Source organism: Sphaerodactylus townsendi, linkage group LG14, assembly GCF_021028975.2.
Source record: "Sphaerodactylus townsendi isolate TG3544 linkage group LG14, MPM_Stown_v2.3, whole genome shotgun sequence".
Taxonomy (NCBI): domain Eukaryota; kingdom Metazoa; phylum Chordata; class Lepidosauria; order Squamata; family Sphaerodactylidae; genus Sphaerodactylus; species Sphaerodactylus townsendi.
This window is the reverse complement of record NC_059438.1, coordinates 32,592,405-32,880,762: the sequence shown is the minus strand read 5'-3', so window position 1 is coordinate 32,880,762 and position 288,358 is coordinate 32,592,405. Positions and strand designations below refer to the sequence as shown.

At 45.5% G+C, this 288,358-nt stretch overlaps 2 protein-coding genes across 8 annotated transcripts; one reads left to right on the top strand and one right to left on the bottom strand.

The window, feature by feature from the left end:
- The first annotated feature begins 2,612 nt into the window (after positions 1 to 2,612).
- PRR5 (proline rich 5) lies at positions 2,613 to 55,489 on the top strand. 5 transcript variants are annotated; one of them, XM_048515809.1, is made up of 10 exons: positions 2,613 to 2,763; positions 8,905 to 9,035; positions 16,281 to 16,537; positions 30,609 to 30,689; positions 33,461 to 33,509; positions 36,167 to 36,224; positions 40,516 to 40,607; positions 41,594 to 41,734; positions 47,632 to 47,770; positions 53,496 to 55,489. In XM_048515809.1, exons 3-10 carry the CDS (start codon positions 16,407 to 16,409, stop codon positions 54,047 to 54,049), a joined length of 1,245 nt encoding a protein of 414 aa, XP_048371766.1. In that variant the 5' UTR covers positions 2,613 to 2,763; positions 8,905 to 9,035; positions 16,281 to 16,406; the 3' UTR covers positions 54,050 to 55,489. The 5 variants fall into 5 exon arrangements, with proteins under 5 accessions (XP_048371766.1, XP_048371771.1, XP_048371768.1 ...); XM_048515814.1 differs by having other exon boundaries at positions 2,614 to 2,763; positions 16,424 to 16,537; XM_048515811.1 differs by lacking the exon at positions 2,613 to 2,763 and adding an exon at positions 3,052 to 3,288.
- Positions 55,490 to 97,928: 42,439 nt separating this feature from the next.
- On the bottom strand, positions 97,929 to 265,614 carry PHF21B (PHD finger protein 21B). 3 transcript variants are annotated; one of them, XM_048515717.1, is made up of 13 exons: positions 265,402 to 265,614; positions 264,188 to 264,253; positions 143,580 to 143,672; positions 136,822 to 137,175; positions 133,342 to 133,464; positions 125,987 to 126,038; positions 119,083 to 119,159; positions 115,795 to 115,849; positions 114,537 to 114,559; positions 111,309 to 111,467; positions 108,070 to 108,145; positions 104,272 to 104,375; positions 97,929 to 100,631 (listed from the first exon to the last, which is right to left on the bottom strand). In XM_048515717.1, exons 1-13 carry the CDS (start codon positions 265,453 to 265,455, stop codon positions 100,404 to 100,406), a joined length of 1,464 nt encoding a protein of 487 aa, XP_048371674.1. In that variant the 5' UTR covers positions 265,456 to 265,614; the 3' UTR covers positions 97,929 to 100,403. The 3 variants fall into 3 exon arrangements, with proteins under 3 accessions (XP_048371674.1, XP_048371675.1, XP_048371676.1); XM_048515718.1 differs by lacking the exon at positions 265,402 to 265,614 and adding an exon at positions 265,106 to 265,263; XM_048515719.1 differs by lacking the exon at positions 265,402 to 265,614 and adding an exon at positions 264,545 to 264,631.
- Positions 265,615 to 288,358: the final 22,744 nt, after the last annotated feature.

Sequence of the window (288,358 nt, the reverse complement as noted above, 5' to 3'; positions counted from 1 at the left end):
ATCCAGCACACTCTCTTTTCAAACTGTTACCATCTGGCAGACGATACAGGGCTCTCAGAACTAGGACAAAGAGGCTTAGAGACAGCTTCTACTCTAGAGCTGTGGCTATGCTAAACTCCGCTGCTTCATATTGATGTATTTGGGGCTGTGTAGGGATGGGTGGAGGAAGGGGAAGTGAGGATGATGTATGAGTCTGAAATTGTGTGCATCGAGGAATGCTGCTGTAAATTTCGTTGTGCGTGCACAATGACAATAAAATGCTTATGCTTATGCTTATGCTTAAATGCAAGCAACAAATTTTTTTTTTAAAGGAAAATGGGCCTCTTTGCACCGGCCGGGATTCTCCCTGACTGTGGAGGACAGGCTGGAAGGGAGGGAAACGAAGCACCTCCCGCCTGGCCGTTTGCATGGGAGCGGCTCCAAACCAGGATTTTTCAAAAGGATCGCTTGTTTAGTGATATTCAAAAAACTCGGGTTGGGGGAACTAAAACGGGGCGGGCTCGTTTTGGGAGCGGGACCTGTGCAAAGCCCCCCCTCAAATGGGTTATATACAGTGGTGGAATTCACATAATTCAACAACCGGTTCTGGTGGTGGGATTCTAATAATTTAACAACTGGTTGTTTACAAGCACCATTTTAACAACCGGTTCTGCCGAAATGGTGCGAACCGGCTGAATCCCACCACTGGTTATATAGTGTCCCACACCCGTGTTTCTTAGCCCCTGTGGAATGGGCCTTTGAGACACGTGTCATAGGTTCGCCATCACTGGTGTAAACCCTCGAGTGCTTAAAAACCCCATTCCAAAAGTGAGTCCAGAAACCATTTGGCAGCCTTGGCACCAACTTAAGATGGTATTTTATTATTATATGTATTTTATTGATATTTATCTTGTTTATTGTTTATTGGAGCAGCAGTGGCGTAGGAGGTTAAGAGCTCGTGTATCTAATCTGGAGGAACCGGGTTTGATTCTCCGCTCTGCCGCCTGAGCTGTGGAGGCTTATCTGGGGAATTCACATTAGCCTGTACACTCCCACACATGCCAGCTGGGTGACCTTGGGCTAGTCACAGCTTCTCAGAGCTCTCTCAGCCCCACCTACCTCACAGGGTGTTTGTTGTGGGGGGGGGGGGAAGGGCAAGGAGATTGTGAGCCCCTTTGAGTCTCCTACAAGAGAGAAAGGGGGATATAAATCCAAACTCTTCTTCTTCTTACATATCATTGTGATATATTATTATGCTATTATTGCTATATTATGACTTATGTTGTTTATCCTATGCTATATTGTTTGTTTACTGTTGTTGTTCACCACCCTGAGCCCTTTAGGGGAAGGAGGGATATAAATTAAATGTGAAATGAAATGAAATGTTGCAGGAGGGCCTCCTGAGGAGGCGCAGAGTCCGTCAGGGCGATTCTCTACCTCCTGCCAGTCACCACCTCCTCCCAACAGAGCCCAACCCAGCTCAGGTCCTCCATGGAGGCCGTCCTTGCACCCCAAAGTCCAGGCATGCTGAGTCACTGTCTCCAGCGCTCCTTCTTGACGATGTACGCCAGCCGTCAAGGCTCACAACATGCAGGCTGTTGCTCAGGTCTTGGAACTTGCCTCTTGGCAGCTGTTTGGTAAAAATGTCCACTGTCATTTTCTCAGTAGGACAGTAACTTAACAGCTCCCTTCACCTGCAAGACCTTAAATGCTGGTTCTGAGTTCCAAATATGCTTAGTCCATACGCTGTTCTTTTCCAAGAGGTCCAGGCATGCTGAGTCACTGTCTCCAGCCCTCCTTCTTGACTATGTACACCGCCTTCAAGGCTCACAACATGCACCAGTGCCAACCAGAAGCGTACCAGGGGTAAATGGCGCCCGGAGACAAATTGTCTCCTGGACGCCCCCAGGCTCTGCCGCCCCCACTTTGCCCCCCCGCCCCCTAGCTCCATCCCCTGATGCCCCAGGCTCCACCCCCACTGTCCTAGACCCCGCCCATGTCACCATGGACATGGGCAAGGTCTAGGGTGCACACCTCCCCCCCCCAACAGACTCCCCCTTCTGGATGGTGTCGAGGCATGCGAAAACGATGAGACAGCAGGACTTCCTGGTCACATGGGGGGCCCGATTTTGCGCCCCCCATGTGACTAGAAGAGTGGCGCCCGGGGACAAGGGGTACCCCTTGTCCCTAGGCAGATACGCCACTGGTGCCAACATGCACCTCTGGTTATCCTCTAGCATTTGACCTGGCAAAGGTTCCTTGACACCAAAATCTGCCAGTAACGTTATAAGCCACTGTAATTCTCTGCTTCAGAAGTGGATACAAATTCTTCTTCAGTAGATGAGTGGGCAACCATTCCTTGTTTGCGACTTGCCCAGCTAATGGCACCACCCCCATAGAAAAATGCACAGCCACTAGTAGATTTCAGGTCTGATCTCACTCCAGCTCCGTCTGCATCATCCTGTCCCAATAGTGGGGGATTAGTAGCGCGCTCCGGAGAGCTCGACCCTCCAGCGAAGGCGTTCCCAAGAGGCAACACGCTTCTCCTCTTCTCGAGGGGGGGAAAGCACTCTGCACATGCTCGGGGGCGGGGCGGCGACGGCCTGTTGCCCCCCGGCGGCCATCCCAGCATGCTCCAGGAGCCGCGGCGGCCCCCCTCTCCATGCGCCGCGCATCCGCTCTCCTCTCCACGGGGCCGCACTGCGTCGCCGCAGCCAGCCGCGCGAGAGCCGAGCTAGCGGGCCCGAGGCTCGCCCGGGGAAGCCAGCAGGGGGGCAGCAGGCGGTGAGTGAACCTCTTTCCTTGGCTTCCCTCCTCGGCCCGTCTCCGATCGGGGCACGGAACCGTCCTCCTCCGGGCCCAGGGTCCGGACGGGCGCGAGAGAGGCGTGCGCCCCGGTCCCGGGGACTCCCGTCCGCCAGCCCCTGGAGGGGAGGCAGGGCCGGTCTGGGCTGCGGTGGGGCGGGCGGGCCTGGCCCGGGGAGCCCCTCGTGGCCTGGCCGGCTGGTTTTGGGGTGGGGATGCGGCCCCCCCATCCGGATCCCGCGGGCCAAGGAGGGCGCGCCCCTGGGGCGCATCCTGCTCCTCTTGGAAACGCAGCGCGCGTGGTGCGCCTTGGCCAGGGTCGGGGCCCCCCAGCGCCCCCGGAATAGGAAGCCAACAGGGTTGGCTCTTTTCCTAGAAGGAGGCTCTTTTCCTAGAAATCTCCCCGCCTGCAACTAGCCCTTGGCTGGAAATACGGCTGCCTCTTCCGGGGAAGGAGATAGCGTGGATGTACCTGCGGACGCATGGCCGGAACGTCTGGTGCAGGTTGCAGATCTTTCCCCCCTTGGTATTGCATGTGCTGCTTTGAGCTTTCCTTATTATGCGTGTCTTATTATGCGTGTCTTATTATGCGTGTTATTCGGTTTAGGATTTCTTTTCTTTTTTTGTTTTGGCCCTTGCAACTGTGTCTGGGTGGCGCTTGTGGGAAAGGCACCCCCACCCTGCACCAGTGGCAGAGGATCAAGCCCTGCCTGATCAGAGAATATGCTATTCTGGTCAGACTGACCAACCTTGTAAACAGATGCTGGAAACATGGATTTAATGAGAACTTGGGAACTGTGCTTTTTGTCCCAGGCCGAATCGATCATGTAAAAAACAAACAAAAATAACTTGAGGATTCAAAAACTGATCATGATTAAGATAGAATAGGCTAACTAGTCAGGGTGTTTTGGAGTGGGCGGATGAATAAGATTCCAGGACAGTTTCTCTGATCATATTAGAGTGTCGTGTCGGGATCCATTGTGGAATGTTTAATTGATATCGTTTTGGGTAGAGGTTTTCTCTGTTTAACTCCTGTCTGTTCTCTGGTGTTTTTCTAATTCTGCCCTGTCAAATATGCTGTGAAAATCAATTTAAAAATTATTCAGAAAAAAAGCCGTGCCTTCAGGTTCACAAGCCAAGCCAAGTCTGGCCAGTGTGGTAATTTCCAGGACTTCTTCATGCTGTGCTCGGAAGCCACGTTTCCCCACAAGGGGACACGTGGAATGTGCAGGGGGGCTGCTATCCATGAACTCTTTGAGACATGCACCATAGCATAGGTGCCATGACTCCATGGCTTGGTTAAGAACCTGGGGTCTGCTATTCTTTGTCTTTGTGTAGGACTTGTGCTATAAATTTAGGGTGTTCAGCTGGCTACAGAGCTATATGGCTAAGTTCTGATCCACAATGTCTGTGGATCCTGGAACCACGTTTATTTTGCATTTTCTTCCGCATCAGTGCTGGGCAACAGTGTGGCGGGCAAAAGCTCAACATGCTATCGTGTCATGAGATTCCTCATATGTCGTGGTAGGAAAAAAAAGCATTCAGTGCCACCTGACCACACACAGAATATAGAACAGCACTGAAGACTTGATCATTCCCACCAGAGAATAAACATCACATGGCAGTCGTGTTTACTAACTACACAAGTATCGTGTTTTGCCACGATCAGCACAGAGAAGGGCAGACACCAGGTCCTCCACCAGGTCACAGAATCACGGTCAACGTGTTAAGTCACACATCTCAAGGAGTTTAGGGCCTGCAGCCTTCCCTTCACACTCCACATGTCACCTGTATGTATAGAATCTTAGGGGGCAAAATAGGCATCTACAGTCGGAAGGAAGAATTAGTGGAAATTGCTGCCTGCTTTCTGTAAATGAAAAGCCCATTCTGTCTGAAGCACTGCGACGTTAGATGGTTAGATGGTGATGTTTAGGAGCAGCAGTGGCGTAGGAGGTTAAGAGCTCGTGTATCTAATCTGGAGGAGCCCGGTTTGATTCCCTGCTCTGCCACCTGAGCTGTGGAGGCTTATCTGGGGAATTCAGATTCGCCTGTGCACTCCTACACACGCCAGCTGGGTGACCTTGGGCTAGTCACAGCTTCTCGGCGCTCTCTCAGCCCCACCTACCTCACAGGGTGTTTGTTGTGAGGGGGGAAGGGCAAGGAGATTGTCAGCCCCTTTGAGTCTCCTGCAGGAGAGAAAGGGGGGATATAAATCCAAACTCCTCTTCTTCTTCTTCTTCTTCTTCTCCTCCTCCTCCTCCTCCTCCTCCTCCTCTTCTTCTTCTTCCTCCTCTTCTTCTTCTTCTTCTTCTCCTTCTCCTCCTCCTCCTCCTCCTCCTCCTCCTCCTTCTCCTCCTTCTCCTTCTTCTTCTTCTTCTTCTTCTTCTTCTTCTTCTTCTTCTTCTCCTTCTCCTTCTTCTTCTTCTCCTTCTCCTTCTTCTTCTCCTCCTCCTCCTCCTCCTCCTTCTTCTTCTTCTTCTTCTTCTTCTTCTTCTTCTTCTTCTTCTTCTTCTTCTTCTTCTTCTTCTTCTTCTTCTTCTTCTTCTTCTTCTTCTTCTTCTTCTTCTTCTTCTTCTTCTTCTTCTTCCTCCTGTATGGTTTTGTCACAATACTGAGTGATCCTGCATGGTTTGGGGGAGAATGTGGCACAAGGAGGCCAATTTCTGGAGATGGCATCCTCCTGCTGATAATATGCCACACCAACGTTTGGAAAGGCTGAACCATTGGGCAGACCTGGGGTGGTCATCAAATCAAAGTGAAATTATGAGGGCTTTTTTTTTGTTTGGAGTGGGAAAGATCTTCGTAATGTTCAGAGGAGTTTCCAAGGGTGCTGATTCCCCAAAGGTTAGGCAGGTATGAGAACAGCATCTTTTGTTTCCGCACCACCCCCTGGAGAATTGTTAAATATTCTGTACTGAGCTTTCAACATCAATAACATTTTAAAAGGAACATGTGATCTGTTTTGAGCGAGGTAGGTGGAGTGCCGTGTAGAATTGTGATAGTAAATGGGGCCATTCCCTTAAGTTCCTACAACTAAAAATACATTGGGGTGTTTTACTGTGTTCAAGGTTACTGCAACATAACGCAGGTTTATCCTGGACTCAGGACCGGCCCTCACTCACTTCATCAGCCCTGTATCTCACACCACTCGCAATATTATTTTCTAGGATCTGTGCCCATACGTGGTCTGCTGGCTGATGCTGAGAGAGACATTTTTTAATTCCCTTAGGTGCATTTTCAGTGTGTTTTGCTTGACATTCGTTTTATTAAGAAATCAACAAGTTGGACTTCCATGCTTTCCGTCTGTGTTTCTGGACATTACTCTCAATGTATGGTGATTTGATATAGGTGTGCAATTTACCAGCTTTAGTTCCTTGCAGAACAACAGGAAGTGTATGTTTGGAAGTCCTTGGCCCCTTCCACACATGCAGAATAATGCCCATTCAATCCACTTTCACAATTATTTGCTATTCCGCACAGTAAAATCCAGCTTCAAAGTGCACTGAAAGTGGATTGAAAGCGCATCATTCTGCGTGTGCGGAAGGGACCCTTGACTAACACAACGGTGACTATTCCTGTAACTAACTCTTTTCTTCTCAAATCTGGCAACATGTGGACTTAAGGATTCTAATGCAAACTTGGAAGACACTTGGTCCTCTCGTCCTATGCTGTGGATCTACGCACTTGCAGTATCAGCACAGGGACAACAAAAGCTGCAATTTTACACATCTGGTTTGCAAGCCTGTGACATATTTGATAGTAGCTGCAGGAAAACGTGGGCACTCTTTATTTCCTTTACAAACCCATTCAAGGCAGCCCGGCCTCTTCTCGGTCTGCTTAGCTGTGGCCGAGGCTTCGCTGCAACTTTGATCTTATCGCAAGTCTGTAGCAGGAAGCATGCGACTGGTGGAATTCAAAGGTTGTCAGCGCAACCATCGATTAAAGAAGTACTCAGTCGCAGAGAAAGGAATGGCTTGCAGAGAAGTTGTTGGGGAGGTGATTTTCTCCACCCTCCCTGTCTGTGTTGCCTTCACCTTCCTGGCTTCCAGTAGGTAAAATTGCTTTTGTAGAAAATAGGCAAGATGTGCTGGGTGTAATTTCTTCCAGGATGTTCCAGTTCTCTTCGGTTTTTTGGCATTGCCGCTCCAGAAATTCCTGAAGCTGGTGGCCGATTTTGAAACACCTGGTTTTATTTTCTGTTGGTTTACGAGTGTGCGCCCATCTGTTTATTAATGGCGATTTGCTAGCCTTGTTCTGGGGCAATGCTCTCATTGTAATATGTAGCATTTGTATGGTGTTCAACGAGTTTCGCATCAAAGTCCTTATAACAGCCTTATGAGGTAGGCCAGTGGTGTTTACTGTATTGCAGGCAGGGGACTCAGACTGCCCTACTTGAGGGCACCAAGTGAATTTGGATTGAGCTGTGAGTGGCACATGGGTGACATTCTTTTGGATTAAAGCTCGGTTGCCATATTACAGCAGAGGTTAAGACCGTAATCCTAACCTGGTCCGCTCAGAATCATTGTCAGATCTATTCAGTAGGCCTTACCTTCAATAAGGAGATCTTGGAATTGTGTGTATATTTGGAAGGGACTAAGTGGATTTGGAAGGGACTAAGACACATTTATTTATTTTCTCAACAGAAAAAAAATTCCAAGCCTTTTGCAAAGTTTGACCTTCATTCTTTGTCTAATGATATTAATTTACCCGAACAAAAGAGAAAAAAATTCTTTACTTATTTATTTATTTTAAAAAATACAGTCCCATCATGTGTGGTGCTGTTTATTATATAACAAAACATCAAATAATTACAAAAATGACTCAAACAGGGAGAATAATTGTTGATTGGGTTTTGGGGAACGCTGGCATGTCACCCCAAATGTCACGGCATGTCATCTTTGACACGTGTGCCGTAGATTCGCCATCACTGGCTTAATGGAATACCTAGAAGCCCTGATTTGGGAACCTCCAGTCTACTCCTTGAAGAGAGACAGCCAGAGCGTATGGCACTTGTCGCAAAATTTTGTGCGACGGCTTGAAAAATAGGTCAGTTGCTTGAATTAGTTGTGTTTAAGTAAATCTTTTGTTGTTGATTTTGAGCTTAAGATTTTAACATGTTTATTACTATTTAATTTTAATTTCAATTTTCTGCAAATGATTTATATAAATTAAGTATACTGGTCTTTGATCATATAATAATAAACTAAATATCACACACAGAGAGAGAGAGAGAGAGAGAGAGAGAGAGAGAGAGAGAGCGCTACATTTAAAAACAAAGATATATGGTGCCTTAAAACAGAATTTAAAAAACCCTCAGCTTATTGTCCATGGATGAGGCATAGTGGCATGGTAGATATCAAAAGGAGCTGTGTGGCATAGTGGTTAAGCGCTTGCACTGCCACTCACACAGTCAGGAGTTCGAGCCCCCTGTGGATCAGATATCCTGGAAGCTGGCTCATGATCAACTCAGCCATCCATCCATTTCTTGGTCAGTAAATGAGTACCTAGTCATAGTTAAGGGGTAAAGAATAGCTGGGGAAAGCAATGGCAAACTACCCCACAAAAGTGGCTTGCCTGTAAAATCACTGCTTGCAGTGGTACCCCAGGGTTGGATATAACTGAAGGGGAAACTGTGCTTTAGATATCAAAAAGGAAAAAAGGTGGGAAGGGATCTAAATTGCCCATGCCACATCCAGTGCGGGATTCACCCCTCTCCCAGATTTGGCTCTTAAAATATAAGAAATGGACACATTCTCTCCCCCCCCCCCCCCCCCCATGGAGCTCAGTGTTGTCTTTCATGTTTTCGTAACCTGTTGCAGAATAGCCTCAAAAACAAACAGTTGTTCTCTTAACTGCAGTCCCATCAATTAAATCCGGTCTGCCTGGCCCCCATTTCATCAATATAGGCCTAAGAATACCAACCTGCTTTACAAGCTTGTTATAAGGATTCCTGCAAAAATGGCTTTGAGAAGTGGTTTGAACACCCAAAACATTGCCGCCTGGGTAAGGTGTTAGTAACATCATGGTAACTTTTAGGGTGGGAGTAAATTTTCAGACTTCTGCTGAAAGCATTCATAAGCTAATTTTTCCCAACTCATCTTGTTATATCTCCTCTTGCAGGACTGCCTCTTCATACATCCGTTAGGCTTTCAAGACCCTCCGGAGTCTCTGGTTGTTATACTGAGGTGTAAGAAAATACCTGCTTTTTCCAGGTGACCCTACTCAGACCTGTTCTTTGAGCCATTGAGCAGGTAAGCCACTGACCAGTGTTATGCATCTGTTTGGTTCTAACATGCCTGCTAGAGCATCCTGCGAGAATGTGAAAACATAGTCGCCATATTGCAAAATGGCGGCTACAGGAAAATGGCTGTCTCTGAGACTAATATGACTTTGGCTTTACTGACTGCAGAAACATGTATTTTGACACCAAGATGAGCATGAATTTTAAATATCGAAATAACCATATCTGCCATTGTAGAAAGTGTCAGCTGCCCGAAAAGAATCCCAAAATTAGCTTTGATAGAGTCTAAACTAACTGTATTGCTCTTTACTTACACACTCAAACACCCTCACTACGTTAACAGGTATATCAGGGTGGGGGCATTCTACGTAAATAGAAACCATTAAAGACTGCCTAAAATTACTTATTTATCTTCTCAGTATTGTTTCCCTTCCTATCAGTTATCATTCTCATGGTAGGCCAAGCATCACAGGCAATCTAGCCTCAGTCATCTTCTTTGGGAGCAAGTGTTTTCAACAGCTGTGTTGGAACCTAGTGCTTCCTCAGGGTACAGTTTCAAAATTCTCCACTGGTCCAGCCATTGACTCTACAACTACCATCTCAGTATTGGTTCCTCACACTTCTGCGTCTGGCCCAACTCTACAACAGCTTTCTTGCCATCTGGATCCCAGAAGAGGAAGGGAAACTCTCCATAACAGGAGAAAAGGTAGTTGAAGCAATCATTGTCTGCTCCAGTGGCTTCTTCTGCTATCCCAGTGTTGGTACCTATGTTGGACCTCACACAGAACACTCCACATGACTTGGCTCAAACCTGGACTAACTGTGTTCGAACCCAAACCAAACTAGAAGGTATCAAGGAAAAGCTTTATCTTTCTCGATAGCCCTTGTCTGTCACTCTCTGTTGAGGAGATCAGTTAGAAGACTCACAAGAGGAAGTTAAAGGGGCTGCACATTCCCAACCACAACTGATCCATCAGCTTCTCAAGATACCCCCCACTATCAATCTCACTTTAATGGTATTACTGGGGAGGATTTCCAGAATGGTCCCCAGCATTGTCAGGTGCCTGGTACTGACATTACAAGGAGTCTTGTGTAATAAAGGCAACTGATAGCTGACTTGTGAATGCACTGGAGAAACGAGAGTCTTTCTTTGCTGTGTTTGTGTCATTAAGGGCCTTAAAAAACACTTGTAGGGCAGTCATAGCACTTAATTTTGTTCCTCCGTTTAGCAGTGTTATCCAAAGTAATTCAAAACAATTCACAAACAGGCTGCTGGTTCTATCCTGCACTCATTGTAATTACACAAAACAACTTGGACATTCCAGACTACCACCAATCAATCAATCAATATTTTATTTCGGTCAAAGACCAGAAAATAGCAGATATAAAATATAAAATCCAGATAGTACATTTCCAGACCAGATACAAAATAAAAAACTGAAGGAGTAAATCCAGTTTCCAAAGATCTGGCTCGCTTGTCCAAACCATACAATATTATAAGTTCCAAGTTAAAAACTGGAATAAAGAACTTTGAATAAAAAGATAAAATCATTAATCCAAAGTTCCTATTTTTATTGCCCTACTTGTCCACGCCTTTTAACCACATAAGCGCTGAATTTTGCCACCTCTCTGGTTATATTCGGATTGGCATCTTCTAATAGTCTTTCCATGGCACAATCCTCAAGGCCAAGAAAAATTGATGTTGGGAAGACTACCACCATGGATTCACTCACCACACTGGATCATATAAGCTTTCCAGTTTCCTAAGCCTCTCCTCTTAGGGCTGTGGTGGCGAACCTTTGGCACTCCAGATGTTATGGACTACAATTCCCATCAGCCCCTGCCAGCATGGCCAATTGGCCAATGCTGGCAGGGGCTGATGGGAATTGTAGTCCATAACATCTGGAGTGCCAAAGGTTCGCCAACACTGTCTTAGGGCATGGGTTCTATAAACTTTTTACCATTTTGGTCACCCTCCTCTGTACCTGCTCCAGCTTGTCAGTGTCCTTCTTGAATTGTGGTGCTCAAAACTGGAGACAGTATCCCAGGTGAGGTCTGACCAATACAGAATAGAGTAGTACTATTATTTCCCTTGATCTGGACACTATACTCCTATTAATGCAGCCCAGAATCACACTGGCTTTCTTAGCTGACTCATATTTGGCTTGTAGTTTACCAGACTCCCAGATCCTTTTCACGTGTACTTTTGTCAAGCCAGGTGTTTCCCGTCTTATATCTGTGCATTTCATTTTTTTCCTGCCCAAATGTAGTCCCTTATATTTCTCCCTGTTGAAATTCATTTTGTTTTGATCCAGCTCTCTAATCTGCCAAAGTTATTTTGCATTTCGACCCTGACCTCTGGGGTTCTTGCTACCCCTCCTAATTTGTTATCTGCAAATTTGATTAGCATACCCTCCTGGCAGTCTCCATTTCTTGGCTCATGGTCACTCAAACAACTGAATGATATTCAGCTTGGTGGACCGAAACTTGTGCAGGCTTTTGGTGTCTGTACAGGGCTAATTTTATAGAGCTGTTGTAAAGATGACTGAGAACGAGTGTGTGAAATGCTGTAAATGCTTGATATGCCCCTGTAAAGGATGGTTGAATGAGTAACTGTACTATCTACTTTTGGAATTCTGCCTTTCTGTTGGTCAAGTGGAAGCCTGTTGTATTTTCTTCGGGGCCTGGATTTAGGTTTTAAGGTGTCATGTTTAAATGCTTATGTTTTGTTTCAGTTCTGTTTCAGGTTTCTGCTATCCAGCCTTATGTCATTGTTTATTGGATGTCCTGCCCCGTTCACCATATTAGCTTACACTGTGTAATCCACCTTGACTCTTGGTGATAAAGGCGGGCTATAGATAACATACAAAAAAATTGTGTGCTCTAACAGTCACCTTGCTATAGTGAACTGTTCTGCTTGATTGTGGCTGATTCTGCACAGACCAGATGGAACAGGTTGAGGCCCTTTTAAAAAGCATTTGGGGGAGGGGGGAGTCCCCACAGAACTCGCCCCCCAAATACTTCTAACCTATTATATTTTCCAGAACCCAGGTTAAATGAAAGTCACTAAATTAGCGGCTTTCCCCACCTTTAACCCGGGTTTCAAACGCTTCATGCTTGCCTGTGCGAACTACGACAAGCAGGAAGCATTTAATTCCGACCTCCTTCCATCCACCATTATGGTGGATTCCAGAGGCGACCACCATTAGAGTGGATTGTCTAATAGGCGGCTGCCATTCAGTGCCAGCAGTTGTGCGAAGGTGGATTCTCGGGTTGGGAGATTGTAGGGTGGGGGCGATTTATGGTTGGGGAGTGGGGGATTCTTGACTGCGTGGTTCACATGGAAACACAGCATTTCCTGTGCAAACCGTGCTGCCTCTGGGATCCCAGCGATCCCGACCGGCCCCGTCACCCACGGTGCAAGTGGCTGCACAGGCAACTGAAACGGGTTACATGAACCTGTGTTGCCTTTGCAGGATGAAGCCTCTGTATAAGAACATAAGAACGAGCCTGCTGGATCAGACCAGAGTCCATCTAGTCCAGCCCTCTGCTACTCACAGTGGCCCACCAGATGCCTTTGGGAGCTCATATTCAGGATCTGAAAGCAATAGCCTTCTGCTACAGCTGCATTTATGTTTCACTTGCTTGTTCATGAGACTTTCCCATTTGAGAATCAGGCATCATATTGCAGGAGGTTCCAACAGGAGTTGCAGTTATTAGCAGTCAAATTTGACGTTTCTTTATGAGCATGCTTAGGGACAGTCAGGAAACTGCCTCACCTAACAAGGAGATTGGAAGGTTTTTTTCTCTTGGAGGTTGGCCACTACTTATGCGTGTGTCTGTACTTTCAGCGAGTCATTCAGTTGTGTTTCTGTTTTCATTGGGTCAGGTCACACACACTGCTGGCAACAGCTGCAGCAATGGCCGGGCCAGCATTCCTGCCGATCACACGCCTCCAACCATTTTTGCAAGTACCTTTTTCAAAGGGCTGTTTTTCATTACTGCCATGTTTTTCAACCTCCACTCACCTGGTCAACTGGGACAAGTGAGAATTGCCTCAAGGCAGTCAGGTGGGAAAGCTCAACAGAAGGTGGGGTGGTTTTTTTGTCAGCATACCAGGAACAATATGAAAATATGTGCAGGTTTTTTCTCCATGGGATTCTTAGAGAGAGATCCCCGTTTCCCAAGCCAGAGTTGCTGTTTGAGTTGTGGTCTGTGTCGTGAAAGAAAAATTCCGGAGACGAAATCTGAGCGAAGAGACACTTTCCACGAACCTGTTCTGGCAGACTTTACGGTTGCTGATGGGGCACTGTGAAACTGTGGTGTTTCTGTTGTTGAGTCTGTTCGTTATTATATTATTTTACCTGGATAGCTTTAAAAGGGGCTTGGACAGATTTATGGAGGAGAAGTTGATTTATAGCTACCAATCTTGATCCTCTTTGATCTGAGATTGCAAATGCCTCAACAGACCAGGTGATCGGGAGCAACAGCCGCAAAAGGCCATTGCTTTCACATCCTGCAGGTGAGCTCCCAAAGGCACCTGGTGGGCCACTGCGAGTAGCAGAGAGCTGGACTAGATGGACTCTGGTCTGATCCAGCTGGCTTGTTCTTATATTCTTATGTTCTTACTATAACCTTTTCCAATTCTGTGGGGAGCGTTCGGAAGGATTGGAGAGGATCGTTGTTTTAAATAAATAAACATTTGTGTAGGTGGTCCCGCTTCACTAATACTTGTGCTGGGTTTGAGGTGTTGCCAGATACGTGCCCATCTGAGTTCTGTGCATTGTAGGGCCAGCGAACGCACAGTTGCTAGGGAATTTTCAGGGTTTTGAAAAAACCAAAACAAAACATGGGAATGGCAATTCTCAGGATGCCACAATCCACACCCAGTACTTAAATCCAGTTTTACACGGTTAGTAAGTGGGAGCATGGAAAACGCATAGTTTATCTTCAGAATAACAAGTCAGACTCTTGTTTGAATATTTTAACAGCAAATTGCTTTGCTGTGGTCATAGGGCGTGGCGTGTTCTTCCTTTGAATGTGAGCCATCTCTGGCTTGCTTTCCGGCATATCGAGTCCCTTCTTGTAAACCTTTTCCTGGAGGCAATGGGATTGGAGGACCTCCCCCTCCCCGCCATGGGTACAGTTTTACAATAAACCATCTCTGAAATGACTTTTTGAAAAGCACCCAATGCTTGCCATTTCTTGAAACATATTGGTCACGTTCTTATGGTTTAGAACAGTGTTTCCCAACCTTTTTGAGATCTGGGTACCCTTGACCTCCCTCTTCATATCTCACAGTACCCCTGCCGCCACCCCCCACCTTCCCCTCCCATTGCCCTTGCTTGCCACACCCCCACCTTCCCCTCCCAGGGTGAAGGGTAGCATGGGGGGGGGGGGCTGCTGACCTTGTGGCAGGCCCTGCCCCATGGGCCAGCTCCATGTCCTTGCTGGCGCCGGTGGGAGACACCACAAAAATGAGGGGGGAGGGCGGTAGTGTTGCCACGGTACCCCTGGGACATGCTCATGGCACCCCAGGGTACCAGGGAACCCTGGTTGAGAATGGCTGGTTTAGAAGAAGAAGAGTTTAGATTTCCCTTTCTCTCCTGTAAGGAGACTCAAGGCGGCTTACAAGTTCCTTTTCCCTTCCTCTCCCCGCAACAGACACCTCGTGAGGTAGGTGAGGCTGACAGGGTTCTGAGAGAATGGTGACCAGCCCAAGGTCACCCCAGCAGACTTCATGTGTAGGAGCGGGGAAACAAATCCAGTTCACCAGATAAGAGTCCACCACTCATGTGGAGGACTGGGGAATCAAACCCGATTCTCCAGATTAGAGTCCACCATTCATGTGGAGGAGTGGGAAAGCAAACTTGGTTCTCCACAGTAAGAGTCTACCATTCATGTGGAGGAGTGGGGAATCAAACTTGGTTCTCCACAGTAAGAGTCTACCATTCATGTGGAGGAGTGGGGAATCAAACTTGGTTCCCCACAGTAAGAGTCTACTACTCATGTGGAGGAGTGGGGAATCAAACTTGGTTCTCCACAGTAAGAGTCTACCATTCATGTGGAGGAGTGGGGAATCAAACTTGGTTCTCCACAGTAAGAGTCTACCATTCATGTGGAGAAGTGGGGAATCAAACTTGGTTCTCCTCAGTAAGAGTCTACCATTCATGTGGAGGAGTGGGGAATCAAACTTGGTTCTCCACAGTAAGAGTCTACTACTCATGTGGAGGAGTGGGGAATCAAACTTGGTTCTCCACAGTAAGAGTCTACCATTCATGTGGAGGACTGGGGAATCAAACTTGGTTCTCCACAGTAAGAGTCCACCATTCATGTGGAGGAGTGGGGAATCAAACTTGGTTCTCCACAGTAAGAGTCTACCACTCATGTGGAGGAGTGGGGAATCAAACTTGGTTCTCCACAGTAAGAGTCTACCATTCATGTGGAGGAGTGGGGAATCAAACTTGGTTCTCCACAGTAAGAGTCTACCATTCATGTGGAGGAGTGGGGAATCAAACTTGGTTCTCCACAGTAAGAGTCTACCATTCATGTGGAGGAGTGGGGAATCAAACTTGGTTCTCCACAGTAAGAGTCTACCATTCCTGTGGAGGAGTGGGGAATCAAACTTGGTTCTCCACAGTAAGAGTCCACCATTCATGTGGAGGAGTGGGGAATCAAACCTGGCCCTCCAAATCAGTGTCCACTGCCCTTAACCACACTGGCTCTCTTTACCTAATTCTTTGAGGTAAACGATTTCTTAAGCAAGTTGCAGATGTGTGTGGCTGAGAGAAGGAAAGGAGGAAGCCCGAGTCATGTGGTAAGGCCCCAGCGGTTACGAAACTTTCCTTTGAAAACGCCACACGTCACAATTAGTGGGCAGAATTTCCCCGCTGTTGCCTTCAGCTCCAGTTACCAGAGGGTGGAAGGGAAAAACCTCTGAGCATTTGGTTTTAGGGCGAAACCTTTGTCAGAACGGATGGAGCAGGCATTTTGAACAAGGATCTCCTTGGGAGGGTGGGAACAAGAGAAACTTCGAGGCAGCTTTCAGGCTTAATAGCGCCGCCGCCACTCCTGCGTGCAACAAGCCGCATTGAGAAGTTCTGGTTTAAGCGGGGAGGGGGGGGGGAAACCCTGGAGAAATTATTAACCGCAATTTATAACGTCAGTGTTGATCTGATTAGGGGTTTGTTTTCATGCTGGCAGAGGCGTGTCCTGTAGAGACTGGTTCTCTTTTCTTTCTTTTTTTTCCCTTAAGTTTCATTTTTAAACAGCAAACGGAGAGCTGCTCGCTTGGGTGCTCCTGCTCCAGCTGCGTGTGTGTGCGTGTTGTAAAAAGGATGGTGTTTCTCTAGCTGCCGCACGCAAAACAACACATTTGACCATGAGGACTCTTCGCAGGTTGAAGTTCATGAGTTCGCCCAGCCTCAGTGATCTGGGCAAGCGAGAGCAGGCAGCCTTGGATGAGCGGGGAAACCAGCAGCGACGGGCCTGCTCCAACGCCACCTGGAACAGGTAGGATCTTGCGTGGCCCGCCCCGGCCGCTTTCTTCCTGCTTGGGTGTTGAATTTCAGAATGTCCGTTCCTTACTAGGATTCGCTGTCTCTTGATGCAGTGGTGAAACGCTTTAGATGTGTGTCTGATTTTTGTTTGGAAAACGCATGCTGTGCCGGTTTTCTTCTTGCGAGAAACTTTCGCAAAGGTGATCCTGCATTTCTGATGTCCACATCCTACTACACCAGCGCATTCCGTTCTGGGGTGCTGTGTGGTTTCCAGGCTGCATGGCCGTGTTCTAGCAGCATTCTCTCCTGACGTTTCGCCTGCATCTGTGGCTGGCATCTTCAGAGGATCTGAATTCCGTTCTGCCGCCTGTATAGAGGACTGGTGTGCCTTTAAAGTTTGCACAAGGCAGATGTTCAGCAGGTGTGGCTTTTCCCAGCACAATGCCGTAGTGGAAAAACTGTACCTGGTGTGATATTTTCTTCTATGCAACTTTGAAAGGTTTGGTAACCTTTGGGACCGCAACAGAAATTAAAAAGGTGAGGCTGTCCGTTTTCACTCCATCTTTGAAAAGCTTAATCTGCTTTGGTTGTTGTGAGTTTTCCGGGCTGTGTGGCCGTGGTCTGGCAGATCTTGTTCCTAATGTTTTGCCTGCATCTGTGGCTGGCATCTTCAGAGGTGTATCACAGAGAGAAGTCTGTTATAAACAGAGAGAAGTCCAGTGGACACAGTGTATAACAGACTTCTCTATGTGATATACCTCTGAAGATGCTAACCACAGATGCAGGCGAAATGTTAGGAACAAGATCTACCAGACCATGGCCACATAGCCTGGAAAACTCACAACAACCAGTTGAATCTGGCCGTGAAAGCCTTCAACTTAATCTGCTTTGTTTCTGTGCATTGGTCTGCTGTTAAGTGCAAAAGTAACATCGGAAGAAATAGGGAGAACCGACACAGGACTTGTATTCGAGTGAAGTTTTCTCTTTCTGCTTGGGCAATCACAAAAATGTATCTAGGGCTGATTCTGCATGGTCCAAAAACAACAGTGTGAAAATGGTGTAAATGGGTTTAAAATGGTGTAAAAGGGTTTATACTGTTTTCACACCACTGTTTTTGGCCCAGACCAAGGCCTAGCATAAAATTCATAGCATAGGATTTCCTTCTTATGAAAGACAGGCATAACACAGAGACTTCAATTAGTATAGAGAAAGTTTGGGTCCACTTTATATGTAGGGCCTCATTGCTGAGAAAGATATGAAGTTTTCCATGATTCTGTCGCTTGTTAAAATCCTGATACAGATCACACAAGTCTGTATTTAGGTTACATATGAAATTTATGAGCTTGCACAAAACAGACTCAAATAATAGTTAGCAAATACTCTTGAGCAACAACTTGCACTTCTCCTGTTGACCAAAGCTTTAATAGGAAAACATAATTGGGAAGTGGGTGTTTATTAGTTGATCAGTTAAATTCACCGGTTTTCCTAGAAAATGTCCAAGTCCCTCAACAGGTTATTTCATAATCTGCAGCATGGCCACTGGAGTTCCCGGAAGCCGGAGAGTGATGTTTTTTTAACCAGATGGAAGTTTAACGGGCAGCAAACTTGGATGTTTGACAAAAGTTTCCAGTATCCTGCAAGACTTTGGGCACTTCCACTCATGCAGAATAATGCACTTTCAATCTACTTCCAATGCAGCTGGATTTTACTGTGCAGAATAGCAAAATCCACTTGCAAACAATCACGGAAGTGGATTGAGAGTGCACTATTCTGCATGTGTGAAAGGGCCCAGTGAGTAAACAAAACGAGAAGTCTCCCAATACGTTTCCCAATACAAAACAAGAAGTCTCCCAATACAAAAAGCCTCGCACACGGCAAAGAACGCTGGTGATCCCTGGCCCAAAGGTCGTCCAGCTGTCCTTAACCAGTGAGACCAGGACCCTGCAGGATTTATCACAATTTTGCAGAGCCTGTAAGACAGAACTTTTCTTCCAGGCCTGAGATTGAGAGCTGCAATGATGTCTATTAGCTGGTCTCCTTTTCCCTTTTCTCCCTTTTTCTCTTCCTCCTGGATTTGACTTATGAATCTATCAGGTCGAGGGCGGGAATTGATGTGTTTATTTTCCAGGTATTATAAATGGCACCGTGATGTTTTGAGAATGTGCATATTGATTTTATTGATTTTATTATTGAAACTGTTTCATTGCAAGCTGTCCTGAACCTGCACGGAGAAGAGCAGCCTGTCAAACAAACAAGGAAAAATAAATAAAATGAGCACCTGGGTATAGGTAACCAAGTCAGGAGCTCACAGGCCTTATATTTGAAAGAAATATGTAGTGAATGGATAAAAACCTACATGAATGTGGCGTATCTACTGTTCTCCCCCCCCCCACATCGCAGTTATTTTCTCCATTGTGGTTTCGATATATCGTACGTTGGCATGAGAAAATAAATGAGAATTTTGGGGGAGTTTTGCGGAAGCCGCAGACGACACAAAAAAGTCTAGAAACTCAGAAATGCCTAAAATATATGTATTGTATAGTATCAAGAAGAAGAAGAAGAGTTTGGATTTATATCCCCCCTTTCTCTCCTGCAGGACACTCAAAGGGGCTTACAATCTCCTTGCCCTTCCCCCCTCACAACAAACACCCTGTGAGGTAGGTGGGGCTGAGAGAGCTCCGAGAAGCTGTGACTAGCCCAAGGTCACCCAGCTGGCGTGTGTGTGAGTGCCCAGGCTAATCTGAATTCCCCAGATAAGCCTCCACAGCTCAGGCGGCAGAGCTGGGAATCAAACCCGGTTCCTCCAGATTAGATACACGAGCTCTTAACCTCCTACGCCACTGCTGCTCTTGTTGTTATGTATTGTTATGTATTATTGTTAATATATATTGATTTATTATTAATCTGTTGGATGTAGCATGGGTTTAGTTTGAGGTACGTTGATGTACTGACAGTGCTGCTGTTATTGTCCTTAGAAACTGTTTGGCTTACAGTGTTTTAAATCGCCATCTGAAACTTGATTCATTTTAGTCTTATGTATTTTATTACTGCTATTTCGCAGACATGTATTTGTTTTTATTATGTTGTTAGCCGCCCTGAGCCCTTCGGGGATAGGGTGGGGTACAAATTAAAAGTGAAATGAAATTGAAATTTTTAAAATCTTTTAGTACCATAAATATACATGATTCCTTTTTGAAAGTTAAAAGAAAAGAAAGGAAAAAATGGTTCGAAGGGAGGGCCAATAATTTTTTACACGGATTTCCAGATCGCGGGGGACACCCTGCCCCCTAACGTCAGCAATGTGGAAGGGATCACTGTCCTTCCCTTAATCTTTGCTGGTGTAGCAGCATGTTTGGCAGAAGACTGCCACCTCTTTTTCTTGCAAACTGGTTTTTCCTCTGAGTAGCCTAACACATTTCACCCCGTTACCAGGGGGAAAATGTCTACCAAATTTGTTTGGAGGAGGTTTAATCAGTGGCGTGGAATCAAGTCTGCTAGTTTGGGCCTGGCTAATTGTTGAAGTCTTTTTTCACTCTTCCTTCATCCTGAACATAGTTTTTGGGGCCAAACATTCCATCAAGGTGAGAATCCTTGTTGGCTTTCTTCCTATGGAGGTAGCTTGTGGAGTTTTCCCTTACTGCTGGAATGTCATCCAGGTAAGGGCATAGGAGTGAGGGTCCTTTCCCTGGGTGCATTTTCACCGATAAGGGTGGTAATCCTCTGTCAAAAGCAGGAGATGAAGCAGCTATGGCTTCTTCCACTAGTTCCCCTCCCTGGCCATCTGTCCTGTTTCTTCCTTCTGCTGTTCAATGCAGAGTTTCTTCCTTCTGCTGTTCAATGCAGATGGACCTCTGTTCGGTGTGCCAAGTAGGGCAAAGATAAGCAGATGAAAAGACTGCAGGGAACCTTGTGGAGAAGTTGGGACTCCACCATGCCCCATTTGGGGGGTTGTCTTTCTGTGCTGGTTGGGGGATGAGGACTGCCAGCCTAAAACCCCTGTCATTGGACGTGTGTCCTTCCATCCAGGTGTGGCTGTGATCCAGTGGTAGAGCTCATTCGTTTCACATAGAAGATCCCAGATTCATTCCCTGAAATCTCTGGCTAAAAGCTACAGACAGTAGGTGATCAGACACGCCTCTGTCTGTGACCCTGGAGAGCTGTCTCTATTCAGAGCAGACAGGACTGATCTTAATATATCAATGGTATTACTCTGTGTAAGGCAACATCATGTATTCCACAGGTCAGAGGATGGTAGTTGGAGGGCCAGGAGGGAGAGCCTCAAAGATTTGTTAATGGCTGTTGTGGGTATGGCTGTTGTGGATTTTCCAGGCTGTGTGGCAGTGGTCTGGTAGTTGTAGCTCCTAACGTTTTGCCAGGATCTACGGCTGGCAGAGGCATGTCATGGTAAGACGTGTGGAGTATCTCTTTTGCCCACCTCCCAGGTGGGAGGAGGAGAGGCATGCAGCCCGGAAAATCCCCAACAGCCGCCTGGTGTAGTGGTTAAGAGCAGGTGCATTCTAATCTGGAGAACCGGATTTGATTCCCCACTCTGCCACTTGAACTGTGGAGGCTTATTTGGTGAACTAGATTAGCTTGTGCACTCCCAACACATCCCAACTGGGTGACCTTGGGCTAGTCACCATTCAGCCTAGTCTCTCTCAGCCCCACCTACCTCACGGGGTGTTTGTTGTGTGGGGGGGGGGAGGAAAAGGGGTTTGTAAGCCCCTTTGAGTCTCCTGCAGGAGAGAAAGGGGGGATAAAAAATCCAACTGTTCTTCTTTCTCTTCTTAATTCTGACTATGAAAGCCTTTGACGATGCATTAGTAGATAGGACCTGGAAGACTCTGATGTTTAAAAAATGATATACCCCAGGCTCAGAATACCTGGTTTTATTCAAGAAAATGGCTAATACTGAACTGAAGGCAAATACTGAATGAACCTGATGTAATACTTGAATGGTTCGTGTTCCTGGACTGTACTCTGGGAATTCTGTTAATTGCTTCTGTGCTGTTTCTCAACCCCTCCTGAGACGGGTGGGGAGAGGTAGGCTCTTGGCAACTGAACATTCCTGGCATGCCTTTTCTCCGCAGGGATTTCCCCTTGCTTCCTAAACTAAAAAGAACCTGTCAGATCAAAGAGAAGCAGCTGCCGAGTTTCTGCTATGTAGATTTTGACTTTATAACTTCATAACTTGCCCAGCTTTCTCGTGATCTTCCAGAACAACCTAACATGCCTGTTGATCAACTTGCACGAGAAAAGTCACCTAACAACATTTTTTTTGCCATCAAGTCACAGCTGAGTTATCGGGACCCTATAGGGCAGGGGTGGCCAACCTATGGTGCTCCAAATGTTCATGGACTACAATTCCCATCAGCCCCTGCCAGCAGGGGCAATTGGCCACAAGCCGCCAATTGGCCATGCTGGCAGGGGCTGATGGGAATTGTATCCATGAACACCTGGAACACCAATTGGCCATGCAGGCAGGTGCTGATGGGAATTGTAGTCCACGAACACCTGGAACACCAGTTGGCCATGCTGGCAGGGGCTGATGGGAATTGTAGTCCATGAACACCTGGAACACCAGTTGGCCATGCTGGCAGGGGCTGATGGGAATTGTAGTCCATGAACATCTGGAGCACCAAAGGTTGGCCACCCCTGCTGTAGGGTTTTCAAGGCAAGAGACATTCAGAGGTGGTTTGCCATTGCCTGCCTCTGCCGTACAACCCAGGTATTCCTTGGAGGTCTCCCATCCAAATACCTGCCAGGGTCAATGTTGAAATCGTGTGATTGGCTCAAGGTCACTCAGCAAGTTTACCTGGCAGAGTGCGGATTCGAACCTGGGTTTCCGAGATCCTGGTCCTACCAAATTTTGCAGGTGCCTTTTTTATCATTGTTTTGCTGTGACAGGAATGAACTTCCACATGAATTCAGCCCGCAACATAGTCACAATTACAGGGATTCTGATGCCTCGCCTGATCACTGTGGCCAAAGGGCATGGCTGTCTCTCACTGGATAACAATGCAACCCAGATAATTTCCCCCCTTTTAAAATCTGTGCCACTTAGAAGATAGCTGGAATGGGCAAGGTTCATCAGTGGAACTGGAGGGGTGGGTGGAGTTGGCAAAGTTGAAACATGAGCAGTGTAAAGGTGCGTGCTGAAACGGGGAAACGGAGGAGCGGTGTGCATTTTATTAACCATTTGTGTAGGGCAGAATTGTACCTTCCTCTCCAGGTCGCATGTGGAAAGCTGCTTGGGGTGAACCATCTGCCGTAGAGCTCTGCCCAGCCTTCCTCAGAGCATTCTGTGTCCGTCCTCTGCATGCCATTGAAGTCTTTCTGGAATCCCACAGTTAACCTTCCTACATTCCATTCATCTCCCAAACTCCCTCTCCCCCTCCCTCCCTTGCATGCCACCCCTCACTTCCTCCAGCCCCTCCCTCCCCTTCCCTTGGATGGCACCCCTCCCTCCCCTCCCTCTCCCTCCGCTAGGGTGGGTGGGCCATGTCCAAACGTTTGGCCCCTCCCCCTCCCTCCCCTCCCTTGCACGCCACCGCTCACTCACTCCCGTCCCTCACTCCCAATCCCTTACATGGCACCCTTCCCCCTCCCTCTTCCTCCGCTAGGGTGGATGGGCCACGTCCAGATGCCGGGCCCCTCCCCCTCCCTCCCCTCTCTCGCATGCCAGCCCTCACTTGCTTTCTTTTCTTGCCTCCTCTCTAATGAGTTTCCAGGGGGATGTAAGTGGTGAGTGATCTTCGAAGGGCAGGGTGATCTCCGTTGAACGAGTACCTTGAACTTCTATTAATGCTAAATAGGGTTCCCTGGCTATATAACCATTTACAGACAGGAGTTCTAGGCGGGTGTGGATTTCTAAAGAAGGAATAATATCCGTGACAGAGAGAGAAGGAAGCCATTTAAAGAAGCCAGTAGGGTGGGTTATGAACTAATGCATGAGCTGGAACTCAAGGAGTATGTCATAGAAAGGGAGGAGGGTTAGTAGGGACATCTACAGACAAGTTGCCAGTCTCATAGAAACAATTCCTGGAAAACGGGGAGCTCTGGCTGCTGCCCACAAGGAGACTTTCCAGCAGTGTAGGGAGACTTGAAAAGTAAAAAAACCTCCCTGCTGGTAAGAAGCCTCTATAGCAGTGGTGGCGAACCTTTGGCACTCCAGATGTTAGGGACTACAATTCCCATGGCCAATTGGCCATGCTGGAAGGGGCTGATGGGAATTGTAGTCCATAACATCTGGAGTGCCAAAGGTTCGCCACCACGGCTCTATAGGCCTCAATGGACATACACTGCCGCAAATGGTGGCTTAAGTCTGAAGTATGGTGCACTGCCAAAGACCAGGAGGAGCCAACTAGTCAGTTCCTCCCCTGGCCCAGCCCCACAACACAGTAGTGGTAGCAGGGGGGCCCTGGCAGTTACACGCAGGTGGAATTGCCCCTCTGCTGGGATAAAACCCCCAGGGAGGGTGAATCCACCGGTGCAGTGGCACTCCGCTTCTACAAGCTGATTCTCACTCACTCACTCACTCACTCACTCACTCACTCACTCACTCACTCACTCACTCACTCACTCACTCACTCACTCACTCACTCACTCACTCACTCACTCACACACACACACACACACACACACACACACACACACACAGAGTTTTCTTTAAATGGAGCTTTAAAGCTCTGTATGAGCCAAGATTGACAAGGAATCAACAAAAAGGGCTTTCTTGAGTATGTTTAGAGGACTGAAAAAGAAATGGTGGATTCACCGGCCAGCGAAGTTGATGAAGTATCAGCGAGTAACAAAGAACTACCCTTAATCGAAATCACTGACAAACCTAAAAGTTTTGGTTTGGCACCCAAAAGAAGGCAACGAGGCAAGTCTCCAAGGAGAAGGGCATTGCCCAAGGGAGGTGCCGCTGTAGAAAGGGCCCTGTTAGTTTCCACCTTCCTCACCTTTGAAAGCAGGGACACTGAGAAAAGGGTTTGTGAGGCAGATCTTAACCGGCAGGCTGGAGAATATGGGAGTAAATAACCCTTCAAGTACCCTGGCCCCGTGCCATTTAAGGGTCGTAAAAGTTAAGAACTAGCACTTTGAATTGTGCACGAAACAAGTAAGCAGCTAGGGCAAATCTTTCAGCGGTGGGGTGACACGATCTTTCTCTCCTGCCCCTGGCTGCTGCATTTTGGAAGAGCGGAAGATTGATCCCATTTTCAAAGGCATCCCTGTGTCGAGTGCGTTGCAGTATGAATGTTCCAATCTGAACGAGTGGGCGGCGGCCGAGGTGTCACACTTGAGGACACAGCTGCCAGGAGGGCAGAACCGTAAGCTTTTCTCAGGAGGAGGCAGTACACCTTGTGCTGGTTACGTTCATCAGTTCTCAGGAATTAATCGCTGTGACTTGGCGCCCGGCCACATGGAAACGTCACATGTCCTCTCTAAAATGTAAGAGCCTGCCCTCCACCTAACATGGGGAGGGTTTTTCCCCCAGGTCTCTTCCCTTGCATTATGTTGTCAAGTTTGTTTTGTTTTTTTTAATATATATTTATTGCTTATTACTTCGCAAAATAATCATACGTACTCTAATATATACAGTAAATGGAATCTCAAAATTAATGGATTGTCCTAGATACAATAACTCCTATATTATACTCCTGCCATAATCATTGCAAAGAAAAAAAAGAAAGAAGAGAGCAAACAAAAAATCCGAAGGTAGGCTAAACAAACCTACGTGAATTATCTACGTAGTATTTCTGTCACAAACACTAATAACTATTGTATATACTCGCGTATAAGCCAAGTTTTTCAGCCCTGTTTTAAGGCTGAAAAATGCCCCCTCGGCTTATACACGAGTCACCACTCACCACTTACCAGCCGGCTCTTCAGGCCTCTGCCGACGCTGGGGGCGTGGCCAGGACGACCTCCCTGCTGCTGCACAAGCCACTTGTTGCTGCCCTCCTTGGAGGGTGAAGGGGGAACCCCGAAAGGCAATCTCCGGGCTGGCTGGGCTTCAACCTCAGGAACTCCCTTATTTGGGCAGTGATACTGTGGGGAGTCACTTCCCAAATAAAGGAAAGCCTCTGCCTCAAAAGAAAGTCAGTCGAGGCAGAGGGAGCTCCTTATTTGGGCAGTGACATCAGGGGGAGTCACTTCCCAAATAAGGAGCTCCCTCTGCCTCCCGGCTGGGTCAGCCGGCAGGCAGAGGGAGCTCCTTATTTGGGAAGTGACTCCCCCTGATGTCACTGCCCAAATAAGGAGTGCCTCCCGGGGAGTCACTGCCCAAATTAGGAGCTCTCTCTGCCTCCCGGCTCCCCACCCTCAGCTTATACGCGAGTCAGTAAGTTTTCCCAAGTTTTGGTAGTAAAATTAGGTGCCTCGGCTTATACACAGGATATACACGAGTATATACGGTAAACAACATTTTTATCATGCATATAACACACAAAACATATCACATTTACCTCCTCTAAAAGACTTCCCTCAAGAACCTTATTCATTCTTTCCAATCATTCATCCTTGTGTTGTCAAGGCTGAAAAGTTATGTTGTTTATGTTGTCAAGTTTGAAAAGTTATGGGGAGCAAGTGGAATTTTTAAAATGCAACCATAGTGGGAATACCGATGGGTTCTTTGGCTGCAAATTAATAGCATGGTCAAGGGCCCAGGAAAAACACAGTGAGTTGTACATAAATTTCAAGAAAAGCGTAGCCACATCAACCAACAGAAAAATGACAAATTACTTCCCTTATGACTGGTCTCTTAACCACCAGTTTGGGTGGCTTTGGTAATCCAGAATGCAACCTGAAGCTTCGGCAAGGGGAATATGGCTATTAGATATACGATATGTTGTTTCCTATTCATACTACAGACCTGTGCAGAAATGTGAAGGGCCAGGAATAAAAAGTAATAGGGGGTGGGGGCAACCCTATTATTGTCTAGGTTTTCCCCCCAAGAAGTTTTTTTCAGTCTTCCAACAGAAAAATTGGGAAATGTGGGGGAGCACTGAACAAAATTCCTATGATGAATTTTTCTTTTGAATTAGTGAAACAAGAGACAAGGTTTTACTTAAAATGTGTAGTATGTACATTTTTATGTAAGACAATCTACAACATTAGATTATGATAATTCTTATGTATACTTTGGACATCCACAACATTTTAAACAATGTTTTTGCTTAAATAACGTTATAATGGGGTTAATGGTAACATATTGTTGTAGAGTTCAGTGCGTGCAGTGTTATGAAGGATGATTCAATAAACCAAGATTGTTTAATATCCGACTTTGTTTCTTTTCTTCCTGTAAAGTTTAATGAATATTCATCAACTGGGAAGGTTATATTTTTATTAAATAATTTTTCCCCTCTGATTGTAACCTCTGTAGCTCAGTTTCTCCTTGACATGTTGGAATAATTTACTTTGGTTTCCAATATTTTGCTTTGTTTTCTTTCTTTCTTTCTTTCTTTCTTTCTTTCTTTCTTTCTTTCTTTCTTTCTTTCTTTCTTTCTTTCTTTCTTTCTTTCTTTCTTTCTTTCTTTCTTTCTTTCTTTCTACAGTGCAACAGCTTGCAACGCCAGCAAGATGTATTGGTTAAGAGTTGCAGACGCTAATCTGGAGAACCAGGTTTGATTCCCCATTCCTCCACATGAGTAGGGGAGTATTATCTGGTGAACCAGATTTGTTTCCGCACTCCTACATTCCTGTTCGGTGACCTTGGGCTAGTCACAATTCTCTTAGAACTCTCTCAGCCCCACTGACCCCATAAGGTATCTGTTGTGGGGAGAGGAAGGGAAAGGAGTTTGTAAGCTGCTCTTCTTCTTCTTCTTCTTCTTCTTCTTCTTCTTCTTCTTCTTCTTCTTCTTCTTCTTCTTCTTCTTCTTCTTCTCCTTCTCCTCCTCCTCCTCCTCCTCCTCCTTCGTCGTCTTCTCCTTCTCCTTCTCCTTCTCCTTCTTCTTCAATATTACAAGTTTTCTTATAGAAAATAAAGGACTGTATACTTTTAAATCCTGTAAATATGCCAAATACTGCCATTTTATATGCTAGCTAAATTATGTTATTTAATTAGTAAAAGAAGTTTTAAGTTCTATAAGAAAGTAAGTACTGTATGTATTTCAGGGGTCCCCCCCCCCAATTTCTGAGTGCCCCCTCCTGGGACAATAAACCAGAAAGGATTTTTTAAAATGGTCTGAATTTTTCCTTCTGTAGCCTAGGGCTCCTCTTGTTCCAATCAGGATCTCAACGCTAATTTCTTCTCCCTGGTCTAGTTCACATGGGTGGGGTGGGCAGTGGCTGTTTAAACCTACAGGAGGCAAAAACCTGAAAAAAGATCTTTGCCCTGGTTGGATTTGTCCACTCCTGCTCTTGGCCTGGCTGACAGAGGGTTAGCTTGACTTGGCTGAAATAGCAGGAGGGTGGAGGATGGGAGTGTATGAATGAGGAAGTTTCTTCAGGCATTTATATAGTTTCTATCCACGTTATTGAAGCTTAATTAGTACAGTATGATTGAAAGTGAGGGAAACAAATAGCAGAGAGTTTATTTCCCTTTGGAGGTCTCCAGTCCCCACCTGGAGCTTAGGAACTGGGGCTGGCCATTCATTTAAGCTGAATGGGGGGGTGGGGGGCGCCAAAAGCCATTTCAGCAGAACCGAATAACTGGTGCCAAAAATAGCCTGATAGATATCGGCTTTTTCAGCTTTCATAGCTGGGTGGGGAGTTGGATTTCCAACCCCCACAGGTAACTCTCCCTCATTTCTTGCAAAGCCTGTTCTAATTTTGCAAGTGATGAGGCACCCCCCCGCCCCACGCACAGCTCATCTAATCTCTGCATTCAGCTGTGCATTTTTGGAGTCCAGCTTTAAAAGACCCAAATATTTTCAGGAAAGAAGAGGAATTTGGATTTATACTCTGCCTTTCTCTCGTGTAAGAAAACTCAAAGCCGCTTACAGACTTCTCTTCCCCTTCTCACAACAGACACGTTGGCCCCTTCTGCACACGCAAAATAATGCATTTTCAAACCACTTTCACAACTGTTTGCAAGTGGATTTTGCTATTCCGCACAGCTTCAAAGAGCACTGAAAGCAGTTTGAAAGTGCATTATTCTGCAAGTGTGGAATGAGCCCTTGTGTGGTAGGTGTGGCTGAGAGAGTCCTGAGAGAACTGTGACTAGCCCAAGGTTTCAGGCTTCATGTGTAGGAGTGGGGGAACAAATCCAGTTCACCAGAAGAGTCTGCCGCTCGTGTGGAAGAGTAGGAGATCAAACCTGATTCTCTAGATTAGCATCCACCGCTCTTCAACACTACACCCCACTGAAGTTTCAGGTTTTCTGGGCTTTTTTTGAAAATGTTCAGGTTGTTCAAAGCGAAACCTGAAAAATACAGGAAGAATGGTAGCCACCCCTATTGGGAACTCTGCTTGCTGGAGTGGTATAGTTAAACATAAAATCGTGTCTCCTGGTTGCCACGCAACTATTCCACTATTACTGTTAGAAATGTATTATGTGAATGTTATCTCCCCCTTCTACAGTCAACCTTAGGACAATACCCATAACACTGTGGCCCAATTTTGTCCTCATAACAATTCTGTGCAGTAGATTAGGCTGAGAGAGAGAGAGGCCCAGCGCAAATATAATCTTAACCACCGTTAGCTGCCTTAATCCTTTTCAGAATTCCCAATGTCTCATGGTTGAGTTTAGTGACCTAAATTCTGCCCCCAGGAAGTGTGTTTAAGGAGACGGGTGAGGCCTGCCTGATGTCTTGCAGAGAAAGGCACGAAAACAGCCTTAATCAACGCTTGCTTGGTACCGATGAACACTTAGCCGTGGTTGATGTAGGCTCACTTCATATGTTTCTTTTCATCCTGGTTTGCAGCCAATTGTTAAGTGTTGCTACTTCTCCGTCAGCTTATGGCAACCCAGGAGGGGTTTCCAGGCAAGAGGCTAACAGGAAATGGTTTGGCGTTAACTTTTTCTGCGTGGAAGTGTGAGCAACGCCAACAGAAGAAGGAGTTGGATTTATACCCCATAACCTTGCTGTTCTGTAAGGTTATGTAACCATAACATACCTTGCTGTTCTGTAAGGAGACTCAAGGTGGCTTACAAACTCCTTTTCCCTTCCTCTCTTCCAGCAGCAGTGGCGTAGTGGTTAAGAGCAGGTGTACTGTAATCTGGAGGAACCGGGTTTGATTCCCCGCTCCCGCTTGAGCTGTGGTGGCTTGTCTGGGGAATTCAGATTAGCCTGTACACTCCCAACACACGCCAGCTGGGTGACCTTGGGCTAGTCACAGTTCTTCTGAGCTCTCTCAGCCCCACCTACCTCATAGGGTGTTTGTTGTGAGGGGGGGAGGGAAAGGAGTTTGTAAGCCCCTTTGCGTCTCCTACAGGAGAGAAAGGGCAGGTATATAACCAACTCTTCTTCTTCTCTTCCTCCTCCTCTCCCCACAACAGACACCTTGTGAAGTCAGTGGGCCTGAAAAGAGTTCCGAAGAACTGTGACTAGCCCAAGGTCACCCAGCAGGAATGTAGGAATGAGGAAGCAAATCCAGTTCGCCAGATAAGAGTTCACGGCTCATGTGGAGGAGTGGGGAATCGAACCTGGTTCTCCAGATGAGAGTCCACCTGCTCCAACCTGGTTCTCCAGATTAGAGTTCAATTTCTCATTTTGTCTCTACCAAGCTGGTGTAGTGGTATTCCTTAGTGACCCTGGTATTCCTTGATGGTCTCCCATCCAAGTACTCGCCAGAATTAGCCCTGCTTAACTACTGAGATCTGACAAGATCAGGCTAGCCTGGACTTCTTAGATAATAAATTGTGTCTTCAACAAAGTCCAGGTTATTTTCCCAGGGCTAGTTCTGTGCCAGTTCCCCTTGTCTTGGTTTATCCGTTGTGCAATATTGTTGCTGTGCAAGGTGTGCTGTGAGCCTATGCGTAGGAAAAGCACTTGTGGTTCCGAAACCTCTTTCCAATTTCCTATTCTGCCCCTACCAGGCAAACTCCCAACATAGTCCCACCCTCATCTGAGCACGCAGGTTGTAAAATCTTCTGCCAGACTGCATATTAAAGAGTTCGTTTCCCAACCTCTTTCTTACAGCATCCACAATGGAGTAATAGCTGTTTTCCAGAGAAAAGGCCTTGGAGAGCATGAGCTTTTCACCCTCAACGACGGAGTCCGGTGAGTAAAATTGTCAGAGATTGTAGCATCTTATGTATAATCTAGTGAGTAAAGACCTCAGAGATGGTGGCGTCCTTTGCAAGATCCCTCGTGGCTATTTGTTTTTGTTTCTTGTAGCCTTTTGTTTCTTGTACACTGTCTTGTATCATACAGGATTTGTGTTTTGTGTTGTTGGTAACAAAGCAAGATCAGAGGTGTGTCCCAAGAGAATCATGTAGACCACGAGGTTTTATATGTATTTGATTTTTCTGACTCTTCCTGCCAGAAAGCTCAGCGGCATATGTTATCGTCCCCCACCCCACCCCGAATTATATGCCTATCAATTTTGAGAGGTAGGTTAAGCTGAGATTGGCCTCAAAGCATCCCGGTCTGCTTCAGGGCTGTTTGGGAGGGCAGCATACACAAGAACCAGTCTTGTAAGTCACTAAGCAATGCATGGGTTCAGAACAGAGGCGTAGCTGGGCCATACTGCGCCCGGTGCACACTCTGTGTTTCCCCCTCTCCGCGGGCCCCCGTCCCACCCACACTTACCTTAGTGAAACAGTGCAGGCTGGAGAATTGGCCTGTTCCATTCAGTCTGAAAACTGCTGGTGTGAACTACACTTCCCATGAGACCTTGGGGCTCGCAAGGTCTCCTGGGAAGTGTAGTTCCCACCAGGCTGTTTTCAGCCTGAAGGGTACAGGCCGCTTCTCCAACCTGTACTGTTTCATTAAGGTAAGTGTGTGTGTGTGTGGGGGCCTCTGGGGGTGATTTTACGCCCCCCTCAGGCACGCCCCCGGTGTGATGCGCACACACCCCTGTCCCCTGATCGCTCCGCCTCTGGTTTGGAAAATTACCATTATGTTGAGAGTCATCTCTTCTCATATAACCAACCACTGGCCATATTGAAGAGGGGGGAGTGGATGGCTGCCCTGAGGCCTCCTGGTACTGCTCTAGCACTCAAGATCAAATTGTCTTACAAAGTGGATATCTCTGGATCAGTAGTATGTGTATTAAAAAGGAATAATAAGCAAACATAGGTGGATACTGCACAAGGCAAATATAATGCATGTAGGACGCAATACAAACTGTTTTGTGTGTGTGTGGGGGGGGTACTTCATACAGGTCTCATCCCCAAAACAAGTGCCCTGTCAGAGATTGTAGCATTTATTTTTGAAAATCTATGGCTTGGTTTGGCATTAGGTATATCTAATTTTAACACCAAAGTAGAAAGCTACCAGCACCCATAAAACAGTGAATCAAACAGCAGGTAAAACCCAGTTTACAAAGCGAGTGAATAAAGCTAACCAAACAGTTTACTGGTTTGTTAAAAGTCATTGGACTTTGTTGAAGATACAATTTATTATCTATATAGTCCAGCCTAGCCTGATCTTGTCAGATCTCAGTAGTTAAGCAGGACTAATGGGAACCTGAATTTAATATGTATTGTCAAAGGCTTTCACGGCCGGAATCACTCGGGTACTGTGTGGTTTCCGGGCTGCATGGCTGTATTCTAACAGATGTAATGATTAAATAACATCGTAAAATATAGGTTTACATCTTTTTTTTCCAAATCAAATACATCTTCATCTTAAGTCATCTTCCAGAGATAAAGGAGGAAAAAATTCCCCTCATGAAGATAAGTTCATACCAACAGAGGAGGTATTTAAATAGAACAGTTCGAAGAGAAGGGAAAGAAGGGAGTCAGAGAGAATGGGGGGAGAAGAAGAGGGAAAAGAAAAGTGCACAAAGAACAATATTTTATGATGTTCTCTAGGAACACCATTTGTATCTTTTCCACCTATCTTAACTGGATTGAGAACTTCCTCCAAGAGCTTTTATGGTGCCCTTTTATGGTACAGCTAATACATTCCATTACATTAAGTACTTTACAGAAGATTGGTACCAACTATATCGTATAATATTTCCGTGTTTAGCTTGTTTCTATAAACCAGGGGTCCCCAAACTTTTTAAATGGGGTCAGTTCACTGTCCCTCAGACTGTTGGAGGGCCGGACTAAAAAAAACTATGAACAAATTCCTATGCACAAATGATTGTAAAATGTTTGATTTCACCTTTCAGCCTTTCTGTCATGGTCTATTTTTAGAACAGTAACCAAAGTATATCAAGTACAGGGTGGGCTCCAAATATTGTTGGGGAGGCTGTGGAATACCTTCCCCTATAAAAAAAAAAAAAAGCAGAACTTTCCCAATGAAGCATTCCATCTAACTCCAGGGATCAGGTGATCTTCTCTGGCTCTTTCCTCCCTAGCAGCTGTATGCATGAAGCGATTGCCGGCCAGCCTGGCTGATGCTACAATGGGAGTGAGGGCGGAAACAGAAAGCCTGAGAGCAACACATGGAGTAACTGAGAGGGAAGGACGGAGCAGGAGTTGCCACATTTAAGGTTTCCAACTCTGGGTCAGAAAATTCATGGAGATTTGGGGGTGCCATCATGTAATTGCAATCAACAGCCGTTGGGGCCGGTTCCTCCTCTCCCTCGAGCCCCCACTGCACATGAATGGGAGCCATCATACAAGCCATGCCTGGCGATGGTCGGATATAAATGCCTTCAGTCCACATAAGCATATTGGCCCCCGGGCCGTAGTTTGGGAACCCCTGCTATAAACTATGATCTATTTCATATATTATACATCCATAGTTCATATATCACTACATCGTAGTTAACCTTTTAATCTTATGGCACCATTTTCTGTACTCAGTAATCTTCTTCGTTGTGATAACGTGTAACAGTTCCATGTGATTTTTGTTTGTTTGTTCCCTTGAAACAGGCAGTTACTGAAAACTGAGCTGGGGTCCTTCTTTACAGAATATTTACAGGTTTGTGCCATTTGGTCTTTTGTTACAATCCTTGACACGTTGATGCATTGTTCAGTAACCTGTTTACCTTCAGCAGCTATATTCAGCAGATGTCTCCATCCCAGTAAACTACAGTTTTGAAAACGTTCATGAATTTTGTACAGCTTTTGGAGATAAATGGGAATGTACGTTTCAAGTATATTCAGCAAGAAATGAGAGGTCCGTTTGCATCACGGAAACAGCAAGATCCTAGACCTAGTTCTCAGTGAGGTGATAAAGATCGGGCCACATTATTTCCAATTACCGATGCAGTGTTCCATCTTACAAATAAATCTCCCTGCTCATGGAAAACTAATATGTCAGGGGAAGGGGAAATTTAGACTTTTTGCATACAGGGATTTTTTCATATGGAGGAACATCATATACTGTACAACTCTGTCTGCAATTAGAAGTGATAACAGTCAATGAAGCTTTTCCACCTTAGTACTAGAGAGTGTCCTAGTCATTGCTTTGATAATTAAAACAAGGTTTGCCCCAAAATAGAACTGTATCAATTGTTCATAATGTGATTTTTCTCAGTTAAGTGAAGGGCATCTCCAACCTCTGGATATTGATCACATGATTGATCACATGATTATTATTTGTGGTGTGCTGCTTTTTATTCGAATGTAAATCTATAACTTTGTTAGAAAGTGGTATCATACAAGAGATCAATCTTGTGACAGAATGTGGGAAAAAAACTTTTTTACAAGATAAAATAATCATACATTAAATGTAAAATAGCATGTACAGCCTTCGTGACTCTAAGCCCGCTTCTCGATTGTAACAGTTGTGGTTTAGCAAAAGAGTTTTCCAACTGGTTCTGGAGCCAACAGGATGCCCATAGTCAGAGTGATTGACTTGAAAGCCCAAGAAATGTGCTGCGCTGCACTTTTCAGAAATAGCAAGGATTCACAATTAACTGAGTCCCTCTTAGGAAGAACTGGTCGGTGGCAGGAGGGCAGTTTCCCCTTCCTGGGTGCAGAGAGAGCCCATATAATGGAAACAGAGGCAGAAATAGCTTTGCAGAGCAAGTTTGGTCAGAGCTGAGTTGCTGTATCCAAAATATCATTGCACAGGGAGGGGCTGAGGAAAGGTCACTCAACCTTGCTATGTGTGGCTCTGGAAAGGCAGGCGAACCATGAGGGGCTGCAGCAGCAGCTCCCCCCTCCCCCTTTGAAGTCACAGCAGTGTCTGGCTGTGTTGCTTCCCATTGGGCAGGTTCAGAGCAAGCGGGCAGGCGCCCCAATAAGAGGAGCAAGTATATGGAGACCTCCCAGCCAGGCTAGGACAAGGAACATGCCTATAATCTTCAGTAGGCTTATTCTGGAGTGAGCCCAGGACGCGCAGCGGGACTTCCTTCGGAACAGTCAATGCTCACACAGAAAACCCGGTCCTCTGCAGGTTTGCTCTTGTTAATGAGGCTTACTTCCAAACCGGAAAGGTGTCTTGCAGCTCCTGGAAAGATGGAAAGATTTAGTGCGACACTCCAGTGGATGTACAAAGCATGTCCTCAGTTGATAGATGTATCAATATAAACTCGCAGTCTCCAGGGTTCATGGAGCTTCTAGAGTATCTTCAAACGGAGTTCTCCAGGATAGCTCATAGACTACAATTCCCATGAGCCCTACCACTTGGCCATGCTGGCAGGGGCTGATGGGAATTGTAGTCCATGAACATCTGGAAGGCCATAGTTTGAAGACCCCTGCTCTAGAGAAAAGTCTTGGGGGGCACAGACTGAATGAATGGGACAGGCAATATTCTGAGATCCTTGCAGGCTTGACCAAATGAGAACGGGGAAGTTCCGGAATCACTAATAGATTGATAGACAAGGGGGTATTTTATTTATTGAAAACGTGGGGAGCCAGCGTGGTGTAGTGGTTAAAAGCAGGTGGACTCTAGTCTGGAGAGCCAGGTTTGATTTCCCACTGTTCCACCTAAGCGGTGGACTCTGATCTGGTGAACTGGATTTGTTTCCCCGCTCCTACGCATGAAGCCTGTGGAGTGAACTTGGGCTAGTCCCAGTTTTCTAAGAACTCTCTCAGCCCCACTTACCTCACAAGGAAGGTGTCTCTGTTGTGGGGAGGGGAAGGGCAAGGAGTTTGTAAGCCCCTTTGAGTCTCTTTACAGGAGAGAAGGGGGGAAATTATAAATCTAAACTCTTCTTCTTCCTCCTCCTCCTCCTCCTCCTCCTCCTCTTCTTCCTCTTCCTCTTCCTCTTCCTCTTCCTCTTCCTCTTCTTCTCCTTCTCCTTCTCCTTCTCCTTCTCCTTCTCCTTCTCCTTCTCCTTCTCCTGTCCATCCAATTCAGGTAGAATTTTGACAGGTATGGATTGGCTCATGTGAGGTGAAGATAGCTGTACTTGTTGAAATATCTTCTCTGGCACAATGAGAAGAGCTTATACTAATATAATGTGGGAGGAATTTATACACTACTGTTTGATATATAATGTTGAGAGTTATTTGGCATTGAAGAAAAGTTACTGTGTGCAGTCTCTCGCGCATTTTTTCTTCCAGAGCGTCCTTGTGTGGAAAACAAATGAATTTAATGAACTATTTTAAAAAAGATCCCTGTGATCAAAGTGGAACAGAAAATCTGAGCAGTTGGGGAACTGAACAATCCCTTTGTTTCGTTTACAGAACCAGCTTCTTACAAAAGGCATGGTGATCCTGAGGGACAAGATCCGGTTTTATGAAGGTACTTGAGACCTCGGTTATGGCAGCTGAATCTTGTCCCAAATCCAAACTCTGGGACTTTCCTCACAGGTTATTTACCTCAAATTCAGTGCTGTTGGGGTTTTTTCCCCCTGCTCCACCAGCAGAGGCGGAGCTACAAGGGTGCTGTGGGGTGTGCATTGCACTGGGCGTGCCGGGGGGGGGGGAGCAAAAATTTCAGGGTTTTTTGTATTTTTAGTGTTTTTCAGTTTGAGGCCTGCAGGGGGCGCAGTGTTTAGCCTAGCAGCACCAAAATTTCAGGGAGTTTTCGGGGGACTCTTCTGATGATACTACCCTACTGACTCTTCTGATGATACAGGATCTCAAGTTAGTTGACGTTTGGTTCAGGGGGTCCAAAGTTATGGACTCCCAAAGGGGGTTCCCCATCCCCCATTGTTTCCAATGGGAGTTAATAGGAGATGGGAGTCCATAACTTTGGTCTCCCTGAACCAAACTTCACCAAACCTGGCTGGTATCATCAGGGTAGTCTCCTAAAAATATCCTGAATTTTTGATGCTGCTAGCCTAGAAATTGCGCCCCCTGCAGGCCAAAAACTGGAAAAACACTAAAAATACAAAAAACACAAATGAGCATGAGGGGCAGCAAAACTCAGATTTTGCGCCGGGCTCCATTTTCCCTTGCTATGCCTCTGTCCAGTACAACATCAAGATGCATTCATTCACTTTCACAGGGTTTCCGCAGGATTTCTTTCTCAAATCCGCTTTCCTCCAAGTTTTGGGAAAGACAACAGCAAAGCCGGGGAGGCTGCTGTTTGGGTGGAAAAGCTCCGCAGGAGACCTCCATAGCTTCCGTTCCCCTGATGGCAGTCATTTCCCTTCAGTACTGCAGAAGGTTTTACATTTCATTGTTTTACTCGGCGATTTAATAGTGTTATATCACTATACTGTTAGACCATCCAGTTCTCTGAATATCCACCATTACAAAAAGAGTGAGGACTCTTTTGCCCCTTTCCTTGCACGGACAGATTTTATTTGTTGATTGATTTGTTTTATAACTCGCCCATTCCCTGTGAACTGGTTCCGGGCAGCTTACAACATAAATCTATATAACATAAAAGGAGCAGCAGTGGCGTAGAAGAGCTCGTGTATCTAATCTGGAGGAACCGGGTTTGATTCCCAGCTCTGCCACCTGAGCTGTGGAGGCTTATCTGGGGAATTCAGATTAGCCTGTACACTCCCACACATGCCAGCTGGGTGACCTTGGGCTAGTCACAGCTTCTCGGAGCTCTCTCAGCCCCACCTACCTCACAGGGTGTTTGTTGTGAGGGGGGAAGGGCAAGGAGATTGTAAGTCCCTTTGAGTCTCCTGCAGGAGAGAAAGGGGGGATATAAATTCAAACTCTTCTTCTTCTCTTCTATATCTATAAATACATTTTAAACGTGTGATTAAAACCATACATCTAACCTAGCTGGAACAATCTAGTATAAATACATTTTAAACATACGATTAAAACCATACATACCTAATCTAGCCAGAACGACCCAGTATAAGATGGAGCTCTGACTATCTTCTATAAAATAGCAGACTATATTTCAACATGACAACAGATGGTAATAGGGAGGCCACCAGACATGTAACATTTTCAACCACTCCAAGAGGAAAGAGTCTAGGACTGAGAAGGAAGGAAAGGGAAGAGAGGGAAGGGGGATTTCTGCAACAAAATAGGCTTAGAGGCTTTTTAAAATGAAAGCTGGGAATTCAGAGAATCTGGTGCATATTCTACTATAACATTATATTAATATAATACTTATTAAATATCTGACTTTTTAAAATAAAGTTACTTGGGAAATCTGCTGTGCAATATTAACCACCACAGCAACAGCAGGGACCCTTATAGAAGCCCGTCCCTGTGTGGAAAACACCTCTTTCTCACCAACAGCCATAACAACAGAGCCTGTTGTTGCCTCAATGGTAATTTCATGTTCTTCCCTAGTGAACAAGGAAAGCAAATTTCTGTGGCTCATCAGCTGAGCGAACTAAAGTCTCCAAGGGGGCTGTTTACTTTTTCCTCAACTCGTTCTTAAATAACCTCATGAAAAACCTGCAGAGGCTGATTCGCTGCCAGCATTCGTTCACTGACACCCTGCACCTGTTTTTCCCCCTCCAAAATGTGCCCTGTAGGGAAAGCACTTTCTGTGGAGTTCCAGTCAGGGTCCTTGGGTTTTGATGACCCCCCCAATGGGAGGGGTTTCCCTCAGTGATTCCCAGTTGGGCCCTGGCTGACTGTTTTACCAGAGTAAAAAAAAACCCCATTGTTTTGTAGTGTTTGTGTTCCTCCTCCTTCCTCCCCTTTTTAATTGGCTGGGCTCAGAGGCTTTGGCTGAGGCCGTAAAACTGGGCACAATTTTTTTTGCATCCCCCTGTAGTACTGAAGTTCTTTGCCATCTGCAGATTGGGAAGCAAGGGAGTAAAGCCACGGCAGTGACGTAGTGGTTAAGAGCAGGTGTACTCTAATCTGGAGAAACCGGGTTTGATTCCCTGCTGTGCCGCCTGAGCTGTGGAGGCTTATCTGGGGAATTCGGATTAGCTTGTGCACTCCATCACCCGCCAGCTGGGTGACCTTGGGCTAGTCACAGTTCTTCGGAGCTCTCTCAGCCCCACCTACCTCACAGGGTGTTTGTTGTGGGGGGGAAGGGAAAGGAGTTTGTAAGCCCCTTTGAGTCTCCTTACAGGAGAGAAAGGGGGGATATAAATCCAACTCTTCTTCTTCTTCTTCTTCTTCTTGCTTAGTGTGGGAGCCCAATTGCTGTGCATTTGAGGACTGTTAAGCCCAGAATGTTTTCCTAAGCCTGCCTGCTCTGACCAGGGGGCTATGAGCCCAAATTCTCCCAAGGATATGAGGACCCCTCCCCCCCACGCACAAATACATGTAGCACCCAGGCTCAGCACCGTGAGAGATCTTTCCATCTCTGCAGATTATCAGCTATGTCCCTAAGGCTGAAAAATTCTCCTGATTGGAAGAAACAGCACCATTCACATTCCAGTGAAGGCTAAAAATTAAGATGCTACACCTGATCGTGTCCTGTGCTTTAGGAACTGTTGAAAGTTGCTGTATTGATGTGGCATTGAATTACCCAATCGCAGAGAATGATTACTGTACCTAATGGTCACAGCATTCTACTGAGGAAGAGCTCATGAAAACGTCTCATTATCGAGAATGGCGTTTTAGAATGCCTTATTCTGGATATTTTTGCACTCCTAAAGATGGGGTATAGCTATTGTAGCCGCTAAGTCCTTCATGTATGCTGACAGTAAAGGACTGTATCTTTGAATTCAATCTGTGTTTCATTACACAATAAAAACATAAAGAATTCCTAGATCTTATTGTCCCTTTGCATACAATTGTATTTTCTGTATATGTATATTGTTAGCGGTTGGACTTTTTGTAACTTTTTGTATTTATATATGTTCATAGTTGTTTAGACAGTGGTACACTTAATGTCACTTTCCAATTCACTTAGTAAGTTAGTAAATATCGAAGTTTGTGTGTCTGTGTTCTTAAGCAACAGGACTAGCTGTGTTTTTTGTTTATCGTTAATTGCTATTCAGTACTCTTAAGTCTCCTTCTGTCATCCCTGTGTGTTTTTGTCCTAACCAACAGAGCTTTCTGATGGAATTGAAATTACACAGCTGTAGCTAAGCATCAGTCTTGTTTTGTGTGAATGACTAACCTAGCTAGCTAAATTCAGTAGCTTGATAGTAATTGTATACATCAGCGGAGCAACAGGTTTGAGCTGCAGCTGTACCTGTGTCCTTTTCCCTTGCCAGTTGGTCAGTCAGAAACTTCTGCCAATTCTTTGGTTCCTTAAAAGCAGTCAACAAAGGGAAACAGATGGCAGTTGCTCCATGTAGCAGTGGTTCTTTTAGCTTCTAGAGACCTTCTCCGGATTTGAGACAGGTCATGCTAGTTGGATGAGTTAATTTAATTCCAAGGTAACAAATTGGTTTACCAGCACATTTTATGTCGAATAATTTGTACCTCGCCTGCAGTTGGAAGTGAAAAGACTAGCACATATTCTGGGTTACCATGATCACATATAAAATACATTGAATGTAGTTTAAGCTACATACATATGTTACTTTATGACTGTCTCTTCAAAAGTGGTAATCAGGGAGGAATCTGTTCTCTTTAGGTGCTTTTGAACAAGTTCAGAGTACTTTTTACTCCAATTTTCCACGTGTGTACCGGTCTCATTCAAACTGGTCTTTACTCTGCTCGTTGACTAAATATTTTTGATTTGTTTCTATTTCTAGGACAGAAACTTTTGGATACCTTGGCTGAAACTTGGGATTTCTTTTTTTGTGATGTTTTGCCCATGCTTCAGGCCATATTCTACCCTGTGCAGGTAACATATTACTGTATAATCCAGAAAACCCCATGGAAACAACTCTGCTGACTTATTCACAGATGACCACAAATTGTCAGACATCCGTAGTGGGACATAGCTGAGTTCATTGCTACAGTAGGCAGTGGATTGTTGCTTGGTTATACAAGTTATGTGGAAAGGGAAACTTTCAAAATCAGATTGTGTACATAGGTAGTTTCTCTCTGCGCTACTTAGTGTTTGTGATGTCCGTAGAAAATAATTCTGACTTTCAAAAGTCTCTCCATATCTTCCTGCTTTATTTATCCAGTAGCGTTGGAATAATGTAGGAAAAATAATTATTACCTTTAGTTCTGCTTTGATGCTGATCTGGCTTGAGAAATACCTTTATCACTTCGACTAGCATCAAGGGGTTGGTGGGTCAACTTAACTTTGCTTCGGTTCTTTTACTCTGTCTCACCTTGCAAGAATCTAAACAGAGAGTAGAAGTCATGATCCATTCATACCCTCTTCTGAGTCCAATTAATTTCATTAGGGCTAAATATATGCTTTTAACTCTGGGAATTGCATGTGATTTCAGTAGATTTCAGCAGATATGGAAGGATGCTGCCATAGGAGATGGTGATGGCCACTAACCTGGATAGCTGTAAAAGGGGCTAGGACAGATATATGGAGGAGCAGTCGATCTATGACTACCAATCTTGATCCTCCTTGATCTTAGATTGCAAATGCCTTAGCAGACAAGGTGCTTGGGAGCAGCAGCAGCAGCAGCAGCAGCAGGCCATTGCTTTCACATCCTGCATGTTAGCTCCCAAAGGCACCTGGTGGGCCACTGCAAGTAGCAGAGTGCTGGACTAGATGGACTCTGGTCTGATCCAGCAGGCTCTTTCGTATGTTCTTACGATGTAGCTGTGCCTGGGATTGCTCTGTGTATGACTTCCATGTAACTATTTGAAAGCAGATAATCTGTAAACTGTTGAAAGCTTTTGTTTATTTCCTGTGTTTAGGGGAAAGAGCCCTCTGTCCGCCAACTAGCTCTTTTGCACTTCAGGAATATTATAGCCCTCAATATCAAACTGGAAGATGCCCTGTCCCGTTCCAGAGCGAGGGTTCCACCTTCCATTATTCAGATGCTGCTTATCCTCCAGGTATAGATTTTTTCTGGATCTTGGGGTGTAGTAAAAGCCTGTAGCTACTTATCACTATTCTACCATGCCAGTCAAGACCAGGGCACGCTTCTGGATGGCACGATATGCAGATGAAGAAATTAGGCTGTGTGAATTTGATTTTCAGAAATGGATCATGGGGGCAGGTTGCAGGTTTAGCCCTTCCTGGTTCTTCAGTGCTCCACAATTCCCATGTGAGTGAATGAATACTGTACATTCCTGTGTAGAAAAGGAAATCGTACTGCATTTGGATCTGTGATGATTAAATTGCCTTTGAGCCTCTCTTTGCTGCTGCGTAGACCTCTGATCAACAGCAAAGAGAAAGCAGCCACGAGGCCTTTGCAACGTTACCGTACATTTTGCCTGGTGGAAGTTTTACAAGTTTTACGTGTGGATTACAAAGCAAAAAATGGCTTTAAATGTCTCGTGTGAAGAGATGCCTGTCGTTTTCCTGGGCGTGTCTGGCTTTCTCTTACATTTCGCATGGGTTTCCAAACCGCAAGTGACCAGACAGCGATATCAAAACCCATTGTTAAGGATGGTTAGGCGGGTCATTCGGAGCCAAGTGTTCCAGGTGGACAGCTGTATTAATCTGTAGTATTAAAACAAGGTTCAAATCCAGTAGCACCTTCAACACCAACAAAAATGTTCGGGTACAAGGTTTTGTGAGCCAAAGCTCACTTCCTCAGTCTGGACTAGATCAGCGGGATTGTCACTGTAGGTGGGGCTAAGATGGTTCTAACTGGAATGGTTCTAACGGATTTGTTCAGTGAAAGACTACTAGGCGGGATCAGATTCAGAGACCTTTATTTTGTAACGTTACTGTACATTTTGGCATCTGTCCAAGCCCCTTTTAAAGTTATTCAGCTTAGTGGCCATCACCACCTCCTGTGGCAACATATTCCAAACAAGCTTGATTGGTGTTTGGCATATGCTGCCACAGGAGGTGGTGACGGCCACTAACCTGAATAGTTTTAAAAGGGGCTAGGACAGATTTATGGAGGAGAAGTTGATCTGTGGCTACCAATCTGAATCCTCCTTAATCTGAGATTGCAAATGCCTTATCAGACCAGGTGTTCGGGAGCAGCAGCAGCAGAAGGCCATTGCTTTCACATCCTGCATGTGAGCTCCAAAAGGCATCTGGTGGATCACTGCGAGTAGCAGAGTGCTGGACTAGATGGACTCTGGTCTGATCCAGCAAGGCTTTTTCTTATGTTCTTATTAGTCATATACAACATAGAGACAAAGAAGATGAGTAAATCCAGTAAAGAACAGTGAAAGTAATATGAATAGAAACCAAGGTTAAGATTTCCTCTTTGGCCCTTTCTTGGGACTCCTTGCTTATTCTCACTGCCAACAAGATTTATCTTCAACTAAAAACACAAATTATTTGAGCAGGAATATCAATACCTTTTGAGCGAGGCACAGAGTTCCTGTTCCCCCCTGTACTTTGGGACTACCCAGCAGGCTAGTTCTTATGTTCTTATTATTCCCCGAAAGCTCTGTGTTGCCCGTTATCTGAACCAACTTCTTAATCATAAACTCAGATGTGCGTTTTCAAGAGCAAGATGCAATTCTTTTCCATCATCACTACTTCGAAGCTGGTTCTCAAACATCCCTCGGCGTGATCGACACTGTTCTTTCTGCCCTTCTTATATTGACTCCCTTGAACACATCTTGCTCTTCTGCCCTGAGTACAATAGCTTTAGGCCTGATTTCTCTGCCTTAACCACGGTTGGGTTCTCGGATCTTCCTATCAACGCAAAGATGGCTTTTTTGCTCAACAATCCCAAGGCTGAAACCGTAGCCAAATTTTTGCTGCATGTTTTGAACTAGATTCCCTTGGCTTCTTACTAGGCTAGTCTTGCTCCTGAAAAGCTTAGTTGTATATGTGCACATGTAACCTCAGCTTGTGGGCTCTGTGGGGGCAGATCTTGGAATGAGTTTGCAACAACAAATTTTAAAAACAAAATGGTTTACTTTCTTAACATATTAACATCAAACATCAACATTTAACATTTCAAGGTCCTGTTCAGGTTGCATTTTCAAGTCCTTATATTTACAGTCTACTGATATTGCCAAGTCCAATTCTTCTTTGCAAGTTGGCTGGCTCCTGAAGACTCCAAGGGCTTGATGAACAGGATTCAACATGCTGAAGGTTTCCAGGAGAACTCTCACCCATTACAACCACAAAAAGAAACCCTAAAACAATAAACTCCAACATTTACAACATAGCAAAAACAAACAACTACCTTCCCAGTAGTTCCCAACAATATTGCAGTTACCTTAACAAGGTGTTAAGGGCTTATACAACCAAGGTCCGAGTCTGGTAGCCTTGTCTCCTCCAACTACATGAGGTCTGCAGCCTCGTGCTGCTTTGAGTCTCCACCCCTTTCTGGGTCAACCCATTCTGAGCATGGGGGTTACACACACAACATTTTTTTTCTGTGTATGGGAAAGTATTCAGATATCCAGATTCTTAGAACGTCTGTTCTCAACAGTGAGTTGCAGCCAATAAGGGACTATGGAATTCTTAGACAGTAGCTCATCAAATGGGTGACTGTAAGATTTAGAGACAAGGTGGCATCGGGGTTTTCACCTTCTGGGCGAGGAATTGGCGGGAAGATGCCAAGCGTAAAAACTCTGTATTTGGTCGATCTCTTCACTAACATTGTTCTTCTGATTTACAACAAAATGGGAACATATGAAACCAGAAACATAGGAGGGAAAGAATTTGACAGGATGTATCTGACTCTAGCCATAAACACCTAGTTCTTTTCCCCCTCTTTTTATGCAAGGGTATTTAGAACCTCCGAATTTTACATCAGAACAGTGACTAGGCTTAAAATGCCCTTTATCTCCACTCCTGTCTATTTTATCTATTGAGCTGCTGGCTGTAGCAGTTCAAACTAATGTAGAAATCAAAGATAAGGAATCTTTGCCATTAAATCAGCTTGGTTGCCGATGATATAGATCTGCATTTAACAGAACCCATTAATTCACTAAATATACCCAGGCTTTATCGCAAGAATATGGCGAAGCATTAGGATTTTGTGTCAATTTCACAAAATCTGTAACTCCCAACTATTAATATAACTGGAGATGAATGTCAAAATATTGCTGAGTGCGAACGCAAATGGATTTCTGTTCCCCAGAAATTATTAATGGCTAGGTTAATAATTTAGATTGTGTCAGTCTTTTTTACTTTCTTTCTCCCCTGATACCCCAGATATCTTTTTTTGGGGGGGAGGGCTGAATGCCTAGTTCTTTCAGCACAAAGTTTGTGTCTGGGCTATACCACTTCTAACTGCATGATTGGATGGTCTCCACTTTCCAGAAAGCTACCAGGTGGAGGAGAAGGCAAGGTTAGAAGCGTTCTCCCTGACATCTCATTTCCTGTTCAGGGCTTTATTTATTTTTTTATGTGGAGGTTTATTATGTCATGGGAGTCCCCCATCCAGCCTCAAATTTACCACTTCGTTGAGAAGCCGGCCGGAGAATTTCTGGGTATTGTAAGGACATAATTTGAGCAACGTGTTATGACTGGCAAGGCAGGTTTTGACAGAATATAGGCAAAGGTGAGAAGGAAATGAAAGAGTGCTAGTTTTGTATAGGTTTGGGAGTGTAAGGCTTCAGGCAGGAGTAGACTGTTTAATCAAAGATGGTGTGACCATTGAAGGCTGTGGCAACCTATTGGAGTCAGATCAATTGTTCGCCCATTTCCTTGTCCCCTATCCCTTGTTTTGTGTTTGGTGCCACCCCAACAAACTCTGTTTTATAGTGGAGCGTTGATACTGTATGTTGTTGTGATGCCTGGGTTCTGTTGGTGGGTCTTCAGTCTGGTCTGTGGAGAGGTGTATGGGAATACCACTTTTGATGAGTTCATTTGGACTACACTATTGATAAGACTCTGAATGTTTGTTATATTTATCTGTCTTTTGTGGACAATTGTTTTATTGTAATTTGGTATGCCAGTAAAGGCTTGATTATTATTAATAATAATCAAAGAACAGGAGCTGAGCTAGTGAAAATTCTATTGTCGCAAGTTCTGTTGACAGTTGTGGGGCTTGGAGTTAGTTTCCTATCCTCTTTAAAGAGAGGGGGGAGGAGGAGGAGGAGGAGGAGGAGTTTGGATTTATACCCCACATTTTTGTCCTGTAAGGAGACTCAAGGTGGCTTACAAGCTCCTTTCCCTTCAGAGAAGACTGTGACTAGCCCAAGGTCACCCAACAGGAGTGTGGAAACACATCTGGTTCACCAGATAAGCCTCCGCCACTCAGGTGGAGGAGTGGGGAATCAAACCTGGTTCTGCAGATTAGAATCCACCTGCTCTTGACCACTACACCACTCTGGCTCTCAGGAAGGTGACAGATCGGAACAGCTGATACCTAGATGCCTGATCATATGTTGATTTGAGCATCCTTTTTACAGCTTTGCCATCTTCTGTTGTAGTAAGTCCAGTGCCTGAGATTTCCCAGTCCTCTTGAGGATTATTCCAATTTTATTGATTCCCTAATAAAGTTTTTCTCCCCACTTTCTCAACCCCTGCTCATACCCTGAAAACCCTGTTAGTCTTGAAGGTGCCTCTGAATTCAAATTTGACTATTCTATTGCAGACCAACACTGCAAGAACTATTGTATGGTGCAGAGGCACTTAGAAGTAGTGCAGTATCCTCATGCCTATTGTATGTCTTCACTAAGATTTGGGATCACCTTGGGACGTTGCATGCCTGCTAGTTTTTACATGGATGAATGTTGCGAACTTCATACAATGATATGCCAGCTGTGGCTGTTCTGGGCACTGTCCCCCCCCCCCTTGCTGTGGCACCTGCCCCATGTTCCAGAAAAATGAACAAGGCCATTGGCCAGCAGGGCTTATGGATGAATAGCCACAGGTACTGGACAGTGGATAAATTGCGAGCAGCCTTGAGCTGCAAATCTCATGCCAGAGACAGGAAAAGGGTCCTCTTCAGGAATTCCCTACCCATCTATAGCCTGTGTGCTCTCATCTTAAACACCCACATCTGTCAGAAGAAAACCAAGATGGCTGCAGTGAAGAGAATAAAGCCACAACCTATGGCAGCCATCCAGGGAGAGAACAAACTGGCCACAGTGAGGGGGTGATTCCTTGAGCTGCAAATCTCATGCCAGAGAGAGAGAAAGGGTCCTCTTCAGGAATTCCCTACCCATCTGTAGCCTCTGTGCTTTCATCTTAAACACCCACACAGCTGTCAGAAGAAAACCAAGATGGCTGCAGTGAAGAGAATAAAGCCACAACCTATGGCAGCCATCCAGGGAGAAAACAAACTGGCCACAGTGAGGGGGTGATTCCTTGAGCTGCAAATCATGCCAGAGAGAAAGGGTCCTCTTCAGGAATTCCCCTACCATCCTGCTTAGCCTCTGTGCTTTCATCTTAGAAACACCCACCTGGCTATCAGAAAACCCAAGATGGCTGCAGTGAAGAGAATAAAGCCACAACCTATGGCAGCCATCCAGGGAGAAAACAAACTGGCCACAGTGAGGGGGTGATGGTTTTCCATCCCTTTTTCCTTGGACCGCTGGGTTTCCAGAGGCCTCGACATTCTCCCTCACCTGAGCTGCTGTGGGTAGAGAAAGCGGTAAGGCAATCAAGGTGCAGTGGCGGTAAGGAGAAGCAACCTGTGCAACAGTAATTTAAAAGGTTATGGCTGTATGTTTGATATTAAAAGTTGTATCTTATATTATTATTATTATATGATTGTGTACGGTGGGATGGCACAGAGGGCCTGCAGTGTGACCCTTTTGGTTGATGATAATTGCAGATGTGGCTCTCTAAGCCACGTAGTAAATATCACTGGACTCATGCATTAATGTGCCATTTATTTCTCTCTGTGTTCCAGGGCGTTCATGAATCAAAAGGCGTGACTGAAGACTACTTGAAACTGGAATCCCTGATACAGAAGGTTGTTTCTCCTTACTTGGGCACCTACGGCTTGTACTCAAATGAGGGGCCCGTCAGTCACTCTTCTTGTATTTTAGGTGAGACATAGGGAGCCAGTGAGGACTCGTGAGGGAAGACGAAGCCCACCGGCCCCTGCTTCCCCTTCCCTTTCATTCTCCCATTTCCTCCCTGCCTAGTTCCCCATTTTAATCCAATCCTCAACTTGCAAAATTGCTCTGTGTCCTTATCACTCTTTATCCTGCTGAATTGGCCATGTAGCCTCTTTTATTTGGCTCCCAGTAGTTGGCTCCCAGCCTCTTTTCTGTGGTATCTACACATGCACAAGTGTCACCTGCTAATTAGCGGAGGACAAGCAGGGGTGTATCTGCCAGTGGGACATGGGGTATCGCATGTCCCCAGGCGCACGCTATCCAGTCACGAGGGGGAGGTACTGGGCCTGGGCTGCGCTTGTCGGCTTCTGACAGTAGACTTGGGTGCTGGCTCCGGCTCCAAGCGGGAGACCTGGATGCCAGCTCCAGCTCCAAATAGTAGACCTGGCCATCGGGGGGGGGGGGGGGCAGGGGGGAAAATTCACATTTTGCCCCCAGGCTCCATTTCCCTTGATACGCCTCGGGGTGGGGGGGCAGTATTACCTTGTCTTTTTGAAACCGTTCCCAGTTCTAGACAAGGCTCCCATATCTGTACATGATCTCATTCTGTAGATTTTTTGATCCATGTGCTAGAGCAAAGTTTGATATTGAATTTCTCATTAATATAGCCTCCTAAAACACATGAAAGGAATCACTAATGTGACAAAGTTTTTTTGTGGTCAGGGTGTGAGGGGTGCTAAGTGAAACTGTAGTGGTGTCCTTGAAATATGAGTATCTTCTTTTGGGATCACAAAAATTATACTGTTATACCACCTTTCAACCAACAGAGCAAGTCTCTGTGGCAATAGATAAAATCTACAGAACTAGCATAAGGTCAGAAAAAGAATAAAAATAGTTCTAAAGTATCAATGAACAAAACTACTTTCCCAGTATTTTGCCCTAAAAATAAATAAGGGGAAAGTCCCTTTATCTCAATCAGAGGCCTCCAGAGCAGGCAGATAATGAAACACATCCAGAAGGCCCTTAGGAAATGTCGTCCCCTCTCAGTTTGGGAGTGAAGGCATTCCACAGATGGGAAGCAGTGGGGAAAAAATGTTGGGTCTGAGTTAACCAAACTTCAGAGAAGACCCGTTCTCTAAAGAAGAAGCAGCGTTCGGATTTATACTCCACTTTTCTCTCCTGTAAGAAGACTCAAGGCGGCTTACAAACTCTTTTTCTTCCTCTCCCCACAACAGACACCTTGTGAGGTAGGTGGGGCTGAGAGAGTTCTGAGAGAACTGTGACTAGCCCAAGGTCACCCAGCAGGTTTTATGTGGAGGAGCAGGAAAACAAATTCATTTCATCAGATCAGAGTCCTTTCGCTGACATGGAGGAGTGGGGAATCAAACCAGCTTCTCCAGATTAGAATCCACTGCTCTTAACCACTATACCAATGCCAGAGCTGTAGCGAGGGGGAACTGCGCCCGGGGTATGTGTGCGCCCTGTGCCCCTGCCACGCCCCTGTCCCCTAAGAGCTACGCCACTGCACCACGCTGGCTCTTATGAAGCACCCTTGTGCAGATATCAACTCCTAGACTGGGCAGAACAGGTGAGGATTAGCTTTTAAAAGGGCTTGGACAGATTTATGGAGGAGAAGTTGATCTATGGCTACCAATCTTGATCCTCCTTGATCTGAGATTGCAAATGCCTTAGCAGACCAGGTGCTCGGGAGCAGCAGCAGCAGCAGCAGAAGGCCATTGCTTTCACCTTCATGTGAGCTCCCAAAGATACCTGGTGGGCCACTGCAAGTTGCAGAGTGATGGACTAGATGGACTCTGGTCTGATCCAGCAGGCTAGTTCTTATGTTCTTAGGATTGTTCCTTAGGTATTCAGGCCCAAGCTGTATAGGGTTTTAAAGGTCAAAACCAGCACCTATGAGAAGGGGCTATGTCTCAGTGATAGAGCATCTGCTTGACATGCAAATGGTCCCAGATTCTGTCCCCAGCATCACCAGTGAAAAGGAGTACTACGTGATGTCAAAGTCTCCGAAGAGCTACTGCCAGTCTGAATAGAGAACACTGAATAGAGAACACTGCCAGTCTGAATAGAGAACACAAAATAGGCTGGTTTGGTGTAAGTGACATCTGTGTTAAGTCCAGCAGCATGTCGGAAGCAAGTGCAGATGGCTTAAAAGGTGACCCGACTCTTGCTTTCTAAGATCCCAGGGCCTTCCTCCCACATGTTGAACCAACTGAAGCTTCGTTTTCCCAGGTGGCGGAGACAGACCTGCTCCCTTTATCCATCCGTCTCCAAGCCCGTGTTTCTCCCTTCCTCTCAAGATCGTGGTGGGTAAAAGAGCAATTGTCGGTATTTCATTTGGCAGCTGTTACTTTGTTCTGTTGAAGTCCCATCTAGGTGAGCGGGGTGGCCGTTCAGTCTTCAGTGCACAACTCTTGCTTAAGGTTAGAGCTCGTGTATCTAATCTGGAGGAACCGGGTTTGATTCTCCGCTCTGCCGCTTGAGCTGTTGGGGCTTACCTGGGGAATTCAGATTAGCCTGCGTACTCCCACACACGCCAGCTGGGTGACCTTGGGCTAGTCACAGTTCTTCAGAGCTCTCTCAGCCCCACCTACCTCACAGGGTGCTTGTGGTGAGTGGGGAAGGGAAAGGAGTTTGTAAGCCCCTTTGAGTCTCCTTACAGAATATAAAGGGGTGGAATATAAATCCAACTTCTTCTTCTTCTTCTTCTTCCTCCTCCTCCTCCTCCTCCTCCTCCTCCTCCTCCTCCTCCTCCTCCTAATCTGGAGAACCGGGTTTGATTCCCCACTCCTTCACCTGAGTGTCTGAGGCTTATCTGGTGAACCAGATGTGTTTCCTCACTCCTACAATCCTGCTGAGTGACCTTGGGCAGGTCACAGTTCTTCGGAACTCTCTCAGCCCCACCTACCTCACAAGGTGTTTGATGTGGGGAGAGGAAAGGAAAGGGGCTTGTAAGCTACGTTGAGTCTCCTTACAGGAGAGAAAGGTGAGATATAAATCCAACTTCTTCTGAATCAGATCCTTGGTCTATCAAAGTCAGTATTGTCTGCTCAGCCTGGCAGCTTCTCTCCATGATCTCAGGCTAAGGTTTTCTCATCACTTACTGCCAGACTCTTTAACTGGAGATGCCGGGAATTGAGCCGGGGCCTTCTGTATGCCAAGAGAAGCTCGTCCGCTGAGCCACAGCTCCTTGTCTGTTGCTGGGGTTTTTTTTCTTCGCAATCTCTGCTCTGGCTTTTGCGGAAGATCCGGGAGCGTAACATGAGGGAAACAATCTAAAATGGCCGCCGTTGAGCATTTGCAGGAGCACTCAATATGAAAATCTCATCTCGGCTGCACGAGATGGGAGTCAGAAGCTGTGAGAAGGGGGAAAAGGAAGGTGAAAGAACTCCAAAGTGGGCACCATGTTAAAGATTTAGGATAAAGATTAGCATCAGGCGCAGAAAAGTTGTTTCTCCTCTCATGACAGGGCTGCCTCTCCCAACGTATCGCTCAGAGAGCATTATGCTCAGCTAGTAAGAACATAAGAACAAGCCAGCTGGATCAGACCAGAGTCCATCTAGTCCAGTTCTCTGCTACTCACAGTGGCCCACCAGATGCCTTTGGGAGCTCACATGCAGGATGTGAAAGCAATGGCCTTCTGCTGCTGCTGCTCCCGATCACCTGGTCTGTTAAGGCATTTGCAATCTGAGATCAAGGAGGATCAAGATTGGTAGCCATAGATCGACTTCTCCTCCATCAATCTGTCCAAGCCCTTTTTAAAGCTATCCAGGTTAGTGGCCATCACCACCTTCTGTGGCAGCATATTCCAAACACCAATCACATGTTGCGTGAAGAAGTGTTTCCTTTTATTAGTCCTAATTCTTACCCCAGCATTTTCAATGTACGCCCCCTGGTTCTAGTATTGTGAGAAAGAGAGAAAGGAAGGTAGTTAGGGAGGGAGGCAGGCAGGCAGGCAGGCAGGCAGGCTGGCTACCACCTACCAGCCAGTAACAACCTACTTGAAGTCCCTGGCCCAAAAGTTGTCTGGCTGTCCTTGACGAAGGTTAGAGCTGTTTTGACTTTGGTCCCTGCTTGGTGGAATGCTCTGTCTGATGAGACCTGGGCCCTGCGGGACCTATCACAGTTGCAAGAGATGTTCCACCAGGCCTCTGGTTGAGGATACCAACGGTAGTCCATCTAAGATGACTCCTCTTTTATTCTCCTCTTTTTATGTTCTTTTATATTTCATTCTTGGCCCTACCCTTGTAGGAAGGGCGCCAAACTGAGGGAATTCAAGTTTTAAGTGTATATGTTTTAACCGTGTATAATTCATTGATGTTTATTTTTCTGAGCCCTGTTTGACATGGGAGATTGGTTTTTAAAAAGTGCAATAAGTAAATAAACAAACCTGTCAACTTCACAAGACAAACATCAGGGCTTTGCTCCCTTGCAAGTGACAGCATTGGCTTGTGGCCACCTAGTGGTCAATGTGAGCGGTCTGGGAGGCTCTTCCGTGGCACTGTTCTTTAGGCTAAGTGGACGTGGCAAAAATCACTGGGAGTCCGAGTAAGCCGCTCATAACATCTCCACAAAATAATGTGATAGAAGACTATAGAGGTCTTCTATATAGGTAAAGAAATGAAGGTGCATTTGGAAAGTCCTCTAACACACACATGGGTGACTTCAAGCTGATGTGATCTGTTTTCTTTTTTCTTTTTTTAAAGTAGAATCCATGTAGGCCTTGGGTTTGTGAGGCAAAAGAATGCAGCAGAGGTATCCTCAGAAATTAAGACACAACTAATAAGGGTTAAGATCCTTGTGCAGAACATGATTTGTTGTACCTTGCACATTGCCTTCAGAGGCAGAACAAGATCCAGGGAATCCAGCAGTTGATAAAGAAATTTCAGCAACCCGTAAGGCCTGTGGGATGGCTTGCAGTGTTCATGTGGACTAGGGCCATGCTGTAAGGGGCTGATGGGATTTGTAGTCCATGAACTTCTGGAGAGCCGCAGGTTGCAGACCCCTGATGTGGACCATCTGCTCTCCTTTTACCTTAACACAGAGGTTTCCATCTTCTGAGATAGGTTAGCTGAATGTGGATGACTGGCTGAAGGTCACCCAGTAAGTTTCCATGACAAAGGGAGGATTCAAACCTGGGTTTCCTAGATCTTTGTCCAAGACCATAACCACAATATCACTATTGTCTCCTGGTAGACCAGGGGTGTCCAATTCTGGCCCTTCAGATGTTCATGGACTACAATTCCCATCAGGTCCTGCTGGCATGGCCAATTGGCATGCCTTAACATAAAGTTAGTTCCCTAATCAGGTGGGAGCAAAAGTTCAGTCATCTGGGGAAGAAGAATTGTGATGTCCAGCAAGCCACTCAAAACAGTCAAGGGATTCAGCTTTCTACTCACTTGGTTATCTTGATGAAGAGGTGATGAAGAGAGAAGGAAAGATTCTCATGAAGGATCTTAGAAGGCAGAAGGGATTGTTAGAAGGAATGGGCACTGCCAAGAAACGAGTGGAAGGAGTCTGAGTGGGTGGGGTAAACTTGGGGAGGGGAAGTGACAGGGGAAATGTTCGGCCAAAGTTCACTTATTTTTTTAAAAAACTAATAACCAGCCAAATCTTTGTCCTCTAGTTGTAGCCGCACTAGTAGCAATAGAAATGCGATGTGCAGGTTTTAATTGCTTTATGTGTTTATTAACAGAAAAACGATTCTTCCGGCGGTCTAAATCAGGAGATACCCTTGCCAAGAACCCGGTTGTGAGATCCAAAAGTTACAACAACCCTCTGCTGACTCCAGTAGCTGAGTACGAAACGGACGGTGCATCCTCCAACAGCTCCGGCATCCGAAGGCATTCTGTCTCTGAGATGACTCTGTGCCTGGAGATACAGGACTACTCCAATCTAACAACGATCATGGACAGTGGCTCCAAGAACTCTATGGCTACCGCCAAAAACGCACACTCCGGAGAGCCAGAAAGGCTTTCTGCTGGCTCTATGCAGTGCATGAGCCACCTCAAGACGCACGAACCGCCAAAAGGACTCTCCTACCCCAGGGATGACAAGAACAGGACATTTGACCTGGGCCGAGACCAAGACTTGATGGCCATAGCCCCTACTGCCAGCCCTGAGAATATAGTGGACCAGATTTTGGAGTCAATAGAGTCAGATTCCGATGGAATTTTCCTCGAGTTTGGCCAAAGCTGCTCCAGTTCGTCGGGGTACAATGTGGATGTGAACCGGCAGAGTGTCCTCTGAAGAAGTCCGGATGAGATTCGTGGTTCCTGCTTAAGAAGCAGCTTTGGAATTCAGGACAACCTGTCGTATCTGATCTCGCAAGGGAATCTTCTGAGATACCTGAATCATCAGAAATTGAGGGAGAGGATGCCCTTCTGACCATAGTGATATTAGAGGGACTGGTAGAACATGTAGATAATGGTGGTACCGTTTAGCTGTAGGTGACAGACAGTGTGCTTGGCCAGGTGTCTTCCACTGCAGCTAGGCCCATCGCAGGTACGAGCACCACAACACAGGAAGTCGGTGTTTGTGACTTGGCTGGAGGATGAGGGCCCGCAGTGTAATGTGACAGACCTTCCCTGACACCTGCCTCTGCTATGTTGCCTGGCTACTTGCTCAGCAGGCCAAAGGCAAAGGGTTAACAGTAAACAGAATCACTGCCCAGTGAACAGAATCACCCCCAACTCTGGACAAGACTGACCATCTTCTTTCTTTTGCTCCACCACTTAGGCCTGATTCATCCACTACCCACGTGGCATGGGAAATACTTCTTCACAGCTGGAGGGTCTTGTGCAGTACCAGTGATTTCCATAAACAGGGGTTGGGTTTAGCAGATGTTATGCTGTAGGAGCACTGGTGGTTGCCTGGCACAAAGAACTTTGCCATGGATTATAACTGCGTCATTTGCACAGCCCCTGAGAGCATGAAGGAATTCCCATCCCTCACAGAAAGCAGTCGAGTTGAGGTTTTTAGGATGCATCCGTGCGGCAGTTTCCAGCGTGTGGCTCGAAGGAAAACTAAAAGACAGCTGACAGTGTGAATTTGTCCCTCTGAGAACCAGACTTAGTCTAGCTCAGGTTAATCACAGTAAAGTCTGGTTGATATGGTTGGGCGTAGCGAGGCACCACAGTCTTATGGCCCACCCTGAACCCTAAAGGGATAGACCGGGATATAAATAAAATAAATCAATTGGGCGGGGGGGTGGCTAACTTCACTTGGAGCTACTGTGTTCAAGGAGAGGTGAGGTGGAAGTTCTCCCTGTCACAGTTCATTCACATGTGCAATTCATTGCTTGGTATGGCAGTCATTCTCTGAGGAGCATGCGTGCATGAGCCAGCCCCAAACAGACTCATCCTTTGACACATTACTGATTTCATCAGCTCCTCCGTGGGAAGCCGTCACTTGTGTTGAGCACATGTTGTGCACCACACAGTGAGGTCTCTTGAATGGCCAGAGTCGTCTCAGTTTCACAAAAGGAGAGATTGCTCTTTGACGGATTGCGTTTCTTTAGGATTCAAACACAAGAGAAGTTTTTTTTTCCCAAAGCAAAACAAACCTGTGGCTGCCAACAGGGCGGAGTCTGGTGTGTTTTATTGTCCTCATCCTTCCTGTAAGCACTCCTTTTACCGTTTGACAACTGAAAAAGAATCAAAATAAATGGCGGCGTGCTTCATGACATGATCCAGTGACATGGTCGGTATTTTGTACACATTTAATTTTGGGGACGCGGGGGTTAGAAATACAATGATGCCTCTGCACAGCCACTGAGAGCATGCTGGTTAGTGCTAGAGAGGTTTCCACTGAGAGCATGGTGGTTTCTGCTGAGTATTAAGGCATATGTCAGAGTAGGGATTCAATTCTGTGGTTTCCCTTCCAAGGTGCATTCTCACTAGTTTGTTTCCCAGGGAATACAGTTTACAACAAACACACGCACAAGTGTGTAGTTACTTCACAATTTCTTAGGGCGGAATACAGCGCCCCAGGGACGGCAAAAACGCCGTCCCTGGGGAGGAGTTTGCAGCCGTGGGCAGTGCGGAAACGCCACTTTTGAACCTCGCTCCATGAGTGAAGTTTTTCAAAAGCAGCGCCTTCCACCCACTGCCGTGCTTTTGCCTGCGCCCCTACCGGGACCAGTTGTGCAAACGATGCACTCCCGCTCGCTTGCCGTGCAGAAATAGCCTTTGTTAGTTGTGGAGGAGCGGGGAAGCAACTGCTATTTCCTGTCATGTTCCACAAAATGGCTGGGCCAACGTCTTGGGCTGCTCCTTCCTGCTCATGAGGTGGAAAAGGAGGAAGGATTTTCTCCTTCTGTTCCAAAGCCATTCTCCCTCAGCAGGACAGGGCTGGAACGATGGATTGGGGCAGTTTCTCTTTTCTCAGAAGCCCACTCAATAAACTACTGTTACAGGTAAGTGCAATGCTGAATTTCTCTGTAGAAACTTCCAGAACTTCTGGGGAGCGCTGAAAAAAAGCCTATGAAATATTTTCTCTTTTGAAAACAATTAAATGCTTTCTAAGACAAAGTTTAGATAACACACAATCTTCACCACCAAATTTTTGTTTTCAATTTTCATTTTTTCCTGCCATTCAAATTGCAAAAAGCAAGAAGCGTGGGCTAGGACAGCACTTAGTTCCACCTGTGCAACTGGGCACATTGGGAAACAAGCGTTCGCCAACCATTTTGGTCAGCTGCGACAAGTTCCACTAGGATAGCACAGACTGTAGCAAATTGTATCTACCTCTAATACTGAGTGCACTACAATTTTGCTTGAAGAATACTAAGGCAGATATACTTTAAAATTTGTTTACTTCGCCAAATAAATATGCTGAATAGTACAGTTAAAATAAGTTTAGGCTTAAGAAGAAGAAGAGGAGGAGGAGGAGGAGGAGGAGTTTGGATTTATATCCCCCCCTTTCTCTCCTGTAGGAGACTCAAAGGGGCTTGCAATCTCCTTGCCCTTCCCCCCGCACAACAAACACCCTGTGAGGTGGGTGGGGCTGAGAGAGCTCCAAAAAGCTGTGACTAGCCCAAGGTCACCCAGCTGGCGTGTGTGGGAGTGCACAGGCTAATCTGAATTCCCCAGATAAGCCTCCACAGCTCAGGTGGCAGAGCAGGGAATCAAACCCGGTTCCTCCAGATTAGATACATGAGCTCTTAACCTCCTACCCCTTTCTCTCCTGTAAGGAGACTCAATGGGACTTACAATCTCCTTTCCCTCCCCTCCCCTTCAACAAATACTCTGTGAGGTGGGTGAGACTGAGAGAGCTCTGAAGAACTGACTAGTCCAAGGTCACCCAGCTGGCATGCAATGGGGTGCACAAGCTAATCTGGCTCACCAGATAATCCTTCACAGCTCAAGAGGCACCACAGGGAATCAAACCTGGTTCTCCAGATTAGAGTGCACCTGCTCTTAACCACTACATCACGCTGGCTCTTCGATACTTAAAGATGCGTCCCATTCAAACAGATTCAGCAGCCATTTGTGCCTGATCTATATGGCTTGTGACTGATCTAATTGCCCATTTAAACAACTTCCTGCTGAGCAGAACACTTGTGCAGTAAGAATGGCAGCGGAGGGGTAGTAGAACTCAATCTGGCCGTCTGGAAATGTGTAAAACGCCAGGTTGTGCTGTACTGCATGCTTAGGAGGAAATTCAGTGAAGCAGCCTGCTAAACAGACTCGAACGGCTTGACGAATTCCATCACCGAAAATTCAGCAAGCAGAGAACAACATGTGAGCTGAACGAAGAGGTGTTCAAGCATCCCCTTCTCTAAATATGGAGGCTCTGCTTTGCTGTAGTAGTGAATATGTTTTTCTATGAATTTGTCTGATTTTTTTAGCAGCCATCTAAGCGTGTCATTTGTTGCACAAGGTAACTTTAAAGTGAATAAACAAATAATTTTGTCTGTCAATTTAAAGGCTCCTTGCTGGCAAAATGAGTCTCACAGACACCTCATACTGCTACTTCGAATGTGGGTGGTGGAGTGGTTTAAAGCAGGTGGATTCTAATCTGGAGAACTGGGTTTGATTCCCCACTCCCCCACCTGAGTGGCAGAGGCTTATCTGGTGAACCAGATGTGTTTCTGCACTCCTACATTCCTGCTGGGTGACCTTGGGATAGTAGTCACAGTTGTTCAGAACTCTCTCAGTCCCACCTGCCTCACAAGGTGCATATTGTGGGGAGAGGAAGGGAAAGGAGCTTATAAGCCAACTTACAGGAAAGAAAGGTGGGGTATAAATCCAAACTCCTCTTCCTCTTTTTCCTCCTCCTCCTTCTTCTCAGCCACCCCAGGTCCCAAACAGCTATTCATTGGTGCCAGCACTAAATGAGGTGCCCCAGAGTCTGTCAAAGAGGAGCAGGGCTTAGCTAGACAGTCTTGCTGGTTTGCATTCCATGCCACCACTAAGAACTCTACTCCCATGAATTAATGGAGAGTGAACATTCAATCGCCCTCCTCAGCCCTCTACTTGTACCTTGCAGCCCCAGTGCATCCTAGGGTACCAGCTAAATCTGCTGTCCCGAGAACCCCACCGGGACCCCATCTCTCAGATGGCAGGATATGCGATGGGGCAACACCTTCTGGCCTCATGTTAAACCCACTTAGAACAGCCAGCGCTGCAGGAGACTGTAAAGAAAGCATACTTGGCATGAGCAGCCAAGGGAGAGAATGACCATAGCCTGCTTCTTGACGCTGCTTTGCTCAGAACCCTGACAGGATACAAGCTCTAAAAACCGTTTAAAAACTACATTATACAATTAAAATCACCATTAATATAAATTCCTGCAATTATGATGTCTCAGCAAGCTGCTCTACTCTGCAAGCTGTGCAGGAAAATTACAGGAGGGACCGATCACTGGATGGAGAGAAGGGAGGGAAGTTAAAGTTATTGTCGTTGCTGTCCTCAGCTGGCCGGTCTGCTGCTGACTGGCCAGTTGCTACACAAAAAGTCAGTTTTGCAATCTCCCCAGTACTCTGGTGTTGTTGCTGCCTCAATTTCCACAGCCCTCTGGCCAAAGACTGATGCTCCTTCATCTCCCTTGTCTAGTCTTGAACCCCTGAGCAGGTGAGGCCTTGGGCATTATCATGGGGTTGCCTTTGCCAAGTGAGCTGCAGAGGCACGTGGGTGTTGGGCGTGGAGTGGCTGGGGCGGGCGGGTAGGCAGGCACGCGGCCACAGGAGTGCACGGCGGCAGGAGCGCATGGCGGCAGGAGCGCACGGCCGCAGGAGTGCACAACCTTCTGGGGTGCTCCCGTTTCCCGCCCTGTGACAGGGCAGGAAACGGGAGCACCCCAGAAGGCCGTGCGCTCCTGCGGTCGCGCGCACGGGAGGCTGCCGCACTGCCTTGCGCCCCAGAAGGCAGTGCGGCAGCCTTCCAAAAATCGGGACACTTTTAAAACACCCGCGGGACGTGGGACAAATTGTTTTAAGGAGGGACTGTCCTGCCAAAAGTGGGACGTCTGGTCAGCCTACTGTATGTGACTGCCTGGCAGAAGGATTGTCAGAGGGGAAACCAATTTAGAAGTGCAAATCTCTCCCCCACACACTTTCGTCTTGCTCAGCCATCTTATTCCTTTAAAGTGGCCTTTTAAAATTATTTCAGAGCAGTTGTGCGTCTGATATTACGGTAAGCTCTCTTGGCCCTGAATAGTGCCATTCTTGTGGGTTTATAAACAGTGGTTGGCTACATTTGCTTCCTCGTATAAATAGCATAAGTTTCCTATCAGCAGGATATGTCACACTTTGATGGAAACCATGGAGAACACGTCTTTGAACCCACAGGCAACAAGGCTGGCACCCCACAGCACTGGGAACAGAGGAGACAATTCTTTAGTCATTGTTAATAGTTGTTCCTCATGCGTGCTTTTGTTTTTCGCTCTCTGGAACGATCTGGTGACTAATTTTACACAAGTAAACACACGAGGGTCAAAACTGAAGGGCAACAGGTATGTTTCTATACGATCCTGTTAGCAAAGTAATGAGCAGAATGTAGCTTTATGCACCACTTTATGATATGAGTAGTTATCTTGCTAAAGACCAGCCTTTTCCCTTCAGGAATCATTAAACACAAGAAAGCTTTACTTAAACTGAGAGAAAAATAGACTATATCCATGAACAAAGTATCACTTATATACAGATAGATTCACAGTTGATTGATTGATTGATTAGATTTGTATACCGCCCTCCCCCCAAGGGTTCAACCGCTGCAAATAATACGACCAATAATCATCACATTAGCAACAACCATCAAAAAACATGATATCAATAAGCATGAAACAATGAACATACTATTACAAGAAAACATTCTAAATTACAATAAGTGTAATGTTTTAAACAAAGATTAATAATAACAGAAGCATCAACATTTCAACATCATAATATCACAGAGGCATCAATAATCCTAACATAACATTATAGAAAACAACAACCTCAACATTTCAACATCATAACAAAGGCATTGATCATCATAACATAACAAAATGGGTTATATAACAATAATGCAATAAACAACACTAGCAGTATTCAGATCCATTTTTTGTGGGGGTTGGGGGGCAGGGGAGATATTATTTTGCTGCATTATTCCTAGTGGGGAATCTTTCCAGGGGACTTCCAGTTCACAGGACTAAAGTTGAAGATGAGTTGGTAGTACATATCCTCTGATGATCCTGTGCTTGAGGGAGCTTGGGTCGATGGGTCCAGTTCTATTGGACCCCAAACATGGTGCTCATTTCTTTCACGCTTGCAGAACTCAAAAAATCATCCATAGCTACCAGAAAACGGCAACTGTTCTCTTTGGTTACAATTTCAAGCATAGTCTACAATATTAAACATTTCAGTCAGAGCCTTTTTGGTTAAACAGAACACATAACATCTTTCCTCAGCAAAAGTCAGGGAGCAACTATTTCCCACTGTCACCTTTAGAATATTCATAGAGATCTCCCAGAATTCCCTGCTGCTGCATGCAAGCAAGGCTGTAAAACGTAAGAGGGTCAAAACAAGTTCTTCCCCCATTGATTTTGGCTGCCGTCCAAGGACTACAAACCAAGGACGTGGTCTAGAGTTTTCCATGGTGTGCAAGTGTGGAATGAAAAGTTAGCTATACCCTCTGGGCCCACTGAAATTGGTTAAGCATCCCACACAGCAGGCAGCCAGAGAAGCCGGAAGGTCGTCTTTTCTACCCACCTTTGTAGTTTTTCACATCCAACCTGATGAGGAGTTTTGGAGAACTCAAACGCTTGCACCATGTATTATTAATCAAAGCTATTCCTGGCTTTTTGTTGTTGTTCAGCATTCATAGTCTAGCTTGCTCAAAAAGGCGCACGGCAGAGAGGGGCTCCTTGCTTTTGGGGGGAGATATAATCCAATGAAAAGGTAATGGAAGAGACATCTTCATGGACCATATCGCTAAACCGTCTGCCGATCATAATTGCCTGGCTTCCATAATTTCTTTAGAATGTTGTATCTGGACACTCCCCACCCTGTGCGCACACACACACGCACACACACTGTGAACATTTTTTGTGAGCAGGGCTCCCTTATGTCAGGGTTTGGTTACACAGCTAGTTCAGTCTTAATTAAAAATGGTAAGCGGGGATGGGTTTAAGCAAGGGATATTTTAGGGTGGCACCGCAAAGTACAAGGAAATGCAACCCACTTAGTTGTCCAACGCAGCAGATCAAATATGCCACCTACAGCCTGTTTGCTTCCTGCCGACAATTGTTTCATTTGTACTGGTCTGAATATCAGTTTCAGGCCCTTTCCGCACAAATCGCTGGAAACGTTTGGAAAAATGTTTTCAATCCTCCCCCACCCCTCAATGTATTTCTGCACTCACCCCCTCAAAACAATTCCTGTCCACTGTAATTTTTCCCTTTTTGAATTTTTAAAAACTTCTGTGTTGAACCAATGCTTCAGTGCCTCAAAGCTTCTTCTCACAATTCTCTATTCCTCATATACTCATAGGCACTTTCTGCATGGGCCAAAAGCGATGCCGTCGGGCCGGTAAAACACCATTTTGGCGGGGACCCTTCACACAGGCGCAGCTGCCAAATTGCTGCAGTGGCGCTCAGTTCCTGCCAAAATGGGGAGTGAGGTTTTTTGCAAACGCTGGCTTCCATTCGGTGCCATGCGAATGGCACCGGGTGGAAGCCGGCGTTTCTCCCCCGGCCCTCCCAAATGCTGCTTACCTCCAGTCTCCTTCTGTCACGTTGTGGAGGCCAGGAGACATGCCTCCTGGCCTCCACAACGCGATGGAAGGAGATGGGAGGTAAGCAGTGTTTGGGAGCAGCGCAGGCTGTGCGAGGGCTGCGCTTTAGGAGGTACCACGGGGGTGCAGTAGCATAAACTTTGCCGCTGCACCCCCGCAAGCTGGCCATGCGGAAAGGGCCAAAGTGTCAAAGATTAGCCCCCTCCCCAATTAAAAGCAAACAACAGAAATTATTGAAATAAAACAGGCGAGGGGGGACAGAGTGAGCTCAGAAAATGGCACCAGGTGGGAAGTTCAGGGAGGCAGTGGATAGACTGTCCAGGAACTGAAGACAGTTTAAAAATGTTTCAGCCAGAGAATCATTTTAGTAGGGATTCATTTGAAACATTTTGAGGCTGGAAATAAAACGTTTTTTGGGGAAAACAATGGGGAGATCCACGGAGGGGATGTCTTATTTCCTGCCTCAAAAGGTCTAAAAAGGTTTTGCAGAAAGGGCCTCTGTTCCATATTCACTGCGGCAATGAAGATAGTGCAAAATCTTCAGCCAAGCCATGGTAACTGTAGCTTGTTAAAAAAAATTGGCAATTAATTTTGTTTTTCAGATAATTTGGGAATTGGATAGTGAGGCTGTAATACTAATGCACATATTCCCAGGACTTACCTCTGAATAACTATGCATAGGACGGTGTCAAGACAGAATAAACCCTGTCAAACTCTTGGGATTAAAATTCTGGGACTATCAAATGTCTTTCTGTCTGAAGTGGCTGAAAATCGTTCCAATGCATAGAAATTTATTACTGCGCAGAAATTTATGCATGGAATTTTATACCTAGAAATTTAAACCAATATTTTAGTTAATGAAGCTCTCCACACTTTTAACTAATTAAATAAATCTAGGTAACAGTGAAAAATGTCCCTGGAGATGCTTGTTCATTTATTAAAGTGAAATTTGTCGCTCTGCAGAGAAGCGAAGACCTCTCTAAAATGTAAGTTAATGACTTTTTAAAAAAAGCGAGTCCCATTGTTATGTTAGACCTGGATATGAAAAGCTGTCATTGGAGCATCGTCGGCTTCAATTGCTGATGTTAGAAGGAAGTCTACGGCAGTGTCACGCTGACAGCAAACTATGTGTTAGGCAAGGATACAAAGTGAAAAGGAAACCTTTGTGCCGAAGAAAAGTCCTTTTGATCTCGCATCTATGAATATTACTTAGTTCCTCTGCGCTTGATTAATGTGCACTTGAAATGGTTCACATATTTAGTTTCCCTCCACACACCTTTTATCCCACTTTCCCCCCTCAAAGTTAAGGTGAGGGAAACATACATAGCTCTCCCCTCCTCAATCTGATCAATATGACTGGTACCTTCCAAGAAAACTTCCTTCCCTGTCCACCTTTAAATCTTGCAGTACACCTGCTGTCCATTGAGATCATCTTGTATGAAAAGTTGAAAAGTGTGAACCCGCAGGGACTTGCAGGAGGCGTATCATTTCCCCCTCATCTGCTGTTTTCCTTTTCCCTTGTCTGAAAGTCTCTTGAGCCTCTCCCCTTTTACTGCTTCCTTCTCTTTGTCCCCCACCTCATCCACTCTACCTTTATCTGTCACTCTGTCTTCATCCCCTTCCCACCAGTATCATCTTCCCGCTCGCTTCTCCCCTACAACAATGGCAGCCCCAAAGAGCCACCTGGGCCCCTTCCACACATGCAGAATAATGCACTTTCAATCCACTTTAAATGCACTTTGAAGCTGTGCAGAATAGCAAAACCCACTTGCAAACCATTGTGAATGTGGATTATTCTGCATGTGCGGAAGGGGCCCTGGACTCTTGAGAACCTGAGGCTGCTGAGGAAAGGCAGGACTGGCAACAACAGCAGGTGCTGAGAGGTGAGCTTATTGGGAGAATTAAGAAGAACATCCTTTTCCTTAAGTTTTTAGATTTTTTTCTGAAAACCTGGAGGGCACTCCTAAATTTTCGGGGGGGCGGGGAGAACCCTCCCTGGTCTCCACCTGACCCCAATCTGGAGAGGTTAAGTATCTGTAGATCAGGGTACAGTTGGCTGTTATCATAAAAGGCAATGAAAAATAACACAACACGGTACCATGCGTGGAGAAAAAATTCATAAAGACTGATGACAATATTGGAAAGGAAAATATTTGACAAATGCTGGAATTGCTTGGCCACCCTACATACTCCACCAGAGCTCTGAAGAACTTTTATTATTATGATGGTTGATTTCACAGCTGCCAGATCTTTAGCTGGTTGTTGGCCTTCATTACAATTCGAGCCTCACCCAGAGGCCTAGGAAGTTATAATGTATCGGCGTAGTATTCGTGAGGATCCCAGCAGGGCTGCCTTCTGGTTTTTTAAAGATGTTAATTTTGTCAATTTGAAGATGTTCCAAGTGCTGTCCTAGTGTTGTTGTTATTATTTTCATCACTCTATTATTATTATTATTATTATTATTATTATTATTGTAGATTTCACAGCTGCCAGATCTTTAGCTGGTTGTTGGCCTTCATTACAATTCGAGCTTAACCCAGAGGCCTAGGAAGTTGTAATGTATCAGCGTATTATTATTGTTGTTATTGTTGTTGTTGTTGTTTGTTTGTTTGTTTGTTCGTTTATTTATTTATTTATTTATTGGGTTTTATATACTGCCTATCCCAAAAGGGTTCAGGGCGATGTACAACACAAGCTTCACCACAAAAAAACAAACAGACCCAAAACCAAAGGGATCTGAGCAGTGAACAATTAGGCCAAAAGAGGCAAACTCAATATTCAGTGTTAAAATATAAACAGTAGCAGCAGCACATAGACATTTGGGTGGCGCCCGATCCAACTGTTGGCAGAAGGACGGCATAGATGGAATTAGAGGGGGGAGTCACAGGGGGCGACGGGCAGCAGCTCCGCAGCTAGCCTCCCCAAAGGCCCGGTAGAACAACTCAGGTTTACAGGCCCTGTGGAACTCCTCAAGGTCCTGCAGGGCCCTAACAGTTGGAGGAAGAGTGTTCCACCAGGCAGTTCTCTAAGTTCTGCACTAAGTTCTCTAAATTCCAACTTAGAGAAAAAAGAAACTGCCACCCACAAAATGATGGAAGGTACAAAATGGCTGCCAAGTGTGCGTTTACAGATGAAGGGTTATGACTGGGAAGGTGAGAACGAAGGGAACTGAAAAGCCTGGGGAATGCAGTAGTTACTCAATGGAATGGAAGCTGTGGTAGATAGTGGTAGTCAAGTACTGGTACATACACGTATAACATAAACCAAATTTTCATAAATGCTCTGAGACAATAATCAGATCTTAAACAGGTAATATCATTGGAATAGTGAGTTCTTACAGGACTGAAGTGCAATTTAAAGATAAAAAAGAAACGCTATGACAGTGATGGTGAACCTTTTCGAGACCGAGTGCCCACATTGCAACCTAAAACCCACTTATTTATTGCAAAGTGCCAACACAGCAATTTAACCTGAATACTGAGGTTTTAGTTTAGAAAAAGCAGTTGGCTCCGAGGTGCATGTTACTCAGGAGTAAGCTTGGTGAAGCAACCGTGCAATGCTTCAAATGGGTGAATCAAGACCCTAGGAGGGTTTACTCAGAATTAAGCCCCATTGCCAGCAACCTAGCTTACTCCTAGGTAAAGGATCATGCCCAGGCCAGCCTAGGGGTGTGTACGTGGGGTGTGTGTGATTTTCCGCCCCCCCCCCACACACATGATGAACACTATGCATGCATGCCCACAGAAAGGGCTGAGTGCCACCTCTGGCACCCATGCCATAGGTGCGCCACCGCTGCACTACGGTATTGTAGTGGAAGGAAACACTGTATCACTTTGAGGGTTGCAAATGTGCTTGGCGGTGAGGTTAACTGAAAGAGCATTTCGTGTGGCCCATGAAGGAGTAAATGTTGAAGATGAACATCAAGATGTATTTTGAGGGATGGAAAACCTGAATGTTAAGTCACAAAATGAAGCTTTAAAAGCTAGTCTGCAGAAGCTGCTATGTCAAAGAGGCATTCTCTAGGAATCTCCCTGCTGCCCTTACAAGGACCAGTCATACTTTTTTAAAAAAATCATGTCGACCGTAACAGGAATACAGCGAAGATCATTTTAATTAGAAGTGCATTTGGGTTTTTATCTCTTGCATGATGATGAGTCAAAGCCAAGCTTTGAACAAGAGGGAATTTCACTTGCAAATCTGCTCTCAGAAGATGTTCCCCTTCTTGAAACGGTCTAATTGACAGTAGCAAAAGAGCTCGAGACCCGGCATCTTGGATTTGTGTTCAACAAGAAAATATTCTCAATATGCAAATAGGAAGGAAGGAAGCGGCACTCTTATTCCTATTTACAACAATACAGAAATAATTTGCTGAGCCATTTACGAAGGAAAAAATTAATTTGGTGTTCTCCTCTGACAATCGTAAAGGTGTCACGGAGCACCTGACATCAGGTATCCCCCCTTTCCCCACCACTGCTTAAACACAAGCAGTGATTTCCTAGTGATCCCCAGTTTCATTGGAAAGCTAGCTAAAACATCATTTTAATTGACATGTAGCCTGTTCTAGGAAAAATAACACACAAACCTTGGACCATTCAATTACCATATAAATAGGCATGCATAGATCATCCTTTGCATCAGCATCTTGCTTTCCGCTGATGAAAATATGCTAACAAGCAAATGCAGCTTTTCATTTGAATAATGACTTAATGCTTCTGTGAATTTCAGATGGCAAACGAAACACTTCTTTGAGAAAAGTTTGTTCATTTCCATATAGCTCAACAGTCACCTTTACTCAAAGGGGAAAAAAAATGTTCCTGGATTTAGGAATCTTTAAACAGTAGTCCCTGCCAGGATACAGTTTGGGAGGAGGATAAAGTCTATTTGGGTAAATGACAGCTACGCCTTCTCTGTTCACCTTTTGTTGCAGAATTTGATGAGACCCGGAGGAAAGAGGACTAGTGTCACTATTGCTGGTTGCAAACAGTTTCCTTTATTATGCCCCGCAGGCCTTCTTGGGTTCTTGCCAGTTTTGTAAGGAATTATTCTGGATTGAATGTATAGCTTATTTGCCTCTGATGTGCTTCAGATTTTCGAAGATTACATAGATAAGGAAGAGGGTGTCTTATGTTTAGTTACATTTATACCCTTCCGCTCTCCAGTTTTCCTCTCCTCCCCTCCTCTTACAACAAACGATCTTTTGAGATAGGTTAGCTGAATGTGGATGACTGGCTGAAGGTCACCCAGTAAGTTTCCATGACAAAGGGAGGATTCACAACACAAGCCTTTATTGGCATATAAAACAGGACAAAATTTTAAAACAAAACAAGGTTAAGAAATGCAGTTAAAACTACTAATTTCCAGTATAAAATTTGCAACAGTTTCACAAAAGAGCACATCAGAGCTGTTCAGGAGATTGGGTATCTTATAACATTCATGCCACTGAGAACATTGTAAGAAAATTGAATTCATGTATTCAAAGGGAGGATTCAAACCTGGGTTTCCTAGATCTTTGTCCAAGACTATAACCACAGTGTCACTATTGTCAGTGATGGGATTCAAATAATTTAACAACTGGTTGTTTACAAGCACCATTTTAACAACCAGTTCTGCCTAAGTGCGAACTGGCTGAATCCCACCACTAATTATTGTCTCCTTGTAGACTAGGGGTGTCCAACTCTGATGCATCAGATGTTCATAGACTATAATTCCCATCAGCCCCTGCTGATGGAAATTGGCCGTGCCAGCAGGGGCTGATGGGAATTGTAGTCCATGAACATCTGAAGCACCAGAGTTGGAAGCCTCTGTTGTAGACCTTGATTTAAAAAGTAAATTTTAATTTAAGGTAAATTTTACTGACCCATTACTGACCTATAGGATGATGTCACATCACAATGTTTACTAAGGAAACTACATAAATGGGGCGATTTGCCACTGCCTTCCCCAGTCATCTGCACATTACTTCCAGCAAGCTGGGTACTTATTTTACCAAGCTCAGAAGGAGGTAAGGTCAAGTCAACCTTGAACTGGCTACCTGAAACCGACTTCCATCGGGATCAAACTCAAGCCAGAAGCAGAGCTTTGACTGCAGTACTACAGCTTATTCCTCTGTGACACAGGGCTGTAAAGGTACGGGTAGTCTCCTGTGTTAGCACCTGCTCATTACAGGCCAATGGAGTTAGGCTTGGTAGTGACATCATATTATGATGTTTATGAGACAGACTGTGATTAAGGGATGGTTTGCTATTGCCTTCCCCAGTCATCTACACTTTATTCCTAGCAAGCTGGGTACTCATTTTACTGACCTTGGAAGGATGGAAGCAGTGGTGGGATCCAAAAATTTTAGTAACAGGTTCCCATGGTGGTGGGATTCAAACTGTGGCGTAGGGCCAATGGGGCTGGGCAGGGCACGACAGGGGCATGGCCGGGCATTCCTGGGGTGGGGCATTCCTGGGTGGGGCTGTGGCAAGGATGCAGCCGCTGCGCTGGTCCTTGGGTGGGAAACAAATGCACGCAGGTGCAGGCTGCCAAGCACGCCGGTGCACCTCCTGCTAGACTGCTTCAAGTTCTGCGCGCTACTGCTGAGAGGAGGGGCGTAACTAAGGCAAAAATCACGTGGCAAAATCACCCATTAGTAACCCCCTCTCGGCACACACAAATAATTAGTAACCTACTCTCGGGAACCTGTGAGAACCTGCTGGATCCCACCTCTGGATGGAAGGATGAGTTAACCTTGAGCTGGCTCCCTGAAACTGACTTCCCTTGGGATCGAACTTGGGTCTTGAGCAGAGCTTCGACTGTAGCGCTGCAGCTTACCACTTCGTGGCACGGGGCTTAATTAAGGGGCATATTTCCATGCATGTATCTCATGGTCAGAGTCCATATCCAATTGAAATGGTTTTGTGAGGAAGGGGCTGGAAACGCCAGGCTGATTGTGATGCGACTGAAGGTTGTCCTTAACAGTTAAAGTTGGGACAAATTTTGGAAGATGTGTTTCTGTATTTGTCAGCGTGAATTAATTGTGGCTTACAGTTGTCATACTAATTATTGCTTTCTCCATTCTATTCCAATTATTGTTGTCTCTGTCCTAAATGGCTCCCCAAAGCAGGAGCAAAATGGGATCTTTGCTTTCAAAGCAACATCTGTTCAAAAGCACATGACTCTTCCTGAAAACAATCTCAACAAAATCATTTGGGAAAGCGAAATTTAAAATGTTTTAATGAATTAATCCTGTGTATATTTTTTAATATATTTTATTTATGTCTGAAGGGGTTTCTGCATTTTTTTTAAACTGAGTTCGTTGGGTGTGTTAGCCACTCAAGCTGTTTGAGGATAGCAAGTGTAACCCCCATGCTCAGAATGGGTTGACCCAGTAAGGGGTGGAGACTCAGAGCAGCAAGAGGCTGCAAAGCTCATCCAGTTTGGAGGAGACAAGGCTACCAGAATCGGACCTTGGTTTGAATAAGCCCTTAACACCTTGTTAAAGTAATTGCAATGTTGTTGGGAACTACTGGGAAGGTAGTTGTTTATTTTTGCTATGTTGTAAATGTTGGAGTTTATTGTTTCAGGGTTTCTTTTTATGTTTGTAATGGGTGACCTTCATCATGGAAACCCTTCATCATGTTGAATCCTGTTCAGCAAGCCCTTGGAGTCTTCAGGAGCCAACCCCCTTTCAAAGAAGAATTGGACTTGGCAGTATCAGTAGACTGTAAATATAAGGACTTGAAAATGCAACCTGAACAGGGCCTTGAAGTGTGATGTTAAACGTTGATGTTATATGTTAAGAAAGTAAACCATTTTGTTTTTTAAAATTTGTTGTTGCAAACTCATTCCAAGTTCTGCCCCACAGAACCCACAGATAGAGGTTACAGAAGGTGCAAATGTTTTAAAATAAATAAGCAAAAAGCTGAAATCGAAACATATTGACAGCTGTTGCAGCACTCATAGTGGTGTTGTGCAAGTCTTGCTGGAAATTGTTGATGTAAACTTTCAGGAACAGAACGCTATCAGCCCTTCTTTTATACTGTGACTTGCGCTGATTTCCATAACAGATAAGGGGTTGAATATTTCTTGCAAGTGAAAGGAACTCCTTGTATTTATAAAATGATTATGTCAGAAAGACCGAATCTTACCATCTTTGTGAGATGCTATTTGTGTGTGGGGGAGTGTATAGTAGTTTTTTTCCCATTCTAGACATGCATCCCCCCCCCAAAAAAAAACCACACACACAGGTACAGTCCAGCAAAAAAAACTGTCCCTTGTTCCTGGACAATATACAAACTGGATCAAAGTTACCAACCTGATGCACTGGCTATGACACAGCCAGAGAACTTGAATGTGATAGTACTATTGTATGCACAGCGTGGGATGCATTTGGAAAGAGGAATTAAATAAGCCAAATTCTCACCCCTGTGCATTGTGTTTGTACAGCCTTTCACGAGGTGCTTCTTTTCTCAGCTGGAGAAACCAACAGTCCTAAAAGATGTAGTAGTTTACTGCAATTATTCTGTTTCAATACAGCTACAGAATCTCTCCGATTCTTGGAAAATGCTGTACATTCCCTGCTTCCTCAATTATGCACAATGTGTTTGCTGTATTCTGGGGGAAAATGTGTTCCCGTGGTAGCAGCAGCAGGTAGTGGGGGGGGGGGATAGAGAATATCAGATCTAAGGCATAGTCCCCTTCTTTAGCAGTATTTGGTTTTATAGCAAGGAATTACTTTGCTCTTTCTTTTGGGAAGGGGGGGGGTATTTTTGGAACAGTAATATCAATTAAAGTGCAGTTCAAAGACTAAGCCAGCAATCTTGACTATTGTAATGTAATGAGATCTGTGCCTTTATGAATAAGTGCCTTTAAGATCTGTGCCTTTGAGAATAAGTTGATGGGTGGAGTTAACAGAACCAGGCTTAAGAGTTCTCTGCAGAAAAACTGCACACCCAGAGAGGGAGCACATCCTCACATATATACAGAGAAACGTGAGGAGAGCCATCTGCAAGTCCACTGCACAGAGAAGAATTCCGAGGTAAACATTCCGTTCATAATGGGCCAGAGTTGATTATACTCTTACAAGTTGAAAGGCTGGAACTTTGCCGGATGCCTGATTCTTGAATGCTGTGAATAAGTAGGGAGAGGTGTGACTGGAACTGTGCCAAGGTAATTTCTTCCTTCTGCAGGAGATTTCTGTATTTTACAAGTAAATCCCCATTTGGGCATCAACATGCAGTCTAACAAGGCAGCTGTTGCACTTGTGGTAAACATCATTTTGATAACTTGAGAATTATTAATGATAGGCAAACTCTCATCTTCAGTCAGAATTGGTTTGGTAATTATGAGGTCCTTCATTGAGTGTTCAAAGAAAACTCATTCATTTTCCAAGAGTTCTCGCTGGATACATAATGGTAGTCCTGAAATGCTTATTTCATGGTTCACAGGTTTCTTACCATATTCCGCCTTTGAAATTGCATGGCAGAGAGCCATCTAAAAAATCAGTTGCTCCCCCTTGGCTAAGCGTGCACACACATTCAATAATGTTCCTTGGGCACTTATTGGAGAAAGATGTCTTTCACCTTGGAGCCAAAGATTTGTGCTTTTAGGACAGGATTTTGGGCCAGTGTGCAGACTGAGGGGTATTGCTTACAATATGTAAAGGTAAAGTTTCCCCTTCAGTCGTGTCCAACCCTGGGGTACCACTGCAAGCAGTGATTTTATAGGCAAGCCTCTTTTGTGGGGTAGTTTTGCCATTGCTTTCCCCAGCTATTCTTTACCCCCTAGCTATGTGCTAGGTACTCATTTACCGACCAAGGAATGGATGGATGGCTGAGTTGTCCATGAGCCAGCTGCCAGGATATCTGACCCACAGGGAACTCAAACCCCGACTGTGTGAGTGGCAGTGCAAGCACTTAACCACTACACTACGCGGCACTTACAATATGTAGGTTTGACTATGACTTTATGTGCTAAGGCTAGTGCTTATAAAGATTCTGAGAGTTGCCAGATCCAGTTCTGGAGATCTGGAGATCTGGAGGGAGGGGAGAATTGGGGGAAGGGATTTCAATTAGAATCTACGGTATACCACAGAGTTTGTCCTCTGAATATTTCATTTTCTCCAGGGAACTGATCTCTATCATCTGGAGATCAGCTGTAATTCTAGGTGAACTCCAGGTCCCACCTTTGCCTTCCATTTTGAGGGTGGGTCATATACAGTGGCGGGATTCAAATAATTTAACAACCGGTTCCGGTGGTGGGATTCAAATAATTTAACAACTGGTTGTTTTACAAGCACCATTTTAACAACCGATTCTGCTGATGTGGTGCGAACCTGCTGAATCCCACCACTGGTCATATATGTCTGTTTGGCAGCCCTGCACCCCTGCGTTAGCACTGTCTGATGCATCAGCCTGGATCTTCACTGTGCAGTTTCATTTCAGTTCACAGAGATCTGTGCTCAGGTGGGCCAGCTTAGCATTGAGGAACATTTGGTAAACACTCCTTTAGAATTGGTGCAGCCTATATATACAAGTTTCATGGCTTACTTTTTGTGACTTGGTAATCAGGGAAGCCGAGGATGGTGATTATTTCTACTAGAAACGCCACAGTCTTTGAGGCAGTTTTGTGGTACTTCGTCATGGCCATCGTTCCACCAGGTTACTTTTGCAGTCCTTTGTTTCTGGTGCAGTTTGAACAGCCGCAGGTTTGGGCACTGGGTTTGGGGAGGTTGGCAGAGAACAAATGGAGTGTGAATGCTTAGAGAACTTGCTGCTTTATCATAGTTTCACAGCCAGGCCTGTTTTATGTTGGATATTTGGGGGAAGCGTGTACTCATTTCTATTTTTGCAACCAAATCAATTAACACTGCAAGAATGTCTCAACCACAGTGGTTGATAGGAGAGACGCAGAGAAGGGGAGAAGAGGAGTGTAACTGTTTGAAGTGGAAATAAAGGCCTTTGAGCAAAGAACCCTGTGGCCTTTGCTTTCTGTTGTTATGCTGACTGGTCATGTGGGTCTGAGCCAACCATGCGAGGATGGCAGAGAGGGGCAGCAGTTTTTCAGATAAGCATTAAAAATATTGGCTGTCCAATACCACTGGCAATCAAATCAGTTTAATATACAAAGTAAAAATGAGGGGTGTGTTGGCATGTGTCTCTCCAACATATGTCCTGCTGTGCCTTCACTCTTGTAGAAGGTGAGGTGGGCTTGTTCTGCGCCCCCCCCCCAGTGAATCTGTTTTTGGTGCCCTGTACTTGGCTAGGACAGAGTGGGGGAGACACAAGCCAGGTTCAACAGCTCTTACAATAGGTTTATTACTGGAGAGAAACAAGACCCTAACTCCTCCCTTGTGTCTATCTAAGTCAAAGTACTTGCTTGTCTTGAACAGGTTTGAAGCTGCACACTGTGTCTTCTCTTGATTGCTTTCAAGAAAGTCCACTGTGTCTTGCTTCCTTTCAGTTCTTTCGGTCTTTTTCTAGTTCTAACTGCTGTTAAACTTAACTTGTGCTCTATGGACCACCATATAATAACATGGACGTCACGAATATTCCGGTCCAACTACCCTTAGCACCTCACTCAGACTGACTGGCTGGAACTAAAACAGGGGATAGCTGGGTAAAGAAAAGAAACTGCCTATTGGGAAATGTCTTAAAGGGACAGGGGCTAACTAAAATACCCTCCCTTAGAAGACGTAACAATGAACTAAAACCATGCTAACTATGGGGAAACTGAAGCTAAATGGGGAAATAACAAAAGCCTCTGTGGGGGCATAATAGGGCTTCTGCTTCCTTTCTGAGCTAGAAATTCTGCATGTTCACCTTTTGGAAGCTTCCAGATCCTCCAGCCATAATATAATCTGTCTCTGTGAGTGCTGAAAAGCTGACAATCATGTGTGTTTGGACTGTAGACACTGTAGTTTGCTTGGGACAACCTCCCATAAAGCCTGACTGCAGAGCTTTTTTATTTTCCTAATTAGTACTGGGATGACTTCAGTGTGCCTTCATCAGTCCCAAGCGCTAAAGAAAATGTCTCTGGATGTAACTGCAGTTGTAACCCCCATGCCCAGAATGGGTTGGCCCAGAATGGGTTGACCCAGTAAGGGGTGGAGACTCGGAGCAGCAGAGAGGCTGAAAGAGCTCTTTTGCAGAAGAACAAGGCTACCAGACTCGGACCTTGATTTCTATAAGCCCTTAACACCTTGTTAAGGTAATTTCAATATTGTTGGGAACTACTGGGAAGGTAGTTGTTGTTTTGCTGTGTTGTAAATGTTGGAGTTTATTGTTTCAGGGTTTTCTTTTGTGGTTGTAATGGGTGAGAGTTCTCCTGGAGACCTTCATCATGTTGCAACCTGTTCATCAAGCCCTTGGAGTCTTCAGGAGCCAGCCAACTTGCAAAGAAGATTTGGACTTGGCAATATCAGTAGACTGTAAATAGAAGGACTTGAAATGCAACCTGAACAGGACCTTGAATTGTAACGTTAAATGTTGATGTTTTAAAAGTGTTAATTGTAAAGAAAAGTAAACCATTTTGTTGTTTAAATTTGGTTCTTTGCAACTCATTCCAGGTTCTGCCCCACAGAACCCACAGAAGGAGGTTACACAGTCTCAAGGGACATTCGCCTATTTTTTAAAAGCTGTATGGCCCAGACCGTGGTGTTCCAAAGTCTCTTCATGGTGATGTCTTATACCTGATTATCAATTGAGAAAGAACAGTTCCCTCAGCAAGATTTCCTTTGTACCACTGAATGGTATATTTCTTCCAAATAAAACATATTATGTTCAAGCTCAAACACTAAATGAATGAGACTGGGAGAAAATTGCTTTCCAAAAAATGTTCTCTGATCAGCATGTAAACTGGAACGGCAGCACTGGAATGCTCATCTGCCTTGCTTTCCTTCTGACTTTCAAGGACTCTGTCCATTGCTGAAATGAAGTTTTTCAAATGCCATCCTCTATCTTATCTCTTACCAGTGAAAGGGGAAACTCAGAATCCGGACACACAGGGAAAAAAAATCAAGTACAAATCTTTTAAAGAAGTAGAACTATTATCATTGCATTTTTCTCTCTCTAGTGGGTAATGTCTGGCTTTAAAATAATATAGTGTACCGTTCTTCAGGAAAGTCTGATTTTCCCATTGAAATCCAAGAATCTCAAAAGTGAGTAGCATTTACATAACATGTTCTCAAAGCAAGAAAACAAAACTCCTGTCATGTAATACTGGACCAGGACAGCAGAGGTGGAGTCAATGGGCATCTGCCATACCACGGTGGAGACAGAGCAGAATCTACCAGTACAGCGGTGGAGTGAGGGAACCCAAAGAGTTATGGGTTGAATTTGATGGTTCCTAGGCCAAGTCTGGCATCATCTTTTTTTACTGGCTTTTCAGACCCTAATACAGGGGTCCTCAACCTGTGGCTCTCCAGATGTTCATGGACTACAAATCCAATTGGCCATGCTGGCAGGGGCTGATGTGATTTGTAGTCCATGAACATCTGGAGAGCCACAAGTTGCAGACCCCTGCCCTAATAGAACAGAGATATGTTGAACAAGCTGGTACAAAGCTGACAGGTAGGTCCCCTTCGTTCAAAGGATTTCAGATCCATTATATCTCAGTAATCCTCACCAAAACCCTTTAAGATGCAATGGGGGGAGGGCACTTAGACCCAGGGTCCTCATGCCAATAGGTCCTAGGATGCCCGACACCTTCCTTGATATTCATCAAATGTTTTTTTAAAGGGAGGGCAGGTGGAGCTTTTGGCCCACAAGACCGTTGGAGATTTGATGGCCTGTACATTTTTTAAAAATTACATCACAGCACAGGGATGTTGACTATAAATGGAGATCAAGTAGAGCGGGTGGCTAGTTTTAAATTTCTGGGTGTTATGATTAAAGAAGACTTGACCTGGGGCATACAGACTGCCACGGTGGTTAAGAAGGCCCAGCAAAGACTGTACTATCTGAGACTTTTAAGGAAACAACAACTGAATGGAAAACTCCTGGTGTCCTTTTACCGCTGTGCTATAGAGAGTGTTTTAACCTACTGCATCTGTGTATGGTTCTCCTGTTGCACAGTGGCAGATAGGAAGGCGCTCCAAAGGGTGATCACTACTGCTCAGAGGATTATCGGCTGCCCTCTCCCCTCCTTGGAAGAACTCTATAATTCCTGAAGCCTAAAGAAAGCCCAAAATATTCTGAGAGACCCGTCTCATCCAGCACACTCTCTTTTCGAACTGTTACCATCCGGCAGATGATACAGGTCTATCAAAACTAGGACAAAGAGGCTGAGAGACAGCTTCTACTCTAGAGCTGTGGCTATGCTAAACTCCGCGGCTTCGTGTTGATGTGTTTGGGGCTGTGTAGGGATGGGTGGAGGAAGGGGAAAGTGAGGATGGGGTATGAGTCTGAAAATTGTGTGCATCGAGGAATGCTGCTGTAAATTTCGTTGTGCGTGCACAATGACAATAAAATGCTTATGCTTATGCTTATGTTCACTATGTTACTGAAGGAAGACTGAGGCTGCCATTTTGTGGGCTGACCTCCTCCTCCCATGGCTGTGTTAGAATTCCACAGGTTTCAAAAGGTTGGGGACCCCTGACTGAGATGCGGAGAGCACTTGGTGAGCAGGAACAGCAAGTTTGGGGCAGAGGACAGATCTGAAGCAGGAACATCCTTGCTGGGCCTTTTAGAAAGCAAATTTTGTTAAGGGAAAATTTCACGAAGCTAAGTAGGGCAATATTTTTATCAGGACCAACGACGACATCACAAACAGTGAGTGCAGATCCACATTTGAACAGAACTCTTTAGCCGTATAAGAGATTCATTTTGTTAGATACCAGCTTGCCTAAGCTGCTTGTAAATGGTTTGCAAAGGAATGTTTAGCCAATAGGGTGGCTGGGATATAAACTCCAGACAGTTCATGAAAAAAGAAGGTAGCTCACCGTTCTTTTGTCGTCTTACAATCTGTTACTTCATTACATGGTGTTTTGGTGAGTCGGGCCGTGCCTTGACCCTTTCGTCAGCGTGCAGAAATGACTGAATTTTTATCTTTAACCAATTACGGATCCTCTGAAACCCTTTCCGCACACGGCACTCTCAACAACCCTTCATTTTGCTGACTCGTCTGTCTTCTTCCGCATCTTGGTGCCTGCAGCCAGTTCTCTCTGCCAGCCATTTGAGGCTCAAAATATGAGCTTCAGACCATCTAAAATGCAGTGGCTTAGAGCCACCAGAGAAGGGGATAGGCTGCCTACAATCCCCCCATGCTCTCAGTGGGAGCTAAGACTGCCTCAGAGGGAAACTGTGGACTTTCTACAGGGAATGGTCTCAGAGGAAGCAGCTCAGTGGTGGGATCCAAAAAAATTAGTAACAGGTTCCCATGGTGGTGGGATTCAAACTGTGGCGTAGCGCCAATGGGGCTGGGCGGGGCACGACGGGGGCGTGGCCAGGCATTCTGGGGGTGGGGCATTGCTGGACAGGGCTGTGGCAAGGACGCAGACGCTGCGCCGGTCCTTGGGTGGGAAACGAATGCACGCAGGCGCAGGCTGCCACGCACGCCGGTGCACCTCCTGCTAGACTGCTTCAAGTTCTGCGCGCTCCTGCTGAGAGGAGGGGCGTAACTAAGGCAAAAATCACGTGGCAAAATCACCCATTAGTAACCCCCTCTCGGCACACACAAATAATTAGTAACCTACTCTCGGGAACCTGTGAGAACCTGCTGGATCCCACCTCTGAAGCAGCTGTTGGGTGCTGGCGGGAAAGAAGGGGGAGGGACAATTCGCCAACGCTGGTAGGGGAACTGGGGAGAAGTACAAGGGATTACAGATGAAAGGAGACCCTGAAGGGACAGTGAAGGATCTGGAACAGCCAGAACCAAATTAATCCATGGCAGGGCCCCTAGGCTTTCAGGTAGTTCAGGTCCCCTCCAGTACTTTGGTCTTTCACTTCATGACAGCTGATAGCCTGACCCTGATATGGTAGGTACTAGGTCACAGTATGCAGCCCTGTATTCATTTCGAGGGTCTCCTGGAGGATTTTACTCACACACGATCAAGAGCTTGACTAGTCAGCATTGTTCGTGAAGGTGTAATAAGGGAGGAGGTAGTATGATGTTGACAGAGAGAAATAATGTTGACAGAGAGAAATTTTTCTCTCTTTCTCACAATACTAGAACCGGGGGGGGGGGGCATTCATTGAAAATGCTGGGGGGGAAGAATTAGGACTAATAAAAGGAAACACTTCTTCACGCCACGTGTGGTTGGTGTTTGGAATAGGCTGCCACTGGAGGTGGTGATGGCCACTAACCTGGATAGCTTTAAAAAGGGCTTGGGCAGATTTATGGAGGAGAAGTCGATCTATGGCTACCAGTCTTGATCCTCCTTGATCTGAGATTGCAAATGCCTTAGCAGACCAGGTGCTCGGGAGCAGCAGCAGCAGAAGGCCATTGCTTTCACATCCTGCACGTGAGCTCCCAAAGGCACCTGGTGGGCCACTGCGAGTAGCAGAGTGCTGGACTAGATGGACTCTGGTCTGATCTTATGTTCTTATGATGTCATAACCCTGACCTAGCGTGCTATTGGCCCACTGTCTCCCTCTCTCCCCTTCCCCACTGACTCAAAACAAACTTTCAGCTCATTACAGGTGTGCCTTGCAACTTCCTCTTGTCTGCCTTGCATGCTTACACCAGTCTACACCAGTCAGAAAGGGCAGCAGTAACAGTGCCTCAGCAAAAATAAATAAATAAGATGTGCCCCTAGTAGTCCCTACATGGCCCCTACATGGCCCATACGGGCTGTATGGCCGTGTGCTAGCAGCATTCTGACGTTTCGCCTGCATCTGTGGCTGGCATCTTCAGAGGATCCTCTTAAGATGCCAGCCACAGATGCAGGCGAAATGTCAGGAGAGAATGCTGCTAGAACACGGCCATACAGCCCGGAAACCACACAGCACCCCAGTGATTCTGGCCGTGAAAGCCTTCGACAATGCACCAAATTGGATTGTGTGCCCTAAGTGTTGTGGGTTTGCCTAAGTGTGCTTCGACAGGCGGCAGACTGCCTCTGTTTTTGCAGTCGTGGTGGACCCTTCCTGTTTTCACGCATCCTTTCTGACAGACCTGTTGAAACATCTGCTGCTTGAATACTCCCCCCCCCCCCCGCTTCATATTTAATTAACCGGATTATTTCTGACATATATTTTAGAAGCAATAAGGATTTACTCTCGGTGGCCACGACTACTTGGAGAAATTTGCTTCTTTTATTCTAAAGAGTCAGATCAATCACATTTGGTTTTAAATTAAAATAAGAGGTATAGCTGAGAGAAGGAACAAACAGGAAACCTCAAAGAGTTAGCAACAAAAAAGCTGGGCTTTGTTTCCTCTGTTCATTGATGGTGGATCATTTTTTTTTTAAAAAAAAGAACTGTTATATTTTCTATTTCCTTTCCTTTTTAATTTGTGTAAGGTAGCTGTCTTTTCCAGCTGTCAGAAAGTTGTGCTCATGAATGATACAAATTGGGCTTTCTTGTACAAGGTTTCCAAATTCCTATTGTAAAACATAATTTTTTTTCTCCTGATAGCTAGTGAAGAAGAGAATTAATTCCGGCAGTTCTCTATAAAAGGTAATACTTGGAATCAAATGCTATTAAGGAGATTAGGTTATCTCTGAGGAACAGAGGATGCTGTGGTCAGGGGTAAATTAATTTCCTGGGATGCTGTTGTAAATATTTCTTGTTCCTGGAAACTTTCTAATTGATTGGAGAGCCATGAGACCAATACACTAAAAACTGACCAGATGTTTTCTTTCCATGGACTCATCTCTTGTCTTGTTTTAATTCCGTTCTGGGATGGTTTTGTAGAAGTGGCAAATTTGCAATGTTTATTAAATATGGAAAACTACACAATCTGAAGTGGTTCACTGAAAGGAAGGAAAGCACTGGTATGGGTAGAATGGTTCTTATATCCTCCTTGATCTCAGATTTCAAATGCCTTAGCAGACAAGGTGCTCAGGAGCAGGAGCAGAAGGCCATTGCTTTCACATCCTGCACGTGAGCTCCCAAAGGCACCTGGTGGGCCACTGCGAGTAGCAGAGTGCTGGACTAGATGGACTCTGGTCTGATCCAGCAGGCTAGTTCTTATGTTCTTATGGTACATCCTATCCAAGAGGTGGACCTGTCTTTCTGGTTTTCCCTCTGCCTCCCTATTGGTCAGCATTTGCCTGTTGGTCACGTGGAAAGAATTTTGGGCTGAGGGAGGGAAGGACATTGTGACGAATCCTAAAACTTGCTAAGGCTCACCGAGAGTATCTGGAACCCTGCATTTCATTAGAACGAGCTATTCACTTCCATTCCACATCGGACCATCCTGGCAGACTCAATTTGTTGTACACTGCACTGAGCCCTCCGGGGGAGGGCGGTTTAAAAACTAACTAACTAACTAACTAACTAACTAACTAACTAACTAACTAACTAACTAACTAACTAACTAACTAACTAACTAACTAACTAACTAACTAACTAACTAACTAACTAACTAACTAACTAACTAACTAACTAACTAAACAAACAAACAAACAAACAAACAAACAAACAAACAAATAAATAAATGGGCAAAGGACCGTCCACTTTAGACCAGAACATCTATTTGTCATGAAACTTCAGAGCCATTACCAATGGTTTGATGGAAGTGGAACTATGTGGCATATGGGTCTGTTTAGTAAAAGTAGCCTCTGACATCCGAGATGGGGATTTGCATGGGATTAGCCAGTTCCGGATTAGCGAGGCTGGAAATGGACAGGAACCATAGAATTGTAGCAGCTTTAGCAGCTCCTTCCTTAAATGAGTGGAAGATGCACAAGAACATAAGAACAAGCCTGCTGGATCAGACCAGAGTCCATCTAGTCCAGCACTCTGCTACTCGCAGTGGCCCACCAGGTGCCTTTGGGAGCTCACATGCAGGATGTGAAAGCAATGGCCTTCTGCTGCTGCTGCTGCTGCTCCCGAGCACCTGGTTTGCTAAGGCATTTGCAATAGATCAAGGAGGATCAAGATTGGTAGCCATAGATCAACTTCTCCTCCATCAATCTGTCCAAGCCCTTTTTAAAGCTATCCAGGTTAGTGGCCAAGCAGCCAAGCTACATCCAATACAGGCGATTTGAGTGGCCACAAGAACCCCTCTCTTCACAAACCCAGTGTGCTGTGGTAAGGCTTTCTCTGAATGTTCACTTTAAGCTTTGGTTTCTTAGACTCAGCCAGTGACTGAGAGCCATTGCTCCAGGAACTGGCTAGTACCGTTGCTGAAGAAGACGAGGATCTGGTTTTTATACTCTGCTTTTCCCTACCTTTAAGGAATCTCAAAGCAGCTTACAAACTCCTTCCTTTCCTCTCCCTACAACAGATAACTTGTGTGGTAGTAGGTGGGACTGAGAGAGTTCTGAGAGAACTGTAATGGGCCCAAGGCTACCAGCAGGCTTCATGTGGAGAAGTGGGGAATCAAACTCAGTTCATTAGATTAGAGTTCACTATTCACGTGGAGGATTGGGGAATTATACCTGGTTTTCCAGACTCGAATCCACCACTCTTAATGACTACACTACCCTGGCTCTGCAGAGACTTAGCTTGAAATACTGAAAGTTTGCCTGTTACTGATTTCGAAAAATTAGCTGAAAGAGGTTTTTAAAAATCCGTTATTACTGCATGTCAAGTGCTATCTTCTGTACATTTCTGGGTGATTTAAGAGACTCTGCCTTACGTGAGAAATTTGCCAGCGTTGTGCAGTATTTTTTAGTTATAACTGCTTTAGTGGTACGTACCTTGTTATCAAAAACTATTAAGGCTGACGGTTAGTTTAATGCATGCAGTTTGTATGAATTATTGGCGTATGCTCTCAGTGAAATTTTCGGCAATTGGAATATTGCTATCATAACCTATTGTGGCACAAATGGGAGCCGTTATTCTAAGTAGACAAGTCATGAATGAGGCTAGAGACTGCCGGATGGTGAATTATCTTTTGCAGACGTTTCAAGGAACGTGGCCATCCCATTAGGCGGCCCATTATTTTGAAAAATCAATTTGTACGCATAATAACATTACAGAAATCTTACTTTAAAAACACTGCATACAAAACATAAACACATTGTGGTGTGTGCACGTGAGGAAGTATTGAAACAGTGTACATACAGGTCATCCCATGGCCGATTACACACGGCGGGCTGTTCCCCGCCCTCACCTCTCTCTGCCACGAAAAGTCACAACAGAAGTGTTCTTGCTTTCCGCGTGGAAAGTGAGAAGCAATTGTGGAGCAAGAGAAACAGTGGTGGGATTCAGCAGGTTCGCATCAGTTCGGTAGAACCGGTATCTATTTTTTTGTTGAGTTCGGAGAAGTGGTTATTAAAAGGGGCTTTCAGAGCCCCGGAGCAGCCAGACGCTGCCCGGCTGCTCTGAGGCGCTAAAAGCTGCGCTCCCTCTCCCAGGGGAGGGGGAGCAAGGCAATGGTGGGATCCAAAAATTTTAGTAACAGGTTCCCTAGCCAGCCCCCCCTCAGCAAAGGGGGCAGAGGCGTACCTAGGCAAACCTGAGCCATGGGCAAAACCTGAGTTGGATACCCCCCCCATGGGCAGCCACCCCACCACGACCCCAAACATTTTTTTTGCACCAGGTCATGTCTAAATCATCATCACATTATAGAAAATGCCCCAACTCACAAATCTGAACACAGCAATGGTGAAACACACAGGTTCTTTGATAGAGACTGGTGAGATAAAAGGTACGAAAGGCTGAGAATCAATGAATTGCAGTACCTGAAAGGGATTAACCCAGTTCAGGGAGTTACATTATTAGTCGCAATTGCTATATGGAACCTTCACGTTCAAAGGCAGCATGCCTCTCGGGGAGGCGAGGGCGTGGTGATGGAAAAGTGGACCCAATTAGTAACCCCCTCTCGGCACACACAAATAATTAGTAACCTACTCTTGGGAACTGGTGAGAACCTGCTGGATCCCACCTCTGGAGCAACGGGACTTTCAGAATCCAGGAGCAGCTAGGTGCCTTGCTGCCCGGCTGCTCCAAGGCACTAAAAGCCCTGTTGCTCCCTTTCCCCGGGGAGCGAGGGGGCTTTCAGAGCAGCGGTAACTAGGCCCTGTTGCCCACCTCCACCCCCACAAGAAGTTTCTCCACAGCGGATAAGTGGGCAGCAGGGGGCACACGACGGGGAGGAGGCGTGGTGGGGGGCACGTGGTGGCGGCGAATCGGTTGTTAAATCATTAGAATCCCACCACTGAAGAGAAAGCATGTTGGGACAAGAAATCTTGTCTTCTCTCTCGGCGTGTCGCAAAGTGGAAGCACATTGGAACAAGATTTCTTGCCCCAACCCGCTTCCGGTCCCACCGTGCGCCGGTAATTGGCCCATGTGACACTGAACCTCCATATTCCGAGACAGTATATCTTTGAAGACAGCATGGCTGGAACAAATGACATGCCTTACTTGTGAGTTTCCAGAACGATCTCGTTGACTGCTGGACTTGGAAGAATCATCAACGCAACTGTTAGGTTCTTAACAGTATGTTAAGTTCAATTTGACCCTTGCTTAAACAAGAACTGTTCATTCGTTTAATAAATAGTCATCAATGTGAAAATATTAACATAACTGTTAGGTTCTGAACAATATGTTAAGTTCAATCTGACCATCAGTTAAATAAGAGCTGTTCATTTCATTTAATAAATAACGGCAGAAACTATTTTTAATCAAATCAAAATAGATCGCAGTTAATACTTGATATACCTTCGCCACTGGAGACTTCTCAGGTGGTTATAAAAATACATCCCTCATTCTCAGAACTTCAGGGCAGTTGAAACACATCTGCATTGCCTCATACTTGATGTAATCAGCATCTGGATATTAATTTAGTGTTTAGATTTCAATATTATGTGATTAATAGAGTTACTGAGAAAGATTGGTAATTGTCTTGTTATCAAATTGCTTTAAATTCTCCTCCAGTCACTCTATCAGAGTCACACGGACCAAGAGGTTGCTTGGCAACAGCTGTCTCTAATTATTCAAATAACCCTTTCCCAAAAATGATTAGAGTCGCCATAAATGCAGAAAAATCTGACTTTATAATTCCTCCAACACCAGCTTTTCCCCTTTCATGTGTATTTTAACTTTAATATCTGTGGAGTGTTATAACTTTATAATGGTTCAACGTAGTGGTGGGATTCAGCCGGTTCGCACCACTTCGGCAGAACCGGTTGTTAAAATGGTGCTTGTAAACAACCAGTTGTTAAATTGTTTGAATCCCACCACCAGAACTGGTTGTTAAATTATTTGTTATTAAATTATTTGGTTATCTAATTATTTGGTTATTGAATTATTTTTTTAAATAAAGGTTGTTAAAACAACCTTTACTAGGCATATAAAATAAGCTCTAGAACGTTACCAGACATTTGTAGCATACAAAGCAAGAATATGATCAAAACACAGATAGAGAAACTGTATCTAGCCTTATACGTTACTTAGAAAGTTCCGTAAAAGAAAATTTTGCTACTTTTTCCAAGAGCATGGGGTCTGTATAGTTTAACAGAAGCCCCACAACAGAATTGTCAGAGTCTCTTTCAGATTTGTCTAGGCTAGGGCCAGTCAAGGAGAGAAATTCCTAATACCCACGTATCTCGGACAGTCGAGTATAACGTGAGCAAGAGTCTCCACTTGGTTTTTACAATGTGGACAAACCCGATCCTGGAGAGGGATAGATAAATAGTGACCCTTCGTAATGGCAGATGGGAAAGTATTGCATCTGGCTCTAGTAATAATCCTGGCATCATTCAGTAGCACCTAAATCCGAGATTCCGGGGACATCATGTTGAATACAGCCATTGTTGTAAGATCTTGTTGTTACAGGAATAGAAGGCACCACAATTACATAGCAGCTGGCATTTTAAATAAAAGGGAGAGCCCAATTTGACCCAGAATGCCATATGTGGTGGGAATCCCACCACTGCACTGAACCATTATAAAGTTATAACACTTCTGCCTTCCCCCACAAGCCATTTTCCAAAGTCGAAACAGTGCTGGGCAGGGAAGTTATTTCCTTGTTTTTGCTGCTCTATGTACACAAAATATTTAAGTTTAAAAAGTAACCTGTGGTTGTGCTAAACATGTACTTCACAGCTGCAGTCACTTAGGTGGATGGGTGTGTGTGTGTGCATGTGATAGATTGTGGCCCTTGTTGAGTGTGCACTTAATGGCAAATCCATATTTTTTATTCAGTTTATGGGAGGAGTGTAGCCCTTACAGGCTGATTCTGCATGGGCCAAAAACAGCAGTGTGAAAACCATTTTAAACCCTTTTACACCCTTTTCACACCGTTTTCACACTGCTGTTTTTGGCCCATGCAGAATCAGCCACAGTTGAACATGACACTCTGACTCTTCCCTGCTCCCTCCGTTATACTCAACCGGTTTATCAAATTCAGATCAATCAACAAAATTCCGAGATTTAAAAGTATAAATATTTGCTTGAGGCATGTTAGAAAAGAATAGATAAAAATAAACAACTTCAATACCAGAAGTTTCTAAGAGAGGACAAATAAATGACAAATAGTCATTACAACAAATAATAGTTTCCCTCCGGAGATTACCAAAGGAACTTATCTAGCCGTCAGTCTTTCTTGCTGTAAAAAACAAGAAGGTACAAATATGGCTTATTGGTTTCCTTGCCCCAGTAGAAGTTCCAGGGATCTCCTGCCATAGGTTTGCCACCACTGCCTTAAGTCATTCTGCTAGTAGCCAAAAGTCACAGGAACTCCCTTATTGGGAAATCACACTCATTCACTATAGCTTTGAAGTATATGATTCATAGCAAAGCAACCTTGTCCTAGAATAACCTCTACATCAGTGGTTCTCAACGTGTGGGTTGGGACCCCTTTGGGGGTCGAACGACCCTTTCACAGGGGTCGCCTAAGACTCTCTGCATCAGTGTTCTCCATCTGTAAAATGAATAAATGTTATGGTTGGGGGTCACCACAACATGAGGAACTGTATTAAACGGTCGCGGCATTAGGAAGGTTGAGAACCACTGCTCTACATTCAAAGATAAACCAAAGTCACCTCATTGGATGCTGTTAATTAGAATATTGGCTTCCGAAGACAAAAGAACATTTCTGAACATAACTTTCTCAATTTAGAGAACCAAGTCAAGATTTTGCATTCTATTAACTCTTTTATCTCCTCTTAATTATTTACATTTAAACATTTCTACCTTCTACTTCTAAAGCTGTATTTCTACAAAACATAAGACACTTAATATATTTTGTCAGAAAACAATTTCAGTGGCTATATCACCTCCAGAGTGGGATCTAGGGTTGCCAGTCCTAGGTTGGGAAATAGGGTGGCCAAATTGCTGCTGGGAGCAAAGGATCCCCCAATTTGGGCCTCTCCTTGGAGGGGGGGAGGTCTAACCCAGCTTAAAATCTAGCCATGGAGGTTTGATGACATCACTTCTGGAAGTAACATTATCATGCCACCAAAATCAAAGGAAATTCTCTAGAACTCTATGGTAAACACAGCCTCTATCATGGAGTTTTTGCCCAAATACCACAGTGTCTCCCTTAATGTTGAAGACGTAATAATGTCACTTCTGGAAGTAATGTCAGTACTCACAGCTAGTAAGTCCTCCTGCATACTCCACTAGTTACCAGGGGAGATCTGACAATCCTTTTGGGAAATTATTGGATATTTTGGGATGGAGTGGGTGATGTTTGGAAGGGGAGAGAGATCATCAGTATATAATGCCAAAGAATCCACCCTCTAAAACCATTGTTTTCTCTAGATGAATGAATTTATGTTCTCTCAGTAGTACCTCTGGGAGATCTTTAGGCTCCACTGGAAGCATGGAACCCTTACTGGGACCTCACTGTCCTTTGGAGTCCTCTCTTGCAAGGAAGCATTTGCTATCACCCTTACTGGGACCTCACTGTCCTTTGGAGTCCTCTCTTGCAAGGAAGCTTTTGCTATCAAGGTGTTTTAAATTCCTGTGTAATTATATTTTCAGGCCATATATTCCATTACTGCTCTCTCCTTCCTCCCAAAGGACATTCACTGGGTATAGTTCCTGGCCACGCAATCTAAAAATTAACTGTAACATGAAGCCAAGACTTATGAATTATTCAGAGGGGACATTCCCACATGAGAAATCAGTTTAAAATTTTCTTGACTCCAAGAGGAGTCCTGGAGATGTTCCCTGCAGTTACTTTGATAACAGCTTCTCTTTACAAATGATAATTGCACAATTGCAGTTTTGTGTAGTGTGGCCTGGACGATCCCATCCCTGGTTATCAAAGAGCAATTTTCGGATTGTTTCCACTGCATAAAGGAAGTGATTACCAGAGATAATCTACTGGAAACACATATGCTGTGATTCAGCTTAAAACAATGGGAAAATGGAATTGTCAAACGCGGAATCAAAGCTTTTGCGGTGATGTTGGTGTTGGGCAGATAATGAAATGGATAAACGTTCCAGTCTTGCTGGGCTTTAAAACTGTAAGATCTGGTTGAGCTGCAGATAATTACAGAAATTAAATGGCAGACCTTTTCTGCTGTGAAACCAGGAAGGAAAAGGAAGGGCTATAGGTACTTCTTACCCAATGTGCCTTTACAGGAAGAAAGGAATGGAAAACAGACAGATACTAGGGTTAGTTCCATCTTTTGCAATCCTCTGTGCCTACAAATATGGCGAGGGAAAATGCCTTAAGAAGAATGTTTGTCATCTGTCACCTTCACATGGCATGAGCCTTCATGGGTTAGAACCATAAATAAATAAGCGGAGCTGATAGAAAGATGGCCAATGCATTGATAGGAGCGGCAGTGGCGTAGTGGTTAAGTGCAGGTGTACTCTAATCTGGAGGAACCGGGTTTGATTCCACGCTCTGCTGCCTGAGCTGTGGAGGCTTATCTGGGGAATTCAGATTAGCCTGTACACTCCCACACACGCCAGCTGGGTGACCTTGGGCTAGTCACAGCTCTCTCAGCCTCACCTACCTCACAGGGTATTTGTTGTGAGGGGGAAGGGAAAGGAGTTTGCAAGCCCCCTATAGGAGAGAAAGGAGGGGATATAAATCCAACTCTTCTTCCTCCTCCTCCTCTTCTTGTTCCTCTTGTTCCTCTTGTTCCTCTTCCTCTTCCTCTTCCTCTTCCTCTTCTTCTTCTTCTTCTTCTTCTTCTTCTTCTTCTTCTTCTTCTTCCTCTTCCTCTTCCTCTTCTTCTTCTTCTTCTTCTTCTTCTTCTTCTTCTTCTTCTTCTTCTTCTTCTTCTTCTTCTTCTTCTTCTTCTTCTTCTTCTTCTTCTACAGGTGCAGAGAGGAGGTAAGGAACATTTTCACCCCATTTGATGACTGCATTTGTGTCTGCATTTCTCATCATACCCGAAGGCTTCTGAAGACCAGTCACAGAACCAGAATCTGTAGCTGTTTGGAACTGCACCTGGGCTGGTCTTAGGATCTCACCAGGGGAACTGATCTCTGTAGACTAGAGATGAGCTGCAATTCCAGGAGATCTCCAGATCCCACCTGGAGGCTGGCACACTTACTTGACACAAGCCCAGACACGCACCACTTCCTTTGTCCCCACCTGGCTGGAGAATTCTGCTCTGGACACAGGTGCACATCTTGATCATGGTCCGGGACATCTTTTTTCCCCTCGTCCATCTTTTATTAAGCATCCATGCCAATGAAGAGTTCTGCGAAACTCAAAAAAAAACTTGTTTTGCATTATTTTTGGCCTGGTCCTGATTAAAAACAAAATTACTTGGCTTCTGTTACTGTAAAAACAACCTACATTTGGTGGGGACAATCAGGATTGCTAGAATGAATAATAACAGGGATCAGTCGTGAACCTTGTGAATGGCTGTGTGGAAAGATGCTGAGGCTTATGTACGGTTGCCTGCCTGCCAATCCTGCTTCCAGGGAGAAAATTCCCATGGGGACTCTCTGCTGCTGCTGAAAATACTTCTGCATTCATATCATGCCGTGCTTCTCATACATACTCCGCGGCTTCGTGTTGATGTGTTTGGGGCTGTGTAGGGATGAGTGGAGGAAGGGGAAAGTGAGGATGGGGTATGAGTCTGAAATTGTGTGCATCGAGGAATGCTGCTGTAAATTTCGTTGTGCGTGCACAATGACAATAAAATGCTTGTGCTTATTACACTATAAGTCAGTGGTGGCAAACCTATGGCACGGGTGCCAGAGGTGCCACTCAGAGCCCTCTCTGTGGGCACGCGCAGAGTCGCCCCCCCCCCACACACATCTAGGCTGGTCTGGGCCACTGGGCTTGATTATTAGCATTAAACCTAAGACCTAGTTGGGAAGCAGTGTAGGTAACCTTGTTAAGCACTGTTAAACCCACTGATTTTCATGGGAAGAACTAAAGTGTGATTCTTTACCTGGGAGTAAGCTCAGTTGCTGGCAATGGGGCTTGCTTCTCAGTAAACCCTTCTAGGGTCGTGATTTACCCGTTGGAAGAGTTGCACGGTTGCTTCAACGCAAAGCCACTGACTACCACCAAGCTTACTTCTGAGTAACGCATGCCTCGGAGCCAACCGTTTTTCCCTAAACTAAAACCTCAGTATTCAGGTTAAATTGGCACTTTGCGATAAATAAGTGGGTTTTGGGTTGCAATTTGGGCACTCAGTCTCAAAAAGGTTCGCTATCACTGCTGTACGTCATGAAGAGCTGATAATTTTTTAAAATTTCATCAGTTTTGCATGCTGTCCTCCTCACAGTCTCAGAGTGGCTTCCAATATTTTATATAAAACAATAAAATCAGTTTAAAACAACATCTAAACAACATAGCAGTGGCGTAGGAGGTTAAGACCTCGTGTATCTAATCTGGAGGAACCGGGTTTGATTCCCAGCTCTGCCACCTGAGCTGTGGAGGCTTATCTGGGAAATTCAGATTAGCCTGTATACTCCCACACATGCCAGCTGGATGACCTTGGGCTAGTCACAGCTTCTCGGAGCTCTCTCAGCCCCACCTACCTCACAGGGTGTTTGTTGTGAGGGGGGAAGGGCAAGGAGATTGTCAGCCCCTTTGAGTCTCCTGCAGGAGAGAAAGGGGGGATATAAATCCAAACTCTTCTTCTTCTTCATATAAGGCCGACGTGAGTGGCACAGGGAGAGGGAGCAGGAAGAGCTACATAGCACGCGAGTATAACCCTGTGCCGTCTATTCAACCCAGGCGCGTGATTTGTTGCATGTGTGCGTGCATTAAGCCTTCCGCAATGTGCAACAGCCTTGCATGTCTGAGGAATCCTTCTGGGTCCAGGCCCAGTTCTGCCTGCCAGTTCCTCCCCATTGTGACCTGGGTCTTCGTCTACTGCCATTTGCTTGGATGAGGGCTCTCGCCGACTCTATCATTACGAGTTTATGGATCGGCCGAACCCAACCCTCAAGAGCTCTGATTCCATCAGGAAATTTTCTATCACAGTGTTCAAGTGAGTATGAAATTGCCCCAGAACACATTTCCACCATTCCTGGAATAGATAGCTGCTATGGTTCTGAGAAATAGGCTACACTTTTGATATATAATAGTATTGCAGGACTGTTATGATGAGTGTGAAATGTGGAATAGCGGGGTGTGTGTATTTCATAGGCTGCGGAGGAGTCTGTTTCTTGCAAATGTATCATATTGGTATATGTATAGTATATTCCTGCCATAGCTGAAGACCGCAGGCAAGCTTACATTGCATTAATCAGGTTTTTTTTTCTTTTTCCAAGATAGAAAGAAATCTGCATTAGGAATATGATTTTTTTGGCAGGAAAGAAGAAGAATGTGTGAAGGAGCAGTAAAGTATATTGTGTAGGGCTAGAAACACTTTGCTTCTCTCAAGCAGACACTCTATTTAGCTCGGGATTTTAACTGTGCTTTTCTCCTACAAGCTCTATGTAGCGTACAGTAAATAGTACAGACAAGTGATTTCTGGTTAAACTGATATCCGTGTGTGTGTGTAGAGTGCTATCAAGTCACAGCTAACGTGTGGCAACCCAGTAGGTGCACAGGTGTCAAACTCGCGGCCCTCCAGATGTTATGGACTACAGTTCCCATCATGCTGGCAGGGGATGATGGGAACTGTAGTCCATAACATCTGGAGGGCCGCGAGTTTGACACCTAGGCAGTAGGGTTTTCAAGGGAAGAAACTAAGGCTCATTCCGCACATGCAGAATAATGCACTTTCAAACTGCTTTCAGTGCTCTTTGAAGCAGTGCGGAATGGCAAAATCCACTTGCAAACAGTTGTGAAAGTGGTTTGAAAACGCATTATTTTGCGTGTGCGGAAGGGGCCTAACAGAGGTGGTTTGCCATTACCTTCCTCTGCATGGAGACCCTGGTATTCCTTGGTGGTCTCCCATATCGAGTACTAGTGAAGACTGACTCTGCTTAGCTTCTGAGATATAGCAAAATCAGGCTAACCTGGACCCTCCTGGTCAGGGAGTTCATACCCTTACACATTCTAAATTGTCTGTTTTTGTTCATCCTTTATGTAGTAGAGCCAATTGTGAGCCAGTGTTGTGTAGTGGTTAAGAGAGGTGGACTCTTATCTGGCAAACTGGACTGGTTTCTCTGTTCCTTCACATGAAGCCTGTTGGGTGACCTTGGGCTAGTCACAGTTCTCTCAGAACTCTCTCAGCTCCACCTACCTCACAAGGTTTCTGTTCTAGTGGGCAGGGAGGCAATTGTAAACCACTTTGAGACTCCTCACAGTAAAGAAAAGCAGGGTATTAAAAGCCAGCTTTTCTTCATCTTCTTCTTTTGTGCGGTAGTGAAGCAAGCTTTTCTCCTTTCCCTTCCTCATATAACTAATATCTGAGAGGAGGCAGTCAGTCGCTTCACCTGCGCAATGTACACTTTCGACTTACAGCAGTGGCGTAGGAGAAGAGCTCGTATATCTAATCTGGAGGAACCAGGTTTGATTCCCAGCTCTGCCGCCTGAGCTGTGGAGGCTTATCTGGGGAATTCAGATTAGCCTGTACACTCCCACACACGCCAGGTGGGTGACCTTGGGCTAGTCACAGCTTCTCGGAGCTCTCTCAGCCCCACCTACCTCACAGGGTGTTTGTTGTGAGGGGGGAAGGGCAAGGAGATTGTAAGCCCCTTTGAGTCTCCTGCAGGAGAGAAAGGGGGGATATAAATCCAAACTCTTCTTCTCTTCTTCTACTTATTAAACTAATTTTTATTTTAAGAAGAAGAAGGATTTGGATTGATACCCCACCTGTCTCTCCTTTGAGGAGTCTCAAACTGGTTTATAAGCTCCTTCCCTTCCTCTCCCCACACCTTGTGAGGTAAGTGGGGCTGAGAGAGTTCAGGCTTCATGTGGAGGAGTGAGGAATCAAACCCAGATTAAAGTACACTACTCTCAACCAGTACGCCGTGCTGACTCTGTGAACCACATTTCACTAGGGATTTGGTCCATGTTTACCAGAAAAAAAGTACAGTTCGGATGCTGGAGGAGATAATCAGGAATTATTTCAATGTTTAGCGTGATGCAGTAAAAAGATCTAACCCCACCCCAAAAGATGAGAATTTGGATCAAAAGCATTCCATTCTGACAATAGTGGAAACTTCCTCAAATGCAAGGAGTCTTTGTGGGTCAGGGTTCAGAGGTCAGATATGCTGGTCTGAGTTGAAGAGCTGGATTAGAGTTCAGTAGGACTACAGACTAACAAGATTTTTGGGATTTAAGATTTCCCAAACAAAAGCTCCCGATGTCAGATTTTGCTGGCCAAAGGATCCTTGCTCTATCAGTAGAGGAATTTTTGCCCACGGCAGGTTTTCTACTGGAGGAAAACTGTATTGTTCACAGTTTGCTATTCCCTTTCCCTCTTGCTGTGGATTCCCTAAGCAACTGGAGAGTCTAGGCGACCACAGCAAACTCAGACCGCGCCGGATTCTTCAAGGCTAGATGTGCAACTCAATATTGATGTACTGGCATGCAAAAGCAAAACAAACTTTCGTTCTCATTCTGCATCATTAGTCTATTAAGAGTTTTTCTGCAAGCCACTTTCAGCCCATTAAAGCTATTAACGTCAGATTTTACACATTACCCTCCAACTCCAGTGGTTTTGCTAATGCAATTTGTTAACGTGATAGTTCAGCACAAAGTGGATAGCGCAGCAATTCCCTTAATGACCAGAAGGTGGAGTTATTCTCAACGGTAGCCAGAAAAGGCCCGGAATGCTCAACTTACTGTCATTTATACTACACGAGCAAATATTCTTGGACCAAAAGGAACTTCAATTTAACATGAGTGCATTTCCATAATGACTGTGCCTGCTGTAGGGAAGCCGAGCCTCCTTGGGCCCAACCAACCATGCTTGTTTAGCATCACGTTCGGTTGTTGGATCCTTCAACTTTTATCCTACTCGCTTCTGCCTATTTCTACTGACCTTTAACAGGCATTTACAGTGTTTGAAAACTCCGAAGCCGAGAGAGCTTTGAAGAATGTTTTTTATCTGTGCAAGGCATCCTGTAGGTAAAAAGAAGAAGTCACAATCAAAGGAAGCCCAATAACCATGATAATTCCTCAAGACGTTATTTTGAGGAGATACTCAGTATTTGGAATATCAAATTGCCGGCCTGTCATCGTAGCGCATACATTGCGGCACAAGCACCTTTCCATAAGATCAATGTCGACAGCCTTCTGATATACCAGTCTGAAAAAAATGATGAACATTTCATCTAAATTACACAGATAGGCTGGTAAAAGGAAACAACACGAGCCGTAAAATCTCTATCCTACTGATGATCAAAGCCCCTTTTATTTCTGAAGTCGTTTCAGCATCTTCTGTAGTCCTCCCAAAAAACCGGCGCGAGCAATTAAGAAAAACTCTGCTAGGATTTCCATAGGCTTTCAAAGTTGTTACAGTGTTTCCATCACAGTAATGTTATTTTGAGAAACGTTAACGACGCGCAGCCTAGTTAAGTTAAAAATTGCTTGCAGAGGCGGCGTAGCAGTTCCCGTACGGACCAATCGGTTTCAGTCGTTTGATCTCAGGAGCCTTCATTTTGTAGCAAAAGTCGTCGCAGAAGGTAACGCCTGAAACAAGCAGAAGCCGTTCTGTCTTTTGTGGTTGTTGCCGTTCATTGCAGAATGCCTCCTTTCATGGACACACAGTGTGCAAGGAAATTTGCAGAAAGAGCAGGGAATTAGAAGGAATAAAATGTTGTCTTAAGCCTCTTCATGTGCTGTCAAAGTACGGAAATAATTATTAACCCAGAAGAGAAAAATGAAAGCCCTAGCATGACTTTTGGTCTTGTTGGTCTGTATGTCTTTTTTTTATACTATTGTATATAGTAATTAATAGTGAGTTTCTATAGCATTTAGTGGTAAACCGTGAGCTTCCATTTTTTTTGTAGAGCTTAATGTGTGACTTTTGCTTGCTTGTTTAAATAACAGTCTGATGCAAACTGAGTAATACATTCATGAAACGGGTATCACTTCAACTTTTAATCCACCCCTTGAACATACTAACAAACCAGAGAACTGACAAGAGATATCCTGAGGACCAGTTCAACAGACAGTGTGGTGCAGTGGTCAAAGAGTGGCGGACTGTAATCTGTTGAGCTGGGTTTTGATTTTGCCCTCCTCCACAAGAAGCCTCCTGTGCGACCTTGGGCTAGTCACAGTTCTCTCAGAACTCTATCAGCCCCGCCTACTCACAAGGTGTCTGTTGTGGGGAGAGGAAGGGAATGGATTTTGTAAGCCACTTTAAGACCCCTTAAAGATAGAGAAAAGCGGGGTATAAAACCCAACATTACTTCACCTTCTTCCATTTTGGCCAGCTTTAACGTCAGTGAGCAACGGCCCCCAAATGCTGGATATAATCTGAAACTGGAATCACTCAGTGCAGCCGGAACCACTCGATGCAGCCTGACCAGGTGAAGAGTTTTGAAGAACTCAAAGTCTTGCTCGCTGTGTTGTATTTTATTTTTACATGGATTTGGATTTTGTATGCTATGTTGCATTTCTCTCCCTTGTGCTCTGTATGATAGTATGAGTTAGCAGTGGCGTAGTGGCTAAGAGCAGTGGCCAAGAGCAGGTGCACTCTGATCTCGAGGAACCGGGTTTGATTCCCAGCTCTGCCACTTGAGTTGTGGAGGCTTCTCTGGGGAATTCAGATTAGCCTGTGCACTCCCACACATGCCGGCTGGGTGACCTTGGGCTAGTTACAGCTTCTCGGAGCTCTCTCAGCCCCACCTACCTCACAGGGTGTTTGTTGTGAGGGGGGAAGGGCAAGGAGATTGTAAGCCCCTTTGAGTCTCCTACAGGAGAGAAGGTGGGGATATAAATCCAAACTCCTCCTCTTCTTCTTTTTCTTCTTTGGGTAACCCGTCAAACCACTGGGTCCATTTTGTTTGCCTTCTTTGGGGAGCCCAATTCCTTGTTTCCCCCCTTCCCTTCTGCCTAAATTCAAAGACCTCTGAGCAGAGGCATATCTAGGGGAAATGTAGCCCAGTGCAAAGTTTTACACACACGCATACACACACGCATACGCATATACGTACGTACGGGTGGCCACTCTCCCCCACAACGTTGACCAAACAACATTAGGAGGAGGGGCGTGGGGGTGATTTCCCACCCCCCATGTGTCTAAATGGCTGCAACCCGGGGACATTTGACCTCATATGTCCCGCTGGGTGGTACGCTCCTCCTCTGAGCACTGTCTCAGTGTTGGAGGCACAATGGATAATGTTGTCATCTCTGGTTGGGAAATATCTGGAGGTGGAGTCTGAACAGGGCAGGCTTTGAGGAGGGATCTCTGCAGTGTATGACGCCACCCTCCATAGCAGCCGTTTTCTCCAGGGAAACTGATCTTGATCATCTTGACATCAATTATAATATAGTGGCAGATCTCCAGGTGCCACCTGGAGGTTGGTGGCATTAGAATGGCCTTTGACCTGGACCAGCCCATTGCTCTTCAAGTCACAAGTGTTACAGAAGAGTTGGAGGCTTGTCTATGGAATGGAGGGTGTGGGAACAACTTGCAACGAAGTAGCACTCCTGAAATAGGTTGTAGGAGTTAACCTACATTACAGTGGTGGCGAACCTTTGGCACTCCAGATGTTATGGACTACAATTGGCCATGCTGGCAGGGGCTGATGGGAATTGTAGTCCATAACATCTGGAGTGCCAAAGGTTCGCCACCACAGACCTACAACCTTTTTTTTTTTACATCTTGGCTTTTGGTACTACCACCAGCATGTAGCGGTTAAGAGCAGGTGGATTCTAATCTGGAGAACTGGGTCTGATTCCCCACTGCTCCACCTGACTGGCAGAGGCTTATCTGGTGAATCAGATGTGTTTCCGCACTCCTACATTCCTGCTGGGTGACCTTGGGCTAGTCACAGTTCTTTGGAACTCTCTCGGGAAGGGAAAGGAGCTTGTAAACTACACTGAGTCTCCTTGCAGGAGAGAAAGATGGGATATAAATCCAAACTCTTCTTCTTCTAAGAAATCTGCTCCTCTGCCAGACATTGGTGTGGTTCCTGATAGCTGATCCAGTTTTCTCTCTGTACTTCACGGCCCTAGCTTTCCAATCTCCTGAAGGGGAGAGAGAAGACTGGTTGTGAAAGAAGCAGTGTGCCTCCCCTCATCCGTTCCAAGGACCAGCTGGAGTGTGGCCCTGAAAACTGTTCAGTGGGTGAGGGGCTCCACTAAACCCTTGGGCATGGGGCACATGCACAATAATACTACCATAAAGAAAGAGATGAGGAAAAGTCCCATCTGAAAGCACCGTGCAATTCTTCTGCTTAAGAAAAGGAGTAGTATAGATAATGCTTGGAAGTCAACTCAATGCATGGCAGCTGTGAAAAAGGCAAACTCTATGCTGGGGATAATTAGGAAAGGAGTTGATAATAAAACTGCAAGGATTGTCATGCCCTTATATAAAGCAGTGGTGCGACCGCACTTGGAGTACTGTGTTCAGTTCTGGTCGCCACATCTCAAAAAGGATATTGAAGGGATAGAAAAAGTGCAGAGAAGGGCAACGAGGATGATTGAAGGATTGGAGCACCTTCCTTATGAGGAGAGGCTGCAGCGTTTGGGACTCTTTAGTTTGGAGAGGAGACGTCTGAGGGGGGATATGATTGAAGTCTATAAAATTATGCATGGGGTAGAAAATGTTGACAGAGAGAAATTTTTCTCTCTTTCTCACAATACTAGAACCAGGGAGCATCCACTGAAAATGCTGGGGGGAAGAATTAGGACTAATAAAAGGAAACACTACTTCACGCAACGTGTGATTGGTGTTTGGAATATGCTGCCACAGGAGGTGGTGATGGCCACTAACCTGGATAGCTTTAAAAAGGGCTTGGACAGATTTATGGAGGAGAAAGTCAATTCATGGCGGGTTACCAATCTTGATCCTCACTTGATCTCAGATTGCAAATGCCTTAGCAGACCAGGTGCTCAGGAGCAGCAGCAGCAGAAGGCCATTGCTTTCACCTCCTGCATGTGAGCTCCCAAAGGCACCTGGTGGGCCACTGCGAGTAGCAGAATGCTGGACTAGATGGACTCTGGTCTGATCCAGCAGGCTAGTTCTTATGTTCTTATGTTCTTATGTTCAATATAATAGAGTCAGCGTGGTGTGGTGGCACTCTAATCTGGAGAACCGGGTTTGATTCCCTGCCACTTGAGCTGTGTGTGGAGACTTATCTGGTGAACCAGTTTAGCTTGTGCACTCCAGCACATGGCAGCTGGTTGACCTTGGACTAGTCACAGTTCTTCGGAGCTCTCTCAGCCCCACCCAACTCAAAGGGTGTTTGTTGTGGGGGGGCGTAAGGGAAAGGAGATTGTAAGCCCCTTTGAGTCTCCTTACAGGAGAGAAAGGGGTGATATATGGTAAATCCAAACTCTTATCCTCTTCTTCAATATGTATCCGTCAATGACCACACCGAGATTAAATCTGTCAGTCAAGTTTAATTAATTATAAAGAAGTAAACTACATTGGTATATTTAAGACAAACACTTTGTTTTCTATGCACACTATCCACTGGACAGTCCTTTCCCCCCCCCAAAATAACTACTTTTAACAGTCCCAGGAAAAAAAAATGCTTCTTCAGAAAGCCCGCACATTAAATCAGCTTTCTGCGTCCCCCGCCCCCCTTTTATTAATTCATCTGAGTAGGAGAAAAAGAACTGTTAAACCTGAAGACATTTACATTGCAAGCCACGTTCCAATGCATAAATTGGCATACCATAACCAATATATCACAATGTGTTTTACTTAGTTCATTTTTGCTCGTCAGTAAAAGAATATAAAATTTTTTGTTCGACAGAGTGTTAAGTGTATTAAAATAGATCTGTATAGTACTGCACAGTTTCTCCCGGAGTTGTGAAATTGGTGGAAGGGACCGTGTGCCATCAAGTGATGGATGACGCCAAACAAACAAACAGCGAACGAAAAGGCCAAATCCCTCCCTAAACATCTTTTCTTGGCACCATAGGATAGGCTGATGGGAGTGTCTTTGCCCGTGGAATGCAAGATCTGCTTGCTTTTGTCCTCTTTCCATACAACGGCACCATTAGGGCTTTCAGCCACAGGTGATGGTTATTTCTCAGGAGCACCTACTAGTTCTAGATACCAATTATCATGATACAATAAGCTTTGTGCTCTAGGCATGCACGCCAAATACATTAATCCCTTTGTTTCGAAAGACCTTGCTTCGTGTTGACAAGATTGCTATTCTATGAAACATGAACAAGTGCCCTTAACACATGCTCTCAAACTACACTGCTACTTTCCTGTGTAACCTTGTAGATACTCCAAAGTAAACTGCTAAGCCTTGAGTGAATCTTACTCCCTCCCTGAAATGACGCTCCTTGCTTCAATACCTCTGGTGTCAGGGAAGAAAATAGAGATCGACAGACTCGATCAGCCAGGATGAAGAGAAACTGAGTTGTCCGTTCCTAGCTTTTGAGGTAGGCCTCCTCAGGTTTCCAGCATAGATGTCTCTTGGCCTGTGATGGGGCCAAACTAATCCTTGTTGCGTCAGGAAGACTAGCTAGTGGGGAAAAAAGCCGGTTCTCTAGCATTATCTCAGGCTAATACTGAATGTTTCACGTATGATAAAAAAAAAATTAGAAAAAATAGTTCCTTTCCCAAAAACAAACCGCCACCAGCCTTTAGAATTTGACAACCTATCCCACTCCCCAAGCTGCTGAAGCAAAGAAATCATCCCTTGAGGCTGTATATTTCCTGTACTATTTAGCAGATAATTCTGCAAGCAAAAAGGAAGAAGAAAAGAAAGGAAAGGAAAGAAAAAGAAATGACGTTTCACATTCCATACTTCACAGTAAAAAAAAAATGCAGTACAAAATTGTAAAGTTTTTTTGGCATATCGTTTGTACTGTTGAGACAGAAAAAGCAAAACGAAAAGCTTATTTGCTCCCTTTCTTTAACAAAACATACAAAAAAAATTAAAGATCCAACCTGCTGAAGATATTTGTCACTCTTATGGTTTATGCTAAACCTTGCACAAACAACTCCATGAGAAAAATACATTGATAGCAAAATAAGTTGAAAGGCCCTGCAAAATTTAACATGTTTTACAGGCATACCTCTTTAAATACTTCAGAACGCATATACAGAAGCATCAGCATGAAAATACTTCAATATTTCACTAGAAATGCTAATTTCATACAATGTTTTTTTTATTTAAATATCTGCGGTTCTCAACTATAATACTGGGGGGGGGGGGGGAAATGATTTGATTCCAAAGGCTCTGTGAGTGTCTCACGAACATAATTCTTCTCAAACGGCTCATGCGCGGCTCAACCTGAATCCAAGAGCTTGCAAATTTTAAAAACCAGGAATCCACACTGAGTTTGAAGCCACTCGTTTCCCCCACGACCTTTGACATCGCCAGTTTTCCCCATTCCGGCTCCCCCTGACCATCTACCTGCATACTAGCTCACTAAAATCTTTGCATTTAAAACTATGTTTCTTTTAAAAGGCAAGCTTTCCCCCCCCCCCTCCCCGACTGTCTGCCCTACCCAAAACACCGCTCCATCCCACCCCCCTACCCCACTCTGGTGGCCAGCATACGCCGCTCAATGTTCCTTATTCCTTCTTAGACACATTAAGGCCAACGTAATGAAAGAAGAAGAAAAAAATATATCTCGCAAGCACCAAAGATCTCGGCAGTACGGAACTGCAGCGGGACCTGCTCTCTGGGAAGCTGCTGTTCACGCCAAGGGGATTGGGACCGGTTGACCAAACAAACAGGCCGGCAAGTAGCCTTTTTCTTCGGTTTCCTCCTCGCTGCCGTTGTTGTGCATCCCTTGGTCTTGCGTGTGCCTGGAGTGTTTCCTGCAGGGGGAGGCGGTTCCCTTTCTGGTCGAAGAAAGAAAGGTTCTCCGGCCTCCTCGGCCGTCAATTGTTACCCTGTGTTGGCTGCAGGGCTTTGTGGACCGCAGCAGCTGAGGTGGAAGAAGGCTTGATCCAGGGCACAGTCAGCAGGGAGGAGGTGGTGGTGGTTGTCATGGTAACCTGAATCATCGGCTCATTCTGAATCAGTCTAATGAGAGTTTTGAGGCGTTCCAGGGATAACTGGACCCCTTTCTGCTGGGCCAAGAGGCTGTTCTTTAGCTCTAAGCGCTTCTGTCAGACCAAAAAAAAGAAGAAGGAGAGGAAGGGTAAGCTGGCTTCCACGGCAGACACACTTTCCCGGCGGAGGATTCAACTTTAGTTAGTGACACGTTAACACCCTTGGAGCCTCCTGCCAGAATCCCAGTGGGGCAGTAGAAGAGAGCAAACCTGCCCGGTGTGACTACAGTATGAGGGGGAAGGGATTACAGTCAACGCAGCTTTCAGATGGATTAATGGACAAGGTGCAAAAGTTAGTCGTGTTATTGACTTGCAGGGCCCAGAAGCCAAAGAAAGATGCAACAAACCCCATAAGCTCAAGATGAACGAGGGCCGGCATTTCTTCCCCATCCAGGGCATTTGGGGATGCTGAAGGTGATTTTGAAAACAGGTAGTGAATTGAAACCTGCTCTTTTGAGTCAAAAAGGAGCATGGCCAAGCCCCTTGAGGTAGCCTAAAACAACACTGGGTATATAACGGATGGACGGAAAGATGGATGGATTCATGCAGAGGTGGGATCCAGCAGGTTCTCACCAGTTCCCGAGAGTGGGTTACTAATTATTTGTGTGTGCCGAGAGGGAGTTACTAATTGGGTCTGCTTTTCCGTTAGAAATTCCATTAGGTCCAAAAATCATAAAGTCCTGTTGTTTCCTATGTGGCTGGTTAGCGAAGGTAGAAAACGGGATAATTCTCCCTGTTTTAAAAACCTGTTTTAGAAATATGGTAAAGTTCCTTGTTTAAGGAAAGTATCCTTCTGTTGATTTCTAGAAACAAAATTAAGTATTTGAAAGTATTAAGTATTTGACAGGCAGTCAATTAGAGGAGAAGTAGTTGTTTCTGTTGGCAGTAGACGATAGGACTTGCTATAATGAGTTTCAATTATGGACAGAAAGATACCAGCTGGAAATTAGGAACTTTTTTTTTACAGTAAGAGTTTTTTACAGTAACAGAGAAATTATTAATGCCCCGCCCCTGTCATGCCCCGCCCAGCCCCATTGGTGCTATGCCACTGTTTGAATCCCACCACCATGGGAACCTGTTACTAAAATTTTTGGATCCCACCACTGGATTCATGTACAGATTAATAGATGACTGGATAGATGAATGACTGGAGCTGATGTTGTTTAAGTGGCATATGCAATTATACAATGTTAAACTATTCGTTTATTTGTATGTTTTTTTTATTTGTATTAAAGCACTAACTGTCAAGCCCACTGCAGGAGAAAATGCAATGGGCTCTGGTCAAGGGTGGGGGGGTGAGTGAGCATTTTCACCCACAATGGGCTTGACCAGAGGGGGCCCCCCCCAATTCCTTCCCTCTGCCAGGCGACTTCCTATTTACTTGTCAGTGATGCTCTGGTAGCAGGAGTCTGGTTAGCGGGGAAGGGTGGTGGGAGGAGGGGAAAGGGTGTTGTTTGGGAAAAGGGTGGAAAGGGGAGCTTTGGAGTGGGGGAGGGTGGGAGGTGGATGCTTGTGCCTGGCAGGTGGGGAAGCAGAGGAATGGGGAGGCTTCTGCTGGCCCTGGTGGCTGTGGGGGGAGGAGTCATCGGGCAGGTAAAGGGGGGCTTCTGCTGGCCCCTGCGGAAATCGGTGGCTTACTGGTGGTGCTTGGTTGTTGGGGGCACCTTGGTCATTGGGGGCAGGTTGCAGCCAGTTGGAAGGGATTGGGGGGGGGGCAGACCAATCAGGCGACCTAGTTTCCACAGTATGTGGCAGCCTTGTGGCAGCTGCCTCCTTTCCATGGTGGCTGGCTGGCCTGTCTCTTTGTGCCAGCAGGCATGTCCTTTCTATGGTGCCCAGGAGTCCTTGCACTTTCGGCAGGGCAGGCCCATGGCCGCTGGGCAGCCTCTCATAGTCTTTTGAGCAGGATGCCAAAGCCTGAGCCAATGGGCACGCAGGACAGTCCTGCACACCCATTGGTTGAGGGTTTGTCATTGCAACAATTTGCATGTTAGTAAATTATATAAGTAAAGATTTATACCCTGCTTTTTCTAGCAGTTTCAGGCAGTTTACACTAATAGTTTAAAAAAAATCTAGTTAAAACCAGAATAAAGCAGCAAACCCAAACGATGTAAAATATTTACTGCCCAGCTGACACAATCAAACAACGGGAACCTGGCATTCCCTTTTGGACCTCTCCCCACCAGGAAGTCAAAAAGAGGGACCAAAACTTAGTTGTCATGGGCTTCCAACATGTAGTAGTTACTTCCCTGTGGAGCAGTCCCATAGCATTCAGCAGTGTTACTTCCTACATGTGGTTTATGTCGTCTGTTCTCCAACAGTGTGGGATCACATGACACAGAACATTGTGCAGACTATGCTACTAATATTAAGCAGATTTTACGGATGGGGTTACTGATGGAATCCTCGTGGGAATGGGAGACGGGAGTTTTCTGAAGAGAGTTTGAAACATACTTCCCCAATAGAAAATAAACATTTTGTAAATCTCCCCCCATTATGGCCAAACTTCTCATGGCAAACCTTCCAAATTAAAAAAAAATCATTTGAATGTATTCATTCATTAAAATAAAATAGGTCTCCCCTCCAACATGAATGCAAATACAGAGGAACAATTCTCCAAAAGCTGCTTTGAATAAGTTATAGCTCATTTTAGACTTTAACAACATTTCACGAATTAATTTTCATATTTCAAAAGTGCGGGGTCCATTACCCTTTGGTTTTTATGTGTTCCTCTTAATTTAATTGCTTTTGAATTTAATTCTCCATTTTTTATTGAATCTGGTCATTCAATAGCTCCATTTTAATTTAATGAAAACCTCAAGAACCAAGTAATTTTGTAGCATAATACTTTTGATTACTCTCATCACATTAGGCCTTTATGTGGAGCTGTATTGCTGCAGTCACCATTTCAACGGTGAAAAATGCAATGGGCTCATTTCTTAAACCTGCCCCGTTTTCACTCATACATACATACCATTCCCATGGACTTCAGTTGGAAGTATCCACATAGTACTAATTTCTTGCTCTTTCTTTTCTACTCTCATGGCCTTGTATACAAACATGCTTCCAAGAAACGCACTTAGCTAAGAAATGTTGCTTGGGTTACAGAAGCAGAAGTCGCTGATGAAAATAGGGGGGAAATGGGAATTTGCGCATCTCTGGATCATGAACGGTAGGTAGAATCCAGGAGAGCATTTCTATGCCCGTTAAAACAAATGAGTTTAAGCAGAGGCATAGCTGGACCTTACTGTGCCCAGTGCACACTCTGTGTTTTCCGACCCCCCCCCCCCCCCCCGTGGTGCTCCCCCTTACCTTAGTTCATTCTGAAAGTGCAGGCTGGAAAAAACAGCCTGTTCACTTGAGGCTCAAAAATGGCCTGGTGGGAACTACACTTCCCAGGAGACCCCTACACTTACGCCCCCAGGTGTGCGCCCGGTGCAGTGTGCGCCCCCCCCCCCCCGCCCACCAGTAGCTCCGTCTCTGCGTTTAAGTGCTCCTAACTCTGTGCTGGACTGTGAGGCATTTCTTTTACTTTCGTGGGACCGCAAATGAGACCACCATCCTGGTGTTATTCTGGAATTCAGGGAAAGATCCATTTTCTAAGTCCCACAGTAAGCAATCCTGTTGCACTCTCAGATATAATTCATTTATTACCAGTTTTTCAGGATAATCCAAAAAAAGTGAGGAATTATACCTTTGTTGCATTGTTGAGAAAATTTTCTTTTTCTTCTAGCTGCCTATATTCTTCCCTCAGTTCACTGCTTCTCTTTAATAACTTCCTTTTTTCCTCTTCTTTGACTGTTAAACAAAGGCAAGAAAGTAGGTGACAGATGATAAGGTGTAAAGAAGTATGTTCTGGCCCCTCTCGAGAACAGGCATTTTGCATAACTGGACATAAATGTATTAAGTGGATAAAAGGATATTACTAAAACAAGCTGATGGAGGTACTACAAAGACCCTAAAAGATTACCAGTTAAATATCTATCATTATAAAATGTGTGTGTGTAAGTGAGAGAGAAAGGGAGAGAGGGATGGAGGGAGAAGAAGAAGAAGAAGAAGAAGAAGAAGAAGAAGAAGAAGAAGAAGAAGAAGAAGAAGAAGAAGAAGAAGAAGAAGAAGAAGAAGAAGAAGAAGAAGAAGAAGAAGAAGAAGAAGAAGAAGAAGAGGAGGAGGAGGAGGAGGAGGAGGAGGAGGAGTTTGGATTTATACCCCACCTTTCTTCCTTTCCCTTCCTTTCCCCACAACAGACACCTTGTGAGGTAGGTGGGGCTGAGAGAGTTCCGAAAAACTGTGACTAGCCCAAGGTCACTCAGCAGGAATGCGGAAACACATCTGGTTCACCAGCTAAGCCTCTGCCACTCAGGTGGAAAAGTAGGAATCAAACCGGTTCTGCGGATTAGAATCCACCTGCTCTTAACCACTACACCACGCTGGCTCTGGGTTCAACCTGAGCTCAAAACCATCCCAGTAATGCAGCACAAGGAGTGGAAAGGCAAGAATATTAACTATATTTCCTAAATGCAGTCCATTTAGCTCAACACATAACATTCAATGGTTCCCACCATGTTCTAATGGGGGAAAACTAAGTACTGCTCTTGGAGACACAGCCAAACCTATCTAATGCCACAGATAGGGCAGAAAGGTTCTTACATCACCTCTTCTATGCTACCGAGAGCAGCAAATGATATTCTCTTACAGAAGTAAATGACCACCATTAAAGGTAAACTGTTGCTGTCAAGGGGACTATTCAGGTGGGGAGGAATTCATTCATTCATTCATTCATTCATTCATTCATTCATTCATTCATTCATTCATTCATTCATTCATTCATTCATTTATTTGCTTATTTGCTTATAGTCTGCCTTTCTGGCTGAGACTTAAGGTGGATTATAACATATAAACAGGTCAGATAGACAGCATAAGTTGGCCACTGAACTAGGCAACCGGACTAGGATTTCTGAATTAGAGGGCAAGGTGAATAACTGAGGCAAGATGTACTATAAACAACAAAGAAGGTGGATTACAAGATATAAAGCACTACAGCAAAAGCAGACAATATGTGCAATAATTACTGCAGTGGGTTATAATCCTGTTGTACGAGGTCTCATGGCTACCGACGGGAGGAATGTTCCTTCATAATCGGTCTTCCCCTAAATGAAGAGGTTAAAAGGTAGTCCCTAACCTTTTCTCTGTGGCACAGCAAGCATGCACAAATGAACCCCTACAGCCATGCCAATGTCCCACGATAGGACCATTTGCACCTGCGTAGCTACGCAGATGCAAGCCACAAAATGTTTTTAAAAGGGAAAGGGAGGCAAATATAATGCCTCCTACCTGGCTGTTTGCTCGTGAGCGGCTGCAACCCAGAATTTTTAAAAAGACTTGCTTGTTTAGTGATTTAAAAAAAACACCTGGGTTGGGGGAAATAACATGGGGTGGACTCGTTTTGTGGCCAGGATCTGTGCAAAGTCCCCCCACCAATGGGTTATTTAGCATCCTACACCCGTGTTTATTGGCCAGTGCGGAAGGAGCCTCTCTCTTTCTCCCTCCTTCTAGCCTTCCCCCCTCCGCCGTCTAATGCTGCAGTTGAAAATGGACCTATTCTTTCTTCCACAGTTTTCTCCAAGGTAAAGTAGGCAAGGAAATGTCTGAGGCATATCAGAGCACTTGAAATCACACCTGAGAGAATGTGACAGAACGGCAATCAGCAAACCCACTGGTCAGACAAGCACCTATCTTTTCTGATGGCGCTTTTCATCTAAGCAGGTGATTTCGTTTTAAAATTGCTGACACTTGAGAAACCATTTTTTAAAATAATAAATCACCCTGGCAAATGTACCTGTTTATTTGGGTGTAGTATTTTGCTTTTCAGGCAAATTATCAGTACATCGCCAAACGTGTACGGCAGAATACAAAATTGAGCAAATACCCAATTTTGTTATGTTAAAGGTGGCCGTTCTGTTCCATCTGTGCTTCAATGAAATAGGGGCAAAGTGGTGGCACAGTTACTGATGAGGTACCTATCTGGTTTGTAGGCTGCAATTCAGATACAGGGAGCATCCGGCCTCGATTTCTTAGAGGAACTTGGGGACTCTCTAAACAGTAGCAGTTAAGAGCCTCGAGGTGGGAATACGGTCCACTAACTATTATAGCAAGGATCACAACCTCTGGTTAACTAGCTCCCTTAGAGACTCATTCTCTACTTTTGCCTTTCTAGTACAGAAAAATGCATTTATGAGTAATTGGAAGAAAACTGAAAGATCCCCCCCCCCCCCAGTTTTTCTGTGTTACAATCTGGAGAAAGACGAGGCATTAACCAAGCAAAGACTTTGTGATAGAGATTGCTAGAACACATATGCCTTAGCAGAAGACTGTGCTTCCCTTCAAATGTGGACATGATACTTAAGTGGGCAAATTTACACAAATACCTTAAGTATTCCAAAATATAGGACAGCTTTTACCCAAGCACACTGTCAGCAGTGGTGGGATTCAGCAGGTTCGCACTGGCAGAACCGGTTGTTAAAATGGTGCTTGTAAACAACCAGTTGTTAAATTATTTGAATCCCGCCACCGGAACCGGTTGTTAAATTATCTGAATCCCACCACTGACTGTAAGGATTTAACACCAGCAATTCTTGAGGGTCTCTATAAGCACGTCCCCCTAAATGGTCAATTATGTCTTTGTGATTCAGGGGTGACAGACTTGTATCCCATGAGCTGCTATCTTGCAGTGGCTAAAAGGGAGTTAAAGGCAATGTGATTGGCTCCATTTTGGGTTTTGGTACCAGGCATGGCTGTTTAGCAAAAGAGCTACCATGTTTCCCTGAAAATAAGACAAGGTCTTATATTAATTTTTGCTCCAAAAGATACGTAAGGGATTATTAATATTATTATTATTATTATTACTACTACTACTATCATCATCATCATCATCATCATCATCATCATCATCATCATCATCATCATCATCATCATCATCATCATCATCATCATCAATTCATTCATTCATTCATTCATTCATTCATTCATTCAATTTAATAGACCGCCCTACCCCCGAAGGGCTCAGGGCAGTTCACAAAACAATTAAACACTTAAATACATCAAATTTTCAGGGGATGTCTTATTTTTCCCCCCATAATTTTGCGCGCACACACACACACCACGTGACCAGATCAGCTGCACCGGGGAATCTGTAAGTAGGGCTTATTTTTGGAGTAGGGCTTACATTTCAAGCACCCTCCAAAAATCCCCAAAAATCATGCTAGGGCTTATTTTCGGGGCAGGGCTTATTTTGGGTGAAACAGGGTAATTATGCCTCTTCTTGCTTGGGAGAATGTTCATCACTGGAAAAGTGGCCATGTTTTTTAAGGTTGCCATTGAGAAAAAGTCTGTTAAATCATATTTTAATAATTACTGAGTTCTGGTTGAACACTTGTATACGACATACCAAACGCGGCTGATTGTATAATGGTATTGCTGTTGATGTTCATACCTGTTTTATGAGTCACGTAAGACTGAACGATAGCCAACGTTCCAGGCCATGGCGAGTTTTCCTCTTTCTTGAACATCTACAAATTTAGGAAAAAACAGCCTTAAGCAATTCAAGGACACACTTAGGATCTACAGAAAGGCAGCATTCCAGCTTTCTTCAAAAGACATGGGGCCAATGAGGAGTTGCTGTGCTGGAAAGGAGGGGAACATGGGCCAGCCAGAATCCCAATCGTTCTCTATCAAAGGTCACACGGGGGCTAGCCTGAGATGGTTCACAGGGAGCTGCTGGAATGGAGCTCATGGTAGCTTCCTACCAAAAGCCTGCACCCACCCCACAGGCTGAAGAGTATAGTGTGGTTGGTCATTCTGCTTTACCACCCTCTGGTCTTGGTGCCTCCCCCAAATAGTGACTAGGAGCAGCCACCTACTTTCCTCTCTCAGTCACCTGCACAGGTGGGTGGGTGCTGTTCAGTGGTGGGATTCAGCCAGTTTGCACCACTTCGGCAGAACTGGTCATTAAAACGGTGCTTGTAAACAACCAGTTGTTAAATTATTTTTTGAATCCCAACACTGGTGCTGTCCCATTCACCAAAGCACTGCAACCCTTCCATCTCAGCCCTATTGACTTGTCTAGGTTGACTGAATAACACAATAAGCAGCATTTGAGAGCTATTCCCATAGTGGGGTGCTGTGTGGTTTCCGGGCTGTATGGCCGTGTTCTAGCAGCATTCTCTCCTGACGTTTCGCCTGCATCTGTGGCTGGCATCTTCAGAGGATCTGATGGTAGGAATGGAAAGCAAGTGGAGTATATATACTGTGAGGTGAAAAGGTGAGGCCATCTGAATAGAGTAGCCTGGCATATGAGTCACAGAGAAGTCTGTAGCATGGGAGTAACAATGAAGCTAGCAAGATCAATAGTTGAATGTATCTGAATAGAAGTATCCTGGTCTTTGTTCCCTTTGAGTGCTATAGTCTATAGTTGTCCTGTGTTTGTGTGGAGCTGATCAGTCACTGTCTTGATTCTAGAGTTTTTCAACACTGGCAGCCAATACAATTCGACAATACATATTCCCATAGTATTCAACTTCTTAAAAGGGAAAGGCAATGAATTCACTATTTCCCAATCCCATCTGTCAATAAGAATATGAAGGACTCGCTTCATAGGACTCGTGGTATGATGAATGAAATAAAGATGTGAATCAGGTAATGTAGCATTAATGAGATAAGCGAAATGGCCCTGATTTGGTTAATAATAGCCAGCACTAAGTCCCATCAGAGTTCCTGAGAACAAAATTAGTGCTGGATAGCATGTCAAGTCAATTCTATTTAACTGTACTCATCACCAGGAAGCAACATTGGATGGAGCCTCGCCTTCCATGTCCTGTTTGTTGGCCCACTAGGGGAACTGGTTGGCTGCTGTGTAAAACATGTTGCGGGACTAGATGGTTTGATCCAGCAAGTTCTTATGTTCCGAGGGATTGGAACTATGTGTGTATGTGAGTGTTAGGCAGGGACGGAGCGAGGGGAAACTGTGCGCGGTGAGTGTGCACACCCTGCACCCCTCCAAACCCCCATCTGCCCCCACCCCGCCCCACCCCGTTTCACCCTTGCCCTGTCCCCGCCGTGCCCTGCTGTGCCCCCATAACGCCCCTGAAGCACCTCCACAGGGGCGCGCGCCTGGTGCATCGCACACCCCCTGTCCCCTTGGCGCTACGCCTCTGGTGTTAGATGCCATCAATCGCTTCAAATTTATTGTGAATTAACTTATCCTGTGTATGAATGATCCCCAAACATCCTATTGTTAAGAGCCTTGCTCAGGTCTTGCAAAGTGAGGCCTTTGGCTTCTTTTATAGAATCGGTCCATCTCATACGTCAGACTACACAGAGAAGCCATTGAAATCCATAAGCACATGGACAACTTTAACAGGAAGGAAGACCATAGACAAAGGAAACAAAGGCCAGGATACTTCTATTCAGATGCTCCCACCAGTGACCTTGCTATCTCCATTGTTACTCCCATGCTATAGACTTCATTGTTACTCATACTTCTATTCAGATGCCCTCAACTATTGACCTGGTTGCCTTCTTTGTTACTCACGGACAATGTTTCTTCACCCACCCTGGACACTCCAACAGATATATATACTCCACTTGCTTTCCCAACATCAGATCCTCTGAAGATGCCAGCCACAAATGCAGGCGAAACGTCAGGAGAGAATGCTGCTAGAACACGGCCATACAGCCCGGAAACCACACAGCACCCAAGGTCCATCTCATGCTGGGTTTTCATCTTTTCCTGCTGCCTTCCAACTTTTCCTAGCATCATTGTATTTTCCAGTGACTCCTGTCTTCTTATAATGTGATGAAAGCATAATATACCATTCCAGAGATTGAGGCAGACTGCTGGAGATGCAGGTTCAACAATGACATCTATAATTTCCCCAGCAGAAGTTGCCTGTTCCACATGAATTTCTCAGCTTTGTACTACTGAAATTTCCTCTTATTCCAAATGTTAACATTTAACCTGAATTCTTCTAGAGGTATGCCTGCATTCAACAGACCAACCTCTGATTTTACGTTATGAATGGCATGGATTTGCCTGGCAGCACGTATGACAGTGGTCCCAATTTTCCATTGATACAAATCCACTTTACTTCCAGATGAGTTTTCATCTGCACCTGAGCACTGGTGGTTTATTGAGGTAGATTACCGTCTTATCAAGGTGACATTAACAACTTCCAGTTTTCTAACAACTTTTCTATTTTTATACCTTACCGAACATGCACCTGGCACCTGAATCCACCTCCCAGTATCTGTTGGAGCCATGCGAAGTCACATGTCCCCGGGTGCACGCCATCCTGTCACATGGTGTGTGTGTGCAAAATCGCCCCTCACCACAGGCGCCATTTTCTTCAGGCGCCTCCCCCGTGTCCTAGCTTGGCTTGGTGGAGGCATCTGAAGAATATGGCACCCATTGGGGGACTAATATTTCAGATACGTATATCTGTATATCTGTATATCTGTAGTTCTATTACCTATTAGTTCTATTACCCATTGGGGGACACAAAATCACCCACACATCCCTCCCCCTGTGCCAACCTGGCGCAGAGGTGTCACCCATCCCACCAGCCACACCTCACCCCCGACGAGCAGTGGGGGACGCAATTCCGCTCCTTGCCCTGGCACTGTTTTGTTCAGGTATGGCACCGGTTGGAGTGCTCAATGTCAGAAATAGCTTACCTTTTCTTGGCACTTGGGGCAGACCCACACCCCTTTGGGGGTTGTCCTTAAGGGAGGGTCCAAGCAGTTGAGGTGATAGGCTCTGGGACACATCCCACAGAGCTGCAAATTGGCACCACGCTTGCATGCTGAACAGTGCTCGTCATGGTTAATTTCATTCTAGAAAAAGAGGGAGCGGTCAGTCGGGAAGGGACAGCTGAAGCCTCGGAGATCGCGCAGACAGGAGGGACTGAGCTATATGTGCAGTGTTGGAGTGGAAGGGCACCGCTGACATTGGAGGGCAGGTATAACATTGGCAAATGAACGAGCGAATGAGTGGATATGAGGACAGATCTTGGTTTGTTGCAGGCCCTGGTTGGAGACAGTCTTTGGGCAAGAAAAGGTTTGCCTCCCATTGGCTGTGAGAAGAGCATCATTTTCCAGCATGGGTCGCTGGTTGTTAACGTGTGTTCAGCCAGTTTGAGCTGAGTGCCATATTTTAATGTTCTAAGCTTGTTGTAACTCACCCAGAGCCCTTTGGGGATTGGGCGGGATATGAATCCAATAAAAGGAAGGAAGGAAGGAAGGAAGGAAGGAAGGAAGGAAGGAAGGAAGGAAGGAAGGAAGGAAGGAAGGAAGGAAGGAAGGAAGGAAGGAAGGAAGGAAGGAAGGAAGGGGAGGAAGGGAAGGGAGAGGGAGGGGAGGGAGGGAGGGAGGGAGGAAGAGGGATGGAGGGAGGGAGGAAGGGAGGGAGGAAGGAGGGAGGAAGGAAGGAAGGAAGGAAGGAAGGAAGGAAGGAAGAAGGGAGGGAGGAAAGAAGGAAAGAAAGAAGGAAGGAAAGAAAGAAAGAAAGAAAGAAAGAAAGAAAGAAAGAAAGAAAGAAAGAAAGAAAGAAAGAAAGAAAGAAAGAAAGAAAGAAAGAAAAGAAAAGCATGTCCAGCTGATCCATTGAAAGAGCTCTCTGCAGGCAAACCTTGACCTTACAATTTTGGAAAACAAATATAACTAAACACTTTCCCACATCTACGGGATAGGCGGTGGCACGGTGAGAAAACATCTGTTTTGCATGACAAAGGCTGCAGATTCCATTTCCAGGATTCAACCTCTAGTGAAAAACCATTTTGAATGTTGGGGGTGCTGTTGGGGGTGCTGTCGGAATGTGGTCTTCACTATGGCAAATTGTGCCTTTTATCAGTTTCAGCTGAAACGCTGGTTACAGGCAGAGAAAAGTGTGATCAGGTCACTATGATCCATCCGGGCTGGATTGCTATAATATGCTCTTTAAGGGAACAGTACAAATTATGCTTTTGAAATAGACGTGCAGCTTTGTTGAGGAGGGGCCGGTTAGAGTTTTGAAAGCTCCGTTGTATAAGAAGCATCCTGCAGACCAAAACTTGCCTAACAATGAGCAAGGCAGGACACTCGAGCTAGAACTTGAGCTTCCTTCCTGGTTTTCTACTTGCAGAGGATTTCAGTGTAGGAGAGAGGCATGACCATCCAACTGTGGTATGAAGTGGTACAGTCCATTCTATGACCTTGTCACTCTGCAACCTCATTCCACTGTGCAGCAGCAACCAAAGATCTTACGCCTCTGCTCCTCTCAATTCCTTGTGGCTCTGTTCTCACTTGATAGTGCTGTCAAAAGAGCTATTATTCCCATTGCTCCTACGTCAACACTTGCCTGATTTTTTTTGCTGTTATCCTGTCCACTTCAGTATTCAACCTAACAAACTTTTATCGCGCCATTCTGCATCATTTCCATACTTGCTCCAAGACATGATTCTCCTCTCCTGAATTCTATCATAACAACCAGTCTGTCAGGGAGGTTAGTTTGAGAGAGTTGGATTTAGTTCAGACATAATGGCCAATTACGCAGGGAACATTTACCTCACAACTTTTCTCTGTGCAGTTTGCAGAGGGCTCTCCTCGCATTTCTCTATTTACATGTGAGGAGGCAGCCCAGTGCCTGCCCCGCATCTATCTGCTTAAGTCTTAACCAGCCTCTCCTTTTGCTGCTTCTCTTAACTCTGCCCACCAACAGCCTTGAAGGCACAGATCTCGCTGATATTTTCTTCCCCTCCTTTTCCCTACACACACGTGTGGCACACACTCCAACTCACTCACTCTCCATTTTGCTGCTGCAAGAGAGAGAAAGGCTTGTTTTTAAAATAGAAGCTTGCCTGAAAGAAAGTTTTAAAAATGCCCTGATCATTGGGGAAAGCAGAAGCAGAGCAGAGCAGGAGAAATGGGATGGAGCCATAAAGAGATCTGGCTACTGCTGTTCCTTTGCAAAAGCCAACTTTCTGTTATTACTATATCAGTGTATCGATACAAGCATTGAGAGAAGCGGGACGGAGTCGGCAACAGGAAGGAGGGTGAGGGGGAAGCGAGCAAAGCTTTAGAATGTAATATAGTTGAATGGGTATGTTCTATCTGTGATCCGTCATGAACAGAGTGTTGGAATTTCCAGCCTTGCTTGCATGCAGCAGCAGAGCACAAGCAGCATGGAATTCTGGGAAGCTGCACAAACGTTCTAAAGGTGACAGTTAAAATCCGTTGGTAGTTCTGTATACTGCTTAACCAAATGCTATGTAAAAGTGCTCTGACTATATAGAAAAAGATACTGTAAATGCCTACCAGCACAACCAAAACTGTAACAAACGATGAGCTCTGAATGTAACTGTGTATATGTGATACTCTGTTGAGGTGTATATACTGTATATGTTTTCTCTCTCAGTTAAGTAAAGTTCTGCTTACGTTTTATGAACTTCTGAGGTAAAACGGCCGGTCTTTTGCGAGATAAACTATTCTAATTTAACGTGCCGCACAATCCACATTTCTGCTCGTTACTTTGCTTGACAGGATTATATATACTAAATATACCTGTTGCCCTTCACAGAGAGCACACGTAAACCTAAGGCCCCTTCCGCAAATGCAGACTAATGCACATTCAATCCATTTTCACAATTGTTTGAAAATGGATTTTGCTATTCTGCACAGTGAAATGCATCTTCAAAGTGGAGTGAAAGTGGATTGAAAGTGCAACATTCTGCATGTGCGGAAGGGACTTGCTTCCACCATCCCTGGGTTGACTGTACTCTTCTTGAAATAGCCTTTAACATACAAAAAGGAGAAGGACCTTTGTGGTTTTATGCTGGGGCAGCAACAATTGAACTTATAAGAAAAGTATATTGGAGTAAGCCATGATTAGGACAGGCCTTAGAAACAGACAACGTTCCATAAACATACCTTCCAACAAGGATCCTCATGGGCTAGCGTTTTGAAAGAAGTGCAGAACATAGGTTAGTAGCAGTGCAGGGAGATTACTGGCTAGAGAGATTTTAGTTGAGCTGTGATAAAATATGTTGTGTGAGGAAAAGAGTGCAGGTAGCTACAGTATGTCTGCCTCAATGTCTGCATCAGCAACTCTAACTTTCATTGTCATGATACTAATCTTCATATCATACTCGTTTTTTTCCCCAATCAAGATGGTTCTTTGTTTATATTAAATGTGCGCCATTCCAATTGTATATTCACAGACATGCCACAACTTTGATGTGTCATAGGCCTGAGGGGGCTACTGCCAGTGGCGTAGAGCCAAGGGGGGTGCACGACGCACCGGGCATGCGCCCCTGCGGAGGCATTCTGGGGGGTGGGACAGGGCATTCAGGGGGCGGAGAGGGGCTTGGAGGGGCGCGGGGCGCATGTATCACTGGGTGCACTTCCTCCTCGCTCTGTCACTGGCTACTGCCCCAGATGGAAGGTTCTGCCTCATGCCCACTTACCTCATAGACGCAAACCCAAAACTTATAGAATCACTACCTGTACAACACCTGGAAACTGAGGGGGGACATTTTTGGTTCCAAATGAACCCAGATTGGAGCACGTTCCTCACCTCAGTGGGAAAGAAAGGGCTTCCACATATACTTTTATGTATTGGTTTCCCTTTTTTTCAGGGAAGTTATCTTAGAGTCATCATCCTTTTGAGTAAACAGGATAATAACATAGATGAATTAATATCAAATTACGGATACCCTATTAATTGACGTTCAAGTTCAATTATGAAATAGGGATTTTACTGTCAGACACAGGTCATCACAATTTCAAAAATACACCCTAAAATCCCATAAATACACAAAGATAATCGTAATTATTATAATTAACAATACAACTATGAAATTCACACATTACAGTTTAGCTTTAACATTTTGATCTGTGATTAATTTCTTTCTTAAAATAGTAGCTAAATCAAATTCATAAGGACTGTCACTTCTAAAGTTTTGGAATGTTCGTAGTCCATTGAATAGGGTAAGTGGAATTTATTTAATTATGTATTGTAACTGTTGTGCTTTCCCTTTTTTCTTCTCCCCTTGAGTAATATCATACTGCTATTTAACTTTACCTTGCAAATTTCCTATGAATTAAGTTTGTTGATTGTTATTAATGTGTATATCGTGCAAAATATGTGTAGAAGTAAAAATGAAAAATAATAAAAATGAAAGCTTACCTCTTGTGGATAGGAACAGCGGATTATTCAAATAATTTGATGCAAGGCGTTTGCGCTGCAAGACATAAAGTTACCACGTGGTTACCTGAGGAGCAAACTTCCATGCAGCTTTTCATATCATCCCTTGTAAAGCACCTCTGCAAATGCTTTTGGGCTTCCCATGTGCCACACGAGGAGTTCTCTACTCACAATATATGACTAGGGTTAAGAGGCCTTTCGGCCCCTTTATGGATCAAAATAAATCTTCATCAATGTATCGTATGCAAGAAGAGTATCTTGCAAAAGTATGATTTAATCACACTATTCCTTATGTTTGTTTTACGCATACAGAATCTTGGCTTCCTTTATGCCCCACCAGAACAACTTCAGAATTAAAAAAAAAAAAACTTACTTCAAAGCAGACCGTTTAGCAGAAATGGTAGAAAATGAATTAAAATTGCAACTGTATCAGAGACGTAGTTCTTTGCAACTAGGAGCACATTAAGAAGTACTTTATATTCAACTTCAGTTTAAGTGATCATGAATTAAAGATCATCAACTAGATCTATTGTCAACTGAAAAGTATCAGAATGCCTGAAATGTTGGCATCTCTCTCAAACTGCTGATTAGCGAATCAATCAAATAAACCAACTGATTAGAATATAAATAGTCTGCTCCCATTTAATTTGAATAGCATTTCTTATGCTCGACGGCACTTCTTAGTGAGGACAAATATAATCAGCTTCAAAATTGACACCCTGAGAGGTAATTTTTAATATACCTCCCTTCCTGCTTCATCTTTCAGTTTAGAAACAAACACAGTAATGGTAGCCACAAGACCACATGAAACTGCTTTATAATGTGACACAGTTCTGTCTACGTTTGTGTTGACTATTATGACTGACAGAACCTCTCCAAAGTTCTCCTTGACACCTACTCCCTGATCTTTTTAACCAGAGATGCTGGGAACGCAGATGCCCTACCAATTAGCCACGAATCTCAACCCCGAATAGTACAGATAATTGTTGTGCAGAGGCCAGACTATCTATCTATCTATCTATCTATCTATCTATCTATCTATCTATCTATCTATCTATCTATCTATCTATCTATCTATCTATCTGTCTGTCTGTCTGTCTGTCTGTCTGTCTGTCTGTCTGTCTGTCTGTCTGTCTGTCTGTCTGTCTGTCTGTCTGTCTGTCTGTCTGTCTGTCTGTCTGTCTGTCTGTCTGTCTGTCTGTCTGTCTGGATTTGGATTTGGATTTGGATTTGGATTTGGATTTGGATTTGGATTTGGATTTGGATTTGGATTTGGATTTGGATACCACCTTCCCGAGAATCTCAGGCTGGTGTAACAGTCAAAATCTGAACATTACAAAAATCCATTAAAGGTAATCAATACCACTAAAATGAGGAACCACAAAACATAATTTACATAATTTCAGATGGCATTAAAATCCCCCTCATGGCTCATGGGGTCAGATGTTCATTATAGCAGGTGCCGATGTTATCCCAGCTGGCGTGCACGGAACAGGTCCGTTTTACAGGCCCTGTGGAAACTCTGTATGTCCCGCAGGGCCCTGATCTCACTTGGAAGTGTGTTCCACCAGGTAGGGGCCAGGGCTGTAAAAGCCCTGGCCCTATAGTGAAATAAGTTTTCATGGGCAAAAGCCACATCATGTGTCTGCAATCCAGTGAGCTGAAACAAGAGTCTCAGACTTTTACTAACAAATTAGATGCACCTGAGCCAGCAGGGGCGTGCGCTGCCCGTGGTGAGCAGCGCCGCTTAAAATAAAGGGCATGCATGGCCTGGCGTGCTGCAGGAGCAGTGCAATGATTGGCTCCCCAGCAGAAAAGGCGGGAGGCGCAGGTATATTAAAGGCGCCTTCCCTGGTGCAGCCCGCTTCGGTAGAACCAGCAGGCGTGGCCACCACCCTCCCTTTAATTTGGGGTTGGCGAGGAGGTTTTGGGTCATACTGTGTCGCAGTCCTGGCGGGTTTGCAGCGGTGTCGCACATCTGGGGAAGAGCGAGCCTTCCGGCTGGAAACCACAGGCTTAAGCCCTGGCGGGCAGGAGGTGGGGCGGAGCAGGCTGGCGACGGCAGGCGAGGCAGCTACCGACACCCTAGGGAGTGGGGTTGGGTTGGGCCGACGAAGCTGACCATGGGCTTAGCCGGTGCCCGACACCCCAACAATGCGGGGAGGAAGGCGGGCTGAAAGAGTGGCCTTGGGGCTCAGCCGGTGCCCGTCTCCTCAGCATGGGCGGGAAGTGTGGAAGCAAGCAGGAGCATGGTCTCTGGGGCTTCCCTTCCCGCCAGTTTCCCATTCATTGGGATGTGATGTGCGACCCGTTTGCCGCCCAGCTCTGATGTAAATAGTTCTTGTTGATATGTTTGATGTTTAATAAACAGGCTGCGGCCCATTCCTTTCCAGCCTGTCGTTGTGGTGTGATTATTGAGCGAAGGGAGTCTCACCATCTGCAGCAATTGGACAATTTTATGGTTATTCTGTCAGTTGAGACTGGGCCGTTTCCTTACATAGCAATTTTTAACTTGAGGACTAGGAGGGGGAGGTGAATGATACTGGAAGAAAGAAATTTGGGAGAGGATAAGGAGAGTAACAGGGTAAGAACTATTACTTTGTCCTTCTTTTCCATTAGTCATTCAACTGCTTAGGTGCTGTACCTTCTGCGAACAGAAACAGACAAAAATGATGGGCAAGCCAGTACTGACTTGAATTACTTATTTTCTATAAGTAATAATTTTTAAACTAAAATTATATCTTTCCAAAGTAGCAGATACTGGAATAGATAATCTCCTTTATTTCTGACCATCAGAAAGAACTCAAATAACTCAATTCGACAGTGGAATTCACTGCCTCGGAGAGTGGTGGAGTCTCCTTCTTTGGAGGTTTTTAAACAGAGGCTGGATGAACATACGTTGGGAGTGGCTTGATTGTGTGTTCCTGCATTGCAGGGGGTTGGACTTGATGGCCCTTGGGGGTCTTTTCTTGCTATTGCATGGTTGTAGATGCTTGATGTCTGTGCAAATGTATTATTAAGATGATCTTTGGTGCATCCATTCATAGCTGTACTAATAATTTGGTTGAACTATTATGGTTTCCAATAAAGGATACCTGGAAGCTATACCGTGAAAGGACCAGGACTCCTGGCAGAGAACTCTGGAAATCAAACCTATTTGTAATTTGTGCCCAGTTGTCTCATGCAACAAGAGTCTAACATTAATTTCCTTTAAACTTGCATGGGCTGTGAGTAAAGCAGCAACCCAAACCAGTCGAGCAGCAAACATACCTCTGTTTCTAGAAGTCCACTGTAGGCTGGGTTGGCCGTGCTTCTTCTCTTTCTCTCTTGACGTTTGCTCTGGATTTCTGAAAACACCCAAATCAGTTTATCTTTCCAAAAGAAAAGCGTGCAGAGCTAAAACCATTTCCTCTCAGGCCTGGTCTAGACATGCGTCAGAACGAGATGGCAGAAAGGACTCTTGACTAAAATGTTGTCAGGTCACAGTGGACTCACGATGACCCAAGCAAGAAGCTTTCAGGGCAAGCGATTATGCAGAGGTGGTTTGCCATTGCCTTTCTCTGCAGAGACCTCCTTCGTGAAATCCAGTGGTGGGATCCAAAAATTTTAGTAACAGGTTCCCATGGTGGTGGGATTCAAACAGTGGCGTAGCGACAATGGGGCTGGGTGGGGAATGACGGGGGCGTGGCCGGGCATTCCGGGGGCGGGGCATTAATAATTTCTCTGTTACTGTAAAAAACTCTTACTGTAAAAAAAAGTTCCTAATTTCCAGCTGGTATCTTTCTGTCCATAATTTAAACTCATTCTAGCAAGTCCTGCCGTCCCGCTGCCAACAAGAAACAACTTCGCTTCTCCTCTAGTTGACTGCCTGTCGTGCCAATACTTCCAAATACTTAATTTTGTTTCTAGAAATCAAAAGAAGGATACTTTCCTTAAACAAGGAACTTTACCATATTTCTAAAACATGTTTTTAAAACAGCCCAACAGGGAGAATTATCCCGTTTTCTACCTTCGCTAACCAGCCACATAGGAAACAACAGGACTTTATGATTTTTGGACCTAATTGAATTTCTAACGGAAAAGCAGACCCAATTAGTAACCCTTCTCGGCACACACAAATAATTAGCAACCCATTCTCGGGAACTGGTGAGAACCTGCTGGATCCCACCTCTGGTGAAATCCCTTCCAAGTATCAACTGAATGGAAATCCCAACAAGGGGATTTCAAGGCAAGTGAGAAGCACAGGTGGTTTGCCATCATCTTGCAAAGGCTACCAGCAGTTATATGTAGCTTCCCATGACTGTGAACCAGATCACAAAGCCATATACGAGAGAGAAAGGGAGGAGGAGGAGGAGGAGGAGGAGAGGAGGAGGAGGAGGAATAGCCACTTTATTCTGAACTGGGGTGAATTTTAAAGGACCTTGGAATCAGCGTGTTCACAGACTGAGGACACAATGCAATCTGAGTTCTCTGAAGGGGAGGAGAAATTGTTTTTCCAAACAATTAGCATCAGAGTTTGTGATAAGAGGGGCAAAATGTGTTGCTTGCACATGGATTGAGCCAGTAAGTGGTGTCACTATATAAGAAGAGTCACTGTACCAACAGATATTTTGGAGCCGACCCAAGCAATGTTATGAATAACCTTAAACTAGCACCACTTTTCCTACCCGGGATTAGCAGCCTCAAACCTATGCATCTCCCAGGTACTGGAACCAGGGTGTGAGTACTGGAAGACTCCCTTGTTTATATTCCAAGGTCCTTCCACAAGTACAATATCCCCCTTCTCGATTATCAATATAAATGAAGCACAACAAGACTGTTACACAAATAACTTTATTACTCAGTCTTTATAGCGCTAACTTTATAACCCAGTCTGAAATCAATAGCGCTGAACATGTGCCATCTGCAAAATACACGACACAATTTTATTTGTCTGTTCGGAAAATTTCTGTGCTGCCTCTCCAGGGAAACAGTTAGAGGCAGGACCTTGGAATATAAACAGCTGAAGAAGAAGAAGAAGAAGAAGAAGAAGAAGAAGAAGAAGAAGAAGAAGAAGAAGAAGAAGAAGAAGAAGAAGAAGAAGAAGAAGAAGAAGAAGAAGAAGAAGAAGAAGAAGAAGAAGAAGAAGAAGAAGAAGAAGAAGAAGAAGAAGAAGAAGAAGAAGAAGAAGAAGAAGAAGAAGAAGAAGAAGAAGAAGAAGAAGAAGAAGAAGAAGAAGAAGAGTTGGATTTATATCCCCCCCCTTTCTCTCCTGTATGGAGATTCAAAGGGGCTTACAAACTCCTTTCCCTTTCCCCCTCAGAACAAACACCCTGTGAGGTAGGTGGGGCTGAGAGAGCTCCAAAGAACTGTGACTAGCCCAAGGTCACCCAGCTGGTGTGTGTTGGAGTGCACAGGCTAATCTGAATTCCCCAGATAAGCCTCCACAGCTCAAGCGGCAGAGCGGGGAACCCAGTTCCTCCAGATTAGGGTACAGCTGCTCTTAACCACTATGCCACTGCTGCTCCTTACAAAACAATAAGCATGAAGGGGGAAAGGGGTACAAAGTATTGACTAAAAGAGAGAAACAAAATGCTGTACTGTGTCTAATGGGCACAAAAAATCTCAAATGGCTACTGTGTATTACATTTACAATAAATCACACAAAATCATTATACAAATTATTTTCGTATTACAGATATTTCAGATCAATTACTCCAATTACATAGACAGTCATTTCTATAACATAAAGTCCAAATAATACGGACCCAATCACACGGAACAATAACGGGGAGATCATTTGAAGAGCCGTCTGGCTGGATCTGTATCATTTGGACTTAGTTTTATATATACTACCATCTATATAATTTGAATAATTGATGTGAAATATTTGTAATATGAAAATAATTTGCATAATGATTCTGTATGATTTATTGTAACTGTAATACACATTAGTTGTTTGAGACTTTTTTTGGTGCTCTTTTTGTGCCTATTAGTACAGATTTTTGCTCTTCTCTTTTCGTTTACAAGACAAAACGTAATAAAACCATAAAACATCCTAACAGTTCTTAAAAAGACCATGTCCAGCACAACAGCATCTCAAACAGACCCAAAACATGAAACAACTTAAAATGCGTCGGGCATACGCTGAAGCTAAATTCTAAAATGTTCTAGATTTGTGGTTCTCAGACTGTGGGTTGGAACCCAGAAGCGTTTGTCACTTTCTCTTGAAAAGAGCAGTCAGCTCAGAACTGGTGAGAACTGTTTACACTTGACTGCATTATAACCATCATGTCTGTTTGGCAAGCGCGGCACAATGAAGATGAATGACGCCACAGGGCAGAAAGAAAGAATCAGACATGTATTTCTTGAGAGCAGAAACTGCCACGAAGAAATATCCTTTTCATATTCGAAATGAGAAACTCGGGTTGAAGAAAACCTATTGATGAGCATATGCCGGAGGGCAGAACACCTTGGCGTGAGTTTTTAAACGGTTGTTTGCAGAAATAATTTGAAAACAGATGCAGCAGGACTGATTGTAGAGGGAAATCGTGCGAGGAACAGGTATTAAATCTCCATCATAAACACCAGTTCTCTCCTGCAAATGCCCCCTCCTCAGCTCAGCTGGGCTTACTTCCAGCCTTAGAGACCAGCTGGGTGAGAAAAAAGAAGAATATTATCTCCTACAGGAGATTGATGGTGGCGAACCTTTTAATGGTCACTCCAGCTAGCGTTGTGGGATTGTATCACAATTCCCATCAGCCCCTGCCAGCATGGCCAATTGGTCATGCTGGCAGGGTCTGACTGGAGAATGATCCTGAGTGTAGTCCCAGATAACCACATCTGGTAAAGGTTCTAACCCACTGCACTCCATAAGAAAGTACCAAGGAAGATATTTGTAGGGAGAAAGGCTGGCAGAAGTATTCAGCATGCCTGCTAATGCTCTCTTGCAACTGCTTAAGAAAAAGAAACCCTGTATTGTCCTTGAAATGAGTAATTTTACCATTAACTGAGTTTGCAGAATTTATTTTTTACCACACTTCCATTTACTTTTCACAGGGTAACTCGAAGCACCTGGCTCCGTACCATTCCCCAAATCTCCCCAGCATCAAGCCCTGCAAGGTTTTTGCCCTAATTTCTCCAAAAAATAAATTAATAAAACTGAAGCAAACAATTGTAGGATGGTCCTTTTCATTTTTACCCTAACATAAGTCTCTTTGCAATTTCCATCCCAGAGTACTGCCATTAAGGGATTAGGATTCCACAGCCGATCTTCATGCTGCTTTTAGATTCTCAATGAAAAAAAACAAAACCCCAAATATACCCAAGCTGCTGTACTGATTATGATCCCTTCCTGCATGGAAGTGAAGGCATTACAGATAAACAGAAGGTTATATATCTTTTAAACAGCCACAACTACGAGCTGTTGGAAGCGGTGGCTAAATTTTTAAATGGTGTTATTTTAACTCGTCAGAAATTGTAAAGTTGTAAAGGCTGTTATTATCTTGCTAAGCTAATCTTAAACAATCTATATGCCATTAAAGGTATTCGAAATCGAATCGATTATGATCCGTGAAAAACAAACACTTATATGAAAAGTGAATATTTAATACAAGGCATGCCATTATGTGGTGACATACATCAACATTAGACTCCAAAAGTCCATGCAGCTCAGAGAATCCGAAAGAAGACAAAAAGTCTCTGGAAAAAATTCAAACGGAGACAGTCATCCTTACAGGTGGTGTTAGTGCCAAATCCAGAGAGTCCACAGAGAAATGAGCTCCCCAGTCAACAATCGTTTTCATAGATAGCGAACTACTTCTTCAGCAAATACACATTTCAACTTGCCACAATGGTTCCAGGAACAATATTATGCAAAGCATGATTCATAGATGTGTCAGAATTACGAGGTTGTAGATGGAAAACTTCCAGCGGAGTGCCCCACAGATGTAGAGCAACCAGTACAGTGGAACCTCGGTTTTCGTTGGTAATCCGTCCGAAAAGAATCGATGAAAACCAAGACCGATGAAAACCGAGGCAAACTTCTCCATAGGAGTCAAGGTAAAGTACTTATGAGAATCCATTCCAGGCACCTCCAAAAAAAACATACACATTAAAACATATGTTTGAATTGGTGACCATAAACATAGTGTTTAATGCTGAAAACAGTAACAAACAATAACACTAGGACCAGCTTCAGAGCCAGTGGACCAGTGAGCTGCCCAAAGAGCTCTGTTTCTGACGCCTCTTTAAGATTTGTCTGAAAGACATTGTCAGTTAAAACAAGTTAAAGCAGAACCGCGGCCTGCAACAAAGCTTTTGTCCAGGTGATTTTTTTTTTCCTCCACAGACCCCTGCACCCTTACCTGCAAATTGGTGATGAAAACTGGTGGGCAACCGTCAGATGAAAACCGAGACAAATTTTTCACTGAAAAAAATCGATGAAAACTGAAACCGATGAAAACCGAAGGCAATGAAAACCGAGGTTCCACTGTAAAGGCGGCAGCATGCAAACCAGGAACTGCAGACAGACACGAAGTCACCTTCCAAAGAAGAGGTTCCTTTATTGCATTACTGAGCAGCAAAGTGCTTCGCCAGGCAGCAGGTGTTCGAAGAAGCACCCCTCTGCCCACTCTTTGCCAAATTATATACAACTCTACAGCAATCTGGAGCAAGCTCCTTTTCTGCCTCTGAGTGCACACGGCACTGTCCAAGGTCAGACATAACTGTCATGTAGGCTTTGTCAATCTAAGCTGACACTTGGGCAGCCCCTGACAAGAGGTGCCCCAAAAAACAGGCTAAGCAGCACACATGTGACTGGGGAACTCGTTCTGCTGTGAACTCTCTGGATTTGGCACTAATAGTGGATGTAAGACTGACGGTCTTCATTTGGATTTTTCCAGAGACTTTTTGTCTTCATTTGGATCCTCTCAGCTACATGCAAGGAGCCACGTGGCGTAGTGGTTAAGTGCTTGCACTGCCACTCACACAGTCAGGAGTTCAAGCCCCCTGGGGGCAGGGCTATCCTGGCAGCTGGCTCATAGTGATCCAACTCCAGCCATCCATCCATCCATTCCTTGGTCGGTAAATGAGTACCTAGCACATAGCTAGGGGGTAAAGAATAGCCGGGGAAAGCAATGGCAAACTACCCCACAAAAGAGGCTTGCCTATGAAATCACTGCTTGCAGTGGTACCCCAGGGTCGGACACGACTGAAGGGGAAACTTTACCTTCAGCTCCATGCAGATTTTTGGAGACTAATATTGATGTATGTTGCCATGTAACTGTATGTCACGTATTAAACGCTTACGTTCCATATCACTGCTCGTTTTCCAAGGATCATCATCTGTATCACAGCTTGGATATAGTGTTCGGGGTTTTGTTCATTGTGGTTGCACACTATATCCTTCTTTTTCTTTGTTTTGTTTCTCAGCTTTTAGATTCTCAGTCATCAAGGAAGGCACTAATGTTGTCTAAATGCCGAGATAAAATTCAGAGCTTTTCGGAGAGAAACAAACAAACGCAGGCCACAGAGCAAAGTTAAAAGAGGGTAAGTCCACGCAGCATCTGTTGGCCTGGCTACTTTCTGAAATTCTGTGTCCTGTCACGTTGCTCACAGGCTAGAAAAATTAAGCGACACTTTTCATTTAAAAAGATGAGAAACAGACAGATTCTGTTACGAATGAACTACAGAAACGTCAGTGATTTTGCTGGCTTGTTTCAGATAGGGATGCCAGCTCCAGGAAATATTTGAAGAAATATTTGGGAAATATTTGGAGATTTTGGGGGTGGAGTCTATCAGGAAGGTGGGTTTTGAGGAGGGAAGGGAGGTCAATGGGGCATCATACCACAGAGTTCATCTTCCAAAGGGGCCATTCACCTGAAGTTCAGTTGTAATATTAGGAGATCTGGCACCACCTGAAAATTGGACACCCTAATTTCAGAGCAGAAGTTAAGATTTTCTGGTCTGAGATTATCCCAAACTGGAAGAAAATGGTCCGCTAACAGAAAACATGTACAGCTCTTCCTCATGAGTACCAGTTCAATCCATCCTCAGGAGATATGACTTAAGTGGACTTTGAAGGATGCATTTCTCCTCAGGATTTCACGACTGCTCTACAAATTACCTTTATGGTATGTGCACTTGACTTCTCTAAAAACTGAAGATATTTTTGTAGCAATAAAAGCATTCTTACCTTCCAAGTACTCTGTCGTAACCAGGCCTAACGCTACCATGAAGGCAATTTTCTAGAGAAGAAATAATAAAAGAGCTTGGATTAATTCTGTATTCTTTGGTTATTGATGCAAGAATTCCAGCTGTGCCGGAGTTCTTTACAAATTCCTCCAGTTGAATAAAAAATCCATCACAAATGCCTTAATATTGCAACAGCTGGTTTCAGCACTATTTGATGAGAGATGCCATAAACCTCTGAATTCATAAGATGCCCTTTTGTGTCGGTCAAAAAAAGAGAAGCAGAGTTGGCCACCCGAAACAGCAGTATAGGGAGGAAAGGAGTAAACAAATGTGTAAAAGAAGCCTCTGTCTCTCTTCAGAAAATGTGCAGGACTGTAGCTTCAAAAGGGAACCTCAAAAATTCATCAGACCTAAGCTTTGAAGCAATAAATATTTGAAGGAAATGAAACAAAACTGAACTTAATCTGTATTTTAATGCTGGCCTCCTGCAATTTTAGGAAACTTTACTTCAGACGTTAAAAGATGGGGATTGGGATCTACTCCTCAGCTATTTACTAGCAGTTTCCATTAAGCTAAGAGAGCCAGGGTGGAGTAGTAATTAAGAGCAGTGGACTCCAATATCTGGACCACCCGTCTCCTTCACATGAAGCCCACTAGCTGACCTTGCGCCAATCACAGTTCTCTCAGAAGTCTCTCAGCCACACAACACAACAACCTTTATTAGGCATTTAAAATAGGCTCTAGAGCATTACCAGACATTTATAAAGTACAAATCAAGAGTACATTCAAAATGCAGACAGAAAGACTGTATATAGCAGTATACATTACTTAGAAAGTTCTGTCACTTGTAAAAGAAATTTTGCTACTTTTTCCAAGGGCACGACATCTGCATTATTTAACAGAAGCTCCACAACAGAACTGTCAGAGTCTCCTTCAGATTTGTCTACTAGGGCCAGCCTGGGAAAGAAATTCCTAACCCCCACATATCTCGGACAGTCATGTGAGCAAGAGCCTCCACTTGGTTTTTACAGTGTGGACAAACCCGATCCTGGAGAGGGATGGATAAGTAACGACCGTTTGTAATGGCCGATGGGAAAGTATTGGATCTGGCCCTTGTGATAATCCATCTCTGTTGGGGTTCAGGTAATAATTCAAGATATTTGGCTATGTGCCCCTGTTCCGGTATTATTCCGACAGAGAGGGGTGAGCATGATTTATTTGCTTGCCCCAACAAGATATGATATTCCTGTTCTAAAAGTTGGCTTTTTAAGGTTTGGAAAATCTCTCTGGGTGACAGCATACAGAGATCTTCAAGTCTCTCAGCCCATGTGGAAGCATGCAACGGCAAACCACCTCTAAACATCTTTTGCCTGAAAAACCCTATATAGTTGCCTCAAGGAGAAGTCGATTTATGGCTACCAATCTTGATCCTCTTTGATCTGAGATTGCAAATGCCTTAACAGACCAGGTGATTGGGAGCAACAGCCGCAGAAGGCCATTGCTTTCACATCCTGCATGTGAGCTCCCAAAGGCACCTGGTGGGCCACTGCGAGTAGCAGAGAGCTGGACTAGATGGACTCTGGTCTGATCCAGCTGGCTTGTTCTTATGTTCTTATGTTCTTAAGTCAGCTGTGACTTCACGGCATTGCGTTAAGCGTTAACAAGAGTGTTCTCAAAAAGCAAACAGTTGAGAAGTCAGTGTCCTTGGAAACTACAGTTCACATTGCACAGAAAATGCACCAAAAGAAATCTAAAGAAAACAATGTGGACAATTTAGGAGCCCACAGAGACGTAAAAACTACCATTAATGCAGCAGCTGGATCCATGGTTTTCATTAGCAGAGCACAGAGCCCCCGAAGAAGACTCTCTTCTCTTTCCGCTGCTAGTAAGAAATATGGGGGAATTTCAGCACACTTTGCTTATCCCTGTTCCCACTGGTCCCAGTCAATAACATGGAATGGGGGCAAGGAAGCTTGAAGAATAATGATCTCTTGTTGTAAGGTTTTACATACCATTTTGGGGGAGATGTCTTGCTGCTGGTGGTGGTTTTTAAGAAAAATACAAATTAAATGAATAAGGGATGTATGCGGCTACAAACTTCACTTGTGCACATTGTTTAATCTTCAGAAAACAGTTCTATCACAATTGGACTGCTTCCCAGCATTTTTATCACAGGCTCTTCCAACCTACAGAATATCTATTTTTGTTATCAAGATGGCAGATAACAGGAAAAAGAAGAGTCTGGTTTTTATACCTCACTTTTCTCTCCTGGGAGGAGTCTCAACGCAGCTTACAAACTCCTCCCGCCCCCCATAGTAGGTCAGTGGGACTGAGAGAGTTCTGAGAGAGTTGTGACTGGCCCAAGGTCATCAAGCTGGCTTCATGTGGCGGAGTAGGCAATCAAACTCAGTTCTCCAGATTAGAGTCCACCACCCTCAACCGCTACACCATATTTCTAATTTGCCTCTTTTAAAAACACATACACGCATTCAGATACACAGGCAACGCTGACTTTGTGTGTTTTCCTGCCCTTTCCTGCTAGACGCCAATAAATGTTTGAAGAAATCTTCAGTACATCTCTTTTTTTACATAGTTCAACAAGAATGGGGTCCTTTTGCGAAATCATTTCATGTCATAATTACATGTTCCAGCTGTTATTACGTGCATTTACACTAATTACCCAGTTAGTTCTAATTACCCTAATTGTATAAATGCATGTTAATCAACTAAAGCTTACTCAAAGAACAAAACCAATTAGCCCAAACCTCAGTACTCGACAGAAAGGCTCGGCAAGAGGCGGGTTTCTGTAGCACGGAATGAGAGCTGCCAGCCCTGGGCTCACACCCAAAATCTCTACAGCAAGAGGTTCACTGATCATCCCTTGCCCCTGGTCAAGACACCAATCCTATTCTAATAAATAGAAAGCCAGGCAATTTTCCATTAGTACCCGACTCTTCATGTGCAAATCAGCAGTGTGGGTGTTTACTTTTATATACACTATAATAGCAAAAATTAAGAACATAAGAACGAGCCTGCTGGATCAGACCAGAGTCCATCTAGTCCAGCACTCTGCTACTCACAGTGGCCCACCAGATGCCTTTGGGAGCTCACATGCAGGAGGTGAAAGCAATGGCCTTCTGCTGCTGCTGCTGCTGCTCCCGAGCACCTGGTCTGCTAAGGCATTTGCAATCTCAAATCAAGGAGAATCAAGATTGGTAGTCATAGATCGACTTCTCCTCCATACATCTGTCCAAGCCCCTTTTAAAGCAATCCAGGTTAGCGGCCATCACCACCTCCTGTGGCAGCATATTCCAAACACCAACCACATTTTACGTGAAGAAGTGTTTCCTTTTATTAGTCCTAATTCTTCCCCCCAACATTTTCAATGTATGCCCCTTGGTTTTAGTATTGTGAGAAAGAGAGAAAAATTTCTCTCTGTCAACATTTTCTACCCTACTTGCCAGGGCTATTGTAATGATTACTGGGATAATATAACATTTTTTTTAAAAAAATGTTAGGGTTACCCAACTCCAGGTGGGCAGTAAACCAAACCACTCTGAACCAAGTTAACACACTTGCAAACACATACAAGACTTTTCTGAATATCTTGTAACAGAAGTACGTAATCCTCCTCAACATATACAAACTAAAATGGTCTTCAGTATATCCAAACTAAGAGTCAAGGTTCTCTGATGTACATCAGATGTATAAGTACATCAGCATAAAGATTCTCTGATGCATATCAAAGAATCTTTACTCTGTTTAGTTTGGATATATTGAAGAAGATTACATATTTATATTACAAGTTATTCAAAGAAGGCTTGTATGTGTTTGCAAGTATTTATTTTATTTATTTATTTTGAGTTTTTTATACCGCCCTACCCCCGAAGGGCTCTGGGCGGTGAACAACAGTTTAAAACATACAATCAAGTCGATTTAAAATAGATACAGCGTTTAAACATATAAAACATATAAAACAGCGTCAGCAACAAAATCCAATTTTAAAAACCTCCACAAAGGAGGGGGGAGGGGTCCCATAGATGGTGGAGGGACCCTAGAACAAGAACTAGAGTAGAAGCGGGGAGGGAGGGGGGCACAGCAGGGTATGTTAGCGTACAGCATGCACAGTGGTTCAGTTTACTAACTATAGTGCGCCCACCCCATATCTTTGGCTATGTCCAGGTGGGGGCTGGAGATCTCCAGATGAGGAAAAACAATTCCCCTGGTATAAATAGCGGTTTCAGAGTGTGGATTCTATGGCATTATACCCTGCTGAGGTATCTCCCCTCTCCAAACTCTGCTCTCCCCAGGGTCCACCTCCCCCCCACAAAAAAAACCTCCAAGTATTTCCTAAGTGGGATTGGCCACCCTAATGTTGGTGATAAGGAAGAGCAGGGAGGATGAAGAGGAGGAAAACATTATTCATGATCCAGAGTATATAGGCAGTGAAAAAGCTATCCAAGATGATAAACTATGAAGAGTGTATTGCAGTCATGACTACCCTCGGCAGCAAATATCAATTCCATATTCAGAAAGACTTTGTATCTGTGGATGTGGAACTCCAGATTTACTGACTCGTATTCTACTGGCGTGCCAGCTTCATAGTGATCTGAGGAGAAATTACTAAGAACTGTAGCCCAGCCCATTGCAGTATAAATAAACACAAGTTTCTTCAACTGCTTCCAATCAATGACTGTCTAGTTTTGGTAGCTCAAAGTGGACTGACAAATCCATCCCTCATAGGGAATTTTTCTAATGTTTTTTACCTATTTTTATATTATAACTGATGAATTGGTCTAAGTAGCACTTATATTACAGCAAAGGTTTCTGTCTGTCTATAGAGAGTGTATTACAGTCAAGGCAGTAGTTACTTTCCAGTGGAAACAACTCAAGGTGAGTTGCTCATTTTGGATAACCAAATGCACGATCTTCAGTTTGATAAACGTGCCTTGCATTTTCTGCTGACAAAGACGCAGAATGAATGCAAGCCTATTCTGCCCGGGCACCATCCAAGAAACTATAATAAATCTTATTCAACTTGAGTAATGATGTGTGTGAGATTCTGTCACCTCCCACTTTAAAATATTCTTTAGTATCCTATAATAGTAGATCTCACTTTAATAGGTGCATTTACATTTTTAAAAAAAACACAAGCATTTCTAAGAAGATTCATAGGCGTATTGCTTAAGAGTAATTCTTAAAGTTTATTGCTTTAGGAACTGTGTCATGGCACAGGTTTATTAGCTGTATAAATTTTGGACTACTTCTGCAGTGAATTTCTTTGCACTAAAATTCAGGTTGAAATAATTTCTTGAACAGAAATGAAAGCAGTGTGAACAACCCAACCAGGGCAGTCAAATCTCAAAGCCAAATATGGGCCGTGCACAACTTTGTGGCATCAGTCAAAAGATCATTATACCAATTACCTTCATTTGTAAAGCCTATACCAAATAAAACAATTTTACTGTAAGCATGAAAAAATGCAGCTTATCTAACTGATTGAGGCTGTTCTTGAGTAATTTTTAATGGTGAACTTGATATCTTCTCTATGGCTCATTCCGCACATGCAGAATAATGCACTTTCAAACTGCTTTCAGTGCTCTTTGAAGCTGTGCGGATTAGCAAAATCCACTTGCAAACAGTTGTGAAATTGGTTTGAAAATACATTATTTTGCGTGTGCGGAAGGGGCCTTAGTTAGCAAATGTGAGCTTATCACTACTAGAGCCAGTCCCCAAGGAACAGTGGGAAAAAGTGAGGGAAAGTCATCCTTGCTCTTCCAGTCTCTTTCTTCTCACAGAGATTAGCTGACTGGCTTATTTATGCACTTTGTAGCCAACCTTCAGGTGTAGCACCAGAGCAGTAAAGAGGGGGAACTGTGCCTGGGACACGCCTGCGCCCTGCACCCCCGCCACGCCCCCGCCACGCCCCCATGCCCCTGCACCAGTGCACGCCTGGTGCATCAAGCACCCCCCTTCCCCCTTGGCGCTATGCCACTGTGTAGCACACCTTGAGATGGCAGGAAAGGTAAGTCGAAATGGGCATCAATATTTCTATTAGCACGCTGGTGCCACCAGTAATGCTTAACTGTGATCAAGGTAGGAGAAAGGGCAGGTTCTTGAGTGGGGGAGAAAGTCAAGGTAAGATGACCAACTCCGGCTTAGGGGTGGAGCCTGGGGAGGGCAGGAACCTCAGTGGGTAGAATGCCACAGAGCCCACCCTCCGACGCATCCATGTTCTCCAGAGGAACTGCCCTCTGAAGTCTTGAAATCAGCTGTTGTTCCAGGGGCTCCTCAGGGCCCACTTGGAGGTGAACATCCCTAGAAAGATGCATGCTCCTATGGCCTACTCCCAGGCGAATGCTCTAGAATTCGCCTGGCCAATTGGCCATGTTGGCAGGGGCTGATGGGAATTGTAGTCCATGAACATCTGGAGTGCCATTGGTTCACCACCACTGCTCTATGCAGCCTAAGCTCCCTGATTTTACAGGAGTAACTCTGCATAGGATCACAGTGCCACAACAAAGAGGAAACAAAAACAAATCTAGCATTATTTCTGAGAATGTGTGAATGAGCAACTCCCGGTTGAATTCTGAATCATTTTCAAGGTGTGGGTTTTGACCTTCAAGGCCTTATGCGGCTTGGGACCCTCGTACCTTCGAGACCGCATTACCCCTTATGTCCCTACTCGGCCTCTGCGTTCGGCAGAGGCCAATTTGCTGGTGGTCCCCGGCCCCTCAGTGATGCGGCTGGCCTCCACACGGGCCAGGGCCTTTACGACTCTGGCCCCGGCCTGGTGGAACACTCTTCCTCCAGCTGTCTGGGTCCTGCGGGATCTTGGAGAATTCCGCAGGGCCTGTTAGACGGAGTTGTTCCGCCGGGCCTTTGGAGGGTCCAGATGCTGAGTGGTGCCCCCTCCGCTCTACTCTGTTTTTACATCAGGGTACCATATCATTGGATCCCGCCGTCCTCCCTCTTTTTTCTGTTCTGAGGGGAAGGTCTGATTTTAGGTTTATTGGGCGCCTTTTATTGTATGACCGTTGTTTTAAATGGGATTGTATTACTTATTTTAGAAATTTAAATTGTTGGAGCCATGTAAACTGTTCTTATTATTTGCTCCTCGTTAAATAGTGTGCTGGATTTTATGTTGTAAATCGCCCAGAGCCCCTCGGGGATGGGGCGGTATAAAAAACAAACAAACAAACAAACAAATAAATAAATATGACCATGTTCTCTCAACCCACAAGAAGACAAAAGTACCAGTAGCTGAGCCTCTCCCTGAAGGAACCGTTTCTGTTCCTCTATGTCTACAATCAAGTAGGCATGCTTTGGGGAGAAAAGAAAGGGTATTTTGTCAACCTCTGGATTCTCCTCCTTTTTCTTTTTGGTAGCAGGGAGTCCCTGAGCTGGCTCTTCAGAAGGCTTCTTTGTCTCCACTTTAATTTCTGTCTGGGCTTGAACTTGAGGTTGAATGATGATGACCTGCAGAACAAAGCGCAGAAGGAAGGAAAGAAAAGAAGTGTTCAGAAAGCGGTGGAAATCTCTCTTGGATGCAGGAGCTCCAATCAGATCTTTAAATCAAGGACAACAAAGCAGAAATAGAATCACCTAGTGGATATTTTATGATCTGGGTGCCCTCCTGTCAGACACCTCACAGAGACCGTAACCTGAAGCAGGAATGCCACAAGTTTCTCAGACAACTTGTTCAGCAGACAAAGGGTGGCCAGATCCAAACTTTGGCAGTTGACTTCTACTATCACTGCAGACTTCCAAATTGGGTCCCCAAACTGTTATGGGGCATGGGATTGCAAATGCCTTAGCAGACCAGGTGCTCGGGAGCAGCAGCAGCAGCAGCAGCAGAAGGCCATTGCTTTCACATCCTGCATGTGAGCTCCCAAAGGCACCTGGTGGACCACTGCGAGGAGCAGAGTGCTGGACTAGATGGACTCTGGTCTGACCCAGCAGGCTCTTTCTTATGTTGTTAAGTATTTATTTACTTCTGTTATTTATAGTCCACCTTCCTCTCTGGACTCAAGTTGGATTACACAGGATAAATCAGCACGGGTGGACATCTGATAGACAATGCAATAGAATTTGACAGAGAAATCTGGAAGCCAACCAAACATGAAGCACAACATAAAAATTACCATGACACGCTCAATGGAAGCAGAAAAATACACAGTAGGAACCTACCTCCAACATCCAATAATATGAACTATACAACAGTGCTATAGTCTACAATCCCTAACCTGTTACACCAAGCTTCTTTCTGAACCACACTGTTGCAATACAACCCTATTTCCTGTGCAAAAAGCCCTCTTGAATAAGTCATTTTTGCCTGACTCGTGGAAAGCCTGCTCTATCTGACTCTCAATGATAACCACGCTGCGGCATTCTTTACTTAGTGGGGGCTCCAAATTGACTTGGAGGGGAGATCTATATAGAGTCCATTACAGTAGTCTGTCATCAGTGTTAGTATGACGTGGGCCCAGCTGGCCATATCATCCGTATCAAAATTGGGGGCCATCTCCTGACTTCGATTGAGTTGCAAGATTTGGAGGGGGAGGGGGGGAGAGCTGCTACTGCTCTCTTCATCTCTTTGCCCAGGAAGAGCAGATTACAAGCAGAGCAATAACTGGTTCCGTCCTTTTTCTGTAGAGATGGTTTGTAAACCTGTTTCATGTATTGAGCCAGTCATGATTTGAGAGCAGAGACATAGCTCCAGGGGCGTGTGTGTGTGTGTGTGATGCACCGAGGGCGCCCCCCTCGTGGGGGCATGGCGAGGGCATGGTGGGGTGTTCTGGGGTAGGATGGGGCGGGGCAGGGTGGGACGGGGGCGGAGGACACACCAGTGCACCGGGTTCTTTTCCCCCTTGCTTTGCCTCAGTTTGAGAGAGATCCAAGTCAGACAATGAAGCTACAATATCCTGGGTCAGCCCTGACAATGTAGCCTAGATCAGTCTAGGGCTCATTCCGCACATGCAGAATAATGCACTTTCAAACTGAAATCAGCTGTTGGACTCTGGACTATCTTCTCTATGGCACATTCCGCACATGCAGAATAATGCACTTTCAAACTGCTTTCAGTGCTCTTTAAAGCTGTGCGGAATAGCAAGATCCACTTGAAAACAGTTGTGAAAGTGGTTTGAAAACGCATTATTTTGCGTGTGCGGAAGGGGCCAAAGTGTCTCCAATTCAAAATGCCCACTGGAGAACAAGGCAGTTGGTAAACAAGCAGAATGTCTAATTGACCCTTACTTCCTGATGCAAGGAGCACACAGTCAATGCCAGCGCTAGTTTCCACTGGAAATCTGTGAAAGTTGAAAGGCTCACAGAGGATAATGGCTATACTTCCTCTCCAGCCAACTTTATGCGGGTGATGCATGATCAGGGATGTTAGCTGGGCCAGACATACATCGGTTTCTTCCAACCATGTTATGCAAGCCAAGCCAATATTAATTTCAATTAACCGGCCAGTGCTTTGGTTGCCAGCTTCTAATTTGCCTGTGATATTGCTATCAAGATATTTTATTTATTTATTTATTTATTTATTTCGATTTATTATACCGCCCCATCCCCGTAGGGCACTGGTGTGTCCTCCGCCCCCGTCCCACCCTGCCCCGCCCCATCCTACCCCAGAACACCCCACCATGCCCTCGCCATGCCCCCACGAGGGGGGCGCCCTCGGTGCATCACACACACACACACACACGCCCCTGGAGCTATGTCTCTGCTCTCAAATCATGACTGGCTCAATACATGAAACAGGTTTACAAACAGGTTTGCATAATGGGAGACTCCCAGAATTCCCTTTAGCACACATATAAACATCTGACAGGCAGAAAATGTACAATGTCTATTATATTTTCAATTAGCTTCAGAATTAAAGAAAACATTCACACAGCAAGAGGTGTAAAAAGGGAGCTGACAGAATTCGAAAAGGTGATAGTGCAGCAAACAGAACACTTGCTAGGATGAAATTAGAAGCTATTACTTCAATTTGACACAAAAACAAAACAAGTTACAACTTGTAGGGCGAGGTGGAAACAATATTTTGAGGAAGAGCTATCCTTCCAACAATAGGTCATTGACTGTGAATAAATATTGTTATTTTGACAAAAAATATTGGAAAGAAAGACATCCTGAAATCCAGAAAAATCTCAAAAATTAAATTTGGTATGTATTATATCATATTAGCTAAATTTACTGTATAATATTGTTTAGCATTATTACTGTGTTTGTCAAAGTATGCAAAATATTCTTTTCCCTTTTTTTTTACGGAAAGAAACAACTATTTTCTTTTCAGTCTTATATCTTTCTTTTCCTTGTATTGAACAAAAACAAATTTTAAAACCTGATATTTTCTAGGTGTTTCCTTAAGAGACCTTAAAAAGGCAAAGGTAAAGTTTCCCCTTTCAGTTGTGTCCGACCCTGGGGTACCACTGCAAGCAGTGATTTCATAGGCAAGCCATTTTTGTGGGGTAGTTTGCCATTGCTTTCCCCGGCTATTCTTTACCCCCTAGCTTTGTGCTAGGTACTCATTTACTGACCAAGGAATGGATGGATGGATGGATGGCTGAGTTGACCATGAGCCAGATGCCAGGATGACCCCCAGGGGGCTCGAACTCCTGACCGTGTGAGTGGCAGTGCAAGCACTTAACCACTACGCCACGCGGCTCCTCTTAAGAGGCCTTATACTTTCCTAAATGTTACAGGAAAGATGAAAAACAAACAGCCTAATGCCACAGACCTTTACAGTCATGGACATATTACCTGCTCTGTCAATAAAGTCATTAAATCTGAGATACCGATCATCATTCAACATCATAGTAGGCCTACCTTGCTGTCGGCACTGATGAGAAGGGGCTGCACTTTGATGCTGTCTTTCACCACAGAGATGGCTGCACTGGTGGTGCTGATGGGATTGACACTGTTGGGGGATGTTGAGATGATGGCATAGGCCACCCCGGTGCTGCTCAGGGGTGATGAGATGGCTGTTGGCTCGGCATCGCTTTGCAACTGGCTGTTGAATGTCTGTACATGGCTAACAGTATTATTGGCAGTCGGGAGGGCGGGAGTCGGGTTCTTGATGCTGACGACAGTGGCCTTTTGGAATGTAGGAGGTTGTTTCGAAAGTTGGTCTCTGCATGGAGAAATTGGGAGGCTGTCTGGAATCAGGGTCTTTGGCCTAACCTGCAAAAAAGATCAATTGTGAGAGATCAATACAATACAATACAATAAACCTTTATTGGCATAACTATGAGCAGTTATACATTCCAGCGTCAAAGTTCATTTGTGAAAAGGATAACAGACAAACTAAAAATGTCTAAGCTTTTGAACAGCCCTAATGTAGAAATTTCTGAAGCAGTTGCTACATTTTTAATCCATGTTCTACATGATATATAACAATGATCCTGTTTTTGTACTTGGAATGTATGGTACTTCTGGTTTATGCCTAATAAGGGTTTTTGGATTGGATTGGATTGGATAACGTGGATTAGAAATTTAACAGTTAGTTCAGTTATAAAACAAAAAGTTTATAAAACAAAAGGTATAATTCAGTTAAGATTACAATCCAAGTTTAACACATTTCTAGCAGGTCCGGAGTTTCAGCATATTTACTAAAAAGGTGTAACCTTCCCCATGATCTATCTAAGGTGGTATATAATAATTAATAATGCAGAGTAATTGCATTTTGATATAGAAATTGCGATGAATAACAGTGAACTCCTTAAATCCATATTCTGCAATGTAACACAGGTACTGAAAGATGAAAAATATTCCACATTTAGGTATGGTTTTATATTTATTTGAAGATTGTTTTCCATTCGAATTTGAATTCAGTGACTGTTGTTAGAGATATTTATGTCATGTTGCATTTCGAGACAAGAAAATGTACTCTGTAATTTTACATGTCTCTTAAGGACATGACCTGCAACGAGTAGGGGGTATTCTTCCTCGAGTGGGAGGATCGTTACTGTTCAATAATTTTACCATAGATATTTTGGGAGGAACTTTACCCATAATCGGTAATAGTAAGACTTCCCTCAGTAGGTTATATTTAGGGCAATGACATCAATCGGAAAGAGCAGCCACAAATACAGTGGACATGTAGGTGACAGTACAACATAAGAACATAAGAATTTGCCTGCTGGATCAGACCAGAGTCCATCTAGTCCAGCACTCTGCTACTCGCAGTGACCCACCAGGTGCCTTTGGGAGCTCAAGTGCAGGATGTGAAAGCAATGGCCTTCTGCTGCTGCTGCTGCTCCCGAGCACCTGGTCTGCTAAGGCATTTGCAATCTCAGATCAAGGAGGATCAAGATTGGTAGCCATAAATCGACTTCTCCTCCATAAATCTGTCCAAGCCCTTTTTAATGCTATCCAGGTTAGTGGCCATCACCACCTCCTGTGGCAGCATATTCCAAACACCAACTACACGTTGTGTGAAGAAGTGTTTTCTTTTATTAGTCCTAATTCTTCCCCCCAGCATTTTCAACGTATGCCCCCTGGTTCTAGTATTGTGAGAAAGAGAGAAAAAGTTCTCTCTGTCAACATTTTCTACCCCATGCATAATTTTATAGACTTCAATCATATCCCCCTTATGTAAGAGGCAACGTCTGACAACGTTTGAGGGACCCTTCTAGACCTTTCTAGAATTTGCTGCGTTCTAAGTCAGTGAGTGCAGATGACTGGGGAAGGCAATGGCAAACCACCCATAAACCTCATGAAGTGATGTCACCCCTTGGGTCACTAATGACCAGATTCTTGCCCAGGGGATTACCTTTACCTAAGCCAATCTCTATCTCTTTCACCCATGAAAAGACTTGGAAAAAGGGATAGATGTCCCAGTGGAAGAGCTGGATTTGAGTTCAGTAGCACTATAGAGACCAATAAGATTTTTAGGGTATAAACAACAAAGTTTGTTGTTGCTTTCAATGCTTTTTTATGTATTTGGCCCATCTAGTCTTTCACCTTTTGCCTCTCTGCCCATGACTTTTCCTTCCTCGGCCACCTGAAGGCAAAGTTCTTTATCAGTGATGAACAAAGAACTTTCGTGGTTCTGGGGAGGGTCTCAGCTCTTACAGCAATTTTACTGCACCCTTCCCAAAGGCTCAGGTCAAACAGGGTTCTATGTGCTTAATTGTTTTCGCGCCCCTCTCAACTTCACATGGGGTCATGGTGTTTCCATCCATTGCAGACAGCAACCTCTTGAGGACTCCTGGACAAGCATTAGGGCTCCTGATATCTGATGATGCTTACACCCTGAAAATCTTGTTGTGTGTGTATAAGGAGCTGTGTGTGTGTATAAGGAGCTGTGTGTGTATATAAAGTGCCATGAAGTGGCAACTGACAGAGGTGGTTTGTCACTGCCTCCCTTGGCGTAGCAACCTTGGACTCCCTTGGGAGTCTCCCATCCAAGTACTAACCAAGGCCAATTCTACTCAACTTCTGAGATCTGATGAGATCAAAGTAGCCTGGGCCATACAGGTCAAAGTGATAATGGACTCAAGTCTTGCTCTGGCTGGACAGCTTTCAGTTCCCTGTTAAGTGACACCTGATAATATTCTTTCATGTATACCTGAAATAGTTTATGGCCCCCTTACGGAGGGACCAACTGCCTCTTACACAAGGATCCTTGAATTCATGTAAGCTCCTGATTTGCTTAAATATCTGCCCTCTGCGTATCTTCTGCACTGCCCGATGATTAACTGACAATGTGAATGATCACACAAAAGGCCAGTATGCAGAGCTGAATGGACAGCTGTTTGTGAATAGCTCGATAGCTAATTAATGAAGGCAAACACAGCCTTTGTCGGCATGAGGAGGGGAGCGTGGTTCTGCTATCATCCCTCACAGAGCCAGTGGCGTAGCGCCAAGGGGACAGGGAGATGCACGACACACCAGATGCGCACCGGGGCAGGGGTGTGGCGGGGGCGTTCCGGGGCGTGGCGGGCGGGGGCGTGGCAGGGACACAGGGCATACATGTGCCCCGGGCACCGTTCCCCCTCACTCCGGCCCTGCACTAAGCACTGTCATTGCTGACAAAGTGGGTTCCAGACAATCCATGAAATCTTCTGCAAGAATAGGGACTTGTTCATCTCTCAGGTGCCACAAGAGGAGGGTTGATAGATAGGGTTGATGGTTCCAGATTAAGAAACTCCTAGAGATTTGGGGCTGGTGCCTGGGGACCTCAGCCACAGACAAACACCCCCCCCCCCTGCCACGCATCCATTTTCCCCAGGGGGACTGAGCTCTGTAGTTGTAATTCCAGGGGATCTGTCGGCTGGCATCCTTACACAAGAGTCATATTTATTTTTGTTACAACAGGCTAATGTGGCTACTCCTTCAGAATTATATCAGAGTACACAGCACTCCACAGACCCAATACACGATACCAGCATTGGGTGATTCCACACAGCGCTGGGTGATTCCACACAGGACAAATATAGCGGGTTCAGGCCCTTTTAAAAAGCATTATGAGGAAGAATTTCCCACGGAACTTGCCCCCCAAGTGCTTCTAACCCATTATATTTGACTGAACCCAGGTTAAATGAAAGTCACTGAATTAGCAACTTTCCCCCCTTCAACCGAGGTTTGAGATGCTTCCTGCTTGCCTGTGTGAACTACGACAAGTAGGATGCGTTCTATTCCCACCCCCTTCAGTCCACCATTATGGTGGATTCCCTAGGTGCCCCCCATTAGAGTGGATTATCTACTAGGAGGCTACCATGTTGTGGTGGTAAGTGGGGGGGGATTCTCAGGCGGGGGGGGGGGGTTCTCTGCTGCGTGGCTTGCAGGGAAACACAATGTCTGCAGGGAAACACAATGGCCTCTTGCTGCCCAGATCCCAGCAATCCCGGCTGGCCCCTGCGCCCACCATGCAAATGGCGGCACGGACAACACTGATTCATTTAACCCATTTGTGTTGCCTGTGCAGAATCAGCCGCAGAGATAACAGCCACTCCTGATTCCTGAACAATGTAAACAAAGCTGCAGAAAACACAAATTAGGTGATTCCTGCACATACTGTAGGGAGGCAGAGAGGAAGAACCAGCAGTGTGACAAGTGTTCTTGCAACTGGTGAACAGAACGTAATTAGTGTTGATCTTGTTTTTCTGCAAAAGGCAAAAGCCTGATTTCCTAAGTGCGGGACAGGTGTCAAACCTCTCTCTTGTGTAGATATACAGTATGCGTTGTGGTGACGCGGGACCTGGAAGTAGTCAAAAACTCAGCCACGCCTGCCTTGATGTTCAGCAGGAAAGACAGCAATTGTATTAGTATTAGGACTACCTGGGTTTGAGGATATGTGTATTTGTGACATTTCAGAATGCGTGTATGGAATCTGTGTTGGAATGCAATTTAATTCCTCTACAGTTAATCACCAGCATGTATACACAGAGTTCAATTAGTTATTCTCTTGAAAGTGTGTTTAGGACTACAGCCAGGATTTTTAGAGAAAAGGGGCAGCAGATGACATGCGTAGATTTTCTCTCTTTCTGTCGCCACTCTTGGCAGTTCTTGGTAAATTTATTTACTTATTTAGAATACTTTGTTTGTTTATTTGTTTATTTATCTATTTTTATTGTGCTTATAGGCTGCCCTCCTCCACCAGGTGGGTCAGGGGGACTTACAATAGTCAGAGTCTGGCTTTAGGCAGCGTACAATTAGAAATTTTCCTATAACCTTACTCTTCTCATGGTTTACGGAGAGCTTGCTAGCAGGAGCTGGGAAATTCTGTCTAAGGTTGATTAGCCTCAGCTACATGCATTTAAGGTAGGCTGACCAGACGTCCCGCTTTGGGTGGGACAGTCTCGTCTTTAAACAATTTGTCCCGCATCCCGCGGGTTCTTCAAATTGTCCCGATTCTGGGGTGCAAGGCAGTGCGGCAGCCTCCCCCGCGCGGCCGCAGGAGCGCACTGCCTTCTGGGGCGGGAAACGACAAGCTGCAGAAGGCAGTGCGCTCCTGCGGCTGCACGTGCATGTGCGCGTGTGCGGCCGCCTCCCCCCCATCCCAGATCACAAAGGTGACCATCTGGTCACCTTAATTTAAGGGCTCTTTTCTTGTTGCCAGTTCCTCCCCCTCGTGGGGAAGATCTCCTAGGATTACATCTGATTTCCAGGTGACAGAGATCAATTCCCTGGAGAAAATGGCTGCTTTGGAAGGTGGATTCCATGGCATTATATACCCCATTAAAACCCCTCCCCTCCCCAAGCCCCACTCTTTGGGTCCTCACAGGGAGAAAAGTAGGACACAAATTAATGTACAGTAAATAAACAGATCAACTCATGAAGCAGTTTATATAACAGATAACCTAACAGCTCATCCTTTAATATCTCACTACAATCGGCCTCCAGTCAGAGGACAGGAAAAGTGGGAAAAGTATAAGACTTTCCCTGATCGGTAGAAGAAAAAGAGTTTGATTTATATCCCCCCTTTCTCTCCTGCAGGAGACTCAAAGCGGCTTACAATCTCCTTGCCCTTCCCCCCTCACAACAAACACCCTGTGAGGTAGGTGGGGCTGAGAGAGCCCCAAAAAGCTGTGACTAGCCCAAGGTCACCCAGCTGGTGTGTGTGGGAGTGTACAGGCTAATCTGAATTCCCCAGATAAGCCTCCACAGCTCAGGTGGCAGAGCAGAGAATCAAACCCGGTTCCTCCAGATTAGATACACCAGCTCTTAACCTCCTACGCCACTGCTGCTCCTAAATTGTCTCCTCAGATAAATGAAATAGGTATCATAGCCTTGAGTTGGAAGTTCACACACACAAAAAGCCTTTATTGGCATCATACAGTAAAACATTTTGTAACCAGAAACATTTTACAACCAGAAACATAGTTACAGCTCAAATAACCATCATTTAATATAAAAAATCTCCCTTAGCAGATGTACCAATTATATCCAACACGAACAAATAGGTTTCTCCAAAGGAAAATCTACTTATGACCATGCAACAGTCCTGGCCCACCTTGCCCCAAAACAGTTAAAACAACGATCAGGCAAGCTCTATGTTGCTTTTTTAGACTTTAAAAAAGCCTTTGATTCACTATCTAGAGACTTGTTATGGAAGAAAACAGAGGATTTGAACATCGACCCCAGACTGCTTTTTTTAATCAGGCAATTACACACTAATACCTCTTGCCGGGTAAAATGCACTCAGGAGGGGGCATTGACCAATAGTATCTTAAGCAACAATGGGGTGAAACAGGGGTGTATAATTGCTCCGACCTTGTTTAACATATACTTAAGGGACTTACCATTGGAACTTACTGATATTGATGGACACAGCCCCAAACTGGGAAATACACATTTACCGGCGCTTCTTTATGCAGATGATACTATTATAATGTCATACACTAGGGTAGGCCAGTTACGTTTAATGAACAGATGCTACAGCCACTGCAAATTAAACAAGTTGGAACTTAACTTTGAGTTGGAAGTTGAGTATTGTGGTCCCTTTTTTAAAAGGTGGGGACAAGGCTGATCCCAAGAATTACCACCCTATGAGCTTGTTGAATGCAGGTGCAAAATTATACAGCAAATATCTTCTATTTAAATTAGAGGAAGCAGCCACGATGAGGAAGCTATATTTTTACCTGAGGTAGAACTGCTGGTCTCTGTCCGGCCAACCTCTGCAAAGAGCTGACCTGAGGGACTTTAATGGGCACTGCAGTAATGGTTCCCAAACCCTGTAAGAAAGGGAGAGAAAGGAATTCAGTATAAGTAACAAACAATAGTCCATTTTGCAGACTGTTCTTTGCATCTTTCATTTCCTTCACGCCTGCTTTACACAGAATGCATTTCCTATACCAGCATCACTTCCTTGAGGGAAACTGGGCATCCATTTTATTGCAGGTACATGTGAGTGATGGGAAATCTCAGAGATGTAGCTAGGGAAAATGGAGCCCAGTGCAAAATCTGAGTTTTGCTGCCCCCCCATATTCATTTGTGTTTTTTGTATTTTTTTAGTGTTTTTCAGTTTTAGGCATGCAGGGGGTGCTGTTTTTAGGCTAGCAGCACCAAAATTTCAGGGTATCTTTAGGAGACTATCCTGATGACACCAGTCAGGTTTGGTGAAGTTTGGTTCAGGGGATCCAAAGTTATGGACTCTCGAAGGTGTAGCCCCCATCTCCTATTAGCTCCCATTGGAAACAATGGGGGTGGGGGCACCCCCCTTGGGAGTCCATAACTTTGGACCCCCAAACCAAACCTCACCAAATCTGGCTGGTATCATCAGGAGAGTCCCCTGAAAACTCTCTGAAATGTTGGTGCTGCTAGCCTAAAAACCGCGCCCCCTGCAGGCCAAAAACTGAAAACACTAAAAAATACCAAAAAAACTCTGAAATTTTTGCTGCCCCCCAGGCTTGCGTCCGGTGCAACGCGCGTGCCCCCAGCCCCCTTGTGGCTATGCCTCTGGGAAATCTGGACAGTTGCTGAGTGTCCCAGGCATAAACATAAAGTGAAACAGCCTCATTGGCTGGGGTGCTGTGTGGTTTCCGGGCTGTATGGCCGTATTCTAGCAGCATTCTCTCCTGACGTTTCGCCTGCATCTGTGGCTGGCATCTTCAGAGGATCTGATGGTAGGAATAGAAAGCATTCCTTGATTTCCATTCCTTGGTTTCCATTCCTACCATCAGATCCTCTGAAGATGCCAGCCACAGATGCAGGCGAAACGTCAGGAGAGAATGCTGCTAGAACATGGCCATACAGCCCGGAAACCACACAGCACCCCAGTGATTCCGGCCGTGAAAGCCTTCGACAATACATTAGCCTCATTGGCATTTGTCACACATGATGGCAAATGTACAACAGCCAGCACGGACATCATACCCACACAGAAAGTTTCGCATATGTCACAGACTTGAGAAAGAGATACCATATTTTCCCGCCGTTCTGTGTTAGATCAGAATCCAGCCCAAGTACTCAGTAGTAAAAATCAAGATTAACAACAGGAGGAAAAGCACCGAGGGCGCATTTTCCATTCTTCTGTTAGCCCATTTCCCAAACACCTCATCTGACAAAAGACAAATCCCACCCCAGGAAAGTGCAGTTCTTAGTTGCAGAGGTTGGTTTATTCTATACAGGATGGAAAGAGTTTTTTTTTAAGTAACCAACAATATAAACAGGAGCTACAAGAGAACAAGGGAAGCCAGACAGTAGCCTTTGTATTGCTCAGTTAATTTTTCTCAGCATCTGTGGACAAGGAGTTCTGGCTGTGTTTTCCAATGAAGCTATCATTAATCCTGTCACCTACATTCTTGAAAAATGCAGTCAATTTATTTCCCTGAAGAAGTTCAGAGGACTGCAGCTGCCTCTCGGGAGAATGAAAACAAATTACGACATTCTTCAGTTATGAAACTTTTACTGCCAAGTAGCACGTGCCTAATGTTTACTTGCCTCTGAATATTCAGGCTCTGTTTAAATATTTAAAATGGGAAGGAAGCTGAGGTTTAAAAAAACGTACCGAAGAAGCGGAATAGACCATTTCCCCCTTTTGTCTGTTAAAAATGTTTGATTTTGATCTGTCTATATCAGATTCTAGTTCCTCACTACTCTCTTTAACAACAACCACCTTTATTTGGCATTTAAAAATGGATTCTATAGCGTTGCCAGACATTTTTGAAATACAAATCAAGAGTACATTCAAAGCGCAGGCAGGAAGACTGTATATAGCAGTATACATTACTTAGAAAGTTCTGTCACTTGTAAAAGAAATTTTGCTACTTTTTCCAAGAGCATGACATCTGTGTTGTTTAACAGAAGCTCCACAACAGAACAGTCAGAGTCACTTTCAGATTTGCCTAGGGCCAGCCTGGGAGAGAAATTCCTGATGCCCACATATCTCAGACAGTCAAGAATAATGTGAGCAAGAGTCTCCACTACTCTGCTGGTAACAGCAAAGTATCCATCGGATCCTACGCAGAGTCTTGCTTGCAAGTTGTTGTTTGTTTAGCTTCATGTTTTTATTGGCTACTGAGAATAAATACAGAGAGAAATGTGTGTGTTAAGTAATTAGCGAGTTATTCAATTTGAAAGGGTAAAAAACCCCCAACAATGCAGGATAATACAAAAACAGAGCAAACACAAGAGCAGGAAAAATCACTAGTCCAAAAAAACCAAAAAGACACATGTAATGAATAATATATCTAGGGCACACTGTCAAAACAAAGTCAGGCTATCTTTTTAAAACATTGATGTCCTACTTTTCTTTTCACAAGGGCCGCAAAAAGCTGCCAAAATCTTGAAATCAAAATCACTACAAAATACTATTAGACATTGTATTAGACAAAATCATCAATGCAAACCTAGGAAAGGTGCCCCAACCCAGCCTGGACCAAAAATGGATTGCTTTACTCAACATCTACTGCAGGGGTCTTCAAACTATGGCTCCCCAGATGTTCATGAACTACAATTCCCATCAGCCCCTGCCAGCATGGCCAAGTGGCAGGGCTGATGGGAATTGTAGTTCATGAACATCTGGGGAGCCATAGTTTGAAGACCCCTGATCTACTAGACCTTCAACAAATTACAAGCGGAGCTGCCAAACTACCTGAGGCAAATAAGCCCCTCCGTGTAGCTGCCTCACAGAGTCTTCCAACCCTGCTGTCCTTTAGTCTGCAGGTGCTGCTGTAGGGAAGCCAACTCCACTTTGGGAAATTCCTGGGGATTAGGGGGTGGAGCCTGTGGACCATGAGATTTGGGGACAGGAGGGACCTCAATTGGTACACTGTCAGACAGTCACCCTCCAAAACAGTTGTTTTCTCCAGGAGAAGAGATCTCTGTCATCTGGAGCATGGTTGTACTTATGGGAGATCTCCATATGGCAACCCTACGTTGCCGCCATGTTGGTATCTGATGATGGAGGAGCACTGACTCTCAAAATCCTATATCCCCCAAATCACATTGATTTGTAAGGTGCTACTAGACTCAAATCCAGCTGCTTTAGTGCAGGCCAGCATGACTACCCTCTAAAACATCTGATATAATGAATGGGTCAAGAGAATTATGGTTTTCCTTCAAAGATGTGATACTAATAACTGCATGGTTCCTGTGTCCAGCTGGTCCTGCTTAAAGAAAGAAATGACCCCATCTCCATGTTATCTTTAACAATGGGTGTTGGGGAGTGTTGCCAAAAACCCCTCTCCAGGGATGTACCACCCAGGGGGACATATGGGGTCAAATGTCCCTAGGCTAAGGCCATTTAGTTATGTGGGGGAAGAAAATTGCTCCCCATTCCTCTCCTCCTTCCCCCCAGGTCCATACACTGACTTCAAGACCTGGTGCAAAAAAAGTTGTTGGGTCGTGGTGGAGGAGGGCAGCCACCCAAGGAGGGGGTGGGCAGAAAACTCAGATTTTGCACCAGGCTACATTTCCCCTACATACACCTCCGCCCAGTGCTGGGATCCAAAAATTTTAGTAACAGGTTCCCATGGTGGTGGGATTCAAACTGTGGCGTAGTGCCAATGGGGCTGGGCGGGGCATTCTGGGGTGTGGCCAGGCATTCTGGGGGTGGGGCATTCCTGGGCGGGGCTGTGGCAAGGACGCAGCCGCTGTGCCGGTCCTTCGGCGGGAAATGAATGCATGCAGGCACAGGCTGCCACGCACGCCGGGGCACCTGCTACTAGACTGCTTCAAGTTCTGCACACTACTGCTGAGGAGCGGAGGAGGGGTGTAACAAAGGCAAAAATCATGTGGCAAAATCACCAATTAGTAACCCCCTCTTGGCACACACAAATAATTAGTAACCTACTCTCGGGAACCTGCGAGAACCTGCTGGATCCCACCTCTGCCTCCGCCCCTCTCCTACCTTGATGTGTGCTGTCTGCTCTGATTCCATTTGGGCTAAATTGGCCTTGGCAGCCATGTTAGGAGCTAGCAATTGCTTGCTTTGGTTTTTAAAGGTCCTCCCTGCATAGCTACGCAGCATGGGAGGTGAGGGGTTTTTTTAAGCTGCACCTTCATGTGAAGGCACAACAGCAGCCCACATTGATTCCGGGGCTCCAGTTACTGCCTGCATGGAGGCATGCGAACAGGGTTACTTTATCCTGCCTGCAACCTGCTCTCCTGATGCTGTGCGGAAAGGGTTAAACGCCTTTCAGTCAATGGTCACTGAAGGCTGTTCTGCAAGTATTACTTATTCAGATAGGATATGTAAGTGTGTTGCGTGGCCAAATGGAGACCTTGGACCATCTTTTTTTTCCTTGATTGCTTTTAAAAGAATTTGAGGAAGAATTTTTTAAAGAGCAGTTTGTATTTTATAAACCACATCTTTCTTCACAGAGACTAATTCAGATGTGACTTATTTGATAAGGGTAAAAGGATTACATTACTAATTCTAAATGTTTTTGTCGGCAGTAATTAAATATAAAAAGGGGTAATAAAGGGTTGTTGTATTAAGTCCAACAGAGTATTTTTGGCACCAAGGAGGCTTTATCGTTTTGCAAGGGTCCCCATGAGGCCAGGAAACCTCTGTGGGAGCAGCAGGGCAATGCAGCCACTACCAGTGGTGTCGTGGTTAAGAGCAGGTGTACTCTAATCTGGAGGAATTGGTTTGGATTCCCTGCTCTGCAGCTTGAGCTGTGGAGACTTATCTGGGGAATTCACTTTAGCCTGGGCACTCCCACACATTTATTTATTTATTTATTTTTCCAGTTTTTATACCGCCCCATCCCCGGGGGGCTCTGGGCGGTGTACAACATCATAACCAACAAGTACAAAGTAAACAAACTAAAACTGTTAAAACTATTAAAAGCAGCGATACAATAGAAAACTAAACATAGTGACTAAAATTGATTTAGAGAATGGCGTCCGACAATTCCATTTCAAACTCTCTTTCAGGAGGGAAGAGCAGCCAATCCCAAGATGACAAAAGGCGCAGATGTAAAGGCGGGGGGCGGGGGGGGCACCATCAACGGCTGGTTCCTCCAAAGGCCTGGCGGAACAGCTCTGTCTTACAGGCCCTGCGGAATTCAGTAAGGTCCCGCAGGGCCCCGGACAGCTGGCGGAAGAGCGTTCCACCAGGCTGGGGCCAGAGCCGTAAAGGCTCCACATGCCAGACTCCACATGCCAGCTGGGTGGCCTTGGGCTTGTCACAGGTCTTCAGAGGTCTCTCTTAGCCCCACCTACCTCACAGGGTGTTTGTTGTGTGTGGGGTGGGGGAGGGAAAGGAGATTGTCAGCCCCGTTGAGTCTCCTGAGGGGATATAAATCCAACTCTTCTTCTTCTTCTTCTTCTTCTTCTTCTTCTTCTTCTTCTTCTTCTGCTTCTTCTTCTGCTTCTGCTTCTTCTTCTGCTTCTGCTTCTGCTTCTGCTTCTGCTTCTTCTTCTGCTTCTGCTTCTGCTTCTGCTTCTGCTTCTGCTTCTGGCAGCCTAGCCTCTTGGATAGGACTGTAAGACCCCAGCTATCTAGTCTGGGAAGGCTAAAATCACTTGAGAAGTCAACTGGCAACCTCTAGGGCTCTTAGCACCAAGTGTTCTCTCTGAGTAAAACCAGATGGAAACTGTTGTGCTGCTTTATGGACCAGCTGGGTGTAGTTTGTGTGCTGGAGTTTAGTTTATCTGTTCCTTTCACAATTTCATTTGTCAGCATACTGGCAGCACTAAATAAATTATTAACATGCAGAACCGCGAAAGCAGATGCAGTTACTTTCCCCTAAGAATTTCAAAGAACTTTGCTGCAATGTGTTAGCTTGACTCACTTTATGTTGTCAAGGGGAGAAACGGATGCTGAACAGACAGGTTAAAAAAATGAAAGAACTCCTGATTCACTGCCACGCCCTCTTCCAGCTCTGCAGGGCCCCACAATGCAACAATCAAACCCTCACATTTTGAAATGAGATACCACCATGACCTTATGACAGCATACTAAACATGTACAGAAATATATCTGAATCACACATTTATGGCTTTTCATACTTAGATTAGAATAGTGGTTGTTTTGGGAAAGAAAGATGGAACTCATAAAATGTTGGGCAGGAACAGGAATTGGGATCTGAGGAAAAGAGGGAGAATGAGACCAACCAATAGCCTGCTTCTTACAACTGGAAAACCCCACCCAGATACTTGAAACTGATGTACCTTGATCTTGTACTACTGGTGGCTGACTGTAAATAAAATGACTTGACTACTTTCTGAACACTGAATGGCAACCAGCTGTTTTCTCTGCTACTTTGCGGACTGAACCTTTGCTTGGCCATTTACACACTTGTGGTCTCCTTTGCACTGAGTGTACATTTCCTTCAGGTTTGATTCTTGGCTATACACACTTTTCTGCCTCTTCGGCAATCACCCGAATCCACCTGCCTTCAGATCGGAGAATCCCTGCAGTTTCTGAAAGCTCTGAAATTGTGACTTTTTCTCTCCCTTTGCAGGGAAAGCAAAGGAGATCACTATGCATTTGACTTGCTTCAGATTTTCTAATTCCTCCCTGCTTTCCCCTGCCCACACCCCAGCAATTAGGAGCTCCTCATGAATGGGGAGGCATGCCCACACTGCCCTTTGACCCTCAGGGGTCAGAGGGCAGCATGAGCATGCCTCCCTGTCCCTGCAGAGCTCTGCAGGGAGAGAAGATAAGTGTGGGGAAAGAAAACGGAGGTGCCTCCATTTGTAGGCGTCTCTGTGGGCTGCAGCCACTTTGGGAAACCGCTGTAGTGGCCCGTGTGGAATCCGCCATAGTCTAGCAAACTAATGCCAGATCAAAATTTTAAAACTTGCCATGCGCACATACCATCACCATTGCAAAGCTTGGTGTCTTACTCAACGGTCTGCCCCTGTATCCTCTATTCTCTTGGGCAATGAAAGACATGAAGGAGCTGAGACTTCTTGCTGGAGGAGTGTCAACTTAGAACAACAGCACAGTGCTGAAGCCTCTTCCTCAGAGCTGTCTGCCAGGACCTTGGACAGCACTTTGGACAGGACCTTGGACAGCTCAAAGGGAGAATGCTGCTGAACATCTTCTGCAGAGGTCTCCAATGCAAAACTCAATAAAGCGCATAGGTGTCAAACTCGCGGCCCTCCAGATGTTATGGACTACAGTTCCCATCATCTCGCTGGCAGGGGATGATGGGAACTGTAGTCCATAACATCTGGAGGGCTGTGAGTTTGACACCTGTGAAGTAGAGGCTGAGCCATCATATGATATTTGTGACCTCCAAACGTTTGGCTATTGGATTGTGATTAAATAGCAGGCTGATTGACCATGTTTTGGATGACAGATGGGAAAAGGCGACAAGAGCCATTCTCTTGTTGCCAATGACAAAATATTTGCAACCCCTTGAATGGTGCCGAGAACAGTGACATTCACTGATGACAGGGACTTCGGCTCTGCTCTTCTGTCATTCCTTGCTGCCATTTTGCCTTCCATTTCTGAGAATAGCTATTGCCCTCCCCCCGTGCACTTGTCAAAAGAGCATACTGGTGTGCGTTATTATGAACCTTTAATTAACAAGCTGAAAAGACATTTTTCTGGCAACGCCTGACCTTTAAGCACTTTGTATGAATTTATTGATACCAGCAGAAACAATAATTTAAAAGGTTATTTTATGAGCATGGTATAGTTTATGGCAGCGCTTTTGTCAAGATAAATGAGTTTCTTATTACTACGTTTATGGCGCTAAGCATTTTAATAAAAAGGACTATAAAAGTCAAAGATAACTTCAAATCTCTTCTCTATCTGCAGCCGGCATGCAGTCAGTGATGACCCTGCATCGCTATGTGCATTAAAGATAGAAAGGGGTACTGGTAATAGAGGGCACGCAGAAAAACTTGAAAGAATCCTAAGCAGAAATTGTTTGGGAAATTGTGAAAGTCAAATTGAAAAACTTAAGTGAGCAATCCTAAGCAATTCTGCTCAGACCTCCCATTTTATTTTGGAATTTAGTCATGGGAAACTTTTCTTAGGACTGCAGCCTTGGCTTCTCACATACTAGTAAGTATTGAAGAAGAAGAAGAAGAAGAAGAAGAAGAAGAAGAAGAAGAAGAAGAAGAAGAAGAAGAAGAAGAAGAAGAAGAAGAAGAAGAAGAAGAAGAAGAAGAAGAAGAAGAAGAAGAAGAAGAAGAAGAAGAAGAAGAAGAAGAAAGAGGAGTAGGAGTAGGAGCTTGGATTTGTATCCCCCTTTCTCTCCTGTATGGAGACTCAAGGTGGTTTACAAGCTCCTTTCCCTTCCTCTCTCCACAACAGACACCTTTTGAGGTAGGTGGGGCTGAGAGAGTAGCCCAAGGTCACCTTGCAGGAATGTAGGAGTGCAGAAACACATCTGGTTCACCCGATAAGCCTCTGGCACTCAGGTGGAAGAGTGGGGAGCCAAACTCAATTCTCCAGATTAGAATCCACCTGCTCTTAATCACTACACCACGCTGGCTCTTGAGGTTAACCCGAGTTTCAGAAGCACACAAAGGGCTTTCTGAACACATAAATTTCATGGAGTGCAATGGAAGTATTTAGCCCTTTTATAGATTTTAAGGGGGGGGGGATGCACACTTCAATGTATTTTCGAAGGCTTTCACGGCCGGAATCACTGGGGTGCTGTGTGGTTTCCGGGCTGTATGGCCGTGTTCTAGCAGCATTCTCTCCTGACGTTTCACCTGCATCTGTGGCTGGCATCTTCAGAGGATCTGATAGTTGGAATGGAAAGCAAGTGGAGTATATATACTGTGAGGTCAAAAGGTGAGGCCATCTGAATAGAGTAGCCTGGCATCCTGCACCAGTTTGGGTAGCCTGATCTCACATGCTAGAAGTGCCACTATGATTTCAGTGTATTCATGACTGCCTTTTAAAAATGGACTCAGGGAAGACATTCACATTAGAGTGATGAGAAGGAACACACAGTCACTAAAGAACGAGAAAGAAGAGGAAGAAACAAACAGTTTGGGGGCCAGGATGCAGCTGCAAGGGAAGGGAGAGTCCTCCTATTCTCCATTGCATTTTTAAAAAGTTGAACTGATGCTGGATATCTAAAGGACTTCTTGAGTATTTCCAGGCCCGAGTATTAACAGCAGGGGCGTGGGGGGGGGGGGGGGACTGCGCCCAGAACATGTGTGTGTCCTGCGCCCCTTGCCCACCCCTGCCACACCCCGGGACGCCCCAGAATGCTCCGGAACGTCCATGCCACGCCCATGCTTGGCACATGCCTGGGATAAGATGCCACACCCCGCCCTCTGACAGTAGCCCTCAGGCTACTCTATTCAGATGGCCTCACCTTTTGACCTCACAGTATATATACTCCACTTGCTTTCCATTCCTACTATCAGATCCTGCCAGAGGGCGGGGTGTATTGTGTATTGTGTATGATTTGCTCCTGTTTAAAGTTCTTTGAATTGTGTTGTCCACCGCCTGGAGCTCTTCGGGGATCGGGCGGTATAGAAATTGAAGAAATAAAAATAAATAAATAAATAAACTATGTGCCTGATTAACAGTGAGACTGCTAGGGGGAAGATATGACCGCAGAACAGTACCACATTCCGTTAAATATTTTGAAAACACCGTGCACCCTCTGAAGTTCTAATAAAGATTATATTTTTAAAATAAGTATGTTTTTAGAGAAATAATGACCAGTTCGGAAACATTTTCATTTATCTGAGGAATCAATTTTTTTAAAAAATTAATGCTGGGACTGAAATTGGCCTGTTTCTCGCTGACTGATCACTGCTTTAAAATCACCTTGATTTAAATCAATCCACCCTGATCGACAATTGGAGTAAGAAAACAGTCTGCGGCTTCCCTGGCTAAAAAGCAAATAGATGGTACACTACTTACCAAAGTTTTTCTTTGCAGTTTTTTTTAAACAGAATGTATTTAAATCTGCCTCCGTAAAGTATGTCATTGTACAGTAAAAAAACAAAACAAAAAGAAACTGACATTTAGTAAACCTCTGCATCAAAACTAGGCTGTTATATTATAGCTACTAACAATCTTTTTTTAAAAAAAATGCATACCTTTCTAAAAATAAATACCACTTCCCACTGTAAATAAGATACCTGAAGCTATTTTAAGGAGATGTTTTGTCTGTTGCATGTTCAATATTGGCAACAGAATGGATTTTAATCCAGTAGTGACAAGGGACCCAGATCACTATGGCAACAGCAAAGATGAAAATTCTTAACGTGAATGGATATTCACTGAAGTAATTGCTGGGTGTTTTCTTTTTTTTTCTTTTCTTTTTTAAAGCCATTCCATATTCATTTTACAAATGCAACATTCAACCTTGAGCTTGCTTTATATAAATGCCAACAACTAAATGAAACCTTGAAGCGTAATCTGACTTTAAAATACTTGATGAACATGAACTCAGCAACGGCCCTTTGTTTCTGAACCTTTATTCTGTACAAACATCTTAACAACTATTTTTGTACATCGCAGAAGGGGGAGGGGGAGGCAAATTCTTCCATGCAGCGACGATGCAAAGTTTCCTACTCCCGTCATAAATACGTTTTTGCAAAACATTTGTAAATGTGATGTCCAAAGCAAATATGGATTTGTGAAAAAGCATACTCCGAGGAGAGGGCAAGACTGTGTCATTTTTCCTTTAAAAAAAAACACTACCACAATATCCGTAATTGGATCCTACTGCTAAAAACATGAGAATTAGGCCAGAGAACAACACAAGGCGTATTCAGAACTAGGTTACGGAATTTCATATAAAAGAAGCAGCAATTTGAAAGAAACATACATTTTTCTGAAATCACCGTATTGCCTTTTGTTACACTGAACTGTTCTAAATATGCCTTTAGAACAGGGAGATTTTTAATGCTAAATATACCGCTTTCCTGAGGCACCAATTCCCCCCATCAATCAAGCACATAGGGTTGCTATCCAGGTTGGAAAATACCTGCAGATTATGAGGAGGGCGGGGTTTGCGGAGTATGATGCCAATGGGTATAATGCCATAGAGTCTACCTTCCAAAGTGGTTGTTTCCTTGAGGTGAATTGAGTCCTGTTACCTGGAGATCTAGGAGCCGCGTGGCGTAGTGGTTAAGTGCTTGCACTGTCACTCACACGGTCAGGAGTTCAAGCCCCCTGTGGGTCAGATATCCTGGCAGCTGACTCATGGTAAACTACCCCACAAAAGAGGCTTGCCTATGAAATCACTGCTCGCAGTGGTACCCCAGGGTCGGACACGACTGAAGGGGAAACTTTACCTTTACCTGGAAATTAGTAGTAATAGCGGGAGATCTCCAGACACTGCCTGGAAGTTGGCAATCCTAATAGTGTACCCTGGCCCTACAGTTCTGGTGCCTGCGCTATTGTTGCCAGCTCCAGGTTGGGAAATTTTGGAGGTGGAGCCTGAGGGAAGCATGGTTTGGTGAGGGGAGGGGCTTCAGTGGGGCATAATGAAGAGTTGGATTTATATCCCCCTTTCTCTCCTGCAAGGAGACTCCAAGGGGCTTACAATCTCCTTTCCCTCCCCTGCCACACAACAAACACCCTGTGAGGTGGGTGGGGCTGAGAAAGTTCAGAAGAACTGTGACTAGCCCAAGGTCACCCAGCTGGCGTGTGTTGGAGTGCACAAGCTAATCTAGTTCACCAGATAAGCCTCCACCGCTCAAGTGGCAGAATGCGGAATCAAACCCTGTTCTCCAGATTAGAGTGCACCTGCTCTTAACCATTACACCACTCTAGCTCTCTAATGCCATGCAGTTCACCTTCCAAAGTGGACATTTTCTTCAGGTGAACTGATCTCTGGTGCCTGGCGATCAGTTGTAATCCCAGGATATCTCCAGCCACTGCCTGGAGGTTGGCAACACTTGTATACACCATTACCAGGCCATCCACTCAACAGGTCTGTTACAAGTGGAAAGGGTTTGTGAAACGTGCTCCCAAGGGTTGGGGCCTGGGCAAACAACCACCTGGCCAGCTGCCCTTGGCACTGCATGTCCCATCACTTGAGGGGAGGGGGGAGTTGCTGTGTTTGACTCAGAGCTAAGACTTTATAGCAGAGTCAGTTGAAGAAGAAGAAGAAGAAGTTGGATTTATATCCCCCCTTCCTCTCCTATAGGTGATTCAAAGGGGCTTATAAACTCCTTGCCCTTCCCCCCTCACAACAAACACCCTGTGAGGTAAGTGGGGCTGAGAGAGCTCAGAGGAACTGTGACTAGCCCAAGGTCACCCAGCTGGTGTGTGTGAGAGTGTACAGGCTAATCTGAATTCCCCAGAGAAGCCTCCACAGCTGAGGCAGCAGAGCGGGGAATCAAACCCGGTTCCTCCAGATTAGAGTACACCTGCTCTTAACCACTACGCCACTGCTGCTCCTTGAGGGTAGGAGGGTCAAGTGGGGATGGGGGGTCAGGCTGGCAAAGGTTTTGTGACATCCAGCCTGTCTAGAGATATGAATGCTTGGGGGAGAAAGGAAAAACTCAGGAGGATTTTTTCTTCCATTAGGAATTTTGGGGGACTGCTAATGGAGTTTTAAAAATCCTCTAAGGCCATTTCTACACAGCACAATAATACCGGGTTACAATCAATACATTACAATCCAGGTCTATTTTATCTCCCTTTCTCCCTTCACTTGGCTGCCCGTTTCTGTGAAGGAATTGAGTGAAGACTGGGAGGAAATACTCCCGTTTGTTTCGCACAAGCCCAGGTATTTTGTACTTACACCGCAAACGTTTCCGCACATGAGCACACATCCCCAGTGTCCCACATTCTGATAGGCTGTTGTCTTTGGGTGGCAGCTTGAATGAACGTCTCCGCCCTGCCTTTTGAATTGCTGGCCCACAAAAAGGTTACACTTCTGATTGGTCGACCCACAGCAAGCGCAGGAAAATGACCCTCCCCCCTTTTCCAGTTCTGGATATGGCCCGGCTCAGGCTTCAACCCAGCAAGCGGCAGCAAAAAGCAATGGGGCACCCTGGGATACGCACACTAGCATTCGGCCCAAAATGCTCCCTAGCGATGCGTTCCGAGCAACCAGTACATGTACAAAAAGGAAAATGGGGACATTTTGGGACTCCACTCCTGATTAACCCAGGCAAAATGGCGCCCAGACAATACCATGAGCAGAAAACATACTTGGGGTGAAGGGCAACAGGTATATTTGGAATATATAATCCTGTCAAGCAAAGTTGCAGGAGGAAATGTGGATTGTGCGGCACATCAAATTAGAATAGTTATCTGTCCAAAAAAACCCCAGCCGTTTCACCTCAGAAGTTCAAGAAAACATATAAGCAGAACTTTACTTAACCTGAGAGAGATATACATTATATACACAGTATCACAAATAATAGTTACGTGCACTGCTAATGGTTTGTTACAGTATGGTTGAGTTACAATATATTTTAGTCAGAGCACTTTTCTATATTGTTTGGTTTACAGCAGTATACAGAGCATCTTTCTTTTAGTTAGTCAGTCAGGCAGTCTCAGTGTGTGTGAGGTGAGGGAACAGAACACTACCAATGGATTTTAACTGTCATCTTTAGAACATTCGTGCAGCTTCCCAGAATTCCATGCTGCCCTTGCTGCTGCATGCATGCAAAGCAAGGCTGGAAATTCCAACATGGGGAACCTTTTTTTGGAAGGGCGGGCTGCAACAGTTGGCGGCTCAGCAGAGTTGAAAACTGACATGACGTCAGGTGGCTGGGCGGGAAAAACAAAGTTTGTTCTGCTCCAGTGGTGTTTGCCTGGTAGTGGGTTCATCATGGGATGTTTGAAAAGAATCGCCAGATTGGCGATTTTTGAAAATCTCGGGATGAGGGAAATATCGTGGGACAAACCCGTTTTGGGACCGAGAACCGTGCGAACTTCTTGGCTAAAGTGGGACATCTCCCTTGCTCAACCAGGGATATTTGGACCATGCAGAAACAACATATTTTTAAAGACACACTATTACTCAAAACGTGTAGGATGACAATCGTGGCACTGGAGGAATCATCCCCGTTGATTCTGCTAAATATATCGGCAGGCTTGGAAACAGCTGACCACTCCCTTGTAAATCCAACAGTTAGAATGCCGAGTGGGCCTACTGGAGGAGTAGTGCTTTGATGCTTTTCATCTTTTTTGCCTGATCAAACGCAGTGAGATTGCAGAGGAGAAGGGAAGTCGTGAGAACCCCAACATTCTAATATCTTGCCACCCGTGCTCTTCAACGTTTATATAAGGCTGCTGAAAGGGACCATCTGGTGGTATGTGATTGGAAGTCATCAATATGCTTCTGTATCCTGTATGGGGTTGGACGATCTATTTGGGACTCTCCATGGGGACAACCTGGAAGCCGCCATCCGACAGAATTCAGCAGCCTCGTTATCATCAGGAGCTAGCCAACGGGAACACCTCTTTCCTATTTTAAAACAGTTGCATTGAATACCCGTTTATTTTTAAGTATAAAGTCCTGGTGATGGACTTCAGAAACCCTTCATGGCCTAGGACCCCATATCTGAAAGTTATCCTCTGGCTGCCACCTTCCAGCTGTTCCACCTTCAGGTTGCTCACCTGCATCTAGAAGAGCACATTTCTTTAAAAAAAAATGACTCCCACTTTGTGGCACATGCTCTGAGAGAAGTTGAGGACACCATCCTTCGAAGTTTTTAGGAGATGTTGTAAACCTGTTTTTGTTTACTAGGGCTTTTTAATGGGGTGTTAAACTAAGGGAGGGGAGTTAATGGGGTTATACTGTATTATGGTTTAAACTGAGAAGGGTAAACCACCTTAAGCCTCAAGGGAAAGGCATGACACAACTATGTTAATAAAATAAATACATCTTGTGTAAATCAAGTTACAGCATTCGATCATGGTAATTCCCGTGAAGGTGGCATATTCAAAATGTTTTCCAAGGACCTCTTCGTTAATTAAGTATGACTAATTTTGCCATATTATTGTCTCTTCCAGTGGCTCTTGTCTTCTCACTATGTGACCAAAGCACAACAGGCTGAGTTTACTCAATGAAGGGTATGGTTGGTCAAATGATATGACATATTTTATTTCAATGGTTACCCATTCTCAGGCAATGGAGAAGCCAATCGTGAATGCTGTGACTGCCTGTAGGCCTTTGAATCATAGAATCATAGAGTTGGAAGAGACCACAAGGGCCATCCAATCCAACTTCCTACCACTCAGGAACACACAATCAAAGCACTCCTGACAGATGGCCATCCAGCCTCTGTTCAAAAACCTCCAAAGAAGGAAATTCCACCACCCTCCGAGGAAGCATATTCTATAGCTGAACAGCCCTTACCGTCAGGAAGTTCTTCCTAATGTTTAGGTGGGATCTAGTCTGAATCCATTACTGGCACATGAAATTAGAGGAGAGAAAAACCGCAAGACCCACCACCTGCCTTGAAAAACAAATCTGAAATATAAGTAAACTCAACAGATCCATTTCCTGTCTCCCACAAGCCAAGGGCTTTGTAGGATCTAACAAGACTAGGTAGGCACTAGGACCCAAGGGGAACATTCTAAAACAAAGAGGGTTCAGCATGTGGTGGATGAAATTAGAAGAAGAAGAGAGTTTTTGATTTATATCCCCCCTTTCTCTCCTGTAGGAGACTCCTTGCCCTTCCCCCCTCACAACAAACACCCTGTGAGGTGGGTGGGGCTGAGAGAGCTCTCAGCTGGCGTGTGTGGGAGTGGACAGGCTAATCTGAATTCCCCAGATAAGCCTCCACAACTCAAGCGGCAGAGCTGGGAATCAAACCCGGTTCGTCGAGATCAGAGTGCACCTGCTCTTAGCCACTGCTCTTAGCCACTACACTACTGCTGCTCCTACTTAGATATTTTGGTGGAAAAGGGTATAGTGGATGCATTAGAGGTGTTTTCTCATGGTACACACCTTGATCATGATAGGTACACACCGGCAAAAAAATATACTTAGCCATCTTTGCACCCAGTTAGAGCTCTCAAGACAATGAACAATAAAAAGCAATGAAAAAAAATTAAAAACACAATAATATGTGCTTTGCATTTGGATTGTGGTATTTGTGGGAGGATTAAATTAGCAGCATCAAACATATTGCTCTTGGTTAAAAAAAACAGGGGCCTCTTCCGCACATGCAGAATAATGCACTTACAATCTACTTTCACAATTGTTTGCAAGTGGATTTTGCTATTCCGCACAGCTGCAAAGTACATTGAAAGCGGATTGAAAGTGCATTATTCTGCATGTGCGGAAGGAGCCTGAGTGACACATTTCTCAATGATAAAAATAAGTATTTTTCTTGGATTAGCTATGACTCCTTTGATCCTGTGTTGAATGATTAAAATGTTTCTTTTTACTGGATCGTTCTAAGGGAAAATCTTCAGTATTGTAATTAGGCATTTTGCTGCTTAAGCAGTTTGTAGGGATGTGGATAGGCCTCCTCAATTTCAGTAATGAGAATGGCGGAACTTTTCCACGTACCCTTAGACCGAAGCTGCCTCCAGAACACTATTTATATTGCTTTTGCCCAGATGATGTCAGTTGCAGTGAACAGCCTTCCAATAAAATCATAGAAAGCATATTTTCTTCCCTCCAGTTTTATACAAAGTAATAAAATTAAGAAATTTAATTTTGGATGGCCTCTTTAGCCGAGTAAGCACATTGAAATTTTAATGTATTTTAAAGTATTTTATTGTAATGTAACTTACTGATGTATTTTATCAATTATTTATTTAAATTAACTAAATTAAAGTAATTAAGTTAATCAAATTATTTATTTTAATCTGCATTTTAATGTATTTTATTAATGTGTTTTATTTTAATCTTGCATGTAAGCCACTCTGAGCCCTATGGGGGAGAGCAGCATATAAGTTTGATTAAATAAATAAATTAATGAGCGAGCGGGCGGGCGGGCGGGCGGGCAGGCGGGCGGACGGACGGACGGACGGACGGACGGAAGGATGGATGGATGGATGGATGGATGGATGGATGGATGAAGGATGGATGGCGATGGGATGGATGGATGGATGGATGGATGGATGGATGGATGGATGGATGGATGGATGGATGGATGGATGGATGGATGGATGGATGGATGGATGGATGGATGGATGGATGGATGGATGGATGGATGGATGGATGGATGGATGGATGGATGGATGGATGGATGGATGGATGGATGGATGGATGGATGGAAAAGAGGGCAAAGAAGAATGAATAGAATTGGAGGGGCCAGCTGTAACATCAGAAACAAAATGGGTGTCCCAAAAGGGAAAGGAGGCCCAGTTATACACTGTTGCCCAGGGCCTCTGGAAAGCTGAAACCAGATCTGGGGCAACTGCAGGCATAGTGTTACCTCAGGAACACTACAACAATGAAAGTATGCCTTGATCTGATTGGCCCAGGTAGCCAAGGTAGGTTGGCCTTTTGCTTAGATGGAAATCCAGGGTTGCTACGCAAAGGCAGGCAATGATCCACCATCTCTATTCATAGCTCCATGTGAAAACCTTGTGGGGCCAACGTAAGTGGGCTGTAACTTGACAGCACTTTCTGCCACCACATGAGTTTGTGACTTTCCTCTCTTTCTATCTTGCAAGGTAGGTTACAGCTGGAGGTGGAATTTCAAGTGAAGTGTGAAAGTATATTTCACTACATGTTAGAACCACATGCACTTCAAGGTTGCCTCCTCCAGGTTCAAGAAATCTTAGAGGTTTAAGATTGCAGCTTAGGAGTGGAAGAATTTGAGAAAGGGACAGATATTAGCACGGTATTATTTGTTTGTTTGTTTAATTCGTATGCCGCCCTTCTCCTCACAGCCCCAATCAGATTTCCTCCAGGAGAACTGTTCTCTGTAGTCTGGAGATGCGTTGCAATGCCAGGAGATCTCGCAGTCCCACCTGGAGCTTCGCAACCTTAGCAAAGGCAAAATTACAAACACTGAATAAAGTAAACTTAATATCTTCTCTCTAACTTGCCTCAAGAAAAACAGATGCACAACTCCCACACGGATTGCGCCATCCAGTGCAGCTCCACACACTGTGACTACTGTGGGGATCACCATCTCATCCATTATTCCTGCCATGAATATGTATATACATCTCGAAACAGCTGGTTACACATATCCCTCACATGACTGGGAAATCTGCTAAGTTAAAGTTTTGAGGCACATGTATTTATTTATCATGCTATTTCCCACCCCTTCTCTTGCAGGCTCAGGGCAGCTACCAACAGTTAAAATCCATTATACGATAAAACAAAGAGCTGCGTGGCGTAGTGGTTAAGTGCTTGCACTGCCACTCACACAGTCAGGAGTTCGAGCCCCCTGCGGGTCAGATATCCTGGCAGCTGGCTCATGGTCAACTCAAGAAACAAGGAACAAGGTTGGCCAAACCCCCCAAAAAACTTGCCACACAACAGGAATTGCACAAGGAAGTGTTAATGCCAACAATGACTAAAGTGCATATATGCAATATTCACAAAATCAAGAATGAAATCATTCATGAGTCCATAAGGTTCTCCCGATCGTAATTATATAAATATTTCGTTCACAGTCCAGTGGAAACCATGGAAAAAAGGCAGAATCTGGTGGAATCGCGGTCCACTCAATTCACACCGCCAAAATGGCAAATCGGTTCAAGAAAACAGCAACTCCGCCGCCAAATTGTACAAGTTCAAAGGAGCAGCAAGATTCGAAGCAGCAGCAGCAAAACGCCTGCGCGCTGAAGTGCATTTTCGCTAATCTTCTTCAGTGCATGTACATCCTCTTCAGTACATATGTATAGTATTCGTACTTATTTCCATCATTCAAAAACATTGATACATGCTACCAAAATTTATTGCAAATCATTCACTAGGTGTTCTTTTTAGGATTCTTAGTAACGGTGTGCAATTCCTGTTGTGTGGCAAGTTTTTTGGGGGGTTTGGCCAACCTTGTTCCTTGTTTCTTGTTTGAGTCTTGCCCTCATTCTTCCTTTCCATGTTCATGGTCAACTCAGCCAGCCAGCCATTCTTGGTCGATAAATGAGCACCTAGCTCATAGCTAGGGGGTAAAGAATAGCCGGGGAAAGCAATGGCAAACTACCCCACAAAAGAGGCTTGCTTATCAAAATCACTGCTTCATCGGGTAGTGTATACCCCAGAAGTCGGACACGCACTTGAGGGGAAACTTTACCTTTTTTTATATGATAAAACACAGAATTGAAGCATGTCAGCTTTGGATGATTCTGCACGAGCCAAATGTGATGCGTTCAGGACCATTTTTAAAGCATTTCGGGGAGAAACTCCCACAGAACTTGCCCCCAAACACTAAATTAGTGACTTTCTCCCTTTAACCTGGGTTTCAAATGCTCCCTATGGCATTCTATGCCCACCCTCCTCCATCCACCATTTTGGTGGATTCACCAGGCAGCTGCCATTAGAGTGGATTCTCTAATAGAATGGATTCTCTAATATGGTTGCCATGTTGTGCCCTAGGTGGGGGATTTTGGGAGATGGATTCTCAGGTTGGTGGGGGAGATCCTCAGCTGTGCAGTTCACACAGAAACACGGTGTTTCCTGTGCGAACCATGTTGCCTCCTGCCACTGGGATCCCAGCAATCCCAGACGACCCTTGCATCCATGGCGGCACGGGCAACACAGGTTCAGGTAACCCCTTGGAGTTGCCTGTGCAGAATCAGCCTTTAACAATTTAACAACCTTCCTGATCATAACAAGATGGCAACAATAAAGAACCAAACACTAAGGCCCCTTCCGCACATGCAAAATAATGCACTTTCAATGCACTTTCAATGCACTTTGCAAATGTGCTATTTGGATGGGAACAGCCTCTAGAGCAGTGGTGGCGAACCTTTGGCACTCCAGATGTTATGGACTACAATTCCCATCAGCCCCTGCCAGCATTAATATCGTTATAGTCCTTTGATTATTCTAGGTTCCATATTCCAGATGTTCTTAGGGATCTGACTATTCCCATTAGCCCCCTGCCAGCATGGCCAATTGGCCATGCTGGCAGGGGGCTAATGGGAATTGTAGTCCATAACATCTGGAGTGCCAAAGGTTCGCCACCACGGCTCTAGAGTAATGAAAGGACTAGCACGATATTTATACATTAAGTTATATTTAATAATATTGGAACTCATCAATAGGGAATTATGAGCAATAGCAAACATGGAGGAATGTAATGTAAACAGCCTGAAATCTCTAGTTTAGCCCTGCTATCTGGGTTCAATATAATTTAAACAAATGATTTTCCCAGAATAATTTTTAATATAATTAAATATGCCACCCAACTCTCCTAGTGATAGTTTCAGAGCCAATTTTTCCTACATTAATATATTATATCTGCATCTTTAGGACCCATAGGATTTTTTAAACCATATTTTTATTTTGAGCATAAGCAATGTACCTAGAGTGAAAGTGAATAGAACAGCTTGCAAACCACTGATACCTGCCCGGGGTCAAGCAGGCAAATTATGAATAATTCAAAGGCTCCAATAATGAAATAGCCCTTTTTGACAATAGATAGAATGAAGGCATCTGGCTGGCTTCCAAGGCCTTTCATTCCCCAAAGTGGAGCGTTTTTGACAAAATAAAGAGTGTATGAAGAATAAGCATATGCTGTAATTGTCACCATTAAACACACATGCTCGAGGTGTGATTCAGGCACTTAAAGCAGTTTCAAGGCACACCAGTTTCAACCTGCGAGATTGAGGCGTACAGTTTCCTTTCCCCTTGCAATCAACAGAGCTAACAATCCACACTTATGCCTGGATCACGCCCAAAAGATCCCCCCTCCCCGCTTAAAACTGATCATCTCAACATTTCTAAAGTCACCCAGAATCAGTCTCTGTGCAGTTTATCTGTCTGTTTTCCATTCTGGCCCTCAGAATGGTAAACAGATTTAACTTGAAAAAATATTGACATTTTCAAGGATGCCAGCTGGCTGATTTAGATGAGGTACAAGACAACCCCCAAGTACGATAAAATAGCTACAGTGCATTACCATTTTAAACTGTACACATTAGTTTTCTGGAGTGAATCGAATCTCTCCACGGTGGTTATTTTGATTAGTGTCCAAATAATAACAAGCTATTCATTGGAGTCCTCGCTATCTGTTTATGGGATTTGTTTTCAGGCTTTTTAAAGACAATCTTTTCCTGGGATTTAAGAAAAATGCAGTATAAAATACTTCCACAGAAAAACAAGGGGAAAATGACACACACACCCCTCACATATTGTTATTTTTAATTGCTAGGTGCTGGGTCACGGCACAGTTGGGCTGGTGTTATGCTGACACGAAAAGTCACTTCTGGCACAAAACTGCAAGTGAAGTCATTTTACTGGTGGGAGGGGGGCACTCTAGATTCACTGCACATATTATTTATTTATTTTTATTTATTTATTTATTTATTAAACTTTTATACCGCCCCATCCTCCAGGGGCTCTGGGCGGTGTACAGCATAAAACATGGTAAAACAAGTCACTAAAATCTTTAAAACAGCGGTAACAAACATTAATAGTAACTATAAATAGCTAAACCAAAACAGCAAAACCATAATACATAATAAAAGGCCCGGACCCTGACGAAAACCAATTCTGCGGAGGGGATATGGTAACTCTCAATATGAGGGGGGGACTTTGATGTAACCGCCTTAGGGCAGGGCAGGCACCTGGCTATCAGCAGCCGGGATTAATCTTTCAAAGGTTCCGTGGTGGAATAAACACAGTTCTTTACAGTTCCGGCGGAACTTCAATCTTGTGGCCTCGACAGTTGGAGAAGGGTACCCACCAGGCCGGGCCAGTTGCAGAAGGTCCTGGTTCAGTCAAAGATCATAGAGGCCGGGGCCGTTTCAGTTGGCCTGCAGAGCCGCGAGGCCGAAAGTTGGGACATAAGTATGCGGTCCCGGCGTGGGTCCCTGTACGCGCGAAAAGCCTTAAAGGTCAAAACCCACACCTTGGAAGATGATTCGAATTTCAAACCGGAGCCAATGGTTGCCCAACACAGGCTGGATGTGTTTTCAGCTGGGCGCCTCCTGTGAGCGGTATGGTTGCCTGGCGGCTAACCAGTTTAACTCCGAATCAAACGCTAGGCGGAAGTCGCCATAGCCAGTTACAATAGTCCAGCCTGAGGTGACCGCTGTATTGATCATTGCGCTGATCCCACCGAGAGAAGGGGAGCCAACCCGTCTAGATGGAAAAATGCAGCCCAGCGCCATTATGGGCCACCCAGTCTCCTCAACCGCCTCCATCATCAGGAATCAGCTTTACGTCATCAGCATATTGATGACAGATCAGCCTAAAGCCCGCAATCAACTCTGAGCAAGTGGTCGTGATATAGATGTTAAATAATAGCTGGGATATAGCCAGCTTGCATCTCGTGACTTGTGCTTCGCACCTCCTCGGGAGGTTTCATCCCTCAAGCATCTCATTACTCCTGCTTAATTCCCGTCCCGAGAAACGCAATCCACTGAAGCATGTTCCCAGACTCGAAGCGCCGGTGGGGTCAAAAGCGGTTATGACTAATTATATCAACGCTGGCGTAAGATTCCAACAAAACCGCAGCGATCCTCGCCTGAAGTTGGGCTACGATGGTTCAGGATGCATGCATTAAGCATGTCGCCCCATGCCCAGCGCATGATAGCCATTTTTTTTTCCAGTTTTACATTAATTACAGATTTTAACAGTAATCACTAATTAATTGTAAAATAAAGCATGCAACAGCCAATGTGTAGTCACAGAAAGAGCTGGAAGAAGAAGAAGAAGAAGAAGAAGAAGAAGAAGAAGAAGAAGAAGAAGAAGAAGAAGAAGAAGAAGAACAAGAACAAGAAGAAGAAGAAGAAGAAGAAGAAGAACAAGAACAAGAACAAGAAGAACAAGAAGAACAAGAACAAGAACAAGAACAAGAACAAGAACAAGAACAAGAACAAGAAGAAGAACAACAAGAAGAAGAACAAGAAGAACAAGAACAAGAACAAGAAGAACAAGAAGAACAAGAAGGAGGAGGAGGAGGGGGGAGGGGGGAGGGGGGGAGGAGGAGGAGTTTGGATTTATACCCCACCTTTCTTCCTGTAAGGAGACTCAAGGTGGCTTACAAGATCCTTTCCCTTCCTCTCCCCACAACAGACCCCTTGTGAGGTAGGTGGGGCTGGGAGAGTTCCAAAAAACTGTGACTAGCCCAAGGTCACTCAGCAGGAATGTAGGAGTGCGGAAATACATCCGGTTCACCAGATAAGCCTCTGCCACTCAGGTGGAAGAGTGGGGAATCAAACTGGTTCTGCAGATTAGAATCCACCTGCTCTTAACCACTACACCACGCTCGCTCTGGGTTCAACCTGAGCTCAAAACCATCCCAGTAATGCAGAACAAGGAGTGGAAAGGAAAGTTTTATCTCTGACTTAACTATATTTCCTAAATGCAGTCCATTTAGCTCAACACATAACATTCAATGGTTCCCACCATATTCTAATGGGGGAAAACTAAGTACTGCTCTTGGAGACACAGCCAAACACATCTGGTTCACCAGATAAGCCTCTGCCACTCAGGTGGAGGAGTGGGGAATCAACTCAGTTCTCCAGATTAGAATCCACCTGCTCTTAACCACTGCACCATGCTGAATACTTGGCATGGGCATAGCACTGCCATCCTGAACACAGTTTTACCTTTTTGTGTCCACAGGAGACAATGGCCCCTTCCGCACATGCAGAATAATGCACTTTCAATGCACTTTAAAGCTGGATTTGACAGTGCGGAATAGCAAAATCCACTTGCAAACGATTGTGAATGTGGATTGAAAGTGCATTATTCTGCCTGTGCAGAAGGGGCCAATGTGTTACAAGTGGGTAGCTGCCTTTAGGACTGCACTGGAGGAGAACCTGCCTGCTTCCAAATGGCTTAGAATGGTGAGCAAACTCTTTGCAGGGATGTTTTGTGGGAGGGCTCAACTGCAGAGCAGGACTTGGTCAGCATCCCGACTAGAGAGCTTTGCCTTGGTTCCAAGCAGTAGTGGGATCCAAAAATTTTAGTAACAGGTCCCATGGTGGTGGGATTCAAACTGTGGCGTAGCGCCAATGGGGCTGGGTGGGGCACGACGGGGGCATGGTTGGGCATTCTAGGGGCGGGGCATTCCTGGGTGGGGCTGGGGCAAGGACACAGCCGTTGCGCCGGTCCTTGGGCCGGAAACGAATGCACGCAGGCGCAGGCTGCCACGCACGCCGGTGCACCTCCTGCTAGACTGCTTCAAGTTCTGGGCGCTACTGCTGAGAGGAGGGGCGTAACTAAGGCAAAAATCACGTGGCAAAATCACCAATTAGTAACCCCCTCTCAGCACACACAAATAATTGCTACACACTGTTATTTATTAGCAGTCCCACTCTTAGGGTCACTTGTAAGACCAGGCAGACCCGCTGTCAGACCCATTTTTAAGGCCAAACACAGTTTGATCTAAACTTACCATTATACGTGTTTACTGTATGCCTTGCAAAATAGCTTCGAGAAAACATGCTTTTAAAAATGGAAAACCAGCGTTTAATAAATTATCTCCCCCCCCCCCATGTTATTTCTTAGCCTTAAAAGAATAAAAATTGTATAAACATTGGGGGGAGGGATCCTACCATCTGAAAATGTGTGACTGTGCGGCATTGTTTAAGCAGCAGATTAAGCCGTGCGTTCCTGACAATACTCTGAAAGCCCCCTGCTGCTTAACCTACTACTGTTTCACAACTGCTGTATTTCAGCAGCTTGACAAGCAACAACATTGTCTGAACTGATGATGTGCTCCTGTGAGCCTCTCAAACGTTTCTCCAGAGGTGAGATTCGGGGCAGCATTACAGGGCAATCCTAAACAGGGTTATAGGCTTTCAGATCCATTAAGTTTAAAAGTGTATAATTCTGCTTAGACCGGTGTTGCCACTCTAGCGATTATTGTCTGGAAAACGTGTTGATACTTAAATGTTTCTCTGGGGTCACTGACAGCTCCTGTTTACAGCATGCGAGAGAAAGGCCCTTTCCGCACAACCAAAATAAAACATTTTTGAGGCAGGAAATAAAATGTTTCCTCTGAAGAGTTCCAAAACATTTTATTTCCAGCCCCCAAACATTTTATTTTCCGCCCCAAAATGTTTTATATGCATCCTCTATTTTAGTGATGCCTTAGCGATTCTTTTAAAAACAATTTCACTTGCTGTGCGGAGATCTTTAAAACATTTCCCATCCCTCTCTGCAATCCTCTTCAGCACCAATTTCTGCACTTGCTCCATTGTCTTGCCTGTTTACTTCCAACGTTTTTTAAAATAATTTGGGGGGGTGATATGTTCAAAGCTATTAAGATACAAGCCACGAAGAATCGCAGCACGAGGTTTTAAAGCATTAAACTACTAAGCCATGGAGACATTAAAATAAAACAGGAGAATCACCAAACGGCAACCAGGAAGGTTTTCGAGGAGGTCAGTGCGGACTAATGGGGAGGATTGAAAATGTTTTGCGAACTTTTTCAGTGACTTTTTTCAGTGACTTGTGTGGAAATGGCAAAGTCTAGTTCTCATAGGGGTGGGAAACCTGTGTCATGGCTTTATCACTACAGAATACTGATGGGGTATGGGGGTTCACGGGATTCAAAGCAGGGGTGGACTGGCAGAGGCTTATCTGGTGAACCAGATGTGTTACCGCACTCCTACATCCCTGCTGTGTGGAAACACATCTGGTTCACCAGATAAGCCTCTGTCACTAAGGTGGAGGAGTGGGGAATCAAACTCAGTTTTCCCGATTAGAATTCATCTGTTCTTAACCGCTACACCACGCTGGAGCTTACCACCGAAGAAGAAGAAGAGTTGGATTTATATCCCCCCTTTCTCTCCAGTAGGAGACTCAAAGGGGCTTACAAACTCCTTGCCCTTCCCCCCTCACAACAAATAACCTGTGAGGTAGGTGGGAGTGAGAGAGCTCAGAAGAACTCTGACTAGCCCAAGGTCACCCAGCTGGCATGTGTTGGAGTGTACAGGCTAATCTGAATTCTCCAGATAAGCCTCCACAGCTGAAGGGGCAGAGCGGGGAATCAAACCCAGTTCCTCCAGATTAGAGTACACCTGCTCTTAACCACTACGCCACTGCTGCTCCCAGCCAGAGACCCCAAGGAAATACAAAGCAGGAGTAGATGGAGGCCTTCCTGGCAGAGGTCCAGACCTGCAGAAGACAGGGAAAGGAAAGGGCATGTAGCTGGCATGCAGCCATGCACCAGAGGCCCCCAATGAGGATGGCTATCCTATTGCAGAAGTGTTGTAACATAGTGCTTATTTTGCATTGTCATAGCCTATGGCCACAATACTGAATAAAATGCATTGTTTTCCGTCCTGGGAAGGACCACCAAGGATGCTCGCAAGGGTTGCCAGCTCTGGGTTGAGAAATACCTGGAGATTTTGAGGGTGGAGTCAGGAGAGCATGGGCTTTAGGGAGGGGAGGAACTCCAGCAAAGTATAATGCCAGAGAGCCAACCCTCCATAGCAGCCGCTTTCTCCAGAAGAACTGATCTTGCTCATTCGGAGATCAATAACTCCAGCTGCCACCAGGAGGTTGAGAATCCTAATGCTAGCATACGCCTTAATCAAAGTCAAGGTGTCAGAAGTGCGCCTTCCCCACTCCTTTTCAGTGGCATACCCTCCCTTTCCCTTTCCCTCCTTTTTCTCTCCTTACTTCCTCTCCCCCTTTCCCTTTGCCCATCCCTCTTCCTTTCTTGTTTATTGGGACATTAATGAATATTCACTCCCCTATAGGACTGGTATATTGCCTCTTGGACTAAAGCCCTCCAGATGTTATGGACTACAGTTCCCATTATCCCCTGCCAGATGATGCTGGCAGCGGGATGATGGGAACTGTACTCCATAACATCTGGAGGGCCACGAGTTTGACACGTATGGACTAAAGGATTCTTTGACTTATGAATACAGTTGCCAGCTTCAGGTGCACTGATCACTTGCAGTCTGGGAAATAGTTGCATCATAAAATCATAGAGTTGGAAGAGATCCTAAGGACCATCAAGTCCAACTCCCTGCAATGCAGGAGCACCCAATCCCAAGATAAGTCCAGGATCGGCCTGGAGATTGGCAACCCTGATTGTATACAGCCTAGTAGTCCTTTCATCTTCAAGAGTCAGAAGATTTACCTGTCACAAATCGAGTCACTGAATTGTGATGCATTCCTGTTTTGAAATAGTCGTTTCAGGGGGGAAACGCACAAGCACCTGTTTATGTTATTTACAGTCCACCTTTTCTCGCAGGGAACTCAAGGACTAATAGCTGGATTGATTGGATCACTGGAATGTTTTACATTTTTAGATGTCTTCTTTATGTGTATGTTTTAAAAGTATAACATAAGTCACCTCGAGCCCGGAAGGGGAGGAGCAGCCTATTAATAAATTGAATTGAATTGAGAGCCGGATGACCAGAAGCAAGCCAACTTCCTCCAGACACGGGCGCAGAGGAGTGAAGCAACTTCCGCATGGCAAGAATACATTGTACAGGTTCTGGTGGGTTTTTCCGGGCTGTGTGGTCGCGGTCTGGTGGATCTTGTCCCTCTGTGATACACCTCTGAAGATGCCAGCCACAGATGCAGGCGAAACGTTAGGAACAAGATCCACCAGACCACGGCCACACAGCCCGGAAAACCCACCAGAACCAGTTGAATCCGGCCGTGAAAGCCTTCGACGATACGTACAGTATACACAATATCAGAGGAATAAAGATTGCTGTTGTATGAGATTGCATCTGATCACTCTTCCCTCTGCTGAGGACAAAAGGGAGAGAGGTCTTTTCCCTCCCGTGCTCCCCTCCCCCCACAGCCCCTGATCACAGATGGCACCAAAGCTTGGGACTAGAAGTTCAAAAGCAAAACTAATTTGCATTTCCTAAACCCATCATGAGCCTCCGAAGTCTGGACTCAGCTCTCCTGCCAGCCTTCTCCTGTGCCAGCCCATCTGCCTCCTTGCCTTCCCAGGCTGCAGCACCCGTGAAAGTGGGAAGGTCTGGTGTCGAGGACTCACTTCCATCCTCATAGCATTCTGGGTACAGATTCTTCCCATGTTGGCCAGAAAGGAAGGCAGAACTGCATGGCCCATGCTTCTGGCACATCAGAAGAAGAAGAAGAAGAAGAAGAAGAAGAAGAAGAAGAAGAAGAAGAAGAAGAAGAAGAAGAAGAAGAAGAAGAAGAAGAAGAAGAAGAAGAAGAAGAAGAAGAAGAAGAAGAAGAAGAAGAAGAAGAAGAAGAAGAAGAAGAAGAAGAAGAAGAAGAAGAAGAAGAAGAAGAAGAAGAAGAAGAAGAAGAAGAAGAAGAAGAAGAGTTTTGGATTTATATCCCCCCTTTCTCTCCTGCAGGAGACTCAAAGCGGCTTACAATCTCCTTGCCCTTCCCCCCTCACAACAAACACCCTGTGAGGTGGGTGGGGCTGAGAGAGCTCAGAAGAACTGTGACTAGCCCAAGGTCACCCAGCTGGCGTGTGTGGGAGTCCGCAGGCTAATCTGAATTCCCCAGATAAGCCTCCACAACTCAAGTGGCAGAGCTGGGAATCAAACCCAGTTCCTCCAGATAAGAGTGCACCTGCTCTTAGCCACTACGCCACTGCTGCTCCTGGGAACATTACCTGGAAACCTGCTAGAGTTGCTGGCTCCTAGTCAGGAAATACATGGACTTTTGAGGGATAGAGAATGAGGAGGACAGAGTTTGAGGAGGGGCGGGGCTTCAATGGGATATGATGTCGTAATGGCTATTTAAAAATGGCCATTTTCTCCAGACGAATTTAACTGTCCAACTATTCCCAACCTCAGGTAGAGCTTTTTTGGCTCTGGCCTGGCCTGGTTGAAGAATCCGTCTAATGAGACGTTTTATTTGGATCTGGATGGATCCAGTCATTCAGCAATCTTTTTTCCACAAAACATTTTCAAAATGTTTCCTGCTTGCCTGTGCGGAGCGACAGAAAAGTTTTATTTCTCTCACCCAAATTTGAAGCTCCACACACCCCTTCCACTCTGCTACTTTTGTTTCTCTGCCATCTACCATTTTCTGCTGATTCATAGATTCTGTGACTGTCCACCATTTGCCGAAGTTTCCTACGGGTGTTTTCTCATCTGCCATCGCAGCTGCCTGCCATTTCCATCATTGCTTTACACTAATAAATTCATTTTTGCCCGCCAATTACACAAATGTGCTGCTTTTTTCTTTTCTTTCGTGTGTGGGTTCAATGCTGCGTAGATTCGACATCAGAATCGACAAAGCTTTGGATATCGAGTCTCCATAGTATCAAAGCCATGCGTGTATGTGTGTTTTTAAAAGAAAAGAACCATTTTCACCTGAAACATTGTATTTTATGGGCTATGCGGACAAAAATCACCCCAAAAAATCCTCTTCAAGAAGTTTACAAAATGTTTCAAATGCGTTGGGTGGAAAAAGCTGTGACATAAATAAAGTAAACAAATTGCTCTCCAATCTTTTTGGCTGCTGTATTAAAAGAAGAAATGTACAGCTGGTACATACCCTCTTAGAGTTCCTCAGCCAAAAGAGACAGAGGCATACTTTTAAATGAAAGCTGGTAACTAGTACATTATGAGCTAGATCATAATTACATTATAACAATAAAACTATGATTACCCTTGGGATGAGGGGAGTGACCATAGCCAGGACTGAGGCACTGTAGTGTTCAGAACCTTTTAAAAAGTTGCATTTTCCCATCCATACATTGCCCAAAAGTAATTTAAGCAGGTTTGGGAAAGATCACAGCAAACTGAAGGAAACCATTGATATAGGACAAATAGAGGATAGCCCCATGTGGATGTTTCCAAACACAGCGTAGCTGAAAGGAAGCTGAGACCGAATGAAACTTCCCTGGGGAAAGAGACGCCAAGGGAACAGCTAGACCAGGGGTCTGCAACCTGTGGCTCTCCAGATGTTCATGGACTACAATTCCCATCAGCCCCAATTGGCCATGCTGGCAGGGGCTGATGGGAATTGTAGTCCGTGAACATCTGGAGAGCCACAGGTTGCAGACCTCTGAGCTAGACCTTCAAGCTAGCATGGCCAATGGGGGCTGATGGGAATTGTAGTCCATGCCAGCAGGGGCTGATGGGTATTGTCATCCATGAACATCTGAAGCGCCAGAGTTGGCCACCCCTGCCCTAGACCTTGACCCCTGGCAGCCCTTTCTGGGACATGGCCAATGTGAGCCCTCCCATGAAAAATGTATGAATCAGGCATAGCCGAACCCCTTCCGTAATTAGATTCCGTTGCCAGAAGAAATAATTTGTTTTCTTCTTTAATGAACGTCTTTCTCTGTGGCTTAACATCCTTCGGAGCACCTGACAGAGGCGAATTGGCAGAAACAACAAAGATCACGAAACGAGATGTTTACAGAAATCCTCCAACAAAAAAAAGCTACATCTGCCAAGTTATATTTCTGCCAAATTTAATTAAAAAACATATTCTCGTTTGTAAAAGCAAGGAAATCTCCATTTGGGGAGTCTGTCAGCGGAATACTCTTTGACTCCTTTTGGAACGAGGCATAAGAAGGATCTCTTAAGCTTGTTTTGGGCGCTGTCATTAAAAGCACAAAAGAACAGACAACTAGAAAACATTCCGGGCTTTAAAATGCTGGAAAGCCGCTCTCCGCTTCTCATGTACAGTGTAACAGTTCTCACAGTGGCCAATTTTTGAAGCCGCCTCTTTCAATAGCAACACAACTTTCATTTTCACAGCAGGATGCCACAGGCAAACCGGAGCCAGAAATATGTATGCCAGTCACACGCAAACATACTTCAGTGTGCTGCAAAAGCAGCTGCTTGTTTGCGCAGCTCAGCATTCTGTGTGGCAGGGCCCCGTGCTTAAATGTGAAGCTACACAACACGGAGCCCACGCGTTTCCCCTTGTTTGCCACAACAGTTTGTCACTCGTGGTGTACATTAAAAGTGTGAAAGGCGCTCCGTACCTGGCAGCCGTTATTCTAGAAACAATGGCTTTTCGGTGGGTGGAAAGGAAAGGCGACGGTTATCTTCAGCTGAGGAAAGTAAACATTCTAGGAATTAAATGCTCGTATTGTTCAGTGGTCAAACAGCTCATCTTGTACAGTAAAGATGAAAGAAAATTGGTTTCAAGAATCGACTGTTGTGGGTTTTCCAGGGTGTGGCTGTAGTCTGGTAGTTTTTGCGCCTAGCTTTTCACCTGCATGATGGGGCGTACCGACCAGGGGACATATGGGGTCAAATGTCTCCGGGCTGCGGCCATTTTGTCATGTGGGGGGCGCAAAATCGCCCCTGCACACCTCCTCCCTCCCAGGTCCATACACTGACTTCAGGACCTGGTACAAAAAAAGTTGTTTGGTCGTGGTGGAGGAGGGCGGCCGCCCATATGGGGAAGGCGGAAAACTCCGATTTTGCACCGGGCTACATTTTCCCTAGACACACCTCTGCCTGCATCGATGGCTGGCATCTGATGCATGCCAGCCATGGATGCAGGTGAAACGTTAGGAGTAACAACCACCAGACCATGGCCACACAGCCTGGAAAACCCACCAAAACCAATGGGTTCTGGCTGTGAAATCTTTCAGTTTCAGGAATATGGGAAGACTGGAGGGAGAGGAAGAATATGGATTTGGTTCTCAGTATATGGGTCTATATATTGTCTTCAAGATGAAGCATATGGTTCGCAATCTAGGAGGATGTGCTCGATTGTTTCGATGGCTTTTTGTGAGCAGGGACACGTTCTTTGTTGGTATGGGATCTGGAGACATCTGCCGCTCAGGACAGATGCCTACTCATCAGACAAGGTCAAATCTTTCTATCTGCTTTGTGATCAGTCTCCTCAGAGATCCCTAGATGTTGCCAAATTCCTGGCGCTGGCACAACAGATTCGCCACAGATTTTAGTTTGTTTATTTATTTATTTATTTATTTATTTATTTATTTATTTATTTATTTATTTATTTATTTATTTATTTATTTATTTATTTATTTATTTATTTATTGTTTTAACTGCTGGAAATGTCTTTTACTTATTTTATTTACTTATTTTAACTTGATTCTCCTCAACCTCTCTGTTGTATTTTAAACTCATGCCAATAAAAGGTTGATGATGATGAATATGGATTTGGTATACAGAAATTGGGGGTTCTGTAGTTGATGTAAATAACGAATGACAATCCAAACTGTGACACACCTTAAAAGCCATCCGCACAACCAGCTTGCAGCACACAGTAAATAAACAGAACACTCAGCAGAAAGTAATTGGCATGAAATAGCTCAACATAAGCAAAAAGATATGGTGATTCCCACAGGAGTCGTAATTGCGACGTTCCTGACAGCTAGGGTTGTCAGCATTGGGTTGGGAAATACCTATAGATTTGGGGGGTGGAGCCTGACGAAGGCAGGGCTTGGGGAAGGGAGGGATGTCAGCAAGGTATAATGTCATACAGCAGGGGTGTCCAACTCTGGCGCTTCAGAGGTTCACGGACTACATTTCCCATCAGCCCCTGCTGGCAAGGCCAATTGGAACTGTAGTCGTGGACATCTGAAGTGCCAGAGTTGGACACCTCTGCCATACAATCAACCCTCTAAAGCGGCCATTTTCTTCTGGGGAGCTGATCCTGCTGGCCTGGAATGTAGTTTTAATAGTGGGAAGATCTCCAGGTGCCACCTGGTGGCTGGCCACCCTAATGACAGCTCTTCCTTGGGTGCTGTGTGGTTTCCGGGCTGTATGGCCGTGTCCTAGCAGCATTCGCTCCTGACATTTTGCCTGCATCTGTGGCTGGCATCTTCAGAGGAAAAGTTGAGAAAAAGCATGGAGGAAGGTGCACATGTGGAGGTTTCAATGACTAGAGGCTTCGAGTCATAAGGAGTCGGGGGCAAGGAGCAGTAAGTGATTGGGACACATTCTAGAAAATATTTTAGACATACTGGACGGGATTTGTCCGTCTGCCTTGAAATACCAGGAGATATATTTTAATAAACAAAGAGGCCAAGTGCATGAGAATAGCTGAGATTTTCTTATTCATTTATTTACCTTCCTTTATAGCAGCCATGGATGGATTACATGATTAATTAATAATCCAGTACTGACAGTATTCTACATTTAAGCAACCGTGCAGCAGAAGGGGATAACATAGGTAATAACCCTGAGCAGCCAAACTGGAGAATAATGCATCAACAGCAGCATTGCACAAATGAACTTTGTGCCACTTTTCACCTCAAGTCTTCTCTGGTCTCTACCCTTTGACCCCACAGACCCTGGCCCCAGGTGGGTAGTCCAGGGTCAAGTCCCATCTCTTGCCAGAAGGTGCCTTTCCAAAGTTGGCAATCTTAACGGAAGCCCCCATAATGTTATCCCTTTAGTATCTGCACCTTGGCACCCCTTCCCAGCCCTGTCGTCTCTGTAACTTTAGGACAGTACAGCCAATTATTGTCAAAAGCTTTGTTTCCACCATTATCTCCAAACCTCTTATTGCAAAGAGTTCAGTTTCCATTTGTCTATGCTAATTCAGTGAGCTCAAAAACAGCGGTTCTCTCTATGTTTTGCTCCTGTTACAGTTGTTAAACGTTTTCCAGAATAGCTTCAGGATAGGGAGAATGCAGGCTAAATAATAAAAAGCCTTTGTTTCTGGCGGAGGAGTTCCCTGCTTTGCGTTAGTGAGGTTATTACAGTTCTGTTTTATGAATGGCCTAATACTGTCATGTCTGAATGTTACTCAGTGAACGCTGACATGTAACCGAACATTGCCATAACTTGCGGCTTGATTGACATCCTGAGTATCAGCCACAGACATATGCAAGCCACAGATGCACTCCCAGGTTTTATGGAACGGCTCTCTCTCCCAAGGTCATGCCTTCCTTAGATTATGGTCTCAGTTGGTGGGAATATCCCAGTTTGCACAACTGATGGTTAAAGAGATGAGACATTCTGGCTCAGTGCACGATGGTTCATACACTGTGCGTTGCTTTGCTGGATCTCAGCCATTGGTGGCAATATGTTAGAAGTTACTGTATTCCCCTGGAAAGAAGAAGTACAACGTACAGGGAAATGTATCGCTGGACTAGACCATGGTAATCACAGGTGATTTCAGCACAGCCCAAATATAACAGGCTGTGGAACGTACTTATCCCATTGGGGGAAGAACTTTGCCCAGGACTGTGAGTCCGCGTGGTGCAGTGGTTAAGAGCAGGCGTACTCTAATCTGGAGAACTGGGTTTGATTCCCCGCTCTGCCACTTGAGCTCTGGAGGGTTATCTGGTGAACCAGATTAGCTTGTGCTCTCCAGCACATGCCTGCTGAGTGACCTTGGGCTAGTCACAGTTCTTCGGAGCTCTCTCACCCCCACCCACCTCACAAGGTGTTTGTTGTGGGGGTGGGGAGGAGATTGTAAGTCCCTTTGCGTCTCCTTACAGAAGAGAAAGGAGGGATATAAATCCAACTCCTTTGATTTCTCCAAAAAGCACATTAGTTTTGTGATTTTTGTAAAACCTGGATTGAGGGAAATATAACGGGCTGAACCTGCGAAGAAGAAGGAGGAGGAGGAGGAGGAGGAGGAGGAGGAGGAGCAGGAGGAGGAGCAGGAGCAGGAGTAGTTTGGATTTATACCCCTCTTCTCTCCTGTAGGAGACTCAAAGGGGCTTACAAACTCCTTTCCATTCCCCCCTCACAACAAACACCCTGTGGGGTGGGTGGGGCTAAGACACCTCTGAAGTACCATGACTAGCCCAAGGTCACCCAGCTGGCGTGTGTTGGAAGTGCACAAGCTAATCTGAATTCCCCAGATAAGCCTCCACAGCTCAAGAGGCAGAGCGGGGAATCAAACCCAGTTCCTCCAGATTAGAGTACACCTGCTCTTAACCACTGCGCCACTGCTGAGTCAGAGAATAAAATCAACATTGTGTGATTAGCTTCCACAGAAGCAACATTATTTTAATCTGCACAGTCAATCAGATCCCAAATGGTCAATCTGAAATGGCTTCAGCCACTTTCTGAAAACACTTGGCAGGCACCAAATACAGTGTTGGTGACCATACAGTGTTGGTGACCATAGTCCCACGGGTTGTATGTTGGGTACCCTCGACCTAGACTGACACTTTTAACTGCTACAGCATGTTAATTTTTTTTGTTTGGAAGAGCATTCCACTGAAAACTCTGGAAATTCTTTCCAGGTGCCTGGGTTCAGATCAAAACATAAGATCCATTTTCTCAGACTAAAATAGCAACAAAGAATGAATCAACAAACCGACATGAAACGTAACTTTTTTTTTTTTTAAAAAAAGAAGCAAATACTTTCATGGTGGTAACAGTAGGCTTATGAAAGCAAAAAAAAAAATCGTGTGCAATTATCCTTTAATTTCTGAAGCCACAGTGTACTGGGTTTTTTAAAAATTAGCATTTCCCACTGTATTCATAACTGGCAAGGCACTCATCAAAGAGCTGAATTATGCACTTACTGACTTGTAATCAGCATTTTAACAAATAAGGAGGCAAGGGGGAGAGAGGATGGGATTTAATGGGAAAACTCTAATGTGTGTGAGAAGCATCTGTGCATGGAGCGGAGAACCGGGGGGGTGGGGGGTGGGTAGTCCTTTTCTCCATAAAATAGCAGCCCCCCCCCCTCCCCGGCAGCTTCTTTCCCCCTCTCCTCCAAAAACCATGTCAGTGATCAATGAAATGAGAAGGGGGCTTGATTCTCAGCTGACTCCGTCCTTGTTACATCAGATCAAGAAAAAAACAGGGATGGGAGGGGCCGTTTCTGTAGGAATAACAAATCTACACGCCCGCATTTCATCTCTTGCTCCTCCTCATTAGCTGGTTTCTTCAGTCAAACAAGACATCTTTTTATGAGCGCTGGCAAATAGGCACCGGTTTTGCATGGATGGTGTGTGAACACACATACAACATCCTTACGTGGGAAAAAAAAACTTCTGGAAAATTGGCAACCAGCTAGAAATAACATTTGATCGACAAGCCCTGCTTTTTTTGGTTCATACCATAAACAAAAGTAAACAAATAAGAGGGGTTTTAGTAGGAAGTACAAAATATGCTTGTATGTTGTATGTTGATAATGACTGAGACAATAAAATGCTTTGAAACAAATCCTGACTTCTTGCAAAGTATCTTGTATTGGTATATTGTATCTTGTATTGGCATATTGTTTCAATGATCCCAACTTCTTGGAAAGTATATGGCTTTGTATTGGTCTATTGTTTCAATAAGTCTTGAGCAGAAATATCAATGTTGAAGTTAAGGTAACATATTAATAAATTGATATTTGAAGCTGCTGGAATAGAATGTTCAACTGTTCCAATATGGTATTTGGGGGCACAGTTATCCTCAACCTCAAGGGGTTTACTTTAAAATAATTATATTAAGCTATGGTCAGAAATTTTAGAAGATCTTTAAAATGGAAAACATCATATTTACCTAGGGAAGAGAAAACAGCAAGTTTTAAGATGTTAACGTTGTTGCCTGAAATCTTGCTTTTATTCATGAACGTTCCAGAAAATATGAGCTAAACTTTTAAGCGTATGGCAGAAAGATATAATGAAATATACCTGGTCTAATCAAAAACCTACCCTTGTTCTGAGCACATGTTAAAAGCAGAAACAAGATAGTTGCCGGCAGAGATAACTCTATTCACCCCTATGGAGGCTTTGAGGCAGTGGTGGGATCCAAACATTTTAGTAACAGTTTCCCATGGTGGTGGGATTCAAACTGTGGCATAGAGCCAATGGGGCTGGGCAGGGCATGACGGGTGCGTGGTCGGGCATTTCGGGGTCGGGGCATTCCTGGGCGGGGCTGCGGCAAGGACGCAGCCGCTCATGTGATCGCAGGCGGAAAGCGAATTGCACTTGGCGCGGGCGCCAGAGCTGCGCCCGGTGCACCTCCTGCTAGACTGCTTCAAGTTCTGCACGCTACTGCTGAGAGGAGGGGCGTAACTAAGGCAAAAATCATGTGGCAAAAGCACCAATTAGTAACCCCCTCTCGGCACACACAAATAATTAGTCACCTACTCCCGGGAACCTGTGAGAACCTGCTGGATCCCACCTCTGCTTTGAGGTGAATTCTTGTTCATTTACATTTGCTGGGCTGCAGGAAAGCTTGCTGGGCTGCAGGAAAGCCCTTTGGAGCAGGTGGAGTGGCATCGTCCCCGCCCACCCGATGAATTGGGCTGTACAGTATTTAAGAGGAAAATGTATAGTTGTTGGCAATGTGGTACCATCTCGGAAGACTTCCTTCACACATAAGGTGGTTTAGTTCAATTGTTGAAATGTGTTTGGTTTGAAGCCATTGCAGAAATGGAGCGTATGACTCATTCTTAATTACATGTTATAGGTTTAACTTAACATTATGTATCAACCGAACACAGAAATACGATACACAAATTTATTAGCTACAGAGAACTGGGAAAACATTGAAACTTTGAATATTAAATCATGGATTCAAAAGGTCTGATATTTGTTCAAGTTACCCAGATTTAACTCGTACATCTTAGATGGAAAACAGCAAAAAAACCCAAACACCCACCCACCCTTTTTGCTTAAAATACTGGCAGCCGTTTTTAAAATACTGGCGTTAGAAAGCTGCCTTAACTATTCAAGACCATGGTAGAAGACCTTGTCCATTATTTATTTTTTTGCCCACTATACAATGAGCCAAGGATCAAATTCATAATAAAATGGCCTATGGGCCAAAATTTACCTTCAGTTTCTGACAAACTGGTTTTTCTGCTTTTTGACATTAAATCCATAATTCCTCACAAAGTGTCTTCATTTGCTTTGGCTAAAAAACCCAAAAAAATCCACTTCTCTACAATGAAACGAATGTATTCATTTGTTCAATAACCGGGCAGCCAGATGATATAACTCAGTAGGGCAGTGGTGGCGAACCTTTGGCACTCCAGATATCATGGACTACAATTCCCATCAGCCCCTTCCAGCATGGCCAATTGGCCATGCTGGCAGGGGCTGATGGGAATTGTAGTCCATAACATCTGGAGTGCCAAAGGTTCGCCACCACGGCAGTAGGGTATTACAGCTATTTTACCGTTCTTATGTAGAGTTTCAATGGTTGTCTATTGTTCATAGTGATATATTTTAATTGTGCAGGTTCTATATCATAATGGCCTTTGGCTGCAAACAATAAAGTGTACGGTAAGTGGTAAACTATTGATTTTTTATAATTGCTCTTCCGTGACGGAAGGTAAGTTCTATTTGCTGAAATGTAAATCGTAAAAAAAAAACCCCCACCCACCAATAAACAAGCTCTGCTCCACCTCCATTTGAGGAAGAGAAGCTCGGTAAACGGATTGTAATAAGGGGAGAGAGCTCTGAAGTCTTCTGATGTACCTTCCGTACAACTTCAAGGGTGTCATGAGCTTCCTCTGTGACAAGTGGGGAAGGGCCTGCGCATCAGTAGAAGAGAAGCAGAATGTATCCTTCTTTCCAGCGTATAAAAAAACGAGAAGGCCCAACTTTAATCCAATCTGCAGGCGTTCTTTCTCGGCAGCCTGAAAGGGATTTCAATGCCTCCCCATGGGGCCGCCCAAAACCTATCACTGGGGCCTTCATTAACCCATGATTAACATCTCAAGCCATTCTGCACATTTGCGCTCGGTTTCCTTGCGCCTCGCCACGTCCTTGCACGCTCATGAGGCAATTCAATTATTTGTGTTTATTTAATCACGGGCTTTTCAAATGTAATAAAAAGTCCACGCACGCCATCCAAAACATCAACACCCTTTTAATTTAAGTTGCGGGAAAACGGAAAGGCATGGTAGGGGAAGGGCTGAGAGCGTGAAGCGGAGCATATGGCGCAGCAGTAACGGGCCCCCAACAAGTTCAGTGTTTTATTGTGCAAAGACTCATTCGCTACCCAGTGGCAGCCTTGCCATTTGCATTTTTTTTCAGAGACGCATCTCATCAAGGGCTCGTAAATCACAGGAGCCCTTTTTAAAAGCCCCAAAGCCCTGGTTTCTGGGTATCTGCCTTTCTTTTTGTCTTTCCTGAACGCACATATGCAACATTTCCTGGCATCGTTTTGTTTCCTTCTCTGCATAAATTCTATTCAAGTCGCATTTTAAGATCTTCCTATCCCAAACATGAATCTGGGGCTTCTATGTTTTCTACATCCATGCGGCCTTCCCTCTGTTACCGTGACCTAAGAAGGGAGATGCAATGCTGTATGCTACTCTGCTACAATGCACTCTGCTACTCACAGTGGCCTAAGGGCACCTGGTGGGCCACTGCAAGTAGCAGAGTGCTGGACTAGATGGACTCTAGTCTGATCCAGCAGGCTTGTTCTTATGTTCTTATGCAGTTTTCAAAAATATCACTATATAATTTATGAAATCTCATTTCAAATACCCTCCCTCCTGACGGACATCCTTTAAGACCTTGAGACCTTTTCAAAATAAACTGTCATTGTGAACAATTGATTCCAAATGTTTTCTGCTGTTTCCTCCCCCACAGGAGCAGCAGTGGCGCAGTGGTTCAGAGCAGGTGTACTCTAATCTGGAGGAACCGGGTTTGATTCCACGCTCTGCCGCTTGAGTGATGGAGGCTTATCTGGGGAATTCAGATTAGCCTGTGCACTCCAACACACGCAAGCTGGGTGACCTTGGACTAGTCACAGTTCTTCCGAGCTCTCCCACCTACCTCACAGGGTGTTTGTTGTGAGGGAAGAAGGGAAAGGAGTTTGTAAGCCCCTTTGAGTCTCCTACAGGAGAGAAAGGGGGGATATAAATCCAACTCTTCTTCTTCTTCTTCTTCTTCTTCTTCTTCTTCTTCTTCTTCTTCTTCTTCTTCTTCTTCTTCTTCTTCTAGACTTGACCATCCATCCACACTCCTTCTTTCTACCTAAGGCTGAATTGGCATGTGTGAATGCTCACAGTTCTTTGATAGAGACTGCAGTAATTCAATAGTACAATAAACACACTCTCTTTTCAGCTATGGGAAAACCTTCTTGAAATGGACCACTGTAGCGTTGAATGGTGGCCAAGAGAGCCATGGGCACCTTTGTTTATCCCTTTCAGTGGAAAGTCTACTTCCAGGCAAGCTTGCCAGCTCCTTGTTGGGAAATACCTGAAGATTTTGGGGGTGGAGCCACAGGAGGGCAGGGTTTGGGGTGAGGAGGGACTTTAATGAGGTGTCATGCCGTAGAGTTGGCCTTCCAATTTGGCCATTTTCTCCAAGGAAATTGATCTCTGTCTTCTGGAGATCAGTTGAAAAAATAGGAGGATGGCAACCATAATTCCAGGGGTGTGAGGAATTCCTCTAAGGCAGAGCTGTCCAACTCTGGTGCTTCAGATGTTCATGGACTACAATTCCCATCAGCCCCTGCTGGCATGGCCAACTGTAGTCCATGAACATCTAAAGTACCAGAGTTGGACACCACTACATAACCACTACACTACGCTGGCTCCCATTGTCATAAGAACATAAGAACATAAGAATTAGCCTGCTGGATCAGACCAGAGTCCATCTAGTCCAGCACTCTGCTACTCGCAGTGGCCCACCAGGTGCCTTTGGGAGCTCACGTGCAGGATGTGAAAGCAATGGCCTTCTGCTGCTGCTGCTCCTGAGCACCTGGTCTGCTAAGGCATTTGCAATCTCAGATCAAGGAGGATCAAGTATGATAGCCATAAATCGGCTGTCCTCCATGGAGGCGTCAGTCCAGGCCCTTTTAAAGCTATCCAGGTTAGTGGCCATCACCACCTCCTGTGGCAGCATATTCCAAACACCAATCACGCGTTGCATGAAGAAATGTTTCCTTTTATTATTCCTAATTCTTCCCATCCAGCATTTTCAATGTATGCCCCCTAGTTTTAGTATTGTGAGAAAGAGAGAAAAATTTCTGTCAACATTTCTGTGTCAACATTTCTGTGTCAACATTTTCTACCCCATGCATAACTTTGTAGACTTCAATCTTAATAAGGTTTCATTGTATTATAGATTTGTTTTCATTTAGAATTGTGATCCGCCTTGAGCCACCAGGGAAATATTAAAATATGAATATCTCAACAAATAAGCAAAAAGACCAGGAGAAAACTATGGTATTCAAAAGTGAAAACTGCTTTCACTTGATGCATTTAAGGAAGGTGTATATAACGGGTTTATCTTACAAGGCGTTTAGTGGATGGCACGCAATTCTGGAAGATTTGGCTGCGTTTCTAATTTGTGCCCCACTTTATCTTTCTAATGACCTGTTATGCTGGTTTTTGTTCTTGCAACTTGTTGTCTTATTATTTGTCACACCGCGTATAAAGAGACAGGCCAGGATAATACTTTGAATAAAGAAATGTACAGTCAATTAAATGAACCATTTTTTGCAGGGAGCTCTGAAAAAAATAATCCCAAAGGGAGGCGTCTCTCAAAACTATTCAAAATGATCATCAAGCGGTTTTAGTCCAGCTTTCCAGAGGAAAAGCAAACCTTTGCTGATAATTTCCATCTCACATAAATGGGGGAGAATTTCCCACACAATCTTGATCTTGATCACTGAAATACAGTAGAGCATAGGTGTCAAACTCCTGGCCCTCCAGATGTTATGGACTACAGTTCCCATCATCCCCTGCCAGCATGATGCGGCGGGGATGATAAAGGCTGTAATGACTGTCTGATAGTGGCATAAAGCCCTTGAGGGTGGGCAGTTCCTAAATCTAATTATAAACAAAAAATAAATAAATAAAGCAAACATTTGCAGTCACTTTTTCCCCTCTGAGACAACAGCCCCTTCCGCACATGAAGAATAATGCACTTTCAATCCACTTTTGCGATTGTTTGCAAGTGGACTTTGCTATACCGCACAGTAAAATCCAGCTGCAAAGTGCATTGAAAGTGAATGGAAAGTGCCTTATTCTGCATGTGCAGAAGGGGCCAATGTACCGTCGAGCACAGTTGTTCAAAGAAATAAAACGAAACAGCACCTGTCGATCTAACAGGATCATTTTAATCACAGCTATAACCTTCTAAGCCCACTGCTATCAATGGGCCTAGAAGGCTGTAATTTTTCATAAGGAAGCACTGTAAAGCTTCTAGACTCACATCAGGGCATCTAAAGCTGAGCCTTTAGGGATCCTTGCCAGCTGGCATAAGTTAGATAAAACTGCTCATGGCCTTTGTGAGGCAGATGGTTTGCCTCCTGCATTCTGCACTATGTGTACCCCAGGTTTCTCAGTGCAAAAGAAGTCACTAAGAGGCTTCTACTCAGAACACAGAGGGATAGCCAGAACCCAAATTGATGTCCAGAAATGGGCCACTTTCAAAATTTCCTCAGAAGAAGAGTTTGGATTTATACTAAGGTGACCAGATGGTCACAGCACAGCCAACTGAGACGGTGGTGGGTGGTACGACAAGCATCTTGGCGATGCTAGCCGCGGCGCTACTGCCTTCTGGAAACTCCGTTTCCGCCCTGTGACAGAGGCGAGAACTGGAAGCGCCCAGAACAGTGATGCTCAGCCGCGCCAGCGGGAGGCTACCACCTGCCTTTAAGCCCCAGAAGGCAGTGCGGCAGCCTTCCAAAAATCGGGACACTTGAAAAAACCTGCGGGACGCGGGACAAATTGTTTTAAGGTGGGACTGTCCCACCAAAAGCGGTCAGCCTAATTTATACCCTGCTTTGCTTAATCATGAGGAGCCTCAAAGCAGCTTACAAACACCTTCCCTTCCCCACAATAGACACCTTGTGAGGTAGGTAGAGCTGAGAGAGTTCTGAGAGAACTGTGACCTGCCGAAGGTCAACCAGCAGGTTCCCTGTGCAGGAGTGGGGAATCAAACCCGATTCTCCAGATAAGAGTCCGCCGCTCTTAACCACTACACTACGCTGGCTCCCGTTGTCCAGAGTTCTAGTGTGTGCATATGATCCGATCTGATATTTGGCAGAAAGGATTATTGTTATTATTCATCCTATTTATAGGCTGCCCTTCCTTTGCAGGCTCAGGGCGGCTTCCAACATAGAATAGCAATAAAACAACAAAAGATAAGAGTCCGCTGCTTATGGGGAGAAGTGGGGAATCAAACCCGGTTCTCTGGATTACAGTCCACCTGCCCAGTCCAGTACACAGCCCCGTACTAAACTCTCCAATGCTGGCACCTTCCTTATGCTAGTGTAACCCCCATGCTCAGAATGGGTTGACCCAGAAAAAGGTGGAGACTCAAAGAAGCAAGAGGCTGCAGAGCTCATGTAGTTTGGAGGAGACAAGGCTACCAGACTGGGACATGATTTGTATAAGCCCTTAACACCTTGTTAAGGTAACTGCAATGTTGTTGGGAACTACTGGGAAGGTAGTTGTTTATTTTTGCTATGTTGTAAAGTTTATTGTTTATTGGAGTTTATTGTTTCAGGGTTTTATGTTTTGTAATGGGTGGGACGCCGCGGTGGTTCATCATGTTGAATCACACTGGCCTTGAGTCTTCAGGAGCCAACCCCACTTACCAAAAGAAAGAGTGGACTTAGCGGTATCAGGCTGTAACTGAAGGACTTGAAAATGCAACCTGAACAGGACTTTGGTGATGTTAAATGTTGATGTTGGTGTTATATGTTAAGAAGAGTAATAATTTTACGAACTTTAAACATTTGTTGTTGCAAACTCATTCCAAGTTCTGCCCCATAGAACCCACAGATAGAGGTTACACTAGCATATCTACTCCTATGGTTTCTAAGAGACAAACAATCCCCCCAAAAGAATTGAGAGCATTGCAACGGCACTGGAATCCACAGCTGTAAAGTTTGGGTTAGCCCTGAGCCTGTGCTTTGAGAAGCATTTAGAGACTTCCAATGTCACAATATTCTTCACCTTTCCCATTTGCCTCACACCCATTTATTCATTCTCTCCCTCTCCCTTGCACGTTTGCTCCGGTGAACTCGGAGACTGAGCAGGATGAAAAGGAGTCTGAGCTACGGATCTGAGGGCTTAGCTAAACCAAGCTAGGATAACATCGTTCTCTGTTGTTTTTCTTCCTACAGAGGGTTTAATGGGAACTTTCCATGTCCAACATCAGTTTAATAAGAAGCCAGATCAAAGCCCTTGCATCGGCAGCATTGCCTTTTTAGATTGAATGAAAATTATGGTGTATTAAAACCAGAAGTTAGACTTTTGGGCTGTCTGATTTGCACTCTCATAGAGGGTCATTTCAACGAACGATGCTTTCTTTACAAACGTAATGTGCCGGTATAAGAAGAAGAAGAAGAAGAGTTTGGATTTATATCCCCCCTTTCTCTCCTGCAGGAGACTCAAAGGGGCTTACAATCTCCTTCCCTTCCTCTCACAACAAGCACCCTGTGAGGTAGGTACCAGGAGCTGAGAGAACTCAGCTGTGAGCTGGCGGGTCACCCAGCTGGCGTGTGTGGGAGTGTACAGGCTAATCTGAATTCCCCAGATAAGCCTCCACAACTCAGGCGGCAGAGCTGGGAATCAAACCCGGTTCCTCCAGATTAGATACTGCTGTGGCGTGTGAAAATATACCCAGTTTCTTTGGTCGTGTGTACCCTCCTTAGGAATCTACTGCCAACTTAGGAATCTATTGTACAATAGATGTAACAGATATCCATATGTTCTTGACACACGTACCTACTTTCTCCTGCACCTGTCTAGGGAAAGCATCATACATGATGTATCCCCAGTGGCATATCAGGTCTAAATGGTACCTGGGGGATTGATCGCCCCCATGCCCCCACCGGTACCCAGTGCCCCCTTGCGCCCCACTTACGGGAGCCAGTAGGGAGGCCAGGGAGTGGTGGATGGGAGTGCCTTGGCTGACAGGCTGGCTCCTGGCCTGCACCCGCAGCCCATCCTCTATCCCTACCCAGGCCAGCTTCTGCCCTCCCCAGACCCTGAGGCGGGGCTCAGTGGCATGCACCCGGGGACATGGGATACCCCATGTCCCCATTAGCAGTATGCCACTGTGTATCCCTCACAGAACATCCTTTGCTCTAGCACACAGGTGTCAAACTCGTGGTCCTCCAGATGTTATGGACTACAGTTCCCATCATCCCCTGCCAGCATGATGCTGGCAGTTGATGATGGGAACGCTGTAGTCTTGGAGACAGCAGTTGGCCCTGTCGTGTTGTAACCCTCTCCATCGTATCTACAGGAGGCTGCGCTGGAGCAAATTTGCTTTACTAGCTCAGCTAATCCTCAAACGAAGGAAGCCCTACATCTCTCTCTCTCTCTTGCTCATAAGGGGGGACAGCCATGACGTTTTGGTTTTACTTGAAAGGCTACAGTTCTATAGGTTGGAATAGGCAGGAAAACAAATAGCAAAGGAGCAAGAGGAGAAGGTGGATGAAATACTTCAGCCTCACTGGGCACCTCCTGATACAGCTGTTGCTGTCTAGATACCAAAGTCCCTGGTCCCTTGTCTCAGACTCTTCATGAATGGTTCCTTTCCTTCCCAATGGGTGAAGCTCATTCTGATTCCTCCAGTGTCCCAATTCCTCCAGACATTTGGGTAGTTCTTCATATAGGCTTCCCCTTAGCCTTTGCCTTTCAACTCCATCCTCCTTCAGGCCTGAGCAAGTCCTCATGCACCCTGTGGTTGCATCAGGGTGCACACAAGAGCACCCACAGTCACTATGTGACTTCTATCCTGAAGGTGTTTTCTAATGGCTGAGATGGTCACAGAGGCCCAGAAGGTGTGCCCTCAGAAAGGAACTTCATACTGGAGATGGGGAATCCCTTCATCCAGAGGTGGGATCCAGCAGGTTCTCACAGGTTCCCGAGAGTAGGTTACTAATTATTTGTGTGTGCCGAGAGGGGGTTACTAATTGGTGATTTTGCCACGTGATTTTGCCTTAGTTACACCCCTCCTCTCAGCAGTGTGGCAGAACTTGAGAAGCAGTCTGGCAAAGGTGCACGTGATGGCATTGGCAGCCCTCGCCTAAGTGCGTGGTTCCGCCCAAGGACAGGCTGTGTGCGTCATTGCACTTAGCCACCAAGAGATGCCCACTCCCCGGAATGCCCGCCACACGCGCCCGTGATGCCCGCACTTCAGCCCCATTGGCGCTACCCCACAGTTTGAATCCCACCACCATGGGAACCTGTTACTAAAATTTTGGATCCCACCACTGCCTTCATCACTGCGCCTTCCAGTCAGAAGGCATAAACCAGAAGCCACAATAGGGCTGTCAGCTCCAGGTGGGGAAATAAGTGGAGATTTGGGGGGGAGGAGCTAGAGGAGGGTGGGGTTTGTGAGGGAAAGGGACTTCAATGGGGGGGCAAAATGCCATAGAGCAGTGGTTCTCAACCTTCCTAATGCCGCCCAACCCTTTTATATACAGTTAGCCATGCAGTGTTGTGGGTGACCCCAACCCCATAAAATTGAGTATACATATAAATATAAAAAGACGCATTTTCAAAATGGTTCTTCGTGACCGATATGAAAGTCGTTCGACTAAAGGGTTGGGCTAGGACCCACAGGTTGAGCAGCTGCGTGAGTCTACCATTCAAGGCAGCCATTTTCTGTGGGTGAAGTGATCTCTGTTGTCTGGAGATCAGTTGTCAAAGCAGGAAATCTCTGGTGACCACCTAGAAGTTGCCATCCAAGGCCACAGAGAAGCTGAATATTTTTGTGGAATCCCACTAGGCTACTGCAATGATTTGTTTGATGAAATACGTCGGGGCTTCAGAGGGGAAGCGGCACCCTCTTTTAAAGGTCATGACTTGCAGAAAAAATGTGTTTGAGGAAGAAACCCCAACCCCAAATCAACAAAGAAATATATGTACCCAGAACACTGAACTCCACAGCCATATACATACTGGCAGTTGTGGGATCCAAAAATTTTAGTAACAGGTTCCCATGGTGGTGGGATTCAAACAGTGGGGTAAGCCTTCTTATGGGGGCTGGGCGGGCATGACGCGCCAGTGGCCCAGGAGCATTCCGGGCGGGGCATTAATAATTTCTCTGTTACTGTAAAAAACTCTTACTGTAAAAAAAAAAAAAGTTCCAAATTTTCAGCTGGTATCTTTCTATCCATAACAAACACTCATTATATCAAGTCCTAGTGTCTACTGCCAACAGAAACAACTACTTCTCCTCTTCATTGCCTGCCAAATAATAATACTTTCAAATACTTTAATTTTGTTTCCTAGGAAATCCAAAGTTAAGAAGGATATTTTCCTTAAACAAGGAATCCTGCCATATTTCTTCAAAACATGTTTTAGGAAACAGCCCAACAAGGGAGAGGGTTATCCCGTTTTACCTCAGCCTTCAACCAGCCACATAGGAAACAACAGGACTTTATGATTTTTGGACCTAATGGAATTTCTAACGGAAAAGCAGACCCAATTAGTAACCCCCTCTCGGCACACACAAATAATTAGTAACCCACTCTCAGGAACTGGTGAGAACCTGCTGGATCCCACCTCTGCATACTGGGTGCCAAAATGGCAGCAGACATGGCAACCATGACAAAGATTGGATCCACCAGTTCTTCTGGACCCATGCTGAGATTGGTGTTGTCAATGCAGAAATCAAGCCACAGTATGGTTGGGTCAGCTTCGGGCCAGTTTTTGTCAACTGAGTCACAATTCAACCCTCGAAGCCTCTTCTTATCTCCTCTCCTGGTTGCAAAGTAGGTGGGTTCTAATCCATGTGCAGACAGACATTTTTCAGTTTGGGGAAAACAACAATTCGGGTCTGATTCTGGTGACTGATGATCCACAGCCACTGAAATTTCATTCCTTGTGCAATAATCAGGCTGACCAGACATCCCGCTTTTGGAGGGACAGTCCCGCCTTCAAACAATTTGTCCCGCGTCCCATGGGTTATTGAAATTGTCCTGATTTTTGGGAGGCTGCCTTTTTTAGCGCTCTCTGGGGCGCTAAGGTACAGAGCGGTCGCGGCAGGCCTAGCAGTCAACCGCAGGGAACACGACCTTCTGGAGACTTACCGTTTCCCACCCTCTGTGACGGTGAGGAAACGGCAAGCCCCAAACATCTTGCAGCAGTGCCTCCCGGCGTCTGGGCAAGCGGCTACGACCTCCCTACCCCGTCCCGATTCAGAAAGGTGGCCATCTGGTCACCTTAGCAATAATCTTAACAAGTGTTTTTTAAAAAACTAGACTATCTTTAAGAACCGAAAAAAACAAACCACCCCACCCCCAAAGTATTCATGGTATTTGAAGTGAATGAATTATACTGTGTCAATGATGATGGGGATGTGTTGGAAATTCATGGAAAGAAGTCAGGAGGGAAATTTACAAAAGGCCCAGGACCAATTGCTACTGAAGTCCAAACAAATTCAACTCCATTATTTATGTTGGACTGGGCACCACAATAGGAGTTTCGAAGATGCCAACCATTCTCAAAACATAAAAGAACGATTGTAACAAATTGGGTGTAGCCTCTGTGGGCTTATCGGCTTTGCAACCAGATGAATGAAAATTCTGCGCTTGTGATTTATCTGTCATATATTTGCAAATTTGAAAAGAGGGGGGTGTTTTGCTAAGTATGCATTTCCAATGTTGTTGAAGCAGCAAATGAAAACTTCGGGAAAATACTATCAAGCCAAACCGAGCACTTGTGTGTTTTTTTTTTTTTTTTTTTTAAAAAAAAATTATTATTTTTTTTTTTTTTTTTTTTTGTTCTTTTTTTGTTTTTTTTTTTTTTTTTTTTTTTTTTTTTTTTTTTTTTTTTTTTTTTTTTTTTTTTTTTTTTTTTGTTTTTTTTTCGATAGGAAAAGGAAAGCTATCGGACGGGAGGGGAGGGGAGGGGGGAGACATTCTGAATGAACAAAGGCGTTGACTAATGGAGAGCCGGGTTGAATCGAAGCACTGGAAAGCCATTGTTCCCGAGTCCCAAACAAAGTGAGGGAAGAGCGGTAAATAATGCAGGCCTTGTCAACAGCAGTAAATAAATGTGGAATGCAGAAGGCAGAGGGGGAAAAGAAAGGCCCACTTCAAGACAACAATGGGGGAGGGAAGACAAAGGCCTGGCCGTGTACAAGGACACCAAGCCGCTCTCTTTCTAAAGACGCAGCATTCTAAAGATGGATAAGATCGTTCTGGGAAGCCCTGGGACTCCAATGGAGATTTTAATGTGTATCCAAATGAGCTTTTCGCATCCTACAGCAGGCAGAGGTGGAACACAGATGTTTGGTGGAGAGTCTGCTTTTTCATTTGTTACTGAAATTTGTTACTGTTTTTCTTTTTTTAATTTGTTTTTCATTTGTTATTACTGAAAACCCCTGGATGTGACGGTGCTGAGGGCTCTGGAAATATCTAGCTATAACTATGAAATTATTCATAGAAAAAGGCCCAGAAAAGAATTCTATGGGAGCATCCAGATCTGTGCTTAACCAGGGTTCTTAATGAATTAGTTGTGGTGTGTTTTCTGGGCTGTGTGGCCGTGGTCTGGTGGATCTTTGTTCCTAATGTTTCGCCTGCATTGTGGCTGGCATCTTTAGAGGTGTATCACAGAGAGACGTGATACATAGATGCAGGCGAAACGTTAGGAACAAAGATCTACCAGACCACGGCCACCCAGCCCAGAAAACCCACCACAACCAAATTGAATTCAGCCGTGAAAGCCTTTGGCCTTAATGAGGATCGTATTTCCCTACCTTTTGATAGCCCAGGCAGGCTTTCTGAAACAATTAAACTGAAGGGCCCCAAACATTTACTTTTAAAGCTTGCCCGAGGAAGAATTCCTCAGAGCACCCCTTCCCCTGTGTTTCTGCAAGAATCTGATTCAAAAAGGATGGCCCAGAGGAGTGGTTTGTGCAGAGATGCGACAGGCAACCTTCTCAGAGGGCAGATCCTTCTGTTGCGTCTCTGTTATCAGGAGTGATGGCCTGTGGCCAGCGGAGGCTGGTAGCCAGAAGGCACGGCCAAAGCGGCGAATCACACCATGCTTTTCACATTGATTATTGCCATCAGCCTTACAAGGCGTCTGTGAAATACACCGGTGTTGTCACTGATGAGGGGAACCTCATGGTCCTGCAAAGAGCCTCCTGATTCCGGATCCTGAAGCAAGAGATGAGGGCGAGGGAAAGGGGGTTACACAGAGACAGGAGTTCAGCTGCCCTCAACCCATTTTGACCCCTCTCTTTCCATTGGATTAAAGCTCTGTTTCCAGTATGTCTCATCTGTCCCTTGGAAACAATAAAGATTTCTCAGATGTTTTACCTAAACAAAAACTTCCAAACCTACCTGAAACCGCATTGTCGAAGGCTTTCACAGCTGGATTCAGAGGTGGGATCCAGCAGGTTCGCACCAGTTCCTCTAGCAGTGAGTTACCTAATTATTTGTATGTGATAGAGAGAGGGTTACTAATTGGGTCTGCTTTTCCGTTAGAAATTCCATTAGGTCCAAAATCATAAAGTCCTGTTGTTCTCCTATGGCTGGATTAGCGAAGGTAGAAATGGGATAATTCTCCCTGTTGGGCTAGTTTAAAAATATGTTTTAGAAATATGGTCAAGTTCCTTGTTTAAGGAAAGTATCCTTCTTTTGATTTCTAGAAACAAAATTAAGTATTTGAAAGTATTAAGTATTTGACAGGCAGTCAATTGGAGTGAGGAGAAGTAGTTGTTTCTGTTGGCAGTAGACGATAGGACTTGCTATAATGAGTTTAAATTATGGACAGAAAGATACCAGCTGGAAATTAGGAACTTTTTTTTTTGCAGTAAGAGTTTTTTTACAGTAACAGAGAAATTATTAATGCCGCCCTGGAGAATATGACCACGCTTCGCCATCGGCTACTAATCAGCGCCTAATCCCAACATTCACGCCACTGTTCTAATTCCTACCACCATGGGAACCTGTTACTAAAATTTTTGGATCCCACCACTGGCTGGATTCAACTGGTTGTGGTGGGTTTTCCGGGCTGTATGGCTGTGGTCTGGTGGATCTTGTTCCTAATGTTTTGCCTGCATCTGTGGCTGACATCTTCAGAGGTGAATCACAGAGGGAAGTCTGTTACACACTGTGTCCAGTGAGAAGGGAATGTTTAGTGGCGTATATGTTGTCCATGTCCCAGGGTCGGGAACCAATCACTAAGTGGTTGGGTGGAACTTGCTATGCAGAATTTGCATTCACCAATATTGCTGCTGCTGCAGGGCATGAAAATGTGACTGGACTGGACTGAAAAACCCCACCTGCAATACTATACTATCAACCACATCTTTTCATAGCAGTGACCCACTTACTGATTGGTTCCCCACCCTGGGACATGGACAATATATATAAAAACAAAACAAAATGGCAGCCAGGAATCGTTTCAAGGAGGTGAGTGCAAACAAACAGTGGGGCCTCTTCCGCACATGCAGAATAATGCACTTTCAATCAACTTCCAATGCCCTTTACAGCTGGATTGCACTGTGTGGAGTAGCCAAATCCACTTGCAAACAATTGTGAAAGTGGATTGGAAGTGCATTATTTAGGCTGACCAGACGTCCCGCTTTTGGCAGGACAGTCCCGCCTTAAAACAATTTGTCCCGCGTCCTGCGGGTTTTTTGAAGTGTCCCAATTTTTGGAAGGCTGCTGCACTGCCTTCTGGAGCGCAAGGCAGTGCGGCAGCCTCCAGACGCGGCATGAGACACGCGAGCTTCTGGCGCTCGCTTCCGCCCTGTGACAGGGTGGGAAGCCAGGCATGAGAAAGGCAATCCTTCCTGACTTTCGCATGGCCGCCCTCCTACCCGCTCATCCCGGTTTACAAAGGTGACCATCTGGTCACCTTAATTATTCTGCATGTGTGGAAGGGGCCTAAGGGTGGGGCAGACTGAAACTTTTTTGCAGATGTTCTGCAAATGTTTTCAGCGACTAATGAGGAAAAGGCCCCTCTGGTGTTTAATAAAAGTAGATGGGTTCCGTTTTCCTCTGATTCACAAGGAGAGGAGGGGGGCAAGGAAAACACAAGCACTGATCACGTCCACCATAAACAAATCTCTGTATCCTGTCAGTTTATTGTAGCATTATTCTGGTAGCAAACATAAATTTCGGTCCCAGCCGGAATGTGTTTTTTCTTCTTCTTTCTTTTCCTCCTGGGAGATGAATGCATCACATTCGATAAACACTGGACTTGATAGTAGAAACTGAACAACCACGAAAGCAACACCACAAAATGTTCAGTCTTCCCTACCAGTGAGATGCAATTCTAGAAGGGCCCATGGCCACTACTAGTCTGTTCTTCCTGCTGGTTCCTAAGAGCTAAATCCCATGGGTTCCATTGGCAGTTATATCCAAGTCCTTATGGTGAAGAAGACTACAACATGTAACACGCAAAGGCTACTGAGCACCACAGCTTCATTTTCTTTCCTTTTTTGTCATAGATTTCAGTGATATGTGAGTTCTTATACCCTCAGGTCACCATTTTTCTCTCTTTCTCACAATACTAGAACCAGGGGGCATTCATTGAAAATGCTGGGGGGAAGAATTAGGACTAATAAAAGGAAACACTTCTTCACGCAACGTGTGATTGGTGTTTGGAATATGCTGCCACAGGAGGTGGTGATGGCCACTAACCTGGATAGCTTTAAAAGGGGCTTGGACAGATTTATGGAGGAGAAGTCGATTTATGGCTACCAATCTTGATCCTCTTTGATCTGAGATTGCAAATGCCTTAACAGTCCAGGTGCTCGGGAGCAACAGCCGCAGAAGGCCATTGCTTTCACATCCTACATGTGAACTCCCAAAGGCACCTGGTGGGCCACTGCGAGTAGCAGAGAGCTGGACTAGATGGACTCTGGTCTGATCCAGCTGGCTTGTTCTTATGTTCTTATGTTCTTATTCATTTATTTTATTTTTATTTATTTATTGCATCAAACTAATATGCCGCTCTCCCCCATAGGGCTCAGAGCGGCTTACATTCAATAAAATACATACAATAAAATACATTACAATAAAAGACATTACAATAAAAGACATTAAGTACATTCATACATTAAATGCATTCAGCCCCATTCAGCATGGAATTGGCAATGGCTGTACTAAAATGAAATGAATGGAATAATAGGTAAACTTAACAAGCGATCAGCCTCGGCTTCTGTATGAACAAGGGCTTGCTGGGACATGAACAAAGTGGGGATGCTTTCCGGAGGGGGGAGGGATCGTACCAAGTCACATGCCTACACAACGCAGTTTGTGTACACACCAAGATTACAAGGACCTACATGTGTAAAGCTCAAATTTTCTGATCTCTGGAGGATTTGGGTTTATGAGACTTTGGCTCCTTCCGCACATGCAGAATAATGCACTTGCAAACTGCTTTCAGTGCTCTTTGAAGCTGTGCAGCATAGCAAAATCCACTTGCAAACAGTTGTGAAAGTGGTTTGAAAACACATTATTCTGCGTGTGCGGAAGGAGCCTTAGACTAGAACTTGAGAATTTCTGCCCCCGTTTTTGCAAGCAGTCTCTAATCCAGTGTGTGTATCTGAACTCACTCTCAACTGTATTGTCGAAGGCTTTCACGGCTGGAGTCAACTGGTTGTTGTGAGTTTTCCGGGCTGCGTGGCTGTGGTCTGGTAGATCTTTTTCCTAATGATTCACCTGCATCTGTGGCTGGCATCTTCAGAGGTGTATCACAGAGGGAAGTCTGTTACACACTGTGCCCAGTCTGTGCAACAGACTTCCCTCTGTGATACACCTCTGAAGATGCCAACCACAGATGCAGGCGAAACGTTGGGAACAAGATCTAACCAGACCACGACCACACAGCCTGGAAAACCCACAACAAAAACTCTCAATTGGTTTATACATAAAAACTCTATTCATGTCAGCGGTGATATTGTTAACTTGAAGGTGCAACACTGGGCAGAATTCATTTAGTCTACCCAAAAATATACTTATCCAGTTGTATAATAGTGATTTGATCCCTTATTCAGCAGTGATTTGACCCCTTATTCAGCAATATGCGTCAGGTTTACCTCTTGCCTTCTAAAGATTTTCCAGTTTTTATTTTAAAGTTGTTGTTGTTGCTGTTGTTGTTATTTATTCGATTTCATAAACCGCCCTACCCCCGAAGGGCTCAGTGCGGTGTACAACAACAAATAACAGGACAATAAAACAAATCGAATAGCCCCAATTAAAACAATACAAAACCTTAAGACTATTAAAACTATAGCAGCAGTAACCTGCAAAGAATGAATAATAATAAAAGGCGTCTGGGATCAAACCCCAGTGGACAAACCCTGGGCAGGAGGGGGTAGGCAGATGGTCAGATATATAGCCAGTGCGCGGGCAAGTGCTATACCCAATTTTTTTTTCAGATATATCAGTGGGATTACAGAGAACGAAATGCAAAAACTCAGCTCTGTTCCGTTGCAGTGGGTATTTGCAAGGCAAAACTGATGATGCAGTTATGTAAAACATGATAGGTGATGACCCTCATCCAGTGTAGTTATTTTTCTCATTAATGCCACAGGAAGACATTAATTCCGACCAATTTAACTTTGTTTGTTTAATAGGACTTCTAATGGGATCCTAAGCTTGTTTTCTCCGAAGCAAGTGCACTAATTGATGCTCTAGTAAATGTGTTTAGGACTCTAGGCAGAGGCCCCTTTCGCACAGGCAAAGTACAGCGGGTTGCAGTTAGGGTAAGGAAACCCACGTTGGGGCGTTCGCATGCCTCCGTGCAGGCAGCGAATGGAGCCCACCAAGGCAATGCAGGTTGCCATCGCGCCTTTGCACGGAGGCGTTTTCCTCCCCCCAGTCATGTCCTCCTGCTGAGTAGCTATGGGGCCAGGCAGGCATGGACTTCCACAGCCATGCTGCCACCCCTGTGCCCCTGTGCAGCTTCGCAGCAAAGAGGTGGGGACTGGGAAAAAAGGGAAGTGCCACCAAGTAACACGCTTCTCGGGGCAACCGTTCGTTCATGAGTGGCTGCAACCCACATTACAACCAAAGAATCGCAGACAGCGTGCTTCTTGAATAACCCGTTGGGGGGGGAATGTGGGGCGGACTCACATTGGGGTTTATCCTGTTGTTACTCCAGGTTTATGGGCCCGTGCGGAAGGGCCCTGAGACATGGCTAACTTCATTTGAATCCCATTGGGATATTATATTGAACAGAGCTCTGTGTTAGCATAGGCCCGTGGTGGCGAACCTATGGCACTCCAGATGTTCATGGGCTACAATTCCCATCAGCCCCTGCCAGCAGGGCCAATTGGCCAATCAGCATGGCCAATCAGAATATTCAGTCTCTTTGAATCTGTAAATTAGCTATGGGAAAAATGCATGACTAGAGAGAATCCAGTGAGATAATATAACCATATAGATACTCAAAGAGGGAGGGAGAGGGAAGGGAGGGGTGGCATGCAAGGGAGGGAAGGGGAGGGGAGGGGGCCCGGCATCTGGACCTGGCCCTCCCACCCTAGTGGAGGGAGGGAGAGGGGAGGGAGGGGTGGCATGCAAGGAAAGGGGAGGGAGTGAGGGGTGGCTTGTAAGGAAGGGGAGGAAAGGGGAGGGCCCCCGGCATCTGGACCTGGCCCACCCACCCTAGTGGAGGCAGGGAGAGGGGAGGGAGGGGTGGCATGCAAGGGAGGGAAGGGGAGGGGCATAGGCATTGCAAGATGTTGAGCTAATCAGGCTGAAAGAGAATACAAATACATCTCTATGACGCTGCTCCAGTAACTGATCAGTGAGGACTGTTCCGCTCCTCTTTTTGAACAACTTCAGTGGTGTAGGCAAGGCACTTTCTGAAAATTGGGGGGGAAAGCGAAGGGAAACAGAGTGCGTTGCCTGATGTTGCCTGAACACAAACCATGAATCTTTCACCATTACGTTTTGCAACAGGTTGATGTTACACCCATCCGGAAACATTGATAATTGGACACCAGACTCAGTGGCCAATTCCCCACTGCAGGCTGTTCCCTGATCTTGCCCCTCTCTGGCATGAAAAGTTGCACCAGAAAAGTTGCACCGCATTCCATGCGGAACTTGAGACGCATGCACGGGGCAAAAGGAAGAAATCTTGCCTCGATGCGCCTCCTCTGTGGGTGCACCACAAACAGGAAGTGTATCGGGGCAAGATTTTTTGCCCCGATGTGCCTCCTCTCTCGGCATGCTGCAAAGAGGAAGTGCATCAGGACAAGATGTCTTGCCCCAGCACGCTTCCGGTCTCACCGTACACCAACGCGCCAGTGGGTAATCAGCCAGTGTGAGTCAGTTTCAAAGACTCACAATTATTTTGTTATAGATTTTACAGTTTTCAGCTCAAACCTGGAGTCTCCCTGTATTGTTGTGGTTGAGTTTCCCCCCTCTTTTCGTGTTTGACCATGTCACGTTCAAGCCACAACCTCAACTCTAGAAATAACTTGAGAGAATCATGCTGTATTTTTCCCAGTCATCACAAAATGTTCTCAGCACTATTTCACCCCCAAGTACCCCATGTAAGTGGCGGCCTCAGCAAACCGGAGAAGTGCTCGCGCACACAGGCAAGGTGATCCGGCAGGTAGGAAACAAGACAAAATATACCATCTGAATAGGCATGCCTATTTTGTACCCAAGTTCATCATAAACTGGTCTGATTCTGTTTCTGGTTATGCAATCTTGCACAAATTGAAGCGGGTGTATTCCTAATGTGGCAGCTGTCCACTTGGATTTACGCTCCTGGGCTTCTTTTTTTCTGTGCCTGACATAAAATTAACTCATTACATTAACTAATGGTGCGCACACAGAAACCTCTCCTATGTTACCCAAAAATCTATATCCAACCAACAGTTAGACATAACAAAGAACTGAACTGGGAGGAAAATAGGCCCGCGGCACTAAACTAAGCATTCGGTAAAAAGCACTTGCTCTTTGACAAACCGGCTGTGCAAAGCCGTCTCCTCCTTATCCCTAGGTTAATCTTTACACAGTGTGATATGAAGAATAAAACCTGGAGGCAAATTAAAAGGAAGGAGATGTGTCGATTCTGGGGAAATGTATTGATTGCAGAAGACTAGTCGTAATAGGAGGTTGCGATGTAGAAAGAATGCAGCCCGTAGTCCTCCCGTTTCACCCCACCTCCCAGCTTTCAGATGGTGCCTTTGAATCAATTCATAAGGAAGTACGGCAAGAAGAATAAAGCGGCCCAGTGGGACGGGTCTACCAACCGTAGTAGTTTGAATGTTCCTGCTCATTCCTCTTATAAATACGAATAGGTTGTGTCAGACCAAAAATCCATCGATTCTTGCATTACAATAAAAGCAAACTATGGATTATCAAATCAACCCTGAACTGTCCCTAGAAGTTAAAATAACTAAACTAAGGCTATTGTGCTTTTGTAACATCATGAGAGGAGAAAACAAGACTCATCAGCAAAGACAATAACGCTAGGAAAACTTGAAGGCAGCCGCAGCAGCAGAAGAGTTTGGATTTATACTCCATCTTTTTCTCCTGTAAGGAGACTCCAGGTGGCTTACAAGCTCCTTTCCCTTTCCCTCCCCACACCCTGCGAGGTAGGTGGGGTTGAGAGTGTTACAAAGAACTGTAGCCCAAGGTCACCCAGCAGGAACGTAGGAGTGCAGAAACACATCTGGGTCACCAGATAAGCAACTCAGGTGAAGGAGTGGGGAATCAAACCCCCAAATTTTCCAAATTGGAAAAAGAGGAAGACCCAACATGAGATGTATTGTCGAAGGCTTTCACGGCCGGATTCAACTGGTTCTGGTGGGTTTTCCGGGCTGTGTGGCCGTGGTCTGGTGGATCTTGTTCCTAATGTTTCACCTGCATCTGTGGCTGGCATCTTCAGAGGTATATCACAGATGGAAGTCTTTTACACACTGTCTCTGATTAACCATTCACCATTCCAAATGAACGAAAACCCGCTTAGCGCCTAAACACTTAAACATTCATCCTTGCTAATGAGCGAACCCCAGGTTAGCAAGTTGCAGGGAAAAATTTCCCGCCCCCAAAAAGTCCCGCCCCAACACGGCACGCCAGCCAATCAGGAGAAATTTCTGGGATCCAAGATAGGCTTACATGTCTTCGCTGAATACATGCTGCGGTGGGGAGGTTGAAACCTCAATGAAAAGGTGCAGTTTCTTTACAAACTTGGTTTGATCTAGATTGAATTTCCCCATGGGGAATTGACCCAAGTGATGGCGCAACAAACATAATGTTAAGGTAACACACTGTGAAGAGGGGATGGGAATGTTGACAGTTAGTACTAACACCTGCTGTTTTACTGTTTCACTGTGTGTTATTTCTGCTTGGCGCTTTTCCCAGACTGGCCTGGCCTGGCGTGTGAATCTGCCTGAGTGGGCCAGGCCGGAGTTCTCTTGATGTCTTCTGCTGCTGCTGCTGCTGCCTTCAAGTTTTCCTAGCGTTATTGTCTTTGCTGATGAGTCTTGTCTTCTCCTCTCATGATGTTACAAAAGTACAGTTGCATTACAATAAAAGTTCTCGCAAGGACTCTGAATGAATCTAGCCATTTCAATAAAGATCTTTCTTTTCTAAGAAAATTCTGATTGTATGGACTCAGTTTGTTACACACACACCTTTCCCATCCCTTTGACTGCCCCACCCTACTCCGCATTTATCTGCATCATTGGTCAAATGAAAAACTGATTATCAAAAAGCTAAAATTCTCCCCACTACTCAAATAAATTAAAACCATTTGAAGGAAAAACTAAACAGCTGGCCTTCTGCCAAGTGCTGCTGCTAGAGTCCGTTGAAGCCTCCTGCAGGCAGCTCCTTTTCAACTTGGGAGGGGGGGCAAAGTTCTCACCTCCTCGAGTTCTTCATCCTATTTTGCTACTAATTGCAGCAGGATTGGGGACTTTTAAAAACTAGGGTGGTTTTTTTTGTCCTGCGTTCCATAAACTGTGCAGTTATCCAGGGCTGATTCCATACAGACGATTTCCCCCGTTTCAGACACCTGACTCGGGTGGACTTTGCCTTTCCACTTGACGTCATCACCCATTCCTGCCCAAATCATAAACATCCTGTTCTTTCTTCAGCAAAACCTCTGATTTTTTTTTCACGTCAGGGGAATTTCCCCTCGTTTATAAAGTTATAGATGGGGTGGAGAAAATAGAGACTCCCCCCTATTATAAGACTAGAAATCATGGGATACCCAATAAAACTGTTGAGAAATAGGTAAAGGACCGACAACACTTCTTTACTCAGTGATTAATAATGCAATCCTAAGAAAAGTTACTCCAGTCTAAGCTCGTTGATTTCAGTGGGCTTAGATTGGCGTAACTCTGTTTAGGATTGCATTGTTAATTGTCAGTTGAATGTTGTAATAGCCATCAGAGTAGAGGACTAGGGGTGTGTATTCAGTAAAATATAGTGGTCTGAGCTACAGCTGGCAATTCTCAGCTACAGCAGTAGAAAGGGAAGAGGTCTATTTAAAAATAAAGCAATGCTCCATTGGCATGTTTGCACTGGGGTTGCAGGGCTCTGAAGTTTAAATTCCTCCGTTCAACTTTATTGTAGTCAATGGGAAATCTTTTTGGGGGGAGGGGTGTGTTTTTTCTTTAGGTCAGGGGTCTGCAACCTGCGGCTCTCCTTCATGGACTACAAATCCCATCAGCCCCTGCCAGCATGGTCAATTGGCTGATGGGAATTGTAGTCCATGAACATCTGGAGAGCCACAGGTGGCAGACCCCTGCTTTAGGTGAAGGCCCCAAATTTTCAGCAGAGCTGCTGGCGACTCTCATTAGAAGAGCCCCCAAGTTTGGTAAAGATTGGGTCATGGGGTCCAATTTTATGTAGCCCCATTGTGGAGGGGGGCACCCTCTTTGGGAGCTGTCATGCCCAGTCTTATACTGGGCCTGACCATAATTCTCCACCTGATGGGAGGTGGGTACAGCCGTCAGGGGTTTTTGGATGCTAGCGCTGATTCAGCACCATGTTCTAGTGCGGGGGGGGGGGGAGGCTACAACCACACACTGATGGATTCTCCCCTCAACTAGGGCAAGTTCCCCAGGGAGGGAAAATCCACTGGTGCAGTGGGTACACCACCCCCACAAGCAGATTCACACACCCCGATGGGGGTCTAAAACACACATTCGTAAAGCAAGCCTAAACAACGTAACCTTCTAAGCTCAATGAAGTCAACGGGTTTAGACGAGTTCAACTATGCTTGGGATTGCATTGTTACTCTCATGCACAATTCCTGCCAACAATTACCTGGAAAACAGTATTTACACCTGCCAAGCTTTCCGAATATGGAACCATCACGGGCATCATTGTTATTAATTTTATGAACATGTATCAACAAACACGTCGCAAAACAGGCTAAATTTCTTATTTAGGTCAAATAGCATAAACCTTTATGCCTAACACAAATATGATTCTCGTATATTTCAGATAGAAATTCTAATGTCAACTTTAGTATATACAGGAAACTTCCCACTATACAGAATCCAATCTTCTTTCTTATAATTCAAAGTTTTCTCCTACTGTTGAAGTCCAATGGTAATTTTATGAAACCATGAATTTTTGAAAACACTTTTTCCCTACAAAAATGGTTAAGCACTAAATTTCTGCCCCACGTCTCTGTGGGATTTTGTTGGGTGTGCACCAAGACAATATAGAATGCTCACGCTTTTACCAGAGTCTGCACCCAATTTGTTCTTAGGTTAATGCAACCATTGTTGATATTTCAGGCTCAAAAAACTCACTTCGGAATGACATCTCTGCTTCGTTGCCAGATTGCCAGGGTTAAGTGGCTAAGCATTCTATTCTCTTTTCTGAATTTGCACAGTGCTTTTTTGCTAGAAATGTGTAGCTTGCTGGATTGGCACACACGCTTGGCGCGCCCTATCACACGGCTTGGTGTTTTAGTCAAACGTGACCCTGAGGTGCTGCTAAACACAGCTAGAAGGGATAGTAATTTTAGCAACACTGAAAAAAACGTCCTCCTACTCTTACCCTGGAAGAAACTGTTGGGTACTCTTTCCAGGGAAAAGTGTCACAACATCTTTTCTTCCTTGCTTTGTATTACATAGAACTGCCATCACGTGAACTTTCCAGAGGCTGTGCGGCAGCTCTAGAAGAATAATTTAGTAATGGATGTGTTAATTAAAAGAGCTCACGCAGAGTCATTAAAACAACCAGGAAAACAACGAAGGCCGCTTACTGTTCTTATAGTTCGTTTACAGTACAATTCTTTGCAATTTCTCGATTCAAAGTCCTCTGATCTGAAAGATGTGCACCGTCATTCTGCTGTACGGACCTCCGGTATTTTCCTTTGGGTCAAGAACTCCTGTGCTGTCCCAGTATGTCCCATTTCTTTCCACAGCCCTGCCCACTTTGAGATAGAATTGTTTGATTTCTTTCAAAAGTCAGTAGCCACATTGCAAAACCCAGAAACAAAAGCTGGGATGCAAGTTGTCATTTTTTGCGGGTTTTAAAAACAAATACCTGTATATACTCATGTATAAGTCGACCCGAATATAAGTCAAGGCGCCTAATTCTACCACAAAAAACTGGGAAAACGTATTGACACGAGTATAAATTTACCAGCTACTGGTAAATTTCAAAAATAAAAATAGATATGGTCGGGGGTCTCTGCCACTGACCCCCCATCCCGCAGCTTGTCCAGCTCACCCAGGTCAACTGGTTGTCACCCGCCGAGAGCCAGGGGCCAGCTGCCGCCAAGGAGATGGCAGAGGCAGAAAAAGTGGCTGAAAGGGGGGAGGCAGAGAAGAAGGTAGAGGAGAGTGGAGCAGAGAAGGAGGCTGAGAAGGCGGCTGAAAGGGGGGAGGCAGAGAAGAAGGCAGAGGAGAGCGAAAACGGGAGAGGGAGAATGCCACACAAGAATTAAGTGGGACCCTCACTCGCATATAAGTCGAGGGGGGCTTTTTCAGCACAAAAAATGTGCTGAAAAAGTGGACATATACGCAAGTATATATGGTAATCCATAAGTTTTGGTATTAGGTTTGGTGTCTCTTTTCTGGTATAAAGCAGCACCTTTTCTACTTCTTTTTCAAACACCAAAGGTCACACTGCCCTGTTGTTCAGTGACTCATCACAGATTCTCCAAACTGAAAGCATAATTTTACTAAAACATTTCGCTCTTGAAAAGTACTTGCAGCAACACATGATGTTACACTTGTGTGAAGGCAAAAGGCATCTTTAATAACATGAAAAGATTTCTCCCCTTATGAAATGATCAAGTTGCTATACCAGCTTTCGGTATTAAAGGCTACAATCCTATGTATGCTTACCTGTGAGAAAGCCCAAGAGAACATAGGGTGATTTTGCACAGGCCAAATAGAACAGGTCCAGGCCTTCTTATAAGCATTTTGAAGAGAAGTTCCTACAGAACTTGTCCCCCCCCCCCAACTCTTCTGACCCACTATGTTTCCCTGAACCTGAGTTAAATGAAAATCACTAAATTAGCAACTTTTAAAAAAAGTTGTATATATAGTTTGCTTCCGTGTTGGTTTTTTATTTTTATGTAATATTGCTGGTCAATGACTGTAAATAAACTGAACCGAACTCATAAGATGGTGTGTATTTATGTAGTAGTTTCCCCCAAACTTTATGCAGTTTTTTTTAAAAAATCATAAACTGTGGATCAATATTTGATACATACATTCCTCACCTTTCTATTGCCCATATTCAAGGTGGCTTACAGAATACAATAAAATCCAGCAATAACAAATAACAATAAAACCCCATACAACACAAAAAAATTTACACAGTATCATTAAAAATCAAAAGTAATAAAATTCACCTAAAAAACCTAAGTTGCTGGTTGCTAAGATCTCAATTGTTAAATCTAGATGTTAAAGGCTGTCTGAAATGAAAACATCTTCACCTGATGACGGATGGATAGGAAGCAAATAAGCAAGCTTGGCTTCTGTAGGAAGAATATTCCAGAGTCTAGGTGCTACCACCAAGAGGGCTCTGTTGAGTCCTTGCTAAATGAACTGATGGGCCAGAGAGATAGCCCATCAGTGATCTTAATAAATGGGTAGGTTTGTGTGGTAGTACCCTTAAGTAACCTGCTCAGTGCCGTGAACACAGAGCTGAACTTGTGATTCAAAAGTTTTATGCTGGATGCCGATATAAATTTGTTTAATCCGCTGTTTTAAATGGGGTTTTAATGTGAATTGTTGAATTGTTGTTATTGTATTGTTCACCGCCCAGAGCCCTTCGGGGGAGGGGCGGTATATAAAAATGATTATAAATAAAATAAATAAAACCCACATTTATGCAGGTGCTGATCCCCAGTTTCATTTGTAAATGGAAAGCAATTTGGCTCACACACATTGGCTTTAATGACACACAGTTGCATATATACAATGTACACAAATGTATTGTAAGATGAACAGGGCTAGTATATGGGAACTTCATGTGTTCAATACGTGGAAGCTGCTTCAAAATGAGGTTGTATCCGGGCAAGTCTGCGCTGGCCCCAAAGGAAAGGTGCTTCGTCTATAATTATGACAAACGGTTAAAAGGTTTACCCCAGAGCACGCTCTACATAAGTTTCTCTCATGTCCCTGCAACAGCCATTCCATAGATGAAATCCAGAGCAAAAATATCAGGGAAAGCCAGACAAGTCGATTACTTTCTATCAGTACCCAGCCATGCAAGCCAATTGTGGATCAATTATTTCTTTTGCTTGCAGGCACTCTTCCAATTAACTTGTTTCATTTGAAAGTACAAATCAATGTTTCTAATGGCATAAATTACAGCACTGAAAAAACGCAAAGTGTTTTATAGGAGAGATGCTCATGCAAATTAAAAGTACACAAATATTTATCGTAGCCGTGAACGGTAATGAATTGTGTACATTTTAACAGCTTTTAAAAACAATTTGCTTTTATGCTTCTTCATCTGGAGTTTTACATTCCACTGGAGACCTGCAGATTTTTTAAAAAATCTGTCCAATGGACCCCCACAGTTCATTTGTCTGCAGTTCTTAGCCACCTGCTTGAATACTCTCCATACTTTTTCTGCTTCATTTCTCCTTCCCCTCTCAGAACCTCTCTATGGTCGCCTCGTCTTCCTCTCTTTTCCATATTGTCCAACCGGATCACACCTAGGTATAAGTGGAGATCTAAAAACAGGACTAGACGGCCCAGAGGCACAGATCCCAGCATGCAAAATGATCAGCATGCTGTGAGGAGAAGCTGGAGCGAAACAACAGGAATAACCGTTCAGTAATATGTTCATCCAGTTCATTCAAAAACCTCCAAAGAAGAAGTCTCCACCACTCTCTTAGGCAGTGAATTCCACTGTCGAACAGCCCTGACGGTCAGGAAGTTCTTCCTAAATGGGGGGGGGGGTGGGGGGGGGGGGGGGTGGGGGGGGGGGGGGGTGGGGGGGGGGGGGGGTGGGGGGGGGGGGGGGTGGGGGGGGGGGGGGGTGGGGGGGGGGGGGGGTGGGGGGGGGGGGGGGTGGGGGGGGGGGGGGGTGGGGGGGGGGGGGGGTGGGGGGGGGGGGGGGTGGGGGGGGGGGGGGGTGGGGGGGGGGGGGGGTGGGGGGGGGGGGGGGTGGGGGGGGGGGGGGGTGGGGGGGGGGGGGGGTGGGGGGGGGGGGGGGTGGGGGGGGGGGGGGGTGGGGGGGGGGGGGGGTGGGGGGGGGGGGGGGTGGGGGGGGGGGGGGGTGGGGGGGGGGGGGGGTGGGGGGGGGGGGGGGTGGGGGGGGGGGGGGGTGGGGGGGGGGGGGGGTGGGGGGGGGGGGGGGTGGGGGGGGGGGGGGGTGGGGGGGGGGGGGGGTGGGGGGGGGGGGGGGTGGGGGGGGGGGGGGGTGGGGGGGGGGGGGGGTGGGGGGGGGGGGGGGTGGGGGGGGGGGGGGGTGGGGGGGGGGGGGGGTGGGGGGGGGGGGGGGTGGGGGGGGGGGGGGGTGGGGGGGGGGGGGGGTGGGGGGGGGGGGGGGTGGGGGGGGGGGGGGGTGGGGGGGGGGGGGGGTGGGGGGGGGGGGGGGTGGGGGGGGGGGGGGGTGGGGGGGGGGGGGGGTGGGGGGGGGGGGGGGTGGGGGGGGGGGGGGGTGGGGGGGGGGGGGGGTGGGGGGGGGGGGGGGTGGGGGGGGGGGGGGGTGGGGGGGGGGGGGGGTGGGGGGGGGGGGGGGTGGGGGGGGGGGGGGGTGGGGGGGGGGGGGGGTGGGGGGGGGGGGGGGTGGGGGGGGGGGGGGGTGGGGGGGGGGGGGGGTGGGGGGGGGGGGGGGTGGGGGGGGGGGGGGGTGGGGGGGGGGGGGGGTGGGGGGGGGGGGGGGTGGGGGGGGGGGGGGGTGGGGGGGGGGGGGGGTGGGGGGGGGGGGGGGTGGGGGGGGGGGGGGGTGGGGGGGGGGGGGGGTGGGGGGGGGGGGGGGTGGGGGGGGGGGGGGGTGGGGGGGGGGGGGGGTGGGGGGGGGGGGGGGTGGGGGGGGGGGGGGGTGGGGGGGGGGGGGGGTGGGGGGGGGGGGGGGTGGGGGGGGGGGGGGGTGGGGGGGGGGGGGGGTGGGGGGGGGGGGGGGTGGGGGGGGGGGGGGGTGGGGGGGGGGGGGGGTGGGGGGGGGGGGGGGTGGGGGGGGGGGGGGGTGGGGGGGGGGGGGGGTGGGGGGGGGGGGGGGTGGGGGGGGGGGGGGGTGGGGGGGGGGGGGGGTGGGGGGGGGGGGGGGTGGGGGGGGGGGGGGGTGGGGGGGGGGGGGGGTGGGGGGGGGGGGGGGTGGGGGGGGGGGGGGGTGGGGGGGGGGGGGGGTGGGGGGGGGGGGGGGTGGGGGGGGGGGGGGGTGGGGGGGGGGGGGGGTGGGGGGGGGGGGGGGTGGGGGGGGGGGGGGGTGGGGGGGGGGGGGGGTGGGGGGGGGGGGGGGTGGGGGGGGGGGGGGGTGGGGGGGGGGGGGGGTGGGGGGGGGGGGGGGTGGGGGGGGGGGGGGGTGGGGGGGGGGGGGGGTGGGGGGGGGGGGGGGTGGGGGGGGGGGGGGGTGGGGGGGGGGGGGGGTGGGGGGGGGGGGGGGTGGGGGGGGGGGGGGGTGGGGGGGGGGGGGGGTGGGGGGGGGGGGGGGTGGGGGGGGGGGGGGGTGGGGGGGGGGGGGGGTGGGGGGGGGGGGGGGTGGGGGGGGGGGGGGGTGGGGGGGGGGGGGGGTGGGGGGGGGGGGGGGTGGGGGGGGGGGGGGGTGGGGGGGGGGGGGGGTGGGGGGGGGGGGGGGTGGGGGGGGGGGGGGGTGGGGGGGGGGGGGGGTGGGGGGGGGGGGGGGTGGGGGGGGGGGGGGGTGGGGGGGGGGGGGGGTGGGGGGGGGGGGGGGTGGGGGGGGGGGGGGGTGGGGGGGGGGGGGGGTGGGGGGGGGGGGGGGTGGGGGGGGGGGGGGGTGGGGGGGGGGGGGGGTGGGGGGGGGGGGGGGTGGGGGGGGGGGGGGGTGGGGGGGGGGGGGGGTGGGGGGGGGGGGGGGTGGGGGGGGGGGGGGGTGGGGGGGGGGGGGGGTGGGGGGGGGGGGGGGTGGGGGGGGGGGGGGGTGGGGGGGGGGGGGGGTGGGGGGGGGGGGGGGTGGGGGGGGGGGGGGGTGGGGGGGGGGGGGGGTGGGGGGGGGGGGGGGTGGGGGGGGGGGGGGGTGGGGGGGGGGGGGGGTGGGGGGGGGGGGGGGTGGGGGGGGGGGGGGGTGGGGGGGGGGGGGGGTGGGGGGGGGGGGGGGTGGGGGGGGGGGGGGGTGGGGGGGGGGGGGGGTGGGGGGGGGGGGGGGTGGGGGGGGGGGGGGGTGGGGGGGGGGGGGGGTGGGGGGGGGGGGGGGTGGGGGGGGGGGGGGGTGGGGGGGGGGGGGGGTGGGGGGGGGGGGGGGTGGGGGGGGGGGGGGGTGGGGGGGGGGGGGGGTGGGGGGGGGGGGGGGTGGGGGGGGGGGGGGGTGGGGGGGGGGGGGGGTGGGGGGGGGGGGGGGTGGGGGGGGGGGGGGGTGGGGGGGGGGGGGGGTGGGGGGGGGGGGGGGTGGGGGGGGGGGGGGGTGGGGGGGGGGGGGGGTGGGGGGGGGGGGGGGTGGGGGGGGGGGGGGGTGGGGGGGGGGGGGGGTGGGGGGGGGGGGGGGTGGGGGGGGGGGGGGGTGGGGGGGGGGGGGGGTGGGGGGGGGGGGGGGTGGGGGGGGGGGGGGGTGGGGGGGGGGGGGGGTGGGGGGGGGGGGCAAGGTAGGAGGGGGGGGGTGGCGGGGGAATGGTGGGGGCGGGGGGGGGGGGGGGGGGGGCGGGTGGAGGGGGGTGGGGTGAGTGGGACGTGGGGGGGGTGGGGGGGGGGGGGGGTCGGGGGGGGTGGTGGGGGGGGGGGGGGCTGGGGGGGGGGCCGGGGGTGGGGGGGGGGGGGGGCAAGGGCGGGGGGGGGTGGGGGGGGGGGGATGGGAACTGTAGTCCATAACATCTGGAGTGCCAAAGGTTTGCCACCACAGGGTTAGAACGTTCTCATCAGGGTGGGCAAGGGATTCACACTGGAGCACTCCCAGTTAGCACACTTGAATTACATTTGGTTCCTCTTTTCCTTTGCATGCTAGGGATTCCTTGCGTTACTTCCAAAAGAAGGTCGCAAAGCACCAGTGGGATTCTTTATATCTTTATTTTTAATTCTGAGGAGCCAGCATAGTATAGTGGTTCATGTGTCGAACTAGAACAAGTTCAAATCCCCGCTGCACCATGGAAGGTTGCTGCGTGACCTTGGGTCAGCCACACACTTTCAGCCCTGATCTTGACTGGTATTTGGATGGGAGACCTTCAAGGGTTGTGATTGGAGCGGAGCGAGGGGGGACTACACCCAGGGCACGCTCGTGCCCTGCGCCCCTGCCACACCCCCGCCCACCCCCGCCATGCCCTGGAATGCCCCCGGAACACCCCGGACATGCCCCCGCACTAGCACGTGCTGGGGGCATCCCCCCTGCCCCGCTGGCACTACATCACTGGTTGTGATGCAGAGGCAGAGAATGGCAAACCACCTCGGAACGTCTCTTGCCTCGGAAACGTTACTGGGTCGCCATACATCAGCTGTGACAACTGCAAACTAGATTTTAATTCTAGAAAATCATACTACACACATAATGCATACTAACCCCCCACATTTCTTCTATGCAACGATCATAAAGCTATACATAAAACATATAGTCACATCCCAGATCTCATGCTCTTGGAAAAAGTAGCAACATGTCTTTTACAAGTGACAGAACTTTCTAAGTAATGTCTACTGCCATGTACAGTCTTCCTGTCTGCGTTTTGAATGTACTCTTGATTTGTATGTCAAAAATGTCTGGCAACGCTCTAGAACCTATTTTTAAATGCCAAATAAAGGTGGTTGTTGTTGTAGTTACATCCTTTCAAATGTTTTCCAACTCTGACCATTAATTAAATCAAATATGTACGCTCTACTAGGAAGGAGACCCAGATTTCAGGGAGAGAAAAAATGAGGTCTACTCCTCTTTCATTCCACCACTTTTGAAATGTGAGTCAGGTACTTTTCGTTGGCAGCTGCAAGGTCACGGGGGGCTGCTGCCCTGGGATGGAACCGCACGCCACTGGCTCAAACACAAGTGTGCATGTTAAGTGCCATCAAGTTGCTTCCGAGTCACGGTGACCTTTTGAATCAATGTCCTTCAAAGCATGAGAGCAAGACGTAAAACCGAACACTTTCCTATGCACTTGCCCCCAATCAGAGAGTACAGAAGAGGCTCCCACCGGATGAGGCTGTGTGTGAAGGGCACTCAAGGGAGAAACCTTTCTGAAAACATTGATAGGACTTGGCTGCAAATCTGCTGAAATACGGCCACTGCTCCACAGTTTTTACCTTTTTCAGTGGTTATGCATATATCTTACAGAAGAATGTCAATTACTGCCCCAAATTTCTTAGCTGTTCAGAGCAATGGAAGTTCATCTTGGCTCACTTCGGTCTGCTTGCACAAAACTTGACATCCCACCATAGGACACGATTGGGCTCCACTACATCTTTGGAATATGCTGCCACAGGAGGTGGTGATGGCCACTAACCTGGATAGCTTTCAAAGGGGCTTGGACAGATTTATGGAGAAGTCGATCTATGGCTACCAATCTTGATCCTCCTTGATCTGAGATTGCAAATGCCTTAGCAGACCAAGAGCTCAGGAGCAGCAGCAGCAGCAGAAGGCCATTGCTTTCACATCCTGCATGTGAGCTCCCAAAGGTATCTGGTGGGCCACTGCGAGTAGCAGAGTGCTGGACTAGATGGACTCTGGTCTGATCCAGCAGGCTCTTCCTTATGTTCTTATCTGACAAGATTCAAGATGATGATGATGATGATGATATTGATGATGGATTCAATTTTTAGGCTGGCCTTTCTGTGGAGTTCACATCATTCGGTACACAGTCACAACAATACAACAAGGTACACATCGACAAATTAAAACACGTTCCAGTTTGGGCACCATAAACAACAATATTAACCCAACAAGGGAGGGGTGGATAAAAAGTGCTATTTAGGGTTTCTGTTTGACGTTTGTTTAATCAGTGGGTTAACCAACTAAGCTTTACTTGATTAATTTTAATCAGCAAGACCAAGTTTTAATTGGTAGAAATGATTGCATTCAAAATGAGGAATATAAGGGAGAGCTAATAATGTACTGTATTGCTATTAAAGTGGGTCTAATACTATTTTAAGCAAATTGATAGAGAAATGTAATGTTATTTATTTGAATTTGAGATAATTTTATTTAAACTGATTGTATTATATCAGTACAAAAGTGACATCTTTTATAACTATTGTAATCATGTATTTTAATACTGAATGTAATTAGTATCTGAGAATAGTTGTCAGTTTTACACAAATTGGTTTTAAAGTTTTAATGGATTGTTATATTTATTTCCCAGTTCTTAAGATCTCCCCAGAACACTAATTATTTATTATACACTGGAATTTGTATTGGCTTATTCTAAGTTTTATGGATGGTCTATGAGTGCAATGAATAAATCTTTTTTTCTTCCTCTTCTTTTCCAAGGTGATGTTAATTCTGGTAGTTACGTCTGAAATGCTTGTTAAGTTAATGCCATCTTGTAATTAACTGATTTTAACTGGTTTTAATGTTTGTATTTTTTATTTCTGTATTGTTTTTTATATTATTGTGTTTTTATTACGTGTTGATATGTAAAGCCTCCTTGAGTCCCTTGGAAGATTTGCAGGGTACAAATGTAAAGTATAAGTTCTGAAGTATATTCCGCTCAAGCAGAATTTCGTCATTCGGATGACCTGTTGCTTTCTCGTCTGCTTATTCTGTTCTGAATAATTGCACACAGAAGAACTGGCGCCTTCGAGAAGCATAATACAGAATATACATAATAGGCTTAACAGTCCTAACTAAGAACCAACAACTTAACAACAATAACAATTAGGGAGCTACCCTGCTCTAGATCACCTTCAGTTAGTTAGTGTATTCAGTTATTGTTTTAATTTTCCAGTAGGGTTCCTCATACAACCTATCTTTGAAAATGACGTAACAACCTGGAATAACCACACTCTGGTATTTTCCACACAATCAAAATTAGATGTCCTGAGGACGTCTTAAACAAGCCTGTCTCCTCATTTTTTGTCCACACAGCATGAACAAAAATAAAGTATTTGAGACAGTCCCCCCCCAAAGCGTGTTATTTTTCCCGCCCAACTTAAATCTTTTTACTTTCATTTTCCCTTGCCAGTGATTTGATACTTGCCTTCTCCACTGCACCCGCCATTTTGTGAAAAACTCGTGAGATGTTTGCTCTGCAGACATTGTGGCTGCTGGCCTTTTTACTAAATAAAGCACATGATGGAACTCTGCTCTTCTTGATGATTTCAGAAACATATAGTTTTGCCTGGGCTTTTATATTTTAGATGGCGCGTCTTCGAAGCTTCACAGACTCAATATGACAGTGATGGCGAACCTATGGCACAGGTGCCAGAGGTGGCACTTGGAGCCCTCTCTGTGGGCACGCACACACAGAGTTCGTCATGTGGGGGGCGGAAAATCACACACACACACCCCACACACACACATATCTAGGCTGGCCTGGGCCACTGAGCACGACATGCGCGCACCACGGTGAGCAGGGAGGACTCAGCTGGCGGACCTGGTGCCTGTGCTCCAGGTAGCTGCTGCCCAAGGGGGGGCACAGAGGAGGCAGAGATGCTAGAGAGGCACAGAGCGATGAGCGCAGGACTTGCTGGAGGCTAGAGCAGGCTGGCCCCTACTCAAGCAGGTGGGGCGGAGGAAGAGGGAGCCAACCGTTTTTTTCCAAACTAAAACCTCAGCATTCAGGTTAAATTGCCGTGTTGGCACTTTGCGATAAATAAGTGGGGTTTGGGTTGCAATTTGGGCACTCGGTCTCGAAAAGGTTCACCATCACTGCAATATGAGAATCCACAACAATACCTGCAGAGCAAACCTGCAGACTCACCCCCCTTGGATGGGGCTAAAAGTATTCTTAGGACTGCCCAGTTGTACTACTACTTATTGTGCGCACGGTGAACTGATCAGGGTGGAGAGTTCGCCGCTCCCTTTTTTTGTGTGTGGGAAGGAAAACCAGTTATCTCCCTTCACAACATGGTCTGCTTATTTTGCAACGGAAGCTCAGATTCAGCAACATTACCCAGACAGCCTGCCATTAAAAAAAACTCCATTTAAAAACTGCATCGTTGCACCTTGTCATTAAAGACCCCATTAGTTGCTTTCTTGTCACTTAACATAAGCAACATTTTGTCAACATGTGAAAATTACAGTTTTGGTCGAGGCAGAACAGGGAGGGGATACAACAGAGGTGTCCAACTCTGGCGCTTCAGATGTTCGTGGACTACAATTCCCATCAGCCCCTGCTGGCATGACAGGGGCTGATGGGAATTGTAGTCCATGAACATTTGAAGCGCCAGAGTTGGACACCCCTGGGATACAATAATCTCAGGCTTCATTTCTTTTTTCTTGGAGATGCTGTTGCCTGCCCTGGAAAACCTTCTGAATTCAAGGCACGAGTTCCATCATGAAGCTGTCTTCCTGCCACCAACGTGGAAACTATCATCTCCATAAGTGGCTTGTACTCTTTCCACCAAAATTACAGCTCCATTCAATGGGCCAGGTGCTATGGCCGCGCTGCCCGCCACTCCCAAGGAGGCTTTCTGGCAGTATGGGGAGGCTAAAAATGCAAACAGGCCTCCCCACCACTGGAAAGCCCTCGCTGGATTTAATGGACTTAGTCCAAAGGCACAACAGGGACAATGTCTGAGAGGAAGTGGACCAGCATTGGCTCCTCCCCTGGCCACACCCCCACTACACTCTCCAATTGATACCCAAGTAGCCCACTTGAATAATGGCTTTGAAAGACACCTAAACCACAACAAACTGGGAAGTATGTGTTGTTGTGAAGTAAGAAGGACAGTGTACACAGGTATCAAACTCGTGGCCCTCCAGATGTTCATGAACTACAATCCCCATCAGCCCTTGCCAGTACAGCCAATGGTCATGTTGGGAGGGACTGATGGGAATTGTAGTTCATGAACATCTGGAGGGCCGCAAGTCTGACACCCCTGGTGTAGAACATGCAGCATTCCAGCTTATAAGGAAAGAGACAGCTGTAGCCCAAATGCCGGAGCTAACAACATGGGCAGGGGGCAAATGTGGGGAGAATCCCCTCTATAGCCTCTTTGTGACCTCACCAACTGAGTTGGCTGAAAGTAACCTCCCCAGAGCTGTTTAAGATACGCTAAAATGTTTGCACTGAAACATTTCCCCGGACCTCAATTGGTAGCAGCTCCCGATAACAGCACAGGATTGCACACTGAAGAGTGTCAGGACAAATGTCTGATCTACAAAATCTAAATGACAGGTGTCATATGACCACCTCTTTATGACAGCCTCTTTCTGGAGCTAATTGGAAAGGTATTCTGATTGGTTGATGAAATGGATATAATGCAGCAGTGTGCTATGTACTGTGAGACTCTTGTCTTCTCGTCGTCTGGCGAAGCACTTTGTCAGAGAGAGCAACGTTGCTGTGAACCTAATAAAGAAGGACCTCTTCTGGGAAGCTGATATAGCTGTGTGCGTCTCAGTTCCTGCAGTGTGTTCCAGTGTGAGTGTTGCGCATCCCTGCTATCTGGGGTGTGAGCCCCTCTTCAGTACCGCACCCCTCAACAAAGAGAAAAGATACCAGGGAGAGAGAACCAAGTGTAAGTTTTGAGAACCAGACAGAGAGGAGTTCAGACCCCCTCGCTGTTTTTCTCTGAAGGAAAATAAAGGAGAAGGGTACGCCCGGTACAAAAATCACAAACCCCACGCTGAACAGAAGAGCCACTGCACCACTCCTGTAAACAGCTGGAAGACTTCTGAGCAAGCGACAAGAACGTTGCAGAACAGCTACATTGCCGCCGTTACACAGTTTGACTGGAGCCTTCCCTCTGCATAGTTCATATGCATTTAATCAGATTGGTAATAAAGGCATGCTTCCCTTAAAACACTAGAAGGGCTTTCCTAAAAGATGAGCGAGAGGTTTTTATTTACAGTCAAACACACGTCAGTGAAAAGTATCGGGACTGAGGAGCTTTTCAGCACAAACAGAAGCTATCCTGTCCATGTGTTTCGGGAACCCAAGGATCAGGAACAGCAAGGGGGAGACCTTGCTGGGAGCCGGCACAGCGGGATTGACCACCCCTTCTGCTTCAAGTGGTTGTCGGAGCAAGTTCAGGCGGGACTCCTCATTATTATTTCATCAATTAAAAGCACAATGGTCAGCTGGCATCAGTGAAGCGGGCCGTCATAGAGGCATCCAAATCCAGGTCAAAGAAGGTCTTTGTTCATCCACACAATGACAAACCCACAACGGAAGGCGAGGCTTCCAGCCAGAGCAAATGGAGAAAAGGAAGGGGGGAAATTGGGAACTCTGACTAGACAAGAGAAAGCACCTTATTGGTTCCGAAAGAAAGTTTCGTTAAGAAGGAAATGAACTGGGGTCAAACATCAGCAAAAATTCCCTGGTTGCTTGAAGGATGAAAACAATCCTTGACGTTTCTGTCCTGTTGTTCTTACAGCCTCTCCGAGAATCGCAAGTGAGGCATTCAGACAAAAAAGCGGACGTACAGCTTGGAAGTCGGTGGGAGTGTGGGCAGTAGTCTCCAAACTTCTAAAGCCTCGTTCTCAGGTTCAAAATACCTGTGATGTGGGAGATCCTCCCCCCCCCCTTTTTGGAACTGCTGATCTGACCAGGGAAAAGCTCTACACCGCTTTCCCAAGCCGAAACGATCCACCCCAATGAAGGCAACTTCACGTGTTACAAAGTCCATGGGGTCCGCCCCTGCCTCTCAGTGCTGACTTTCTACAGAGAGGCTCTGGGAGTTTGCAGCTGGGAAATTAATTCCCAAGCATATGTTGACCCAATTCGACTGGGTCCATGACACAGGAAAAGATGAGCTTCATAGCCGTCGTCCCCACCACCACCACCACACACACACACACAGACTTATTTTCCTAATCTGAAACAATTCTGAAGAACTATTATTCACCCACTGGGAAAATATGCATACACTCATGGCTACATGGAAATTTCCTTGAAGAGGGGGTAAAATCAGGATTCTAGAACTGTTTTGGGTCAGGCAAACAGAACAACGGCGGGCGGGGGGAAGTCAGAGCTCCTTTTCCTCATGGGCTGCAGTCCCAAGCCAAATGAGACCCCTGAACACCCTCAGGAACTTTGTTCCCAGTAGGGCTGGCATCCTCCAGGGCAGGGGTAGGGAACCTGCAGCTCTCCAGATGTTCAGGAACTACAATTCCCATCAGCCCCTACCAGCATGGCCAATTGGCCATGCTGGTAGGGGCTGATGGGAATTGTAGTTCCTGAACATCTGGAGAGCCGCAGGTTCCCTACCCCTGCTCCAGGGGGTGGCCAGATACTCTCCTGTTATTACAACTGATCCCCAGGCGACAGAGATTAGTCCACCTGGGGAATATGACTGCTTTGGAAGGTGGAGTCCATGGCATTATACCCCATTGAAGCCCCTCCCCAAACTCCACCCCCCTGGCTCTGCCCCCCAAATCTTCAGGTATTTCCTAACTCAGAACAGGCAACCATAGTTCCCAGCTTGCAAATGCAGGTGGACGTCTCACCTAAAATCTTCGTGGTCGTCACGCGTCATATTTGGTTAAGCACCAGGACATCTGTCATGATAAAGGCCCCTTCCGCATGGGCACATAAATGCAAGCAAACCCTGGTATAAAACCCATGGGGGGAGGGGGGAACTTGGCACAGATCCCGATTTCCCCCCAACCTGGATTTTTCAAGAATCGCTCCGCCATGCGAATGGCCAGGGGCTACGACGGGTTCATTTATCCTGTCTGCAACCCGCTTTACATTTGCTGTGTGGAAAGGGCCAAAGTTGGGCTGTCCGGAAATCCGAAGGCAATAAATAGAGGATGTAGCCAGAGGAAAGTTAGCAAAGGAAGTCTGGGAGGGAATTACGGTCAATCCATTTAAGGTCGATTCCGCACTTGGGTTATCGACCTAAGTTCGAGCTGCGTTCGACCTAAGTGCTCCGCACAACCACTGGGATCAACGTGGTTTTGTACCAGCTTTGCCCCATGTAACGGTCAAATTTCCGACTCCAGTTGGGAACGACTACTTTTTCAGGGAACCACGCTCGAACGCAGGTCAATTCCAGTAAAGTGCGGAATCTCTGGTACCAGGAGTCCCCCATTCAGCCAATCACAGCTGAGTGTTTCAGGCATGCGTACAGCTGGCCAATCACAAAACGCCACCTTCGTCCCTCCATTCCTCTGGCAGTTTTTTATAACGTGTGTGGGGATAGACAGAACATGGCCGTAGAACAGTAGCCAATCGGAACGGAGCGGCGAAGAGGCACAGGATGATTCCGCCCTCCGAGCTGGGATCAAACTGGTTGCAGTGGGGGAATGCCGAATTCCTAGGTTAGTACCCTTCGTGGAACTGGGTCGAACTCATTTTACTCATAAAAGCGAATTGCCCCGTAGTTTAGCTTTTACCATTCCCTCACTGTTTCCCATTTGGTAGTGGTGCCTAAAATTATACCAGGAGAGTTTAGGAGCATGCATCATTTTTCACATATTAAAAGGCAGTCTGGTTCAAACCAAGCCTGAACTCTCCCTAGAAACTAAAGTGACAAAACTGTTGCACTTTGGTCACCTAGTGTCACTGGAAAAGACAATAACACTGGGAAAAATTCAAGGCAGAAGGAGACTCGATATGCAGAGGATTGGCTCTATAAAGGAATCCACAGCCCTCAGTTTGAATCATCTCAGCAAGGTTCGTAATGATAGGACAGTTTGGAGGTTATTAATTCATAGGTTCACCATAGGCTGGAAGCGACCTGGTGGCACTTAACACACACAAAAAGCAGTCTGGGACTGATGGTTTTCTCAATTATCTATATACAGCAAGGGATTCTTCTTTTGTCAGTATTGTCAGTGGTAAGGTGTTGTGAATCAGGGGCCATACAGGGCAAGCATTATACAAAATCAACTTTCAACCATTCATCCTGTAGATGTTGAGTTGTATAGTATTGAGATTAGATAGATGGACAGACAAACAGATAGATGTTGGTAGTAATGATCATGTGGATGAGACATTACCTATGGGACGTGCCATTGCCTGCTCAGATTTTGAGTGTTTCAGCTTAATGCTTGAATGGGCCTTTAGGGTCAGATAACATCACACATTATTTAGATGATTTTTGGCTCATGGGAAAAGCAGAGACTAACAAATGTGCTACGTTAATGGAGGGCTTTCAGCAGCTGGCTGTTGATTTGGGAGTGCCTCTGGCACATAAAGAATGTGCTAGTTCGTTTGGGTGTTGTGACAGATAACGAAAGTGAACTGCGGAGAGTTCCCGAGGACAAACTGGCAAAATTAAAGGAACTAATTCAAACTGCAAGTGAGGCTAAGCAAATAATGCCGAAGCAGCGGCTACTCTTGGTATGCCACCTTGATTTTAAAACAAAGGTCCGGAGGCACCTTCAAGACTGACAACATTTATTTCAGGATGGGCTTTTGTGAGTCACAGCTTACTTCTTCAGATGGATCCAGGAAGGGGGAAATGAAGGGGAAATGGTACTGGGAAAACTTTTGGGGAATGTTAGGCTCATTCCGCACATGCAGAATAATGCACTTTCAAACTGCTTTCAGTGCTCTTTGAAGCTATGCAGAATAGCAAAATCCACTTGCAGATAGTTGTGAAAGTGGTTTGAAAACGCATTATTTTGGCGTGTTTTTTAGCGGAAGGACTATACTAAATTAAAGGAAGTGAGGGAGGATCCCAGGCTTGATGTGAATTATATCATGAGGGTTTTATTCAAGTGTAAATTCACAATGTAGGGGGGAAACTGAGGCACTGATATGGAAAGGTTCAGCGTGAATCCTGTCATAAATCAACAGAATTAGAAGTACACATATTGGATGGTAGGAAAGGTCAGAAGGTCAAATGGGTAAGCAAATGGTTAACTGAAAATTAACTGATTTTGGTTCAAGATTATTTGTTAAAACATGTTAAGAGCAGCCAACAAAAATGTCCAAAAGGTGTGTCTTATTGAGCTGTTAGAGACAGCCCCCCCATCACAGGATTAGAGCGTCAGGGTCTATGAATTTGTTTGTTTTTAGAGAAAGTCGTGGCTATTTATTGCTGGCTTAACTTTTATTTATGAAAATAGTGGTACCTCGATGTTCTCAGTAATTCGTCCTATGACGGGTTGGCAAACACGTAAATACTGGCGGCTGACGGTAATAGAAGCAGAATCATACCGTTGGTATACGTGCAATGCAATGGGCATTTCGCGAAGCCTCAAGTCGGTGGAAACCAAGGCTACCAATGACTTCCAAGCGCGGAAGACGGCGGCCGGCACTCGGCGAACACCGAAACCAGCAAAACCCGAAGGCAACGAACACCGAGGTACCACTGTACTCCAAAAGTAAAATCCAAAACATACACAAATTACAAAGTACTTATTTCACAGAGACTTACATTTTCTTCTATGCTGAAGATTAACACTTAAGATTAACACTTTCAACACTTGACCATAAAGCATCAAAATGAAATTAAATCTTTAGTCTCATTATTAATTTTTAAAAATCTCACTTTTCCCTATTGGGTTTTAATTTATCATTCCTTAACTTTCAAAACCACCAGTTATCATTTTTTCCCCCTGTTTTATCTGGAAATTCTATCAAGGGTGTCCAGTTGTCCATGTGTTTAGGAAGAGTTTTCGAGGATTTTTACCAGGATCTGTTTGGTGAGACTTAAGAGGTCAGCAGAGGCAAGTTTCCCGGCCCAGTGGGATCTTGCAGGGGGCGTTGTCCCTGAATAAGGGGCTGGTGGATCACGAGATGGCATAAGGCTGGAGTTCAATGAGATCAGAGAGACCTACGAGACTTCTTTGGTTATTCTTTCCAGTACAGTGTAAAAGGGTCAAATAGCGTTGCATGATTCTACAGTTCAGTTTCTGAGTAGCCGGCAACGTCATTTTGGCCATGGTCCGCTAATTAATTCACGGGTTTATTTATGCAGCAATGCCTACAGTTAAATGTATGGTGAAGGCTTTCATCGTTGGATTCAATTGGTTCTGATGGATTTTCGGGCTGTGTGGCCGTGGTCTGGTGGATCTTGTTCCTAGCGTTTAGAATGCTGCTGTGACAAGCTGGCATCTTCAGAGGTGTATCACAGAGGGGAGTCTGCTATCACAGAGGGAAGCTTGGACACAGTGTGTAACAGACTTCCCTCTGTGATTCACCTCTGAAGATGCCAGCCACCGGCGTAGGCCCGAAACGTTAGGGAACAAGATCCACCGCGACCACGCCCCGCAGCCCTCGAAAAAGCCCACCCTCGGTAGAACCTTACAGTATAGCAACATGCTCGCTTATTGTGGTCATGTGGCAGGCCTGAATAATGGGACAGTGGACACTCTATCCTGTTTACAGGCACGGAGTTTCAAGGAGATGGCTCCTGTACTGAATTAGAAGCAGTGAACATGGCTGTCAGGTTATGTAGCACTGGCATAGAGAAGCATACAGACCCCCCACCCTGCATCCTTTTCTTACAGTATGTGGAGGCTCCTATAGCAGGAGCATCTATCTTTTTAGTTGCTTAGTTCAAAGGAAGGGTTGGGAGATGGGTGAGCTTTTTCCTGTGGGCCAAGTCATGCAATATTTAGTGTATTTAAGACACAAGATTCTTTCAGTAAGAACAGTAAAGGGGATTGTTTGAGAATTTCTGGTCTTCTATTTGAAGGCCGGTCCCTCCGGAGATTGAAAATGTTGAAGGGATTCAGTGATTGTAAAAGATGCAAGGATCCCTTTTGTTCCTGAAATCTTCAGGGCCTTATTGGGCAAATTCCATACCTGAATGAAATAAGCTAGTATCACAGACAAACAAACAGTCAGTTCCAATAGCCTTTATAAAACATCTGAATCGAAGATCATTATTTGATACACTGGATGCAGTAATATAGAGGCTTCAATACGTGTCCAGCATGCTTCGCAGTAGTGACTGCTTATAGATTTCTCACCATTTTTATATGGGATTCCTTCATTATGGATATTGTCATTCATTTAAAACTGTTATCTCTCTCGCTCAGCGTGGATCACAGAAGCAAATGGGAAACCTTCTTTTTTTTTGCCATTAGCTGTATGCCAAAAGATAACTACCACGATTCTCTTTCTCTGTGAGCTAAATGAATGTTACCCTAAAGCAAGGAGCACCAACCTTTCATTTAATGAGAGCTTCATTCTGAGTAATGAAAAATATCCTGAGCTAATAGATAGATCCGTATCTATAGACATATCCAAATTAACATATGGAATTTGCTCTTGTCATCTTTTCCTGGGTTATCCAAGGCCCTTTCCACATGACCAATTAAACCGGTTAAAGACACCTGGTTGGCGGGGGAGGAGGAACTTGCAACGGATCTCGATCCTGCAATGCCAATCCACACTCCATCGCATCCCCGCCAACCCAGGTTTCACAACAATCACACTATGTGAGATTCTTTTGTTTTAACTCGCCTTGCAGCCGGGGCTGAGCGAACGGCTGCAGCTGCAGTAGCCATGCGGCTGTGGTTTTTTTGAATTTCACGCCCATTGTCACGAGAGCCATGCAGGTTCCTAATTTCTTCCGCAAGGCTCTGGGGGGGAGCTCTGCGTGCCTGCCTCGCCTAGCTGTGTCAGAGTGGAGGTAGAAGTTTCTGAGAAAGCTAAAAAAAAGTGCCCCTGTCTTTAAGTTCATGCGCTATCAGTCAGTGCGCTGGTGGTTTACAGGACAGCCAATCATGCGAAGGGCCCAGGGCTATGCTGGGCTGGTTAATCCCAGCTGCAACCAGCTCATAATTTTCTGTGCGGAAAGGGCCTAAGGCACAGGTGTCCAGGCTTCATGACCCCTCAGATGTAATGGACTACAGTTGTATCAACACCTATCAGCATCGCGCTGGCAGAGGGATTATTTAAACTGCAGTCCGGCTTACATCTGGAGGGCCGCGAGTTTGACACCTATGGCCTAAGGTTTGATACCTATGGCCTATGCACAGGATGAAGTCATTCTATGAGCTCCCAGTGGCTTCACACCTGCCTGTTCAAGACGCCTGCCCTAAAAACATACCTGGTGCTGCAAACAGAGGTATGTATGCACTGTTACTTCTCTTTCCATAGGGGCAGATTGGCCATAGATTGCACTGGGAAGTCTCCCAATGGGTTACTGCCCTTGAATGCTTGAGAGAGGAGGGTTTGTTGTTTTAAGTGTCTTGACCCTTGGAAAAGGCTTCATTTGAAGTAAGGTTGGCAGCTCTGGATTGGGAAACACCTGGTCATTTGGAGGGTGGAGTCAAGGGTAGATGGAGTTTGGTGAATGGAAGGAACTCAGGGTACGACGCCACAGAGTCCCCCTTCCAAAGTGGCTATTTTCTCCAGATGGACTAATCTCTGTCATCTAGAACACAGGTGTCAAACTCACGGCCCTCCAGATGTTATGGACTACAGCTCCCATCATCCCCTGTCAGAATGATGCTGGCAGGGGATTATGGGAACTGTAGTCCATAACATTTGGAGGGCCGCGAGTTTGACACCTGCGATCTAGAATTATTCAGTCGTAGAGTTAGAAGAGACCACAAGGGCCATTCTGTCCTTGCAGGAACACACAACCATTCGGCCCATGAAGGAGCGCACACCATCAAAGCACTCTCGACAGATGGCCATCCTGCCTCTGTTTAGAAACCTCCAAAAAAGGGAGATCAACTGTAATCCCAGGAGATCTCCAGCCACCACTGGAGGTTTGCAACTCTCATTGGAAGGTTTCATTTGGGTGCATTTTGTAGTATAAATATTAGGGGTAGTTCAGCTGGAGTTAGTGTGCATAGAAGCAGGCAAGGAGAAGCAACTAATTTCTGGTGTCAGCTCTGGGAAAGTTCAAAGGAAACACTTGGGCCCCTTCCGCACAGGCAGAATAATGCACTTTCAATCCATTTTCAATGCACTTTGAAGCTGGATTTTACAGTGCGGAATAGCAAAATCCACTTGCAAACAATTGGGGAAGTGGATTGAAAGTGCATTATTCTGCATGTGCGGAAGGGGCCTTATTTTGCTGAGCAAGGCTAGTTCTGTCTCTACTTCGCTAGACCTTTTATTGATGCCAGTTAATTGTTTTATGCTTCAGACTTCGCCTTTGATCAGTCATTGTTTATCTGAGAGAGATAATTATGTCTATGTTGATTCTGTCCAGTTTGGTGCAAAGGAAATCGAACCGGAAAGATTTGTGATATGATTAACACCAAATTTTTTTCATGCCCTAACTTCCCCCATTGCCCTCCCCTTCTGTAACTTTCCTCATCAAAAAGCCATATTGTTATCATTATTATTATTAATAACCATAATAGTTTGATCAATAGGCTGCCCCTCCCCTTTTGGGCTCAGGGAAGCTCACAACATACATTAAAAACATAAAATCAACCAACATTAAAACATTCCAATAATTTGCTAATTACTAGTTCCCAAGATAATGAAGAATATAACCAATCCCATGAGAGGGTTACCACTAATTAAATATATTCTTTTATTCATTTAGCCTTTATTTGGCATAAACAGTATAAAATCACATCAAAATCGCATCAAAATACAAGCTTGCAACATATAACAAATGAAGTTGATTCATACATACTGTTGCTTTAATTAAATATAGCATGACGGAAAAGAGAGGGAGCTATGAGCCTCATCCAAAAGGGGGAGCGAATCTGCCTGTGGGGGTGCCACGTGGCTGTGTCAGCGGATTTGTCCTCCCTGGGGCACTTACCCTGGTGGAAGAGCAATGTCACTGGCATGCAGCCGTAAGGGGGAACTCCGCCCAGGGCACGGTGCGCCCTGCACCCCTGACATGCCCACGCCCGCCCCCGGAACAGCCCCGCACTGGCGCATGCCTGATGCATCGTGCACACACCCTTGCCCCCTTGGCACTACGCCACGGAGGGCAGGATGTTCGGAGGGACTTCAATGGGTCATATAATGCCATAAAGTCCACCTTCAAAAGCAGCCATTTTCTTCAGGTGAACTGATCTATCACCTGGAGAGCAGTTGTACCAGCAAGAGACCACCAGGCTACCACCTGGAGATTGGCAACCCTATAACTCACTGGTGGCACAGTGTCTGGTTGCTGTGCTTATATCTGAGTTTTATAAGAAATGTCACACCTGAGCAGAGTGGGAGACTTCTGTTAATAATTTATGCAGATAAAGTTGTGTGTTCAAAGACAGAGTGTGTCTTTTATGACTCTCGCAAGAACAAACTTGGGAAATACTAAATAAAGCAGGAGCCCAGTGGCACTGTAAGGACTAACAAAATTTATTCCAGCATCGTTCTGATGTTGCAGCCTAAATTGGCATGAAACCCCCATGGTGACAATAGTTTAGAATACAATAGTCGCAATAGTTTAGAACAATGCTACAATAAAACCATTGCAATAACATTTCTACCCAGACAGTAGCAGATAAAAATTATATAAAATAGTAAAGAACAGCCATCAAATCACACTGAACGCTTCGGCATACCAAATATTTGCACAAAAAAGGTAGTAAAATAGGGACTTTAAAAGATGTTAATCATCCAGAAGAAAATTCATTCCTGGAAATTGTTTGTTCCTTGTCTTAAAAATTCAGAGATGAGAATATTCAGCATATCTCTAGTAAGTAAACTGTCTCATCCAGTTAGAGAATAACTTAGGTTCATAACTTAGGATTCATAACTTAGTATAACTAAAATTTAAGATTTAATTTATGTTTGCATAAAAGTCCTTATGTTTCATGCCACAAATCCTATTGAAATCAGTGGGACTGGCTGCCAATTCAAAGGTGTTTATAAAAACTCTGTCTGCAACATTAAATCTGAGATGACTCTGATTTCTCTCCAGCTGGAAGAAAAACAGAATTGAAAAAATGGTCATCATGTCACCTACAATCACAGGGACTCTAGAATTTTTATCCAAATACCAGAGTGTTAAAAGAAGAACTTCCTGCCGTGAGGTTTCTTCCCCCACCCCCCAATCAGCAGTTTCCCTGCCCATCACTTCCTGCTCACCTTCTCTGGGAGGTCACCAAACCTCGTGGAAGAGTTACGCTTTCTAATTGGCTGATTAGCTTCAGAGGGAAAGGTCGTGTTTTGCCAGCATTTGAAAACCATGCAGCTTCTCTGATCTGTAGTATGGTGGCTCTTTGGAGAGGCTAAGAAAAATGTGTCATTGAAAGTCTACGCTGAAGGAAAGTTACGCTTGTGGCATGGCAGAGGGCAAGTGCATAAATGGCCATAGTCACGTTCACTAAGAAGGCTATGCAACGTGCAACCAGGTTAAGCTCCAAAATGTATAAGCTTCTATAGTCAGTAGAAAGGTGGACTTTATTTGGCCATCACATTACCTCCATTGACACCACACAGAGCAAGAGCAAGAGAGCATTACAGAAGGCAATGTACAAGTTGGAGTGCACGCCTCAATAATGGCCTCTTTAACAAGCTCCTGCTACCGGGCTATTATCATTCTGAGAGCCTTATCACTCCATGGACAAATATTATGATGAGCCGAGCATCTACAGTAATCACAACTGTAACTGCAGACATATATTTTTGTTTAATATCGCAGGCTGTTGCTGTCACCAAGCTATAAAAACCGAGCCGGCATTAACACCCAGGCTGGGATTTGCATAATGCTGACATGGAGAAAGATTGGCATATTGCTTGAGTGAGCAAGAGGATAGCAGCTTCCTTGTGCAGCACCTAAAACGTGTTTTGTCAAACGAAGGCCTAACAGTTAAGCTACCTCTTCCATGTAAGCGGTGGGAGCCCTCCTCCCGCTCAGGGGCGCCTCGAAGGCATGGAAGCCAACGATTGGCATAAGAGCAAGAAACCTGTTCCTCACAAAATGGATGCCTCCCGGAGGGTTTTGAGATGCATCTTGTATGTCAAGCTGGGGCAGGATGGCTATTGGCTGCTGAACTTTTCCCCTGGCCATAAAGTATGCTAATCTAGACAATAGGGCTAGCTCAGGGGTCTGCAACCCACGGCTCCGGAGCTGCATGCGGCTCTTTCAGCCTTATTCTGCGGCTCCGCATGGCCTGGAGGTTGGAGGGTAGTGTGGGCGTGTCCCTCCAGCCCTCCAGAGCAGCACTGGAAGGAAAGGGGAGGGGAGGGGCCGAACTGGAGGCAGCTCCATGTGGAGCTACCTCTCTGGCTCGGTAGATCTTTGGGGCCATGGAAAATGGATGCAAATGGCTCTTTGGGTGGTAAAGGTTGCCGACCCCTGGGCTAGCTAATCCCCATTGTATCACCCTATGGTGATTTAATCAGCGCTCCAAGCAGACTATTGCTTACCCTATCAGCACCCATCCCAGCGGCCAATCAGTGTTTAACAGAATAGTTCAAGCTGATGACTCATCAAGCTGCTGCAAACTTTTTTGTTGGAAATCCAGAAAAGCAAACAATTCTTTTCTTGGGCTCCTCTGTCAGCTTGCTTTGGTCTGCTGCAGGATCCATTTTGGGGTGTAAATATTGGTCCTTTAGCCACTCATGGGGTGTGGGCTCTGGATCCATGCAGGCTCTTTCCTTTGCTCCTGGAAATGCTAGTCAGAGGGTATGATGGTAGTAAAGCAAGTAGTGTATATATACCTGTGGAATGTCTCGGTGGGAGAAAGAACCATTAGCATTGGTTAGAAGTGTTACAGGTACAATTTGCAAGTGTAATTTGTATGTGTTAATTGGAATCCACCCGTTTTAGCATATGTATGTAACATAATCAGTTAGTGAGGGCATCTGGATAGCAGTTGCTTGGCATTTTAATCCATTTCTCCCACCCTGGACATTCCACAGGTATACACTCCACTTGCTTTACTACCATCAGATCCTCTGAAGATGCCAGCCACAGATGCAGGCAAAACATCAGGAGAAAATGCTACTGGAACACGGCCATACAACCCAGAAAACCCACAACACCCTAGTGATTCCGGCCATGAAAGCCTTCGACAGTTCTGATTCCCTTTTACTGTGCATTATATTTTGAATAATTTGGAACATATGGGATCAAATGAGCAAAATGTGCACGTCAAATCCTAAGCCATCTATTTAAAAATGTTCCCTATATGTCTCCCATATCTTTCCCCAGACATTTCAGTCAGCAGACGGTTCTATATTAATTCTGTTTATTTTTGAATGGCTGATAATAAGATTATTGTTCATAAGCCAAACCTCAGCAGACAAAATCATTTTATTCATGAAGCACGGCATCATTTTCTCACTATGTTCTGTGTATTATTGTGAGCAAGCCAATAGGGAGTCGCCTTTGCAAACAGAGGTACGAGACTTTCGGGAATATAACCATGGCCCAAAAACTTCTAAGTGTTACCCCCACACTTAATGTCTTTACAGTGTCGTTTCAGCCTTTGCTAGTCACCTTGATTTGTGGGGCGATTTGTTTCCTGATTACCTGCCACATCTTAGTCATCCAGTTCTTCTATGTCTTTTTCTGTGTTTACTGTTGAAGAGTTTCCCCCAGCTCCTTGTAGAATAAGTAGCAAGTGATTTCTCTTTAGACTTCTGTGTGCCTCTGAGAAGCATCTGTCAAAGACTACTATGTTCCAAAGTAGTCAGTAGCAGCAAATTATCACTAATTGTAACAGTTTCTGTCTTGCTGCTAATGTATTTAGATTTGCTAATGAAATCAACAGGCTCACTTTACCATACTGCTTTCCAGTATACTTTTTAACAAGGTTTTTAAAGGAAGGAAGGAAGGAAGGAAGGAAGGAAGGAAGGAAGGAAGGAAGGAAGGAAGGAAGGAAGGAAGGAAGGAAGGAAGGAAGGAAGGAAGGAAGGAAGGAAGGAAGGAAGGAAGGAAGGAAGGCGCTTTGCTCTTATTTTTCATTATGATGTTGGAGAGATACCGCTCACGTTTCCTGTTTATTTCACAGAATAAGAGAGTAGTAGGAATCTTCCCATTTCTACCAAAGTACGCCACACAATTGGCCATGCTGACAGAGGCTGATGGGAATTGTAGTTCCTGAACATCTGGAGAGCCGCAGGTTCCCTACCCCTGGTGTAGAGAATGTCCTCTGGTCTTCAAATGCTTTAATTTAAGAATTCCTAACACTATGACTGGTGTGGTGAGACTGTACAGGAAGAATTTTTTTTCATCCTCTCTCATAAAACTTGGACTCAACTAAACTGACTGACATTTCGCTAAGGGCAAGATGGACAGAAGAAAGTATTTGTTCTTATAATGCTTAATCAATGTATTGATGAATTTATGAACTTAACTGGCACAAGATAGGGTGGTGGCCATTACCACAAATGGCTTTTGGAGAATTAGTAATAGATTATTAGCTATTTGGTCTGTATGGAACTTCCATGCTCCGGTGAAGTCTCTTTTGACACCTTCACATCTAGCTCACAAGGTCACCAGATGCTGGTTGCTGATGGAAAGACTGCTGAGAGTCTGGCCTGGACAGACTTTGGGATGGAAATAGTAATCCCCTTCTCATGTTCATATGTTTTAATATTCCAGACTCCATACTGGTACTAAAGTAATACATTTCATATTATCACATGACACAGTTCTTCCTGGACAGAACGTCTTCTGACCACACATCATATGTTCATGTTAAACATTCCATCTCATATATAATTGGCCCATGATGGAAAATATGAAGCTATAACTTTTCTCCCTTGTGTGCTACTTTTCCATGGGGAGGAAATATTTCATATTGAGGGTTATAAACATAAATGCCTTAATTAACATTTGGAATATCCAGTGTAATTATCTGCCTGAATGTAAGGCTATGGGACACAGCATCATTGAGCAGCAGTGACGTAGGAGGTTAAGAGCTCATGTATCTAATCTGGAGGAACCGGGTTTGATTCCCAGCTCTGCCGCCTGAGCTGTGGAGGCTTATCTGGGGAATTCAGATTAGCCTGTATATTCCCACACATGCCAGCTGGGTGACCTTGGGCTAGTCACAGCTTCTCAGAGCTCTCTCAGCCCCACCTACCTCACAGGGTGTTTGTTGTGAGGGGGGAAGGGCAAGGAGATTGTCAGCCCCTTTGAGTCTCCTGCAGGAGAGGGGATATAAATCCAAACTCCTCCTCCTCCTCTTCTTCTTCTTCTTCTTCTTCTTCTTCTTCTTCTTCTTCTTCTTCTTCTTCTTCTTCTTCTTCTTCTTCTTCTTCTTCTTCTTCTTCTTCTTCTTCTTCTTCTTTTAAAACAGTCTTGGAGAAGGGAGAATGAATAGGCATTACACCAGCTACGGGACACAGCATCATGGTAAGGCTACGGGACTCAGCATCATTGATAAAACAATCTTGGAGAAGGGAGAATGAGTAGGCATTATACCAGCATATCTTAGGGCCTTTCCACACATGCCGAAGAATGCCCTTTCAATCCACTTCCAATGCACTTTGCAGCTCGACAGAATAGCAAAATCCACTTGCAAACAATTGTGAAAATAGACTGAAAGTGCATTATTCTGCATGTGCGGAAGGGATCTTACAATTATTCTGATGTATTCCAGAGTTGTGCCAGAGGCTCAGCAAGAAATTCAATGGGAAATTCAATGGCCAGTCCACCCCTGGTGTTTTAAGGGGAAGGGCTTTAAAGGGTGAGCTTCGCCTGAAATCCAACAGAGAAGTTTCTAAGAGTAAGTGGTGCAAAACCTGACAGTTTCACTTATGTTGCCTGAAAACAAAAAGTCTACAGCCAGCAATGCGATTCTCATTGAAACCAATGGTATTAAAATAACATACATTTCCAAACACACAGTAGCTATGTTAGATTTTATAAGTGCCTGCTTCATTCAGTCAAGCAAGAGTTAAGTGGTGAAGTCACTTGCCTAGAATCACATGAGCTTCTGGAAAAGTCTCTCCTTCCAACAAAAGAGTAGAAGCAGACACACAGGCCCATATAGATTGCACGGACACCCAGACTGAGCACTTGCTTAGATAAGAGCTTGCTGCTCCTATATTTAGTGTAACTTTATTTTATGGTCTAGTGAAGTTCTACAAAAACAACTCACTTGCATCACTTCCCTATTATTTACTCTGCTAAATCATTGCAATAGAACACTCTGATAAAAAGTAACATTATTAAATAAAACAAATCCTTATCCCATTTCTGAGCGTACCCATTTTATATAATGACAGACTGTATGAAGTGTCTTCTGGAACAAGAATCCCTCAGTTCCTACCATAAATTATGGCACCATATTTTCATATTTTCATCTATACACTCCACCGCTCAGCCTCAATGTATATTCCGGAAGATTTCCAGGACTTTCACTTAACAAGGCATTGGATGCACATAGGTCCAGTGGTGGGTGGGCCTGAATACAAATAGAGCACTGGGTTTAATAAAATCCTTTTGCCAGTCCTGACCTCTGACATTGTGATCGCCCGGCCACTACACCCAGAGGTGGGATCCAGCAGGTTCTCACCAGTTCCCGAGAGTGGGTTACTAATTATTTGTGTGTGCCGAGGGGGGGTTACTAATTGGGTCTGCTTTTCCATTAGAAATTCCAATAGGTCTAAAAATCATAAAGTCCTGTTGTTTCCTATGTGGCTGGTTAGCGAAGGTAGAAAACAGGATCATTCTCCCTGTTGGGCTGTTTTAAAAACATGTTTTAGAAATAGGGTAAAGTTCCTTGTTTAAGAAAAGTATACTTCTTTTGATTTCTAGAAACAAAATTCAGTATTTGAAAGTATTAAGTATTTGACAGGCAGTCATTTGGAGGAGAAGTAGTTGTTTCTGTTGGCAGTAGATGATAGGACTTGCTATAATGAGTTTAAATTATGGACAGAAAGATACCAGCTGGAAATTAGGAACTTTTTTTTACAGTAAGAGTTTTTTACAGTAACAGAGAAATTATTAATGCCCCGCTCCCAGAATGCCCGGCCACGCCCCTGCCGTGCCCCGCCCAGCCCCATTGGCGCTGCGCCACTGTTTGAATCCCACCACCATGGGAACCTGTTACTAAAATTTTTGGATCCCACCACTGACTACACCTGTGTAGCAATGTGTGCTTTATGTGGCCAGATTTAGTTGGTCTTTTTTGAACCAGTCCAAATGTGCTCTTAAATATTTATCAATGAAGGAAGATGGGACACGAAAATACTCTTTGCTGTTGACTTCAATGTCATGTGATATTTGGAAGGCCAAGTGGACAACCCAGGATTTCTGTAGAGACAGTGTGGGAAACGGCTTTGTGATCAGCCAAAATGAATGCCAATTCCTAACGATCCTGCTGTATATAATTGGGGGGGGGGGTTGTGTGGGGCCCCAAAGCAAATTCCCATTTGTTTAAAAACAGATCAGACTTTTCCCAGGAGTTGGATAGATGCTGGTCTAGGTAAAAGTTGAAAAAGAAAAAAAAAGATTTTTCCAGCAGAGCCTTGCAAAGGAGCTGCTCTCCCTGATGAGGCAGGAAGTAAACTGGAGATGGGAGGGGCACCCAGCCAATGCCCAGGAAGTGACAAAAAACTTCTTCCTGCCTCCCTGACCAAAGGCTGGGAAACACCCAATCAGACGTTCCCCGCCTCCAGTAGAACATCAAATTCTAGTCCACATTTGAAAGAGGAGGCCAGCCCGGGTAGACTGTGCTTTTTGACATAGCAAGACGGGTGCGCTACTTTTAAGTGGCTGTTCTTTTAATTTAAGCAGAATCTAATGAAATGCGGTCATTTCTGTAATGACCACTTGCCATTTTGAAGCACTTAATTTTTGTCAGGTCAAAATCATCCTGCTAATAAAAAAGGGGGTGTTCATCTAAAATTATCACAGAGGGCAAGAACTGAGCATGCTCAAGCGAAAACAAGAGCCGCTTATTCGTTAGACCACACTGGGTCATTTTTACCCGCACTCAGCCATTGGATTACTTGAATGTTTTTGATCTGTAAAAGATGACTATAAAATTTAGTAGATTATCAATACAGCCCAGTTTACCCTGCTTTTGAAGATTTACCAACATGTTCTTGCGGGGGGGGTGGGGTGAGGGACGTTGGTGTACAGTGCATTGTGTATTGTGTTTTCAGTTCAAATTTATTTGTACTTTTTTTTTAATCTCTGTGAATGAGCAAAACTAATTCCACTAATATGTAGTGTGCACATGAATTAAGAGAACTACAAATTACATTCAAATATTTTTGGTAGGTCAAAGGATGGAGGCGGGCTTGCTTTATTTATTTGTTTATTATTTATTTCCCCTATGAGGAGAGACTTAGGGAGCTGGGGATGTTTAGTCTGATGAAGAGAAAGTTAAGAGGTGACAGGATAGCCATGTTTTGATATTTGAAGGGATGTCATGTTGGTGAGGGAGCAAGCTTGTTTTCTGCTGCTCCAGAGACTAGGACCAGGAGTAATGGGTTCAAGCCAGGTGAAGGAAAAGAGATTCCACCTAAACATCAGGAAAAATGTCCTAACAGTAAGGGCTGTTGGACAGTGGAATACACTACCTTGGAATGTGGTGGAATTTCCTTCTTTGGAGGTTTTTAAAGAGAGGCTGGATGGACATCTATCAGGAGTGTTTTGATTGTGTGTTCCTGCATTGCAGGGGGTTGGACTTGATGGCCCTTGGGGTCTCTTCCAACTCTATCATTCTATGAATATAATACAATTGCAAGGGACTTTGGGTAATTGTGGGGCCCTAGGCATAAGTCCTGGATGCCCCATGCACTCCTCCCCCACGGGGCCAGGCAAATGGCAGCTCTCAATATTGTATGCTGTATTGGATTTAGGTTAAATTTAGGATAAAAATTTAGGATAAAAATTTATAGTACAAATTAATTACAGGCTGTATAGTCATATGAAGTTATATTTGATACTAAAAATAGAAATTTGTGATAGCCTGCCAGTGTGCCACGCATGTTTTTGAGTACACAGCTCTCAGTCTGCATCAGGTGGGTGGGAGTGGATACTGCTGCTGCAATCTGGCTGCCTGAGCCCTAGACGAATCCCAAGAAAGCTTCCCCACTTGCCCATTGGCTTAGACAGCCCCTGTGTGACAGCTTTACCTTTTTCAAAGCAAGGGCTCAGATTTAATCCAGGCTTCCAAGATGGGATCTATTTAGGATAGCTCCACAACAATGCAACTTCTGCAGAAAAGACTAGTGCAACAGCAAACACATAGCCTTCCCAATCAACGCAACGCCCACATTATCCAGAGTCAGTTTCAACTTGTTCACCCTTAGTCATTTATCCATATGTGGAAGGCACCAGTTCTGGACCTCTAAAGCATTACCAGGTGATTTGGGTAAATAAATATAGAACCGGGAGTCATCAGCATATTGATGACAGTCTACACCAAAGTCATGAATTATTATCCCTAAAGGCTTTACATAGAGATTGAACAGCACAGGGGGGATAAGATGAAATCCTACATTGATGAGAACTGGTCTCCCACAGCAACCCTCTGAGTCGTGCTCATAAGGAAGAGAACTATTTAAACCAATCTAAAGCACTTCCCTTAATCCCTGCTTCTATCTCTGGACAGCTCAACAAGATGGTGTAGCCCACAATATCAAAGGCTGATAATAAATGTAACAGGAACGACAAAGAAGTTCAGGTTTTGTCTACATTTAGTCAGAGATCATCTATGTATCTATCATCTGTCTAGTGCATTTTAACCCTGTCCTTGTTCTAACGACCTCAGAATTGTTGTTGTTGTTGTTGTTGTTGTTGTTGTTGTTGTTATTCACTGGACTTATACCCAGTGGCGGGATTCAGCAGGTTCTGAAGATGCCAGCCACAGATGCAGGTGAAATGTTAGGAACAAAATCTACCATACCACAGCCACACAGCCTGGAAAACCCTCCAGAACCAGTTGAATCCGGCCGTGAAATCCTTCGACAATACACTGTCCACTCTGTTCGACTCATTGGCAACACCACTATTTTCTTAAATTTGGTATTTTAGGAGCAACAATGAATGTGAACAAGACAATGAAAGTGAAGGGAAAATACAGAGGAGCGAAACAGGTTCAAAGAATACGAAACTGTTAAACTGAAGATGAAATTTAGGTGGTACATCTTCTTCAGCATGGAGTAGTGGTTAAGAGCAGGTGGATTATAATCTGGAGAACCAGGTTTGATTCCCCACTCCTCCCCCTCAGTGGCAGAGGCTTACTTGATGAACCAGATGTGTTTCTGCACTCCTACATTCCTGCTGGGCGACCTTAGGCTAGTCAAAGTGGTGTTGCCAATGAGTCGAACAGAGTGGACAGTGTTGTTAATGGAATAGGGAAACCTGGGAATTTGGAATAGGGAAACCTCTCAGAACTCTCTCAGCCCCACCTACCTCGCAAGGTGTCTGTTGTGGGGAGAGGAAGGGAAAGGAGCTTGTAAGACACCTTGAGTCTCCTTACAGGAGAGAAAGGTGGGATATAAATCTAAACTCCTCTTCTTTCTTTATTTATTTATTATTTAGATTTTTATACCGCCCTATCCCCGAGGGGCTCCAGGTGGTGTACAACATAAATCAACACAATGCTAGATTGGGGAGCAAACCATACAAATACGCAATAAATTACATAGGCTCCATCCATGTAGATATTCATTAAAAACTTACTAAAATTCCATTAAAACAGCGGTTAATATGATAAAAGGCACCCGGTAAACCCATTTTAAAAAGCCCTCCCCGAAAAGGGGGAACGGCTGGACCCCTCCATAGGAGGGTTGCCCAGGTGTAGAAGGGCAAAAAGGGGGCACACTTCTCGTTCTTGCATAACCAGCAGAACTTGTGAAAATTCCTTCTTCTATTACACATTCTCCTATTATACAGCCCCTTGCACATTTGCGATGCAGAAGGGGCCTGAGTGCACTATAACATAGATAGTTGCCATAAAAGGTGAAGTCACAACACACTTTCCTTCAGCCCTACAACATACATGAAAAGAAGTGAAACAAACCTCTGGCCTGAACAAGAAATGCCAGAATGTTATCCCTCGGCCCAAGGAACCACAAGAGAACATTTTTCGCTTCAGAAATATTTGGAACGAAATATCTCACTTCGGTTTCAAAAGGATGTTTTCTTGAAGGTGTGCACAAGAGAGATCATAAGAGAGATGTCAACATGTCTAAAGCCACACGGAGACCTTGTGTCCAAGATGCTCAGCAAGTGCCATCTCTTCTCATTACCTTCCACTCCCCTTTCCGCCAGCGTTACTTCAATATTCATGTTGGACTGATTTTTTAAAAAATGTCATGACATCTAACCCAAGGTCGGGGGGGCGGGGGGAGAGTGGAGGACATAAAGGACTCTTCTGCTGGGCTTTGTCAGGATAAAGAGGAGAGCAGACTTAAAATATTGCGTGTCGTTTTTATTCCTTATACTGTGAACTGTTTAAACACCACTTTCAGCAGCATTAGATCTCCCAAGCACTCTGTGGCTCTCTCTCTCTCTCAATCAAGTATGCATCTGTATAAACCATGCCATCTTCTGGTGCTTTCTGGCAATGAAAACGGAACATAAATGCCAGAACTAAAAGTCTTGTCCGGTGTGCATTGTTAACTATTCCTGAATAAAACTTAATCCAGGTCTGAGAAACCTGGGTCTTTTCCAGATTTTTCACTACAGTAATAAAGGCACACCGCAGCCAAAGGCAAGGAAATCATCCCAGACTCTGACGCAAATCAGAATGTACTTTCAAAGGTACTGACATGAAACAAACATCCACTCCATCAGTAAAGGCAAAGATTTAAATATGAAGAAGAAGAAGAGTTTGGATTTATACCCCCCTCCTTTCTCTCCTGTAGGAGACCCAAAGGGGCTTGCAATCTCCTTGCCCTTTCCCCCTCACAACAAACACCCTGTGAGGTAGGTGGGGCTGAGAGAGCTCAGAAGAACTGTGACTAGCCCAAGGTCACCCAGCTGGCATGTGTGGGAGTGCATAGGCTAATCTGAATTTCCAGATAAGCCTCCACAGTTCAAGCAGCAGAGCGGGGAATCAGTTCAAGCAGCAGAGCGGGGAATCCCCTGCTCTTAACCACTATGCCACTGCTGCTCCTGCGGCATATATTAGTTGGAAGAACTGAATATATTAGAGCAGGAAGAACTAAACTATCATCCATGAGAACTACAGTATCTAGAAAGTATTGGAATTTCCAGCCTTGTTTGCATGCAGTGGCAGCAGAAGCAGCAGGGAATTCTGGGAAGCTGCACGAACATTCTAAAGGTGACAGTTAAGATCCGTTGGTAGCGTTCTGTTCCCTCACTAGCTCACTTGCTTGCTGCCTGCTTGACTGACCGGATAAGTGAAAAGATGTTCTCTGTACGGTTGTAAACCAAATGCTATGTAAAAGTGCTCTGACAAAAGATATTGCGTCGCAACCAAACTGTGACAAACTATGAGCCATGCATGCAACTATAGATTTGTGATACTTTGTTAATGTGTATCTGTGTATATGTTTTCTATCTCAGTTAAGTAAAGTTCTCCTTATGTTTATGAACTTCTGAGGTAAAACAGCTGGTCTTTTGAGGGATAAACTATTCTAATTTGACGTGCCGCACAATCCACATTTCTGCTCGTTACTCTGCTTGAAAGAATTACATATTCTAAATATACCTGTTGCCCTTCAGAAAGAGCTGAGCAATCCTCCTACAGAGCAGCGGTGACTGGAGAGAGGAAAGAACAGGACTTGCCACAGCTGAACTCTTGAGTTGCGACAGAGCTGCCCCACCTTGCTTTGGCAGGAGAAAAGGAGAACTGCTCACAGGGCAATGACCAAGCTGAAAGACTCATCTTTCCAGGAAGACTTCCTGCTAGGGCAAGAAGGATTTTCGGGATTCTGCTCCAGACTTGGGCCCCTTCCGCAAATGCAGAATAATGCACTTTCAATCCACTTCCACAATTATTCGCAAGTGGATTTTGCTATTCTGCACAGTAAAAACTCTATGGCACGGTACCCTGCTAAGGTCCTTCCGTACCCCAAACCCTGCCCATTCCAGACTTCACCCCCAAAATTTCCAGGCAAGGACGTAGGTAAGGGGGGTTCCCAGGTTCAACCCCCCCCCCCAATTACTCCAATGGGAGCTAATAGAAGATGGGGGCTACACCTTTGAGGGTCCATAACTTTGGACCCCCTGAACCAAACTTCACCAAACCTGGGTGGTATCATCAGGAGAGTCTCCCAACAAACCCCTGAAATTTTGGTGTTGCTAGCCTAAAAAGATACCCTGAAAGTTTGGTGCTGCTAGTTTAACAATTGCACCCCTGACAGCAGGCAGCCCCCAGATTTCCCCAGATTCTCCTTTTAAATCCACCCCCTTCGGCATGGATTTAAAGGGAGGATCTGAGGTCCCCAGTTTAAACATTGAAATTGACGCTGTTTCAGGGTGGGAGATAATCCACTCCAAAACAGCATCACTTTCAATGTTGTTTTAACTGGGAACCCCAGGTTCTCCCTTTAAGGTGGATTTGAAAGGAAAATCTTGGATCCCTAGTTTAAACACCATTAAAAGTGATGCTCTTTGGGGAGTGGATTCCAGCATCACAGGTGCCGCCCATGGGGAGGGGGGTGTACGCAAAACTCAGATTTTGCACCGGGCTCCATTCTGCCTAGCTATGTCTCTGCCCAGAGGGGAGGGCAGAAGCGATTGCCAGCTGCCAGCTGGGAGCCCAGCCGGGGGGGGATGGGGCGCACAGGGCAGGGGAGTCTGCCATCCCTGGCCTCAGAGAGCTGCTTTTATAAGCACTGAGGCCAGAGGTGGGGCTTGGGGAGGCATGGCCATGCCCCCAGGGGCAGGTGAGGGCGTGGCCCTGCTCCCTGAACCCACCCCATAGAAATCTATACTTACATCACTGTTTCCAGGTACTTCCCAACCCAGAGCTAACAACCATTTTGGAGAGCTCTTACTTTTGAGTAAATCCCTCGAAACAAAGCAGGACTGTTTTCTCCATAGTCTGTTTTAGATTAAGCTGTAGTGTTCTGATGTACCAGGAGTGAAAGCAGGCTGCTGCTTCTACTAGTGATCCTTTCACGATTTAGTGGGATAAAACCAGAGCAGTGCCAGAGCTAGGGAAAACTGTGCCCGGGCCACGCCCCCACCACGCCCCGCACTGACACACACCTGGTGCATCGTGCACCCCTTTGCCCCCTTGGCAGTACGCCACTGAACCAGAGCCCTCCTTCTCTATAGCAGCTGGGAAGTATGGTGGTGGATGGGCCCACCAGAGGAACTGGGCAGGTGGCAGAACTGCTGCATATCTTCCCACTGGCTCAGATCTTAAGTAATAGCAGGGTATCCAGACTTCAGTCTGATTGCCTTTACAGGGCTATAGTTCTGGGCTGCAGAATTGGTCATCAGCAGACAAAAGCTGGTTGTAAGGAGCTGACTAGGGTCCCATATCATTGATGCTCCAATTTACCTTGCAGCTCCTGGGCAGAGCTTTCTTTTGGCAGCTGTGGCACACTTCTAATGCACTGGAATAGGAGGCAAATCTGCAGGCCCAACTATCACAATCGCAATGATATAAGTTTATCATCTATTAATTATTTACTGGTTATTGATGCAAGCCCCTTCTGGGTCTTGTCTTGGTAAACTGACACTGTTGCTCTGTCGCCATCATGGATTTTGTGGTTTTAGCTATAAGTGAGAATATGACCCTTTCTGCATGGGCCAATAAACATGGGTTAAGGGCAGGATAAAACTCGGGTGGGGGGGGGGGAGGACTTTGCCGGATTCCGCTCCTAAAATGAATCCACTCCGTGTATTCCCCCACAACCTGGGTTTTTTCAAGAATCGTGTTACGTGCAATTCTTTTGTTTTAATGCACCTTGCAGCCGCGGCCAAACGAACGACCGGGGGTGTGAGGCCCGTTAGGCGGCTGCAATCCAACAAGAGAAATGCAGTCCCCGGCTCCCATCCGCAGAGCCATGCAGGGATAAAGGGCCGTTTCATGGCCCTGGGGGTCAGTTGTGCCTGCCTGGAGGCAGGGACTCAAAAAAACTCCCGCATCTCTGTACGAAGCACGCACCCAGTTTGCACGACTGGCTGTCCACAAGATGGGCCAGGGCAAGGATGGGTTAGTGTAACCTACCTTTCACCCATGTTTATTGGCCCATGTGGAAAGGGTCTTTTTATGTATGTATGTATGTATGTATGTATGTATGTATGTATGTATGTATGTATGTATGTATGTATGTATGTATGTATGTATGTATGTATGTATGTATTACTGTTTTAATTCTGTAAGCCACCCTGAGCTCATCCTCGGTTGGGAAAGGGCAGGATATAAATACAATAAAATAAAATAAGCAGCAGTGGCGTAGGAGCCGCAGTGGCGTAGGAGGTTAAGAGCTCGTGTATCTAATCTGGAGGAACCGGGTTTGATTCCCAGCTCTGCCGCCTGAGCTATGGAGGCTTATCTGGGGAATTCAGATTAGCCTGTACACTCCCACACACGCCAGCTGGGTGACCTTGGGCTAGTCACAGCTTCTCGGAGCTCTCTCAGCCCCACCTACCTCACAGGGTGTTTGTTGTGAGGGGGGAAGGGCAAGGAGATTGTCAGCCCCTTTGAGTCTCCTACAGGAGAGAAAGGGGGGATATAAATCCAAACTCTTCTTCTTCTTACTTCTCACAGCCAAGGTGGTTTGCTTTGGCATGCACGAGATAATGATGATAAACCCTCAGTGGGAATTATGACTTATAGTTCTGTGGGAGTCACTGTTCCTGAATAAAATTAGATCAATCCAAAGCACTGACTCATGCACTGAGGCAGCAGACAGCCTCCTTCTGCACTGGAAATGATTGAATGAACCAGTCACAGCCCAATGGCACCTTAAAGGCTAACAAATGTGTGCTGGCATAAAATTTTGTGAGTCAGAGCTCATGAAAGCTTATGCTTGATTATTCTTTTTGCCTCTATACCGCCACTAGACTACTGTTTAGTTTTGCTCCAACACAGTAACGCAACTACTCCTGCGGAATTATCGGCGTTATCAGCGCAGAATTATCTTCCACAGAGGGAGGATAATCAGTGTAAAGGTAGATCTGTGCCGAACATACCAGTCATCCTCCTCTGTGGGTGGGCTTGTGGGAGCTTTCAATTATTGGATGATTTCTTGCCGCACACATTCACAGCAGCCCAAGATACCCAACTACAAAGTTTCAGTACTTGAGACTTTGGCCATTTATGCACGCACTACTCACCCTGCGGCTGTTTGCTTTCTGTTTACATAGGGATTCTTGCCCTGCAAGGTGTTCATAGCTGAGCTGGTCTATCATTCCCCCCGCCCCCTTACACACACTTCCCTGTTGTTTCCATGCAACCTCCATTCAGGGAGGTGCCCTGCTGCCTCCCCCCACCCCGGGTTTCTTTGTCTAGTTTTAGTTTGCTACACCAGATCAATTTACTGTCAATTTCACAGAGTCTATCACACTAATGATAGACCTTCACTGTGAAAATCATTTTTTTTTAAAAAAAGAAAGCTCTTCTAATCCTTCTGAAATGGTGGCCCAAAGAGAGGGAGGAACTATTGTAGTGTCGGTGGGGAAAGGTGGGGAGGAGCAAGAAAACCCAAAGAAAGCTAAACTCGTGCTGATCTCCTTTGCTTTCCCTGAGAGGCAAGAGGAAAAGTCACACTTTCTGAGCTTTCGGAAACTGCAGGGATTCTCTGATCTGGAGGAAGAGTGACTGCCGAAGGATTGAAACGTACGCCTATCCAAGAATCAAACCCAAAGGGAATGTCTGTTAAATGCAAAGGAGACCACAAGTGCATAAATGACCCTTGTGTTCTGAGAGTAGTTTCTTTACAATGCTGCTCTGTCCAAGTGCTGAAACAGAGGCCCTTTCTGCACGGGCCAATAAACGCAGGTGAAGGCCGGGTTACATGAACTGGCTGTCCCGCAGACAACAATCACGTTGGCCATGGTGCATTGTCTCCACACAGCGGTGCGTCTTTTTGTGTGTGTGTTTTACCTGCCTCCAAGATGTAGCTTCACAGACAGGCACAGCCATCCCCCAGAACCACAATAATAATAATAATAATAATAATAATAATAATAATAATAATAATAATAATAATAATAATAATAATAATAATAATAATAATAATAATAATAATGAAGCAGCAGCAGCAGCGTTGGATTTATATCCCCCCTTTCTCTCCTATAGGAGACTCAAGGGGGCTTACAATCTCCTTGCCCTTCCCCTCTCACAACAAACACCCTGTGAGGTAGGTGGGGCTGAGAGAGCTCCGAAAAGCTGTGACTAGCCCAAGGTCACCCAGCTGGCATGTGTGGGAGTGTACAGGCTAATCTGAATTCCCCAGATAAGCCTCCACAACTCAAGCGGCAGAGCTGGGAATCAAACCTGGTTCCTCCAGATCAAAGTGCATCTGCTCTTAGCCACTGCTCTTAGCCACTACGCCACTGCTGCTCCCAATAAGGCCCTAAGTGCCTTCATGACTGTGGGGAACACCAAACACCCCCAAGTTTCTTTCGTTTTAACATGCCTCCTGCCCAGCCATGGGTTTGACTGCAACTGCGAGGCACATTAAAACAAAAGAATCATGAAAATCATGAATCTTGAATAACCCTGGTTGGGGGGCGGGAAACGCAGAGCGGATCCACATTAGGAGCGGGATTATGCAAAGTCCCCCCCACCCCAAGTTTTATCTTGCATCTAACATGCGTTTATTGGCAGTAAGGGCCAAGAACTCTGTGTCCAGGAGCTATCACACACAACATAGCCATAGCTAGATGTGCACCAGATTCATGAAAGTTATGTGATTCATTAAATAGGCACATTCGCTTCAGCTCTTGTCTCCAAGTTGGCCTGGACAAATTGCTTCTTTTAAAACTCGCAGGTGACAGAGAATGTGTCGCTCATTACACACACACAAAAATTAAAACCCAAAGCCCCACCATTCATCGACAATCTGAAACCCTTGCAACCCAAACTCACAGAGTACAGAGCCACAGGACAATTAACACAAGACTAAGTTTGCATTTGAAGAATTGGAATTGTCCTTCTCCCATGCTGGTTCTCATCGGGCAAAAGTAATTTTTCTCAGTCTTTGCTTGGAGCTGTCCATCTGTGCACTCCCATTGCTAGGAATTTTTAAAAAGGCATCTGTCATGCTTCTGAAATTTAAAATCTGTCTTGTTCCGAAAGCCGCCCAGAAAAACTGAAGCGCTACCTTCCTGGCTGCCGATTCAGGGCCTGTTCTTGACATTTTACTGATTTCAACAGAGGTCTTATAGCAGTGGTGGCGAACCTATGGCACGGGTGCCAGAGGTGGCACTCAGAGCCCTCTCTGTGGGCACGCGCACCCAGAGTTCGTCAAATTCCCCCACACACAAACACATCTAGGCTGGTCTGGGCCACTGGACTTGATGTGCGTGCACCTCAGTGAGCAGGGAGGACTCAGCTGGCGGGCCTGGTGCCTGTGCTCCAGGTGGCTGCTGCCCGGGGGCGGGGCAAGGTGGCAGAGATGCTAGAGAGGCACAGCGTGGCACATGTGGAACTTGCTGGAGGCTACAGCAGGCTGGCCCCTGCTCGAGGGGGTTATTCAGGTTAAATTGCTGTGTTGGCACTTTGCGATAAATAAGTGGGTTTTGGGTTGCAATTTGGGCACTTGGTCTCAAAAAGGTTCGCCATCACTGTCTTATGGGAAAACCCCCCCCCCCAAAAAAAGTAGTTACACCGGAAAAGTAATGCTTAGGATTGCACTGGGTTTAGGACTGCACTGTACAAATAGAAAAGACGTTCATCAAAACCGTGTGCATGCAACAATCCACGGTAGTACAGAAAAAGATCAGTCTTTTTGTGTTGTTTTGTAATGGCGAGGAGCAACGGATTTACACGCTATGATCTGTAGGGTCTGTTTTCCTTTTTCACACTTTTCTTTTTGCCACAAAGTCACAGCTGATTTATGGTCACCCTGTAGGGTTTTCGAGAGATGTTCGGGGGTGGTTTGCCATTGTCTGCCTCTATGTCATGACTCTGGTGTTGCTTGGAGGTCTCCCACCCACGTACGGAGAGGCCGAGAGTGCGTGACCTGCCCCCAGGGCACCCAGCATCTGTCATGCTTCTGAAAATTCCATGGCGAAGTAGGGATTCGAACCTGAACTTCCTAGATCCTAATCTGATGTCTTAACCAGTAGGCCATGTTGGCTCTCAGCACTACAGTTACCATAACATTTGTTATGGTTTATGTTATGTTATGTTATTTATGTTATGTTATGTTATGTTATCATATAAGAAAAGGGGGTGCAACAGTAAATATTAATAATTTAGTTCATTACTTGGTTGCAGGGATTTTTCTCTGACTGAGGGACTGACATTGTTGCAGACATATACAGGTGGAGGAGGAGAGTTTATATCATTGTTCATATTTTGATTATATTTCATTAAAGTTATAATGTTAAGAAACATTTGGTCGACTGCATCCAACAGGTAAGTTCAACTTATTTTTAACAATTATAATAAATAGATTCAGGGTCATCCGTATTAATTCAGGTAAGTATATTTATGTATATACATGTTTTCGCATTGATTGAATACTTACCTTAAGGATGTTGAACTGATGGGAGAGTATGAACTAAATACTTACCTGAATTAATACGGATGACCCTGAATCTATTTGTTATAATTGTTAAAAATAAGTTGAACTTACCTGTTGGATGGAGTCGACAAGAAATGATTGTATTTATAACTAATGAAATATAAAAAAATATGAACAATGATATAAACTCATGTATATAGATATACGTATCTGAAATATTAGTTATAGCCAGAGTGCAACAGTAGTGGTAGTTCTATGTTATGTTACCATAACATAACCTTTTCCTGTTCCAGTTGTTTTGTCTCACCATGCTAAGTGATGATAAGTTACATTTGATTGAATATATCAATTGAGTTAGCAAGAAGAACAGGCCTTCCAATAGTCACTAGCCTTCACTTTGCTGACCAAAATAACATGAAGGACTTTATCAAATACCTCGTTGAAATGAATAGATACTGTGGTAGAACAGCCGCACTTTGACCTTCAGGCCTGTTCTGTCCTGCCCTCTGGATATCTGCACCTGTGGCAATCCAGATTTTACCTGGCATGCTCCACCGACCTGGCCTTCCCAAGACCGGGAGGGCTATTTTTTGTCTGTTGATTCATCCACAGCCACAACCTGGCTTTTGTAGGAATTGCCCACTCGGACCAAGCTCCCAACTTCCTTTCCCTGTATTGTCCTAAAGCCTTGCCTCCTGTTTATGTTTCCCATCTGGTTATCATGGGGATGATTTACTGCACTTGTGTACCCCATGAGGAACAGCCAATTGACTGCCCCTCCCTTTGTGACTGTTGCTTCTTTTAAAATCGCACATCCAAAACAGTGGAGATCTACACGGTTCAGAGAACCACTACCAGCATTAAAAGTTTAAAATGTTTCTTAAAAAGAAAATGCCCACATGCATACTTTCAAGGACAACAAGAGAGTGAGCAAGGGATCCCAAAGGAAAGCGTAAATTCACAGTTCCTCTGACCGCATTCTCTGTACATGCCCTAGCAAATGTTATTCTAAGTTGTTGTTTTTTAATTTAAAAGTTGCAATGGTACTAAATTACCCCAGAGCCTCTGCTCAGGTCTGCAATCCCCCACTTTAACAGATCCCAGGTGAAAATTGTGTCTGCCTTAAAGGAATCAGCACCGAAAGAGATCCTCCTCCATGGGCCAAGGAGTTTTAACATCTCGTTTCCCTATGCCCTGGTCAGTTCAGATCAAAGGAGCTTTTCCTGAACTCTATAGGAAAGAAACTTCTCTAGGGTTTTCAACCTCCCAAACTTTGTTCTCTGGTAAATGTCACCTTTCTGGAAGAAGGGTTGTGTATGTGTGACTTGACTGTCTTATTGTATCCCACCAGGCCTTTCATTTGCATTTCTAAAGCCTGGGGGGGGGGGGGGCGCTGGTGAGCAACTGATTCCCTGTTCATCTGTACTTTGCCAAGAGAGATACACTTTTTAAAACTTAAAGCAAAGGTTTGGTTCAGTCCAAACCGCCACAGCAAATTACATTTCTCCACATACACTCATAGTATACTCATACTCCATGAGAATATCAATCTGGTGAGATTTATTCTTGACAAATTCATGCTGTCTGCAACTAATCCCTAAATTTTGTCTAGATGTTTATAAACTGATCTGTTTTCTTGTACCAGAGTCAGACTGACAGATCTATTGGTTCTGGTGGGTTTTCCGGGCTGTGTCCCTAACAAAAACAAAATTGGTTCCCCACCCTGGGACATGGACAATATACCCCACTAAACTTTTCCTTCTCACTTAGACACAGTGTGAAACAGACTTTTCTCTGTGATACACCTCTGAAGATGTCAGCCACAGATGCAGGCAAAACGTTAGGAACAAAATCCACCAGACCACAGCCACACAGCCCGGAAAACCCACCAGAACCAGTTGAATACGGCCGTGAAAGCCTTTGACAATACATTGACAGATCTATTGTTTCCTGAATCCTACTTTCCCCACCTTTGGGGAAAATATTTGGTCTTCACTCTAGTGCCCCTGACCATTCCTCCAGTATTTCTCAAAGACAATCAACAGAGATTCTGAGGGTGTATCCAAATGATTTTTTAACAACATAGGATGCAATTCATCTAACCTAGAAGATCGAACTCTTGTAACCGAGCCAGGTATTTCCTAACCAGCTCCTGATCGCAGTCAAACTGCAATTCTCTCAGCTCATCATTTGTGTGCCTTTGTTAGGCTGCACAATTCCTTATGTTCACAAGAACATAAGAAAAGTCATGTTGGGTCAGACCAAGGCACCTCAAGTCCAACGGTGTGTTCACTCAGCAGCCAATTAGGTGATTCTAGGGCCGTTTTTGCATGCTGAAATTGCGTGGAGTGGAGGCAAAATAGAAGTTGAATACTTTTGCATTAAATTTGTCACTTGGCAACATTTCACCATCCTTGTTGAGCAATGTACCTAGCCTTTCCTCCCTCTTCTTTTTATCTTAAACATGTTTGAAATGCCCTTCTTGATGTTCATGGCATAACATTTTCAGATTTAGCTTTCCAATTGCCCCTTCCCTTACCTCCCCTAACCCTACCCCATCCCTCCCCTTTCCCTAGGGTGAGTGGGCCAAGACCAGATGACAGACCCCCTCCCTTCCCTAACCCTCCCCCTCCCTCCCCTAACCATAACCCTTCCCCTCCCTCCCCTTTCCCTAGGGTGATTGGGCCAAGACCAGATGACAGGCCCCTCCCTTCCCTAACCCTCCCCTTCCCTTCCCTCCCCTAACCATAACCTTTCCCCTCCCTCCCCTTTCCCTAGGGTGAGTGGGTCAAGACCAGATGACAGACCCCTCCCTTCCCTAACCCTCCCCTTCCCTCCCCTAACCATAACCTTTCCCCTCCCTCCCCTTTCCCTAGGGTGATTGGGCCAAGACCAGATGATGGACCCGCTCCCCCTCCCTCCCCTAACCCTAACCCTTCCCGAAGATCCAAAAGATATGAAGATCCAAAGTGGCAATGAGTGGGAAAAGAGAGATCGCTCTTTAGCAAAAGGGCGGCGTTTTATACCTTCTATTTCACTGCTACAAAATGTTTGTTACTCCAATCCTATCCCTATTGCAAGGAGAGTCCAGATTGGATTCTTTCCCAGGCACACAGGCTGTGAGAAAAGAACATAAAGTTTCCAAGTGGAGACAACTGGAGTCAAAAAACATGTAGGATTTCATTATAACATAAAGGGCTCCTGGCACACAAATGCTCTTGTGTAATTTGAAAGCCATTTTCCTATCAGCAAATGCTAAGGAAAGAGCATCTATAGCTTTCTGTCCCTCTAACAAAAACAAGAAACTCACTTGGTAGTTTAAACACACATCTGCCTTGTGTGCTGTAGCTGTTGTCCCCTATGCAAGCTTTTCCAGATGTTTGGATCACTATCCTATATGCCCTTCTTGACCTCATTTCTGTGCATTTTTAATGCCCCTTTATTAGGGTTATCATTACTGCTATTCCTAAAAATGTGGCCTAGCGTTATTCCTAAAAACATGACCCGGCGTCATGTTCTGCATTAGTCTGATGCAATCAAACGAATTTTGCCTCTTTTCATTTTTGAACAAAAGCTCCTTTCAAGAGACAAGATTTCGCTGCCCTTCGTCATGCTGAGTAACACTTTGCCTCCTTGATTAGTCCCACTGAAATCACGGAGTTAATGACTGGAAGGCAAGAAAGAGGCACCTGAACCATAAACCGAGCTAAACCAACCGCATTTCCGAAGGGGCCGGAGAGCGCCGGCTTCACGCACAGGCAAAAAAACCCAAAAAAATCGACAACTAGGGAAGATACTGTTACATTTTAAAATCAGAGAGTACCGTCCGAAAGGAGAAAGGGATTATAAATGTCCCAGATGTTGTATCCGAATCGGTTGTAGCGCAGAAGAAAAGGATTAAAATATAAACCCACTCAGAACAGATAATAAATAATCAAGGAATCCAGAAATAGATGCGCACCATGACAGGAGGGGGAGGGGGGAGGGGTGTTCCAAAGTAGAATGAACACAAGCCGGCCTGCTTTCTTCTTCCACCCGTGGCTCCCATTCTGAATATTCAGCCCTGCCTCCCCTCTGCCTAGCCCAGCCTGCAGAGCCCTGAGCCCTTAAGATAGTAAATACTCTTCTCCCCAACTAACAAGACAGAGCACATACAAATGAACCAATCAGGGATTTCGATTGAGCTATCAGTGTTGGGAAGCGAGTCTGGATATTCCAATTGAGTCACCACCACAGAGAAGAAAGAAGGGTGGGGGGGGGGAGAGAGAATAAATTACTGCTCGCAAGTCCATCTGCAAACTGCTTCTCCCGCACTGGTATGCAATAAAATGTGTTGCTAAGATACAAGCGACTAAAGAAGTTCATTAAAGGACACTTTAAACAAAGCTGCCGGAGCCTTTTTCCCCTCCTTTAAAGACTGCTTATTTTGTCCTGTCCCTCGTGATTATAATTAGATCACAGATATGAGGATCGTACTCCATTCGAGCCCACTCAGCGAAAAACGTTTCTGTAAAAACCCATGTCAATAAAGCCTCGATATGTGTGCCTGGGTCCCATTTTTTTGAAACAAGGAATATAACCCTTTCGTAGTTCTTTTACTCCTGATGTCGGCTAGTAGGCATCTTCCTTTCATGACAGTTCGACCTAAGGTTTAGCACAAACAAATAAACCATAGGAGACTAAAAACTGGACCTCTTTTTGACAAAGTTTGCATCCAGCAAGGGCTGGTGTCTAGCAGAAGGGGAAATTAATCTTTAGACATTCAAAGGGTCAAGCTTATTTATACATTTTTTGTGGCACTTTTCAGTTGCTTTGGTTCGACTTCTGCATTTAGATCACCGCTCTGCAGAACTTCCTTCATCTTAATGATTAATGTTGCAAAATCTACCTCAGCACATTTTCTTTTAACTAAAGACATGTCGTTACAGATGCTTTTAGCTGACCTTCAACAAAGTCTCTGAGATAACAGAGGTGGGAGGGACAGGGTGTATATCACTGGCATTTGCTTTTTTGAGAATAGATGTTTGCACACATTTCCCCGTGCTTATCCAGGGAGCCTTAATTGTCCACAAAGTGCATAAGCTGGGATGGGCGTGTGTAGCAGGGGAACAGCAAAAACTCATTCCCAGAATTCACATTCAGTGTGTGGCATGCTTTTAATCAAGTTTCTAGCCCTTATACAGTGGTGGGATTCAGCCGGTTTGCACCGGTTCAGTAGAAGGGGTAGCTAATTTTTTGTCTAGTTCAGCAAACCGGTTGTAATCCCACCACTGCGCCCCCTACCCCTGTGCCCCCCCCCATTGCCCACTTGAGCCAGGGAGGCTGAGCAGCCGGGGGCACAGCAGCCAGCGGGCCCAAGACTTGCCACTGGCTGCTACTGCCCCCTTCTCAACCCCCATCAGCGGTGGCCCTGCTGCCTCCAAAGACAAGCCAATGGAGGTTGAGCTGGAGGGGGGGTGCAGCAGCTGGCGGCAAGCCATGGGCATGCCCACCGGCTGCTGCAGCCCCCCCTCAACCAGAACTGGTTGTTAAATTATTTGAATCCCACCCCTGCCCTCATGGCTATGAAGATATCCTTGAAATGAAGTGTACTGTGTCTGATCTATTTCCTGATGCCTGAAAGATGGCTGGGGAGGGGTTTCAGTTCTCAAATGTACTTATTCCGTACCATGATTAGCAAAGCTTGAATCATCGCTCTATGTAATGGAAAATGAACCACCCCCCTCCCCAATCACAAAAGCAGCCAACCTGAGCTACCCATGTACAAGGCAGGGGTCTCCACATAATTGGGGAGGGGGGCTTCCCAGGCACAAAGAGGAATAAGACTTGTAAATAAAGGAAAGAAAAACCAGCATCCCCTCCCCATGGCCTAATGAGGATGGAACATATTACAAGAGCACGGCATGTTAAAAGAAGCGGAGAGTTGGTTATGGATGTTCGATTACTGAATCTAGAGACGGAGATTTTGTAGAGGGGAGCGGGGTCGACATTCTTTCCACGCCGCCGCCTTATTATGTAAAGTGGCAAAACGGCAGAATAAGTTATGAAAAAGAAAAGGAAACCGGCAATTTGCTAGTTTTGCCGAAATCAGCTTTCCCAGAGGAGAATGCTGATTGCCAGGGCCAGGAGGTTCATTTCACAGAAAGCCTTTTAAAAAGGGGTGCTACAACTGACAATAGAAAGCAGCGCGGCAGCTTTGGAGCTGAAGTTGCCAATAACTGTTGTGTATTTTAGATTACACTTTCCAACTTGTCCACCTTTCTGCCTGAATGTTACCAGAAGTATGATCCTACACGGAGCTATGCTGCCCTAAACCTATTGGTTTTATACCTGCATAACTCAGCAAAGGATAGAATAGGGATAATCTTGGGTCTGTCCCATTCCTAGGTCAGATACCCTTTCTCATTTTTTTGATGAAGAAAAAACGTCCAGGAGCAGCAGTGGCGTAGCGGTTAAGAGCAGGTGCATTCTAATCTGGAGGAACCGGGTTTGATTCCCCGCTCTACCGCTTGAGCTGTGGAGGCTTATCTGGGGAATTCAGATTAGCCTGTGCACTCCCACACACGCCAGCTGGGTGACCTTGGGCTAGTCACAGTTCTTCGGAGCTCTCTCTGCCCCACCTACCTCACAGGGTGTTTGTTGGGGGGGGGGGAAGGGAAAGGAGATTGTAAGCCCCTTTGAGTCTCCTACAGGAGAGAAAAGGGGGATATAAATCCAACTCTTCTTCTTCTTCATTCACTGATAAATCTGTAAGCAGTCTCTGATTATTCAAATGCTTCAGAAACTGGAAATTACTTCAAATGCAGGTAAAGATGCACGGAGTGTCTAAGTTTTCAATCGTCTCATTTGATCCTCATAACTCATGATGCGACGCCGCTTCTTTTTTTTTGAGAAGCAAAGCAAACCACTTTGGGTTCCCTACCTACTTTAGGGCCCATTAGAGTTATTTTGACTGAAGAAGCAAATCACTCTTGGCTGAAAGGTGACCCGAAAGGAGAACTGCCTTTCTCCCAGAGGGGGAAAGCTGTTATTTAGCCTAAGATGCTCTGGAAAGAAAATTGTAGTCTGTGGATTCAAAGTTTCTGTTTCAAGCCCAATTATACGCTCCTTGATTAGACGTAAGCAATCAGCCAGATTTCACAGCAAACAGTCTCTTCCCACAATCACTGGGCTCCGTCTCCTCCCTGGAGTGAATCTCAGCTCCTGAAAAAATAACATCATTTCTTCAACGCTCAAATCAACCCTTGCAGACGATTCCTGAATAGGGACAAGGCCTTCCCTACCCGACAGCAGCCTTACACAGCGCTTCTGATCTGTTTCACTTTCTGCCGAGGAAAGCGTATTCTTTTCGGTCTTAACCTTGGGCTGTTTGGTTTAACTCTTCCAGGAGTTAACATATATTATTTTATACAAGGTTGACTTTTTTATATCACCCAGAAGGGGCTGCACACACTCTGTGAAGCAGAGTATATACAAGATTTCAGGAGCTGCTTAGTATTGGCAGACAGAGCTTGTAGCTAGGACTAAGCCGCATCAGCAATTTCACTTGACAATCTGAAAACTGCGGCTACATAATCAGGCGCTGATTCAAGAAAAAGGAAGATAATGTTTATGGCAGAAAGGTTTATGCTGGAACCAGCCATAAGTTGGTGCTACTTTAAGTAAAAGGAATAATCTTTACATCTTCAGTGTATAATGGAAAGCATACATAAGGCTTTAACAAATGATGGGGAAAGTATGTTCAGAGTCAATCAGGTCAAAATAACAACCTTCTTTAATTTAAAATGAAGCATTTCAGTCTCGTTCTATTCTCATCCTTGTTTGGTCGTATCTTAAATGAGCCAGATACATGTATTTTCCGAGCTGCACAGCTGGATCCTATGTATAGTGGCTTGGAAGCAAATTCTATTGAATCCGACCCTGTTGCGCCTTAGATTGCAGCCTCGGTTTCCACGTGCCTTTATGTCATGTAATAGCTACATTTCCTAGGGTAGGGTTACAGAAATTACAAGTCTTTGACTCACTTAAAAATCATAGGCACAGTGCAACACATGTTTAACTCTCCACCAGAATAAGGGGGATTTTAAAATATTTTGTTCAGGGAAGATGCTGTTCGTTTCTAGCACAAACATATGTTTTCTACCACTAAACGTTATTTGGTATGCGTATTAATATTTGTTAGCACCGAGTTAAGTTTGGAATCATATTTCAGAGTGATTCTTTATCACGAATGTTGGTACCAACGGTCTTTCAATAGCCTTTCCTGCTTTGAAATCCCACTTGATAAGGTTTCCTTCTGCCAGGCCTATCTAGACATATCCAGGCAAAGGACTACCAGTCATATGCAGTGGCGCATAATAGCATTGATACATGTTTTGTGTTTGCCGCTTGAATGAGACTGCAAAACGGGTGCAGGCAAATCCCTGGCAAGTCACAACACTTGGCCGGCGCACTGTGTTGCTCCATGAACAGAACAGTCCTGATGAATCAGGCCAAGGGTCCTTCTAGATTAGAGTTGCCAACTTCCAGGTGGGGCCTCCAGGACTCCTGTGATTACAACATATCTCCAAGCAACAGAGGTCTGTTGTTCTGAAGAAAATGGCTGCTGTTGAGGGTAGACTGTATGGCATAAACCCCATTGAGGCTGCTTCCGCACACGCAGAATAATGCGCTTTCGATGCACTTTAAAGCTGTGCAGAATGGCACAATCCACTTGCAAACAATTGTGAAAGTGGACTGAAAGTATGCTATTCTGCATGTGCGGAAGGGGCCTGAGGCTCCTCCCCTCCCTGAACTCCTACATCCCTAGACCCACTCCATATATTGCCAGGAACTGCCCAACCTGCAGCCGGCCACCCTGATTCTTGATTGGCATCTCATTTGAACAGCTGCCGGTCAGACGTTGCTATCAGTGAATCACAAGTTTTGTAGTCCTGCCCTACCCTGAAAAGTGCTTACGAGGATATACTTTCTGTGCCAGTGGCTTGCGCTAAGAAGGCCATTCGGTGCCCTCCATGACTACCACAGCAATAAAGAAAACAGAGATAAACACTTGCAAAACTCTAGGGATGATCATGGATTAGGGGGACCTAGTAAGGCACTGGTTCTCAACCTTCCTAATGCCGCGACCCTTTAATACAGTTCCTCATGTTGTGGTGCCCCCCCAACCCTTGCATTTATCCATTTTACAGATGGAGAACACTGGTGCAGAGAGTCTTAGGTGACCCCTGTGAAAGGCTCGTTCGACCCCCAAAGGGGTCACGACCCACAAGTTGAGAACTGCTGTAATAAGGGATAGCAATTTCACACAGAAGCGATGTTGGAGTTGAAGTCCAGTAGGGGAAGCGCTGGACCAGGGGGCAAGAGTTTGGCTTCCATGCTGAGGCTCTCAGCACATCGCTACCTCCTCATCTAGCAGGTGCAACGGTGACGTTGCGTGAAGTAAATGTGAGGACAGAGGACAACAGCCCTATTTCACCTACCCATTTTCTAATCGTAGATCTAACAAAAATGAATGCAACCTGGCTGAAGTTAAGCATTTCTAAGTCCCATTTGTTTATTTAGATTTATTCTGTGCCCTTTGCTACAGTCTCATGAATTTAAGTTAGAGAGATTTACACATCTGCTTAGCTCTCCTATTGAAATCAAGCTGTTTGGCATTCTGGCCCTCGTCAAATACCTTTAGCTGCTTCAGAGATAAATAATGTTTTATTTTTAAACTCCGTACAGCCATATTCATTTTCTTTTGCAACCTCCTGTGTAAGAGTGACCAGCGTACCTTGTAAAGCATATATCTTTGCCCTGGCCTTTGGAGGAAGGCCTCTTGAAATAATAGAATCACTTTGGCTAGGGTTGTCAGGTGAAAATATAGAATTCAGTGGTCTTCCTCTCCTGAAGTCCTGTAACATCATAAAATAAAGGCTTGCTCCTTTTATAAGACCTTGGGTCAGACCTGAAATAATTGACCACTATGATCTTCACTGGAGCTAAGCTAAAGTGCTAAGGAAGGAAGGAAGGAAGGAAGGAAGGAAGGAAGGAAGGAAGGAAGGAAGGAAGGAAGGAAGGAAGGAAGGAAGGAAGGAAGGAAGGAAGGAAGGAAGGAAGGAAGGAAGGAAGGAAGGAAGGAAGGAAGGAAGGAAGGAAGGAAGGAAGGAAGGAAGGAAGGAAGGGAGGGAGGGAGGGAGGGAGGGAGGGAGGGAGGGAGGGAGGGAGGGAGGGAGGGAGGGAAAGAAAGAAAGAAAGAAAGAAAGAAAGAAAGAAAGAAAGAAAGAAAGAAAGAAAGAAAGAAAGAAAGAAAGAAAGAAAGAAAGAAAGAAAGAAAGAAAGAAAGAAAGAAAGAAAGAAAGAAAGAAAGAAAGAAAGAAAGAAAGAAAGAAAGTTCTGTGCAAAGAATCTTGACATTAAGGTTGAATCCAGTTTTTAAAAGTAGCCAGAAATCTCAGAACTTTTTAAAATTATGCATGGGGCAGAAAAACAAGACAGAAGGGTGGTAGTTTCCCTCCCACTCTCAGAGTACTAAAACTTTGGTGCATCCAATGAAGTTGATAAACAATAGGTTCAGGACAGACAAAAGCAAGTAATTAAAATGCGGGATTCACTGTCAATGTATGTAGTAATGGGCATGAACATGAACATAGAAGAAGAAGAAGAAGAAGAAGAAGAAGAAGAAGAAGAAGAAGAAGAAGAAGAAGAAGAAGAAGAAGAAGAAGAAGAAGAAGAAGAAGAAGAAGAAGAAGAAGAAGAAGAAGAAGAAGAAGAAGAAGAAGAAGAAGAAGAAGAAGAAGAAGAAGAAGAGGAGGAGGAGGAGGAGGAGGAGGAGGAGGAGGGGGAGGAGGAGAGGAGGAGGAGGAGTTTGGATTTATATCCCCCCTTTCTCTCCTGTAGGAGACTCAAAGGGGCTGACAATCTCCTTGCCCTTCCCCCCTCACAACAAACACCCTGTGAGGTAGGTGGGGCTGAGAGAGCTCCGAGAAGCTGTGACTAGCCCAAGGTCACCCAGCTGGCGTGTGTGGGAGTGCACAGGCTAATCTGAATTCCCCAGATAAGCCTCCACAACTCAAGCAGCAGAGCTGGGAATCAAACCCGTTCCTCCAGATCAGAGTGCACCTGCTCTTAGGCACTGCTCTTAGGCACTGCTCTTAGGCACTGCTCTTAGCCACTATGCCACATAGGCTGATTCTGAACTGAGGCTGATTCATGAAACCCATTTCAGCTGCCTCTGCCACCATTTGCACAGCAGCTGCAAGGGCCTGCCAGGATCCGGGAGCCAGAAGGCAGCACTGTTCACACAGAAGTGCCGTGTTTCCTTGCGAACCCCGCAGCTGAGAATCTTCCCACCCAGAATCCAGACCCTGCACAGCATGGTGGCCACATATTAGGGTATCCCCTCTAATGGCGGCCACCTGGGGAATCCACCATAATGGTGGTAGGAAGCATGTGGGGAGTGAACGTTGCCTGCTTGCCGTAGTTCGCACAGGCAAGCAGGAAGTGTTTGCATCCCGGGTTTAAGGGGGAAAGTTGCTAAATTAGTGATTTTCATTAAACCTGGGTCCTGGCCACTAAAACAGGTTAGCAGCTTTGGGGGGGGGGGGAGTTCTGTGGGAACTCCCTCCCACCAAATGCTTTTTTTAAAGGTCTCAACACATTTTACTTGGCCCATGCAGAATCAGCCACAGAGGGCTTTAAAAGTGGAAGTATATAGATTCATGGAGGATAGGTCTGGCAATGTCTTCTAACACTAGTGACTTACGAGAACTTCTGTGCCCAGAGGCAGTCAACTCCTGAACACCAGTGCTAAGAGGGAAGACCTATTCCTTTCTAGGCAAGGGAAGGATCAGGGGAAGGTTTCTTCCTTCCTAGGCAACTGGTTAGCTATTCTGTGAGCTGGAATGCTGCACTAAATAGCAGAGGCTATTTAAGGCTTTCTGTTCTGTTCTGTTCAGCAGAGGCGTAGCTCCAAAGGGACAAGGGGGTGCATGACGCACTGGGCACACGCCCCTGTGGGGGTGTGGCAGGGGCATTCAGGGGTGTTCCAGGATGGGCCAGCGACGGAGGATGCACCAGTGCCCCGGGTGCCTCCCTCCCTTGCTACACCTCTGCTAAATAGATCCCATTCCCTGGCATGCTTCAGTGGGGTTCTTCTTGTGTTCTTATGAAAACTACTTATGCTAAACTTCAAATGATCTAAAACGATTTATATACAAAACCCAGCACCCACAACCCAAGTTTCTTCAGCACTAAAGAATTGAGATCATCAATTCTTTAAGAATCAGTGTCTGATCTCAGTTGCTCTAGATTGGGCACTCTCGCAACAGGTAATCAATACCTTAAGCATGAAAGAAGAGACAATTCAACACGGCGCTGTTACAAGTAGTTCTTTTTCTGAGCAGACAAAGACCTTGCAAGCAAAACATTACTAAATCACAGAGATAATCATCATAGTCAGCTCCTCTAATGAGGCATCATGGGATTAATAGAGTTATTGTAAGAGTCATCTTATTGAAGAAACTCAAAGTTAATTGAAATCAATTGTGCTCTTCCGACAGCAGGTGTTTTAAGAGGCTAAAATATCAAAGTGAACTCATTTAAACAGTTACAACAAAAGTTACATTCACTTTTCACCCTCTAGCACTTCCAAGTGAGACATTACCATTGTAGGATTTTTTTAAAAGCAATCTTTCTCCCACTGTTTATACTTCTACGGACCAAAACGAGTCGGGCAATATGTTTCAGAGACATAGATGGCCTGAGGTTGGTCTACTAGAAGGCAATTGCAGAAGGCAATTTTTTTATCATTAGACAAACTCCAAAAAGTAATGATCTGCTTTCAAGTTCACTTTAGGTGTTTCTTTTTTTTTAATGCAACCAGCTGACCTCTATAAGATCCCAAATCTTACACACCTAATTGGAGGAGGAGGAGTCCAGATTTATACCCCACCTTTCTCTCCTGTAAGGAGATTCAAGGTGGCTTACAAGCTCCTTTCCCTTTCTCTCCCCACAACAGACACCTTGTGAGGTAGGTGGGACTGAGAGAGTTCTAAGAGAACTGTGACTAGCCCAAGGTCACCCAGCAGGAATGTAGGAGTGCGGAAACACATCTGGTTCACCAGATAAGCCACTCAGGTGGAGGAGTGGGGAATCAAACCTGGTTCTCCAGATTAGAATCCACCTGCTCTTAACCACTACACCACGCTGGTGAGAATGCTAAAGATACCGACACACAAGTGCACAGAGGAGAAATTCTCAAAGGTGTTAATGTTTAACTGAGCTAGAAAGTAACACAACCAATAAGTTACCAAGAAAGGGACAGAAGGACTGAAGCGCACCAGCTGCATGCTAGGAATTCCCTTTCAGCTAAGGCCTAAAACTTCTCTGAATTCTTTAGGTTGCACAATGCGCAGAGTCCCAGAGAATATCAACTGAGCCTCTACTTTTAGCAAGAGAACATCACCAATGTAAAGCCCAATATTGTCCTTAAATACAGACATTCAGTTCCCGCCCAAAAATCAGGGGAATTTAAAAGAGCAAATTTAATGGCCAACTGTCTTGGTGATGCGATAGCTCCTTCAGAAACAAGGTTACGGCTAGGAACCAGAATAACTGTTTCCACACATGGAATATTCCTTAACTTATAGAAGAGTAACTCCTGTATCATGGCCCATCCCCCAAATTTCACTGATACAGATGTCGAGCTTAAACACTAAGTGTTAGTAAATGTTTTAAGTTTCTCCTTCAGTGTGCATAAGAATCATAGAGTAGAATTCCTCTATCATAGAATCATAGAGTTGGAAGAGACCGCAAGGGCCATCAAGTCCAACCCCCTGCAATGCAGGAACACACCATCAAAGCACTCCTGACATATGCTGATCCAGCCTTTGCTTAAAAACCTCCAAAGTAGGAGACTCCACCACTCTCCGAGGCAGGGAATTTCACTGTCAAACAGTCAGGAAGTTCTTCCTAATGTTTAGGTGGAATCTCTTTGTCTCTGCCCGTTTTGATTTGAGAAGTCCAACAAAAACAGCCTTTTGTCAGAAAAGAGACAGCGTAGTTGATCATTTGCCCATGCGCCCCAAATGCTCAAGAGCATTTTTATTCCAAGAACTCTACTGGCTCTCAAGAACTGACTTCCAGCCAGGTCATAAATAGCAAACAGCAGCCAACAATTTCATTCTGGACATGTGCCCTCCAGAGACAAACCCAGCCAGGACTATCTTGGAACAGTCTGCCAGAGACTAACATGGTCTGCTATGTAGGCAGTAAATTACAGCAAAGAAATGAAACAGTGTAGAAGTGAATGGCATACACATCCTGCCTTTCAGAAAGACATATTTTTCATTGCTTTGCTCCATGGCAGGCTTGTCTGCCTCCCAAATTCATCAGCACGGAAAGTCCTGAAAGCGTTCTGCTGGTTTTCAAAATAGGGTAGCAGATTATACTCCAGAGTCTGACTGCAATAAGCAAGAAGTTTCAGAAAGCAGCGGAAAGTGCTAAGGGGCACCTGGAAAGCACAAACCAAAATGCACCAGAGCACATCAGTGTTCTTTTAAAGAACAACTCTGGGAAGAAAGCCTTTTTATTTACATAACCATGCTTGTCACCTGTCAGCCAAGATGAAAACATTACAGTTGCTCGGCAGGTGATATGGATTCACGGTGTAAAGCCACTGGACCAATGAATGGGATCTTCACACATCACATCTTTTTAAAGTAGAGGTAAATACAATTCAACAAAGCTCTACAAGGGGAAGACATGCATGTACACTGCATTTTTGAAACGACTTTGCCTTTGAGAGCAAAAGGAAGTGCTGGTTCAAGTTGCATTTAAACACACACACACACATTTTATAACCCGGCATTGAAACTACCACAGAAACTAGTTTAGTTCACAGCAAATAGGACGAATTTGATTGTTTTCTGATACAGCTGCAAACATGAATGTTATTTTTCAGATGATGATGATGACGACGACGACGACGACATTATCCATTCAGTCGTTCTCGACCCTTGGCAACCCGATATGCAAGCTCTTTCCACATTTTTCGATTAAGTACTGCTTCCTTCAGCTGGTTGATGTTTATGCCTGTATCAGCTTTTATGGTATCTAGCCATCATATTCTTTGGCGTCCAGGTTTTCTCCCGCCACTGACAAGTCCTAGCATCATAGATTTTTCTAGCAAATTTGATCGCATCACATGACCAAAGTATGTAAGTCTGAGCCTGGTTATTTTCCCTTTTAGTGATGTGTCTGGTTTTATGTGGCTCAAGACTTCTGCGTTTGTCACTCTAGCTGTCCATGGTATGCGCAGTAGCTTTCGCCAACACCACAACTTGAACGTGTCTATTCTTCCCCTGTCGGCTTTCTTTGTAGTCCAGCTTTCACGCCCATACATGGATATGGGGAAGATGATGGCTTGGACTAGCCTGTGCTTGATTTTGATGCTGATGTCTCTGCTTTTCCAAATTTTATCCACGCTCAGCATTGCACTTCATCCTATTGCTGATACTATATTTTAAATAATACAATTTACAGCTTCACGTAGGAAAACTTTTTTCATTTTTTTTAATTTTGTGTTGAGATTAATCAAAACAAGAATGCTCTGAATGTAACAAAGTTATCACCAACAATCTAGTCAAGGGTCAGATAAGTTTGAAATAAGCGGTTTTCAATGTGGTCAAGCATGTTTAATTTCACGGGGATTGTCCCCTCAGACATATTTTTCATGTTTTTCCCCACTAAACATAGATGTGCACACAATTAAACAGAAGTTCTCTCAGTTTTGGAGTTGGTTGGCAGAAGATTTTCATGTCCAAAAGTGGACATTAATGGGTTACAAATTAGCAGAGTCTTAAAAATTAGCAGACAAAATATCCAAAAGAGTAGAAGAGTATGTTAAGCTATCATTTCTAATCCTGGCTACCTGAGGAGTTACTTAGACGTTTCCCAGTGGATTTCACTTTTGCTGACTGGACAAGGATGAATTAATTCAACAAGTCCACCATTAATCTCATGCTCCACAGACCTCTTCCAAGTTGTGCAGGGCATGAAAAGGTTAGCTCAGACCCTCTGCTTGAAGACAGTGATAACTGTACCAACCTATAACTTCATAATGTGGTTTCAGCAGATACCTTAAAATTCATTTCACTTGTGTGTCTCCACCTTCTGGCTCCATATCTCATAGAAAAGACAGCAGGGTTGAACACGCCATTTCCAGTAAAAGTAATACTCAAGTCCAAAGACTGCCACCCCCACCCCCCATTACATGATCTTTATGTAATTGTTTTCTATGCCTGCAAGGGAGTAAGATGCAATCATTGCCTCTGCATTAGTTTGCAAAGGTCCGGGGTGAGATTGGGAACCGAACGACATTCTGCAACCAAGAGCAGAGTGGAAGGATTCTTGCCTCTCTTTCTCTTTGCCCTGTCTACATTCCAGCACCGCATAACAAATAGCTTCTCATTGACTTGCATAGTAAACACTGGATCGGGCTTCGAGCCCCGGCTATAATGGTGGGGGTAGTAGGGAGCAATGCGATATACCTTTTGAATGCAGGCAAACTGCTTCCCTGCGGAGGGGTGGAAAATGTAAAAATGCTTCAGTGGGGTGAGGTTGCTATGGGGCTTTAAATTCTCTGCTTGGTGTATTAGCAGAATCAGAAGAACCCCCTGCATGAAAAACGGCTAACCACTCGAGGCTACCGACTCCTGGCCTCTACGCCTCCCCCCCCCCCCCCCCCCCGCCCCGGAAAAGAAACTCTCCGCTTGGAAAACATGCAGTGATTTACATCTTTGTGCTGCTCTGCTGCTCTCCTCTCCACAGAAGTCATCAAAGAAACCCAAACGGTCGTGTTCGACCTCCCCCCCGCACCACCACCACCATTCAAACTCTGAGGACTTTTTTCCATGTCAGGAAGAAAGCGAGCACCCCTTTCCGCCCAAAATGGATGCGTCCATGACCCAAGTGAGACCGCCGACCAATTCTGGGCTGAGAAGGAGCCGTGGGGCCGGCGATGCTTGCAGACATTCAGAGCCAGCCAACGGCTACGGACCTCTCGGGCAGGGGAGGGAAGATGGGGGCTAGCAAGCTGCACGGCTGACTTGGCAACTTTAAAGCACAACTACGTCGTGGGGAGGGGGAGCCATGCCTCCTCCCCCTCCTCCCCTCCCCCACTCCGCAGGCGGCGTAGGGCGAAGCCTCGGCGGTGGGGGTGGGCTCCGGGGCGCTGTCCCAAGTTCGGGTGCTGAAAGAGAGGCGGCGGCGGCGGCATTCCTAAGGAGGAAGGGGCTGGGGCCGCCGGGGCTGGCTCTGTCCGCCGAAGGGGCTTCTGGAAAGCGGCAGGAGGGAGGGAAAGAGGTGTGTGTGGGGGCGGGGGGGCGTGGGGAAAGTTCGCTTTTATGTTTCGGGGGGAGGAGGAGAAGCAAACCGGCAGATCGCAGATTCGCTCTCTGAGCAGCTGCGCGATCTGTGCTCTAGAAGTACTGGAAGGGGAGGGGGAGAGAAGAGGGGGAGGGGAGGGGAGGGGAGAGAAAGGAAGGGGCTGGCGCGTGCATGAGCGTGCATGAGCGTGCATGCGCGCGCGCTCCCTCCCCCCCACTCGCGCGCGCACCCGCCCTCCCCCCGCTTTAAAGCTCCAGAGAGGCGCGCGGCTGTCCGTGGTGCTGAAAGCGAAGCCGCCCTATGGCAGCTGTCCGTGGTGCTGAAAGCGAAGGCTCCCGGTCCCATCAGCTGATCGGAGCAGCCCTCAAGTCAACAATGCCGGAGAACTTTCTTGCCGCTTGGAGGAGGGGAGGCAGGGGAGGCAGGGGGGGCCAGCACTGCGCCTCACTCCCGTGGGGGAGGGGGGGTCACTCACTGCAAAACCAGAGAGCAGAGCACGGCAGAAAGAAAGTTTTTTTAAGGAGGGGGGGGAAGGGTCTTTTTCTTCTCGGATTTGCCTAACTGTACAGGGGAAGGCAGGACATGAGTGTGGTCTCTGTGCATCCACGAACTCGACTCCAACCCCAACACTTCAGACTAGCCCGAAGAAAGAGAAGATGCCTGCTGGGTTGGTGCATATGAAAGCAAAATCAGTTCCCAATCAAAAACAGAAATCCCGGCTTCCCAAGTGGCTCCACTCCCGTCATTCCTAACTCGTTGCTCTTCCACGTTGCAAGGCAGTGAAAACAAACTAGTGCCAGACCAAAGAAATTTCCCGTATTCCTAAAACATGTCGACCAACTCAAAATGGACGCCTCATTTTTTTTTTAAAAAAAATTCCAACTACTATCTGTTGAGGGGGGGGGAGGGATACTGATTGTCAGTATAAACACCGTTCCAAACCAAGCAAGACAGAACTGAATATTTCAGCTTTTAAAACCTTCCCTCAGTTCGAGATGCCTTCCATAAACATGTGTTTTTATTCACTTATGTCACTATTTTTCAGACAATGCAGACTCTTCTCAGATGTTTAGAAAGTGCATTGCAAAAAAAAAGAAAGAAGAGAAAGAAAGAAAAAGAAAGAAACCTCAATCCACAGACAGAAAACTGAATCGATTCGTTCTTACTTGTTTGTCATTAAGAGCTGTTATTCTCGATTGCCTCTCATGGATCTGTTTCTTAAGATCACCGTTCTGTAAAAATGGCAATAAAATGCAGATTAAAGACCCGGCGTAAACTAAAGGCAGTTCAGAGTAAACTTGCAGTCTAGGAATGGCTCAGAGGCAAAAGAAAAAACCACCAAGGAAAAGCATGCAAAAGAAAGAGGGGGGCATCATAACCCCCTTCAAGTAACAAAGCTCAGCCCAGCCTTCGATTCGCGATTTCTTAGTGATAAAGTTTTTCATCCTGCTGTCCCAAAGAAACTGCACTAAAATGCTGCGAAAGAGGATTTTCTTAAATAAATATACATAGTCTGCATTTACCTGTAGATCTTGCTTCATCTGTGCAACTAGTTTCTAAAAAAAAACCCCCAATAATCTCCCAGAAAAAGAAGGAATTGGAAAGTGTTTTCACGTGTAATGGATTTTTAAAAATGTTCGTGTGTGTGTCTGTGTGTGTGTGTGGAAAGGGGGGAGGGAGGGGTATGGAACAAAGAGGCAAGTAAACACAGCGAGTCAGTTTCAAGCACAGCTCATAAATATGCAGGTCTCGTCCTAATCTCTCCGACACACACAGGCGCGCACACACCCGGCCCCAACCGCAATGTGCACTCCGGCTCTCCCCACCGAGACCAGCCACACCGAAACTCAGCCCAACAAGCTGAAAAACTACTTTGGCAAAGTGGTGCCCGCGGGCGCCGGAGCCACCAGGAGGCCGGGGGAAGCCCCCTTGCGACACCCTCCCTCCCTTCCGAACCCCCCCCCCCCCCCCCCCCGCGATCGATAGACCCTGCGACAAGAAGCCGAAGCCACTGGGACCGGCATGGTGGGGCCGGCTTCTTTCGGCCCCTGCGGCCGCCCTGGGCTCCCTCTCCTGGGCTTTACCTGATGACTTTGGAGCTCCACTTTGAACGCCTCCTGCAAGCTGTGCAGCTCCATCCTTTCAACTTGCCAGGCACTTTTTTCCTCCCACTTGCGAAGCCCGGGGAAGTTTGGGGGGCTCTGCCCCCCCTTGGCCCCCACCGTCCCTCCCGGGAGCAACAACCCGAACGGAACCGTCCCCCCCCGCCCCCCCAAAAAAGACTTTTCGGAAAGCGGCCCCAACAATCGCAAGAAACAACTACTCAGGCTGCAAAGCAAGTTCTTTGCCTCTTTGCTGGGGACACAGACAAATCACTCACTTTCCGCCAAACTAGGGGGGGAAGGCTCCCCCCCGACGACCCCCAGCCGACCATCGGCCCGGGACTCCAGGCGGGCCTCTGCTCCTCCCGGGACCCGATTAATCGCCTCGGCCCGCCCGGTCGCCCCTCCGGCGGGGACCAAAGAGACTTAAAAACGGCAGGGACTATATTTTCTCCGAGCGCGCGCCTTGATTTCACTTTGCCTCGGGAAAAGTTGTGCCACGGCTGTCAATGCTAATTTGAAGTTGCCCGGATGTAGCAAGGGCGGGGGGGAGGAGGGGAAAGGGGTCCTCGCACGGAGCATGCGCGTTCGGAGGCAGCGGAGGAGCGGGGAGAACAACGGAGGGGCAGCCGGAGAACTCGGGAAGTGCGCGGGGAGGGGAGCGCCCAAGCGCCCGCCCCACAATCGGAGCGGGCCTGGGTTGGACCAGGCGTTGGGGGCTGGGATGGAGGAGAAGGGGCTCGATCAGGGGTTGCCAACCTCCCACCTTGGCTCAACTCTCCTCACCCCTCCAGAATTCCAGCTGGTCTTGTTGGGTATAGAGAGAGTAAAATAGAAGAAAACAGATTCTTAGTTGCTTTTTATATATGAGTTTTAACGCAAAACAAGTTTTTGAGATTTATCCCGCAGGTACCTCCTGGCGTTCCGAACACTTTTCTTAGACTGGAGACTGGACAAATTAAAGTTGAAGGGAATTTTTTGTTTTTGTTTTATCAGCTTATCAATGGCTGAAAGTGTTTCGACAATACATTATTTCTAAATAGCGAAGGACTTTGGCCTCTGATAGCACAAGACACTTTTCAACCCAGGTGGATGCGAGAAGTCAGGGAAGATCTGAATGAGGGTTCTCACTAAGCACCCTCTTCAGTCAAGATCTAATCTATATCTAACAGTGCTGTTGAACAGAGAGTTCAAGATATGGGCTGCCAACAAGACTTCAATCTTAAGGCATCATATAAATATTTCTTGAGTCCATCCCCTTATAAGGATATTCAGTCACTTAGGAGAGCTTTTACACTGACTAGATGTGATGTCCTTCCATCTGCAATGTTAGATGGTAGATATAAGAAAGCATCATACATTGATAGGCTCTGCACATGTGAGATGGTGGAAATAGAGATCCAATCGCATATTTTTCTACGATGTCTCCTGCATAAGATGATGAGGGCAAAGATGTTTAGCTCTCTCCCAATAGCAACGTCATCTGGTTCAGAGGAAAGCTGTATGAAAAAGCTTCTAGAAGATGATCGTCCTAATATCACAAGAGCGGTAGCAAACAGCGCCTATATTGTTAAGATGTAGATATAAAACAGGGTAATTTAAACACAAATTAGCGGTAGGCTATTTGGTTTATCAATTTTATATCTCAGTTTTATACGTCACTTGTGCTATCAGTTTTGAGATCTGATTTTATCTTATGGTTTTTGTTCTGTTCCCCAAGCAAACTAAAATTGCATTTGGCCTTGCACTTGCCCAGAACAGAGTGTGAGACCCACACAAATAAGTAACAGTTCAAAAACGGTTTAATAATATTGGAAGGTTAGGATTCCGACTCCTCCCACAAAGTTTAACTAATGAAGAATACTTGCGATACTGGAAACAATTGGAGATGGTTTGAAGAGCCCGCAGACACCAATTCTTCCTTAACTGCTTCTAAGGAAGTTTGCACTGCTTTGCCGCTTCTGAGATCTCCCGGTGTTCTCTACGTGGACTCTGTTTCCTTGCAATTCTGTTGAAACTTACTCAAATGCCATGTATTTTAATACCTTATACATCTGAGATATTGCTGTCTCCAGCCCAGTGGCAGAGCGGCAAGGGGAAAGGGGGCGCATCACGCACCAGGCGCACGTCTGGGGGGCGGAAAATCGCCCCCATGTCCGCTCCCCCTTTTCCTTGTGACCCCCTGTCTCCCCGCGCAGCCCCCCCACCCCCCTTCCCACATTTACCTTAGTTCCTTTTCTTTTTCTAGTACTTTTTCAGGCTGAAAAAAGCGACCTATTTTGGTCCGGGCTCAAAGCAGTCTGAGGAACTTCCACAGTTTCCCAGGAGACCTTGTAAGAGATCACAAGGTCTCCTCAGGAAGTATAGTTCCTCAGGCAGTTTTTAGCCTGAGGCTGAAGAGGCAGCTTTTTTCAGGCTGAAAAAGTACTAGAAAAAGAAAAGGAACTAAGGTAAGGAAGGGGGTGGGGTGCCGTGGGGGGGGGCCACGTGGGGGCCACGGGGGGCCATGGGGGTGGAAGTGTCAGTCACACAAAACATGCAAACATAATTTATCATGAAGATTCTCAAATTTCATCTTGGTTAGTGGCTTAGTAAGAATGTCAGTCACCATTTCTTCTGACGGACATCAGTCCCTTTTGCAACATGTCTCTCACAGAAGCAATCTTGATCCCAATATGTTTGTTCCTTTCTTGATGCTTTCTTCATTAGAGCAATGCAGGCTTGATTGTCCTCAAACAGGGTGATTGGCTCAGGTTCATCTGTGCCAAAGTCCTTCAGTAGACAAATGCGCTACAGGCAGAGATGCATTCAGACTCTGTAGTTAATCAGGCAACCACAGTCTGCTTTTGGGCTAGTCCAACTTATTAAGTTGTCTCCATAAAAGAAAACATGTCCACTTGTAATCCAATTTGCCTTCACCAATCAGCATCCATATACCCCACCAGCTGTGGGTTGTCGCAGCGTGAAATCTTTAGTTTTAAGTCCATAGTTTTAATGAAGTATCTGGTCACTCTTTTGACAGCATTCCAATTGTGGTGATTGGGTGAATTTGTCTTTCTGCTTAGAATTCCAACAGCTGCAGATATGTCTGGCCTTGTTAGCTCTCTCTGACTTTCTCACGGTAGATGAGGTCTCTCCTTCATTTGGCCTGGCCTGTTCTGCCACCCCTTCTGACTGAGTATCCTCCAGTCGGGTTCTGGGTACAGCAGATGGCTCACTGACCAACTCTGAGAAGGTGATTTCCTTAGCCTCTTGACTGGGTTCTCACACTATGCGATCTGCTTGGTCAGAGACTTTTAGGATATTGCTCTCCATCCATGCAAACAGCATTCAGGATTTCTACATTACAAGCTTCAAAGTTCATTATGCGATACCCTTTTGAATATTGGTTATAGCCAACCAGTATTCCAAGCTTTGCTTTTGGATCTAGCTTTCCTCTTTTCTCAGGGAAGTCTGTTACACACTGTGTCCAGTCACAGTGGACACTTCTCTCTGTGATACACCTCTGAAGATGCCAGCCACAGTTGCAGGCGAAACGTTGGGAAGAAGATCCACCAGACCACGGCCACACAGCCCGGAAAACCCACCACAACCAGTTGAATCTGGCCGTGAAAGCCTTCAACAGTTCTCACATAATTAGGCGATTGCATTGAATATCGATTTCCATAGTGAGCCAGCTGTTTTACAATGAGTGCAGCTTCTCTCTCCCCAGATGTAGATGAAATTATGAACTTTGCTTTCACATCATCAGCTTTAAACTTTGCTGCCTCCCCTGTATCATCGGGGGGGGGGGGGCTTGTGTTAAGACATAATCAATATTTTGTATGGTTAAGAGTTATTCCATACAGCATTGCCATATCATAAAATTATTTTTCTCTAATCTCCTTAGCGGAGGGAGACCTGGACTCTGACTCACGTGTACCAGAGTGTGGGTTGTGTTGCCTCTTGTGCTTTCCATCGAGGAGGTTGCATTTGTCAGCATGACTCCAGCTGTCCTTTCTTTTTCCGTTTCTCAACTCAGCAACTGATTTTTCTCCACAGCAAAAAACCGTTCTGGGCCAACGTAACCTTTGAGTTTGTGTGTGTGTGTGCGCGTGAGTGTGTGCGTGCGCGCGCAGAGTATAACAGAAGAGATAGATTTTCAGTTGTTTTTTATAAATGAGTTTACTAACTATAAAGGGAGGGTTACATGGCGATAAAATAAGAATTCCTTTCTTTCCTGTTACACTTCTACATTACTGTAAGTTTGGTTAAATCTTGGTATCTATCGGCTGTCTCGTGCCTGTGCTCGTGGTGGTGTCGTGTCCACTCAAACAAAGAAACAGAGTTAACTTTATAACTTCAGATGTACCTGCTCACTAACATGTAAGCAATGGCTACCTGACTGACCAATAGCTAATCAATAGACCAAGTCATAAACAGAGACTTCAGCAACTTGTTTACATACAAACAGTTTATCAGCAGAGTTTAAAGCCGAGCTACTCTGGTAATATGAGAAGGTCTAGTAGTCTTCTTGCACTCACTGCAGCCTCCTACCACTCTTGGAAAAGAATACTCTCCACGCAAGATGCTCTTTCCATAGGAAGGTTTTACTTTAGCAGTTGCAAGGTTATGCAAGTCTATGCTATACAAGACTATAAAGCTATACAGAACTCTTCAGAAAGAACACAGTGAACACACACTGAACTAGACTCTCTCTCAGAACTTAGCATATACAATGCAATGGTTCTTATACATTCAACAAGGATACTTTTCCCCAGCCCCTGCAACAGCCTCTCATTGGTCTAGAGAGTCACAGTTGGACTCACCAATCATGTTAAAGGTCAACTGTTGTTACTTCTTGTCCCTAGACTGACTGTCTCCGGCCTTTGAGTTGGGTAAACTTCTGCTGACTAGAAAATGACCCTTCTGTGAACCTTTCTTTTTTCTATATCATGACACAGTTAACCCTTTTGTGACTGAGTTGTGACGGACACTTGCAAAACCCCAACAGGTCTTCAACCATGGAGGACAGTCCCCTCTGGAGGAAACTGGCAGCTTGGGAGGATGGACTGTGTGGTATCACAGCTGAGCTCCAGCTTGGTGTGGTGGTTCAGAGCAATGAGCTTTAATCTAGAAAATGTGGTTTGATTCCCACTTCTCCACATGAGCAGCAGACTCTTATCTGGTGAACCGGGGTTGTTTCCCTGCTCTTCCACATGAAGCCTGCCGGGGGACCTTGGGTCAGTCACAGTTCTCTCAGAACTCTCTCGGGCTCACACTTGCTGGCCTTGTGGTCGTTATAAAATCATTCATTCATTCATTCTCTTGGCCTCACCTACCTCATCAGGTGTCTGTTGTGGAGAGAGGAAGGGAAAGGAGTCTGTAAGCCCCTTTGAGACTCCTTCCTGTTGAGAATAGCAGGGTAAAAATCCAAAAATCTTCAACTCTTCTTTCAATTGGGGATGGCTGAGATTAAACCTGACAGCTTCGGTAGGCTGAGCAGACGCTCCACCCCTGATCCACAACCCTTCCCATTCAACAACAACAACAAGCCTTTATTGGCATACAAAACAGGACAAAATTTCAAAGTAAAACAAGATTAAAAAACACAGTTAAAATTACTAATTTCCAGTATAAAATTTGCAACTGTCTCGCAAAACAGCACATCAGAGCTGTTCAGGAGGTTGGGTATCTTGTAACACTCTTGCCACTGAGAACATTGCAAGAAAATGGAATTCATCTATTTCATGCGTATCTGATCATATTTAGGGCATGCAAACAGAGAAGGGTCAAAGTGTTTCAACTGTGACCCTTCCCATTCATGTTCTGTTATTTACTTCTAAACCACGTCCACACCTGCCAGGTTCACCCCTTGACGACTACAGCATCCCTGCCTGGTTTTCCTGCACCCCAGCCTGAAAGTAAGCCACCAACTCTTTATCACAGGATTCCTCAGATAACAAAGTTAATCTAAAATCCCCTGTTATTTTCGGTCAAGAACGTTGAGAAGGTTTTTTTTAAAAAAGTGATCCTCCACAATCCAGCAGTTGTGCTCAAAAAAAGTCCAAAAGCCAGAGCCTCGGCTAGTGTGCAGGCTACGCTGTCGAGTTTGAGATGCATCCGTTCCGAGTCCAGAACTTCAGCGGAATCGGAGGACATTGTGCACCTGACATAAGGTACTCTTTATTCAGAAGGCTCCGACTCATTGTTAGGCAATCCAATAGCACTACTGCTATTGTCAAATCAAAGCCTGCCATCCGCTGTGCTATAATATGCTCTCATTGTGCCGCGGAGCTTCCCCAGTCCGCCAACCGGCCTTTCATCCTGCCTCTGATTGCTTTTCTCCTCCAGCAGACCCCTTTTCGAAAGGCATCAGACCACTGAACTTGAGACCACTGATTAACTTGCAAGCTGCCGTTCAAATCCGTTCCTGGGTGAAGGCACCCAAGGGAGAGCTCTGCAGGTAGACGAGATGACCCGTCGAAGCCAAACCGCCACAGAGGGGAAGCAAAGGCTACTGAACTCTGCCACACGACGCATCAAGAAATGGAGGCCGGGGTGTTTTCTAATTTTTATTTTGGTCCTCGGCTTTTAATGTTTTTTAATGGAACGGTGCTCTCGGAGTTTTTACTAAGTTGCAATGCCTGTAGTTTAAAAGGCTTCAGGCAGCCAGAGGGCATCTCTGTGCGTTTGGTGGGGGGGGGGGATGTGGGGGAGGGACAGGTGGATTTATTTTTAATGCATTGGCAAGTCTCAGCAGCAGTGCCATCAGTTACATTTAATAAAAGAAGCCGCGACGGTTAGAAGTGTGGTGCAAACAGAATAAACAATGTATTTCTCTGCTGCCAAGAGGGACCCTGAGCGAGTGATTGAAGCTTCATTGTCAATTCCTGAAAAGCAAGCAACAATTCAGTGAAATGTAACTGTTGATGGGAAAAAAGAGATAACTCCAGTCTCTCTTTCTCTTTTTTTTTGACAAAAACACGTGCACAGAGAAAGAGGGAGCTCTAACATACCAAGTAGATGACGGTCTCTTAGTAAAGTAATGACTTTTTTTTTCTTCCATTACATCACGTTACCATAGTAGGTGGGGTTGCCAATTCTGTGTGGGGAGAACCATGGAGATTTTGGCAGTAGAGGGCAAGATTTGGGGAGGGGGGACTTCTGCAGCATACAATGGTATAGAGCAGTGGTGGCAAACCTACGGCACGGGTGCCAGAGGCGGCACTCAGAGCCCTCTCTGTGGGCACACGCAAACAGAGTGCCCCCTCCCACACATCTAGGCTGGCCTGGGCCGCTGGGCTTGATTATTAGCATTAAACCTAAGACCTAGTTTTGGGGAAGCCGTGTTGGTAACCCTGTTAAGCGCTGTTAAACCCCGCTGATTTTCATGCAAAGGACTAAAGCACGATCCTTTATCTGGGAGTAAGCTCAGTTGCTGGCAATGGGGCTTGCTTCACCGAGTAAACCCTCAAGATGCGATGATTCACTACATTATGGAAGAAGGATTGCACGTTTAGCAGCTAAAGCAAAGCCACCGACTACCACCAAGCTTACTCCCAAGTAACGCACGCCTCTGAGCCAACCGTTTTTTCTAAACTAAAACCTCTGTATTCAGGTTATATTGCCGTGTTGGCACTTTGTGATAAATAAGTGGGTTTTGGGTTGCAGTTTGGGCACTCAGTCTCGAAAAGGTTCACCATCACTGACATAGAGTCTGCCAGGCCAGAGCTAGGGGGAACTGCGCCTGGGGCACGCATGCACCCTGCACCCTATCACACCCCCGCCATGCCCCGGAATGCCCCATCACACCCCATCACACCCCCAACCACGCCCCCACACAGGTGCATGCCTGGTGCATAGCGCCCCCCACCAGTCACCTTGGTGCTACGCCATTGTCCAAAGCAGCTATTTTCTCCAGGGGAACTGATCTCTATAACCTGGAATTCAATTTTAATAGTGGGAAATCTCCAGACCTTGCCTGGAGGTTGGCAAGCCTGAGTCCAGGAGTCCCCAGCATGGTGCTTATGGGTGCCCTGGGGCCTACTGACTCCTTTTCTAGTGCTCACCAAATGGGGTGGGACTTATTTTGCTCAGCAAGGCTCATGATTGACTGTTTGAGATTTGATTGACTGTACAGATGTTGCTTTGGAAGCAGCTGCAACACCTGAAGACACTGATCTGCACCGTGTTACTGAAGTTAAGCTCTGGCAATAATTTGGTGGCGGGCAAGTGAAGTTGTCATATAGCCTCTTGCAGCAGCCGTTTCATGGCAGCCATTTTTTTCAATGCCCACCCTGCTGTGTCAGAGTCCCCGAGTAGTCTAATGTAATGTTGTTGAAAATTCTAGAAGCCAACACCCATCTTTTTGGAATTAAAATGGGAGGCATACTTTATTTTATACCCAAAAACCAGAAGTAGAAAGAAGGTGAGTACTCCATCAGTGGACTTCCTGTTTTGTTTTTTCAAAGTTCAAAGTCATGTGGGTGGGTAGTGGAATCAGGCAAGGAGAGTGGGCGGCCCTCACTTTTGAATGTGTGAATCTCTTCTGTTGCTGCAACGAGTGAAGTTGTCATATAGCCAGCAAGGTCTGGCTTTGGACCAGCATCACAGGACACAAATGGAGCCCACTCAGACTAGAGTAGGAATCCCTTGCTTTGCATTAGCTGTGCTTGCCCCCAATATCTGAGGCACAGAGACAGTTCCTGCTGGCTAAGTGAAAGCTATCCTCTTTGCAGCAAGGATGGAGTGAGGGGGAAGTGAGCCTGGTGGGCGTGCGCCCCCTGCGCCCCTCCAAGCCCCTGTCCGCCCCCAGAATGCCCCATCCTGCCCACCAGAACGCCCCAGAACACCCCCTCTCGCCCCCGGAATGCCTCCGCAGGGGCTCGCACCCCCTCTCGCCCCCGGAATGCCTGCGGGCTCGCGCCGCAGGGGCTCGCGCCTCCGCAGGGGCTCGCGCCTCCGCAGGAGCTCTGCAGGGGCTCCGCAGGGGCTCGCGCCTCCGCAGGGGCTCGCGCCTGCACCCCCCACCCCCTTGGCATTACTCCACCTCTTTACAGGAGCAAATGTAAAGAAGAAGAAGAAGAAGAACAGTTTGGATTTATACCCCACCTTTCTCTCCTGTAAGGAGACTCAAGGTGGCTTACAAGCTCCTTTCCCTTCCTCTCCCACAACAGGCACCTTGTGAGGTAGGTGGGGCTGAGAGAGCTCTGAAGAACTGTGACTGGCCCAAGGTCACCCAGCAGGAATGTCAGAGTGCAGAAACACGTCTGGTTCACCAGACAAGCCTCTGCCACTCAGGTGGAGTGGGGAATCAAACCTGGTTCTCCAGATTAGAATCCACCAGCTCTTAACCATTACATCATGGGGTAGAAAATGTTGACAGAGAGAAATTTTTCTCTCTTTCTCACAATACTAGAACCAGGGGGCATTCATTGAAAATGCTGGGGGGAAGAATTAGGACTAATAAAAGGAAACACTTCTTCACGCAATGTGTGATTGGTGTTTGGAATATGCTGCCACAGGAGGTGGTGATGGCCACTAACCTGGATAGCTTTAAAAGGGGCTTGGACAGATTTATGGAGAAGTCGATTTATGGCTACCAATCTTGATCCTCTTTGATGTGAGATTGCAAATGCCTTAACAGACCAGGTGCTCAGGAGCAGCAGCCGCAGAAGGCCATTGCTTTCACATCCTGCATGTGAGCTCCCAAAGGCACCTGGTGGGCCACTGCGAGTAGCAGAGAGCTGGACCTGAATGGATTCTGGGTCTGGTCCAGCTGAAACTATTCGCCTTCTGTTCTTATCTTATGTTCTTACACCACACTGGCTCTAGCAAGAGAGAAGTCATGGAGCAGTGATTCTTTCCTGTTTTCACTGAGCAATGAAGCACCAGGAGAGTTGTAATGTGATTTAAGCCAAGAGAGCATTGCAAGAGAGAACTACCAGGAAAGACTTGCCCTCACTGAGGCCTCTTCTGCATAGCAAATGTAACGGGTTGCAGTCGGGATAAAGTAACCCATTTTCCTGTTTTCATGTTCACGTGCATCCGTGCAGGCAGCTATTGGAGCCCACGGAAACAATCTGGGTTGCTGTCTTGCATGGAGACGCGCCTCTTTTTTTAAATTACTTCCCACCGATGCGTAGCTAGGCAGCCATGCACAAATGAAACCCCCCTCCACACACACACAGCCATGCTGATGTCTCACCATACAATCATCTGCACCTGTGTAGCTGCGCAGATGTAAGCCGCAAACATTTTTTAAAAGGAAAATGGAGGCGAATAAAGCGCCTCCTGTCTGTCAGTTTGCTCATGAGCAGCTGCAACCCATAATTTTTTTAAAAAGACTCGCTAATAGTGCGATTCTTAAAAAAAACAGTTTGGGAAAATAACACTGGGGAGACTCGTTTTGGGGGCAGAATCTGTGCGGTTCCCCCCCAAAAATGGGTTTTTACCATCCTACACCAGTGTTTGTTGGCCCATGTGGAACGGGTTTAAGAACCCAAACATATAAAACTTTTGGCTATTTTAACAAGGCACTTGAACCATCCTGTTCCCACTTTCTCTTTGACAACGCCATTATCCAGTCTTCGTAGTACGCTCCTTTTGCAAGCCCTTTCGTTACCCTCGTATGGTTCACTCAGATTAACATTATTGTTGTCATTATCTTAAAGTCACTCTCTTTTGCCTTCTCTCCCCCCCTCCCCGCCCTTTGTCTTTGTTTCACGCAACATGAAATGGTTTGAAAGGGGAGCATAATGAACCTTCAGGAAGAAAGCTAATGAAAATTACACATTATTTAACAATGGCAGATTGTCTTATGATATTTATACCACTTTCGGTCATTAGTCACTGAAAAAAAAAAGAGTCCAGATTGTTTTCTGTGTCAGGAAGATCTTCCCCTTTTGGGGAAAGAGGTCACCTGCTGATAAGTGACCTCCTTTTCCAGTTAAATCCTCTGTGAAAAAGGGGCAGGAAAAATTCTGGAAACAGCACGCGTCATGATGGCCGAAACAAAGGAAGAGCATCTGACATCTACAAGACTGAGCTTTGACCTCGGGATGTTGAATAGCAATATAGGAATCAATAGTAAGAGCTCCAGTGTTGTGTAGTGGTTAGAGCATTGGATTATGATCAGGGAGATCCAAGTACAAATCCCCACTGTGCTATGGAAACTTGCAAGATGGATTTAGGACAGTCACACACTCTCGCTCTGACATTCTTCTCGGGACTGTTGTGAAGATAAAACAGAAGAGTGGAGAATGATATGTGGGATTCAACCGGTTTGCACTGGTTCGGCCGAACCGGTAGCTAACCAGCAGAATTCCTCCAGGGAGGCCAAGTGAGGTGCCTTTCCAAGTCCTGGAGCGCTCCAGAGCCCATCACGGACTCTCCCCTGCAAGGGTGAGCGAGACCGTTCTGGAGCTTGGAAGGCCCCTTGCTCACCCTTCCAGGCCAAGCCACAGCTGTCGTCTTCCCTCACCTCCATCCCCCCCCCCCAGCCATTCACCTTTCTTCACAGCAGCCAGGTAAGTGGGAGGCTGCGGCGGCGGGAGCAGAGGTGGGATCCAGCAGGTTCTCACAGGTTCCCGAGTGTAGGTTACTAATTATTTGTGTGTGCTGAGAGGGGGTTACTAATTGGTGATTTTGCCACGTGATTTTTGCCTTAGTTACGCCCCTCCTCTCAGCAGTAGCGCGCAGAACTTGAAGCAGTCTAGCAGGAGGTGCACCAGCATGTGTGGCAGCCTGTGCCTGCGTGCATTTGTTTCCCGCCCAAGGACCGGCACAGCGGCTGCGTCCTTGCCACAGCCCCGCCCAAGAATGCCCCCCTGGAATTCCTGGCCATGCCCCTGTCATGCCCCGCCCAGTCCCATTGGCGCTATGTTACAGTTTGAATCCCACCACCATGGGAACCTGTTACTAAAATTTTTGGATCCCACCACTGGGTGGGAGGGGAGAACCATTAGCTACATTAATTAAATCCCGCCACTGGATATAAGCCAATTTGCGTGCCCATTGGGGAGAAATAGATGGTATAAATAAAGTCAATAAATAAATAGTAAGATGTTTTAGTAGTTGTAGAGTAGAAAATAAGGTAAATTTCAACAGGCATGAGATTGAAACTGATAACATCAAAACACGGAAAAAGTATCGGTGCTGATTAATTTCAATCAATTTGAAACCTCATGGTATCATGTCATTATTATTGCTATCTCTAATTGCAAAGTCTTATTCTTCATGTAGATAGTGGAAACTATGCAGTAGGGCCAGGACGAAAAGGGGCAGAGGGCTTTGATATATGAAGGAACCGCCAATTATGCTGAAAATATAAACCACTCTCTTTCTGGGAAATGGTTCCACTCTCTTTTCTATGGAGGGAATGCCCCCAAAATTGGCATTCTCTTGTCTGTACATACTTTGGGGAGATTGATGCGGGTGAACATCTGGTGCAGTTCATAAGGTATAAAAAAGTCTCCTAAATAAACGAAGCAACCAAAATGGCACCCAGACTTTTGGGCGAGTTGGTGCCATTTTACTTGCCTGACCAACCACAGAAGAGTAAGCAATGTATCTGCCATGAAGCCGTCGGAGAGTAGGGCTGAGAGCAGGTAGACACTGTTCTTCTGGGAAATGGTTCTCACCAACCCTTACTAAGATATGTCTCAGATTTACTGGAGGAAGCACAGTGTAGAAAGCAGCTGAAAGTCAGATCATTGAAACAGAGAGATGGGGACACCGAAATATCTGGGGTAAGGGATTTCCTTGGCTTATTCCATCTATTTATTCATTCATTTAAAACATTCATTTAAAACATTCTCCCTTTTGGAATTCAACTGACTTATGACAACCCTGTAGGGTTTTCAAGGCAAGGGAAATTCAGAGATAGTTAGCCATTGCCTGCCTCCATAGCACAACCCTGGTATTCCTTCTGAGATCTGAGAAGATCAGGCTGTGTGTGTGTGATTTTGCCATACAATCACAGCCGATTGATGGTAACTCTATAGGGGTTTCAAGGCAATGAATGTTCCGAGGTGGTTTGCCATTGCTTGCCTCTGCATGGGCTGAGAGTTTTCGGAGAAAACTGTGACTGCCAAAGAAAGTGATATACAATTAAAAGGCTACATCACAGCCCCACTCTGCACAGGCCAAGGAGGCGGCTTTCCACAGGCATACATGATGTCGGTGGAGTCCTGAGGCCATTCGCATGCTGAGCTGCGAGTAGCCAGGGGTCTGCAACCTGCAGCTCTCCAGATGTTCATGGACTACAAATCCTATCAGCCCCTGCCAGCATGGCCAATAATGTGGTAGAAGAAGGAGAAGGAGAAGGAGAAGGAGAAGGAGAAGGAGAAGGAGAAGGAGAAGGAGAAGGAGAAGAAGGAGAAGAAGAAGAAGAAGAAGAAGAAGAAGAAGAAGAAGAAGAAGAAGAAGAAGAAGAAGAAGAAGAAGAAGAAGAAGAAGACTTTATTTACAGTCAATGACCAGATATTAATAATGTGGTAAAGGAATATTTGTTTCTCTTCACTGAGTGAAAGCCATGTGGCAGGGGCTGAGTGGTGTAGTCCATAGACATCTGGAGAGTGGGTTTGCTGGGCCCTGGAGTAACCCCAGAGCTGGCCTGGCCGCGGAGGTGCCTCTGTGTTTCTTCCCCTCCCATTTGCAGCCTTCTCTCTCCTGGAGGGCTCTGCAGGGAGAGAGGTAAGTGTGGGCGGGGGGGAAATGGAGGCACCGAAAAGCCCCCAACCCGGTGTTTTTGGCCCGTGCGGAGTGGACCCTGGGTAAGATCAGGGATTCTATATACTCAAAGGATTCCTTGGTGTGAAGAAAAATACTAGTTTATATTTTTAAAATATTTCTATGCTGCCCCCACCCACCAAGCATCAGGTTTCCAAGACAGAAACCTGCCCCCTCCTCCCACCCACACACATGCCTGATGAGGTCTAGCCACGTTCATTACCCTCAAGATACCGAAATCAGCAGTGTCCATTAAAACGTGGGGTGAAAAGACTTGGGGGCCCAGTGTTTGAGCAGAAAATTCCTGTTCTCCTTCAGGAGAACATTTCTGGTTATTTAGTCTTGATCTCTGTCCCTGGCAATTTCTAGCATAGCCAAAGAGCCATTAAGTAGTTTTCTAGCTTGCTGCTTCTCTTAAATTCACTTTGATGGTCTACTGAAATTAGGTTTTCAGATTGCAGAAATTATCGTTGCCCACTTCACCTTGATTTGTTCCGTTCAGCTTAGCAGAAATTGTCGCAAGCTGAGTGTGAGTCGCCCCAGGCGTGCTTAATGAAGAGAGTAGCTCACTTTTCAAATAACGTGGTAAAGGAATATTTGTTTCTCTTCCCCCCAAATCCAATAGGACTCGTTCGCGACACCTGATAGGAAAAAAAGCCATCTGCACACAGCACAGCAATATTATTAATTGTATTAGTTTGTCCGGATTATTAATTACAGCTGTTTTTTTCCAGGAAACATTAATTTGTAGATTCGTTTAAATGACAAGATAGAGCACAGTCAGACCCTGAAATACACACTGAAGAGCCGAAATGGCCAGAAACAGACAGAAGCCACTGCAAGGATAACAGACAAGATTCTTCCAAAATTACTACATAGTACTAAGCACATTTCTATCAGATATGACATGTATGATCAATCGAGTATCCGGGGGGGGGGGGAACAGAGGGGGCAAACAATCCTGGTTCCATTTGCCTGAATCACATGGGGGTGCATTTTGCCCGCCCCCACAGAGCTGATAGATACAGATAACTTTAAATGGCATAAGTTTAATACAAAACTTAAAAGATACAACGCAGAGCAAGATTAAGATAGTTTGTTTATAACCATACATAAAAACCTGGCCGCTTGCTGTAGAGCAACCCTGGATTCGTTGTTTAAAAGATAAACAGTCTTTGCTGGTCTGTCCAGCGCTCGAAGCTCAACAATAAGGTTGAGAGGAACTTCGTTATGGCCCCGTTATGAAGGGGGCAACAATACAAAACATGATGGACAGTTTTCAATGCGCAGATGCAAAAACTATGGGGTGTTTTGGAGCCTCTTCCATCCCTCAAAGCAGAAGGAAGCACATTGCATCTGGCCAAAGTGATGGCACGTCGGTGCTCCGGTACAGAAAGAGCAAACAAATATCTGGCCGTGCCTAGGCAGCCGTATAGGATGCCAAGGGAGAGGAGAGAACAGAACTTTTTTGCATGAGCCATCAACTCCTGATGTTCTAATTCAAAAAGTCCAGATTTAATAGTGGAGAACATCTCATTGGCCGGGGTGCTGTGTGGTTTCCGGGCTGTATGGCCGTGTTCTAGCAGCATTCTCTCCTGACGTTTCGCCTGCATCTGTGGCTGGCATCTTCCGAGGATCTGTATCAATTATTAATTGTTGTATCTTTACTGGTGGGTAGACTCTGTGGCATCATATTCCACTTACATCACCACCCTCCCCAAGTACCCCTAAAATCTCCAAGAATTTCCCAACCTGGAGTTGCCAAGACTGGTTGGAGACAGTTTAATTTCAAAGGGTGTTGTGTGAACACTAAATTCTTTAGGCAGATATATGCTGTGGTTTTTATCTGCATGGCTCTTTTAAAATCTATGCAGCTTTAAATCTCTCTCTCTCTCTTTGGCTGATTCCGCATGGGCCAAAAACAGTGGTGTGAAAATGGTGTGAAAACAGTATAAACACTTTTACATATGGGTGCTGTGTGGTTTCCGGGCTGTTGGGTGCTGTGTGGTTTCCGGGCTGTATGGCCGTGTTCTAGCAGCATTCTCTCCTGACGTTTCGCCTGCATCTGTGGCTGGCATCTTCAGAGGAACTTTTACATAGTTTTAAACCCTTTTACACCGTTTCCACACTGTTTCCACACTGCTGTTTTTGGCCCATGCGGAATCAGCCTCTCTTTCTCTGGGTTTTAGCTCTTGTTTTTAATTTGTATCAGTATTTAATATTTAACTTGCATGTTTGTATTTATCTTGTTAATTTATGTTTTTGTGATCCTGCAAATTGTCCCTGTTCCCCCCTTGAATTTAAGGAAAAAGCTGGAATAAAAATAAGTTTTTTTAAAAGCTTCTATTTCTACTACTTTGAATTCGACATTCTCCTTTTTGTAGAATTATTTAATTATGCTTATGAGATTTCAAAGGAATACAGTATCGATGTGAAGGTCAAATATTATTTTACAACAGTGTTATTTAATCAGATTTCCTTAATGTAGCAGTGCATCAAATTTGCTCCGTTGTTCTCTGAGCTGATTTTACCAAAATATAGTGGCATTTAAGTATAACAAGTTTTTGTGGATGAATTATAAAGGTGTCTAATTTTAATCTCATTTTTGCTCTTTGAAACAGTTAATTCTTTCCTAATTGATTTCCCATGTGTGTGGTGGCAAAGTTCAGCACTGCTTTGCTGAGAGACTTTGTGTAAAATGTCCGTTTTATATCTAGTCGCTGTCTCATTCATAATCAAAAGAGCTATGTGATTTGGCCTGTCAATCAAATCTAAAAAGAACTATTTGTGAAAATATTAGAAAGGCCACATAGGAGGATTTTATGAGCTGGTAACAAAGACCTTCTTTAAAGGCTTATTTTGAGCACTTTTATCATGAAGGGATTAAATTTTGGACAGGCGTCGTGCTATATTTTTTTACCTGAAAAGCTCAGTTTTCAGAGTGAGAAATAAATTTCTAGAGATTATTAAAGGAACTCCAGAAAAACATGCATTGGAATCATGGGCTGTTTCTGCACGGCCCAAAAATCCACTAAAAGGATGGTAAAAGCAGCGTTATAGGCGGAGAGTTTGCACGGTTGTCGCCGCAGCACCAATGCAGCAGCGATGTGGCAACACTCAAGTGGGGTCAAAACGGAATAATTGAAAGTCACTCAACAGGCGAGGTTTTTCAGCAACGGCGCTCCATGGCCGCAGTTGTGTGAAGTACCCAGCAGGAATCGGTGCCGCAAAGCCCGCCTCCCACAATGGCAGCCCATACTGGCCAATCCTGGTGCTGAATGCCTCTGACGTCTACTCTGGGGGAAAAAGAACTCTGATTGCAAAGCGCAGCCATGCAAAGCCCCAGGGTTCAGCCGATGTGCTACCTATCTACAGAGCGCCCGCCCATGCGAACGCTCCATTGCTGCAGCGTTGCCAATAACATTGATGGCACAACGCTGTAATTGGCTGTGCAGAAATAGCCATGGACTTGGGTCTGTGTTCAGTTGAGAAATTTACTGGGAGACTCTGGGTCTCTTACCATCCCAAAGTATCAGAGGTGAATCACACCTAAGAAGCAGCGCATACCCACGCCAAGGGATTTGCCCTCCCTGTTGGTGCAGCAGGGGCATGGCCAGGGCAGACCCTGGGCTGCAGCCAATGTTAGTCAGCTTCCATCCCAGGTTTGTGGGCATTACACCCCGGCCCTGGCTCTCATACTTACCCCACCCTTTGAGTGGTGTAAGTCCATTGAGCTCAACAGAGGGCTCTCCAGTGATGGTAGTGAGTCTTTGTTTTTTGTCTCCCTGCACCATCGGAAAGCCCTCTTGGAGGCGGGGCGGTGGCATCATTGCGTCGCCATGTCCTGCCGGCAGAGCTCTGGATGCAGCTGCCCACCTTGCCTTCCTCACTGTTTCCTTCGATAAAATGGGGGAACCAAGTTCCTTTGTAGAATGCCCAAGTTCCTTTGTAGAATGGCAGGAGATAACGACAATTGAACAACCCTTTACTATGGGCCAAACCAGACAAGACACAGGGACACCGCTGCCATTCTAAAGACTAAAATGGGAGGTTAAAAATGCTGCATCTGTTATTGGTAGCAAGGGTCATCCTACCCCACCAGGACATTGTAGCTCCCCATCCCAAACTCCACCCGCTCCAGACTTCACCTCCAAGGCCTCCAGGTATTTTTCAACTTGGAGCTGGCAACCCTAACTGTTCTGTTTAATATAGGGGTGGCCAACCTATGGTGCTCCAGATATTCATGGACTACAGTTCCCATCAGCCCCTGCCGGCATGGTGGGAACTGTAGTCCATGAACATCTGGAGCACCATAGGTTGACCACCCCTGGTTTAATAATAACCCACCATTTGATTCAGAGGAACGTAATTAAACTGGACCTAAAATAGCAAGCGGCGGTGAGGTGACCGCGCTTCGTTTCTGTCAACAAAAAGAAACCTGTGGCATTTAAAAGATGCGTATTGCTGCATAAGCTTTTGTAAACTGGGGCCTTTTTAATTTAAGCTCACACTGTGAGGCAGACCAACTAAAACCACTAGGCTGCTATGTAACTGAAAGAGAATTATTCTCATTTCAGCTCGAGCATCTTTTTATTGATGGAGTCTTTTTATTGATGGAGGGGATGAACTGACTTCAAACAGGAGCCCCCACTTCAGTGATTCAATAAATCTGGATCATAGACCTGTGCTCAAAATTAGTATGCTAGGCCTGAATATAAAACTACCCACAATCAATTATCTGTGCTTTGAATTATTCCGACACTCTGAAAGATGGCTTGGAGGCTAAAAGACTTGTGGCGTCTTCTCCAGGCCAGGTTTCTCTGGCCTCCCTCCTGCGCTGAGGGAAAGTCTCTTCCTTTTGCCCACCACACCAACCACAGCCACCCGCCAGCCTTCAAACTTCCCCAGCGGTGACAGGAATGAACAGAAGTTCCCACAAAGGAGAGCAAACAGGACTGAGCTGTTTGCAGCAGAGGTCATACCTTGGTGACCTGGGGCCAGTCACAGTTCTCTCAGGACTCTCTCCTCCCCACTTACCTCACAAGGTGTCTGATATGGGGAGAGGAAGGGAAGGAGTTTGTAAGCCACTTTGAGACTCCTTACAAGTGAGAAAAGGGGGCCATGAATCCAAATTCTCCTTCTTCTTCATGCCGGGCCTGAAGATGTCCCAAAATTGCAACCAATCTCCTGACGACAGAGATCAATTCCCCTGGAGATCATGGTCACTTTGGAGGGTAGACTCTGTGGCCCCTTCCGCACGTACAACATAATGCACTTTCAATCCACTTTCACAATTGTTTGCAAGTGGATTTTGCTATTCCGCACAGCTGCAAAGTGCATTGAAAGTGGATTGAAAGTGCATTATTCAGCATGGGCAGAAGGGACCTTTGACACGATATCCTAGGGGTGGCCAATCTATGGCGCTCCAGATGTTCATGGACTACAATTCCCATCAGTCCCTGCCAGCATGGCCCAGGGACCTGGCCAGTGCCCCCCTCCCTCCCCAACATGATGATATATTGCGCCTGGGGACATGGGATATATTATTGCCAGGTATATTACCAGGATTGGGGAGACAGGGCCTGAGTTGGGCCCCATCCGCACACGCAAAATAATGCGTTTTCAAACCACTTTCACAACTGTTTGCAAATGGATTTTGCCATTCCGCACAGCTTCAAAGAGCACTGAAAGCAGTTTGAAAGTGCATTATTCTGCATGTGCGGAAGGAGCCTTGGTCTCTGGAGCTGCGGCAGCCACACTCTCTAGATCAATCATAAACAGGCTTCTGTCCGTTCCTGTTTTCAGCTTTCTCAGAACAATTGTCTGACTAATGACAGAGCGCGCAGAAACTTCTAGGATATGATTCAGTTCCTGTTGACAGAAAACGCTATTGCCTTCCACTGGAAAAACAACTATTCATATAAAGTGCGGCCTCTCCAAAATGCAAATCCAAACGCTGCATCCTGGAGGCCTTTTCTCCCATTCAAATATTTGCGCATATTTGCTAGGCCTTGATCAGGCAGTCTCCACCGCAGCAATAATCCATGCAAAGGGATTATTGAATCAGAATTAATGCCGTTTGGATGCCTCTGCAGGGAAAACAGAGGAGCCGAGTTTCTGATAGCTCACAGGGTTCCCCCCCTCCCTCCAGTAACCCTTTATGGGCTGCAGTTTAAAAATTTGCCTAACCTGATGCCAGTGAAAAGAATTCTGCCCAACTCAGAGCTTTAAAATTCAAATGGATTCAAATGGCAATCTGGTTGCTGCTGCTGTGAATCCTGTTAGATGTATAAACTGAGAACTCTTCTTCCAGTTAAGGGCTTTCCTGGCGTGTTCCGGCGATGCTCAGCTCTGGCGCAGCCCCATATTTTAGCGTGGTGTAGTGGTTGGGAGCAGGTGCGATTCTTAATCTAGAGAACTGTTTGACTCCCCACTCAAATTCTGAGAGGCAGAGGCTTATATTCAGAACCCATGTGTTTTTGCACTCCTGCATTCCTGCTGGGTGACCTTGGGCTGGTCACAGTTCTTTGGAGCTCTCTCAGCCCCACCTGCTTCACAAGATATCTGTTGTGGGGAGAGGAAGGAAAAGGAGCTTGCAAGCCACCTTGAGTCTCCTTACAGGAGAGAAAGGTGGGGTATAAATCCTAAGTCCTCCTCTTTTTCTTCTTCCAGCCAGACAACCACCTCCGTGGCTAAAATTTAGATGGTATCAATTACTCAAATTAAACTTATCAATGGTAGACGAAGTTTGACTGATAACAAATACTAGGAAATGAACGAGACACTTCTTTATTGAATGAGTAAATGTGGAATTCACTGTCACAGGAGGTAAGTGATGGCCATGAATATCATTCACTTTAAAAGATAGATAGATTCATGGAATAGAGGCCCATCAGTGGCCAATGGTGAATAAAAAGCATTTCCATATTCAGAGGCAGTAAACCTCTGAAGCCCAGTGGTAGGAGGCAACCTCAGGGGAATGCTTTGGCCTCTGTATCCTATTTGTTGACCTTCCAGAATACCTGGTTGATCTCTGTGTGAATCAGGGTGCTAGATTGGATCCACCACCGGTTTGATCTCGCAAGAGTCTTCTTAAATTCTTATCTGCTAGTTGGAGACTAATGGTCTGTCTGGGGGAAGCTGATTAACCTTAATTCTCATGGATGAAATCAAATCCTATTAAGTGAGTCACAAGTAATTAAAGTGTAACTATGTAATCCTAAAAATACTTTCCTTGGAGCAAGCTTCATTGGGCAGACCCAGATAAGATTTTGGAATGGACCTGCTTAGGACTGCACTAGATCCAAATTTCATTCTTCTGGATCTGCAAAGTTTAAATGGGCCTGCTATGGGCAACATTTACCCCAGGGCTGTTTGCAATGTTTCGAAAGGCCGCACAAACTCTTTTGATAAAGCATAAGTTAAAATCTCTACAAACAATCATTCTGTACATAAGTACAAAAATAGTCTAATATCCAGGTTGTAATAGAAGAAGTTAGTATTGAGTTTCGACTGAGACCTCCCCTTTCTCCCGCGCAGGAGACTCAAAGGGGCTGACAATCTCCTTGCCCTTCCCCCCTCCCAACAAACACCCTGTGAGGTAGGTGGGGCTGAGAGAGCTCCGCGAAGCTGCATCCAGTCTAAGGTCACCCAGTTGGCGTGTGTGGGAGTGTACAGGCTAATCTGAATTCCCCAGATAAGCCTCCATTGCTCAGGTGGGGTGAATTTCTGGGAATCAAACCCGGTTCCTCCAGATGATATTGAATTTAGCTCTTAACCTCCTACGCCACTGCTGCACCGCTGTATATTACATATACAAAACACGGAATATGTGATATATTGCCAGCACTAATACCATTAAAAACCATTTACATTAGGGGAACAGCTCGCCTATCGTCAGGCTCTTTATTAAATCGTGATGTAAGTTCGCAGTATTTGTAAACTTATATAACTACCTAAGCTCCTAGGGTTTTTTGGCAATACTTCCGCGTTATTACTTTATGCTGGGAAAGTTGCAACCTTAAGAGTTATTTCAGGGCATGGCTGTTTGCTTTGCAGAGGAGTTTTCCTGTGGGTTTTTTTTTTGTTTATTCAGGTTTGCCTCCTGCAAAGTGTCCCTAGCCAAGCCACCATATTGCCTGCCACCTGTTTCCTCACTGTATTTGTGCAACCTCCATTTGCAAGAGTCTGGCTGCTGCCTTTTTCCTTCCTGCCCTCTTTGGTCTAGCGCAGGGGTAGGGAACCTGCGGCTCTCCAGATGTTCAGGAACTACAATTCCCATCAGCCTCTGTCAGCATGGCCAATTGGCCATGCTGGTAGGGGCTGATGGGAATTGTAGTTCCTGAACATCTGGAGAGCCGCAGGTTCCCTACCCCTGGTCTAGCGTTAGTTTCCAAGACCATGTCAATTGCTTGTTAATTTCACTGGGTCTATTGCTGCAGTGGTCCACCGTCATATGGCGCTGTGGGTGGTGTTTCTTTAACCTTCTGAATTGGTGAAACCTAGCGAGTGTATAAACGGCCGTAGCGTGGGTGGGAAAATGGCGGTAACGGGCAGAAAACCTGACGAAGGCTAAACACATGCTGATCTCCTTCACTTTCCCTGTGAAGGGAGAAAGAACCTTGCATTTTCAGAGCTTTTGTAAGCCCTAGGGATTCTCTGATCTGAAGGCAGGATGACTACCAGAGAGGGGAAAATGTGCACGTAATCCAGGCCCCTTCCGCACATGCAGAATAATGCATTCAATCCATTTTCAATGCAGTTTGAAGCTGGATTTTACTGTGCAGAAGAGCAAAATCCACTTTCAAACAATTGTGAAAGTGGACTGAATGTGCATTATTCTGCATGTGCGGAAGGGGCCCAAGATTCAAATCTGAAGTCAATGTATACTCAATGCGAAGGAGTCCACAAGTGTGTAGATGGCCTGAAATATATCCCAGGACTGGAGAGACAGGGAAAGATGAGCAGTTTTATTTACAAAACAATATAGCGGCTTTAACATAGCAGGTTTTCTGATGGTGAAAAGGGAGGGAGGGGCTCTTCTTTGACCACAAGAAAGCTGTGCCGGCGATCATACGACCTACATGGACAGCCAACCATACAGGTCAGGGGACTGCAAGCAAGACTGAGTAAGACCGAGCAAAAAAAATCCGATCGATTTTTCTCCCCTTCTGCAAAGTTCACACGGCTATTCAAGAAGCCATTTTAAAATAATGAGGGTAGAAAGATCTAGCTGGCTGTAGTTCCCCATTGCAACTCATTAGAAATGTGGTGATTATAAAAAGCCATTCAGTCATGCTGGCAAAAACTCCTGCATGTTCTAATTAAAAATAGAGCAAAGAGGCAGCTTTTAAAAATGTATCAGCGTATCTGTATCCAAATCTACCTGCCTGTAAAAAAAGATTGAAACCGAGCCAGAGAAACTTCTCACACAGCTGGCTTCGCAAAGCTCCCAAATTTATATTAGGCAGTTCTATAAAATTAGGCTCTTTATATCAGATGAATGTTATTGTTCTGTGTGTG

Excerpts from the sequence above, each read along its gene's own strand:
- PHF21B (XM_048515717.1), bottom strand. The coding sequence starts at position 265,455 with ATGGTCGGCTGGGGGTCGTCGGGGGGGAGCCTTCCCCCCCTAGTTTGG. Across the intron at positions 264,254-265,401 it reads CCCCCCTAGTTTGGCGGAAA|AACGGTGATCTTAAGAAACA; the intron begins GTGAGTGATTTG and ends CCATTTTTACAG. Across the intron at positions 133,465-136,821 it reads TCATCAGTGCCGACAGCAAG|GTCATCATCATTCAACCTCA; the intron begins GTAGGCCTACTA and ends TTTGTTCTGCAG.
- PRR5 (XM_048515809.1), top strand. The coding sequence starts at position 16,407 with ATGAGGACTCTTCGCAGGTTGAAGTTCATGAGTTCGCCCAGCCTCAGT. Across the intron at positions 36,225-40,515 it reads CAAGATCCGGTTTTATGAAG|GACAGAAACTTTTGGATACC; the intron begins GTACTTGAGACC and ends TTCTATTTCTAG. Across the intron at positions 47,771-53,495 it reads TCACTCTTCTTGTATTTTAG|AAAAACGATTCTTCCGGCGG; the intron begins GTGAGACATAGG and ends GTTTATTAACAG.